Source organism: Lygodium microphyllum, chromosome 17 (genome assembly GCF_053477565.2).
Source record: "Lygodium microphyllum isolate KBCC chromosome 17, Lygodium_microphyllum_v1.1.10, whole genome shotgun sequence".
In the NCBI taxonomy this organism is placed as follows: Eukaryota; Viridiplantae; Streptophyta; class Polypodiopsida; order Schizaeales; family Lygodiaceae; genus Lygodium; species Lygodium microphyllum.
The window spans coordinates 120,372,812-120,661,169 of record NC_141151.1 but is presented as its reverse complement, the minus strand read 5'-3'; the positions used below and the strand labels follow the sequence as shown (position 1 = coordinate 120,661,169).

Sequence of the window (288,358 nt, the reverse complement as noted above, 5' to 3'; positions counted from 1 at the left end):
AACTCCACCATATGCTATAGTTGGGCATCATATTCAAAGACCTTAACCCCAAGGCCATAAATCCACATCAAACATTTAGATGCCAATGTTTCTACGCGAGTAAGATAGCCTTGAAGAAGGCAACATTAGCCTTTAATTTGATATTATCCTCGACTTGATCCTTGTTCCCTAGTTGCATGTCTTTGGTTTTGGAGAGTTTAAGCTTGTTGTCAAACTTATTTACACACGTGCCAACTACACCCTTGCACAAGGCCTTACAAACATGAGCTTGGGATCTTGATAAGAAGGAAATGGAGCCAGGCTAGAAGAATCTTGAAGCACAAGGGAAAATCCCCTGTTTTGCCTCATGCTCTCCAGGTTTGCTTGAGTGGCAAGTGTAATGTGCTTCCAAAGATACTACACATCAACCTCCCACTCTTTTATGACTTAGCAAATATAATTTTGCAACACCTCTACACGTTCCAAGGCGTTTAATTAAGCATAAGGGCCTTGGGAGAGGGCTCATCATCGCTAAGAGGGATAAGATCCTCTTCGACTATCTCATTGCCCTTCCCCTTTGACTTAGGTATTGGAATTTTGCCTACCTCTACCTTGCCATTTGCCTTGAAGGAAGGCACAATTTGGAGGACATTGAAACAAATATTGAACATATCCATAAGTCGGACTTGAGCTACAAAACTAGTGGTTGAAGGAAAAGTGGGTGGAGCCAAACTAAAAGGGGCAGTCTACACTAGAGTAGAGGCGGGCTAGTAAGCATGGGTTTACTCTAGAAGGGGTTAGGGTTGTGATTGCACATCCGCCTCTAGATCATCATCATTAGAGGAAAGGGGAGATAGTTGGAAGCAAGGGTACACTAGAGAGGCTTGAAATCAATGGGTTGCTTCCTCCCATGCCTTCCATGACTCTGCTTGAAAGGACTCCTATAGCCCTTGAAACATATCCAAAGAAAGGAAAACAAAACCCTTCGCATCCCTAGCTCTAGTAGCTTGACTATGCAAGAAGATAGCCTTCATTTTTGCCTACTACATTCAATCCCCAATAGCATCTACAAAATCCAACTGGGCCAACTTATAGGACATAAGGAATTGCCAGTGTTCTAGGATTGCAGCTTCTTGCTGCTACACATGCGCTCAAAGAGTCAACATTCTCATGCCAAAACTACGCCATTTGGCTCCACAACATTAAGCTCTTGTCACATCTGCTACTACCAATTGAGTCTAACTATCACATAGGCCAAATAGTGTTGTGCCAATACTAGATTGAACTTCTCAAAAAACTGCGGGTGGAAAGCTAATGCAATTGAAGCCATCTGGGCCAAAGATTGGGCAGCTACAATCATAGCCCCAAAATCAGTCCTTTGTAGCCTCGACAAACTCTCCTCTAAATTGTGTTTCTAATCAACAAGATGGCTCTAGAAGCATGGCCAGCCTAGATTTGAAATCTAACTAGGTCCTCCCTAATCCAAACCTCAAGAGGGGCCATTAGCCATCGAAGGGTGGTTTGGAAGAGGTTTGCTGGAGTAGAATCTAGCTTCATAACCTAAACTTTGCCCTAGGATTCTCTAGTGGGGGTAGGTGGAAGCTCCTTTATTGCTTCCATTATTGAATCCTCTGCATGCAAAGAAGGCTCCATCAAACCAACTACTGCCAAAGAAAGGGGAGGTTGCTGAGAAACCACACAATGAAACAAAATGGTGAAGTGGTACCCACACATCACTCAAATAGATTGGACCGTAGGCAAGTAGGTAGCCACATGCTTGCACTCGATGTGAAGGCACTCCAAAATGAATCCAGCCTAATTAATTTGAGGGTGGCTAGGGAGAAAGAACATGGAGGCCACCTTTAGTGACACACTAAAAGCCTTGGACTACATGTATAGGGCGTTGAGTAAGAACTTCAAGGTGGCATATCTCTATGGCTTGTAGCTCTCTATTATGGAGCTGAGACCATACCCCTTTTAAACTACTCCAAAAATGGCCTCCATATCTGGGATAAGAAGCAACAAGGGTTCCTCTTTAGAGCTAGTACTAGAGAGAAGGAGTTTCTCTTGGATATGTTAAGGAGTCATGTCATAAGTGTGGCCACCTAGCTCTACCTGTAAACCTACATGCAACTACAATGAAATAGACTCGGCCTCTCATGCATATGGGTGCTCTCCCAAGGGAGAGCAATGAACCCATCTAGGCATAGAGTTTGTGTCTACTTGCGCATTTCCTCCTTACACTCAAGAAGCAAAGGCATCACCCTACTCTATGTGAGGTGACACAAAACCATGGCTACTTGCAAATTGATGATGTCAAGTACATAGAGAAGAAGACAAAGAGAGTGCAATGAAAGCTAGAGGTGATGATCACAAGTAAGAAGAGAAGACACAATTGATAGTAAGAAGGAAGGAGGGAAACTTGCTTTTAATGGGCATAAATCCCATGAACCATAAACTTTAATGCCACCAATGCATGGATGCCACATCAAAGCAAAAAAGTATCCTATAAGAAACCATGAGTACCACCCACATGCCAATGAACTATACAACCATTGATTGTAGCCCTTGCCCCAAAAAATGAGTAAGAACCTTTAATAAGGGACATATTAGAAACATGAAGCAAAGAAGGACCAAAGTTGACGAGTTGTACTTTGGCAACCATTGGAGCAAAAGAATTAGACTTGAAATCAGCTGGATCGAAAGTTGGAAGACTTGCCCCCAAGCTAGAAGAAGACTCTAGTTGCATTAGAAAAGGACACAGTAAGCAATCCACATGGTAGTGTTGCAATGTGAACCCATTGAACATGTGAGGGTGGAGATTGCCTCAAAGGTCAATTAAGTAAAAAGCATTTGAACCATTGCCTTAAAATACCTAGAATGGACTACTCTAGCAATACTTGAGTTTGCCGAGTAATTTTCCCATTTGAGTCATGAAGACTAGCATCGCTTGACCCCATTCAAAGAGCTGTTTCTTAGACATGTGATCAGTCTAATGCTTTTCTAGAGCTAGAGCTCATCTAGTGCAGCTAGGGCCCCCAACCAAAAGGGAAGGGAATCCTCTGGAAGGAGTCGATCTTCCAGCACTATCCCCACAAACTAGAAACTAGGAATTCTAGGGGCATCACAGCCTCCATGCCAAATGCTAATTTGTACAGAGTCATGAACCAATCGCCACCTTAAAAGATGTGTGATAACATGGAGCTTAGTATCCAATCTTTCTGGTGCTACTCCACTAGCTTGGTCAAATTTTTTGACAATATTTTATTGGTAGACTCTGCCAATCTGTTTGCTTGTGAATAGTATGGAGAGGACTTCTTGTGAATGATAAAAAAGAATGTAGTTAATTTCTTAAGTACCTTGTCAATGAAGTGACTACCCCAATTACTAACCAACTCCATCCAACTCCCATATTTGGTAGAAATATCCTTAAACAAGCACTTGGACCCATTGATTGAGCTAAATTATCTAGAAGGGCCCAAGCTTTGATCCATTTGGTGCAATAATCCATTGTAGTGAGGATGTACTGATTTTGAGTGTAGGATATTATTGGCTTGATAGGACCAACAAAGTCAAGGCCCCACTTGTGAAAGTGCTCCTAAGGTAAAATAGGGTGGACAGGGTGCCAATCTCAGGCGAGAGGTTGCCCCAAGGATCACACTAGTGAATCCATTTCTATACATTTCCCTGCATGGTAGGCCACTATATCCCTATATTGGATTTTTTAAATAGTAACTTCCGTTGAAAAATGACCACTAGCTAGGCCCTCATGAGCTTCATCCATGACCACATCCTACTCCATTGGCAAGTCCACTCAATGTAGCACTTGGGATAGAATCTAATGATTTAGCTGCCTAAGAATGGATTTGCATCTGCAGCTTTGAAGAGTAAGATACTTTCAGTGGTCCATCAAAAGATGCTATGAAACTTCTCTTGATTGTAGAAAAGCCAATATTTCATCATACCACATCCAGGGTGGATTGGTAGGAGCAGATTCTGAGCTATTCGAGCACAAACATGTTGGACATGCAAATGTGCAAAGGTTAAAATTAATGTAGTCCAAAGGGTTGATTAAAGGGTTGCCTACTTTTAGAGTTGCAAATTTCATAAAGTGTCTGAATTATATCAATTTGGTAAGCATGTAAGACAACCTTTTTTGCATGATAGAGATGTGAGCAAGGATATACTTCATGTTATGCATATAGATGTTTGGGGGTCTATACAAAACATATCTCTTGGTGCTAGCAAATATTTTATTGCATTTATTGATTGTTATTCAAGAATCTTATGGGTGTATTTCATGAAGGAAATGAGTGATGTATTTGAGTACTTCAAAACTTTCAAGGCTATTATTGAAATAGAAATAAGCTTGAAAGTTTAGTGCTTGAGGTTAGATGGAGGGGGAGAGTACCTCTCTAATGAGTGCACTAACTTTTTGAGGTCTCATGGGATAAAGAGATAGTTTACATGCAAGTATACCCCACAACAAAATGGGGATGTAGAAAGGAAAAATAGGCATATTGTAGAAGTTGCACAAGCATTGATTGTTGAAAAGAATTTGCCAAAACATTTTCAATATAAAGTTGTTCGTACTGCTATCTATACTATGAACAAAACTTCCATAGTTGTAGTTCATGGAATGATCCCTGAATAATGCTTTTTACAAGCAAGAAGCCCGATGTGTCACACTTGAAAGTGTTTGGTTTTATTGCATATTTTCTTGTGCCAGATGAGCTACAAAAGAGGCTTGATCCAAAGTATGAAAATATATTCTCATTGGATACTTTTTAGAGCAAAAAGGGTATCAGTATTATAATCCTATCACAAAGTGAGTTCAGAGTGAGCATGGATGTTATTTTTTATGAGATGAATAGTTCGTATGCATCTAGTGGTAATACATTGGATGATGATGATGATCATGATAGTTGTGTGTAGACAAAAAGGCAAGAATCACAAAGTCTTAGTGGACCAAAAACATCATCTGGTATAGTTAGTCCTTAGTCTAGGAGACTTAAGAGTAGCCCCACATCTTTTAGGTGCATCTACAAGTATTGTAAGTAAAATAAAGGGAAAAAGAAAGTGTTAGACAGTTATGATGTAGATTCTAGTGGTTCAAAGAGTTTGGATGATAAGTTTGGTATTCCTTCCGTTAGGACACCAGGGGTATAGAGAGCACATGGTAATTTAAAGGTTCCATTAAGTGATCCAGTGGTATGCAAGTCTAGCAAGGTCTGATATCTTGTTAAAAGATTTGGTTTTGAAGATTATGTAGCTTATCATTATGTTTATGATGTTGCGGCCACTTTTTTTAAGGATGTTGTTGGTCACGCTCATTAGGATGCAACAATGGATGAGAAGATGGCTGCACTAGAGACCAACAAGACTCGGGATCTAGTCCCATTGCTACCCAAGGGAAAGAAAGCTATTGGCTATAAGTGGGTCTACAAAGCTAAGCATAATGCAAACGGTTCTATTAGCATGTATAAGGCTACATTAGTCATAAAAGGCTCTGCTCAAACATATGGCATAGACTATGAAGAGACATTCAATCCAACTGCTAGGCTGGCAATTGTTAGATGTGTGATTGCTTTGGCAGTAGCCAAAGGTTGGAGTTTGTAGAAAATGGAGGTAAAGAATGCCTTCTTACATGGCGAATTTCAAGAAGAGGTGTATATGGAGTAGCCAATAAGCTATGGGGATTTAGAGCATCCCATATATATATGCAAGTTAAAGAATACACTTTATATGCTAAAGCAAGCACCTACAGCATAGTATGATAAGATCATAGAGTATCTTATCAAATTGGATTTTATGTTTCTAATGTTGATCACTTACTTTATGTGAGAAAGGGAGATGCAAGTTTGGTCATCATAGTCATCTATGTGGATGACTTTATGGAAGTTTGAGATGAAGGATTTGGGTGAGCTAAGGTACTTTCTTAGTATTGAGGTGATCATATGTGATGATGCTATATGGATATCCCAAAGATAGTATAGCTTGGATATGTTGTCCAAGTATGGTATGACAGCATGTAAGTCTCTTTCAATCCTATTGGAGCAAAATGTAAAGTTGAGTGCTGATGTTGGGGATGAGATAGATGACCCTACTATGTTCAAGAGGATAATAGGGATTCTGATTTACATGACTATCGCAAGGCCAAACTTGAGCTATACTATTGGGCTCAGTTAGTTTATGTAGATGTTTAGAAAGCCTCATTTGGATGCAGTTAGACTCACATTGAGGTATGTGAAGTTCACTTTATATTATTGACTATTTAATGAGGCAAGTAAGAAAGAATATATAGGTGTTTGGATATACAAATGTAGATTGGACTAGTAGCATATTTGATAGAAGATCTACTAATAGATTCATGTTTTTCTTTGTTAGTACAACAATTACATGGAGTAGCAAAAAACAACCTATACTTAATTTATTGAGTACAAAGGCTAAGTATAGAGGTGTTGCTATGGTAGCATGTGAGGTGATATGGCTGCAAAAGTTATTGGGTGACTTGGATGTGCAGGGAGATGGTCAAGTTGTCATTCACTATGATAACATGAGTAGTATGTAGTTAGCTAGGAACCTAGTATTCCATGCTAGGACAAAACACATTGTGGTGCATTGCCATTTTGTGAGAGAGAACATGCTTGTAGGAGAGATTGACTTCGTATATGTCAGCATTGCACATGATAATATAGCTGGCATTTTTGCAAAGGCATTGGATGTAGAGAAGCTTCAAAAATTTTGAAGCTTACTTGGAGTTGTAAAGATACAATGGAGCTTGAGAGGGAGTGTTGAGATGGCAAGCACAACATGTGCGAACATTGATGATAGGCCACCTAGTTAGATAGGTCTACACATCTACACTTAGTGCATCAGTGGTCATTTTGAATCTTGCATGGCCAATGACTTATCACTTATTATATATAACTTATTGTACTTACCTACAATTGGCACAGTTATAGCGCCAGTTGATTAGTATAGTCACTTATGCACTATTTAACTTAGTAGGCCGCCTTTCTTTATGTTGTGTCTTATCTATACTTTGTGTACATTGTATTGTGAGTGAAATAAGAAGAAGAAATTAACAAGAAATTGTTTTAGGCCTCCTTCTCTCTTCTTGTGTTTTTGAGTGATTTTTCTCTTATGTGTATGGTATTTGTTTGGCACAACAACTCAAGCAAGTCCCCTCACCATGTGATTCATGACAGAATACATCAAAATACTCATCATGAATACAATGAGACACATATGTATCAAAAGAATACATCAATGTGATACAAACAAACAAATCCAAACAGTGAACTGTTTGATATGAACAATTAAACTACATGACCCTTGGCACCTTGGCACTCTAACACTCTATTATCGGATCCACTCCAATCATGCATTTGGTAATATCTATTCATCTCATCTTGAGGAATGGCAAACAAGTAAGGATGGATTGTAAAATGAAGATATTGAATTGCCAAGCTCATTTGTGTTTGAGCTTAATAAAAAAAGAGTACATCACATTAGAAATACTTATGTGGATGTTTGATTTAACTTTTTTAACAATATACATTTGTGTTGAAAATTTTGAAAATGTCAAAGTGGGGGGAGAAGAGTATATAATGCAAAGACATTGAAGTAAATATTTTTTTACTTTTAGCATAGTTACAAGCATTGGTATTAAAGAAAAGTTCTATTTGCTTTCATCATAATTACATATAAGAACTTTTACAAGGCAGTACAAAAAGGCTATTTCTTTCTACAAGGACTTTTCCTAAGAAAGACATTGTTTCTAGGAGTCCGTTGGGTCGTTTGGGCATTCTTCAATACTTTAGTCAATCACCACAGGTGGTGAGGGCATGCCTTCATTTGGTATAGTTTTGGATACATCTTCTTCCTTGTCTTCTTCCACACTCTCCAAGGCCCCCTTGCCTCTTTGATCAACACATCCTTTTTGGTTTTCTATCAGTATTTTACAACAACAAGTCTTGGTAAGAAGAGCTTTAAATTATTTAACTTATATCTTGGAATTTTCACGGGCTTCCTACAAAGAATTAAGGAAATAACATTACTTATCAATACAATCTATGGAAATCAAGATCCAATAAGCATGAAAAACAAAGTCACATGAAAAATTAAGCAAAAAAGAAATATTTTGAGAAGGGCTAAAGCATTTACCATTCATGACATGGAATTAGAAGAAGTTTCATAATTTCAAAGTCAACTGGATTGAACTAGTGTGCAAGTCCACTTATGGCAAGCTTGTTTCTCCTCATGAAATGGGAGATGGAGGAATCAAGTACTTAAATATCTTATTGTATATATAGATGAAACTCATGTATCATGCACCTGAAAAAGAACATAAGATGTCAAATATTTAAATAAGAAAACATGCATATACCATTCTTTAGAATACACATGCTATATTTTAATCTAGCAAGAAGAATGGAACAATTTATTTCTCTTATTTGATTCATGATAAGGATGGCAATGCATTATGAGTCAAAGGCTATAAAATCCTCCCTCTTACATATATATAGATGAAACTAGTGTCCAAGTCCACTTATGTCAAGCTCGTTTCTCCTCATGAAATGGGAGATGGAGGGATCAAGTACTTCAATATTTTATTGTATATATAGGTGAAACTCATGTATCATGCACTTGAAAAAGGACATAAGATGTCAAATATTTAAATAAGAAAGCATGCATATACCATTCTTAAGAATGCACATGCTATATTTTAATCTATCAAGAAAGATGTAACAATTTATTTCTCTTCTTTGATTCATGATGAGGATCTCAATGCATTGTGAGCTAAAGGCTACAAAATCGTCCCTCTTACATATATCAACAAGTAGAAAGTAATTCATTTGAAAACTTTTTGGATTTAATATTTGCAAGTGCACACAAGGAAAGAGCTTTACCTCTCAAGTCCCTCACTCTCACACTCTCATCTCCCTCACTCTCAAGATGGAGCACAAGTAGATAGAATAAAAGCAAGAAGAAGAAGTATGCTCTCAAGGTTCCACCCACAAGAATGAGCTTATCTATTCAATTTTTAATTTTTATACATGAGGTTTGGAGTTTAGGCTTCCACTTAAGTTGGGCACTTGTCTCTCCTTTTTGGCTCATAGCCGTCCTTTCTCAATTTATGCATACATGTTAGATTATACTGACCATCATGAAAGTGAATGAAGGCTAGTGCTTGCATCCTTACCGAGCTATGGGCCTTTCTACTTGGCAAAAAATATTACACCTTACATAGATGTTATGCTGACCTTCAAAAAATATTATCATTAATTGTATGATTGTTGCGAGCTTTGACTAAATATTATATCCCTTGCACCCTTCGCTTGATTTGCACTTCTCTTTACTTTTTTTTCTTTGTGCATCTTTTCCTTGATTTGATTTGCTCTCTTGCTACTTTTCATCCTATCACCAACATTATCCCCTCCTAGATAAGTGCCAGTCCCATGGCACTCTTTGTCAAAGGTAGTATGCTTTAGCTTACACCAAAGACAAAGAATGTCGTGGACAATTGGTAGATTATTACAAGGAGAGCAATGGTTGCCACTGGAGCTTAATTTGGATATTGAAGTCATGAAGGTCTTTATGGAAATTGGAGTTGTTTTGTGCTTTGGATACCAAGCATAAAGTGGTAATGCGGATTAAATACAACTCATGGAATTAGGATCTTTTAGTGGGAGGTCATTTGGAATCAATTGGACTTGGGCACCACAAAGGATATTGGTGTGAGGTAGAGTTACAATCCACTACATTTGCTTGTACCTGCAAAGGGAAAACCTCTCATGCTCTCTCCCCAAGGGAGGGCTAGTTTGATTACGTGCATAGAACGTATGTATAGATTGGGAGATGGGTCAAAAAGCTAGATTTTTGTCCCACACTTGAGAATCCAATCCTTGTATAGATTATGGTGCAATTTTTATGTGAGTGCACGTGCTTACATAGGCTATTACATAATTAGAAGACACCATGATGGCTTCAGTTTGTCGATCATCAATGAAGTAGGATACCTGTTGTTGATGGGTAGGTGATTGAAAGTATTATCATTGGCCAATGAGGCTTACATTCATGGATGTTAACCATCAGACGAATAAGGTGAAAAATCTGAAAAATCTAAAGCGGAGGACAAAGGCCAAGGCAAAAGTGAAACGGAAGACGAAGGCACGCCAAGAAAAATATGGAAGCACAAGAAGTGCAGAAAAGTCCTAAATAAAGGATAAATGCGTACAAGAAAAAGTGCAAGTCAATACTTTTGTAAAAGAGCACAAGCGCATCATGGGTTAATTTAAAGAGCACCTTGCTCTCACCCGTGCAATTTGTAAAGGTAGATGGGCAGTAGGAAGGAAGCTAGGAAGATAGAATGACAATGGGAAAAAGGGCCTAGGCCATGGCCGGCCATGTAAAAAAGGGGATGAGGGAATGACCGCCCAAAAGGGATTTAGAGTTTTGTATATAAAGTTGAAAAGTGAATGAGAAGCTCATTCTTGTGTGTGGCCAAAAGTAGCTCTCTTCTTCTTCTTCTTCTTCTTGTTCTTGCTTGCTTGAGCTTGTGCTTGAGAGAGGGAGTGTGAGAGTGTGAGAGAGTGAGTGTGTGAGGGTGAGGGACTAGGGAGGAGAAGCTCTTCATCTTCTCCTCTCTTCTTCTCTTCTCTTCTCTTCTCTTATATTGCTCGCGGCAATGAAGCTTGGAGCGTGGAGCTTGAGGATGGAGCTTGCTTGAAGCTTGCACTTAGATCGTGGAGCTACCAAAGTGCGCGGGAGAGGAGGTAACTCAATTGGCATGGAGGTAAGCTCACTACACCCGTAGATATGGATAATAGTGCATTAGCTATGTGAGAGGTAGCCATTAGTGCTCGGCTTGGAATGCTTGAAGCAATAAGTGGTTTGTGGGTCTTGGTGATTGAGTGAAAGCTCCCACATTTTGGTTCCATTGCCGAGACTAACAGATTCAAGCCTTGAGTGCTCGCATGCTTCGAATTGAGTATTGAAGTAGGGTTTTCCTCGAACCGGTGCTTTTGGTAGATAGGTAGGAAGCGAGGGAGTTTGAAGAGGTATTCGATCTCCTTAGCAAGTAGGTTTTTGTTGTTTTAGACTTGGAAAAGCATGATGGAGTAGTCTAGGTAATTCCCTTATGGTTTTTTCTTGCATTTAGGAAGGATAGGAGCAAAACATTGGAGCACATAGTAGGGTTTTCTGTTTTGTATAACAGCCTGAAACAGGAAAAAGGGGCAAAACATGAATTTTTGGTTAAATGTTGGTGAAGGGAGTAAGACTAAGGTGAATGCAGGCCTGGGCAAGGTGATAAGGGGCCAGGAGTGGCAAGAAAGGCCACATTTTGCATTGCAGGGTTCAAGAGAGCAGGAGAGAGGGAGAGAGCTTGTAGACCTACTTCGATCTGGTCATCTAGGAGTTATTTGCCCAGCCCAAGTAATTCCACACCTTCCCCTACATGAGTAGCTTGGATCTGGAGATGCTCCGCAGGTAGGAAGGACTCAATCGCTCGGCGCGAAGAATTCTTTGAAGTCCAACAAAAATTGTGTCACATTTAGCCCGTTCGAGTGACGGCGATTTTGGGCTGAGTCCCAGAATCAGCCCTCGGACCATTCGGCCAATCGGACCACTTAATTCGGACGCCTTTCAATCGGCCCGTCCGAGTGAAGCATTCGGGCCGGCTTTGAAATTCGGCCCTTGGCCCGACCAACTTGATCCAACCCCACTCGGACAAGTTGACATTCAGCCTGGTCGAATTCACCACTCGGCCCTCAGCCCACTCGGCCCTCGAACAACCACACTCAGACTGGCCGAATTTGACATTCGGACCACTTACATTCGGCCCTTTCTCATTTGTCTCTCGGCCCTTGGATGAGGCCGAATCGGGCATTTGGCCCCTGTGATTCAAACCCATTGGGCCGAATTTGGATTTTTTCAAATTTTAACCTATAGACCCTGAAACTGACCGAGAGACTATATAAAGCCGAAACCATATCATAGATCGATCACTGGGCTGAAATTTAGAGCAAATAGTTCAAAATTTGGCTACGAATGGTCCTTCAAATTACGCATGGTGTTTACCGAACGGCCTTGCAGCCATGGGAGACTGCCCCCCGAACCCCCGCAGAAGGGGCTGCCCCCTCCGCACCTCCCCCAAGTAGGTTGAAGAGAAAATGCACACCATGACAGGTCCTCCAAATTAGACCCTAGTGTAGTAATGGCTCTACACGAGCATGGACTCACACCTCCAAAAGAGCAACCAAAAGCCTGTACCCGAATAAAGACAAACAGAGACCTTAGAACCTCGATGGGCTAATCTAGCCAACAAGGGCAAAAAGGCCACATTGCAAAAACACATACATGTTGCATTCGGACTGCATCTAGTCAAAGCGAAAAGCAACAATATCAAGCTATAACTACGAGGATGACTAGATATGACAATCCTGACGATAGATGCTCCTTGAATAGCATCGCACAGATGATCCAAGACATCAGTGGAGAATCCACATCTGGTCGTGCAATTGGGGACTTAAGGGCATTTTTCAAAAAGCTTAAATTTACAAGCCAAGACCTAGAAGATGAAGACATAGTACCACATGCTTATCTTAGGGTCAAACTCACCACGAAAAAAGAGCACACTATCGATTCTCTGATTGATGAAGGAGTAGATTTTAATACCTTGGTTTATGAAGCATGGACCCTACTAGGCCAACTAGAGCTCACACTGACTAATGCAACTCTTAGTCCTTACGGCGGACACCCACAATCACTTATAGGAAAGTGCAAAATCCTCGCGACAATTGAAACTGAGAGCTTGCATATCCTATTTCATGTTCCTCCAAATAATGCTAATTGCAGAAAGGAAACCCTCCTAGGAAGACCCTTCAAAAGGGCGACCAAGTGTGAGGCTGAGGATACACTTGACACTACCAGGTATGAGGATAGTCACAACCTTTAGCAAGGGTGACCTCATCGAACCTCGAGGGAAAGGCAAGGAAGGTGCTGACATAACATGCAAGCCTAGTAATGAGAGCAAGGACCTGTTGAAAGAGTTGATATAGGCACAGGTTGAACAACAAGAACCAGTGATTGAGGCCATGCTTGAAACAAGGAGATCGGGAACCAATGCCAAGGACAGGCTTTGGACTTACAAATATCGTAGAAGACCACAAAAGAAGCCTATAGACAAAGGCATCGATGGAGAGTCAGCACAACGCCGAGATTGATATCCAAAGCGTTACTACGTGCTCAAGGATATTACGCAGGTAACCGATAGATTTGGGTACCAAAACCCCCTCCTAAATCACCTCTATCAGCTGAAGGCCCGATTGCATCAAAAGAAAAGAAGCACATGAGGAAATCTAAGAGAAAATCCACGTCTCGGGGCAAGAAACCAAACATGAGTATTAGAAAGGAAGAGCCTTAGCCTAGCATGCTTAATAAGCAAATGTAAGATGTAACCATTAAGCGTTCACAAAGACCACTAGTGCTCAAGGAGCCTTTGATTTCCCAAGAGGATAATAGGCATCATAGGCACAACATGGCTCATGGAAATGTTAAATGCTCAACAAAGCAAATGGTAAAATCATCTAACAGCCATGAGCAAATCTTCCAACTAGTGTCGGAGCCACTTAGGAGTCCCAAGTCTCCTACACCCTCTTTCCCTAAACAGACAAAGGAAGCACAACAACAGTCGTCAAGTGCAGCTGCTCAATCCCAATCTCTATCTCTAGCTAAGCTTCCAAATGTCCGAGAGGTGGAACATGACACCACCCATAGCCCTTGACCCAAAGACATGCCTGTGCAACCCACCGTAGCTAGATCAACTGAGGCTCAATCTGCATAAGTGAATGCTCAAAGGGCAACAAAAGACACAATCACTTCCAATCTGCTTGAGGACCTGGCACTGCAATCTACTAACAGTAGCCGGGTCCACTAAACTAGCTGCTACTACTTCCAATCAGGGATCACAGCAGTCACACCCTTTGGCCGTGTGACGACACCCCTTGCTGAATACGTCCTTAGCAATTCACCCATGGAAGAGGTGTTGCAACCAACATCCTTGACACCTCCATCACTTCCAAAGCGCCTAAAGCCTGGCTTGAGAAGAAATCTCTCAAAGAGGTGGCCAAGGAGAGGACGCTTCTGACCAATCAACCTAGCAAGGCTGTTCAGCAGGTTGTAGATAAGTCCCATGAGAGCACCCCAGAGAAAGAGAGTGCTAAGGCCCAACCAAGCACATCAACGGCTGACCTAGTTTAGGGTCCTGAATCGTTAAGAGATATACCTTCACTGACCAAGAAAAAGAGGAGAAAATAATGAAAACAATAGTAGCTACAAGTGGTTGTGGACCCCAAGAACATTGAGACCAAGAGCACTGAAGAGCTCAGGAATAAAGCATCAAGTCCATTCACCAGTGAACCCATTGATGTCTCTCCCAATAGTGGTGAAAACTCAGACACATCCGTGTGCTTTGAAAAATCAAAGCAACCATTACCATCAATGGTTGCTTGCAACACTCAATCCACCGACAATAGAACTTGCATTGACAAATCAAGAGTGGATACGACGTTGTCACAACAAAGTGGCGAATCTATACTGGTCACATCCAAGGAGAACCAAGACACAATAGCAACAAGGCCTCAAAAGAAACATGGAAACCCCAAGAGCATAAGCAATCCTAGCATTGACCAATCTTGCTCATCCAAGCCTGAGCCCCCAGCTATGCTAAAGCCTAAGGAAACTCCTAGAACCTTGCATGAGATAGCAACAGAGCAAGCCCTCATTGAACATAGAAGTGTCACAGAATGCTTAACTGAGTTGGATGCTAAGCTCAAAGTGTTCACACGTGTCTACATCCTTGCAGACATGGGCACATTCCCTAGGGAGCAGCTTGAAGAATACTTGCCATTTCCCCTATCCTAGGAAGAGCAAGAACATCTTAACGAGCACTATAACAGGCTCCTACATGAACGCATGCGACTCACCTCTGACGAGGAAGCCGATGAACTATGCTTAACTGTAACATTCAATGATGTGCTCTGCCAACCAAATCTCTTAGAGATAGAGCAACTAAAGGGACAATCATAGGGTTGAAGTCAATTGTAACGTGTCCGCTCGTCCACTTGTGGGACGTGTCTTAGCAGCCCATCGGGAAGAGAGTCTAGAAAGCACCACCTGGCACTTGTAAGGCATGTCACAGGGTTTGCGATCTAGGTCTTCCTGAGTCTTCCCCGAGCGGAAGTGTCCGGTTGTTCCCACTTAGGACCAACCTGAAGTCAGGGTTTCTTTCCTATCGACAAAGTCTCTAGGAAGTAGGTAGCATTGAGCTCCAGATGAACCACTTTGCATAGGAACAACAAAGTCAAAGCGGATTTATGTTGCACTTGGTTCATGGAGAATGGGAAACGAGAGGGATGTGAAGCTCAATCTCTCTGCCCATAGGGCATAGTCCCATTCCATTCCCCTAAAATAGCATAAATCGGGGTTCTAACTCTACTGACTCTAGGGTCTTCACAATATCATTTTCATATCTTTTGAGAAAAGTTCCCAACTAACCGAGACCACCCTTCCGTAGGACGGACCTAAGTCACGTCCACCGCACTTTCCTCGATTTGCTTGGTTATCTAATTACCTACCACATTATGTTTGACATGCAAAAGTAGATTCCTTAATTAATCAAATTAAACACAAGTTCCTTCACATAAATTAGGCACTGACACAAAAACAATGTCAAGCAAGTTCCTTTTTCAAATATATGATCTTTATTTATCATTGCCCCGAAATACATCAAGTATCATGTCCGAAGGCTATCCCAGCAATCAACAGGATTGCTGCTCCAAGTTTTCGTGTGTAGACTAGTACACATGCCTTGAGATCCCATCTCGAGTCACGTTGGCCTCTTGTGCGGGATCCAGAGGCAAGGAATTTACAGCCAGAGTCTCCCCTGGCACCCAAGCGTCCTCCCGCTCCAAGCAGCACCCACGGAGAGACCTCTCGTGGCGGGTTTGGTCCATATACCCGGTGCGGCTAACAACCCCCTTGGATAGGGTCAGGTAGACAGTCGGAGGTAACTGAACCTGCCTCTCCCTCCAGGCTTTTAACCTGAAGCATTAAGTGTTTTGCCTTGAGTTAGTTCCTTGAGCAAAGAAGTTCAAACAATGTACCTAAGTGTACAATCGTGATCACCTCAGAAGTCGTTTGTACGACTAACTGCTAAGGTGTGACTCATTCTTCCCAAATGCTCCTAGCATTCGATCCTGGATCGTTCGTGACTTGGTGAGATTCCAAGGGCTTGGCAAGCTAGGTTGCTTGTTTACCCTTTTTCGGGTTAGGGTTTGTACCCTACCGACCCTAATTATCCTTACCTTAGGTCTCCTGGTAAAAATAGGTCATGGATAACCCTGTCGTCCTCGGTTGATCGACTTGCTGGTTATCTCCTAGATCCCTTGAAGTACCTATGTATCTTTGATCTTAATTGATCAAGATTGTCTATCCCCTTGACCATGGTTGGTCAAGATGGTTCTGTTTAGAACAGTCCTACTCCACCTTAAGTAAAATCTTTTTAAGCCCTCTTAATAATACTCACAGGCGCTTAAGCTCTTACCTATTCCTCTTGAAGTCACCAAGAAATTTGTCATGGGATTCATGAATCTCAGTCCCATTTGGTAAATTACAAAAAACATTGGATTTTCCCAACAACTTTAAGGCATGCAACGTAATGCTATGCCTTCATTTCAATACTTACAATTTTGATATAATCCATGTGTTATTTTATGCCACACATGCAAAGGTACTTTCTATGCATGCAATCTTAACATTATCCTCTATGTAATTATTTACACAATCTATAACCTTCTTGAATGATCTAACTTTATGTGATCATTGTATGAGTCTAGCTGCACTTTAATCTTTTCTGTAGATTATTACATGTACCTTAGAATCCTTCTTGCGATACGGACATGCACTATGTTTCTTTCAATGTCCTCTGAAATGCATTTTAAGCAAGAACTTGTGCAAGGAATAATGCACTTTATGCATGAATTCTTGCAAGACGTTTTTGGTAATTTATGATGCAATTATCCAATCAATTTCACCTATTATGAAGCCTTCTTATAACGGAAATTATCTTGTTCGTTACATACATCACAACTAAGTTCATACCTAGGAAATTATCAAACATGAAATTAATGTGATGCATGTGAATATGATTTTTTGCCGTGATAATTATAACCTATGATTTAATAATAAAACAACTTGGGTTTGGAGTGATGCCGTGATTCCAGTGGTATTGATGCCTGATAATCCGTTCGCAGTTATGGTGCCACCTTGTTTTGAACCTCCATCCACGCTTGCAGGTTTTTTGGCCATTTTTGTGGAACTACGTTTCAGGGCCATACTCGAAGACGCGTGCACGAGTGATAGAATTCTCACACTCTCCTATGCAAGATTCTCGCCGCCTCTCCTTGAGTGGAGAAAAGATAATGAAGGGGAGTGTATTTTTTAGAAATGCTTCTTCTTCTTCTTCTCTCCTCCTCTCTCTCTCCCTCTTCTTCTTCTTCTTCTTCTTCTTCTTCTTCTTCTTCTTCTTCTTCTTCTTCTTCTTCTTCTCTCTCTCCCTTCTTCATCATCTTCTTCTTCTTCTCCTTCTCTCTCTCTTTTCTTCCTCTTCTTCTTCTTCTTCTTCTTCTTCTCTCTCCCTTCTTCTTCTTCTTCTTCTTCTTCTTCTCTTCTTCTTCTTTTTCTTCACGGCCAGGGGGGCGGCTCCTGCTGTTGGAGACTACGCCGGGGGGGGGGGGGGGGGGGGGGGCTGCCAACAAGGGAGGGGGACTATCATCGATGACCACAAGGGGGGCGTTGTGTTCCATCATCACGAGGGGGGCTCCCTTTTATAGAGGGGGGAGGGAGGTGTCATGGGAGGGAGACGGCTGTTCACAGCCACCACCCTCCACCTGGGGGGGCTGCATGTCCCCCCTCTCTACCTCTTACTCTCTCTCTCTCTCTCTCTCTCTCTCTCCCCGCCATACAGTTGGCAGGGGGAGAGAGAGGGAGAGTAAAAAAAAATTAAATTTTTTTGAAAAAAAAGGGGGGTTTCACATGGGGGAAGGCACGGGGGCATGGGGGATATTACATCAATTTGAAAAACGTTGGTTTGAAAACCGCGTTGCAATGGCTGAATTAGGAGCCCAGATTATGACAGTCTCAGAGGAGCGATTGGCCATTCAGTGTACAAACTTAGCTGGAACTAGCCAAGAGAACTTTTTGGCTGATAAGGTTCTGACTGAGGAGGAGTTACATGTTGCCAGTAGACTCGGACAAGGTGCCATGCTACTCAATGTTGCAAAATATCTATCATTATTATGCTGCCACGAGTATTGGATGCATGTGCCACACTCCAGTATAAGCCGAAGTTCTACAATTGGTTTTTATCCTCGTGAAGTGACATGGATTCGTAAATATGTACATAAATAAACAATGAATTTTATGACGCTGTATAGATCATATCAACACACACAAGCAACAATAGTCAAGCACAGGGAGAAGAGTTGGGTTTGACAGGCTAAGCTCGTCAGGTCCTCCTCTCGCCATACAATTAGAAGTCAGGTGACTATTCTTGCCTCCAGGAGGAGGGCATGCAACCCTCATTACCACCATTGGAAGCCCTAACCAACATCTCTGATGCTGTAGACAGGACACCATCCCTTTCTATACGCCTTTCCCCTTTCCAGTCTATCCTTCGGGGGATGAGCCCTGCTCCACTCCATGACAACCAGTCCGTGCAACTTAGCATAAGCCAAGATCTGCTAATGGCTGAAGGCAAAACAAACATCATCACGGGGGCTGTCCCTCTACAACAAACACTGCATGCCTCACCTCTCCCCTCCTCATCATATGCACTTAATAACCCACTGTATGATCCCTCCCATGCAAATAGTTTTATCGTGCCTCAAGGCCTAACACTTGGTTCGCATTTTGCAAGTTCCTCTACGGTAGCAGTCATGGACCACATAGTGCAACTGGCCTACAAGGAAGCTATTCACTTTCGGAGGGAGTATGCGGCACAAGCTCCTCCGCTAGAACACTATGTACCTACCCTTAAGAGGTATGCAAAGAAACGTGGGACATCGTCCGGGACATAAGCCAAAAACTCCACAAGCTATGAGAACAGAAGCTCAAGGGAATGCCCGGGGAGTGCCAACCATGGCCGTGCAGGCCCCCCCAGAAGCTTGGGCAACACCAGGTGCTCAAAGGAAGATAAGAAAGCTAGAAACAAGAAGGAATTCAATGAATTGCTCAAAAATATTCTCCAAACAGCTGCAGTTAGGGACTACACCATATGGATCCTAGCCGACATCTTCCCCACCCAGCCTCACAGGAGCCCCTCACCATCACAGCCTCAATTGCCCGACCACCCAGACTCGCCCCACCTCATACAAATAGAGTAGCCCCTATGATATATAAGCTGCTTAACAAAGGCAATCCTGCCATAACCTTTTTTCTTTAAATGGTTAAAGGGGTAGGCTCCCCACCTATATACACTTTCCTTACCTACTACTAATATATTCCACGTCTTTAACAAGCACCGAAATATGCATCGTAGTCAGCATCATAGGATTTTTATAAAGTAATTTCTTGACATGATTACATCTGTTCGTTGTACTTGATGTATGCAACTTGCATATACTCTCATGAAGTGACAAGTGGATGCAGGACGACGCAGGTCTTTGTGCGAACATGTTCAATGCCCAAGTCACCACAAGACCACCAACCTCACAAAGAGTCGCGACAAAGCCAAGCTGTCAAAAGCAAAAATCACCCTTGCCGATCGCCCACGTTGCATGGCCCAAACATAATCTTAACCACTTTATCTTTCTGGGTTACACTCTACACCGGGCACTCATGGCAGCTGTTACCTCGATTGTACCAACATCGCATGTTCCAAAGAGGGTTACAAAATCTCAAGTGTATCTCCCCATCTCAACAATTGCTTCTCTAACAATGAGGCTCGGGCACAATCATCACTATGATATCCATTTCCTGAGTCTTCGAAGCTCGACATCTCCCAACCCATTGAAAGATTGATAGCCTCAACATAATGCAATGGTTGTACTCAAGCAAGTCCCAAAAAAAAAAAAAAAAAAAAGACAAGAAAGGAAAAGCTATAGCAACACCCATGATCACAGCATAGCACCTAGGGGTCCTCAAATTAGGTAGTCCAGTGACCTTGGTCAACTAGCTCCGTCCCTAGTCCCCTAGCTCTCTAGCATCACCCACAATTGTTCAGGGCACATAAAGGGTAGGACATACCCAGGAATCTTGTCTTGCCTATGGTTAGACATGTCATCCTGACCCATTTGCACAATTCCCTCTTGCACTCTGCCTTAATACCATTGCAATCAATCATGGTAAGCACCGCACGAATGGCCAGGAAAAGTACACCATCCTCATCATGCAAGTCCAATAGCTACCAGCTACCAAAAGTGTGGTGTCCCTGTGTTCAATTATGCTATGTCGTGCAATCACAATGCAAAGGATGTCTTATACTCACGTGTACTTCTTCTCAACATGGACAACTTTGCTTCATCCACATGTGGTTATGAGAAACCAGCCTGTGGTCTTCTAACTATGTAATATCTAAGTATGCACGAGCACTCACATAATATCTGCACTGAAACATATACACAGTTTGGGTCCTCAAGTGCAAGACAATACTATCAGCTTGCTTAGAGTTTGACCTGTCTCCCAAACTAATTGAACTATGTCTTGTGCACAATAAAGAAGACTAGCACTACCCCTAGGGAGAGACCACATATGAGAGGTTTTCAATTGCAGGTATTGAAGACAAAAGTGTCATTCGCTCTTCCTTGACACTCAACTCTGAATTCTTGTCCTTTATCATCCTGCAAGCCCGTCAAGAATCGTCATGTGTAGAATCCCCAACAAACCAACACTTGTGCTGGCCATCAGTGCAATCCCCAACAAAGAACAGCCCTACCACCAACCACCTAGGCCACCAACGTGCCCCCAATGACCTTCCTCCACACCACCACCAACACTTCTCCATGGCAACCATAGACATCCTTTCCACCCACATCTTCGGTGCATGCTCAAGCCTACTACCTACGACTATGAGTGCCATGGGACTGGCACTCGTTTAGGAGGGGGGTAATGTTAACCGTCAGACGAACAAGATGGAAAATCTGGAAAATCTAAAGCGAAGGACAGAGGCCAAGGCAAAAGTGAAACAGAAAACGAAGGTGCACCAAGAAAAATATGGAAGCACAAGAAGTGCAAAAAAGTCCTAAATAAAGGAAAAAGGCACACAAGAAAAAGTGCAAGTCAATACTTTTGTAAACGAGCGCAAGTGCATCATGGTTTAATTTAAAGAGCGTCGGGCTCTCACCCATGCAATTTGTAAAGGTAGATGGGCGGTAGGAAGGAAGCTAGGAAGATAGAAGGACAATGGGAAAAATGTCCTAGGCCGGCCATGTAAAAAAGGGGATAAGGGGATGACCGCCCAAAAGGGATTTAGGGTTTTGTATATAAAGTTGAAAAGTGAATGAGAAGCTCATTCTTGTGTGTGGCCAAAAGTAGCTCTCTTCTTCTTCTTCTTCTTCTTCTTCTTCTTCTTGCTTACTTGAGCTTGTGCTTGAGAGAGGGAATGTGAGAGTGTGAGGGAGTGAGTGTGTGAGTGTGTGAGGGTGAGGGACCAGGGAGGAGAAGTTCTCCATCTTCTCCTCTCTTCTTCTCTTCTCTTCTCTTCTCTTGTCTTACTTGCGGCAATGGATCTTGGAGCGTGGAGCTTTCTTGAAGCTTGTACTTGGATCGTGGAGCTACCCGAGTGTGCAGGAGAGGAGGTAACTCAATCGGCATGGAGGTAAGCTCACCACACCCGTAAATATGGATGGCACGTCAACTATAGGTAGCCATTAGTGCTCAGCTTGGAACGCTTGAAGCAATAAGCGGTCTATGGGTCTTGGCAATTGAACGAAAGCTCCCACAATGGACATGATGATAGAGGTTCCTTTCATAGAGATTATAATGCTTAGTAGAAGTGTAGCATTGAGCGATACCTAGATGATTGTTGGTTGTCGTAGTTTGTATATTCTTACTGTAGTTGTGAGAGATTGCGAAACATTGGAAGAATTTATGCGATTGACTTAGGGAGATAGGTCTAAGTGGAGGTTCCCTAGGTGTGTCCCACCCTAATTGTACCCTAAGCTTACATGGGGGAATAGGAAGGGGGACTAGGGGGTTAGGGGTGCAGTGGAAAACCAAGGCCACCAGCCATACCTAACTTAAGGACCCCTAGGTGCAGTGATGTATTTATGTGTGTATATTTTTCTCTTCCTTTTTTTGGGAAATATAATACAGTAAAAAATGATTTTTTTAGCCTCCTTGAGAAGAATACAATAAGATTAAGAGATTAAGGAAGCTCTTAAAGAGGAATGACATGGTCAAGATCGAAGAAGTAATGATGGAATGGTTCATGGGACTCGAGGTAGGGTGTCACTCAAATTATGACTTGGTTGATGAAGGAGATTTCAAAATGTCTGAGCTTTTCCCATAGGTAGTAGCTTGTCTTCTCATTAGTATTATGCTTTGTTTGTTGGTAGAGAGAGTAGCTAAGAGAATGCAAATGGAGGCAAACTTACATATGGAGCATGATCTTGTAGACATGGTCTTTAAAGTCCTTATAGTTATTTGTTCCGAGTAGGTCTTCATTGCTTGGCGGTGCTTTTGGTAATTCTTCCAAGGGACGATGGTCCTTGGTTGGTTTGAATATTTGATCCACCCATGTAATCACCTGACTATACCACATTCACTTGATAAAAATATGAGAGTACATGCAATTGATATGCTTCAAAATCCATTGATAGGACTCTATTAGAAAAAGTACCACCTCCTTGAGTCTAATTGTGTTAACCTTGATTGTGGTTTTCTTTGCATTGACAATCATTACTTGTAGGGTGTGCGCTTTTTCTTCTTTCTCTCTCTTTTTTTACATAGATAAATAAAACCTTATTTGATTTGTACTCAATCATTCTAAGCATATTTAATTTATATACATGTTTTCAATTATGAATCCATGTTAGTTCAAACTTTTACAAGCCAATCGTAGAACTCCAGATTATACTCTAGTGCAGTGCAAGCATCGAGGAGTCGCGAACACTTTACTAGCAACATGTAGTTCCTCTTCTGTTAGAGTTTTCTCAAGTAGGGGATAGTCTAGGATGGGGTCACACTAAGGCATACCATAGAAAGTAGCCAATACATGAAAGGACATAAGGGCCACATAGGTTAGGTCTCTTCGAGACCTCCATATGGCTTGTTGTTCATTTGAGATAGTCATTAGCTGGCCTCCAAGTTCCATCAAAGCTCGATTACTAAACCATCGTTCTCAAAGTGGCTTCATCCCTTAGCTTGTTGTTTGAACTCCTTGATCTCGAACACATCATGTTGACAAAGCACTTCATTGAATGTGATTGTTAAGCAATGCTCCTTAGCTTCCTCATCTGGGATGTGTTATAGAAGATTGTCTAGTAGCTCATCTAGTGCTCACCAAGATGTTCTTGTTTCAATGGATATGCTAGGTATTTCTCATGTTCTTTAGGTAATGTACCCATGTTAGCGTGGAGGTAGATGTGTGCAAGAAACTTCAACCTAGCATCCAATTCTATGAGACACTTAGTTTCGCTCCTATTTTCTAAGTGTGCTTGATATGTTGCCATTTCTTCTAGGGTTCTTACTATGGATTTGGACTTTAGCATGGTGGGAGGTTCAATATGAGTTGGGCAAGATTGAAGGAGTGTAGGATTTTTTTGTGCTTTCAAGATTCTTTTCTTTATCTTGAATCTATGTGGCCACCATGTCTTGTTTTTAATCGGATGCGACATATGTAGTCATAACTAATGCTTATGACTATTCTATTTTCACAATTGATTAGACATCATGTGCCTTGTTATTCGTGGATTGAGTTCTATCTACAACAGTTAAAAGAGCATGTTGCTTGGAATGCTTGGAACTTTTAGAACCTTTCACAAGTTTAACACTTTTGGGAGAAGTGAGAATGGGAATATCTATGGATTGGTTATGTGTTAGGGCTATTGGCTTCTTGCAGAGTTTTATGGGATCCTTTTTTGTAGCTTCTATAGTTGCTTGCTATTTTTGTTGTCTCTTTAGCTTCCTTTTCTTCTTCTTGAACAATGGAGGTGCAAATTATGGGATTCTATGCCTTTATGGTTTGGCAATTGAGTTATAAATTGGTTTATTAGTGATCTCTTCTCCTTTTGTCTCCTCATGGAGTTTTCCTAGGTCAAGTTAAACAATGTTGCTATTCTATAGTGATTTGATTGCCTCTTGTTTTGAAGAGTCAAGCCTTTCTATTGTTTCTTCTTCATTAAGCATATTAGTTATCAATGCTAGCAATTATTCCTATTTAGTTGCTAGCTTTGGGGCTTTATCCTATTTAATTATGGAAGGCTTGTCCTCAGGGATCATAGTCAGCATTGTCTCCTTTGCATGTTCCTTTTTAGGCTTTATTTTATGTTTAGGTTTATTTTTCTTCTATTGAGGAGGCACCCATGTGTGGTGTGATGGAGGTGATCTTGCAGGTGGTTTGGTTAGCCACAACTGATGATTTCTTGCATAGCACCCTTGAGTGAGTAGAAGGAATTGTGGAACCCATTGCTATGTACTAGCTCTCTGCCAATGTCTTTGCCAATGAGGTTTGGGTCTTTTTCAAGTTTTTCTATGATTTCTACAGGTCCATCTTGTATTCTTGACATTTCTCCTTAGATTTTTTGTTTGAAGAATGATCGTGCTAACATATCCTCTTTCTTTGTGGTGTGCTCAAAGTAAATGCTCAAGCATTTCCTTGCTTCTCTCACTAGTTGATATCTCTTTTGAGTTAGAGGTTCTCATCTTGCCCTTCCTTGGAGGGCCAACACGATCACCTTTACTGAAAGATGTAATTTTCCTCACATTTGGGAATGTCAAATATATATGTTGCAATGCATAATCAACCTCACATTTTGTTGCTTACTTGAAAGCTCTACCGAGAAGTATTTCCTTCCCTATATCCTTGAGGTTTGGGAGTACATGGAATAAGGCAGGCATGCTTTTAGTTTCAATAACTAAGGATTTTGCACTTCCCCAGGAGAAAATATGGCTTCCCCTCATAGGGAGCGAGGATTTTCTGGTTCCCTTGTCCCTTGTCAGTCTTTGTGTATGTTTGTTGTTATGTGGTTCCCTTGTCACTATTTTGCAAGTGCGGTTTGTATACATTTTTGCCAGTCTTGTTTGAAGCAAACACAATTTGTTTTCTCATGTGCTAGTTGTAATGGTTTCTCTTACAAGATATGTGGTATTCACAATTCTTTTCCCTTAATTCTTGGGATAAGTGAGTACATGTGCACAATGAGGCTTCCACTCATCTAAATCAATCTATTGAGTTAGAGTTCAAGGGTTTGCTAGTTGCAACTTATGCGCAATTAGGTTTTCCACTTTTCCAATCAATGTTGTGTTAAGCCTAAATAAATTTCCAATACTCTGTAATGTGGTTGTTGTCCTCAATTCTAACTTGCCATTTCTCTTGCTTGAGTGTAATCTCCTTGGCCATCTTTAGGTAATCTTCAATGCAGTATAATCCCCTAGGCTTCTTCATCATGATAAGTCCTTGGATCAATGTTACATGTACTTTGGAGATGGGCTCCTAGCCTAGAGTTTTGAATTTCGTATTGAGCAAGTAGCTGCTAGGTCTTTAGTAGAGTTTCCCAGAGAATCTAGCTGCAAGCATGGTTTCCCATGGGTGAGCAAGGTTTTCTTCCTATGCATCAAGTCTTCTAGTCAATTCCAAAAATTCATGTGACTGTAGAGATTCCCTCTTAGTCGATAATGCGAGTCCAATGAGTTTCCTTGTGTAAGGGCTCTTGCTAAGCACTAGATTGTCCAATCAACCCAGCATGATGATGCTTCTAGTGATGTATACTAGCTCAAGTGTGGTTTGGTTTGAAATATCACTCACAAAGGTTGTATCCTCAGATAAAAGGCTATGATGGTATCACCAAAGTCTTGACTTTGATGATTCTCATTGGATGTTAGATAGATATGGCTTCTTAGGACCGAGATAGTGCAACAAGGACTCAATCAACTAGGTAGTTGTAGAGCTCAGTTTGTAGATTGGTCAATGTGAAGGAAATTGAAGCTAATGTGAGTGTCATTTTAACTCAAGAAATTGCTTGAAGCTTGGAGGAGTTCAACACAACACATCCCTATAATTAGGGTTCTTGGTGTTGCAATATCTCAAGTGCACAAATCTAACAAGACTCAATCTCTTTTACTACAATGTGTCTAATCCTGTAGAGTACTACTTGCACAAGTGTTTTTACATGAGGCTGCATAGTTGTGGAACCAACTGACAAAAAACAGTAAATACACTCTCAAGTATCCTTAGCAATGTCGAGAGTGACCTTATTTTGAGTGTTGGTGGTCTTGATATTGGTAGAACTTAGCTCATTGATGTGCTTGGCCCAGTGAAATCTATTCCATAGTATTTTCTACTAGTAGATGATTCTAAAGAATTGCACCTTTGAGCTATGGGTCATTAGTGTGGTTTAACCTTCTCCAGATAGAATCATGATCGAGTGATACATTGCCCATGAAGTGGTGGCACAAGGTGTAGACATCCTCAAGACATTCTTTTGGTTAACCCTCCCTAGGGATCTTGTAGCCAATTTTGATAGCCTTTTTGTTGAGCCTGGACAAATAAATCAAACTCTTGTGGTTTTCCAACCAAGTAGCTATGATGTCAAATCGTGGGGTTCCAAGCACTAGGCTCAAGAAATTGTTGTAACTAGAAATGTAACCAAGTGCACCAATGTTTGCTCTAATTTCCTTGTCCTTTTGAGCTTTGTAAGTTATGAGTTTCCATACCTACTAGATTGATAGCTTGTTTTCTTTCTTGATCCAATGTGCACCAATCTTGGTGAGAGCAACTTGTTCTACAAGGCAACAAGAGCAGTACATGCCAAGTTAGGGTACCTAAAGGTTGAGTGAGGGGTTGAGGTATGCCACCTATGCAAGAAAGCTTAGTCCAGTCTAGGTTACTATGCATATCAAGGTGAGAGTGAGAGAGACCCTCGACTGGTCATTGTTGGGGAAAGAATTTGATTTGGCCAATTGAGTGTGGTAACTTTTGATAACTTTGCAAAAGCAATCGCTTGGCATGGCTCTTCTACTAGGAACTACTATCTCTTCTTCACGTTGCTCTAATTTTTCCTTCCAATGTTCTTGAGGATTTCTGCTGCTAGTGCTCAATCTTAAAGTCTTCAAACTTGGTACCTCGACATGGTTTCCAAGTTGTTGGGAAGTTGAAGTCATGTTATCTCTTAGATGGTGGTTCTTGTTGGAATTTCCTTATCCTCAATGTTCTTGCCCATGTTCTTTTGTACCCTAACCTAGAGACAATCTAGGTAAGTCCTCTTGGTGCAACTCAAGACATGTGGTGGTTAGGGTAAAATCATATGACTCTTCATAGGTATCTAGGATAGGAAGTGCATGTCCATGCGAGTAGAACATTTAATTTAGCAATTGTCAGGTCGTGAGGTTAGAAATAGATACCTTTAGACATCAACGCATGTCTCTGTGGTGGTAAAGGTCATTGCGGTTCCCACTTCTAGCAACTCCAATTTGTCAACTTGTTGTAGGATTTTCAATTCTAGATGGGCGTGAAGTTTGATTCTTGAGAAGGGAATGGCTCTACGTGTCACTTGGTGGTGTGACGTTACTGGCCCAATTAGATTTGCAAATAAGTGTTTGACAACCCCTTGGAGAGGGTGTGTAGCCATAGATCCTAAGGTGACTCATCGAAGTAAGCAAGGTCCAAGTGAATGCTTGTAGTGGCTAGGCTGAACACAACGCGTGTCCACTTTTAGAGATGACCCCCCAAAGGGAGCTTTAAAGATGCAACGTTGGGCATTGTGGTGCATATGGGAATTATCAACTCATTGTACCAACTCGAGGTGATGTACTCTAGTAGTCCAAGTTGCTTACTATGCAACAAGGACCATCTAGGAGTGGTGGTAGATTATTTCGACTTGAATCTGCTAGGCTAAGCCACCTTGGTCATGATGTTTGTTGTGCTTTTGAACATCCCTTAAGTATGAGTTGTGAGGGTTTCTAGTCGAGGTAGGGTGCACTTTGGTCATCTTGGAATGTTCACTCATCATGCATAGTATGATTCAATGAGCATACTCATTATTGAGAGGCATGTGATTACACGAACTTGGGACTTGAACCATAGAAATGAGCACTCTATGCATGGGCTAGTGTCAAGACTGATAACAATGGTGGTGGCCGAGGGGAATTAGAGGGAGACGAGTAGGGCCAACTGAAGAAAGGTCGTCCTTTTTTTTTTTGGGAAATAAAATAAATAAGAAAAAGAAAGCCTTATGTGGCCACAAAATGGCCGATTAAGGTCTCATGGCATGATGCGGCCACAAGTGGCCGATAAAAACAAGGAAGCGGGCCGTTTTATGAGTCGGCCGAGTGGTGGGACAAATAGCTCAGGAGGAAGAAAGGCTAAAGCTAGGCCGAGAGAAGAAAGAGGGACCGGGAGGATGAGTCACATGGCCCACATATATAGATAGGCCGACGAGACTCGCCTTTGGCCTTTTGCTATGGCACTCAACCTTTAGGTCAACAACACAAGGGCTTAAGTCCTTTGGTACAAGTGGCCTTTTGCTATGGCACTCAACCTTTAGGTCAACAACACAAGGCCTTAAGTCCTTTGGTAAGCGCTCTGCGCCCTTTCGCCCATATCGTTAAGATCAATTGACCTTTAGGCCTCTTGTCCAAGGCCCCATCTATTAGGAGTGTGAGAAGTGAAGCCCTCATAGACTAGATTGTATAGACATGCCTACTCATGTTGTTTGGAATAAAGACACATGTGCCTACACCACCCATGTATTCACTACACTGACAGTACTCGCACACTTATATAGTTTAGGTGGCAAGAGCCTATCACTATAACTTCATTCTTTATTATTTCAATGATTAATGAATGAGGGAAGGCCAATCACAATATGACTAATGAAATTCCCACATTTTGAGTCTCTCTCTCTCTTGCTCTCTTACTCCACCCACTATAGCTCAAGCCTCACACCTCTATTGCTTCCACTTGCTTCTGCTCACTTAAGCCTTTCTCTTCAACTTGTATCAAAGCTAAGATCGAGAAGCTTCATCCGACATTGCTTTAACTTGTGCTCTCACTTGAGCCTTTCTATGCAACTAGTATCAGAGCTAATTGTTCTTGGCAACCATGGCTTTCTCTTCAACATTGCTTTAGCTCGAATTTTAAAACCTATAGCTAATTGTTCTTGGCAACCATGGCTTCTTCCCCCAAAGTATGCATTTGATACTCCACTTCTTCCCGATTGATCAAGCCTTCTTCCAAGCATTGTAAGGGCTCTATTGAACCCCCCTTGAGCTTCAAGTGTCACCATTCAACCCATTTGCAGTTGCAGTACGACAACCGCCAATAGCATGAATTGTCCTATTGTTGTTGTTGACCCCATTATTTGATCTTCTTGATCGCTCCTCCATGCCCAATGACCTCTTAACAACCTTAGCAAGGCTTCGCTTCACTCTAGTAATGGTCTTGTGGCATTGACTATTGATTGTAAGCCTCTAAGCTTCAGCCATTCATTGTATGAATAGGGTATCATGTTGTCATAAAATAGGGGTATCCATTGAATCAAGTTGAGAGCTCCATTTATGCTCATCCGCTCATGATATGATGTTGGGATCATTGGTAGATGTTTGACCAATGACTTAATATTGAGCTCTATTTCGATTATACAATGTTAGCTATTACTAGTTTTTTTGCAACTTTTTTTAGATTTCATTTTAGAAACATGATTTTAAGCATCCTAGATAGTGTTGATAGCTTTTTTTTTCTTGTTTTATAAAGTATAGGTCATCATCTTAAAAAATACAAGTTTTTTTAAAGAAGGTCTTAGTTTTTTGCAGCTCCTTATAACTACAAGTGTTTGTAAGCTATAGCAAGCTCTTCCATAGCATATATAAGCATCTTCATCAGCCAAATATCAAAGATCAGCTAGAACATGAAGAATCTTATACATAAAGATTATGGCATTGTGAAAGTTTGATGCGATGTTACTTTTGGTTTATATTCAGGTGACATAGCTATGTTTAGAAGGCTTGGACGAAAGCCGTACGTGCAGTTTGGAGGGCGCCTATAATGATCATTTTGTTGGTCATGTTGGCTAATACTACTGAGCCTTGGGCAATGATCAATAAGATCCATAGAGTCCCTAGAACAAGCCTCAATAAGTGGAAGAAAGCTAGGAGCAAGCAAAAGCACACAATGCATACCTTGGCTGCCATAAAGCAATGAATGAAACTTTATCATGGGCTAAAGCAATTCTTTGTGAAGTTCCTCAAGTCCAAGCTTTGATAGTAGTTGAAAGGGTAGAGCCCAATGAAAGCACACAAGTGGAAATAAGAGCAAAACAAGGACTATGGCGAACGGAGCAAGAGAGAAAGAGAGAGAGACACCGTATATGGGAACTCCAATAGTCACAATGTGTCAACGGCCTTTCCTTATCAATAGTCACTAAAGAATAAAAAATAAAGTGACAATGATGGGCACCCACCACCTACAGTGTGTAGGTATGTGTGGTATAGTATACAATGAGTAAATATGGATGGTAGGCACAAATACCTTTATCTCCAACAAGAGAGAGAGAGAGAGAGAGAGTTTTTAGACTCACCTTTTCCCTTTCCATGATTATATCATATGTTCAATTTAAAAAGAGAAAGAGAGAGTATGTATTCTCAATTAAGAAAGAGAGAGAGAGAGAGAGAGAGAGAGCACGCGTGCGCACGTGTGTGTGTGTGTGTGTGTGTGTGTGTGTGTGTGTGTGTGTGTGTGTGTGTGTGTACTTGTGTTCAATTGTGTGTGTGAGAATATTACCCCTAGTCACCCTTCAAGAAAAAAGCCTTATTATTTCTTGAACACCAAACTTTTCCTGCTTGTAACTTCTCTCTTTTTGTTTTTTCTTTATTGTGTATATGTATATGCATATATTGTATACATGTTGTGTATGCATGTGTTCATCTCATACATGTGTATGTTGTGTATGCATATGTGTATATATGTATGTGTATGTATGCATGCGGATGTATTTATGCATTGCATATATTTGTGTATGGATATGTATGTTTATATATGTGTGCATGTGCATGTGCATGTTTGTAAGTATGTGTTTTATAAGTGTGTAACCATTCTCTCTCCTCTACTCCCTCTCTTTCTATTTTTTTCTCTCATATATGTTTGTGTGCATATGAGCATGTATGCATATGTTGTGTATATATGCACATATATGTGTATGTGTTTGCATATATGTGTGCATGTGTATGTGTGGATATATTGTTCATATATTTTTATAATCTATTCCATTTCTATGGTTTAGAGTATGTAAAGTGCATTGCATGACCATGTGTAACCATTTAAATTATTATCTCATCCTATATGTTGAATTTTTTAAAAATAGTCTCTTTTTCTATGGCATATGTGTATTTATGGATGTTTTTAAAGTATGTACACATTGCATGCACATGTTCAAACATTAAAATATCATATAATTTCATAAGTCTAATTAAAAAAGAAATTGAGAGAGAGAGAGAGAGAGAGAGAGAGAACCACATGTAATTTTTCAAACACTCACCTTTGCCCTTTCCATGATCATACCCTATATTTACTTGAAAAAGAAAAAGAGTGTATGTGTGTATATGCAATTAAAAGAGAGAGAGAGAGAGAGAGAGAGAGAGAGAGAGAGAGAGAGAGAGAGAGAGAGAGAGAGAGAGATTAAATATAACCCCTACCCACCCTTCAAAAACAAGCCTTCTTTATTTTTGGAATACCAAACTTTTTCTTCTTGTGCCACATAGGCTTGGGAGCCTTTTGGTTGGTTTAGGATCCCCAAGGCAAAGCTCTAAATAATATATAGAATAGATTTATGCTATATATACCCCCCTCCCCCACACACACATACACACAAATTCTTACTTCTCTCTTTCTTGTTATCCCTATTTCTCTTTCTCTCTCTCTCTCACTAATGTCGTACTACATGTACACATACTTTCTCTATCTCTCTTGCTCTCTCTGTCTTCTTTTGGACATCTCTCTCTCATTACCCTCCTTGTCCCTTGTCAACATACATTTTACTTACAACCTTTGATACATAATGACATCATGATTGGTTGACCTTATCTTTGTTACATATACACACAAACACACATATCACACAACTACATAAATATGTACTTGACGAGCACATTATTGCATGCACATGTAGACACATAAAACTACTAATACTTATACATATCTTTGGTGAAGTTTTTTAAGCTTTCTATTACACAGATATACACACAATCCTTCTTGTTTTAAGTATCTTATTATTAGTAAAGCTTCTTTTTATGAACACATAACATTGGTATTTTCTATTTAGAAATGTTTCCTCCCTTTAAGACACTTACATGGACATATATAAGGTCTCATTCACACACACCCACGTACACTTTAGCACCAATGTTAGATGTATCCTAAAGAGACTTACAAGCATCCACATGCTTCTCCACACGCAAGTGCATTCCTTCTTAAGGAGTTAAAGACTCATAATGTGTGCTCCTTAAACTACATGTTTGCTTGTATACCAAATGTAATAATAAGGACTAATATGATGCTCACTAGGAATTTATGCTAGTCTAGACAATGTTTAACATGCAAATTAATTAGGCATAATAACTTCAATGCTTTGCTTGATGTTACATCAATTTGTAGCATCTTTAATTCATCTCATGTATATAGACGTTGGCTCACTACCTTCTACCCTCATGCCATTAAGTACCATAGGTGGGTGGTATCCATGAGACCATAATGAAGGCATTCACCATCCACTATAGTAGAGGGAATCTACCATCAAGTTTGTTGCAAAATCCCTCCTATATTTTTGAGCAAGTTTTTATCAAGCTATCCAACATTGATGACTTGGTTCTCAATATGTAATACACTCAAAGGCATGGTTTTTTGACACATGCAACAACTCATCTTTACTATTTATTATTTAAAGGTTTGCTTGGGTGACTCTTGAACCAAGGAGAAAACCCTTGAGCCTATGTGGCACAAGGAAAGAGGTTTAATATTCAAGAAATAAAGAGAGGTTCTTTTTGAAGCGTATCTAATAAGAAAGAAAGGAAATATGAGTCTTTGAAATACATGGCTCTCTCTCTCTCTCTCTCTCTCTCTCTCTCTCTCTCTCTCTCTCTCTCTCTCTCTCTCTCTCTCTCTCTCTCTCTCTCTCTCTCTCTCTCTCTCTCTCTCTCTCTCTCTCTCTCTCTCTCTCTCTCTCTCTCTCTCTCTCTCTCTACGAAGGTGCAACGAAGGAATGTGCAAAAGAAGACATAAGAAAAATTGAAAAATTACATGTGTAAGAAAAACAGAACAGGAAAACAACTTGTGATTTTTGAAATTAGAAAATTACTTGGAATTATTTTTCCACAAGAGTGTCGGACTTGCTCCCATGCAAGCTATAATAATTAATATTAGGTAAGCTAGTTAGTAAACAACTAAAAGACTATAAAGGGTGTATGCTAGTGAAGAGAAAGCCAATCTAGACATATGCAAAAGGAGGGTGTCCAAAAATTGAGGCCATGTATAAAAACTAGAAAGCGAATGGATAAGGTCATTCTTATGGTGTGGAATCTTATGAGCTCTCTTCTTGCTTCTTGCTTGTGTGTGTGTGTGTGAGAGAGAGAGAGAGAGGAGGGAGGGAGGGAGGGAGAGTGTGAGATTGAGTGAGGGACCAATTGGAGAAGTTCTTGCTTCCTCATCTTCTATTTCTTCTACTTCACAGAGCTTCTGATATAATTAAGGGTAAGGAGGTGGAGCCTTCTTGAGAAACATTGCAAGAATTGTGGAGCTATCAATGAGTCTTTCATAGATAGACTACAACGAGAAGGTAAAATAATGAGTTCTCTAAATTGGTTTAGAAAGTTGCAATGGTTGGGTAAGAGGTAGCTTAGCCACATTGCTTAAAACACTTGAAAAAATAAGTGGTTAGTAAGCTCGACGTTCTAGCTCATGAGAGCAATGACACTTTGGTTCCATTGTTATTGGGACGCATAGAATTGAGCAATTAGATGTATAATCTCTATGCCATGCCATGGAATAGGAGCTTGTACTTTAAAACACATCGTGCACATTAGCATAGGACGAATGGATCAAGAGACAATTGGTTTGTTCGTGTGTCTTGGTATTTTAGTTGTCATCGGATTTTTTGTGAGAATTATAGGGAGGTAGAGGCAATCGAATAAGGTTCCAAACTTGAGAAAATTCCTTTAAAAATATAAAACTGGCAGTTGGTAGAGAATAGGAAGTAGGGGGTTTGAAAGAGTGTGTGAGTTGCTCAAAAGTAGGGTTCCTACTTTTCCCTGGAACCAGCATTGGATTTTCAAGTTTGTTTTTTGCTATTTGGGTTGGTTGTTTGCATTTATGCCTTTCACGTTTTTTTTTCAAAAAAGCTTGTGGAGTGTAGGAGCTTATAAAAGAACAAGGGAGAAGAAGAAGAAGAGATGACAATTGGAAACTTCCAGCATTGAGGAGAATGGAGCGTCCGGATCAACACAAATTGACTCTACCTTGCTATCGACGAACATCCGAATAGGACTCTCAAACCATGATTCTAGCTCTTTATTTCATTGTTTGAGTGCAAATATTCAGAAGAGATTCATGATTTGGTCCCGCTTGGTGACATTCTCTCTCTCTCTCTCTCTCTCTCTCTCTCTCTCTCTAAATAGATTCTCTCTCCATCTCACAAGCCAAGCTAAGAGACCCCCTCTCACTCACAAGATTCAAATATTTGAAAGTCCTTGCCTTTCGAAAGTAAGCCCTCCAAGTCGCAAGGCCTTAGGGCCTATCCACACTTGTGAACATGTAGGCTCAAGTGAGTTTGGATGAGGCATGAAGTGCCTAATGCATTGATCATTCGTCCGAATGGGACGTCAGTGGATTATGCATTCATCCTCAAATTCGTCCAAATAGGACGTTATGGCATGATATGTGCGTTGGCTTATTACAAGCCTATTTAAAAAATAAAAAATTCCGATTAGTAGGCTCCGCTCCGTATAAGCAGCCATTTTTTCCCTTGGTTGAAAAGGGCGACTATTCTTCCTCTTGGGCCAATTAGCCACAATGCTAGTCGGTCGACAGACAAATTGGCCATTGAGGCCTTGGATATAACCAAGTAGTTGCTAAATCACATGCGCCTCCGCCATTGCCTTCTATTGGACATACTTCTAAACTCTTCAAGGGCCAATTTAGTGGTCTTAAACCCAAGTATAGGTACTACTTGCACTTGCAAAGGTATGTGCACTAATTCTCACCACAATTTGGAGTGATGCCACCTCATACTTGCCCTCTAATTACTTGTAAAAGTAGAACAGAGTCACTTGTCAAATGCTTGTACACATACTTAATCCAACCACACATCATACTCACACAGTGTTAGCATGATCACGCCCTCTAAAGCCCTGTCCATGTGCACATGTTGTTTTCCATGAGGCTACAACCAAAAAGCAAACAACAACTCATTAACTGTACAAGGTCACACATCTCACCTTCTCATGGGGAAACCCACATTGCCTAAGGTCACCATGACTACAAGGTTAGCTTAGTCATGCCCCCAAGCCCATGGTACCACACTAGGTAATTGGAGCTATAAGGCAAGAAAATTTTGCATTCGAGCACTTAGCCGAATAGAGTTGGAGTTGTGTTGTTGGGGCTCGACAATGGCTAGTACACATAGCGCAACTAATATCCTTCAAGATGATCAAGGTATGAAGGCATGGGAAACAAGAGGTCTTTTAGTTACCTTGCACCCTTTACCTCAATTGTTGCACTGATGGGAAATCACACCATTGGCAAAGGTGGCAAGTTGGGATCACACTACTAGTGGGGCAAGAACTTGCACCCTCAATCTTGACTAGCTAACCTTGCAATGTTTCTAAGACCTAGTAGCAAAAGGAAGAGCCAACTGCCTTTAGAAGGGTTGTGACAACCCATTTGTAATTGCAACCCATTAAGAGGAAATCATCTTGTCACGAGAGCCAAACTATATTAATACCCTCACCAAGCAATGGATAGGGAAGGATATGCACTTGGAAATTGGACCAAATCCCCACTCATGATGTAAGGGCATTGAGGACACAATAATGAGAAACCCATGGACAAGTGGTGAGCAAATTTAGCTAGGGATTGCAAAGAAAGACAAAAGTGCTTGCCCCCCAACAAGACAATGAGCATCCACAACTACATAGCCTATACACTTGAATCTTACTAGGAAAAGTGAAAAAACACAATTGAACACCTCGAAGGAGGTCATGAGGCTAAAAGCAGTGTTGTGAGAGTGTTGGCCATGCCTATATTGACTAGGGATACCAATAAAGGGGAGTGTCTCACACCTTGAGGGTAGCGACTTGAGGGACCACATGCACAACCACTACATGCCGTAAGACTTCTTGGAATTCTCAAAACTTATGCCCTAGAAGCACTTGAGAGGTGTGGGGAGGTCTAACCCACCACGAACCACCTAATTCAACCAATCGAGTCAACCTAAGTCTAGGACAATACATAAGCACCATTGTGCAAAGGTACTATTCAATGTGATCAACCATACACTCATTAAGTGTTGCATGTGGTACTAGGCCTCCTGGGAGACACACAGCAGTCAAACACCTTATCCTAACTCACTTTCCTCCTGATTAGACACAAGCTAGGGGACAACATTTGAAGGACCATATCCACACTAATTCAGCACTAAAACTCTGAGCCAAATACAAATCTTTTAGTCATAAGTATCACCACTCTCCACCTCAAGTCAAGATAATAGTGTCCTTGCAAGCATAGGGGGAACATTCTAAGAGTTAAAACCCGTGCCTCTTGACCAAGTACTATTGATAAATGGTCACCATGTGAGGACATTCTAAGCTTTAGGAAACCACAATCATCTCTCAACTAAGCATTTGACTCAACATGCCATTAAGCACATTAAATCCTCAATCTCCTCAAGGCTAGTTGAGCAATTGTAAGAGGGGCCACAACCTTAGGAACTCTAGGAAAAGGAGGGGTCAACCACATTAGGGTTGAGTATGACCTACAACAATTTCCAAGCCACTAAGAAATAACAATGTTGATACAACAACTTGCCCTCATTGAGTAACAAAATTGGAGTGTGAACAAACTAAGGTCTAGCACAATTATAAGGAAGGACCAGAACATTACCTAGGAAGCCTCACAAGTAGAGAATGAAATACTCATGACTAATCCATGTAAGCACTACTTGATCTCTCAGGACCTGAGAGAGTTAGGACAAACTAACAACTTGAGCCCTACTTGATCTCTTAGGGCTTGAGAGAGAGACATGTGTAACTAACACCTTGAGCAAAGGGGGGTTAAATTGTCAAATAAGAAAGCTGGCATAAAGATCGTGAGGTTTGCATTACATGTTTATTAATCCTTGATGTTTTTGTTGAAATGTTAACATTTTAGGTGATCTATATGGAATTAGTTAAAAAATTGTTTTAATTTTTCTACATTGGTTGGAGAAGGATTGAAAGCTTGTTTGTGCATTATTCACTATTAATTGCATTTGGAAAAAAGGGATTGTGTGTGGTTGAAAGAAGCAAGTGTATGTGTCAAATCATTCAAAGGCCCGAGGGAGGGGGGAGGGGGGAGGAAGAAGCAACCAATCACAAGAAACCAAATAAGAAAACATAACTTAGAAACAAAATAAAATCGAACCAAAACACTACTAAGACAAGGGGGAAGAGGCGACAAAACAAACCTGTGGATACACAAGTCAAGTGAACCCAGGTATGATAAGCACCTAGACAAAGTGTCTTCCATAGGGGAATCTACTACTCTACTAAACCTCATTAGCATCATCAAAACCTTAGTCACATAAAAACAAAAAGTGAAAATGTCAACATTAGGATCAAACTTTGATGACCTAGGGATTGATCCTAAAGATTTTCTAGCCAATATTCAACAACTCTTAGTGCAATAGGAGTAAAGAGCATGAATAGTGCATGTGGATAGAAAAACACATGAAATCATCACCGAGATAGAGGATGAAATAAGGATAGGGAAGGACCTACTACAATAGGTCACGAGATTCACACAAGTGCAATGGGTGGATAGGCAAAGTAGAGAGGTCGAGCTTAACCAAATGTAATGCATCTTGGCATTTGCAGGGCGCACTAGATCAGAAGTTAATGCTAACTTAGGAAGAACACTTTAAGTTGACCTCATGAAGTTAATGCTAACTTAGGAAGAACACTTGAAGTTGACCTCATTCTAGGTTAAGCTCTTAAGCAATACTGGACAATTTAGCTAACGAGCAGAAAAATGATGCATTAGCTGCCCCTATCCTAGCCAAATAGGAATTGCACCCAACATTAGAAACCAAACTAAGATCTCAATAGTCACAAAACAAATCAAGAAATACAAGGTGAGAGATGACCCATATAGTTTTGTGAAACAATTCGAATAGGTCTATGAGGCCAACAATCTCCAAGATGCCACCCAACATGCACAAGCCTTTGGGCTATGCCTAAGAGAAAAAGGATGTACCGAGTAGTTCACTAGTATTGATAACGTCAAATGCAATAATTTTCATACCTTAAAGGACCTATTTATTAAAAAATTCTCCAAAGTAGGATATGCGAAGTTCCAATAGCAAAATGACCCACTCAAAGGGTGATCGCCATTTATTCATTAACGAGATAAAAGACAAAGAACTCTAGAAGGCACTAGCAAACTCAAGTTTGCAAAGAGATATTCTAGCTCACATTTTCAAAGAGGCAATTTATGTGGATGACCTACTAAAGGAGAGAAATGCCAAAACTATATAGCTAGCTATCAGCCTTACCATCCATAGTGAGAGAGCCACAATTTGTAGGGAGCAACCCCTCATAGGCATTCAAGATAAAGGGAAGAGTTTAGAAATCTCAAATGAAGTGGCAAGACTTAAGTTGGAGATGGCAAAGATTCAAGATGCCTTATTATAACCCATAAGACCGTATGTCCAATGTGTCCACTATGGCAGTAATTATCTTCCTTCAGAATGTTTGGATCCTCGACCTTGCACCTACACAAATTGTAGGAGAATGGGCCATGAGACCATGCATTGTCACCTACCAAGAAGGCTTTTGTATTCGTAACATTATGTGCAACCACATTATCTGATAAATACATAGTTTAACTACAGAAGAGGAGCTCCGTTTACACTCCCTACATCCAATGACCAATGACCCATAGCTCCTAGGGCGGATGTTAATCCTACAAGGATACCAGGATCACCTAGACCTATAGTCATGCATCCACCGAGTGATGCACTAGTACACTTTATGGAGGAACTCTATGTAAATCCATATGTCACTTATGACAAAGAAGGATATCTTGTCTTGATGGATTTTCAACTAGTTTTAGTCATGGCTTTAGGTAGGGGATAGGGACAAGGCATGGGAGAAAACCACCGCAATAACTATTGACTTACTAAACATGTGGCCACCCTATACATATATCATCTAAATTCCTAGAAAGGAAACAATCAAATAAACACATGTATGCTAATTGTCTGAGGCAAAAACCCTCCTCTAGCTTAGCAATTGTGGATGCCTAGAAAGGGAACAAGCAAATAAAGATAAGGTGGATTTAAATTGTCTAAAGCGTGGTGTCACACACATATATGCTGATCATTCGAGGCAGAAACCCTCCTCTAGCTTAGCAATTATACCCTCAATGCTACTCGGGCTCTTCAATGTTGAAATACCCAATGATGAAACCACATTAATCCCATTAAATGTTACGATTGGAGCTCTAAAAAAAACATGCTAGCATTGCAATGCTTAGACCCAACAACTTGGATGCATCATCCATAGGCAAAAAGAATCAAAAGAAAAGGAAAAAGAGAACCCAAGTGAAATTAACACTGAAGATTAACAATGCAATAACCTTGATGAAAGGAAAACAAGTTGATGCTAAAGCCAAGACTTCGACTTCCAAAACGAATGCAAGAGGGAGCACTAATGTGGGGGAATACCCAAATCCCAAGTGACAATAGGATGCTATCGATAAAGTGAGAAGTTGTGTAAAAGAGACTCAAGCACACCTCCAAGACATTGAGCCCATCATGGATGAAGGGCTACATGGATTGTTGACATTGAGCCCACTCGCTTCCCCTACCTACATGGGACTAGAGGAAAACTGCATGCTCGATACAACTCTTATATGGGCAAGCAAAGCCATAGCTCAACATCATCTACAACATGACCATTGGAAACAAGACATTGAGTGAGGAATACACACATGAGAAATCGAATGCTAGCTTGCTAGCTATACTGACCTCAATGCCAATGTCCTTTCCATTAGGACTAATACTGAAGCAAAGCCCTTCACTTTGGAATGCATTGAAAAGGTGGATCAAAGGAACAATGCAACTGAAAATACCAATCTCCCAAGATAACCCCATTGACACACATATACCTAGTTTGACTCTAAATCCTACAATAGGGAACTTATAAGTAAATGCCTTCTAGGAAGGAATGGAGATGTAAATAGTACTTCATGTTGTTGCATTGGGAGACTCTACCAAAGAGGGAATAAGAAATAGGAACCAAGGTAGTATGCTTAGCCATATAGTATTGCAAGCTTGGGGCAACCCACCTATTAAAATTGTGCAATTTAACGTTACATTGGCCAATGGAACAAAGGTCAAACCATTTGGTGTATTGAAGGAATGGCCCATAAAAATTGTAGGTGTCAGATCTTCACTAAACTTCACTACCATGAAGGGAGTCAACTACAACATTTTGTTGGGTCGGCCCTAGATGAGAAGATCTTGAGTAATCAAGGATTGGGGTAACAACTTGATGTTCTTTGAAAATCACATGAAAGCTAATAGGATTGAGTTTAATGCTTGGAAGACCTCACTAGTCAACTTCGACAACATCTCCATCTTCTTGAAGGGCAACACCAAATCCACACCAAACTATGGTCTGATCATGAAATACATCCCACATCCTGATAGCATCTCTGTCTTGTTGAAGGGTGACACCAAACTACGGTCTACTCATGAAATACATCCCATGTCTTGATGATGAGTGAGATTGGACGCATATCCTTGCTATCATCGATTTTCCCTTCTCAAACAATAATTACAATTATAAGCAAGCAATCGATGTAGCTAGTAATGTGGAGAAATACGGAGAAATGAGGAATTACTTAGACCAAACACCACATTTAGTTCCAATTTGCATGATGGCATTGCACACCAAGACAGCCCTTGGCATATCCTACCATGTGCCTATAAGCAAGTTGGAATTGATGATGAAGATCCTAGACTTCTTGAAAGAGAAGCTACATGATAACCCTGGCACAAACTTAAAACCGCTCGAAAAGCTTTCAGAAGCTCGACATTGAAAGTGGACCAAGGTCCACAACTTGAATGTGCTGTATAATTGGGCTCTCCTTGAAAGAGATGAGGGATGGTGAGAACTCGGTGAGAAGAAGTAGTTATGGATTATGAGCACTCTATGTAGAATACACAAAAATCACATACACGGATTGTGAATTTGAAGAAGAGGCCCTCAACCATTGAACTCAAACCAGAGACTATGATATTGATGGGCATGCAATTGAGCAAATCATTGCCAATTTGAAACCCAAGAAAGCATATGCATTGCTTGTTGATGGAGTCTTCAAGATGGATTGTGACCGCGGATTATGTATAAGCTACCAATTCAATAGCATTGTATAAAGTTGGAATCGCTTCTGAGTTATGACCACTAGGAAAAACATTCTTATCCAATGAAGGCCATGGCTTTGACTCCAAATCAGAGGTTAGCTCAAATAACAACCCAAAAATTCCTCCTCCGCCTAACACCCAATGCACCAAGGGGGATCTTCCAATTTGAAACCCAAGAAAGCACATGCATTGCTTGTTGATGGAGTCTTCAAGATGGATTGTGACTGTGGATTATGTATAAGCTACCAATTCAGTAGCATTGTATAAAGTTGGAATCGCTTCTGAGTTATGACCACTAGGAAAAACACACTTATCTAATGAAGGCCATGGTTTTAACTCCAAATCAGAGGTTAGCTCAAATAATAAACCAAAAATTCCTCCTCCGCCTAACACCCAATGGTGCAAAAGATTAGACAAGGAGAGGAGGAAGAAGGCAATAGACACTAATATTGAAAAACAAAAAAGCTACAAGATCTCCCTATGTGATTCACTAAATTCAAAAAAGGAGATCAAATAATAGTATTGTTGGGAGCCAAACATCAAGAATAAGCCAGCAAACCTATTGAGGGTTTATCAACCAAAGTCAAGGAGATCAACTTAGCTACTGAGGGCAACAAACCTAGACTTATCTTCATTGCCAAAGACCTCAGTAAAGATGAGGAAACTAATCTTGTACATCTCTTAGAGAGTTCAAAGATGTGTTTACCTAGTCACTCGAGGAGCTAGGGGATAAACCCCAGTATTATAACACATAACATTCCTATGGTGCTTGATTCGATGCTAGTTCAGCAACTCCCATATGCAATGGACCCAAAGCATGCCAATGTAGTTAAGGAGGAAATCTATAAGCTCCTTAATGCTACATTTATCTACAAAATTGAGCACACAAACTGGGTTTCACCCATTGGCATTGTGTTGAAGAAGAACAGAAAAATTAGAGTATGCATAAATTACAAGAAAGTCAATGCAACCATGAAAAGAGATAACTGTCCATTGCCTTATACCAAGCATATATTGAAAAGAGTCACAAGAAAGGAAGCCTACAACTTTCTCAATGGATTCTTAGGATATAACTTAGTGCAAGATCATCCGAATGACAAGCACAAAAAAACTTTTACCATCATGAAATGGGGTGTGTTTGTGTATATTGTAATGTCCTTCAACCTCACCAACATGCCTCCACTTTCTAACAACTAATATGCATAATTTTCAAAGACATTCTTCATAAATGGTTGAAAGAATTTGTAGATGACCTTTGCATATATAACCAATTGGACATATCATCTTGAAAAACTAGGAGCATTCAAACAATGTAGGCAATATGGTCTTCCATTCAACCCCTTGAAGTGCCAATCAAGTGTGAAACATGGATGCATTCTAGGATACATGGTATCAAAGAATGGCATTGCAATAGACTTCTTGAAAGTCGAAGGCATTGTCAAATTACTACCACCAATGAATTACAAGGGATGATTTGTGCTAAATTATGCACTGGTTGCTCAACCTCTATATAAGCTATTGATTGTTTTTGAATGGACTAAAGGGTGTAAATGTGCCTGTGAAAAATTGTAAAAAAAACTCTAACCATAACACCAATTTTACAAGCCTTGGAATGGAACATAACCTTCCATGTGCATATTAACTTCTCAAAGTTTGTTGTGGGCAGTGTTGTGCCAACCTGGAGAATATAAACTAGATCATCCATTGAGCTTTGCCATTCGCCAGCTCATGGACATCGAGATGAACTATTCCACCACTGAAAGAGAAGGATTGGTGATGGTCTTTACCATAAAGAATTTTTGGCATTATTTGCTACTAGGGACACCCTTCATCTTCTTCATTGATGACCAGAATCTATTGTATCTTGTTAATAAGCCATGCATGCTCGATGGTTGCTACTTCTACTTGAATTCAACTTCTCAATTGTCATGCAAAAGGGGAAGCATAATTACATGGCTGACCATTTGTAGCGCTAGTAAAAAATGGCATCACAAATGACTTATTGGATGCATAGTTGTTCTAAATTTCTAAAGCAGAAGACATCTTTAAAGCCAACCTCATGCCCCACTACATTGATGATCTTGTCAAGGTGTTGGAAAATGGAATATTTGACCAAAAAATAGAAAAGGCTCGCTTCGTGGACTCATAATCCAAACATAACCCTATCAATTGACCATTGGATAATTGTATCAATTAGGCCAAGATGGCCTCTTGAGGTCAACTATACCTTATGCTAGTCAAATTCTTTGTCCCTAGCTTGAGAGTGGCAATGGAAGAGCTGTGGGAAGGTGGGAAAGCTTGGACCAACTTCTTAACAAACTTAGAATGATTGTCAAAAACCCAATTACTATAGTGTGTGCTCTTATTTGCGAAGATGCACAAAGAAAGGCCTCATTTGACAAACACATTAAAGAATGGGATTTTGAGGAAGGTGACCTTGTGTTGCTCTAATCCATCAGAGGACATAAGTAGAAAATGAAATTCCAAGGTTTAGGCCCTTTTCGAGTGCATGCAATTAGTAGAACTGATAATGTCAAGCTTGAAACATTAGATAGAGAATACTTAGGATTCTTCTACAAAAGTCAAATAAAAAAAGATTTATCTACCTGCTTCTTCTACAAAAGTTGAATTAAAAAATATTATCCACTTGCATATTCATTGCACAAAGCCTCAATGGCACTACCACCTATTGCTATATAAAGGTAGTTACAATCACTGAACTCGACCCCAAAGATGAAAGCTCTATACCCACATTATTTAAGTATCACCCTAGCTACAAGGAAATCTCACAATGTCACTATCTTGATTGATGAAGGTGGTGATTGTAACATTTTGACATATGATGATTGGATAGGAATTAGGCAACTTCCACTCACACCTATGACTACAAAAGTAAATCCATATGGGGGATCTCCTTAGGCATTATTAGGGAAATGCCAAATCATATTGACTATTAAGATTGAAAATCTACTTGCCATCTTCTACATGTTGCAAAAACATGTACCCCAGTTACAACTCGATGGGCTCATAAAGCTTTGCTCAAGAGCATACGGCTACTCTGCTGGCAACAAGCACATCTGGTTGCCAAAGCTCACATACAAGGCTACCCTAATATCCCCACACATAAATCTTGAGATGCCAAACCTCCACAAACAAGGAGACAAGCACCATGCCCACCTGCACCTAATGATGTACCTCAAAAGGCCTACAAAATGAAAGAACCACAAGCATCACTCATCAATCCTATAAAGAGCCCAAGCTTTGGATACTGACAAACAACTTGCAAAGAATCATAGTCTAGTGAGTTGACATATCCGCATAGTTAATGATCCCTACCTACTATAAGCAAATACCAAAGACCACTAAAATTGTACCCCATTCTCATCCCCAAAACCAAGTCCAACTAGAGGATGCCAAACCCCCATCTAAACTAAGAAACAATTCAATGCTTGTAAAGAAGTCAAGGTCAAGTAGTCACATTGCTTAATCAAATCAGCCACACCACCAAAAGCCAAATGTCCCTCTCAGTCCTATACCTTCTTATGAGAGGCAATCTCTCTTAGAACTAGCTGCAACCATGGCTGTGGATGCTAATGATGATATAGTCACTTGCATTTGATGCTTGGATAACACCTTCACTCTATTTGCATGCAGCTACAAATGACTTGACCTAGGCCTCCTCAATGAAAATACCTCAAATGATGTGAGGTCTCTACCAAGCTCATGGAAGGAATATCAACTCACTTTCACTAAGGTTATCTTATTTGCTAAGGAGGTTATTGCAATTTAGCTTTCACAATAGCAAGCCGCCCTAAAAGGAAGATTACTCACCTCCTTCAAATGAAGTTGTGTTGAGACCATGCATGATGAACTTGCCAATCTCAATCGTCTTGCATATATTGACTCCTCATTTTTGTAGCATTGGTTTACTTTACGAGTGCAATTGGAAAAAGTGGGATATTTTATTTCTTAAAAAAGTCAATACTTTCTCAAAAACTCACCACAAGATGTTGTTAGACTTGGAATATGGCAGGACAAGGAGACAAAGTTGCATGCAAAAGGAAGAGCAAGTCCTAAACACCGTCTTTTGAAAGAGAATAGGTGAACTACAAATTGAGTACAGGAGTTAAAGGATATTGCCACTTGTGGTACAAATAGATCCATAACCTAAAAGAGGTGGTAATCAAAAATCTAAATGCCACAGAAGTAGCAGACTAGTGTGAATTGCACGAGTATATGGAAAATTTTGAGGAGAAAACAAATTACAAGTAGTGCATAAAATTCCTCATAACCTACAATCCTAACAAGCATAGCGGGTTGGTCACAATATAAGCGACAATCATGAAAAGAAATAGGTGGAGATTCCTCTTAATCCAAAAGTGGTGCCTTAGGCCTACCAGATAAGCTGGAGAAGCAACCGAAGAGAGATGTCTACATAATGCTAGGGATAGATAAGCATAAGGTTTTTGCCAACGATGGCATTGGCCTAGAAGACATCCCAAGTCCCTCAATCAAAAATCAAGATAAACTCATGCATGCCCTATTCTCTAGAAACAGATACAACCCCATAATTAGTAGGATCCAAGTCACAATGCTCAAGAGTTTGGCTACTGATGGGGTAATGGACACCAAAAATCTCAATGCCTACATCATAAAAACCATCCATGATGCAACAATAGCATTGATCTTTGGTGCATAAGAGTTTGAGAAATTAGAACCTGTCTCAGTAGCAACAAGCAAAGAGGAAAAAAGAAGAAAGGTAGCAACAAGCAAAGAGGAAAAAAGAAGAAAGGTAGCAACAACCAAAGCCAATGTACTAGGGTTCGGGGGGAGAATACTAATAGCCATTATATAAGAAGTCACCAAGGAATCATGTCCAAGGACAAAACTATTAGCACAAAAAACTCTAGGCATAATAATGCAAGAGGTGTCATTGACCTACATTGAAACTCTAGAGTATGGAAACGCAAGGGAGCAAGAAGAACATGGAATTAGGAGATTTCTAGAAAGCTTATTGCCATAAGGTAGAAGATCCAAACCAAGAAAGCACCTAGTAAAAGAGTTGCAACCAAAGTCCATGTGACAAGTTTAGTTCGAGAACAAGAAGAATCTCAATGAAGTCCCATAATAGCTAATATTCAAGCTCAAGCCATGGTGCTAGAGCAACCACCTAAGTTGATGAGCAAGAGGTCCTAAGATCCACATTATAAGAGGCTAGAAACCCAACAATAGTAATAGAAGTCACAACCCATATTTGTCGAAAGGAAAGGAGGGGAAAATTTTATCATCAAGGTGTCAACTAAACAAGGGAAGGGCATGATTGAAGAGGAGAAAGAGCTTGAAAAAGAGAAATAAGTCTCCAAAAGGGAAGAAGAGAAACAAAGGCAAAAAAACAAGAGACATAGGAGCACCTTAGAAAGTAAGAGCAGAAAGGCATAGCCCTAGTTATTAGAAGATCAGTAGAGCAACCCTAAAGAGCAAAAGAGCTAGCTCTAATGGGCCTCAACTTGGGAGTCTCTTTAAAAACAGGCACTAGTGTAACAAGACCTTTGGCTTGGCCACTAATCATCATGGGCAAGGGTAAGGCTCCACTAGAAACACCTCTCCCTTCACTTGTAGCCACCACATCACCCATGCTAGCACCCACTATAGAAGACTGGGCTAGAAAGTATGGTTTATTAGCTTGCTACACAAGTTGTTGCGCTCTCACAAGTGAGATCAAAATAGGCCACTACCACTGGTACTAAACGATTGGCAATTACAACAGATGTGGAGTCTAGCCAAAAAACGCCTAAAACACCAAGGATGGAAGGGTCATTAGCTTCTTTACCTATGGCTACCCTAAGGCCAACACCAAGTTTTGAAGAGCTATTAAAAGAGCTAGAAGAGGAAAGGGACTAGCTAGATGAGAAGAGAAAGTCAGCCTTAGTAGCTTTAGAGAAGGAAAAGAGATGCCATGCCATATTACCAACAACAAAAAACAAGGAACATTTTCAGCCTAAAGAGAGAACTAGCTACTGTAAGGAAAAGTAATGACAAGGACAAAGGACGTAAGCCCAACAGTCTAGCTCTCAAGAGCACACACACACACACACACACACACTCTCTCTCTCTCTCTCTCTCTCTCTCTCTCTCTCTCTCTCTCTCTCTCTCTCTCTCTCTCTCTCTCTCTCTCTCTCTCTCTCTCTCTCTCTCTCTCTCTCTCTCTCTCTCTCTCTCTCTCTCTCTTTTTCTCTCTCTCTAAGTAATTTCTTTTTTCTAATTGAAGACTAGGAGCTCCACCCCTAGATTCCCCTAGCACTTCGCATTGGTGTTCTCTTGGTCCTTTGCACTGCTTCTATAGTAACCATTAGGGAATTTTGCAACTGAAGGCATGTTGCATGTTAATAACTATTAGCACACTTTGTGGGCCAAAAGCATGCTTCATGTGGCAAAAGGGTTTGCACAAAGGTATCATATTTTGGATCTATGACTCACATACAAAATCATGCCATATTCCCTCTTGGTCATTACAAACTTAAAGACAAATTATTGGTGTCCTTGCTACACATGTATCAAAATGTGTTTCTCAATCATGAAAGTGTATGCTATGAGCTCATTAAGTATTAAAAATGATGTGTAAAACATGTAATTATATATTATTATTAATGTGACAAAAATATATATCCTTTATATCAAATGTAAATTTGGAAATTTATAGGTCAAACCACATTAAATTTGCACACACACACACACACACACACACACACACACACACACACACACACACACACACACACACACACACACACACACACACACACACACACACACACACACACACACACACACACACACACACACACAATGTATATGTACGTATAGAAACATGGGCACATATATATGTGCATATATACACGTGTTACATTTACATGCATAATTACATAGGTTGTACCTACTAATCCATGAACTAAAAACTTGCCTATATTCAATATATTAATTAGATATTTAAAACTTTCAAAATCTCATAGCCACACACACACACACACACAATGTATATGTATCTATAGAAACATGGGCACATATATATGTGCATATATACACATGTTACATTTACATGCATAATTACATAGGCTATACCTACTAATCCATGAACTAAAAACTTGCCTATATTCAATATATTAATTAGATATTTAAAACTTTCAAAATCTCATAGCCACACACACACACACACACACACACACACACAAAAGAGAGAACTTCAAGGTCCTTTTAGTATTGCAAACCACTTTGTATCCACCATGTTGCACCCACTTTCACACAATGTTGGTAGAGCACACATATACCATTAACCACATTGTTAAGTCATAAAGACTAACAGGATTCTCAAAAGTACCACTTTACATTTGCCATGCTAAATACACTTTCACACAATGTTTGAGTGCACACAAACTATCACCCATTTTGTGTTGTCATGAAGGCTCATAAAATAACCCTATTGCAAGTAGTTCTCCTCCATGCACTATTATCATGTCTTAACATAACATATCCTTTAAGCAAAAGTTATTGGGTGAAAGTGACAACACAGTGGGTGATGAAATTGGATGTATATCTGCACAAAGAGACTCCCATTTGCTACTCCTTATGCGACATTGATTAATAAGCACTCCTTGATTATGGCTTCAATTAGGTCTGATAATGTGCTATAATCAAATTATTATTCATTAACATAGGCACCCTAAAATGTTGTCATGCTAATAAGAAAAAGTAACTCCATGCACATGTTATAGAGATTGCCAATACATAATGAGAGATGACAATTGAAGTTTTGTAAGAAGCAATCATATAAAGAAGAAAAGAAGGCGATGATGAAAGCCAAGCTATAGAGGTGTCACTCCTAATCAAGGGTTTATTCTTATAGATGTTGAGAAATAAGGCATAGCCTAAGCCTTATCCTATGGTTGAAAAAAAAGAGAATGAGAAGAATGAAGAAGATGAGAATGAAAAAAGCCTTAGTCTCCATATCCATGTCTCAACCACTTTCTGTTGTGCATTCCCATTGAATCTATCATCTACTTTCTGTTGGTATCAAAGTATAGATAAATGTGGTAAGAGAGCGGTTGCTGGCAAGGACCTACACAAAAGAAGAGCCGTGTTGATTTTGAAGGAGAAGAAAGTAATTGATAGATCATCTGAAGGGAAAAACAAGTTCAGTAAGAAGCCTGTCATAGATGGCAAGCAAGCTTCTGCTACTAAGCAAGAGCTTGCACAGATTATATTTATGTGCAATGACATCATGAGGAATGATTATTTTCAAGTATCACGTTTAATTGGCTTCCCGAAGCAGAAGAAAAGCCTAATTGAATAGGTGACGAAAGGGATGAGGCTTTTTTTCTTTATGACATAGACAAGAAGCTTATGTTTGAAATCTACAAAGCTAGCTATGCGGGAGGGATGAACTAGTCCCTGAGGCATATCAAGATTCAGACTGAAATTTTCCAACACAGGTTGATAGGCTAGTCAAGTTATACCGGCCCCTCGATAAGCGAGGACAGCTTGCCAAAGTGAGTATGAGCAACAATAGCTCCAAGCCAAAGATGAGCGCCTGCAAAGAAGTAACAGCACATCATGTCTAATATAGAAGAGGATGAGGGCCTGATTGTCATGGTTTACATCAAGCAATGAGCTGACCTCCTCAAGCCTTAAAAGCATGAATGGCGCAGCCCCAATCTCCTCCACATAGAGATAGTGCATGTAATTATTGTGGGCAATATGGACATTTTGAAAGGGAATGTTATCACAATCAAAATAGTATGCCTAGGGGTCAAGGAAGGACTCAATATAATCATTATGTAGGTGGTTATGGAGGTGCAAGTTATGGATCTAGATGTGGCTCTACTAGAGGCCATTTATTTGCCATGGAACATGTACTAGGGAGCATGACACACCCTCCCGATGAGGATGATTGGTTTTTGGACTAAGGTGCTACAAATCACATGACTCATCATGTTGAGTGGTTTGATAGAAAGCAGCAAATGGAGAATCAAGAACATGTGGCTGCTAGGGATAACACTTTACATAAAATTACTCACATTGGTAGTGTGCCACTTGTCACTAGAGATGGAGTGGAAAATAAGCTTGCGGATGTACTTTATGTACTTACAATCACTAAGAACTTAGCATTAGTTCGTCAAATGAAAGAGCAAGGATTGCAGGTAAGATTAAATGGATATGGATGTTTCATTGAGGAATTTCAAAAAGGAAGGCCTCACAAATTGATTGGCAAAGGGAAGAAGAAATGCACGTTATTTGCCTTGGATGCAAGTACTCTCGTCATTTAGAATTCTATGTATATTGAAAGTGGACATGGTCAAGATAAGGATGTTGAATTATGGCACAAGAGAATTGGACATGTAAACCTGCAAAGATTGAAACAAATGCAAACTAGACAGGTGGTTCGTGGTTTGCCCCATTTTGGTTATGTTAATTATGATCATATATGTGAGGCTTGTCAGTTTGGCAAGCAAACTAGACTACCATTTCCAAAGAGGGGGAGAATCAATAGCTATGCTTTGGAAATGGTGCATTTTGATATTTGGGGTCCATATCCAAATGTCTCATTGAGTGGGAGATGCATGTTTAATATCACTTTTGTTGATGATTTTAGCAAAATGACTTGGGTGTATTTCATGTAGCATAAAAGTGAAGCCTTTGAAAGATTTTTGGAGTTTAAAGCTATGGCTAAAAAATAGTTTAGTTGTTACATAAAATGCTTGAGGTCTAATAATGGAGGAGAGTACATGTCACATGAATTTTTGCATTTTTTGAGAGATCATGGAATCAAAAGATAGGTGACATGTAGGTACACACCTCAACAGAATGGTGTGGCAGAAAGGAAAAACCATATCATTGCAGAGATTGCTAGGGCAATGATGAACCAAATGAATATACAATTGACATATTGGGCAGAGGTAGTGCACACCTACAACATTGACTCATCTTGTATCACCATATGAAAATATGTATGGCAAGATACCCACTTTTTCCTACTTCAAGGTTTTTGGATGTGTTTGCTATGTTCAAGTTCTTGATGATTTGAAGAAGAAGATGGAGCCAAAAGGCTATAAAATACATCTTTCTTGGATATCCTGATGAGAAGAAGGGTTACAAATGATATGATCCAGTTACTAAGGAAGTTTACATTGGTAGGGATGTCAGATTCAGTGAGTATGAATCATGGTACAAGCCCAAGATTGCAATGGACTTGGATTCCTATGAGAGTAGCGATGATGATGATGCTCATGGGAAGAAAATTTCAGCAAATGGTAAGCTTGGAAATTAGCACTTAGAAGATATGTCCCTCAAGAGCATGCAGAAAGCAATGGCAGCCATAGTCCATGGAGTGGCAAGTTGAGGAGTTCACAAAAGAGTGTAGAAATTGCAAAAGGCAAGAGACCTATGGCTGAAAGTTTAGAGGATGAATCTATCAATGATGAGTATGGCATTCCTCATGTAAAAACACAGAGTACTAGAAGTGCATGAAAATATGTACCACCACATGCAAGAGCACTTGGAGACACCAAATATAGTGCACCTCAGTTTGATGAGATCAAAAAGGGTTAGATATCATGTTGATAGATTGACATATAATGGTTTTATGAAGATGCATTATGCTTATATGGTTTCTTATGTATAGCATGTGGAACCTACTTGTTTTGAGGAAGCAGTGGAAAGCAAAGAATGGAGACAAGCTATGGATGAGGAGATAGATGCATTATTGAAGAAAAACAAGACTTGGGATTTAGTGCAATTACCTCATGGAAATAAATCGATTGGTTGCAAATGGGTGTACAAAGTCAAGTGCAAATCGGATGGTTCGTTAGAAAGGCATAAAGCAAGGCTAGTTGTAAAGGGTTATGCACAAACATATGCATTGGATTATGAGGAGACATTCAGTCCAGTGGCAAAGATGACAACACTGAGATCAATGATTGCTTTAGCTTCTATATATGGCTAGAAATTGTATCAAATGGATGTGAAAAATGCATACTTAAATGGGAATTTAGAATATGAAGTGTACATGGATCAACCTAAAGGTCATGTGAATCCTAAATACCCACATTATGTATGCAAGTTGAACAAGGCATTGTATGGACTGAAGCAAGCACCAAGAGTTTGGTGTGAGAGGATTAGCAGACTCTTGTGCAGCATGGGATTTCAGCAAAGTATGGCTGATTACTCACTCTATGTGAGACATATAGAGGATGGCATGGTTGTGGTTGTGATCTATGTTGATGACCTCATTATTACAGGTACACAAGAATGAGATTGCTGAAGTTATGGTATTCATAAAGAGTTTGACTTAAATGATCTTGGTTTGTTGAGATATTTTTTGGGCATTAAGGTCATTGATACCCCTCATGGTATTTGGTTGGTACAAAGACAATATTCTTTAGAGATGTTGGAGAAGTATGGCATGACAAGATGTAAGCTAGTGGATACTCCCTTGGATTAGAACGTCAAAATGATTGATGATGGTCAATATGTGGAAGGTGTGACTATGTTTAGGAAGGTGGTTGGTAGTCTTATCTACTTAACTATTACAAGGCCAGATTTGAGTTATGTTATTGGATTGATTAGCCAATTTATGTAAAGACCATGTAAAACACATATTTGTATATAATGAAGAAAGTTTTAAGGTATGTGAAGAAAACAGTTGGATATGGCTTATTTTATGAGAATGGAATAAAGCCTACCTTGTTTGGGTATATTGATGTAGACTAGCCAAGTAATCTTATGGATAGGAGATCTACCAGTGGTTATGTATTTTCATTTGGATTGGCCATGGTAAGTTGGACTAGCAAAAAGCAACCTACGATTGCTTTTCAAGTATAGAAGAGCTGAGTATCCAGGTATTGCATTGGCAACAAGTGAGAAAACATGGCTAAGATTGGTTTTATGTGACATGGGGATTCAAATTCATGGTGGAGTCATTATATATTGTGACAACATTAGTAGCATTATGCTGGCAAAGAACCTAGTCTACCATGCCAGGACAAAACACATAAAAGTGCACTATCATTTCATTAGAGAAAAGGTCATTGATGGAGAGGTTGATTTTTGGTCCATGTCAAAACAAATGACCAAGTTGTTGGTATATTTACCAAAGCATTAGGTAAAGATACGTTTGAGTATTTTAGGAGTGCGCTTGGAGTATTACCTTTGCAAGCTCATTCTGAGCTTGAGGGGGGGTGTTGAGAAATAAGGCATAGCTTAAGCCTTATCCTATGGTTGAAAAAAGAGAGAATGAGAAGAATGAAGAAGATGAATGAAAAAAGCTTTAGTCTCCATATCCATGTCTCAAGCACCTTCTATTGTGTACTCCCATTGAATCTATCATCTACTTTCAGTAGAGTCATAGATGGACATGAGGTGATCATGTTGAGATGTCGAGCTCTACATGAGCTAGTATCCACTACTTGCCTTGGTGATGTGGTAGGATAATATTCACTGGTGTGTTAGATGACCAACATAAGGATACGCTAATGATTCTACAATTGGACCACACCCACATAGTCCATCCTCAATTATGGCACATTTATTGTGCCACCTCTTCTTTCCTATTGAGTTCACACTTAGTGACCACATGTACATATGTTGTGGTACTTTCATATTAGTTTTTAATCATATTTTATACTTAAATCTTTTTTTGTGAAGAAAGAAGAAAGAAGAAAAAGAAGATTTTGAACCTATCTCTCTGTATTCTCAAGTCTCCATTGTGTGTGTGTGCGCGCGCGCGCATGCACTCATGCTCTTGGATGCTTCATCTCTCTTCCCCCCTTATGTATTTTCATGGTATCAAAGCCATCCCACAACTGTGCGAAGCTCCATTGAAGGATGAGGTGAAGGCATTGAAACAGGAGAGTAAGCAAGCAAGCAAAGAGTAAGAAGCTTTTCTACCTTGCTTGATTTGCCTTAAGTTATAGCTATTGGAGGCTCCTGAGGCTGGTAGAGCTACAATCTTCAATTACAATAAAACTTAGTGAGCAAGAAGAACATTGTATATACTATAAATATGACATTTAGGGCATTTGCCGTGGTGATTTTTGGTATCGAAGGTCATTTTGACCTCCGTTTTGGACTGCCAAAGTGGTATCGACAGTAGTTTTTGGATACACTGTAGTTTTAGCTATGCCCATTGTTTACATGTGTATAGATTATAGATTATGAATCTATAAGATCTTAGGTGCTTGCTAGGATGTAGACACAACAGGCATTTGTATAAAAATAGAAAATTACAATTATTGTCGTATAGTTAGTGAAAAAGCCTGTGTTCAGTTGTGGTGCACCTTGTAGTAGCTTGCTTGTAGACTACAGATCTTTGCAAGATGTTCTATTTTGTCAAAATGTTTGACAACTTCAACTAAATTATTAGTGAGAAGCTCGATAAGACCAATTATCCTACATGGAAGTTCAAGATGACAAATTTCTTAAAGGGGAAAGGTGTTTGGAATTACATTGAAGGAGACATGGCAATAGCACCTGAAGTTCTTGCACAAAATGCTACTTCAAAATAGTTATGTTGGGGGTAAAGGCGCCTCTGCCTAGCCGCCCGTGTATTACTACACTGATAGTCACCGCCATTGCAGGTGGCGAGCGCCCATCATCGTCACTTTATTCTTTATTCTTTTAGTGGCAATTTGAATAAAGGAAGGCCCGATCACACATTGTGACTATTGGAGTTCCCATTTCTTGTCTCTCTCTTTCTTGCTCTTGCTCTGCCGCCATAGCTCTCAAGTCCAAGCTTCGATCCTTCTTTCCCTTTCAACTGGTATCAGAGCTTGGCTTCTCGACTCTTGAGCTTGGTTTGTGGCATTCTCAACATTCCATCGACTCCCTACTTGCATTGGGTCTCCTTCCTGACAGCCATATCCAACTCCTTCGAGCTCCCATCACTCCCTGACTTCCCGAGCACCTCCCTGGCATTGTTGGGCACCTTCAGGGCATTACATCAGAGGTATTTGATCATTTTCTTCAGGGTTTACTTCAGTTCTCTAGTCACACAGGCTGTAAATAAGATTGGGGCAGCCACCATTGAAGCTCCCTTGCTTCATATCTCACTTGCCTTTAAACAAGACTTGTTGGAGCTTGTTTGAGGCCTTCCTTGGCTTTAATCAGACCCCTCCGAAGCTTGGCCACCATTTTTTGCAGCCCCAAGACCAGCATTTACAGTTGGCAAAATCATGCATCCCTCCCATATGTGTCTTTAGCATTGACAGTCACAACAACAGCTCTCTCCCTCCATTGGCACTTGGAAAGGCTCCATTTCGGGCATATGAACATGCTTTGATGCTTGGTTTTGATAGTTGATGTGTTGGCATAGCATTTGGACTGATTTAACACTATTTTGGGACTGATTTAACACTGTTTTGGGACTATCATAACAGTCCACAGGCAGTTTATGACAATGTTACACTGACATTTGATGCTACAGCTTGTTTGGCATTATCATTTGATGCCCGGTTGGTCCTGTTTGATGCCCAGATGTTAGGGGAATGTATGCCTATTTTTTGGCAACCATTTGGATCTAATTTTGGTGCTGAAATTCTCAGTTTTGAATAGTAAATCACTGCTATACATAGTTGGGCTGAAGTCATTTTACTCATGTATGCTTATGCCTATGCTTTTCGGGCTATGTTTCGGGCATATATGGTGATGTATTGACACTTGGGGCTCAACATAGAGCTTGGTTTTGATTTGGGATCGTTGGCTAAGCTTGAGCTTGCTTTGCAAAGCATTTGGATGCTCCATCTTGGTTGTACTTATGGCATGTATGTTGCTTGTGTCTGACCGATCTTGACATGCTTAGCCTATGCCATTACTACATGCTAGTTACATTGTTTGGAGCCTATTGCTACTGGAGCTCAGTATTGGCTTGACCTTGGATTCCCGGAGCTTACTTGAGCTATTTATTGGCTTGCCAGAGTTGTATCTTGGGATGTACTTGATGTCTTACATGCTTATGGATGCTACATACGGATGCTCTACCGCCTACATGTTCGGGATGTACTATTGATGTATTGTCTTGGACTTATGTCGTTGGCACTATGTCTTGCCTTGGTTTGAGCTCTTGAGCTCATACATATGGCTTTTGTGCCAGTGGGAGCATTCTTGAATGCTTATCAGACATTGAGCAGGCGGTGCCTTTATGTATTGAGCAATTACATGCTATTGAGAAGTTACAGACACTTGAGACTTTGGGATTTCTTACCATTTGGGATGATACATTATATGTCTTGGCTCATTGTATGCTTATGAGCTGAGTCTCAGATTTGGATCCGTATCTTTGTGAGCTGACACCTACTTGTGTCAAGTCTTGGTAGTGGCACGAACACTTTGCCCCGACTGGGGGGTGTGCCTACTCACTGGTAGATGTTTGTATGACATGTTTGGGTGTTGGATTCATGCTTATTGACTGTCACATGCCTATGTTATGCCCACATGATGCCGGCTTTGGTCTTGGCAGTATCTGATTGACTTGGGATCCAATTTTGACACTGTTAGCTCTCATTTACTAAAATCTATAATTTATTACAGCAAGCATATATTATGGGAATGACATGGATTTTTCATGTTGAAATATTCTAAAATGATGTACTTTCACTAGTACTTGGTGGGTAGCAGCTTTGGTTACACTTTTCTTGCCATTTTCTCTCGATTTTTGGTGATTTTTTGGTCATTTTCTGCAATAAACAGCAAGCAGTTTTGAACTGTCTATAGTCTTCCAGCCTGCATTATGGCGAGTTCGTCCATTGATCATGCTATTTTCAACATCACTAAGCTTGATGGTACGAATTACTCTTATTGGAAGAGCCGGATTTGGTAGGTGTTGATGCAGAAATCACAAATCAAACCTTTGAGGTTGAGAGGGCATCCGCCTGCAACTATGCCAGATGAGGAATGGCTTGAGCTTGATGAGTTATGCAAGTCCACTATTGTATTATCTCTCATAGCACAAGTTCATTACAATGTATTTGAGGAAGAATAGAGTGCATGGCAATTATGGGATAAAATCAAGAATCTCTATGACAAGAAAAGTCCAGCGAGTCAGATGTATTGGCTGAAGCAGCTTATGGATCTGCGCATGAAGGAGAATGTGACCATGTATGCTCACTTGAGCCAGTTCCATGCTATACTCAAGAACTTGACTTCGCAGGATATCACTTTTGCAAAGGATATCACTCCTCTTTTCTTGCTTGGTACTCTTAATGAGTCATGGGATGTATTCCGCACTGCATTATGTGCCTCTACTGCTACCTTAAAATTATCTGATATTGAGAGTGCTCTTCTGCAGGAAGAGGTTAACCGTAAGAATTTGGATGCCTCTCGTGTGTCGCACGCTATGACAGTTAGAGGTAGGAATGATGGATATGGAAAGCATAGCAGTGGCAGTGGCCGTGGACGGGATTCTCAGAAATCTCGGTCCAAGTCTCGTGGGAAGTCACGTAGCAAATCCCGTGGCAGGAATGCACATGTTACTTGTCACCATTGTGGGAAAAAGGGCCACATTAGGCCACAATGCCATGAACTACGCAATGAAAGGCACAAAGATAAGGGGAAAGACAAAGTGCAGGATAAGTCTTCTGATCGCAGCATAGTGCCTGCAAAGTCCAGTGTTAAAACTGAAGAGATCAATGTTATGCAGCCTAAGAATGTTGATGATGATGATTATATCCTAGCAGCTTCTTCTAATGCTTTGCAGATGATAGAGATACACTCTATGTATGCACAGTGTTGGCTCTTGGACTTAGGTGCGTCCTTTCATGTGACACCTTGCCGAGAGTGGTTTCATTCATACCGTACTGTTTTGGGTTCTGTGCACTTGGGTGATGACAGCTCTCTTGATATTGTGGGCCTTGATGATGCTAGGCTACAGTTTCCTTTTGGAAGTAGTTTTGTTATGTAGGATGTACGTCATGTACCTGCTTTGACACACAGTATCATGTCAGCTGGACAGCTTGATGACGCAAGATATCATGTATGTTTTGGAGACTTTGCATGGAAGATCACTCGTGGGAGACTTGTGATTGCGAGAGGTGCCAAGGCTGGCAGTCTCTACCCCTTGATTGTATCAGCTTCTTCCCTTGATCATGTTTTGTCTGTGGGTTCTATTCCACATGTATCTCTTTGGCATGCCCGTTTGGGCCATTTATCTTTGAAGGGAATGAAAATGCTTTCTGGTTTGTAGTACTTACAGCCCCTTGATTATGCATGTTTTGATTCATATGAGCATTGTCTTTATGGCAGGTAGACTAGGTCTACGCATAAGAAGTCTGGAAGGACACGCATGAGTGAGCCCTTGGCATTGGTACATTTGGATGTCTGTGGACCCATGCCTTGTCAGTCTATGGGTGATGCAAAATATTTTGTTACGTTCATAGATGATTTTTCACGGAAAGTTTGGGCTTATCCCATTAAGCTGAAATCCGATGTCTTGGTTGTATTTCAGAGATGGCTTGCATTGGTTGAGAACCAATCTAGGTATAGGCTAAAATGCCTAAGGACAAATAATGGGGGTGAGTTTGTCTCACGTGCTTTTGAGCAGTTATGTGATGAGAGGGGTATTAAGCATCAGTTGACCGCCCCCTACACCCCCCCCAGAATGGTTTGGCTGAGCGGATGAATAGAACCATCCAGGAGCGTGTACGTAGTATGCTTAGCCATGCAGGCCTACCACAGAGCTTTTGGGCTGAGGCAATTTGTATAGCTATGCATGTCATAAATAGATCACCTTCTAGTGGTTTGGATTTCCAGGTTGCAGAGGAGGTATGGACTGGAAAATCTCCCTCTTATGCGCATCTCCGTGTCTTTGGATGTGAGGCATTTTGCCATGTGCCCAGGGAAGGGATAAGAGAAGTAAGCTGGATCCTAAGAGTGTCAAATGCATTTTCCTTGGTTATGGGGATGCAGGCGAGATGGGTTACTATCTTTGGGATCCGCAGGCGCGGAAAGTCATCCGCAGTCATGATGTAGTCTTCCATGAAGACAAGATGCATCGGCAGCCTGAGAGAGTTTTTGAGATCCGTAGGGTCATATTTCAGGAGGAGCCGAGAGTTCTCGCATAGCCAGTTGGACAGCCTACAACTGCAGTAGATGCTCATGGTCAGGGTGTTGGATAGCCAGCTGGGTAGGCAGCAGAGCCTGCCGTGAGACAGTCTACTAGAGACAGACGTCCACCTGATAGATTTCAGCCCTCGATGCATTGTGTCTTGGTTACAGATGCAGGAGAGCCTTTCACTTATGATGAAGCTATATGCAGGGGTGAGAGTAACTCTTGGGAGAGGGCTATGTAGTTTGAGATAGACTCCTTGCATAAGAATGACACTTGGGATTTGGTTTTCTTGCCTACGGGCAAGAAGGCTTTGCCATGCAAGTGGGTGTACAAGCTAAAAAGTATCCCTGGACACCCTAAGCCGGTATACAAGGCTAGATTGGTAGTACAGGGTTTTAAGAAGGAGCATGGTGTGGACTTTGACGAGGTCTTTTCTCCTGTGGTTAAGATGACCACCCTGTGCTTAATCTTGGCTTTGGTTGCTCAACTTGACTTGGATTTATACCAGATGGATGTCAAGATGGCTTTCTTACATGGGGACTTGCATGATGAGATTTATATGGAGCAGCCTAAGGGCTTTGCAGAACCTAGCAGGCAGCACCTAGTGTGCAAATTGAAGAAAAGCCTTTATGGCTTGAAACAGGCACCTAAGGAGTGGTATCATAAGTTTGATGCCTTTATGTAGTCACAGGGCTACAGCCGGAGTGCTATGGATCCATGTATTTACACGAAGAAAGCCCATGATGGTTCTTTATTGATTTTGGTACTCTATGTGGATGATATGCTGATAGCAGGGAAAGCTCATGATGAGCTAGATGCTCTTAAGGCTCAGCTCAAGAAGAGCTTTGAGATGAAAGATCTGGGACAGGCCGCTCACATACTTGGTATGCGCATTAGATGCAACAGGCATCAGGGACTCCTCTACTTGTCACAGAGGAAGTACATTCATAAAGTCCTTGAGCGCTTCCGCATGCAAGACATAAAGCATATTGGCTATCCATTGCCTTCTTATGTGAAGGTATCACAGGCTGATTGTCCGCAGACAGATGAGCAAAGGGCCGAGATGGCCAAGATTCCCTATGCATCGGTAGTGGGCAGTCTTATGTATGCCATGATAGCCACTCGTCCAGATATTGCCTTTGCAGTTGGTGTTGTGGCACGCTATATGGCTACACCTGGCAAGAAGCATTGGGATGCCGTGAAGGGTATCATGAGGTACCTGAAGGGCACTACAGATATTTGCATATGCTATGGCAGCCAGGATATAGAAGTCATGGGGTACACTGACTCTGATTATGCAGGAAATGCAGATAGTAGGAAGTCCACTTCCGGCTATGTATTCACCTATGCTGGAGGTGCTGTTTCTTAGATGTCCAGGGTGCAGAAATGCATGACCCTTTCTACTACAAAGGCCGAGTATGTTGCAGCCACTGAGGCTTGCAAGGAGGCCATTTGGTTGGGTCGTTTAGTTGCTGACCTTGATATTGATTCTATCCCTACACTGCATTCGGATTCTATAAGTGCTATTCAGTTAGCCAAGAATCCGGTCTTCCTTGAGAAGACGAAACACATTGAAGTGAGGTATCACTTCATACGTGGGGTCGTTGAGAACAAGTCTGTTGATCTTGTCAAGATCTCGACTGACCAGAATCCTGCAGATCTGCTCACAAAAAGCCTCTCTATAGAGCGCTTTGCCTTCCTCAGGAGATTGATGGGCGTGGGATGAGATGACGTCTTTCCTCATCCTGTTGTACATGTGTACATGTTGTACTGTCTTTTTTCTTTTTCTTTTCACTCCTCATTGGGGCATATTCGCCTTTAAGTGGGAGGTTGTTGGGGGTGAAGGCGCCTCTGCCTAGCCCCCCGTGTATTACTACACTGATAGTCACCGCCACTACACACTGCAAGTGGCGAGCGCCCATCACCGTCACTTTATTATTTATTCTTTTAGTGATAGTTTGAATAAAGGAAGGCCCGGTTACACATTGTGACTGTTGGAGTTCCCATTTCTTGTCTCTCTCTTTCTTGCTCTTGCTCTCCCGCCATAGCTCTCGAGTCCAAGCTTCAATCCTTCTCTCCCTTTCAAGTTAAAGGCTAAGAAAGATTAGGAGTAGACACAATGTAAAGTCATGTATTGGCTATTTGCTAGTGTCATAAATAGCATGATGGGCTATTTGCAGGAACATGAAACCCCCACTATTGCATGGAAGAATTTCGCAAGACTGTACGAAGTAAATACAAAGGCTAGAAAAGTACAGCTCAAGTTAGAGCTAAACCAAGTGAAAAGAGGAAACTTGTCCATTAATGATTATACCTTGAAAATCAAGAGTATTGTGGAAGCTCTTGGATCTATTATGTGATAGCCGATGATGATGATGTTGTGCGTGCATACTTAGATGGACTTGGAGACGAATACAAGAACTTTAGGTTATTAATGAATATGAGGGTAGATGTCTTTGATTTTGCAAACTTGATTTCTATACTAATACTTGAGGAGAAGAACCGTGGCTTGGATTCCTCTTCTTCTCAAAGCAAGATCAAATCTAAACATGTGTTTTACTCTACTAGCAGCAGAAGTAGAGGTCATGGACAGCAGAAGCCAAGATGGTGTCATGGTCAAGATTATAATGCATAGCAAAATAGAGAAGGATAGTCCCAAGAAAGGGGAAGCCAAAGAGGAAAAATTGCAGATTCTCATAGGGAACAAATATCTCATGATAGCAGAGAGCATTGGCATTGTGGTAAAAAAGGCCACGTTTCTGAAAATTGTTTCAAAATGAAGGTTGAAATTAGAAATTGGAAAAAGCAATAAGGTAACTATGCATCTAGTAGCAAAAATAATGATGATAGAAGTAAAAAATTATTTGTCATGCAATACTTTATGAACACCATGACTGCTAATGGTTCATCAAAGAATGACTTATGGTATGTAGATTCAAGTGCCAAGTCTAGAGTCTCTAGGCTATGTGGAGACGGGGGATGATACAACTCACCCCATTACTCATGTTGGAAATGTTCCTTTGAGTATACAAGATAGCAAAACTAAGCACTTAGCTTATGTACTACATATACAAAATATTATATAAAACATGGTTTTTGTTGGTCAGATAGCAGAATAAGGTTTGTAGATTCGATTCACATTTAATGGTTGTTATATAGAAGATCTAAAAAATGATTACAAAAGGAAAACATGCTGGAAAATTCTTTATTGTTGATATAAGTCTGCCTAAAATGGATACTTCCATGTTTGTACAAGGTTCGGGTATTGTGGTCAATATTGAAATTTGGCATAAAAGAATTGGTCATGTGAATGTGCATTGCCTGGAAGACATGTAGTCAAAATAGATTGTGGATGCCTTGCCCAAGTTTAGGATTGATGGAATGCATAAAGTATGTGAAGCATGTCAATTTGGAAAGCAAGTAAGGCACATATTTTCATACGAAAAGCATGTATGCAAGAAGCCACTTGAATTGATACACTCTAATGTGTGGCGTCCTACAAAGAGTGCAACTTTGAATGGTTGCAAGTATTATGTTTCCTTCATTGATGATCATACTCACAAAGTATTGATTTACTTTATGCATGAGAAAAGTGAGGTGTTCACTCACTTTAAAAGCTTTAAGCTTTGGTTGAGAAGGAGATAGGGCTGCATATTAAATACCTAAGGTCAGATGGAGGGGAATAATATATCTCCAATGAGTTTTTTTATTTTTTACTCTCTCTTTCTCCTTGTATTCTCCCCTCTCTCTCCTCTCTTTTCCTTCTCTCTCTCTCCTCTTTTTTTCTTTTTCTTCTTCTTCTTCTCTCTCTCTCTTCATTCTCTTTTCAAATTTTTTCTTCTCTTCCTCTCTCTCTCTCTCCTTTTCTTCTCTCTCTCTTTTATTTTTTCTTCTCTCTCTCTTTTTAAATATTATCTTTTCTCTCTCTATAATTCTCTCTTAAAAATGCTTCCTCCCTCCCCCCTTCCCTCCCTCCCTCCCTCCTTCTCTTCCTCTCTCCCTCCCTCTCATTCTTCTTCTTTCATTTTCTTTCCCCCCTTTAGTCTCTCTTAAAGTATGTAAATTTTATCTTTTCCCTATATATAATTTTCTCTCTTCTTCTCCTCTTTCTTTCCTTTTATATATATATATATATATATATATATATATATATATATATATATCTCTCTCTCTCTCTCTCCGTCCCCTTTTCTTCTTCTCCGATTTCTCCTAATTTACATTTTTTTCTTCTCTCCCTCTTTCTCTTTTAAATTTTATATTCTTTCTCTCTCTCCTTCTCTCTCCCTTCCCCCCTCTCAAAAAATATTTAAATTTAAAAAGACTTTTCTCTTTCCTCTTTTCCCCCATCTTTCTTCCTTTTTTCCTCTTTCTTCTTCTTCTTCTTCTTCTCTCTCTCTCTCTCTCCCCTCTCTCCTCTCTTTTCCTTCTCTCCCTCACCTCTTTTTTCCTTTTTCTTCTTCTTGTCTCTCTTCATTCTCTTTAAAAAATTTTATTTTCTCTTTCTTTTAAATTTTATCTTTTCTTTCTATGTGTTCAATTTCTCTCTTCTTCTTCTTCTTTCCTCTCTCCTTCCTTTTCTTCTCCCCCCTCTTTCCTTTTTCTTTTCCTCTCTCTCTCTCTTAAATTTTATATTTTCTCTCTCTATAAGTCTCTTTTTCTTTGTTCCCTCTCCTGTCCTCTTTTTTTGCTTTCTTTGTATCTTTCTCTTGGTTTCTCTCTCTCTCTCCCCTTATTTTTCTTTTCCTCTCTCTTTCTCTTTCAAGATTTTTTTTCTCTCACTCTCTTTTCTCTATCTATTTTTCTCTTTCCTCTCTTTCCCTTTCTCTCCCCCTATTTTCTCTCTTTCAAATTATATATTCCTTCTTTGTCTCTCTCTCTCTAAGTCAAAAACTATATAGAAAACTATATATTCCCTCTTTGTCTCTCTCTCTAAGTCAAAAACTATATAGAAAAAGGTTTAATTAAAAAAAGACAATTCTCTTTTCTCTTTCCCCCCTCTCTTTGTCTTTCTCTCTTTCTTCTTCTTCTTTTTTTAAATCCTTCTTCTTCTTCTATCTCCCTCTCAAAGTGTGTGAAAAGCTATCCAAAAAACTTTAAATTAAAAAAGCTTTAAAAATATTTAATTAAAATAATAATTAGATTAAAAAGTTTAATCTAACACATACACACACACACACACAGAATTTTGATTTAAAAAGAAGTTTGATATAATTAAAGGAGAGAGAGAGAGAGAGAGAGAGAGAGAGAGAGAGAGAGAGAGAGAGAGAGAGAGAGAGAGAGAGAGAGAGAGAGCTTAGGCCCTACAATGAGAGAGATAAGGAGAGGGGCAGAGGCGGGGGGTGGGGGGAGGGGGGGTGAGGAGGGGCTTTTAATTAAAATGGGGAGGGAGGAGCGAAAATGAGAGATTACATGTGAGAGGGAGGGGTGGGGAGGGGGTTTTAATTGAAAAAGGGAGGTTTGGAAAATGTAGTAGGTTCGAGAAGCCCTATGGAGGTTCGGGGCTTTCTGAACCTATAAGCAAAATAATTTAGTAGTAAGATTATTGATACACTTGAAATGTAAAAGTTCTCATTGTTACAAGTATCAAGGATCATGGACAATTCACTTTCCTTTACATTAGTACACAAAGAAAAAGTGGCGGTGTCTTTATGGCTAATGCTCTGGTGAGTGCTCCAAGAGGTTTTTTGGTGTTCCTCTAAGGCTCAAGAGTTTGTAGAATCATGTTGTTGTTAAAACAATTATAAGCTTATTTGTGTAGGAATACAAACCTTGGCTAGTAGAAAAAAATTTACTTATATAAAGATAAAAGCTCCAATGCCTTGTTTAGGTTACTAATCCAACATTCAATTTGCAAGCATATCTTAATGTGGAAACAACTACACATCATCATACTCTTCTATTCTTTGTGATATTGGTTTGAAATACACTCATGGGAAACTAACCTATCTTTTTGCTAATGAACACAATATTTTTCTTGTTGATGGCTTTTAAAAAAGTAACAACAATACTTTATTTAAGGTTGCAAAGAATAAAATTCAAATAAGTATGTTTAATAATCTAGATTATTTGACAACACAAAATCTAAGGTATAAAATACAGGGTTAATGTTGACTAAGGACAACAAATGGAAAATGAATGAGCATATACGTTTATAAAGTTGGCTAAGCTTTTTAAAAATTTCTATGTTTTGCTATTGAAAGTACTTCAAAGGTAAAATGCTTGACTTCATACCGTAGAACATTGGATTCTTATTTGTCGATAATGTTCTATAATAATGCCATGAGAAAGCGCCAATAGTTTGGCTTGCATTTTACAAAGCCCATGGTCTTCATCCTCTACTTTTTGATGGTTAAATGATATTTGATAACTTAGTCATTACTCATCATATTGTCATTTATTTCTAATTCATGGTGTCAAATGTCAAAGAACAAACTTAAAGGAAAAGCTGGATCTCAAAGAGTGTGTCATCTTGAACATTACATCTCTTATGATTGGGAGAAAAGTCACGATTGTGCACCATTTTGCTTACATCTATAAGTGATGTCCCAATCAATGTATATAAAGCTTGATACCATTTGAAAGGAGCTCACATCCCCGAGCTTGAAAAGTGCATACATATGCCATTTAAAGGATGCGAAATTGAAAAAGAAAATATGGTATGTGTACGGGTCAAATACAGAAAAGTATGCTTTCCTTTCTATTGAGTGAGACCATAACCTTGTTATAATGGCAACAAGTGTCTCCAATGGCTTACAATGTCACGAAACAATGAGTGGGAACTTGATTAGTCCTCTAGGACTGCTTTGCAATTTGAAAGAACTAAGCTATGATTTATTTGCAGTGGCATGGAAAGGCCACTCTTTCAAAAACAACAAAAATAACCTGATTGAATCTAATGTGAGATATCCTCCGAGTGTCCTTGTTTCAGTTAGTGCATCTGAAGGAGTTTCCCTTTTACTACAAATCCGTAATCCGTATGTATGGAGAGGGATGTCTACCGTCCTTGATGTTTATTGTTGCCTAAACATGGGCAAGGGCCTAGTGTGTGCCAAATTGATGTGAGTTCTTTCTGCAATTTTGTCTTCCGAGGACTACTTGTGAGCATATTTAAAACATGGTATTGCTCAACTTGGGAACCTTACAACAAAGGCAATTCAAAAAACGCAATTTCTCCTTAGACAAGAAAATTATTATAAACCCCTAATTTGTGGCATTTTGCTTGCCGTAATGCGATTGCAGGAAGAGGAAGCTGGACAAGCAATCCTCATTGATCATAACACATAAAAATAATCAATGGCTCTGTTGGCAAAAACCTCGCGCTCTCTCTCTCTCTCTCTCTCTCTCTCTCACACACACACACACACACACACACACACACACACAGAGTCAGAAGATTTTGTGAAATTGGAAGGACCTCTCTAGCATATTTGAAGGCTATGGCCAAGGCCGAAGAGCTCAAGGCAGCCATGCTGCGGGGCCAAAAGAATGAAGAGCTCGGAGTGCCTCTCCTGAAAACAAGACACAAGAAATTCCCTCTAGTGAGTAGGAAGTAAGCCCAAACTTGCCCCGTTCATTCACTTTGGCATGTAAATCTTGACATGGTCTGTCTTGAAAAGCAAGCCCAATTTCTTATCATTGCTCTGTTTTGCCATGTCTGATCTGATAGTCATGAAGCAATGGCTGCCCTGTATGCTCTGCAAAAATTCGTTTTGCGATCCTTGATTGAAGACAGAAAATGAAAGAAGAGTATTTAGGTTCCCCACAGCTGAATAGGGTGTGAATGAATCTGCAAGGCCAAATAAAGCTGCAATTGTATCCTTAATAGCTTTTTGGGTTTCTAATTTATTTAGGCAATATGATTCCCAAGGATTTCATAATACAGTATCCTTTATATCTTGGTGGGTTTCTAATTTATGCAATATGATTCCCCACTAATTTCATGTACTCTGCAAGAAGAGGTTCAATTGTCAATGTCTTGCCTGAGTCGCTGCTACAGGCTAATGCCTGTACACTCTGATAAACTATCTTGACATTTGGGCTTTTTCAGAAAAAAATTACGTTTTAAGAACCGTTGTTTTCACTGAGCTGTTGTTAAGTTATCAGCAATTTTTGCTTTCCGAGAAAAAAGAAATATGAGCAATTTTCATTAGCATTACTTGCATTTCTTTCTTGCCCGTTTGTTCTGATGCTTCTTAAAGCCGTCTTTCAAGGCATGGTTACTATGTGTGCCGCACAATTAGAAGCACACTTTTTCCCAAATAAACATCTCCACGAGAAGACCTGAAGCTTGTTTTCCTGTACTCATTTTATCTTCATTCTTCAGTGTTGCCTTTTGCATCTTTCATTGTGTTTTAGTCGCAATCAGATGTTCTATGTTTTCTTTTGCAGAACTTTAGCGTAACTTTAAACCCCCTAGGATCGAACTTGTGCATAGGTCACAACACAATTTATATCTATGACGTATAACCAGAAAGGGGATGGATATCAGACTTACCTCCTAGCCATAGAGCCAAATGGGCCCACCCTCAAGTGTAGGGCTGGCAATACAGTGTGCCACGATCACATTTCAAGAGCTGGCATCCCATACCACCAGCCCACAGTAGCCTAGTGTATAGATGCAACTACCATTGGGACTAAAGTCCAAGAGTGGTGATCACACAATAACATGCACAAATGGGACTTGAGTTGTGTAAATAGGACTTAGTTGCCCTAACCCTAAAGTGCTCTTAGTGCATTTGCACTAAACCATTTTATGACCCAAGGTTGTGATCAATGCTATGGGCGTCCATTTGGATGTCCAAGGGTGTAACAGTAAACCCATGTGCTATGATTCTCTCCACTCAATCAATCTCATGGGGTGCCAATGGCTTGTTGCATATGATGCAAGCAATCATCAAACACTCATGGCCTCTCAGCACTCTTCTAGGTCTTTTTGTAAAGACTTGGATATCGTATCCATGTAATAGGGCTGGGGTAATTAATGTATCAAGCAACCACAATTTTGTGCAGGATTCTTGGAAGTGAACATATATGCACGTCCTCTCAAGTGCTCCAAGGGCTGCATAACCTCCGTCCAACTTGGCAGTTGGTACATCTTGCAATTAAATGTAGTTCCAACGATGAGCACAACCCCCAAATATATGTAGGATCTAGCATACTCAACCATTTCCTCTCCAAGAATAAAATGATGCTTTGTTAGGATCTCCTAAGCTTATTTGGTATTGAACACCATGGTCTTCCCACAGTTCATAATCAATCCTCTATTTGTGCAAAAGGCTTGCAAGGCATCTAGTCTCTCTGCAATTCCTCAAGAGAGTCTTTGATTAATACCACATCATTTGCATAGAACAAGATGGGTATCAATATGACAGTTGAGCTCGAACTTGGCCCCCTAATCGATCCACATAGTTCAAGAGCTTATTGGCACATGCCAAGTAGAGTAGGTGAAAGTGGGACCCTTGCTTCACCTTGATAGTACTATCCACCATATTAGAAAGCTCTTCTATAGCATGGATGCTTTGTGCCATAAACTTATATAAAGCATAAATTCTCCATTGTAGATCTTTTGGAGTGCCAATATTCTGTAGTCATTGCATGAGCTTGGCTTCGGACATTGTGTCAAATGCTTTGCGGAAATCCACTAAGCAACAATAAATCCTTCTCCCATGTGCCCTACCCTCCTCTATGAGAGCTCTAAGAGTCTATGTATGGTCAAGCATAGTGAATTTTCACCTAAAGCTTGCTTGTCTCCATAACATATTGCCCATGTCTCTCTACGATGTGTTGAGCTCATGCTCTAGAATGTAGTCATATAGCTTGTGTCACTAGAATGAGAAGTGAACCTAAAGAATCAATTAAAGTCAACCAAGATTTTTCATTAAAATGAACTTACCCTTGGCGCTTAGCACGGGGGCCATCGCATTTCTAGTGAGGGATTTGACAAAGCAGTTTACAAGTGTACTGGCTATGTGCTAAAAGGGCAAGGCAAAAAGAACAAGGTGTGATCCACTTAAATAACCAAGTTGAAGAGGGAAAAGGCTATTTACAAAGGAATTCTAAAGAAAATAGCAATGTCAAACTTTCATTATATCAAATGTTTACACCTTAGAATTGAGTCACATTGAATGTTTTGCCTAGTGAGTAGCTTTCAAATGCAAGTAGCCCACTTGTGATTTAAACAAGCAGTCCCATTGTCATAAATGCAGCTTGTGGCATTTTTTGGGAGATTCATGTATATAGCAAGGCATATGTTGCTGTTTTCAGCTTCTCTTCTCCCTTCTTGGCAACCCACACTGTGATTCTTGGCTGTTGGATTAGTTTGATGCAATTCTATCTCTTTTTTTCCGTAATAGGTAATTATATTAATTACACAAAAAGTACAAGGTTACATGATTACAAGATGTAGGATGGCTCTTGGCCATCGTGCATAAACTTGCTTTACAGAAGATTAGATAACCAAAAAAGTATAAAAGTCATGGCAAAGAAGTAGTGGAGATCGCCATATGCCAAGGGATGCAACTCTCTCTCTTTGTGGCTATGGAGAACACAATTATAGGAAGTGCAACATGTGTGGAGGTTCAGAGGAGCAGCACTTTTTCTATTTGCTTGGGGAATGAATTGGGCACCTCCATGACTGTATTTATAGCAAGTGCAGCTGCTGTTTTTGACTTAAATATCATCAAGATAGGTTATTACAGCACAACTAGTTGAGGTTTTCTCTTCTCCTTTGAGTTCTCAAGCCTTTTGCACTTTGTAGATAACTTTGTCATGAAGAAAGTGAACTTCTCATAGTTTCATCGCTAGAAATCTCTCTGTTTGTGAGAGAAATAGTGGGATTGCATGGGGACTATGCAAGACAATTCGAGGCAAGTGCTCCATAAAATTGGGCTTAAATTTGGCTGCCATTTTTAGGGTTTGGCAAGTTAAAGTGTTAATATGCATTTATGAAAACTTTAAAGTTGGTTGGAGGCTCACATTGAAGGTGACAAGGTCATTGTGCACCTGTGGATTAGTTATGCAGTGAGAAATTGATGACAATATAGTGTGGAGCACATAAAAGTAAGATTGTAGCTTTTTTGTCACACAAAATGTGTGGAATTGACTCAATTTGATAGTGTATTGGGTGTATAAAGGTTAGAACAAAGCACTAGGATTGATCTATGAATATGCATTGCTTGCAATGCATAACAATGTGAGACCAAGTTTGCATCTCCAATGTTCCTTTTGCAAGTCAATTGGACTAAAGACAATATTTATTCATATGCATTATATGTAAGGTTAGGATTCAATAGCACACACACTCGCATACACTCATAGTGACCAAGTGAACAATAAGAGAGAAGAGACTTGTTGGAAGGTCATATCCACCAATGTGAGAATGATCATGAAATTACAATCCCTTGTTAGAGATTTGGTTATCCCCTTGATGGGCACAGGCAGTGTATGGGTAATTTAGGGCAGGTTTATGCATGCCCTGATCAGATCAGACAGTTTGCAGCAGTTGCCAGTATGATTAGAGTAGTTTTGGGCAGGTTGGACAATGTTGGGTAGGTGGGCAGTCCGGGCAGGTGCCACATGGCAGGCAGCCTGCATGCGCAACATTATCATTGTTATTATTAATGCAGTCGGTTTGATTTGCTGCAGTCAGCCTGGTTTTTATTGACCGGTTTGCCATTTATCATTATTTTTATTGGCCTATTTATAGGCTTCCCAGCTTGAGGATACACACATTCAGTTTTGTGTTGTGCATGTTGAGAGATCTTCGGTAGATACATTTGACAGTCCATTGTGTGACGAGATGCTCTAAACACAAAAACACAATACCAATCATACGACAAAGCAGTCAGCCTGGTTTTTATTGACCGGTTTGCCATTTATCATTATTTTTATTGGCCTATCTATAGGCTTCCTTGAGGATACACACATTCAGTTTTGTGTTGTGCATGTTGAGAGATCTTCGGTAGATACATTTGACAGTCCATTGTGTGACGAGATGCTCTAAACACAAAAACACAATACCAATCATATGACAAAGCAGAAACTGATAACACAGAACACAGTCAGGGCTAGGGTAACTCAGAGGCAATGAACACAGATAATAATGAAGTGAATGATTGCTGAATATACAATGCTCATGTAGCAAACACACTACGCAGAGAGTGAATACTGTATCACAAACTCCTGTATCTCGAGGATTAGGGTAGGGTTAATGAGCTGGAGAGTGTGTCATACTCCGAACGGATCTCGAAATGCAGCAAGGCAGCCTCCGGATGTTGAATTCCAATAAATGCAGCAGTGTGAGTGCTGGATCTGATGTTGACGGCAGAGAAAACGGCTTTGCCTAAAATAATTATTTTTGGGTGGACGTGCGAGTTGTAGTTATTGTGATCACACCCTTGTATAGGGTTCTTCGCATGACAGATACAGAGGGTGCTACTATAGGCCTTGTCACTCGTTTTATGAGAGGGCATGTGGAGGAGATTAAGGCATTTATTGTTCTTGATGCCGGAATGTTATGGTAATAATTTGTAATTAGATTTTTAAAAAATGCAAATTCAATCTTTCTTAAATGCAAATTCAATCTCACTAATTTTATGCGTATTGGTTTTTTTCATTAATAGTGACACTGTTGATGTTTTGGATGATGCTCCACGACGGGATAACATCTTCTACATTGTTGAAAAAAAGTAAAAATGGATGAAGAGGTCTATCCATGGCCTAGTAGTCTTCTTATATCTCCCTTACAAGAGCCCCTCTTTCTTCATGGAACAAGGGCTAGCCTTGGATAGAGATGCTTATCTCTCAATGGTTTTGCATGAGAATTTGCACGGTCCATTCCTCTAAGAGCTAATAAACTATGGAGACCAAAGGGGAATGGCTTCTGCTAGTACCGTGTGCTGGAAAAGGGCCTCTTTGGTCAAGACGCTATTTTGGTGGGAGTCTTTTGGGTATCAGTTATCCAATGTGCAAAATGTGGCTTTAAGAGTGTTGGCTCAGGTAATTAAAATTTCAATCTTATTGTTATTTATGTTTCTAGTAAAGATTTCTACTTTTCTTATTAATTTTCACTTTTAACAAGTTGAAGTGATTTTGTTAACTTGTATAGGATTGTTCATGTGCCGTGTCTGAAAAAAAATTGGTAAGCCTATTCTCTTATATAAACCAAGTTCCAAAACAAACTTGGTACCCGAGCAGTTAGAACGACTTATCTATTGTCGTTCTAACTTACACATGCTTAGAGACATATATAGATGTCGATGGCATGATAGGTAATTTTCAACTTGAGTTAATACTTATTCTAAATTCAAGAATATACATTTTTGAGTCGTCTCATGTATCTCAACTTTGATTTTCAGGTAAATGTAGATGAGTTTAAGTTTAATAGATGCTACACTTAAAAGTGTGAATAAAGAGAGACGAGGAGTAGGATGCTATCTTTAGAGAGCTCTATATGGACTTGGAGGAGACTGACCGTCAAGTATCATATACTCGTAGGGGATGGCGGGCCACTCCTCGAGGCATTGCAGTCGGTAGCAGTACACAAGTGGCAATTAGAACCTATATGAGGCGTGGTTCTAGGAGCTCTTTTTTGCTCCGATTGCTCGTATTTTAGAGGATACGCTTGTGGGAGGGTTGGTTTTGATAGTCTTAAATAAGGAGAAACAACTCAAAGGACAAAATGCTTCAAAGATGGAGGTGTTGATAAGAAAATTTTTCTACAAGAAGGGGAAGAAGAACAAGAAGATAAAAGAGAAGGTCAAGTAAGACAAAGCAAAGGGGTCTACTTGTCACAGTTATGGCAAGATAGGTCATTGGAAGAATAATTGCCCCAAAAAGGACAAGAAGAAGAATAAATCTATGGACTCATGAGTAGTGGCTACTCCTTCATTAGTAGCCTTTCTACATTTGGGGGGATTGAGGATTTGACAAACACTGACAGCTTTTGATGTAGTGATGATGGCTCCACAACCTCATGAGTGGATTGTGGACAGTGATGCTTCCTGTCACGACTCCTACGGACGGTAGTGTTTGTATGAGTTTGATGCATGGGAAAATTCTCATTGGTGACAGCTGTTTGGTTCCTATCAAAGGCAAAGGTGATATGCAACTAATTCTGGATGGGCGTGGTGGGGTTTACACATTGGAGGTTCTCTATGTGTCTAGTTTGAGATATCATCTAATTTTAGTGAGCAAGATTTATGCGCTTAGCCTTATGGTCGAGTTCGATAAAAACTCCTTTTGAGTTCTTGATGGCAATTTGAGACAGGTTCTTTGTGTAGGTCGCAAGGTGAATGGAGTCTACAAGGTATAGACTTCATTGGCTTTTTTCTCTCTTCTTCTTTCTTCACAGACATAGATTGAGATATGGCATGCTGGGTTCGGCCATCTCAACTATGAGTACCTTAGGAAGGTAGCTTGTCAGCTACTTGTTTTTGGATTGCTAGAACTTGGGGTCAGTCACCTTCCATTTGCATCTTGCATTCATGGTAAACAACATAGAGATACGATTCCCAGCAAGGCTTTGCGACGGGCCAAGGATCTCTTGAGTTCATTTCGACGAACTTATGTGGACGTGGATCCAATGAGAACGGAATCCCTTAAGGGGAGTTTGTAATTTATGCTAATTGTCGATGATTTTATTGAAAACACTTAAAGTTAAATCTCTTTAAAACAATCAAAATACCTTTAAGAAAAAGAGCATAGTGCACCGTGGTTCCATTTGTCTTTGTAGGTTGTGGTGGGCTAATGGGTAGCCGATGAGCACCCTTTGTCCCATGCCTTGGGCTCTCTGGGATGATCACTTGGGGTTCCTTGGTGGTAAGATAATCATCACCTCTATAGTCTTAGTAGGTGACTAGGTAGTTGATGTGCACTCTTTGCTTGATGCCTTGGTTGTTTTGGGGTGGGATGCCTTGGGGTAAAAGAAAAGGAAATTTGGGCTTGGGCTGGTACAATTTCTTTTTGGTTCCAATTTTAGGCCTAAGAGAGGGTATTGAGCTAAAAATACATTAGCTCTATGAAAATAGCCCCAAAACTCAATTATATAATGAATTAAACCTCTTATTAAAAAGAATGCGTTCTTAAGAGTGTCTATGTCCCATAAGCACAAACCCTAATTGGGAGGAACCAAACTTTCTATAAATAGGCATGCTACCCTTCACACAGCCACAATGTCTTTTTTGTAGCTTGTAGGTGCTAGAGCTTTTGTTGTCCACACCCCGTACACAGGGGGGATATCTTAGCTAAAGCTGTCCAACATTGCCTTCTACCATCGGGCACCTACTTCTCAGCTATCCATCGCAGATTCAGACTATTTTTAGACATCTCCATGCTATCGGTCATCGGCTGTTGTCTACAATTGGTGACCTTCTACAGCTTGCATTCTTGTCGCCTGGCCTGATCGCTACCATGCAGTGCTGTGTTTTACGGTTTTGGGCCTTCCTTAGTTGTCATGTCATCATCTTGTGTTGTGTTTGCAGTCTTTTGTCCTCATCTGTCTCAATAATCCAACATCCTAGTATTGCGTTTGTTGTTACTAGACACATACAAAGGCTGCCATGTTTCATTTTAGGATCCATCAGAGTACGACACACTCTCTAGCTCATACTCCTTGTCTTGATCCTTCAGACATGGGAGTTCAAGAGTCTGTATTCTTTGTGTGTTTGCTGCATTGAACATTGTGTTCTATTCAATATTCATTCATTATTATTCATTGTGTACATTGTCTCTGCATTACCCTAACCCTAATTGTGTTATTCAGTTTTTGCGTTTATCGTACAATTCTGTTGTGTTTTCAGTGGTATGACATTTCTTTACATCCTACACCAAGAACAATAGGTATATCTTTGCATCACAATTTGGCCAAATAGGCATATGTTACAAAAGGGTGAAAGCTAAAACAAATTGACCACCTCTTGTGGTGTAGTAGTATGTGAGAAAGGATTTGTTGTGGTTCTGCAGCAAAGAGGGTTTGCAAGATCATCATTTTAAATTATTCATTTTGGAAAGTTTGTTGTGTAGATTTGTGTTATGGTTTACCTTTTTTTGTTTACAAATCTAATTTTGGCCTATTTGTTTCAAAAGTGGAGAACTTAATGTGGAGACTCGAGGGCTACCAAAGACATTCTTATATTGGGGTGACATGTTTCACACTCTTGTGAATGTAAGTAATTGCCATACTTGCATATTAAGCTGCCACAAATTGTACATAAATGTTACATCTTTGATCTTTCTAAGAGAATCACACTTCATGTGTCATATGATCCATTAGATTATCATATTGCTTAGATGGAAGTTACATTTGTAGCATCAAGATTGCTATAGTTCTTTACCATGATTATTGATGGTTATGAAAAATCATTGCAGTTTATTGTTTGGGTTCAACTATTGTTTTGCAGATGCCAAACTTGCGTTTTGCTGTGGTGCTACTATGCACATACTTTCTACTTTTTTCCTCATTTGCTGTCCCATTTTACTATGATGTGAGTGATATTCTCTTGAAATGAAGCTTGGTACATGATTTTTCTTGTGTTACTAAAAATTACTATTTAAAATTGAGTCACTTGGGCTCTATTAGAAAGTACTTAATGACTAAATTGTTCTTCACTAACCTTATCAAGAGGGATTCATCATGAACAAAAGGATTTGGCATTAAAATGCATATGGTCACCATTTATAAGAGCAGGATTAGTCTCAAGGAATATAGGAGGTATAAGACGGGCAAAGAGTTAGGTTCAAAAAGCTAAAGGGAAAATGAGTTACAAATTTCTTTTGGCAAATACTCTTAAATTCAGTACCAAATTGTAAACCTTAAGGGGTGGTAGATAGATGGGTTTGTAGACTGATACCTTAGAAAGATGGAAGCTTGTCTTAGCTTGAGAGATGGAAACCGTGAAATGAATAGAGATTTATGAATGGGTAATTTGTTTAGGTCTGGTGCTTTAGTGACTGCATCTTGACATGTTTCCTCAATCCCTTACTGCTCGGTTTTTAGCAATTATACCTGTTATTTGTTTTGTTACAAGCTTGATGGAAAGTAGCCCAGCCTAATAAGGAGTAATACTTGTTATACTTATCGTGTTCCTTCGTTGTTCTAGTGTGAATGCTCACTCGTCCATGCACTTTTTACCTTCTAGCTCCAGAAGGATTTTTTCCCTCTATGAACATTCATTAGTGGATGTGGTACTTTAGTGTCTTAGGGATTGTACTTTTATTATTATTGTAATATTCTGATTTGCTAAAAGAAACACACGCGTGAACTGCCTCAAATAAAAATGAAAATTTTTTTATTCCTCCTTATCCCCCCAGCCGACTGACGAGCTGGAGGGGGAGGGGAATAGAAGGAGTGATTAAGCTCCTTGGTGGAGCTTAATGTGAGGGAGAGGCATGCGTGATGCCACGCAGGGGAGGGAGGATCCCCCTCCCCTCCCCTATTTAAATCGAGGGGGACGAAGCTGAGGGGAAAACCGTCGACACGCTGTGAAGGGGCCGCCAGAGATCAAGACGCTGTCAGCCGTGAAGGAGAGAGGAAGGAGATACGTGAGGACGAGGGAAGAGGGCGCTGCCGCTTGAAGACTGACGACTCGCTGTTGCTGGCCGCCTGAGCAGTGGATAGGTGACGCCGTCGAGGGAGGGAGGAGCCGCCTCCAATTCGCTGTCAAGACTGACAGTCATAACCACCCCCCAAGCTTCTGGAAGCTTGGAAGCTTCCAAAGGGGGGGCCTCCTTAACCCCCCTTCCTATACCCTACTCCCCCTTTTTCCCCCCCCCCCCGTTTTAATTCCTTTAAGCCCCCTTTCCCCACAAAGGGATGCTTACCCAGGAAACAAAGCCTTTCCCTTGCCTTTCCCCCCTTCCCCCCCCCCCCCCCCCCCGGTTTTAAAAATCCCCTTAGCCCCTTCCCATGGTTTTTTTTGGAACCACCCCCCCCATGTTTTAAATTCCCTTTCCCCCCCAAAACAACTCAGACCTAAAAAGGTCTTATCCCCCCCCCCCGTGTTGGATTGGAGATTTTTCCCCCATAAAAGGGTTTTTGACCTTAAAGGTCTTATCTTCCCAGTTTTTATTTCCCCCTTAGGGCCCTTGCTCATTATAACCCTCGGACTACCCCCCTTATATCTTCTCCTAAGGCCTCGTTAGGCCCCCTTTTTCAATAACCTTTAAAGCTACTTTCTCCCCTTGGAGTTCCTCCCTTAGAATTCTATAAGGTTTTTTTTCCCCAAGAGAATTTGTCCTTAGCCTTTCCTTCAAACTCGCAAAATACCTTGGAGTTTTGTTCTTTTTCCCCCACTTGTAAAAGGGAAGAGAGTGCTAAGTGTTTTTCCGAAAGAAGTGTAAAGCTGCTTCCACGTTCAACGGACTATAATTGCAATGCCTCCTAAGAAAGTCCAAGGGGTAGCTGCGGGAGGGTCATCTCCCGGTATCCATGTGGATATCTCACCCCAAAACCAGGTTTTTCTTCTTGGCTTTAATTCCGTTTTAAGTCGATCATGCAAAGAGAAATTGTTAGGGATAGGATATATTGTCCGAGTTATTTGTAATGAAGGAGTTTAGCTTATTTGAATGAATGATAATGTATAGAACTTAATTTCCTTCGAATTGCATCAAGCATTATAACTTACGAGCAAGATTATCCATTTACTATAGTAGTATATTTTAGTTAAATCCTAAAGGTATAGAAATTATATCTTGCACCATTAGTCTTATTCCTTTCGCAACGAATCATTATAAATGATTAAATTCATGAAAGGGTTCTTTCGTTGCTCAAATTACTAGGAAGTTATCAATTGCTAATTGCACATCGTAGCAAGGGAAATGTTTGCTAATTGGCATGAGTTCATCTGCAAGGAAAAAGGAAGTTTAAATTAAACTGTATTGACTGAAAAGTAATTTGTCACAAGGTTAGCAAAACTGTGACAAGACGATTAATATTACCTTCCAAAAGTTATCCAAACCAATCTAAACATAGAAATATTCATACCCTAAGCACTTGACTACTTTCCTTATTGTAGGGTCAAAGAAATTCGTAAAGATAAAGAACTAGGGCTGTCCTTGAGATCCTTAAAAAGAAACCCTAGGCCGACATAAGTCAGCTTAAAGGATTTAAAACGGATTATTCCATCATAGGACTTGCGCAGCAAGTACGAAATCATTTAGTCTTGTGATTGATTTACAAGGAGAAAGGGTACAAACCCTCAACAAGGATGGCAGACCCCTACGCAAGTTATCTTGCAAAAGGACGTATTTTTGCATATCCTTCTAAATAAGGAAAGTTGTAAACCGGAAACTAGCATATCTAAGGAAATTTAGGGTTGACCAAGTTGGGTTAATAAGGTACGCCCTACATCGGAATGTAAAGGATCTTGCCAAATTACAAGACACCTTGGGAACGAGTGCTGATACACTCAAAAGGAAAGAACACTTCCTTAGCAGTTTGCCAAACAACACGGTTGATTAATAGAAATGTTTTTGCTTGCTAGAGATTTTAGGTCTCTGTTTGAATTATGAATTATAAATTAAATGAGTACCTATACTTCAGGTTAAAGACCTGAAGGAAGAGGCAGTTTCAGTTAACCCCGACTACCTGCCTAACCCTAACCAAGGGGGTTGTTCACCGCGCCAGGAACGTGGACCGAACCCGCCGCGAGAGGTCTCTCCGTTGAGCTCTACTTGGAGTAGGAGGATGCTTGGGTGCCAGGGGGGGCTCTGGCCGTAAATCCCTTGCCTTCCGGGTCCTGCACAAGAGGCTAACATGACTCGGGATTGGATCTCGAGGCCCGCATACTAGTTTACGGGCGGAAGCTTGGAATGGTGATCACTATGGATTACTGGATAGTCTTCGGGCAGATTATGGACAAGCCTACGGGCGGAACTCCTTGTATTTCAAAGATAAAATAATGAAATGCAAAAAAAGAACTTGCTTGATATTGTTTTTTCTATGTCACGTGATAAGATTACGTGAAGGAACCGGTGCTTAACGGGATTAGTTAAAGAAGCTGATTGTTATGTGTCAAATTAATGTGTTAGATAATTACATAACCAAAACAAACCGAGGAAAGTACGGAGGATGGGCCATGGGTCCGTCCTACGGTTGGGTGGTCCCGGTTAGCCAGGAACTTTTCTAAAAAATCTCGAAGAACAGCGGGATGATCATCATCATAAAAACAAATAACGAGAGCGATGACCTAGAGTTACGTCTTACCCGATTTACGCTGTTTTAGGAGAACGGAATGGGACTATGCCTTATGGCAGAGAGGTTGAGCCTTGCATCCCTCTCGTTTCCCATTCTCCTTGAACCAAGTGCAGCGTGAATCCGCTTCGGACCTGACGTTTCTGCGTAAAGTAGTTCGCTCGGGTCTGACGCTAGTTGCTGTTAGCTAATGACCAATCAAGAAAACCCTAATTCCGGTTGATCCTACGTGGGAATGGCCAGGATACTTCCGCTACGTGGCAGACGCGGGAAGACCTAGATCGCAAAACCCGTAACATTCCATGGGAGTGCCGGGTGGAGTTTTCTAGACATCCTTTTCGATGGACTACTAAGACGTGTTCGGGATGATACTAGTGGACACGTTACAGTTGGTATCAGAGCCGACCAACAACGGAATTGTTTTTATGAGATCTCAATAAAATGAAGTAAAGAAATTGTTACTGTCCAAACATTTTCTCACCTTCAATGCTGTCTTGCAGAGTTATGAAGCGTGTAACAAATTTTTGGTATTTCGGGTCATGTTTATGACTGCAATGCATTCTCCGCTTTATAGACAAAGAGTTGGGATGATGAACATCCTAGAACAGATTTATAATCCATCATCTCTTTACATAGAACGAAGATGGATGGGGTCTTCAGGAATCTACTATATAGCCGCCCACCGGTTTGCTTATCTACAGACCAACCTAAAGAGGATCAAGTGGTTGGAAGACTTGAAAGTCGTGAAGCTGTTCATTTTTGTGGAAGCTCACGTAAATTCGACTTTACATATTCAAGGTCGGAGGGTTGAAATGAACTCATATGTATATGAGGAAGTAACCCCTATAATCCCAGCCGACAAGATTAAAGTGTTGGGCCGCTATGAGAAGTATGGACTCCAACGGAAAGGGTATCCTGAAGTTCCAATGAATTATCGATTCCTAAAGATCCATGACCTAAAATCCTACTATTACACAGTTCCTGTAGACAAATGCAATACAACGTTGTTCTCCCCAAACTGAATGTAATGATTGGATTATCATCACACGAAACGTTGTATAAGGCTATGCCCATGTAAATACAAATAAAGACTTCTTTTTATCAATATCTGGCTGTGCATAAGAGTTGTTAAAAAGTTAAGTAGCTACATTGTTTACGAGATAGCTGAACTACAAATGAAAGATAAGCTAACGTCGATTATCATATAATAACGTTAAGAAAACTTTTATCCAGGCACAACCCTAGGTACAGGTTCCAAATTTGCCTCCTACATCAAGTACTGCTGTGACCCAGGAGAAAAAGTTCCTCCTCAAGCAGATAAAGCCACCCGAGTTTGACGGTAAAGGCAGATCCGTCCAGGCTGATGCTGAAATTTGGATTGAATCCATGGAGGATTACTTTGAAGCAGCTGGTACTGCACCTACCAATTAGGCCATGCTCGCCAAGTTAAAGCTCACCGGCGAAGCCAGACTTTGGTGAAAGCAATGATGCAGGGATCAAGGGATTTCAGAGGGGTCCGTTACCTGGGAGAAGTTGAAGAAAGCCGTGCAGGGAAGATATTTACCACCTGCATATCGTACGCAGAAAATGAATGAGTTCTACAAGCTAAAACAGCTAGGACTCACTCTTGACGCATACTACTCTAAATTCGTCTCACTTTTAAAGTATGCGCCACAGATGGACATGACGCAGCATGTGTCCAAATTTTGTGCGGGCTTAAATTCACCCGTAAATACCCGTCTCGAATCTATGCGTCCATCAGATCTTCAGGATGCACTCATTCGAGCGGCGCCTATAATTCAGGAGGTGTAAACTAGACCAAGGGGTAACAAAACTTGGTTCTATAGTGACCCGAACAGGGAGCATTCAGACCTCAAATGAAGAGAGTTCAAGGTCATAATCAGGGACAAAGGAAGAAAGCAAGGACAAATAGCGTCAACAACTTTGTTCCTACTCAAAGTAATGGCCGAAACCTCCGTTGTTTCCACTGCAACGAACCTGGTCACTTCAAGAGGCAATGTCCCAAGCTCAGCGGAGGACATCGTCAAACGCCTTTCCAAGGTGCAGGCCGCGGTCAAGGAGCCATTACCCGTGGAAGAGGAAGAACCGCTTGCATTGCCAATAGGCAAAGATGCGAAGAAGAAGAAGAGGAAGATCTGACTATGGAAGCTGAATTCGAAAAAGCGACAGTCCATGCCGCTTTACACAAGAAAGGGCCGAATCGCCAGTTCTCGGTGATTTAGACACCGTCGGACTACCAAGGTAAAGGTTTCAAAACCTTGATTGATTGTGGTAGTATACATTCCTTTATCTCACCAGCATGTGCAAAAAGTTTAGGAATAACCACAGTAGAAGCACCTACCCTGCTTGTGGAGTTGGCAAATGGTCGTGAGGTAACTTGTACTAGGCAAACTACTAAGGTGGAATTCTTTCTAGGAGGAAAGAAGACTTCAGTCAAATTCAGAGTCATGAATTTAGGTATCCATGAGTGTCTACTCGGGATGGATTGGCTTAAGCCCAACGATGCCCACATCCACTGTGGAAAGGATCAAGTTTCCTTTCAAAACTCTGAAAGGGAATTTGTCACAACTCAAGGTGAGGCAGGAGTGCCAAGAATCCAATTAGCCAAAGTATCTCGGATCATAAAAGGAGTCAGAAAAGGATTACCCGTTTACCTGATCAAACTCAACAAGTTAGATCGAAAGTAAGAGTCTCATGAAGGACCTTCTTGGCTAAAGGAATACGCTGACGTATTCCCTGAGGAATTAACTGAACTTCCGCCTCAAAGAGAAGTAGATCATGAGATTAGGCTAGTACCTGGAGCTGTACCAATTGCAAAGAGACCTTATAGAATGTCCATACCGGAAGCAATTGAGTTGAAGGAACAACTCAAGCAACTGTTAGAACAAGGTTACATCTGGCCTAGCAACTCACCGTGGGGAGCTCCAGTACTATTCCAGAAAAAGAAAGATGGGACACTTCGACTATGTATTGACTACCGAGGGTTGAATCAATCAACAGTCAAGAATAAGTATCCTATTCCTAGAATAGATGAGCTTCTTGATCGTCTTCAAGGTGCAAAGATCTTCTCCAAGATTGATCTCAGGTCAGGTTACTATCAGATAAGGATCAAGGAAGAAGATATTCCAAAGACGGCATTCAATACAAGATATGGGCACTTTGAGTTCCTGGTTATGTCATTCGGGCTTACAAATGCACCTGCCACCTTCAATAGATTAATGCAAGATATCTTTAGACCATATCTTGATGATTTCGTGCTTGTCTTCTTCGATGACACTTTAGTCTATTCTAAACAGGAAGAAGATCATGAACCTCAACTTCGGATTGTCCTTGAGACAATGAGGTCTCATAAGCTATATGCAAAAATGAAGAAATGTGCATTCTTCAAGCGTCAGATTGAATATCTGGGATTCATAGTATCATAAGAAGAAATATCAGTAGACCCAGCCAAGGTCAGAGATGTGCTTGAATGGCCAATACCAGTATCCGTCAAAGAGATACGTAGCTTTCTTGGATTGACAGGATGGTATAGGGTCTTCATAAAAAACTATGCTTTGATTACAGCACCTCTTACAGACTTACTAAAGAAGCAGACTTCCATTACATGGTCAACTTCCGAACAAAATAGCTTCGACAAATTGAAGCAAAGTTTGGTATTGGCACCTATTCTAAAACTTCCTGACCTCAATAAGGAGTTCGAGGTAGTAACTGATGCTAGCATTCTTGCCTTGGGGTGTGTACTTATGCAGGAAGGTCATCCAGTAGCATACTCTTCAAGGAAATTGAAGAATCATGAAAAGAATTATGCCACGCATGATTTGGAATTACTAGCTGTCATCCATGCTCTAAAGCTTTGGAGACACTAGCTGTTGGGTAACAAGTTTACTCTAGTAACCGATCATAAGAGTCTTAAATGGATTTTTACCCAGAACGAGCTCAACATGAGGCAACGTCGGTGGATTGAAGTATTGGAGGAATATGATTTTGAAATCAAGTACCGACCAGGGAAAGAGAATGTAGTTGCCGATGCACTCAGTCGCAAGGCATTCCTAAATTCCCTAATCTTGCAGAATCCATCAACGGCCAGATCTTTGGCTACAAAAGTATCTATGCCAAACAACCCTATACTTGAACTAGCTAGAGAGGAAGCATGCCATGATTTGGCCTACCAAACAATGATAAAGGAAATATCTACCAAGGAGCAGAATCAGAAGTTGCAAGCTAAGTATCAGGAATTTTCCATTGATAATGGACTTGTCTACTACAGAACAAGACTGTGTATACTAGCGAGCCAGTCACTTAAGCAGAAGATATTATGGGAAGCTCATGATTCTCCTTTCGCAGGACATCCTGGCTATGCTAAGACTCTTAATGCAGTTAGGAAGAGCTACCATTGGGAGAGGCTTAAAGGTGACGTTCTCAAATATGTCACTGAGTGTTTGTCTTGCCAACGTATCAAAGCTGAACATGTCATGATGCCAGGGAAACTGCAACCGCTTGACATTCCCCAAATGAAATGGGAATTCATCAGTATGGATTTTGTTGTGGGCTTACCCCAAGTCCAAGGAGGATACAATTCCATTATGGTTGTGGTTGACATGCTTACCAAGGTTGCACACCTGATTCCAGTAAAGACAAACTATAAAGCCTCCGACATTGCAAGATTGTTTATCAAGGAGATATTCAAGCTACATGGGTTACCTAGAAGAATCATTAGTGATCGAGATTCTCTCTTTACATCACACTTCTGGAGAGCTATCTTTGAAGCTATTGGGACTCAACTCTGTTTTAGCACCGCCTACCATCCCCAAACGGATGGCCAAACAGAGCGAGTAAATCAAGTCATCGAGGATATGCTTAGGGCATACTGCTGTCGAGAGCCGAAGAGGTGGATTCAATGCTTGCCTTTGGTTGAATTTGCCTACAATGCCTCTTACCAGCAGAGCATTCAAATGACCCCTTTTCAAGCATTATATGGTCATGATTGCAGAAGTCCCCTAAACTTTTCTGATCCAACCCTAAGAGTTGAAGCGTCAAGACAGATGTTGGAAGACATGGATGATCAAATAAAGTCAATAAGACAAGACATACAAGCGGCCAAGGATAGACAAAAGGCATACGTAGATTTGAAACGTCAAGAAAGAGTCTTCGAAGAAGGAGACATGGTCTTCATTTGTGTACGCCCTAAAAAGAGTTCTCTATCCCTAGGAGAATGTAAGAAGCTAAGTCCAAGGTATTGTGGGCCGTACAAAATCCTCAAATGCCTAGGACCCAATGCTTATAGATTGCAACTCCCTGAGAACCTAAAGGTTCACAATGTATTCCATATTAGCCTCTTGAAAAAATATGTACCCAACCCTAATCATGTGCTTGATGACCAACAAATTGTAATGCCTAGTCAAGGAGTCCGTGAACTAAGGCCGGATAGAATCTTAGATGTTAGGGAGAGACAGTTAAGATCTAAAACCCTGAGAGAATGCCTCGTCCAGTGGAAAGATTATCCCGAAGAGGATGCCACTTGGATAGATGAAAGCTCTCTCAACCATCAATATCCCCAGTTTATCTCGAGATGGGGACATCTCGATTCCTCCAAGGGGGAGAGAATGTAATATTCCGATTTGCTAAAAGAAACACACGCGTGAACTGCCTCAAATAAAAATGAAATTTTTTTAATTCCTCCTTATCCCCCCAGCCGACTGACGAGCTGGAGGGGGAGGGGAATAGAAGGAGTGATTAAGCTCCTTGGTGGAGCTTAATGTGAGGGAGAGGCATGCGTGATGCCACGCAGGGGAGGGAGGATCCCCCTCCCCTCCCCTATTTAAATCGAGGGGGACGAAGCTGAGGGGAAAACCGTCGACACGCTGTGAAGGGGCCGTCGGAGATCAAGACGCTGTCAGCCGTGAAGGAGAGAGGAAGGAGATACGTGAGGACGAGGGAAGAGGGCACTGCCGCTTGAAGACTGAGAAGGGACCTCGCTATTGCTGGCCGCCTGGGCAGTGGATAGGTGACGCCGTCGAGGGAGGGAGGAGCCGCCTTCAATTCGCTGTCAAGACTGACTGTCATAACCACCCCCCAAGCTTCTGGAAGCTTGGAAGCTTCCAAAGGGGGGGCCTCCTTAACCCCCCTTCCTATACCCTACTCCCCCTTTTTTCGCCCCCGCCCGCCCCCCCCCCCCCCCCGGTTTAATTCCTTTAAGCCCCCTTTCCCCCCCTTGCAAAGGGATTCTTACCCGGGAAACAAAGCCTTTCCCTTGCCTTTCCCCCCTTTCCCCCCCCCCGGTTTTAAAAATCCCCTTAGCCCCTTCCCATGGTTTTTTCTGGAACCACCCCCCCCTCCCCCATCCCCATCCCCCCCCCCCCCCCCCCGTGTTGGATTGGAGATTTTCCCCCCATAAAAGGGTTTTTGACCTTAAAGGTCTTATCTTCCCAGTTTTTATTTCCCCCTTAGGGCCCTTGCTCATTATAACCCTCGGACTACCCCCCTTATATATTCTCCTAAGGCCTCGTTAGGTCCCCTTTTCCAATAACCTTTAAAGCTACTTTCTCCCCTTGGAGTTCCTTCCTTAGAATTCTATAAGTTTTTTTTTCCCCAAGAGAATTTGTCCTTAGCCTTTCCTTCAAACTCGCAAAATACCTTGGAGTTTTGTTCTTTTTTCCCCACTTGTAAAAGGGAAGAGAGTGCTAAGTGTTTTTCCGAAAGAAGTGTAAAGCTGCTTCCACGTTCAACGGACTACAATTGCAATGCCTCCTAAGAAAGTCCAAGGCGTAGCTGCGGGAGGGTCATCTCCCGGTATCCATGTGGATATCTCACCCCAAAACCAGGTTTTTCTTCTTGGCTTTAATTCCGTTTTAAGTCGATTATGCAAAGAGAAATTGTTAGGGATAGGATATATTGTCCGAGTTATTTGTAATGAAGGAGTTTAGCTTATTTGAATGAATGATAATGTATAGAACTTAATTTCCTTCGAATTGCATCAAGCATTATAAATTACGAGCAAGATTATCCATTTACTATAGTAGTATATTTTAGTTATATCCTAAAGGTATAGGAATTATATCTTGCACCATTAGTCTTATTCCTTTCGCAACGAATCATTGTAAATGATTAAATTCATGAAAGGGTTCTTTCGTTGCTCAAATTACTAGGAAGTTATCAATTGCTAATTGCACATCGTAGCAAGGGAAATGTTTGCTAATTGGTATGAGTTCATCTGCAAGGAAAAAGGAAGTTTAAATTGAATTGTATTGACTGAAAAGTAAATTGTCACAAGGTTAGCAAAATTGTGACAAGACGATTAATATTACCTTCCAAAAGTTATCCAAACCAATCTAAACATAGAAATATTCATGCCCTAAGCACTTGACTACTTTCCTTATTGTAGGGTCAAAGAAATTCGTAAAGATAAAGAACTAGGGCTGTCCCCGAGATCCTTAAAAAGAAACCCTAGGCCGACATAAGTCAGCTTAAAGGATCTAAAACGGATTATTCCATCACAGGACTTGTGCAGCAAGTACGAAATCATTTAGTCTTGTGATTGATTCACAAGGAGAAAGGGTATAAACCCTCAACAAGGATGGCAGACCCCTACGCAAGTTATCTTGCAAAAGGACGTATTTTTGCATATCCTTCTAAATAAGGAAAGTTATAAACCGGAAACTAACATATCTAACGAAATTTAGGGTTGACCAAGTTGGGTTAATAAGGTACGCCCTACATTGGAATGTAAAGGATCTTGCCAAATTACAAGACACCTTGGGAACGAGTGCTGATACACTCAAAAGGAAAGAACACTTCCTTAGCAGTTTGCCAAACAACACGGTTGATTAATAGAAATGTTTTTGCTTGCTAGAGATTTTAGGTCTCTGTTTGAATTATGAATTACAAATTAAATGAGTACCTATACTTCAGGTTAAAGACCTGAAGGAAGAGGCAGTTTCAGTTAACCCCGACTACCTGCCTAACCCTAACCAAGGGGGTTGTTCACCGCGCCGGGAACGTGGACCGAACCCGCCGCGAGAGATCTCTCCGTTGAGCTCTACTTGGAGTAGGAGGACGCTTGGGTGCCAGGGGGGGCTCTGGCCATAAATCCCTCGCCTTCCGGGTCCTGCACAAGAGGCTAACGTGACTTGGGATTGGATCTCAAGGCCCGCATACTAGTTTACGGGCGGAAGCTTGGAATGGTGATCACTATGGATTACTGGATAGCCTTCGGGCGGATTATGGACAAGCCTACGGGCGGAACTCCTTGTTCCTTGTATTTCAAAGATAAAATAATGAAATGTAAAAAAAGAACTTGCTTGATATTGTTTTTTCTATGTCACGTGATAAGATTACGCGAAGGAACCAGTGCTTAACGGGATTAGTTAAAGAAGCTGATTGTTATATGTCAAATTAATGTGTTAGATAATTACATAACTAAAACAAACCGAGGAAAGTGCGGAGGATGGGCCATGGGTCCGTCCTACGGTTGGGTGGTCCCGGTTAGCCGGGAACTTTTCTGAAAAATCTCGAAGAACAACGGGATGATCATCATCATAAAAACGAATAACGAGAGCGATGACCTAGAGTTACGTCTTACCCGATTTACGCTGTTTTAGGGGAACGGAATGGGACTATGCCTTATGGCAGAGAGGTTGAGCCTTGCATCCCTCTCGTTTCCCATTCTCCTTGAACCAAGTGCAGCTTGAATCCGCTTCGGACCTGGCGTTTCCGCGTAAAGTAGTTCGCTCGGGTCTGACGCTAGTTGCTGTTAGCTAATGACCAATCAGGAAAACCCTAATTCCGGTCGATCCTAAGTGGGAACGGCCAGGATACTTCCGCTACGTGGCAGACGCGGGAAGACCTAGATCGCAAAATCCGTAACATTCCATGGGAGTGCCGGGCGGAGTTTTCTAGACATCATTTCCGATGGACTGCTAAGACGTGTCCGGGATGATACTAGTGGACACGTTACAATTATTCTCACATAATAGATGTGACCTTCTAGCAACTCTCTTCTCTCTTGCTGTTCACTTGTTCATTGTGAGTGCGTGTGTGAGCGTGTGCCCACTGCTAAATCCTAACCTAACAGTGGTATCAGAGCCATACCTCTTTTCAGCCATGCCACCACTCAGTTCGTGAGCCATTGCTGCCAGTATTCGCATTGAGCATCGTGCTCGACTACTCTCATTTAGACAGATTCCTGCTCTAGGCTCATTGGGCTGCACATTTGCTTCAGTTCTACCCCTCAGTCTACATGCTACCTTCAGACACTTGTTTGGTTGCATTGAATCTCTTTCTAGCTCTAGTCATGTCACTTGCGCAAGATTCCTTGGTTTGCCATGCAGTCTGTCCAGTCCAAGGTAGGCAGCCTACTCGTGCCTGCAGTTGACAAAATCAGCTTCATGCTTGCTTGCCACCTATGTGCTAACGAATCTACTTCATGCCTCATGCTTGATAGTCCTGACATTTGCCGGCTGCCACAATTTGCCAAGTCTAATTCAGTTGACCGTCAACTTGATAGTCCCATTTTGTCAAATCATCAGATTGCCATGTTTAGGGAAAAAAAAAACCAGACACTTTCTAGGCTGAAAATATCATTAATGATTAATCTTAATCAACCTTTGAGTTCCACGAATCCTTGTTTGCGTATAGCCTCCCACATGCATAAAATTTGGGAATTTTTGCAGCAAACATCAATTTCCACTCAATTTCTTAAAAAAATTGGGGCTTTTGCTAAATCGTCCAAATTCCACCAAATTTTAAGGTTTTTGTATTCAGTGCACAATATTCCCCGCTTTTCATGTTTGATCCCAAATTTCACCAATTCCATCAAAGAAATTTGAAACTTTGGTGAAATTTGTCCAAATTCATCAACATTGAGGCCAAATTCATCATTTGCATTGACATTTAGGGACATTAGAGCCTTCTTAGTTGCAAATTTTTCTTTGATATCATCAATTGTACAAAAAATTGTAAGTATTTTGAGCTTTTCCTTGCTTTTCATATTGCTACACCTATAGATATACATTTGGCAGCCATTGTGAAAATTCAATTGTATATAGTAAGTAATAGTAAATCAAAATGACTTGCTAAATATGTTTTGGGATACTGACAAATCAGATGGCATAAATTATCTGATGTGGGCATACATAATGAAGCATGTTTTGATTGCCAAACAATTGAGATCATGTATTTGGTTTTGATGTTAGGTTTGCAGACCCTATTGTATATAATGTTGCAAGTTCATCTGGTTCATTTATTGTCATAAGTGGATCTTCTACTCTGTCTCCTGCTACATCTCCCATTGTTGGTCAATTGAAATGGGATGGGAGAGATGCCTAGGCACATGCTTTGATTGCACGGCCATACACGAGACATGTTATTCCGCACATTTGATCATGCAAAATGGCCAAGGATGCCTAGGATAAACTTGCTTCTTTGTGTCAAGTGCGCAATGAGGCTTGTGTGTCCTACTTGCATGAACAACTTGAGATGGAACACATGATAGAGGGTGATTTTGTGGATGCCCACATTATGTGTAAAGGATATAATGGAGCAACTTGCAAATATTGATGAGATGATTCTTGATGCTTCTCTTGTTTCTTTAGTCTTGGTTGGTCTACTTGAGTCTTATTAGAGTTTTTCCACGCTACACTTCGCCTAGTTGCAGAAGGAGATGCTAATGCATACACATTTGATGCGTTTATGTCATTGTTGTTGCAAGAAGAGCAACCGAGGGTGAATCGCTTCAATATAAGTATGAAAAATGAAGCGTTTGCATCCAATCATAGGATCAAAGGAAAGCCATGACAGCCAACAAGCTCAAAGGACAAAGGCAATCAGCCTCTTCTTTGGACTCTTTAAGCACCAAGGATGAGAGTGCTAAGAAAAAAAGATGTAATTGTTGTAGGTAAAGGGACATGTCATTGACGAATGCAAAAAGAGGATTGTTAGTGAAAAAAAGAAGCAATCGAGGCATGACTATTGCTGAAAATTTAGCAAGTGCAAAGGATATAATAGCACATTTAGCAAGTTTGGATATCTGTTAATCATATACTTTTGTTGTACGTTATTCGTATTATCCTTCTTTTCATGTACATGGCTTACAATGTAGCTGAAAACAACAATGTATCGTATTTTGACACTAGTGTCTCCTAGTATATAACATCCTTTTGTAACTTGTTCGTATCATACATAAATGTAAAAAAGGTGGGGATGAGTTGTAAATGCAAATAATGCTTTGTATGCAATCCAAGGCAGTGGACAGATTCCCTTTGTTGCAATAGATGAAAAATTTTCATGCTTAAAAAGGTTTTGTATATGCTGAGCATAAAAAAGAACTTACTTTTAGTTTCAGCCATTGCATGTGTTGGTTTTGTGGTTAAATTCCACATGGATTGATGCACTGTCTATGATTGTTGTGATGAGGATGCCCTTGTTGATTTATATGAGAGGAGAGCATTGGAGAATGCATTATAGGTTGATGCCACTGTTATGGATGACACAGTTGTGATATGCATGATTTTCGTTATCCCAATTACGGTAGTTTGCTTTGCTTGAGAAGCAAAAATATGGTGCTTGATTTTTCTTCAATGAAAGCGCCTACTCATAATGCATGTGAGAGTTTTATACTTGGCAAAATGCATTGTGCTTTATTCCTTGAAAGTGGATCCATGCACGTTGACTAGAAATTACAACTTGTGTATAGTGATGTTTGTGCACCCATTTATGTCAAATCCATCAAAGGATACTTGTATTTTGTCACCTCCATTAATGATATGACCCGTCATTGCTAAGCATATGCTTTAATGCACAAATTAGAATTGTTTGCATGCTCTAAAACCTCTTGGCCTTGGTTGAAAATGGCAGTGGGAATGCAAGCTGATTACTCTTGGAGGGGGAAGGGGAGGGGATATGTGCCATGAGAGTTCAACTCTTTTTTGGCAGAAAGGGGCCTACACCTTACACACCTCAATAAAATGTTGTGGTTGAAAAAAAGAATTGGACTTTGATGGAGATGGCATGTTGTATGCTTTCACATAATAAGTTGCCCCCAAAGTTCTGGCTTGATGCTATTATGTGTGCAGTATATGTGCCAAATTGTAGCCCCATTGAAGCATTGGCTGAATGTATGTATTACGAGACTTGGAATGGTTGGAAGCTAGTGGTGTCATACATTTGTGTCTTTGGTTGTTTGGCATATGCTTTGGTACCACAACCACAAAAACATAAGTTGCAAGACAAGGCTGTTGAATGTATCTTTGTCGGTTATAGTGTAGAAAGTGAAGGGTATTGCTTGTATCGACCCTCTACAAAAAAGATTTTCGTTAGTAGAGATGTGGTTTTTGCTGAACATGCTGGTCAGTCCTCCATGGTCTGCAAAAATCAGTCCAATGTGGGACCTATGGATATGTGAGTGACAAGAGCAAACATGGCAAGTGACTGATCTATCATTCTTCAACCAAGTGGCTGGCAAGATTGAAGGTTGTGTCTTTCGTCAAAGGTAAGCTGGCAGTCTTCAGTAACAATGCTACCTCCCTGGGTGTTGCTACATGGCCCCTACGGTGATTTAAGCGTGCTATGGCAAGATGTGGAACCTCTTGCAGATGAATCCAAGACCTAGCGCAACAACGCTTGTGCACAACTAACTATTGAATGGGCCAAGTGATTCTAATCCTACTCTTTGCGATTTTGTAATTGTGTGTCATGTTATAAATGTGGGGATACAACGGTTGTGTCGTTTGCAGTGTCTAGGCTGCTATTGGTTAGCATAATCGGTGCTTTAAGGTCTTAATGTGGGGATGCATCCCCATGCCACCATTGTTTCAAGAAAGTACGCTCAATTTTGGCCAATTTCAAGAACCTATCAAGGTTTTATAGGAATAAACTTACTAGTAAACACATGTTGGTAGCTGATCAATAGCTTCTTGAGTGCTTTTAGATGTAAGACTACAAGCCTATGTCTACTCTAGTTGAGACAAGCAACAAGTTTACACATGAGGATGCAATAGTTCCACTTGATTCTTCTCTCTATCAATAGACTGTTGGTTGTCTATTGTATTTGTGTAATACACAACTAGATATTTAGTTTGAGGTCTCTTAGTTGGCATGCTTTATACCCAGCCTTGGTACTATGCATTGGCAAGCAATCAAACGCGTCTTTCACTAGATTAAAGGCACTCATACATTGGGCATTTTCTATCATGAAGGTACTTCTCTTTGATTGCATGCATTCATAGACGATGATTGGGTTGGATGTTTTAACATGCGGGTGTCCACTAGTGGTAATTTCATCATGCTTGGTGATTCATGTATCTCTTGCTTGAGTAAGAAGTAATCTACATGGCCACATCTAGTTGTGAAGCTGAATATTGTGAAGATATACTAGGGTTTGCATTGAGGAAATACAGCATGTACAACCAAGATTGAAACACAAAGACTCAGACAAAGACAAGAAAAACTCTAACCCTGAACACAAAACACAAATGCAAAATGCGAAAACTCAAAACTCAAACACAAAGACAAACACAGAGAGAAGAAAATCTGAAGTGAATGAATGCTGTAAATGAATGTAAGAGTGTACAGAATGCTCAAGGACAGAGCAATGCAGTGTCGGATAGTGATGTCCACCGAAGACGGATCCCAAGTGCTGTGACCACCAGTCGGAGCGTCGGAGTGTAGGAAGCACCAAACGTTGTTTATCAAAGTGTTAGGGAACTGAGGCGACAATAGAAGAGGTGTTTGCTGATGTATGGACAGTAAAAACGTGGGTACTGCAATAGTTTCCCGGTGGGAGAGATGACAACAGCCTATCGCCTGGCATGCTGAAAACGCAGGCTGATCAGGTACTATGATGATGGAGCAAATGGAGACCTTAAAACAGAAGAGCGATGGCTGAAAACAGGCCGCCAAGCACCGGATAGTGATGGGCTGTAGTTGGTGATGGCTAGATGTGGTGGCCTATGTGTAGTGAAGGCTCGATGTTCAGCAATGGCAATGGCGGAGAGAGAGAGAGAGGGAGAGTGAGCAGCAGTAGAGAGTGAGCAAGAGTGTTAGGGAACTGAGGTGACAATAGGAGAGGCGTTTGTTGATGTAGATGGCTTATTGGACAGCAAAAACGTGGATACTGCAATACTTGCCCAAAGGGAGAGATGACAATGGCCTGTCACTAGGCACCAGATGCTGAAAACACAGGCGGACGAGGTCCTATGATGATCGAGAAAACGGAGAGCTCCAAACAGTAGGGTGATGGCTGAAAACAGGCCGTCTAGGGCTGGGTAGCGATGGGCTGTAGTTGGTGATGGTTGGATATGGTGGCCTATGTGTAGTGAAGTTTTGATGTTTAGCAATGGCAATGGCGGAGAGAGAGAGAGGGAGCAATAGTAGAGAGTGAGCAAGAGTGAGATGCACGATGTGTGGGTACAAAGAATTGTACCACTCTTAGGTTATTGTGATAGTTATATGTAAAGAAGTAAAGTATAAGTACTAAGGGTATGTTCACACCCGAGCACGTATAAAAGGCACGGTGGCCCTTTATTTTCAACAACCTCCCATCTAAAGATAGTGTGCCTTAAGGTTGAGAAAAAAAAATTAGCGAAGTCTAAGTATGTACAAGCTGAAATACATATACTATCCAAGTTTCATCATCTGTTGGCAATGAGCAAACCCCTCTGTTGGAAGACCCTTTGTGAGAAGATTTGTAAGATTATCATGTGTATGTACCTTGACAAGCTCAATGCTTTTGCTATGAAGTACATTCCTAATAAAGTGATACTTCACTTGAATGTGCTTCATCTTTGTATAAAAGACCGGATTTTGTGCTAGCTTGATAGCACTTTGACTATCACAGTGGAGGACAGGAGTCTCAACAATGCCAAGCTCTCCCACGAGATGTGAAAGCCATAAAGCCTCCTTGCATGCCTTAGTGGCAGCCACATACTCTGTCTGTGTAGTAGACAATGCAACACACTTCTATAGCCTGGAGATCTAGGAAATTGCTACCCTTGTGAAGGTGAATACATACCCTAAGGTAGACATCGTGCAGTGAGCATGACTAGCATAGTATGCATCCATAAAACCATTGACAGATGCCTTGTGCTTTCCAAAGCAAATGCACAAATCCTTTGTGCCCTTAACATATCTCATGATACCTTTCACTGCTTCCTAATGCTTTCTACCATGATGTGCCATAAATGCTATGTCAGGACGTGTAGAAACCATAGGATACATGAAGCTACCCACAGCTGAAGCATATAGGATCTTGGTCATTTTAGCCTTTTCATCATTAGATGTAGGGCTATCCTCTGCACTGAGTTTCACATATGGAGGCAATGGTACACCAATTGCTTTCTTCCCCTCCATATTGAAACACTGCAAAATCTTGGATACATACTCCTACTATGATAGATAAAGAAGACCTTTTGATCTGTCCTTGAGTATACGCATGCCAATAATATGATTTCCTTCACCAAGATCCTTTATATCAAAGCTGCTATGTAGGTTCTGCTTCAATGTGTCTAATGCATGAACATCCCTACCACCAATCAACATGTCATCCACATACAAAATCAGTATAATAAGGCTACCATCTACCGCCTTCTTGGTACACAAGCAATGATCCACTTGACTTCTCTTAAATCCTTGAGATTGCATGAATGTATCAAAATTATGATACTACTCACGTGGTGCTTGTTTCAGACCATACAAGATTTTGTTGAGTTTACATGTCATCTTTTCTTGCCCCTTAGCCACAAAACCTTCTGGCTGTTGCATATATATGTCCTCATGTAAATCACTATGTAAGCAAGGAGTCTTTACATCCATCTGTATGAGTTTCATATCCTCACATGCATCCAAGCCCAGTATGATTCGCAGAGTAGTCATTTTGACTATAGGAGAAAAGATCTCATCGAAGTCAATCCCATGTTCTTGCTTGTACCCTTTGGCAACAAGCCGTGCTTTGTACTTTGGCAAGGAACCAAAGGTGACCTTCATCATAAACCCATTTGCATGGTAGGATTTTCTACCCCTTAGGCAAATACACCAAATCCTAAGTACCACTTTCTTTTTAGAAATTCCATCTCTGACAGCATAGCTTTATGCTATTTTTTGCTATCCTCTCTGTCCATTGCTTCCTTGAAGCATGGCGGTTCGCCACAATTTGTCAACATGACATAATTAGCAACATAATTCGCACTAAGAATAAACCTATCTGGTAGTTTGGTATTTCTACTTGAACTATGGACCCAATGATCAGTGTTTGCTGGCTGTTTAGCTTGTAAATCTGCATTCAAAGCTTGCTATTCAAAAGGTTCAGCATGCTATCCTGCCTATTCTGGCTATTCCAATGGCACATTTTCTTGCTGAAATTGTGGTTGAGCATACAACTTCTCAAGTTGTTGCCACATATCATAAGCAGATTTCAATTTCTCTATGTTGAAGAGAAAATTGTCTGACACTAAAATCTCTATGGTTGAGCGTGCAAACTTATCTAACTCATCCCACTCATCTGGATCCACGGTTGCTGGTTTTATCCCTTTTGTCTTTATAGGCTTCACCTATTTCTTTTGCACCGACACATTATAGCACTGCTTTTGCCATATAGCAAAGTTGTGTGTACCCCCAAGCTTCTTGATGTGCAAAGGATTGTTACTATCACTACTACCAGCCATGATTTACAGCTCAATAGTGACTCAAAAGTCAACAAATGTGAGCCCAGCTGTCACACAATGACCAAGGTACGAGGCAAGTACCAACTAACAATGAAAATTAAAGTAATTGTAGAAATTTCAGATCTGCAAATCAACTTGTGGAGGTATGAAATGTGTGCTACAGCACACCATAAGCAATTACAACTGTATCATGGGCTAATACATCAATTGCATGAGGAAGCCCCAAAATTTAGCTGCAATTTTTGCTTCAAAATCATCCATGGGCATGATTTGACTCCCATGGTCAAAAGCCCCAAAATTTCTTTGCTCAAATTGCTCAAATGACATCAAACAAAACTTTGAATGTGTTACACAAGCCAAATTTGCCAAAATTTCACAAATTTTGCAAAAGCCCCAAATTTGTCAGAGGTCCTATATGCTCAGTTTGCAAAGAAATTGCATTGCAAGTACATACAAAAACCAAATTTGACCCAAAATTTGCAAATTTTGCAAAAGCCCCAAATTGTATGGGGTCCAGTGTGTCAAAATTTCAAGAATTGTACTTGTTCCATTGCAATTTCTGCATGTACATGAAAAGCTCCAATTTTTTAGACCCCAGAGTCATAGTTCGGGGGAGTTTCAGAAACGGGGGAAATGGAAATGGGAAAAACTAGAGTTTTGGAGTTTCAGCCAAATTTTGGAAACAGGGAAACGGTGTTTCGGATTGTACACTAAAATAAATACAATATTATGTGGGTATGTTAGTTTGTTGGGGCCTTTTCATGGTGATGTGTCAAAGGATATGTATGCTGAAATTCAGCTTGAGATTGAGGAGCTGGATGAGACTTTGTTACCTAAGCAGATTTTGGCACATAAGGAATAGAAAGGTCAAAGGTAAAGTTTCTAGGAGATACTTGGTGAAATTTTAGAATTATTCACCAAATGATGTCAAATGGATGGAAGAGGATGACTTGGTAGACCATCCTTAGTTATTGTAGCTTTACCTAGATGTTGGGATGTAAAGGTCCTTTATTCACCTCCGTGTATTTTACACGTGTATTATGTTGTACATGTGAATGCACCCTTACGGGCCCAAAGTATAAATACATTTTATTCTTTGTGTACCAACACATTGTTGGTACACCTAAATCAGCTCGTCACTCTCACTCTCTCTCACCTGCACACCTGCACATTTTTCCCTGTTGCAAATCTTCACGCTTCCGCTACCCGCGCTCTCCAACAACTGGTATCAGAGCTTCGGCTAAGGTGCTCGTGCTCCTCGGAGTCCGGGTGAGACATCTCCAGTGTTTCGCTCGTGCGAAATCAACAGGTCGTTTTTGACTTGGCAGGCGAGGATAGGTCGTTTTTTACATGCAACAGCAGATTCAATCAGGCGACAGGTCGTTTTTGACCTGGTAGGTGAGGACAGGTCGTTTTTTGACCTGGTGGCAGCAGGACAGGTTGTTTTTGACAGGCGACAGCAGATTTAGTCAGGCGACAGGTTTTTTTTTGACCTGGCAGGCAGGGATAGGTCGTTTTTGATCAGGCGGTAGTAGGACATGTCGTTTTTCATTAGGCGGCAGCAGGACAGGTCGTGTTTGATGAGGCGACAGCAGGCGATAGGCTGGCGGCGACAACTCAGCAGATTCGTCACTTTTTTCAGGCATTTTTCCTTCATTTTTTTTAAATTTCCTGCAAGCAGCCCCTTACTGACGGGGGTTTGCGCGTGGAAGCACAGTTTTCAGATTTGTGCAAATTTGAGCCTGGAAATTTGGGGCTTTTTCCAGATTTGATGCTATTTATGCTCGACAGACATTGTGCGCATTAACCTCAATTAATTAGGGGATTTTGCCAAATTTGTTGGAATTTTGCTCATCAGAGTAAAATTTCTTGGCATTGGACCAATAAAAATTGGGGTTTTTCATGTATTGATGTAATTTTGCTCAGCTGAGTCAGTTTGGTTGACATTTGCGCACATTTGGACCTGGAAATTTGGGATTTTATGCAGAATTTGATAAATTTCTGCATTATTTGTCTGTGTGGTGGCTGGTTTATGTAAAAACAGCAAAGGATTATTGCTGATTGGGCAAGAACAGCAGTGTATTTGCTGGTTCAGCTGCACTTACACTTGTGTTTGTGATAAAAATGGCTGCAACTTCTTCCAGTTCTGACATTAAGAGTTTGATGGAAATCAAACGGTTTGATGGTCAGGGTTTTGATCTTTGGAAAGATCGTATGAAGGGCATATTGTTCTTAAAGGATTGTGAGGATGCTTTGCAAAAGGATAAACCCACACAAATGTTTGAGGCAGATTGGGCCAAAGTCAATAAAAAGGCTGTGGCTTATATAAAGATGGGTGTCTCTGATGACATTTTGACAGACATTAAGGGTTTAGACACTAGTCATGCAATATGGGAGAAGTTGAAAACTACCTATGAGATCACCACACCCGTTAATCAGGTGCATTTAATGCGCAAGTTGGTGAATATGCGGGTGGATGAGTCCAAGTCTGCAGCTGAGCACTTGAGTGCTTTTACTGGTATTTTAAATCAGCTCAAGGATGCTAATTTAGATTTTGATGATAAGTTGAGGGCGATCTTTTTGATCATGACATTGCCTGACTCTTGGGAGACTTTGGTTGTTTCTCTCAGTAATAATCCCAATCTCACATATGATGGTGTGAGGGGTTCAATCTTCAATGAATAAATTAGACGTAAGTCTAGTGGAGAAGGCAGCAACTCAGCTTATAATGTTAGAGGCAAGGCTGAAAAGAAAAATGCAAATGCTGGACAGAGAAGCATGAGCAAGAGCAAAGGAAAAGAAAAGAGTGATGTTACATGCTTTCAGTGTGGTCGGAAGGGCCACAAGAAGCCTGATTGCAGGTATTACAAGAAGGAACAAGAGAGAAAGAAGAATGCAGGAGACAAAAAGAAGAAAGAGGAAAAGACAGATGCATTTGAGGCAGGCAAAGGCAAGGAAAAGGCCAATGTGGCCTCCAGTGTTGTCATAGAGGAGCTCGAGGATGCAGAGGCTGATGTATTATGTGCAGTGGATTATGATGCCCTTGTATGTCACATGCAGGATATGCAGATCACCAAGGCTGATGTGATTGATGCACTTTTGTTAGTTGATGATGGTGTCACTCAGACTTGGATTGTAGACTTTGGTGCCTCTTTCCATGTGACTCCATGCTTGGAGTGCTTTGCTACTTTTGATGCAGGTTGTTATGGCAAGGTTTACCTTGGAAATAATCATGCTTGCAGCATTGATGTGATTGGCACCATACACTTGGCTTTGGATAATGGGCAAGAACTTGTGTTGAAAGATGTCAGATATGTGCCTGGCATCAAGAAGAGTTTACTATTTGTTGGACAGCTTGACTTGCATGGTTACACCACACTGTTTGGTGGTGGTTTGTGGAAATTAAAAAGGGGTTCCATGCTGATTGCTAAAGGAACCAATAAGGGCACTTTGTATTGTCTGCACTGTAAAGCTTTGAATGGCAAGTTTCTTGCAGTTGCTGAAATTGGCTGTGATTTGGAGTTATGGCATAAGAGATTAGGCCATATGAGCCAGAAAGGACTTCATGTCCTTACCTCTTTGAAGAGGGTTGATGGAAAAGGCTCTAAACTTGATTTTTGTAATGACTGTCAGTTTGGAAAGCAAATGAAAAATTCCTTTTACTCTGGTGTCTCCCGTAAGTCAAATGTCTTGGACTTAGTGCATTCGGATGTATGTAGCATGCTTGTGAAATCGTTGGGTGGTGCTGCATACTTTGCCTCTTTTATTGATGATTGTTCTAGGAAGATTTGGGTTTATTTGTTGAAAAAGAAAAGTGAACTGTTTACTGTTTTCAAAACTTTTCATGCATTTGTGACCACTCAGACAGGTAGAAAGCTGAAATTCTTGAGAACTGATAATGGGGGTGAGTTCACATCAAATGAATTTAAGTCCTTTTGTGACTTGCATGGAATCAAGAGGGAGTTTATAGCCCCTTATAGCCCTTCTTTAAATGGTGTGGCTGAAAGATACAATAGGACCCTATGTGAGAGAGTGCGGTGCATGCTGTCCACTACTAATCTCCCTCATGAATTTTGGGGAGAGGCACTTAAAACCGCGGTTCACATTTGCAACCGCTCTCCAAACAGGTCCTTAAATAATGGCATCCCTGAGGAGGTTTGGTCTGGCAAACCGGCCTCATATGACCTTTTACGAATATTTGGCTGTGATGCTTTTGTGCATGTTAGAAATGAGCTGAGGAATAAACTTGACCTGAAATCCACCAAAGGCATTTTCATGGGCTATGGTGATGAGGGTGAATTTGGCTATAGAGTGTGGCTACCTCAATCTAAGAAAATTGTTTGCAGCCGTAATGTTGTGTTTAATGAGGCAAAGTTGCTGAAAAGTACTTTAGCCTCTGATGAAGACATGAAAAATGTCAAATTTCAGAATTTGCAGCCACCTATTACTTCATATGATGAGCCTCAATGGTGCTGTACCACAGGCTGAAACTGATGATCAGCCGGTTATCTTTGAGCCAGATGATGATGGACAGCAAATAGAAGCACAGGGAGGTCATGGACAGCAAGATAGACTTGCTGATTATGAAAATGTAGGTGCTGGAAATGAAAATGAAGGTGCTGTACAGCATGAACAGCATGTTGAAAATGGCTTACAGCAGCCAATAAATACTGAAAATAACATGTCTCCAGATGTAGATCCGATTCTTGAGAATGTAGATCATTGGGTACGCAGGTCTACACGCCTAAGAAGGCAGCCACATAGGTATGACCCCTCTTTGCATTATGTGATGCTTACTGATGAGGGTGAGCCTCTGACATATAAAGAGGCCAAATGCAAATTCAGCAATAAGTGGGAGCTAGCTATGGAGGAAGAGATTAAATCTTTGTATGCTAATGATACTTGGGATCTTGTGTCGTTGCCCAAAGGAAGAAAGCCTCTTCCAAACAAATGGGTTTACAAAGTAAAGACAGTTGATGGGAAACCCAAGTACAAGGCAAGATTGGTTGCCAAAGGATATGCACAGAAGGAAGGGATTGACTTCCAAGAGGTCTTCTCACCTGTCGTGAAGATGACCACACTACATGTGCTTTTTGCTCTCACTGCTGTATTGGATTTAGAGCTGTACCAAATGGATGTGAAAACAACTTTTCTGCATGGTGACATTGATGAGGAGATCTACATGAAACAGCCCGAGGGTTTTGTAGTTCCTAGAAAAGAGCAGTTGGTGTGTAAACTAAAACGCAGCTTATATGGGCTGAAACAAGCACCACGGCAGTGGTACAAAAAGTTTGACACTTTTATGCTCTCTCATGGGTTTACACACAGCCATGCAGATCATTGTTTGTATATGAAAAAGGATACAGATGGCAGCCCTATCATACTTGTTTTGTATGTGGATGATATGTTACTAACTGGGAAGAGAAAGACTAGCTTGGATGCCCTCAAAGATCAGCTGAAATCAGCTTTTTCCATGAAAGATTTGGGGAATGCAGAGCATATATTGGGCATGAGGATTCGTAGGGATAGAACGCAGAAATTGCTTTTCTTATCTCAAGAAAAGTATATTGAAAAGGTACTGGACAGATTTAACATGGCTGAAGCTAAGCCTCTCAGAGTACCCTTACCTCCATACCTTAAGCTTAGTAAAGCCAACAGCCCAAAAGATGACATGGAAGCCAATGCTATGAAGGGAGTCCCTTATGCATCAGCTTGTGGCTCTCTTATGTATGCTATGGTGGCTACTCGTCCAGACATTGCTCATGCAGTGGGAGTTGTCAGCAGGTTTATGTCAAATCCTGGGAAACCACATTGGGAGGCTGTCAAGTGTATTCTTAGATATCTAAAGGGTACACAAAGAAAATATATTTGCTATGGGTAGGGTGCACTTAATCTACAGGGTTATTGTGATGCAGACATGGCAGGTGACTTAGACACTCGCAGGTCCACTAGCGGGTATGTCTTTAGAGTTGCTGGAGGGGCCGTCTCTTGGTGCTCCAAGTTGCAGAACATCGTAGCACTGAGTACTACTGAAGCTGAATACATATCAGCTACTGAAGCTTCTAAGGAAGCTATATGGTTGAGTAGACTTGCAGAGGATCTCGGCATGTCTATAAGTACTCTAGTGTTGGGATGTGATAGAGCCAGAGTGCTGTGTATCTGGCTAAAAATGCCATGTATCATTCACGCACAAAGCATATTGATGTGCGATATCACTTTATTAGACAGATTCTGGAGGATGGTCTAATCACATTGACCAAGATCAAAACACAGGACAACCCTGCAGATGTTCTCACTAAAAGTCTAGGCAAGGCTCAGCATGAGCATTGCATACGACTAGTGGGAGTTGGTTAAAGGTTCACTCCGGACCTTTAAGTGGGAGGTTGTTGGGATGTAAAGGTCCTTTATTCACCTCCGTGTATTTTACACGTGTATTATGTTGTACATGTGAATGCACCCTTACGGGCCCCAAGTATAAATACATTTTATTCTTTGTGTACCAACACATTGTTGGTACACCTAAATCAGCTCGTCACTCTCACTCTCTCTCACCTGCACACCTGCACATTTTCCCCTGCTGTAAATCTTCACGCTTTCGCTACCCGCGCTCTCCAACACTAGATGCCTTTCATTTAGAGCCAACTTTAGTTCGGGCTCCATCAGGTTTAGCAGAGCAAGGGTTCGGAGTATTGCCTAATGCTCAAGGGGGAGGTAGCACTCCCACTTCTCCAGTTATGGGCAACTCTTGTATGTAGTGGATCTTGGATGTATTCAGCATGTATCCAAGGTACTACGCTGATAGTATGTTTGCCATGAGGTCATTACTTAGTGTACTAGTCACGGTAAGATGTATGCAGACGAGTATGAGTTTCACCCGGGCATTAGAACTATACTTTTGCATCAACTTATGATCAATTTGGCATGAATTTTGCCTCAATCTTGAGACAAAAATTTTGATAAGTTTCAGCTCAGTTTTTGATTAGCTTGAGAACCGTTTATGGTCACTTTTGGAATCAGTTTTTCATCAGCTTTTGCGTTGATTGCTGGTCAGTTTTTTTGCAATGAGTTTGTGATCAGTTTGGAATCACGTTTGAAGCAGTTTGTGATTAGTTCTCAGATCAGCAAGTGATCAGTTTATGATCAGATTATGCTTAGTTTTCAATGGTTTACATCTGGTTCTATGGACAACAGCATATGTTATGATACCATTGATGTTTTTGCCATGGTTTATGCTTGGTTCTGCTATGCTATGGTTTGGTTTTGCCAAATGAGTTGAGCTCATGAGAAATAGACATGTCATATGATAACTTGAGAATGTTTTTAAGATTCTTTGTGAGTCTTATGTTATGTTATGATTGACTGGTAATTTTCAGCATGTGTTGGGCATATGGAATGGTTGAGCAACAATGTGCAGTGTTGTGTTAACTATGATGTATTGTGAAAATTTCAATCCATGATTTTACTTTTGATGCATTTGGTAGTGCAATCAAGGACAATTGCAAGGATTTTAAGGGGGAGGACTGTCATGAGGACATGCATTTTTAAAGCCTCACTTAACATGTGGATTATTTTTTAACCACATGGTTAAGTAAATGTTGCACATGTGAGGTGTAATTGGGGTTAGAGTAAATTTACGAGCCCGGGACCTAGGGAAATTATGAGATGTCAAAGGCAAAAGTTATTGTAAATTATGCCGCATACGTACTTGCCGGTATTTGACACTAGTTGTTAGCCTAGGTCATTCATTTGGCTATAAATGTTAGTTGGTGACACCAAAGATGTGGCATTTAATGGTATCTAGCGCCAATCTGATGGTCAAAGATGGCTCAGAGATACTCAGGAATGGAAGTTTCCTAGCCAATTTAATTATTAGCCAGTCAGACTATTTTTCAAGGCATTAATTATTAGATTAATTTTTCAGTATTTAAAGAATGAAAATTAATCTTGGATAATGTTGGAAAAACGATTTGGGAAGGCTGTCACTTGTCAAAAAGGTCCATGCAAGACTGAAAAACGTCTTTAGAGACTGGAGAGAGGCATTTGAGTAGATTTAGCCTGCAAGAGAGAGGGAGGAGATTCTATTGTTCTGATTTGCAGCCATTGGAGGACCTTTTGCGGCAGCCAAGGGCAAGAGAAGACCAATCAAGAGCAGGTGAAAGCATCTACAGGCTGTTGAGAGACAGAGCAGTAATAGTAAATGACTGATTTTCTTCAATTCTTCGCGAAGAAAGTCTAAATTTTCTGTGTCCTTAGCACTCTCTCTCATCTGCCAGCCTTTCTATAGCCTTGCTTTAAAGATTACAGCATTGAGATCACCAAAGGCAGAGCAGCATTGAGATCACCAAAGGTTGAGAAATTTCAGATTTCTTTGCTTTAAACCCTAATTTGCAGTAGAAATTAGGGTTTAGTAGCAACCTCAAGAAGTGTGCCAAAAATTGGAAGCTCCAAGCCTTGGATTTTACAGGATTAAAGTTGTTTTTAGCCTATTGAAGTGGAGGGACCAACAATTCATTGAATTTGGGGCATTTTCCATCTCCATCAAAGTAGGTGAAGGCCAATTGATTGCTCGAATCAAGGGGCAAATCAGATTGAAGACTTGCTGGTCATTTTGGATAGCAAAGGGAGTTGAAATACCGAAAGGGATTGGAAGAATCCCATTGCACATCAACTTCTTCTTCAATTAAGTTAAATAAATACCGAAAGGGCCACCAATTTTGGGGCCAACGGGGTGTCCAATGTCCAAGATTATATGGTAAAGTGTGCATTTTAGTTTTGTGAATTTGTTAATTGCTGTAAGTAGTACTTAATGAGGTTATTTACCACCCTATGCGAGGAGGAAGACTAGTTTTGGGTACCGACAATGAGGTCGCAAAGAGATTCAACCACTTGTTGCATGAAGTTCGACCAAGTGGTGAAATTCGACCTATTAAAACGAGTCTTATTCGTGAAGGCAATTTTGGCCGTTGCAACAGGAGTGGTAGTATTAGGAGATGGAGAAGGTGTGTAATGGGAGTAGGGTGAATAAGAGGGATAGGGTGAGAGAGTGGAGTATACTTGGGAAGGAATCTCAGAGTGTCCACCATGCATATGAGAAGTGTGCATAGTAGATCTAGATGTGGGCATGGGGAAACTGGGGATAGGCATGGCAACTGTATCCGGAGCCCATGGTGAAGGGATAGGGACATGGGGAGCAGAGGATGGAAATCCTTGCGTAGGAGTGACCCAAGAGATGTGTGACGACAATCCATAAGCAGAGAATGGCCCTACGTCTGAAAGGTCATGTGGGGGTTTTGTGGTGAGTGTGTGGAGGTAGTGAGGGGGATTCCCATCACAACCGTCCCATAGTGGAAGAATGCGATAAAGTGGGGATATATAGAAGGTATAGTGTTAAAGGGTGGCATTTGTCAAAAGACGATGTACCAGGGAGACAATAGGGTTTGCGGGGAGGAACATAGAGTGAACTTGGCAAATACTGAGAAGAGAAGAGAAGAGAGAAGAAACTCTGATGAATGGAATGATGAAGATTTGAATCATGGAGTGAATGTGATACAAGGGAACAAGGGTGCCGTAGTACAAGGAGATGATGAAGACAACCACGAACCATGAATGGCAATGTCCTCCCGAAGGGGTGTGAGGGTAATGGAGAGGTTGCAGAGAAGAGGTGATGGATTGAATGAATCAGCTGTGAAGAATGAGTGATAGAGGCAGCCTATAAATGGACAAGAGATTGTCTAGGGTGGCACTCGGAGAGAGGGCGTTTGTTGTCTAGGGTGGTGCCTCATTGTGGGTACCCAATGCCTTTTTGGGGCTGTCCACTATGAAACCCTAAACGCAAAACGCAAAACACAAACTGCAGGTGAAGGGTTTCTCAACACCTCCTCTTAGGCCCAAAAAGGGGAATGAGAAAAGTGAGGTGGATATGCAATGCTACAGGATGAAGAATGCTCATGTAGCAGGTGCCACTTGGACAATGTCCCTCGTGGGGAAATTGTTTACTTGCCTAAGTGTCAACGTACAAAGAGAATGAAATCATGCAATGCATAGGAGGAATGTCGGACTTTGTGTGGTGTTGAGAACCATAAGGATATACCCGTACTCGATCTTGGGAACTGGTTCCATGTTGACCAAGTGACCAAGGCAAGAAGAAGAGGAGGAAGAAGATATAGAAGATTCCTAAGATCCAAGATTTCCACCTGAAAGATAACGTGCAGTAAAAAACAGTAGACAAGGTGAACTAGATAACCAAAAACTCAACCTCGAGAGAGAAGCCACTAGCTCCGTGCATCCATGTGGGAATGAATATGAAGGCCTCATCACCAAGTCACGGCTGAACCTCCAAGCCCCGATCTAGGTAGATTCTCGAGATCCTAGGTATCAATAGGTGAGATGACCGTTGGATGGAAGCCACCCCATCCAAGGATAGAAGAAGGTAAAAGGCCTTCGCCAGGGTATACGAAGGATTGAATGGTGGGTGGGGACCCCCTTTGAAACTAGAGGAATAGGAGTCCCCCTCTTGAAGTTGCAATAGATGTAGATGCCCCCTTGAAGGGCAAAGAAAGATTATCCCCTTCTGAATCCCTCTCTGAGGTAGATAGGGAATCCAAACACTCATGGATCACGGACTCCGAAATGTCTGAGGACGAAGGAAGTGCCGTCAGTCGTGGTGAAGAAGGTATGTGGGGTGGTGAAGAACTCCTAGGGGTGGCCTCTCGAACCTGAGTAGCGAGGGTGGAGAAGGGTGGGGCTCAGGTTGAGCAATGAGGGGGCAATAGTCGTTGCTTCACAATGGAGCGGATAAGGAATTTGAAGAAGAGGAAGGAGTTGAGTAGCCACTCTCTCTCAAAGGGACCGGGGACTGATGAGGAGACAATATCAAACAATCAGTGTCTCTCAATGGATTGGACCGCAGAGCCGTGGGCCGTGGTAGCCATTGTACCCAAAAATAGGTGGGAGAAGACTGCCGTTGGCATTGTGACGATCTCCAAGAGGTTGTAGTGCCAATTGATCCTCCATGTGCTCGAAGGGACTTAGTGCGCATCGGATGCGTCTTATTGCCTTGAGAATAGTACTTTGATAGCTGATGCAGAATGATCTCTATGACCCAGAAAGTAGAGGTGGCACATGTAGTGATGGGTAGGAGATGCGTATGCTCCCAGGGGATGGGGAGCAAAGATCAAAGTAGGTAAGCATCAGTGGTGTGTCTGGTGATGCCACAATAGGAGCACCTAGTAGACTAGTCATATGTTGGTGAAGAAGCCATGGGTACCAATGTGCCTTGCTAAAGAAGGAAGAGGTCAACCATGAACCATGAACTGCAATGTTCGTCGCAAGGGGTGTGAGGGCAGTGTGAAGCACGAATTGCAATGTCCGCCTCAAGGGGTGGGAGGGTAGTGGAAGGGCTGGAAGTGAACTGCTAGTGGGAGGAGGATGCTATCAGTAGTAAGAGGTTGCAGCCAACAGTCAGGAGTAGCCACCGGCTAACTTGGAAGAGCCACCAATTGCAAACACAACTTTTAGCAACAGAAGTAGGTGTTGTAATGCCGCCAGTAGTTAGAAGTGCCGCCAACAAACCAGGTTGAGCCGCCAATGGACTAGGCAGAGCTGTCAACAGAAAAACGCAGCATACAACAGTATAGTGGAGCTGCCAGCTGAAGGGAGGAGCCGTCGGCTGAGGAGTTGCGAGCCGGAAATGCGAGTTCCAGTAGATCAAAAAGAGCTGCTGGGTTGTAGAGAACAACCGCCAGTAGACTGGCTTGAGCCGCCAATAGCAGGGAGGAGCCATCGGCTGACTGGGAGGAGCTGCTAGTTGTCAACAGGCTGAAATGCAGGCAGAAAATAGCAAGTGCAAGGGGGGAGCAGCCACCAGGTAAGGTGTTGATGCAGGGGAAGAAGAAGAGAAGTGGATGTTGAACGTGCCACTGGTCTTTGCCTTCATTAGAGTGGAGGATCTTTGCCACTGTTTGAGTAGATCCAACTCTGATACCATGTCAAAAGATGACGTACCAGCGAGATAGTAGGGTTTGCGGGGAAGAACACAGAGTGAACTCAGCAAACACTGAGAAGAGAAGAGAAGAGAGAAGAAACTATGATAAATGGAATGATGAAGATCTGAATCATGAGGTGAATGTGATACAAGGAAACAAGGGTGCCGTAGCACAAGGAAGATGATGAAGATAGCCACAAACCACGAACCACAATTGTGAGATGGAAGGATCGAGGTGCAGTCGGGATTCAGTAGACAGTGTGAGAGTGAGAGACAGAGTGAAGCATGACACCCAAGAGAATAGACTGAAAGAGTGTAATCAGAAAGTACAAAGTACAACCCTTAAACCTTAGGGTTGTAAGGGGTTGTTCACACCCAACACACACTAAGTGCCCATAAGTGTGTAACATAAGCACATAAGCACATACGACAATAAGACTATAAGTCTGAGGGAAAAAACCTCTCCTACCGAGAGTAAAAAGTGCCCCAGTGTCCTACTGATCATCGACACTCCCATATGAGCGTAGGCGTGAGGCGTGAGTCAAATACCCAACAAACCCCCCTGGAGTGAAGAGTGATCAAGAGTACAAGGATCATCCGCCACCAAAGGATATCAAATTTAAAGCATCACGAAATGCTTCAAATTTGTCACGAGGAAGAGCTTTGGTGAAGATGTCTGCCACATTATTGGTGGTAGGACAATAGACAAGGCTGATATCACCTGCATGTAGCCTCTCTTTGACAAAGTGATAATGGATCTCAATGTGTTTCGTGCGGGCATGAAACACTGGGTTCCGTGCCACTGCAATGGCACTCTGACTGTCAGTGAACAAAGGAGTAGGCTCCGTAACAGATACATCCAAATCAGCTAGCAAGCGTCTAAGCCATACGCATTCAATTGTGGTAGTGAAAGCTGCCTTGTATTCAGCTTCACATGACGATGTGGCAACAGTGGATTGTTTCTTGCTAAGCCAAGAAATGCAAGAAGAGCCAAGAAAGAAACAATTGCCACTAGTGGAGTGACGCGTATCATAATCACCAGCCCAATCAGAATCACTGTAAGTATGTAACTGCAGTGGTCCCCCCTTGGCATAAAGCAACCCAAGAGAACGAGTACCCTGCAAGTAGCGAAAAACACGTTTGACAGCTTGCCAATGTGACATATGTGGCTGATGCATAGACCTGCTCAAAGCTGAAACTGCAAACTGTATGTCCGGCCTAGTATTGCATAGATAGATAAGACATCCAACTGCAGGAGCATATGTATGTATATCAAACAAATCACTGTCATCATGTAATGACAGTTTCAGTCCAGGTTCCATGGGAGTACAAACTGGCTTGCAATCCTGAAAGCCAAACTTCTCAAGAAGCTGCCCAATATACCTTGATTGTGATAGCCCAATACCTCGAGCATTATGTATGAACTGGATGCCCAAGTAGTAATGCAAAACTCCCAAGTCAGACATGTCAAAAGTTTGCTGCAAATTTTGTTTGAATGCTGAAAGCTGATCAACATGTGTTCCAGTGAGCAAAAGGTCATCAACATAAAGACATATAATCAGCATAGATCCCCCTTCTTTACATACGTAAAGGGTAGACTCAGATGAGCTGTTTAGAAAACCCTGACCAAGCAAGAAAGCATCTATTTTTGCATATCAAGCTCTAGGAGCTTGTTTCAAACCACATAGTGCCTTGTTGAGCTTGCATACCAAATGTTCTGAGCCTTCAATTGCAAAACCAATGGGCTGCTATACATAAACTTCCTCTTGAAGTTCCCCATGTAAAAATGCAGTCTTGATATCTAGCTGATGCACTGTCTAACCATAATGTGCAGCCAAAGCAATCATAGACCTGGTGGTCGTCATACGAGAAGTAGGAGCAAATGTCTCCTCATAATCAATGCCCTTTTTTTGTGCGTAGCCTTTAGCTACAAGCCGTGCCTTGTTTTTATCAATGGATCCATCTGCTTTCCTTTTCAGTTTGTAGACCCATTTCGTTCCAATGGCTTTCTTCCCAAATGGCAAGGACACCAAATCCCAAGTTTGATTCTTAGTAATAGAATCTAATTCAGCTTGCATAGCTGCCATCCAATGCACACTGTGTTGTGCATCCTCATAACATTCAGGCTCTTCATTATCAAGAGTACTTGCTGCCATAATAAACTCCATGGTATGTGCTGAATCATGCAAACGAGTTTGCCTTCTAGTACGACCAGCCATGGGTGCATCCAAAGGACTATCTTGCATAGTCTGCAAATACCATCTAGGTAGCTGTCTAGCATCCTGACTGTGTGCAAGCTCTTGCTGAATTTCAGTTTCAGCATGATGCTGAATATTCTGATCAGCCAATGGCTGAATTTCTGCACTTTCCATAGGAGAAGCTGGCTGAACATTAGGTTCATTTTCTGAAGCTCCAGCTGAATCACCAAAAGTAATGGGCAGCAGCCCTTCAAAAACATCACGGGCAGCCTGATATGTGTCCAAACCAGCCAAGGATAATTCTGATTTTTCATCAAAAACAGCATCCCTGCTGACAAAAACCTTCTTTGTAATAGGATCATAGAGTCTGTAGCCTTTGCTCTCATTGCTATATCCCATAAAAATGCACTTAACAGCCTTGTTGTCCAACTTTTTTCTAAGTACCTGTGGAATATGGGCATAGTCAAGACACCCAAAGGTATGAAAGTGACCAACAGAAGGTTTACGGCTGTTCCAAGCCTCAAAAGGGTGTGATGGTCTTCAAGGCTTTGGTAGGGCATCTGTTCAAAATATGGCAAGCACACATGACTGCTTCCATCCAAAAACTATGAGGCAAGCTTTTTGCCTTCAGTATACATCTGGCCATCTCCATGAGTGACCGATTCTTCCTCTCTGCTACCCCATTCTGCTGTGGAGTATAGGCAGTAGTATACTGATGGACTATGCCCTTCTGCTGCAAAAAAGAATTCAGCATAGAGGACATGTATTCCCCCTCCTCGGTCCGAACGGAGAGTCTTAATCTTGCATCCAGATTGATTTTCAACAAGTGCACTGAAAGCCAAAAATGCATCATACACTTCTGACTTCTTTTCAAACAGTAGACCGAGCAAAAACGTGTAAAGTCATCAATGAATGTCACAAAATAATAACAATCACCCAATGACATGGTCTGCATAGGTCCACAAACATCTGAATGCACCAACTGCAATCTGGTTGTTACTCTGAAGGCAACATCACGAGGAAATGAGAAACGATGCATTTTCCCTAAAATGCATCCCTCGCATAAGTGCTCAAGAGGTCTCTCCAAGAGAGATAAGCCATCTAGCATCTGAGTACGCTGCAAAAGCATCAAGCTGCCAAAGTTTACATGCCCCAAACGAGCATGCCATAACTCCGCCTGTATCATAGTAGGAGTAAGAGTGGATGTCAAGTATGCTGACTGATCTACTGAAAGAGCATCAAACTCATATAAACCATGACACAAAGATCCTGTCAAGACCAAAGTCATGCGTTCTTTATCTCTAACCATGCAACGGTCATTATCAAATGTGACCTGCAAACCACAACGTGCCAAAGAAGAAATAGAAAGCAAATTCTTCTTGATTCCAGGCACAAATAAAACATCCTGCAGGCGGAGAATAGAGCCATCAATGGCTGTGAGCTGAATCTCCCCAATACCACGAACAGGGTATGATGCATTATTGGCACACTGTACTGATTTCCCAACGGGAGGTGCACTAACTGAAGTAAACAAATCTCTGCGAGATGTAATATGTCTAGAAGCACCACTGTCAAAGAACCAAGTGTCAGCATCCTCTGTAGAGCTAAGTGCTCTATCGGCCCAAGAGATGTCATAACTGCAAGTGTAAAAACAATAGTCCCTGTCCACAACAAAGGACGCGGACTCACTAGCAGTGGAAGGAGTAGTAGAAACAGACATTCCTGACTCCTTCTTCTCTTTGGCAATGCGCTTCCTGCACTCAGTGATATAGTGGCCAAGCTTCTTACAATAATGACATTTTCCTTTTTTAGCTTGCGTCCCTCCTTGTGTCTGATTCTGGGATATGCCCGAAGTGCCAGAACTCTGTGGAGGCTTTTTCACCTTGCTGTTTTTGCCTTTCTGTCTTGCCACAAAAGCCTGCTCAGAGACTATAGCATCCACACCACTATTTTTCCATGTTTGCTCCTCCTCTAGAAGCAAACTAACCAGCTGAATAAAAGTGAGTGGGTGCTCAGCAATCCTCATGGTGAGGTTCAATGGAGTATGAAAAGACAAGTACGAAGGAGGTAAGGAATTCAAGGTGGTGGATATCAACTGTGCATTCGAAAAATACTCATCTACATTCATGAGCTGCTCCCTCAAGTCCTGAATCTTATTTAAGTGATCCTGCATAGAATCACCCTCATGCATCTTCAAAGTCTCTAACTCTTTCTTCAAGAAAGAGATCCGAGTCTCATTCTTTCCTGCAAACATATGCTCCAAAGTCAACCATGCATCTCGTCAAGAAGATGCTGAACGAATGTGAGGGATGATGGACCGTTGAACTGCCAGAGCAATCAACGACAAGGCCTGTGCATCACGTGTATCCCAAGCTTTTTGAGCTGCAGTTCTTGGAGGAAGTGGCTGAGGTGGAGCGGGCTGAGGTCCCCGTTGTCCATGTGCGCCATGGGGAGGAGGAGTAACGAGAGCTACAATTCCCGGTCGAGTTTCCTCTCCACTGATATAATCCCATAAATTCTTGGCCACTAATACATTCTTCATCATGAATGACCAAAGAGAATAGTTGTTTCCGTCCAATCTGTCTTCCTTGGATATATACGTAAGGACATCACCTCCCTGATTTGCCATGATGACAAATTCCCAAAGACAAAATGAGCAATGTCAAAGCAGTATGGATTGGAAATCTGCAAATTTCCAGAAATTGCAGCAAACACGCTTCTGCAATTAATGTGCAAGGGCGTACTCTATCAAAAAACTATCTTTTAATGCACACTTCCCAAGGTGCAAACAGTGCACAGCAACACTGTTATATCAAAATCCCCAAAATTTTTGCCAAAATGTCTGTCAAAACAGTCTTTTTGTGACTGTACCAGCAGTTCATATGCAACTATCCTCAAAATACACAAAAGCCCCAAAATTTCTGATGATCCAGTCCAGAAATTTGCATCAAATTTATCCCACACTTGTGCTGTGCCTGCCACGTATGAACCTCCTCTTCCAGAGCTTTGTTCTGGGCTAAAATTCAAAATTTTTGTTTAAAATGTACCTGACATGGACAGGGCAGACGAACAGGATGACAAGCGGCTTAGGCGGTGCCCTGGCTGACGTGGACTGTGCTGACGAACAGGACGACAGGCGGCTTAGGCGGCGTTGTGGCTGACGTGGACACTGGGGCAGACGGGCGGCCGTTTGGGCGCTGACGAACAGGACGACAGGCGGCGAACTGACGAGCGGACGTGTGTCATCTGAATCTGCGCGCTGGCAGACGTCTGCGCCTGCATCTGACGTGACGCCTGACGACTGACGTGGCTAGGCAGACGTTGCGCTGGAGACAGGTTGCGTGCCCCAAGTTAGCTGGAGACGTTTGCGTTGTAAGCTGGAGGCAGGAAGCGACGTCTGACGAACAGGACGGTGCTTCAGACAGATGAGTGGGCAGCGCTAAGCAGGCGAGCGGCTCTCTGACGCTGGTGACTGTTGACGAACAGCACTGGCGTGTTGAAGATTGATGACTTGGAGCAGACGTAGAGCAGAGGTGGCTCGGGTGCGGTCAGGACTGCACATTGCATGCAGGAGCTGAGCTCAGAGTTGTGCTCTGATACCAAATGTGAGATGGAAGGATCGAGGTGCAGTCGGGATTCATTAGACAGTGTGAGAGTGAGAGACAGAGTGAAGCACGACACCCAAGAGAATAGACTGAAAGAGTGTAATCAGAAAGTACAAAGTACAACCCTTAAACCTTAGGGTTGTAAGGGGGTGTTCACACTCGACACACACTAAGTGCCCATAAGTGTGTAACATAAGCACATAAGCACATACGACAATAAGACTATAAGTCTGGGGGAAAAAGCCTCTCCTACCAAGAGTAAAAGTGCCCCAGTGTCCTGCTGATCACCGACACTCCCATATGAGCGTAGGTGTAAGTGAGGCGTGAGTCAAATACCCAACAACAATGTCCTTCTGAAGGGGTGTGAGTGCAATGGAGAGGCTAGAAGGAAGAGGTGACGGACTGAATGAATCAGCTGTGAAGCATGAGTGACAAAGGCAGCCTATAAATAGGCAAGAGAGTGTCTAGGGTGGCGCCCGGAGGGAGGGCACCGGTTGTTTAGGGTGGTGTCTAGTCCCTTTTTGAGGCTGTCTATTGTGAAACCCTAAATACAAATTGCAGGTAAAGGATTTCTCGATAGTGTTTCCCCTAATGATACACCAAGAGGTGGAGTGAATGGAGGGTAGATAGATGGTGGGATGGAGAAAGAGAAAGTGCTAGGAGTGGAGATGGAAGATTCAACCCCTAGTGTGGTTTGAGCGGAAGTGGAATATAATCTAAGATTTTGGAATGAGGATGTGAGTAGATCAGAATGTGGAGAAAATAGTGGTGGAATGGGAGGGAGTTGAGAAGTGTGGTTTACTTGCCCAAATAAAACAGATAGTAGAGATATACTGGATGAAGGGTAACTGCCTCGAGAGCCTCCAAGTTAACATATTGAAAATCATCCAAATCCTACACAACAAAAGAAGAAACATGAGAGAATTTTTGCTCATACAACTCGAAAGGGTTATACGAACTTGACACAAGGCCTGGTGGAGATAAAGGAGATGGCTCACCATACATACCAAATGTCATAATTTCTCCAAGATCAGAGAGATGGCCAGTCTCACCGATTGATCCAGACGGAGTAGTAGTAGTTGTTGGAGTGTAAACCGAACTGTATGTGATGCGCAAGTACTCCTCAAACTCTTCAGCTGTAAGATGACCAAAACGAGAAGAAGAAGATGGTAAAGGTGAAGATGTGTCTACCTCCTCCTCGAGACCATAATGTCTTCTCAGAGCCACCAATGATGGAGAATCCTGATAGGGCATCATAGGATCCGAAGAAAAAGGTGCCTAAGACATTATAAGTCAGAATCGAGTTGCATGTGAGTCTCGCACAAAAACTAGCCTCCACAATTACCACAAGGTACTCTTTAGAAGAGCACCGACTCTGATACCATGCGAAGATATGCTAGGGTTTGCATTGAGGAAACATAGCATGTATGACCAGCACCGAAATACAAAGACTCAGATAGAGACAAGTAAAACTCAAATCCTAAACGCAAAATGCCAAACACAAAAACTCAAAACTTAAACACAAAGACAAATACAGAGAGAAGAAACTCTAAAGTGAATGAATGTTATAAATAAATGTAAGAGTGCATAGAATGCCCAAGGGTAGAGCAATGCAGTGTTGGAGAGTGATGTCCATCGGAGATGGATTCCAAGTGCTGTGACCACTAGTCGGAGTGCGAGAAATATCAAACATTGATCACTGAAGTGTCAGGGAATTGACGGGACAACAGGAGAGCTGTTTGTTGATGTAGATGGCCTGCCTAGACAACAAAAATGCAGGTATTGCAGCAGTTGTCCGGTGGGAGAGATGGCAGCAACTTGTTACTTGGCACCAGATGCTCAAAAACGCAGGCTGATTAGGTGCTATGATGAGGGAGTAGATTGAGACTTTCAAACGGCAAGGCGATGGTTGAAAACATGCCAACCTAGGACTAAATAGTGATGGGTTGCAGTCGGTGATGGCTGGACAACAGTTGGTAGGTGGCTGATGGCTGAAATCTGCACAGTAGAGTAAGAAACTTGCTCAAAAGAATAAGGCTGAATGATGGGCAACCTATCTTTTTATAGATGTTAAAGGGTGTTCCAAAAAATTACGGTTTTGGGGAATCATTGAAACTCTCTCGAAACCACGTATCAAATTTGCGTTTTTCATTAATTAAGTGTGTTTTGGAGCTATTTAAAAATGCTAATCAGCTGTAAAGCGTATTTTAGCTCAACAAATACAAGGCAACATTTACTGCTACATTGGAATATGTATGGCTTAGATGCTTTTTGATCCATCTTAGTGGAAAAGTAGTCACCCACTCCCATCTATATTGATAGTTAGAGTGCCATGGTAGTTGCGAGGAATCTAGTATTTCATGCTCATACTAAGCACATTCAGGCTGATTATCATGATGTCAAAGAGAGGATCTATGTAGGGAAGATTGACTTGGTTTATGTCTCTACACAAGACAACTTGATAGATGTGTTTACAAAAGCTCTCTCTACAGAATAGTTTGAAGCCTTTTATGGGGCTTAGGCTTATGAATATTTGGAGATTAATCTGTTGTCAAGTCAAAAGGCATAGATTAGGATGATTGGGATGAGTTGTGTAAATCCACCCTTATATTATCATTGTCTAAATAGGTTTATTTTAATGTTGTTATCCCTAAATATAGTACTTGGCAGTTATGGGAAAAGATATGCAATCTTTATGACAAGCAAAGTCTTGTGCCACAGATGTATTGGTTGAAATATCTTATGGACCTTGGCATGAAGGAAATTAATTCTATGTTCCTCACTTGAATGAGTTTCATTCAATTTTCAGCCAGTTGACTTCGGAAGGCATTAGGTTCAAAGATCACCTACCTCTCTTGTTCTTTCTCATTACACTTCTTGAGTCATGGGATACTTTCCATACAGCCATGTGTGCCAATACTCCAAATAATGTAATTGCAAAGTTGAAGAAATTTGATGGAAGGAATATATCCAGATTTTTGCGTATCTATGCAGAGAAACTAGAGATGATTAGTGTTCTGCTTGATGAGATACCATGGTATTTTAGCAGGGTTGTGGCTCATGAGCTATGAACCCCAACGAATGCAATTTACATAAAGCATGGATAGACTTGAGATGATTTCAAGAAAGGCCTAAAAGATGAATAATACATAGAGGAGGCTGACAGGGTTACAAAAAGGTGCTCTCTTGAGTGGGTTGCAAAACCTACCAAAGGGCTTTCTCCTTCAGAATTGCAGAGGGAATTTGAACAACACTATAACCAGTTGATTGTTGTAGAGCAATTTACTCTGGAGACGGAGAGTATTTTATCCTTGCAAGGTGCATATTGTCATTACCAAGGATTGTTCACACCAGAACTATGAAGCAACACAGTAAGTATAACAAACCCCCCTCAAGTGAATGGTGTGTGAATGTATATAGAGAATCAACATTGAGTTGGAAAAACTCTTGGAAGATAATATAGCAAAGCAGGATGGAGCTGTCAACTATGCCTAGGGCTGTTGCCAGTCTAGCACAGATAGAGCCATGGGCAGTTTTTACCTTCTAGTTGGAGAAGGGTTTTTTTCCTTATGTGAACACTCGTTAGTGGGTGTGGTACTTCTCTCATTATCATTCTCACGTAGTGGATGTGACCTTCCAACAACTCTCTCTTTTGTTGCTATTCACTTGTTCATTGTGAGTGTGTGTATTGCTGAATCCTAACCTAACAACACCCATTCAAAACATAAGTGGAACACATAACTGCATCCGACCAAAATGTATTGGGCAAGTTCTTACTCTTGAGCATGCACCTGGCTATCTTCATTATAGACCAATTCTAATGTTCTACTACTTCATATTGTTGTGGGGATTAAGGAATAGTATGCTAGCAAGTAATGCCACGAGATGCAAGATAGTCAACAAATGGCTTGGAAAGATACTCATCCCTTTTGTTGGTGCGGCTGGTTCAAATGACTAAGCTGCTTTGGTTCTCCACCATAGTAATAAAATTTCTTGAAGCATGTAAAGAATTTTGACTTGGATTTGAGACCAAAAATCCAAGTATACCTAGAGTAGTCATCAATGAAGGTACTTACGTAATAGAAGCCTCCAATAGACTTTGTTTGCATAGGACCACAAATATCATTGTGGATAAGATGCAATTTTGATGAGCCACCAACTTGAGCATCTTTAGGAAAAGAGAAGTGATGCGTTTGACCGAGGAGACAACCTCACAAACATAATCACTTGGCATGTGAATTTTGGGAAGATCCCAAACCATATCTTTAGCATAACTTCACCGGTGCACAATAATTAATTGCCCAAAATTCACTTGGCATGTGAGTTTTGGGAAGATCCCAAACCATATCTTTAGTGTGTAACTTCACCAGTGCACAATAATTGATGTGCCCAAGCCTCTGATGCCATACATGAGTGGTTGCAATAGAAGCACTGGCTGAAAGAGCACGATCAACATAATTTTGGGTAAGCTGCTGGTCATAAGAATCAAGCCTGTAGAGGCCTTTAGTCAATGTACCAGTCAATACAATAGAGGAAAAATATCTGTTATCATAGACTGCACAACCATAATCCTTTGGTGAGAGTAACTTGTGTATTGTCCAGCCAGCATCCTCTCTTATTAGTCTGCTGTGCTGTCCAATTGCAAAAAAAGATACTTGACTGCTAGTGGCTACCATCAATAAAAGGTTATCTCCTCTAGAGAAAAAGACCATGTAAGTTTATCATTTGCATGTTGCAAGTTATTGCTCCCTCGCTTTGTGCAATCTTTCTTCAACTCTCTGATTTATGCCCATTCTTTGGAACATAAGTCAACTGTCTGATCTAGGCCTGCTATTTGCAACATAAGTCAGATACATTGCAAAGTGTAGCTGAGTAGCTGGGACTTGTTTCTATTTCTCCTACTTTTGTATTGGGTTTGTTATTAATTCTCCTTTACTTCACACATGCTGGTGTATTATGTGCACCCTGCAAGTTCTTGCTCTCTCACTCCTCAAATTTTCTTCAAGTCTCTTAAATGGACGCTTGTTTCTGCCAATGTAAGCCATCTTCATTGCAAAGAGTAGGAGTAGCTGGAACTAGTTTCTTTCTTTCCTACTTTTAATATTCTGCTTGCTATTCTATGTGTTGTTATTTTGATCACACATTCTGGTTTATACTTGAAATTGTAGGCTAATGATTTCAGTGGCTTTCATGAACTTTGACAGGGCTGCCATAATTCATGCATCCCTGGTGTGCAGTCTTTCAGCCATGCCTTTTGGTTCAGGTTCTTTGCATTGGCCTTTGAAGTGATATAGACATATTTTTTTACTACCAGGCTGGTACATAGAGTGCTTTTTTAATATATAAGTTGTTTCTCTTTGCATGAACAGTGTTCAGACATCCATGACTATAGGTATGGTGGAATTAGTGTATCCTCTTGGAGTATGTTTTAGATCTTTCCATCATCAATAAATTTATAAATTCGAGCTTGTGTCTGTCATGTTGCAGGCTATGGTGGAGACTTGACACCAGACCCAAACTGCACTTTGACAAATGTTCTTGTCATAACTCAATCATTCGCGAGCTTGATAATTGCATATTCCTTATTAGGTGTCTTTTATGCAAGGTAACATTGACACTTGGTGGCTGTTTGTTCAAGTTTGCTTTAGTTGCTTTTGATTTGTGCACATTCTTCATGATTGTTTGGTGTTAAGAGTAGTTGGAAAGTTGAATCTCTAGTAACATGTGAATATAGCTTTCCTTTTATTTAAAGGTTAAAAAAGGTAAAGTTTGGTTAAGCAAGTAAGGTTCCCGATACAAGCTTGCAGCCAATGGCTTTGAGAAAATCAAGCAGTAAATAACCTGGTTGTGAAGATTTTTAGAGATGTACTAATCTTTATGTATGGCAGTGAACATCCTCCTGTCTGATGTGAGCTTGGGTTGTGGTCCACTTGGTGTTTTCAAGAAACATGTGACTTGTATGTGAATGATCTGTTACAGTTTGGGCATGTGGGAGCATGCATGGACAGTGCTAGATAAAGGCCAAGCCGATGGGCAAAATGCTTATTTTCCTTTTAAGTTATCAAAAGGTGAAATGAGAACCCTTTAAATTCATGTTAGGACATTTAACGTTTCAAAGGGCTTATAGGTTTTAATGTTACAGAATGTGCATTTAAACATTGAAATGTTTGAAAGGGCTTAGACATTTTAATGCCACATTAAAAGTTGGGCAGTTTTCAATGTTATTTTAATGTGGACAGGGCCAACTGGCCATTTCAGGTCAAACTTGTGCGTGGAGGCTCTAGTGAGAATGTAACTTTGTGTTAAGTTTGGTCATTTTTGGGTTGCATGCAAGTGTATCTTCCATGTAGGGCTCTCTCTCTCCCATTCCAGTGTGGTATGAGAGCTGTAGCAGCAAGAGGAGATGCATGCTTGCTGGTTTTATGCTGTGAACAGCAAGAAGAAAGTGTTTGCAGCCATTGTCAGGTCTCTAGCCAGCAGGGCAGCAGCTCTAATAGTAGGGCAGCAAGTAATGCAGGCTGATACAGCAATGAGGAGGCTGTAAAGTTTGTCCACAGGCTCAAGGAAAATTAAAATCAGAGATTAGGGTCTATGGATGGCAGGAGGCTGTAAAGTTTGTCCCTAGCCTGCCATAGTCATGGTAAACCTGTTGATCAATGGTTATCAATCTCTATCTCTTCTTTCTCTCTCTTGGGTATGTAGACTCTGAAAAACAACTTATTGGAATTAGGGTTTGTCTATCTAGAGTAGATCAATGGCTAGGGTTTGTAGAGATTAGCCTTTCAGGGTATGTAATTGCTTACTAAAGAGATTCCAACCAAAATCCCCAAATTTCCCCTTGTTTTGGGTTGCCAAATCATTGAAGATCCAAGGCAGATATATTAGGGGAAATGTTTATAGACATGCAGGTTTGATTTCTAGCCATTGAAAGCATTGAATTGACCACCCAATCTAATTGCATCTTTGTATGCCTAAAGACAAGTAGTTTGAGTGTGTGATTGAGAAAGGTTCAAAGCTTATTAGTCAAGGTTGGTGAGAGCAACCGAGGACATGGCGATTGGAGTGAATGAGGTCCATCGAAAAGCAAAGCATTCAAGGAATCAATAGCGAAGAGAGTGTTGATATGTGATAGCCATGTTCATTGCATAGGTGGACCATAAGTGGCGCATGTAAATGCTTTTCTTCAATATTAAAGAAATACTATAAGGGGGGACTCACCTTGAGGGCTAATATGGTTTTGTCTTTTGTGCAAGAGTGCTTTAGCTCTCATGTTCTTTGTGTCTTGTATTCCTTTTAATGAATTATCTTGAGATGCACAGAGGTTTTGGCTTGCTGTATTTAGTGTACAGCACGGTAATTGTGAAACACGTTTCACTAGTGCTGAAATGCGAAGTGCCTAAAATGTTTCACTGAAACAAGAAAACGGCTAACTGAAACATGATTTTTAAATTAAAAAAATTTGAAATGGTTTTTTTTAAGGATTTTGGAAACACTATATATAGGATACCACCCTCAATGACCTTGTGTACCTGAAAAGAAGACATCATTGGTTGACATGAAAGGATTTGCATGGGATAAATATATAAAGTGTAGCTGATTGTTTATAAAAAAAACCATCTCATATGTATTTTCTATTAACATGTTTTATTTCATGTTGTCATCTCTTGGTTGCGAGAACTTAGTTGAGTTTGATGGAGATGGAGGGGCTTTGATTGCTTCCGGTCTTTCTATTTGAGTATATTTCAGTTTTAGATTGTTTAGGAGTGTGTTCACACTACATGCTGTCATATAGACCACACTCTACTTGCTGTTTGTGCAAGTTTGTCACAAAGAGCAGCCATTTAAGATGGGGTACCAATTGCCCATTGTTGATGACAGCCTTTTACAGCTCCGACTCTATCAAACACAGCCTTTTTGCCTTGTTCTGGCTTTCTTCAACATGTATGGAGCTTCTTCAGCTTGCAGTGCAGCATGTAGCCAATTCCTCTGTTCGGGCAGCCTTGTGGATAGCAGGCTGGATACTCTTTGTCTCACTGTCTCCATCACCGTCAATGTCACTATCACCATCAGTACTACTGTCATCATTTCAGCCTGATCTGGTGCCCTCACTGATGCCTTGGGCTGCGTGCAGGGACTGATCAGTCCTTTCCTTTGTATTCCATATTCTTTTCAGTCAGTGCAGGTTTCTTTCTTCATGTGTTGCTCTCTCTCTCTCTCTCTCTCTCTCTCTCTTCCCCCGGTGTCCATGGTTCTCTTCCATTGCACGGAAGTGAGTACACAAAGTTACCCCTTCAAGAGGAGATCCCCTAGGATGAAAACATAGATTTTCAGCTATCTGCCCCTTGCTAGAGACATAGATTTTCTGTGTTCTATTGATCCATATGACATAGATGGACCATTTATAGTCCTATCGTGAAGGTGTAGCTGATTTTCACCGTTCGGGACCATCTACAGAAAAACACAGGTTTTTGTGGGTGTTTGCAAGTGTTGAAGATGTCTTGTCACCGATTTAATGGCTTTGATGACTTTGACAAGGAGATCTCTCATCACTCCTCTGAGAGGTGATGTGATCATCATGAAGATCGGAGGTCCCACACATCTTCAATATCATTATAATGGCTTTGATGACTCTAACAAGGAGATCTCTCATCACTCCTCTGAGAGGTGACGTGACCATCGGGAAGATCGGAGCTCCTAGCCCCATTTTGAATGGAAACACTCTCATGACAGGTCACATAGATCGGAGCAGCCATCTCCTCCTCCCTCTCTCCATGTCTCCTGCAAGGCCTGTCCTTCAAGCCCTAGGATGCCTATAACGGCATAGTCAGTGTAGGTGCTTGTTCTTTACTCTCTTCCTAAAGAAGACCATTTGGATGGATCAAAATATTTGCTTTGGTCATGTAAGGTGGTATATTTTTTGACACCTTTGACCTTTGGGAGTTTTTTACCCACCCTATTCCTCGTCTTGTGGAGGATTGTAGAGTGGGATCGATGATGGATCTTGGGGCCCTATGGGGTCAACTCAATTCTAGAGCTTGGTCTTTCCTCTTTACGAGCTTATAGGATTATTCTAGTGCTTGTGCGTAGGTTGCGGTAGGTAGCGGAAGTGTGGACAAAGCTTGCTTCTTTATCCTATTAAAAGACATTTTCTCACTTGATTACTCTTGAGAAGAAATTACAGATGCTCACTATTGATGACTCTCCTTCCATGAAGGATCACATTGATAGATTGGTGGACATGAGGGATGAGCTTCCTTCCCTTGACAGATCATCTCTTCAAAGGATATTAATATGATTATTCCATGAGACGAGGTTATTTGAGATTCAAACAATTTCTCTCAACCTTCTCTCTCTCAAGCCCACACTTCTCTTATTTGTATGATCATGCATGTATGATGTATCCACTCCCATCTATGTAGTTATAAGTTGTAGGTAGTAGTAGCGCATGTTGCGCATGCATCATTAGGTTTTGGCATGTTACCCTCAAGTACTCATCTTAGATACTCTAATAGTATTGCTGTTTAGACTTGAAATATCTATTCTATTATCTTTAGTCCAAAATAGTCAAATTATTTTTTTTTCATACTAATATCGTAGCGTACCTTATGAAATCTTAAGGTACCATTTAGTACCGTATTGTATTGTATCTTTCGTACTTGACAACTATGGACTTGGAGCTTGATGAGCGTTTGAAGGAGGTAGCTAGTGGTTCTAGCTCCATGAACACTTTTATTGTAGGCACAAGAGGGGGGAAAAAGAAGAAGGAGAAAACAAAGGCCAAGAAGGAGACACTAGAGCATTTTCAGGCTTTGACATGGATTTAGAGAAACCTCGATGCCCACACTCTGGGAAGGGGACATATCCTAAGGAGAAGTGTTGGAAGAATTATCCTTACCCATAGTTGTCTTCGTACAATGTACGGTACGATACCATACCATATGATCTATATGGATTCGTACGTTAAAACGGGCCCTTTTTGGCCACCTCGTCTGCCCGTCCCAAGTCTTGCATTCCGCTTGCCTTTAATTCCACGCATTCCACTTGCCTGTGTGGCACTTTTTGGGGGGGGTGGGAAGCCTTGGATACCTCATCCGCCCCCTTTTACAACTATGTATTTCCCCTCCCCAAGTCCTCTTTGGATTCCATCCAGCCGACAGCCCTCTTTGACCATTGACCCCTCTTTGACTATTTGAACTTTGACCTTTCTCTCATCTACAAAAGGTGCTCCTCTCCTCCATGCTTCCACACCAATTTAGCAAGCATTTACCATTCTCATCTTCATCTCTTGGATCTTGAATGGACTTGTGATTTGTCATTCTCATCTCCCATCCCCTCTTTCCCGCACCCTATCAAAGCATTTGCCATTCTCAAATCTCATCTTCCATCCCCTCTATCCCACACCCTATCAAAGCATTTTCCATTCTCATCTCCCATCCTCTCTCTCTTACTCTTGCTCTTTCAACTTTACCCCAACCCTAGGGCCTCTCGAGTCTCCCTCCCTTTCAACTTTCAAGACTCAAGTTTCACGAGTCGAGACTCAAGCATCCTACTCTTCCTCTCTCTCTCTCTCTCACTCTCCCTCGGGCCTCTTTATTTGTTATCGGCACCATGACTCATGAGAAGCACAAGGCCTTGAATTTGCATGCGATCCATGTGGAGAGAGACACAAAGAAGTTTAACTCCCACCATTGGATATGTAAGTATTGCGGGAAGTGTTATACAAGTGGTGCAACTCGGCTTCTCCAACATCTTTCCAAGACGGGGGGGCAAGTTGTTCCATGCAAGGAGATCCCTCAAAACATTGCGGACGAGATTCTTGCCAAGATGAGAGGGGGATCCACAAGAGGAGGAGGAAGTGGCTTATCGGCACCAACTCCTATGCATACTAATGAGGAAGCATTGAATATGGGTGTATCTTCAATTGATGTGGGAGAGGCCTTTACCATTGGTGGTGGGGCCTCCACATCCGCATCCGGCTCCAATAAAAGACAAAGAGTGGAGGCTCATGCGGTGACGGAGAGACAATCCTCTCTCTCTCACGCTCTTGGTCATGTGCGTGGATCAGGCAACGACTTGTGGATATTGAAATTGCATGCATGGTGATTGAGTGCAATCTTGCATTTAATGTCCTAAAGCAAGAGCAATGGAAGAAGATGGCACTCTTCTTATCACCCTCGGATCTGCCTCTTCATTGGCCTTCCACCACATCTAGGATCTAAGAGGGTGTGTTAGATCCGAGAGGGGGTGTTAGCAGTCATGTTTATCATGCATTGTCATCTCTTGCCTGTGAGCCTTAGTCTGAGTTAGATGGGGACATTAGAAGCTCTGACATGTCTGTCATGCGCTTTGACGGAGGAGGCAGCTCATTCTAGAGTTTGCATTTCTTCTTTCAGTTGGTGTTTGGCACTTGCGCACCCTTAGATGGCTATGGACTGCCATATCAGCATTTATTATGCAGTCCCAGCATTTATTACTGCCACATCAGCAGCTGCCAGCATTTTTATGCCACGTCAGCATTTTTATGTAGGTTAGACAGCATTTATGACCCTATTTATTGCTGGTTGGCCAGTTTCCAGCATTTTAGCCTATTTATAACCAACCCCACTAGTTGACATATCATTCACTCCCTTGCGTCACAGGTGCTCCGTTAGGTATGTGCTGTCTTCTTTGTCTCCGATGTGGATAGTAGGTTGGATATTCTCCATCTTTGTCACCATCTCTGTCACCGTCACCGTCACCATCACTGTTGGTGTTGTTGTCATCATTTCAGCCTGATCTGGTGCCCTCACTAATGACACGGGTTGCATGCAGGAACTGATCAGTCCGTTCCTTTGTATAGCATTCTTTTTAGTCAGTGTAGATTTCTTTCTTTTCTTTCTTTCTGTGTGTGTGTGTGTGTGTGTTTTCATGGTTTTCTTCCATTGCACACTCTCATAGCAATAACATCGGCAATGTCATCCTAAGGCGGCCACAAGGAGGACTTTTACATTGCTTGAGTTGGCACTGACTTGTGTGGTGTTAGGAGGATGTGAAATTTTGATGCTTTGCTTAGCGTTTGATTAAAAGTTAATCAAATGTGCAAATGTGACTTGCACATGTGTAAGTGTTAATCAAATTTGCAAATGTGACTTGCACATGTGTAAGTGCAGGTTGATTATTTCACAATGTGGGACCTAGGACCTCAAGATATTAGTTAGTGCCAAAGCCAAGAGTGGTAACAAGTTATACTGGACAGGTACTAGGTGGTACTTGATGCCAAAATTTGGCCTAAACTATTTAATTAGCCCTAAGTGTCAATGGTGACACTAGAGAATTTGCACTAATTAATTGATTAATGCTAGTTGTGGGCTAATGAGTGCTTAGGGTCACTTGGGTAACAAATTGGCCCAGGCAATTTGATTATTGGCCAATCATATTACTTTTTTGGGCCATAAATAATAATTAACTAGTTCAAGGCTTAGTTGAAGCATTAACCGACATCTTTGTTTGATTGTTCAAAGTTTCACAATTTGTTGGGTCTTTTAAGCCTCCATGAAATTAAAAATCCAAAATCTTTAATCTTGGTATAGGAGATATTTCAAAAGTTTTTATAGTTCATGCACTTTTTGTATGCAATTCACTCATAGCTTTCATTGTTTTGATACCTCAACTCCTCCAAACTCCTTTTTGCACATTATCTCTACTCTATTCTAACCTAATTTAGAGATATTTTGAATTCTCTCAAAATGGACGGCAAGGGCAAGAAGAAGATGCCATCTTCAAAGGCATTTGGACAACAAGAAGCTCCCAAAGGACAACCACCCTAGCTTAAAGATGCACCAAAGTTTGGTGATGAGCAAAAGCAAATGTTACCTGTGGATTTGACACATCAACACAAGGCCGTCTTGGTAGTGCTAATCCAATGGTATGTGGATAGCCAGGTATGCATATAAGTATGGGGAAGCGATGATATGTTGGTGGAGGCACTATTTTCCATACTATGGTGGGTCAAGGATTGCATATAGGAATATATGGTACAACTCCTTATGGTATGCAGCGACCAATGCATGGTGTGCAAGGCCCAATGTATCTAGGTATGCTTGGTAATATGTATAAACCCATGTATGGCAGTATTGGCATGATACCTAGGTCACAAATTGTCATGTATGGGAATGCATTTGCACCCCCTGGTGCTTTGGGTCTCAAGAAATGCGTGCTGGTCATGCAAAGGCTTCATATACAGCAAATGCACCCTTTTTGTAGCAACTAGTGTATGATAACTTCCAAAGGGGTAGCAAAGGACTATGATGAGGGTAGAAAAACGGTAAAGTTTGAGGCCTTTAGTGGGACACAAGATAGACTAAAAACTTTTTTTTATTGAGTAGTTTGATGTAGCTTGTTCAAGAGGTAATTTTACCGAATCCTCAAAGATTCGAAAGGAAACTACTTTCTTGAAGGGGGAATTTGTATCCCAATGTACTTGATCAGAAGTAGGAGTAGCAGCAATCGTAACTCCTAAAGAGTTGGAAGTGATAGTAGAACCACATGTTGGTTGAACCTCTGTGGGTGCATTACAGCCTCTTGGCCATACCTTTGAATCCATGATAACTCCCTAAAATTCTTTTGTGGCCAATACATGCGTCATCATGTATGACCAAGTGGAGTTGGTACCATCGAGCTTGCCATCGACACAAAACATCCCAAATAGCTTATTTTGATTATGTGGTGTCTTTGCACACGTTGAATATGTAAATGCAGCAAGGTAATTGCTCAAATTTGTTTGAAAATGGACAGGGGAGTTATTGTCTTCAATGAAAAAAATGGTTGACAAATAAAATCAAGTGTGAAAGAGCTTACAACCAATGCAAATGTCTAGATGCTGTTTGGGTATCTGCACATAGAAATGTTGGGGCAGCAAGCTGAAATTGGAATCAAATTGGGTGATTGGATGAAAATCCTCGACTTTTTTGTGTAAATGTCAGAGAAAATGATGAAATTACACAAATTTAATGAAGATTCATAACTTTTTTGAGAAATTGCAAAAATTAGACAGGTTAGTTAAAAACTCCCAAATTTTTGTGTACTAAGTGCGTGAAATTGAAAATTTCTTTGAAATTCAAGATAAGATGGGCAAGATGGACTGGAAATTGCATAAATTTTTGAAAAACCCCAATTCAAAAATTAGGGTTTTTGCACTTTTAGGATTTTTGAGATTTTCTGCACAGCTGAAAATCGTAGAGATGGGCAAGATGGATTGGAAATTGCACAGTATTATTGAGCTTTTTTTTTCAAATTTGTACAAAATGGTGGGTAAGGCTGAGGACATGGTGGGTAGGCTAAGAGAGATGGTGGGATTGCGTGCATGATTGCATAGGAGATTGAGGGTAGGGTTGTGTGTTGGCTAAAGGAGATGGTGGGTAGGCTAAGAGAGGCAGTGGGGATTTGTGCAGGATTGCATGTGGTGTCGAGAGTTTGCAGAAGGAAAGCAAGAGAATCCACAGAAAAAGAAGACAAACAATTGAAGTAATTGGAACACAAGGAATAGTCAAGATCCCAATTGCAATCTGTATTTATTGTATTCGAGCTTTGGTTCAGATTTAATACAGCATATACAATCCCTTTCAAACAATAAATCTGAGATAATAGCTCAGCGAATACCAAATTTAATTTAGTCCAAAAGATTTGTAATGTGCTATATATCAATCCAAGCTCAAAACAATGTAATTCTGACCCAAAATAAGGCTTCAGACATGCATAAATCAGACTGGAACCAATGCAACCCGTATTTGTTAAAATACCCTGTCCCTTCCAAAGATCCCTGTTTTTAGCCTAAAATCCTTGTCTTCGATTACCTATGCCACCTGCGCTTCTGGATTCAGAGCCGCCACCAGCCTGGTCCACCCGCCAGCCAGCTGAGCCGCCTGTTCTGCCGCCTGTGCCCTGGTCCTGCAGCAGCTATGCTGCCACCAGCCAACGTCACCTGCAGCAGCGTCACCTGTCCATGGTCCAGCTCCACAAGGTAAAAGGAGATATTTATTCATTTTTTATTCAGATTTGAATTTCATATAGGGGCTTTTGCTCGGGCAGACTATTTGTGCTCGTGCACGTGTTTGGGATACATTTATCACAAAAATTTCTTGAATTTCGGGCCAGGAATTTGGGGCTTTTGGACTTAGTGCAGACATTAGCAAATGTACATCAGTGTCAGTCTGAAATAGACTGAAATTGTGCATTTTGGACAACAAAATTTTGGGGCTTTTGCATTTTTTGTGCTACGGAGAATTGATTTTGCATTGAATAGCGCGTATTGGACAATTTTGACAGAGTGTGATAAGATTTGTCAATTACGGTGTGGTGCTCGCTGTAATTTCTGGAAATTCTCAGATTTCCAGGTTGGTGGTTGAGCTTTAAGTCTTGCTCTTGTGCTCTTTGAACAGTGACATGTACCATGGCTAATCAGGGACAAGGTGATGTATTCACATATGTATCCAAGGAGGATAGATTGGATGGCAACAACTATTCTCTATGGTCTTTCATGATGAACAATGTGTTGATTGTGAAGAATCCGTGGGATTATGTTAGTGGTGGTGAAGTTCTTGGTGGAGTTGTGGCTTGTGTAACATCTCCTCCAGGAGGACGTGGTGAAAGGCCTGCTTATCCCGCTCCAGCTCAACCACTTCCCCAGAGATCTGCAGCACAAAAGGCTTGGGACACACGGGATGCTTAAGCGTTGTCACTGATTGCATTGGTAGTTCAACGGTCTATCATTCCACAGATATGGTTTGGAGCTTCTTCACAAGAAGCATGGTTGACACTTGAGTAGATATTTGCTGGAAAAAATGAGACGCGCATCTCTTTCTTGAACAAGGAGCTTGAGAATGTAAAGATAGATGAAGATGATTCCATGCAGGATCATCTTAACAAAATTTAGGACTTGCATGAGCAGCTAATGAATGTGCATGAGTATTATTCGGATGCACAGTTGATCTCTACTACTCTGAATTCTTTGCCATCCTCTTACTTGGCCTTTCATATGGCCCCAAATCTCACCATGAGAATTTCTCCACAGCCACTTACTTTCCTTCAGTTGGTTAGTTTGCTCCTAGAAGATGAGCAAACAAGAAAGAAGAGTGGTGTGGATGTAATAGCCTTTGAACAAGCTTTTATGGCGAGATAGAAGGAAAAGGAAAGCTAGTCTAAAAATGCTCCACAAAGTTCTGGGAGCTCAAGTATTTCACAAAGCAACAAGAAATAGGGGGGTATGCAAGCCAAGAAAGGCAATTGCCACTATTGCAAGAAGCCAGGTCATTATATTATGGAATGTAAGAAGCGCATTGCCAAGGAGAAGCAAGAGCCAAGGATGTCAGTTTTTGATGCACCTTTTATTGCTATTGAGTCCACATCTTTTATTGTAAACCGTGACTACTGTTTCTACACTAGCAGTTATGACTTTTCTTGGGTTGATAGAGCATCTAGCTCTATTGAGGATGCTAGCACTTGTTTTTTTGACAGTGGTGCTTCTAGGCACATTACATCCCGTAGGGATTTGTTTTCCTTTGTCATTGTAGCTCCCGTTTGGCAAGTCTGCGCAATGTGCCAACAATGCATCTTACCCTGTTAGAGGTATTGGGGAGATTGTGTTGACAACCATTGATGTCTCTACTCTCCATTTATAGGATACATTATTTGTGCTAGGCATGAAGAAGGATTTGTTATCCATTTTTAATTGTGGTATGCAAGTCACATTCGATGATGACAAATTTATGGTCAGGGATAAAGAATTCATGACTTTGGTTTTGACTGGCACATTATGTCATGGACTCTATGAGTTAGATGCTTATTTGATTGATTAGTCGGTCTATTTAGCATATGCTCTTACTCATACTATGTCACAGGCAGAGTTATGGTATGCTCGCATGGGGGCATGCCAACTATGGTAGTTTGATGCTTATGTAGCGTACATAGATGCTAGATGACTTACCTCTCTTGGAGAGACCTCCTAAGCATATTTATAAGGGATGTATTTTGGGAAAAATGCATCAATTCTCGTTTCCTTGTGATGTTACTTTTAAGGCAACTGCTAGATTACAGATTGTGCATTTGGATGTATGTGGACCTATGCAGACAAAGTCATTGGGTGGCTGTTATTATTTTGTCACCTTCATTGATGACTTTACTCATTTTTGTTGGGTCTACTCATTGATTAAAAAGTTAGAGGTATATGATGCATTTTTGGCTTTTGTTGCACTTGCTGAAAATCAATTTGGTTGCATGATTAAGACTCTCTATTCGGACAGAGGGGGGAAGTACATGTCTTCCATACTGAATAATTTTTTGATGCAGAAAGGCATTGTCCATCAGTATACTACTGCATATCCTCCACAGTAGAATGGGTTTGCAAAGAGGAAGAATCGGTCACTCATGGAGATGGCCAGATGTATGTTGAAAGCAAAGAGTTTGCCACATGGTTTTTGGATGGAAGCAACTGTGTGTGCTTGCCATGTTTTGAACAGGTGCCCTACCAAGGCATTGAAGAATGTTACACCTTTTGAGGCTTGGAACAGCTAGAAACCTTTTGTTGGCCATTTTTGTTCTTTTGGGTGTCTTGCATATGCTCATATTCCCAATGTACTAAGAAAGAAGTTGGGGACAACAAGGCTGTTAAATGCATTTTTGTAGGGTGCAGTAGTGAGAGCAAAGGATATTGATTGTATGATCCTGTTTCCAAGGAAATATTTGTTAGCAGGGATGTGGTTTTTGATGAAAAATTAGAATTATCCCTTGCTGGTAATGATACATATTAGGCTGTCAATGATATCTTTGAAGAGCTGCTGTCCATTTCTTTTGGTGATACAGCTAGAGCTTTAACAAATGAACATAATGTTCAGCCAGCTGCTCCATTGAGCAATGCAGGAATTCAGCCTATGGCTGATCTGAATATTTAGCAAGATGCTAAATTTGAGATTCAGGAGGAGCTTGTACACAATCAGGAAGGTAGACAAATGCCTAGATGGTACTTGCAGACTATGAAAGATAATCATTTGGATGTCTTTTGGCCTAGTAAGAAACAATCCACTGTTGCTACATCATCTTGTGAAGCTGAATACAAGGCAGCTTTCACAACCACAATTGAATGTGTATAGCTGAGACGTTTATTGGTTGATCTTGATGTATCTGTCACACGGAGCCTACTTCTTTGTTTATTGACAGTCAAAGTGCCATTGCAGTGGCATGGAACCCAGTGTTTCATGCACTCACAAAACACATAGAGATCCACTATCACTTTGGTAGAGAGAGGCTACATGTAGGAGATATTAGCCTTGTCTACTGTCCTACCACCAGTAATGTGGCAGACATCTTCACCAAAGCTCTTCCTCCTGACAAATTTGAAGCATTCCACAATGCTTTAAATTTAATTTCATTTGGTCGATGATCCTTGTATGTTGATCACTCTTCACTCCAAGAGAGTTTGTTGAGTTTAACTCACACCTATTCTCATAGAGGAGTGTTGGTGATCCTCGGTAGGACACTGGGGAAATTTTTACTCTCCTTATGAGAGGTTTTTCCCCCCAGTTTTATTCTTCTTTATTTTATGTGCTTATGTTACACAGTTTGGGCACTTACATCGTGTTTTACACCTTTTGGGTGTGAACACACATTAACAACCCTAAGATTTAAGGGTTGTACTTTGTATTTGCACATTATACTCTTTTGATTATTGCATTGGGAGTCATGTCTTCACTCTCACACTCTCTTCACTGTCAATTGTGTACTCTTAGTTGAGCTTTGATTTGTCATTTCTCTCTCTCTCTCTCACACACACACACAAATACATCTTCTCACACATCATTGCCTTGACCAATAGCCCAACCGATGCCAATTGGACTTGTATCTACACTGATGACAATGGGTCTTCCACTTGTGTAATTTACTTTTGTCAAAGTGGGTGGAGTCTTTAGCGGTTTCTTCAATTTTCTCATAGCCTTTGTGTGCATCTTATCCCATGGAACTTTTGCCCTTTTCTTAGTAGCTGACACAATGCATCTGCAATATGCGCAAAATGTGGTGTCTATATAAGATAAAATACATAGGTGCGGAGAATCCTCTTGACCTTAGACATTGAAGAGTATGTCTCATCCATCTTGTCAATTGCATCCACTTTTGTTGATGATGGCCTTCTGCCATATGGTCCACACATATGTCCAACAATCAATACTTCACTCACACCAAAGACTAATTTTTGACCTGAAAGAGCCAGATTTACCTTTTCAAGTCTAGCCAAGTTGTGCTTATAGTCAACAATATGATCAACAATGAATCTTTTGCATCCCTATTCATTCAATTCCTCATTCTTATCCTCTTTTTGCACCCTTTTATCAGTACATCATCTAGAAAAGGCATAGTCAAATGAGATATATAATTGTGTAATACCTTGTTTATAGCATTCATCATATGGGGAACAGAATTGGTCACCCCTTGTGGTAAAGTGCACATGTGCACTAATCCCAAGGCTATTTTCATGGTGGTAATATCTCTGTTTTCGATTGCTAATTAAAACTGATCGTAGCCGAAGTACAAGTCACCTAGGGAATATACTGCTCTTCTATCAAAAGCTTTTGCAAACTCATCACCCATGGGACCTGCTCTCATATTTCTAATAGTCACCTTATTGATTGGCGGCATATCCTATATAAACCTCAAAGCCCCATTCTTCTTAGGCACAATAAACCATTTGTTTAAGGATCTGAGAAAGGCATAACAATTCCCATCTTTATCTTTTCATTTAAAAGATCAATCAACTTTTGCAAATGGGCTTTCAGCACAAGAATTGGCTGCAAATTCCACAATACATGTGAAATAGTAAATATCACCACAGGAACAACTATACTAGGATCTACACCGCTGATCTTATGTGGCTGAAATGCAAAAGCCTTGCCATGCCTAGACAACATATGCTCAAAGCATTGTTTTTCTATAGGCAAAAGAAACTCATCACAACCATTTTTCAGCTCTTTGAGTGTTTCTATTGGAAATCTATGATCAATCTTCTTTAGATACCTCAATTTTGGTTGTCAAGAAGCCAACTCATTTCTCATTGTTTAGAGACAATGGCACTGCAATCGTTTTTACTTTCTTTTCTACTGTCTTATACTTTGTTTCAACTTTAGCTTCAGCTTTGTTTCTAATCTTCACAATCTTGTACTTTAAAATGAGATATCATATGTTTTCTAATGCACGAGGTTTAAGTTGTCCTATCTAGTCTATATTGGAAAAAGATGGCTTTCATTCTGAACTTATTCAAATGTTTTTTTCAATCTAATTGATGTGATTTCATGCTTAGAAAGATGAGTTTTTTGTTCATGATGAGTATAAATATAAGTTTTCTGTGATAGTTATTCAATGGAATCCAATGAAAATTTGTTTTATCTCAGAGCCTAAACATATCATTCTGCATATGCATAAATAAATAAAGCAGTGGTTAAATCTATGGCTTCTTTGAATTGTGATTTCATGTACCTTTCTTTCACTAAAACTGGTATTTATCTTTCTTTCTAAGCTCCTTGGATTTGAAATTTTGAGCTCAAAGATCTTTTAAAATATGGATAATATGCCATAGAGCTTCTTGCATCATAATATTTGCAATCTCATAGTACATGTTCAAAGAACATACATGTATCAATCCATTTTCAGATTTTTACTCAGATTTCAGTATAGCTAAAATTTCAGCCAAGGTATGTTATTTTCTCATTGTTTGGAGACAATGGCACTGCAATCGGATTTACTTTCTTTTCTACAGTCTTATACTTTGTTTCAAAATTAGCTTCAGCTTTGTCATGGGAGCATAGAGCTTCTTGCATCATAATATTTGCAATCTCATAGTACATGTCCAAAGAACATACATGTATCTATCCATTTTCAGATTTTTACTCAGATTTCAGTATAGCTAAAATTTCAGCCAAGATATTTGCATAAGACAGTCCATTGAATATGCTAGAAATAAATTCATTTGCAACCAATAATCCATGCCTTCTCATCTCTTTTTTCAGCCTTCAAAACATATTGCTTTTCAACCTTGTTTATGGTTTTAAGTTTTTGAAAGTATACGGAGCTCCTTGTTGAAAATCTAATGAAGCCCGAAGAAAAAGCACCTGAGCCTACTATTTGAGATGAGAGCTTTTCCCACTTAGTACCACCATAGTCTTGCTTTACAATGGCACTCATTGAAATCCTGGCTCTTTCAATTCTTTTACATTTGGTGGCAATAGATAATCTCTCAACGTATCTCGATTTCTGGCATGGTTAACACATACAATAAAAATTTGAAGAAGGTCCTACTGCAGAAGGGCTTTCAAGATTGTAGACCGAGGTTTGGCGGTGAGTGGAGGTTGTCCCTGAGATGGATCTTCACGTCAGCCCAGATCAACCCTCCCAGATCGAGTTTCCTGCGCAGCTTGCTCCACATGTGGCAAGGCCTCCGCAAGGCCCTAATCCAGAACCCCCCATGCTGCCAGGAGGAGATAGACTGTCAACTGGTGATTTGGAACCCCCAGGTCAGAGATTGGGAAGGGGCATAGATTGGCGAGCGCCCCCACATCCAATGGGCTGGTTGGGAGGTTGGCCCGGCTCGTATCATTAGGACATGGCGGGAGGTGTACAGGATGGTGGATGAGGAGGTGCTGCAGGGAGCATCAGGATGCCGGAGAGGAGTGGAGTTGAGGAGAAGGGAGATTGACGTAGCAGTACCTCAGGAGTGGCTTGCTCCCCTGATACGAGAGCCGATAGAGCTCGAAGAAGTATGGGCCGCTAGGTTTTCACCAGCAGGCATCCCCCTATAGGTGGCAGGTAGAGTGGGTGGCGCTCCACCTGGGACTTTCTTCACCGTACAAGAGGGGGGGTGTCTGGCTCTTGACAGAGGGTAGCAGGATGAGGGGATAGCTGTCCTTTCATGGAAGAGGATCCGGGTGATTGGTCTTCAGGGGAAGACATGGCGGCTGGATCCTTTTGTCTTTTGGTAGGAGCTCAGGGAGTGGCGCCTCTGGATTTGGGAGGGCAGGCCACTTGATGAGTTGGAGTAGGATCCGGGAGTGGCTATGGCCGGCCAATGCGGTCGCCAAGAAGCCACCAAGGTTCCTGGTGTACACCGCCAGGATTGACAGACACGTACTGATGTTGGAGGATATGGAGTGGGCGCTGTTACGCAATAGGCATTGGGCAGAGCACAGCATCATGGCGCCTTTCTGACGGACCTTCTGGCACCGCCTATAGAATAGTTGGAGGCCGAGGAGGGTATCGTACCTTTTATGGCTGGCGGCACATGGAGGCTTGGCGGTGGGAAGTTGGCTTGCCCAGATGCGAAAGGAGGGAGGTTGTATGCGCTGCACACAGCAGCCTCTGGAGACCCCAAAGCACTGCCTTTGGTTGTGTGAGGCGGCATAGCTCGTGTGGAGAGGAGCATGCCGCATCCTTCACCGTATAGCACCCAGCCTTGGATGTATCTCATGGGGAGCCTTCTGTTGGCAGGTGGTTAGCAGGGCCGTCACCTTCTGTATAAGGCTGGGATGTAGGATACAATATTCATGATCGAGGCAAGGTCGTGTGCAATGGTCGGTTTGGAGGCTTTACCCATCCTCTAGGTACTGGAGCCCACAACAGACCGCTCTGAGGTATGGGAAATCATAGGGAGTCTTACGGGGTGGAATATCTGGAAGGCGCGGTGTCAGGAGGCCTTCGGCAGAGAGAGACTCTCAGTACAGGTGACCTTAGAATAGCTCTGGACCTCCATCATCCACTCCCTCCGTGGCCGATGGGATTAGGTACAGGGCGAGTCCAGGGTCGTCAGGAGCTCTGATGTCATTTCATGCGCACTTGGGGTGGCCAAGACCTGTTTTTTGTGATGCAGGCTAGCAGCCCCAGATGGCGATACACCCCCCCTCCATGGCTTCTTGCCCCCATCCCCCCCAGACCGCCTTGAGAGGCTTGTACACATGATGTATTTGTGACCTCATCAGCTCCAGTTTGTCTGTAGAGCATGAATACTCTGTTGTAACCAGTTTTTTTGAGTAATATAATCAGCCACATTTTATTTGCAAGAAAAAAAGAACAATAAAAAATTGAACAGCCCCCTTACCATCTCGGCTCTTGATTTGAGCTGTGCATAGGCTGAACCATCATCTAAGACTTCTTTCTCCATATGTATAATAGTGATATACAACTGTTCAAGAAGAATGGGATAAGAAGAGGAGTCTTGCACAAAAAAGTGATGCTATTCCTGGACATCATCGATAGTAACCTTGACATTCGGGCATATTGCATACAATACCGATTGGCTTTTCATAATCAACAAGGACATTTTCAGTTTCAACTAATTTAATTACAGCACTTGCATCAACTGGGCTTTTCATCATCCTATATCATAGCATTGTAGGCTCTCCAATAAACTACCTTTGTCTCTTGATAATATCTATAATTTCTTCACGAAACTCCCTCTTGGCAAATACCAATAATCTCATGGAGGGTGAATTTAACTTTGCTATTTAGGATGCGCTCCTCAAGTACCTTCAAATCTGTTGCAGTTTGAATATCTGATTGCAATTTGTATCTCGACTGTTTTCTCTTAGGCTTTGCATTTTCTTACTTTTTCTCTTTTACAACATCTTCCATGGTATGTTCCGACATAGGCCTTGTAGGAGGTGGCTGACCTACTACTCCTTTTGGTAACCCTTTTAGAAGTACCAATATTACCAACATCCCTCTTTCTTCTTTATTCTACAATCACATCGGTATTCTGCAATCAAGCAAGATACGCATAGACAAAGGAGTATACTGGTGCATCCCAACTAGTCATCTCATGGATACTCTTCTCTACATCATTTAATTCAACCCTTGGTGTTTTATCCTTTTCTTTTGCATGCATTGCATAAGATTTCTTACTAGAAATTGCAACACAACTAGTAGTTTCCTCAATTTGAAGACCAAAAGTAGTAGCTTCCATTGCTGCATATGCATTCCATACAACCATCTCGTCCACTAACTTTTGCACTCCAATCTTCCCAAAATTTGGGATAAGTGGTAGAGCAGTTGCCCGTAAGTGGATCTTACCATCTTTAAAGAAAATCAAGTTCTTTTCTAGTGCAAATCAAAGTTTAGCATTCTTACCAAAAACTGCAACACAACTAGGAGTTTTCTCAATTTTAAGACCAAAAGTAGCAACTTCCATTGTTGTATATGCATTCCGTATAACCATCTCATTCACTAACTTTTGCATTCTAGCCTTTCCAAAATTTGAGATGAGTGGCAGATCAATCTTGTGTAAGTGGATTTTACTATCTTTTTAAAAAATTAAGTTATTTTTGAGTGCAGCCTTGTAATTTTCGCAATGTGTGCATTCATGTTATGTATTGTCACACCAAATACATTGGTGTATAAATCCCTCTTGCATTAGGGCTCTTGGTACAACAAACAAACCCTTTTTTTTCATCATTGTAAATTTCAACTACAGATCGCACATGCCCTTAACTAGTTCATCCATGACATCCTTGTTAACCGTAGGACGGAAGGTAGTAGGAGAGCAAAGCGAATCGGCAAAGACACGGAAATGTGGAAAATGTAAAAAGAAGTGTGAATTAAGCAAAGGACACAATGCATATAAATTTCGATCAAGGCCCGCAATCATATAATTAGTTGTAATATTATTTTGAAAGCTAGGCATAGTGGTCGTGCAAGTTGTAGTATTTTCTGTTGGGTAAAAAGACCTGTAGCTCGGCAAGGGCACGGATACTAGCTTTCATTCACTTTCATGACGGTCGGTGTAATCTAATATGTATGTATAAATTGGGAAAGACTGACCAGGAGCCAAATAGGAGAGACAAGCGCCTAACTTAAGTAGAAGCCCAAACTTAAAAACCCATGTATAAAAATTGGAAAGTGAATGGATAAGCTCATTCTTGTGATGTGTAAACTTGAGAGCATGCTTCTTCTTCTTGCTTTTACTCTTATCTACTTGTGCTCCATCTTGAGAGTGAGGGAGAGAGTGAGGGACTTGAGAGGTGAAGCTCCTTCCTTGCACATGCTCTTCTCTTCTTTTGCTTCTTGGATGAGAGGCGAATTGGATGAGGGATTGGGTAGTTTTTCTTCTTCTTCTTATTTTCTCTTGTAGATTGAGTGCTTGCGGATTGGATTGGGAGCTATGGAGTAGACGTTGTGGATTGGGTACCATCCCACAGATCATGGACCCACCATGGAGCTTTCACTTTTTCCACCATGAAGTGAAGACTCAATGGTGGCCTTTGCACATCTTTGCCGATTCGCTTTGCTCTCTTGTTGCCTTTCGTTCTATGGTTAACAATCCTCCTTGATTGGAACAGCTATAGAAATTGGTTGCTTTCCTGCAGGCCCTATAACTTTATTGGTTGCCATAGGCATAGATCCAACATGCATGCGAGCTCGTCTCCTTTGTCTCTTAACCAACATAGAGACATCATCCTTAATGTCTTGTCAACTAGTCTTTAAGCCCTATTTAGTAGTGTCATTTTCTAAAAGTTCGTCTAAGGTTTATTGCAAAAGAGAATCTGTAGCCTATAAGAACCGACTCTATCTTCTCAGCTTCAAGAGCCTATTGCTCTGCATTGTCCAATTGTCCAAACCTGTGCTCAAACTCATATAAAAGCTCTGTAGTTGCAAGATCTTTAGTGGGCTTCATAACCCCCTCCATTAAAGTTCTATGAGTAATCAAACTTGTGTCTTCAATAAAAAACTTATCTTTTAAAGCTTTCTTGAGCTCACTCCAATCAGTATCTTTCTCATAAATTTCATTTTATGCACGATTGCACCTCATGCATTGCAAGTGGCACAAAGTATTGGCTCATCTTGTGCGGAGGAACCCCATAAAAATCCATCTTTTCAACATGGATCTTTAGATAATTGGAAATATTTTTGCAATCAAATAATTTCAGTTGGCTTCCACAACATGCAAAGCTTTAGTGAGGAAAAGTCATGCTTGGAAACAGAATCCAATTGCTGCTCTTGTTGTTGCAAATAGGCAGTGAAAGTTTGCAACAATTGCCTTATATCATTTGCAAAACTTGAAGCATCTTTTATCCTACTAAACCCTTTTGCAGGCTTTCACATTAGGTTTACCAAAGATGTTGAGAGATTAGACGTGCTTAGCTGAAGCTGTCAAGGCTCTGGCAAGAAGAGCTCACAAAAGGAAAGCAATAGAATTCACAGAAAAAGAAGACAAGAACAATTGAACTAATTGGAACACAGGGAATAGTCAAGATCCCAATTGCAACCTATATTCATTGTATTTGAGCTTTGGCTTGGATTCAATACCACGTACATAATCCCTTTCAGATAATAAATTTGAGACGATAGCTCAAAGAAAACCCAAATTGACGGAGTCCAAAAGATTTATAGTCTGCTATATATCAATCCAAACTCAAAACAATGTAATTTTAACCCAAAATAAGACTTTAGACATGCATAAATCAGACTAGAAAGAAAGCAGCACGTACTTGTCAAAATACCCTGTTTCTCCTTTCAAAAGATCCCTGTTTTCAGCCTAAAATCCATGTCTTCAATTATCTACAGCAGTGAGAAAAAATATTCAGATCTGTCCACATGAACCCCTCAATTGGGAGCATAACATGCAATAGAATCCCTCGGAACTACGGTAGAACTCATTGAATAAAAAGTGAATAGTAGTGAACAGCCTGAAATCTCTGAACAGTGCAGTCCACAACAGTCCACAACAGTCCAAAGACTCTTAGATCAGTCCTCGCACAGGCATCCAACAACCACAATCAATCTTCTCCTAGTTTACTTCAATGCTTTCCCTGAGTTCGTTTTTCTTTGTGCAGGCCTTGTATTTGGTTGCTTTGTTTTTGCTATAAATTGCTCATACAAACTTAGAAAAGGGTCATCTAGGTACTCTAATCAAAGTGAACAAACCTGATCAACAAGTCAGTAGGGGCAAAATTACAAAATTCCTCCCAGAATTATTGTAAACGTTGCTTTTCTATAAACACGTCACTTTTTTAAATTTTTGGACTTGGACGACTTGCATAACACGAGATGAGTCCTTGCATGTATTTGAATCCACCCAAAGGATCTCACATTAAGTGATTAAAACTGAATATTGGATTTTTGGACTATCTCAAAGACCGGTTCTGTTCTTAGAAGTGTCTGAGAGTGTCAGGGCCTGCAATGCTGAAAACGCAGGCTGGCTGACCTTGGAGATGTTGGACAGCAGGCTGAACAGCAGTCTGGGACAGTTTGGAGCAGTCACCAACAGCTGAGAGCTTTCGCCTGCAGCAATGGACAGGCTAAAGATAATGTGGTTGCAATCGATGATGGCTGGACAGCAGATGGAGGCGGGCTGTAGGCTGGAAACTGGGCGCCAACAGTAGCAGAGGGTGTGTGGGCTGGTGTAACCTGCAAGCAAGGATAATGGTTGAATGAGGGCAGCCTGTCTATTTATAGATGTGGAAGGGCACCCCAAAAATTAGGGTTTCCACTAAACTCTCTCGAATCGCTCCCCGTTTTAGGGTTTCCATTGAACTCTCTCGAACTGCTCCCCGTTTTAGGGTTTTACTCTAAAAGAGCATTTTTAGTGTGCTTTGGGGCTGTTGAAGAGGCTAATCAGCAAGTAATGCATATTTTAGCTCAACACCCCCTCTTAGGCCCAAAACTGAGCTGAAAGGTTAGGCTAGCCATTGTGATGTTTATGTATCCCGAGGTGTCCCACCCAAAGCAGCCAAGGCATTGGACAAAGGGTGCACGTCGGCTGCCCAGTGGCCTACCAAGACTATAGAGGTGATGGTTATCTTACCAAGGGAATCCAAGTAGTCACCCCAGAGAGGACAGGGCATTGGACAAAGAATGCACGTCGGCCGCCTAGTGGTATACCAAGCCCTACAAAGGCGGATGGAACTACATGGATTTTTTTAAAATTCTAAATTTTTTACATAAGTGAAGTAAATTTGATGGGATGCGACTGATTGAGTAAAAGTGACCCAGAAGACAGGAGTAGGGAGGGTACACCCAACACATCACAAAACAATACAAGGTAACCCTTCCACTCAGGGTGTCGATGACGAGGAAAAATAGGTGATCAGGTATCCATGTGATGAAGAAGGATGGTGGTGTGGTAACAATAGCCACTGGTGGAAACAACTTTGGATGCGTGCAAGTGGTGCTCTGCACAATGAGATGCAAAGTATGCTACATGCTGAAGAATGCTCATGCAGTAGGTGCCACTTGGATAGTGTCCCTCGTGTGGAAATTGTTCACTTTCCTAGGCGCCCTAGTACAAGGATGATGTAATCATGCAATGCAAAGGGTAAGGTACAACAGGAGAAAGAAGGTGACGTCGAAGACAAAGTGCTGAAGCCTGTAGAATACCAAGAAGGGTAGGAATCCCCTCTCAACCTGGATGTAGATGCCGAAGAAGGAAGAGGAGCCTGATGTCGGTCTTCATATGGTGCGGAGAACCATAAGGAATAAAAGAAGAAGTGGATGAAGTGGATGAAGCACCTTGCTAGAAGAGCAAGGTAGAAGTCACCGCCATGATAGCATCAAGAGAGATGCTACACGATCCGCCTCGGGAGGGAAAATCGCCATGCTAGAAAAAGAGCAAGCACTCCTAGGATGATGAAACCATGAAAGAAACGGTGCGTATCCCCACGTCTCTAGCCTAGGGAGGACCAAAGCAATCTGCAAGTTAGCCCTACACTGAAAGACAAGACCTTGCAAAAGAGATGAGAGTTTGCAAACACAGAGGTTAGTGGTGAGATGCTCCAAAGCAAAACAGAATAGAAAGAAAATCTAACTCAAAATAAATTCAATGAATGTGTATGTGTGTGAGGAAATGCAATGGAAGGCAAAAAAATGGAAAAACTAAGGATAATGAATCCTATGGGCCCAACTCTAAGAGTGTGAAAAATGAATGCTAAACTGACCTAGGGTATCCGAAAGGTCCTAAAGGCATGCGAGTTGAAGAAGATGGCTACCATCGCATATGTCCATTAGCAGGGCTCTGCCATGGGATCGCCTGACGAGGTGGAGAGGAAGGTGAGATAGATGCATGAAGTGCAATGGGATGAGAACCTGCAGACCAATCAGCCAATCCCTCAAGGGTAGTGAAAGAGATGGGCCGCTGAGGCTGTACTCGAGCCACATGTCCAACAGCAACAACAACGGGTGCTGAAGGAGCAGATGAACCAGGAGCGGAGTGCGTAGCCCCACTGGACTATGCAATCGTAGTGGTTTGCTGAGGCTTTTTAGGTGGAAGACCTTGGGCCTTGGAGCGACACTTCTCATCCACATGGCTTGCTCTCTGGCAATGTGTGCAAAACCGGTTTTTCTTAGGGCGTTGTTGCGAGATAGGTCTAGATTCTTTGGTTCCATCTGAGGAAGAGGAGTCACCCTTTGATTGGCTTGCCTTCGCATCTAGCGAGTTCTTGCCACTAGTTGTTGTCCCTTCCAAAGAAGAGGCAACCAACCCCCTCTTCTCTGAATAAGACTATGATGAGGATTTTTTGTGGACTTGATCATACAGCCTCGCATAATGCAAGAACTGGCACTCAAACTCGTAGAAGGTTGGCAATCTAGGTTGGGAGATGATGTGTTGAATGAAATTGAAGTACTTGTCGGGCAACTTATTCAAGAAGAATGCAACCTGATCGTCATCTGACTTTGGAGAGTCAGTAGTGGAGAACTCGGCAAGTAATCGCCTATATTCAGCTAGCTTGACTTTTAGATCATTCCCTTCCTTAATAGAGAACTCTTGAAGCTCAAAGTCGAGATTGATGCGCCGAGTACGATCACGAGCCGCATGGCGGTCAAGAAGGTGACTCCAACGCTCTGACACGAGCAGGAAGTGCTGCAACTGAGAGTGAAACTCAGGAAGCAATCTCTGCATTAGCTCAACATTGGCTGTGGCATTGCGGACTCTCTATTGACGGATGTAAGCAGGGTGAGCTAGTTGAGGGCTCGGCATAGACTCTAGACCAATGACGAGGTCCCAAAGACCCTGAGACTCAAGCACTTGTTGCATGAAATTAGACCAAGTGGTGAAATTTGACCCATTAAAACGTGTCTTATCCGTGAAGGCATTCTTGGCCATGGCAACAGGAGTGGTAGTGCTCAGAGATGGATAGTGTGAAAAAGTGTAGTGTGGGTAGGATGGGGGAGTAGAGTACGCTTGGGAATGGACCCCAAAGTGCCCACCAGGCATGCGTGTAGTGTGCAAGGTGGATCCATAGGTAGGGATGGATTGACTAGGCATGGGCATGGTAGCCACACGAGGAATCCATGGAGGTGGGATGGAAACACGGTGAGCAGAAGATGGGAATCCCTGCCTAGGTGTAACCCAAGGAGAGTGTGAAGACGCACCATAAGTTGAGGATGGAAATCCTTGCGTATGAGTGGTCATGGGAGATGTGAAGCTAGGAATAGTGAGGGGGATGCCCATCACAGTCGTCCCAGGAGTTATGGGTGTGCTCATGTGCTAAAAGGTGAGAGGCACTGTGTTAAAGGGTGGCATTTCCCCTAACGAAGTACCATGGTGCAAAGAGGTAGAGAATGGGGTGGAGAAGGAAAAGGTGCTAGGAGTGGAGATGGAAGATCCAAACCCTGGGGTGTGTGATGCAGATGTGGAGTGTAATCCAAGGTTTTGGAAAGATAATGAGAGCTATGATATAGAAGAAGGTGGGATGGGAGCGAAGTGAGAAGTGTGTGTGATATGCTCAAATGAAACAGAAGGTGTAGATGTACTTGAATTTCGTCTGCTTCGTGAGTCCCCCTCTATTGAAGTTCACATACGCAAAGCCATCCGGATCCTGTACCTCAAAAGAAGAAACATGGGAGGGTTTTGATTCATGCAACACAAAAGAATTGTACAAACATGACTTTGGACCTGGCTGAGATGATGGAGATGGATCGCCAGACGTTCCAAATGCTGTATGTCCTCCATGATTGAAGAGGTGGCCAGCCTCACCAACCGGTCCGGATGTGGTAGCAAAATTGGTAGGAGGGGTGTAAACATCACCATATTTGTTGCGATAGTACTCCTCAAAGTCCTCCTCTGTCATGTTAGTGAAATCTAGTAAAGGTGGAGTGTCGTCCTCCTCATCGAGTCCATAATGCCGTCTCAAGGCCTCCAATGATGGAGAAGCCTGATAAGACATTATAGAAACTGGAGAAGGTGTTCGGGACATTGTGATTTGGTTACGAGTCGTATTGTGTGCCTCGCACAAAGACTAGCTCTCCACAATATCTGCAAGATACTCTTTACAAGAGCACAGGCTTTGATAGCATGTGAAGGAAATTGCTAGGGTTTGCACTGAGGACACACAGAGTGTACGACCACGACAGAAACACAAAGAGACAGACATAGACACAGAGGGCAAAACTCAAACCCTAAACTCAAAACTCAAAAACTCAAACCCTAAACGCAAAACTCAAAACTCAAACACAAACAGAAGAAGGGAGAGAGAGAACACAACTCTGAAGTGAATGAATGTTGTAAATGAATGTAAGAGTGTACAGTGTGCTCAAGGGTAGAGCAATGTCGGAGTGTGACGTCTACCGAAGACGGATCCCAAGTCTGTGAGACCACCAGTCGGAGTGTAGGAGTGCTGAATAGTGAATGGCAGCAGGCTGGTCACCAAAACGCAGCAGTCTGGAGGCTAGAAACTAGTAAACGCAGTAGTGTACCACCAATCAAAGGCTGAAAATTGTGCACAGTCTGTTGTAAATAGCAGGTTGACACAGTGTCTGAGAGTGTCAAGGCCTGCAATGTTGAAAACGCAGGCTAGCTGACCTTGGAGATGATGGACAGTAGGCTGAACAACAGTTTGGTGGGACAGTCTGGAGCAGTCGCCAATAGCTGAGAGTTGTCGCCTACAACAATGGACAGGCTGAAGATAATGTGGCTGCACTCGATGATGGCTGGACAGTAGATGGAGGTGGGCTGTAGGCTCGAAATTGGGCGCCAACAGTAGCAGAGGGTGTGTGGGCTGGTGTAATATGCAAACAAGGATAATGGCTGAATGGGGGCAGTGTGTCTATTTATAGATGTGGCAGGGTACCCCAAAAATTAGGGTTTCCACTAAACTCTCTCGAACCGCTTCCCGTTTTAGGGTTTCCACTGAACTCTCTCGAACCGCTCCCCGCTTTAGGGTTTTACTCTAAAAGAGCATTTTTAGCGTGTTTTGGGGCTGTTTAAGAAGCTAATCAGCCAAGTAATGCATATTTTAGCTCAACAACCCTCAATTGCAAAACCAATGGGCTGCTATACATATACTTCCTCATGAAGTTCCCCATGTAAAAATGCAGTTTTAATATCCAACTGATGCACAGTCCATTCATAATGAGCAACCAAAGCAACCATAGACCTAATGGTCGTCATACGGGAAGTAGGAGCAAATGTCTCCTCATAGTCAGTGCCTTTTTTCTGTGCATAGCCTTTAGCTACAAGTCTTGCCTTGTATTTTTCAATGGATCCATCTGCATTCTGTTTCAGCTTGTAGACCCATTTTGTTTCAATGGCTTTCTTCCCAAATGGCAAAGACACAAAATCCCATGTTTGATTCTTAGTGATAGAATCCAATTCAGCTTTCATTGGTGCCATCAAATGCACACTCTGTCGTGCATCCTCAAAACATTCAGGCTCCACTTCATGAAGGGTGCTTGCTGCCATAACAAACTCCATGGTATGTGCAGTATCATGCATATGAGCTTGCCTTCTAGTACGACCAGCCATGGGTGCATCCAGATGACTATCTTTCATAGTTTGTAAATACCATCTAGGCATTTGTCTTGCCTCCTAACTGTGCGTAAGCTCTTGCTGAATTTCAGTTTCAGCACTTAGCTGAATATTCAGATCAGCCAATGGCTGATTTTCTGCATTTTCCAAAGGAATAGCTGGCTGTACATTCAGTTCGCTTGCTGAAACTCCAGCTAAATCACCAAATGTAATGGGCAGCAACCCTTCAAATACATCACGGGCAGCCTGATATGTGTCTAAACCAGCTAGGGACAATTCTGATTTTTCATCAAATAGTACATCCCTACTGACAAACGCCTTTTTAGAAAAAGGATCATAGAGTATGTAGCCTTTTCTCTCACTACTATATCCCACAAAAATGCATTTAACAGCCTTGTTATCCAACTTTTTCCTAAGTACCTTTGGAATATGTGCATATGCAAGGCACCCAAAGGTACGAAAGTGTCCAACAAAAGGTTTCCGGCTGTTCCAAGCCTCGAAAGATGTAATTTTCTTCAAAGCTTTGGTGGAGCATCTGTTCAAAACATGGCAAACACACATGATGGCTTCCATCCAAAAATTGAGGCAAGCTCTTTGCCTTTAGCATACATCTGGCCATCTCCATGAGTGACCGATTCTTTCTCTCTGCAACCCCATTCTGCTATGGAGTATAAGTAATAGTGTACTGATGGACAATGCCCTTCTGCTTCAAAAAAGAATTCAGCATAGAGGACATGTATTCCCCCCCTCGGTCCGAACAGAGAGTCTTAATTTTACAACGAGACTGGTTTTCAACAATTGCAATGAAAGCCAAGAATGCATCATACACTTCTGACTTTTTGACCAAAGAGTAGACCTAGAAAATTCGAGTAAAGTCATCAATAAAAGTCACAAAATAGTAACATGCTCCCAATGACTTTGTCTGCATAGGCCCACATACATCTGAATGCACTAACTGCAACCTGGATGTTGCTCTAAAAGCAACATCACGGGGAAACGAAAAACGAAGCATTTTTCCCAAAATACATCCTTCGCACAAGTGCTCAGGAGGTCTCCCTAGTAGAGGTAAACCATGTAGCATCTACGTACGTTGTAAGAGCATCAAGCTGCCAAAGTTCACATGCCCCATCCTAGCATTCCATAACTCTGTCTGTATATTGCCTGAGTAAGAGTGGATGTCAAATACGCTGATTGATAAATTGAAAGAGCATTCAACTCGTATAACCCATGACATAAAGTGCCTGTCAAGATCAAAGTCATGTGTTCTTTGTCTCTCACCATGCATCTGTCATCATCAAATGTGACCTGCAATCCACAATGTGCCAAAGAAGAGATAGAGAGCAAATTCTTCTTTATGCCTGGCACGAACAAAGCATCCTATAGGCGGAGAATAGAGCCATCAATGGCTGTGAGCACAATCTTCCGAATACCTATAACAGGGTACGATGCTTTGTTGGCACACTGTGCAGACTTGCCAACTGGAGCTACATGAACAGATGCAAATGAATCTCTGTGAGGTGTAATATGCCTAGAAGAACCACTGTCAAAAAACCAAGTGCCTGCATCCTCAGTAGACCTAAATGCTCGATCTGACCAAGAGGTGTCATAACTGCATGTGTAAAAACAATAGTCCATGTTTGCAACAAAGGACGCGGACTTAGTAGCAATGGAAGAAGCATAAAAAACAGACATTCCTGACTTCTTTTTCTTCTCTTTGGCAATGCGCTTTCTTCACTTAGTGATGTAGTGGCTTGACTTCTTGCAATAATGGCATTTTCCCTTTTTGGCTTGCGTGCCCTCTTGTTTTTTGTTTGCCTGTGATGTGCCAGAAGTCCCAGAACTGTGCGGAGCATTCTTCATTTGTCTGCCTTTGCCCTTCTGTCTAGCCATGAAAGCCTGCTCAGAGGCTATAGCATCCACACCACTATTCCTTCGTGTTTGCTCCTCCTCTAGAAGCAAACTGACTAACTGAAGAAAAGTGATTGGCTGCGCGGCAATCCTCATGGTGAGGTTTAAGGCCGTATGAAATGCCAAGTACGAAGGAGATAATGAGTTCAAAGTGGTAGATATCATCTGTGCATCCGAATAGTACTCATCAACATTCATGAGTTGCTCTCGCAAGTCCTGAATTTTGTTCAAGTGATCCTGAATAGAATCACCTTCATCCATTTTCAATGCCTCTAGCTCTTTCTTTAAGAAAGAGATGCTAGTTTCATTCTTGCCTACAAACATCTGCTCCAAAGTTAGCCAAGCTTCTCGTAAAGAAGCTGTTGAACGAATGTGGGGGATGATTGACTGCTAAACTGCCAATGCAATCAGGGACAAAGCCTATGCATCCCGTGTATCCCATGCTTTTTGAGCTGCTGTTCTTTGGGGAAGTGGCTGAAGTGGAGCAGGTTGAGGTGTCTATGGTGCAGGTCCTCCTAGAGGAGGAGTAGCTGGAGCTATAACTCCAAGTCGAGCTTCTTCTCCACTGACATAATCCCAAAGATTTTTGGCCACAAGTACATTCTTCATCATGAAGGACCAAAGTGAATAGTTATTTCCATCCAATTTGTCCTCCTTGAATACATAGGTGAAAACATCTTCTCCCTGATTTGCCATGATTTTCAATTACCAAATAAAGATGCAAAAGAGCAATGTCGAAGTAGGACTACATTGGAAATCTGAAAATTTTCAGAAATTGCAGGAAATAACTTTCTGCAATTAGTGTACAAAGGTGCACTCTGTCAAAACTGTCTGTTATGCACGCAGTCCAACGTGCAATCAGTATTCAGCAACACCGTACCAACAAAATCCCCGAAATTTCTTGCCTCGGATTTGTCAAAATAGTCTTTCAATGAGTGTAATTGCAGTGCGTATGCCAATGTTCCTAGAAAACATAAAAGCCCCAAAAAATTTTGATGAATGTGTCTAGAAATTGTATTCAATGTGTCCCAGACACGTTTCTTGAATTCTATGTTTGTGGCGTGGGAACCCTTGCTTCGAGAAATTGTAGCTCGAATTAATTATTTAAAAAAAAAACACGTATACCACAGAAATCACGTGTTGTCGGGTGGCTGATTTCAAGCGGGCTGACTTGTGCTTCAAATGGCCGTGTCAAGTAGGTGACGTGGGGACTGTTGGGCGAGCGAACGTTGGAGGCTAGAGCTGGCGGTGCTTTAGACAGGCTGTCGCGTTTGTCACGGCGCAGTTGGCGGGTCAAACGAATGGCGAGCTGCGGGTTAGAGACTGCAGGAGGGTATAGACGGCTGCAGGGGAGTGTGATGACTGGTGACAAATGTTTGGCAGGTTTGTGCAGCAGCAAGCGGGTGACGTGGTTACTACAGATTGACGTGGCGAAGGGAGTGTCGCAGCAGGACTGGTGGCGGGGCACTACAGGTGATAGGTACGATGGCCAGAGCGTAGGCGGGGCACGCTGGGAGAGGAGCCGGGCAGCACTGGTGCTGGCGAGCAGGGTAAGGACACGAGCTGCTGCAGAGACTGAACAGAGCCAAGGCAGAGTTGGACTGAGCAAGAAGCTCCCAGAGGCTGAGCGGAGCTGGGTAGAACCTGAGCTGAGCTGAGCAGAGCAGAGCCAATGTTGTGATACCAAATGTGAGAGAGGACAGGATCGAAGCTCAGCACAGAAAAACCAGTAGACAGTAGAGAGTGAAGCACGACACCCAATTCAATTGACTGAAAGAGTGTAAGCTGAAAGTACAAGGTGCAACCCTTAAACCTTAGGGTTGTAGGGGGGTGTTCACACCCGAACACGGTAAGTGCCCGTAAGTGTGTGTCATAAGCACATACGAAATAATACCATAAGTCTGGGGGAAAAAACCTCTCCTACCGAGAGTAAAAAGTGCCCCAGTGTCCTACTGATCATCGACACTCCTATGTGAGTGTAGGCGTAAGTGAGGCGTGAGTGAAATACCCAACAGAGTTGAGGTGACGGTAGCTACGAGCAACAATGCCTTGAGAAACTCCACATGTCGGAGTTGGCAATAAAATTGATGCACCAATGGCAGTGAGGTTGGTGGCACAATGGCTCTGATACCACTATTGGATCGAATGGATAGCTCAACAGACAAGAAGTGGAGTAGAGAGTGAGATTGAGAGGAGATACACAAAGAAGTGTGCAAGAGTATCTTCACTAAAATGAATCACAAGAACGACAGTACAAGGTACAACCCTAAGGTTATATAGACCGACACACTATTGAAGTGTATTCACATGGGGGGAAAAACCCCTTCCATGCAAGAGGGTAAATGCTAGAATGACTCAAATGAAAATACAAGTTGTATTTAATAGTGACAGCTAGGTAATTGCAACAAAACAGTAAACGCAAGCTACAATGATGATGTGGCTGGTTGGCGTTAGCTCATGGTTAGCAAACACAGGCTGGAAGTGCCTGAATCAGCAAAACGCAGTAGTTTGGATGTTGCTAGGTAGGAGGGGAAGGCTGAAAATTAGTTGCCCACTGATGAAGAGTGATGCTGATCAGTAAACAGAGCAATAAGGGGCTGCAAACTGTTGCTAGCTGATGAAGAATGGCTGGTACAGATGCCAATCAATGGACAACCTTCTTGATTTAAGATATCCATAGGAGTGTGGACACCAGAGAACACATGCCAACAATTTGCAAAACAGGAATAGAGCTGAGTGGTGGGCAGCTTGTCTATTTATAGATGAGTGGATCCTCCCAAGTTAGGGTTTAGCTAATTGGACACACACACACGGAAATGTTGCTAATAAAGTAATGCATTTTTAGCTCAACAAAGGGGTTTTCCCCAAGGAGATAGCACAGTTTCTCCACCTTGTGGTCTCGATGTTCATCAATGGTTGGCCTTGGTCATTATCTTCCACTAGACTAGTCTCTTCAAAGTCTTAGATCATCCTTAGGAAGCTTGGGCTAGTTAGTGTCCTGTTGTACACATAGTTGTCTACCTTTCATTCAGTTCTGTTTCATCTAACTTTCACTTTATGGTATTTTTCAGTATAACATTTGGTATGCAAGTTTCTTTGATTCTTTCAAGCTAACTTTTGTAATTCAGTTCAAGACTAATATTGTGAGTATTTTACTAGTCTTAGTTGTGTTGAAGGTTTGCTTTTGAGATCGGGACTCGTGCATCTTTTCCCTTATCTTGGCATTTATCTTTCTTTCCTTTCAATTGAGGTGTTTTAATCATTTAACATTATTTCCTACTATAGTACTAGTTTGTTACATGCTTCTCTGAAACTGCCCCGCTTCGGCTTCTCATCGCGGCTGATTGCCTGGCCCAACTGCCCGCGCCCGCCTAGCCCGTCCCTGCCTAACACGTCTCTACCTGGCCGTGCCCGCCTGGCTCGTCTCCACCTGGTCATGCCCGCCTGGCCCATCTCCACCTGCTGGCCCGCGTCCAGCTGTCTGCCACCGCCTGGTCTGACTGGCCACCCACCTGGCCCCTCTCGGCCTGCGGCCTGGCCTGACTGGCCTCCTGTTCCCAGCCTGTTTCCGCGCCAGCGATGCTCGCGCCCTGCCAACAGCGCCACCGGACTGCCTGATCGCCAGCTACTGCCTGCCCGCCAGCACCTGCTTGCCCGTGCTTGTCCTATTTGAGACCACCCGACTCTACCTGTGCTTGTCCCATCAAGCCCCACCCTTTGTGTCAACGAGCATTGACCTGTTGTGGCGATTCTGCACTCTGCCTCATGCACAAAAGATCTCCCCAGTCGACCTGCTCCGATGCCTCCATCCTATGCTGCACATTCATACTGCTAGCATTCGTTGCTCCCTCCGTCTACAACAACATTCCCCCCGATATCACAAGAGCTAGATTGGTAGCTTTCAGCAGTGACACGCAATGGAAATCTCTGGTCAGACGCCGGAGCATTCTGCAAGTGCCTCCCAATCAAATACCTTGCGCTTTGTCTTCTCTGAGGAACAACTGCTTTCCGTTTTTGCCACAAAGCTGGAACTAAAAGAAACAACAATCTATGGACAGGTTGTAGGACACTCTCCATCCAGGGCCCAGCTTCGGGATTGGCTTCACTCCACGCCACGCATTGGCACAGCGTAGATTGCGGAGGCAGTTCTTTGCCTTGTCACAATAACGTGCTGCCCGAAAGAGTGTATGCCTGCCTCAATCTCAAGAAACTTGGGTATGTTCTTTGTATCTTTTACAGCCACCCATATCTTCGGGACTTCTGCGGTTGTCACTGCATCCACGAAGGAAGGAGAAAGAACTGTGCCGAAAAGCCGTCCTAAGTCCTCCACTAACTGACGATACTCTACCGCCAGTCCGAGGAAAAGAAGCGTGACCAGGTGTCTAGGAAACCTATTCTGGAGTGCGAACTCCTCCACTGTGAAGCCACTATACCAAGGAACCATGTAAATGACCCCCTTGGTGGGGGCATAAGGGGAGCTATCCACTATCTTGCAGGCTACATCCATGGAGGTGAGTCAAACCATGAAGATCCCCTAGCCAGTGCCTACGATGCCATGACTTTGGGCATCAGGCAGTAGATTGCATGCGTTTCGGAGCCAAGGCGGCTTAGTCGGTAGAACCATAGGTTGATGCTAACCAGTGTACCTCGAAACGGCGTTTTAGTAGCACCAAAACGGACTAGCCGTTTCGAACTAGGACAGAAATGGGAGACCGCCATTTCGCGATCTTGTGGCCCGTTTCGAGTGGTTATCCAGTGCCGAAACTCTTTCTCCTTCCCGCCTTCAGACTTGCACGCGGCACACCAACAGCTCTCGCCTACTCCTCCTCAGACCTACAGCTCCCGCCTTCTCTTCCTCTTCCTCTAAGCTCTTCTTCTTCTTCTTCTCCTTCAGACTTCTTCTTCTTCTTCTTCTTCTTCTTCTTCTTCTCGTTCTCGTTCTCCTTCTTCTTCCTTCTTCCTCCTTCCTCCTTTCCTCCCCCTCCCCCTCCCCCTCCGTCTCCCCCTCCCCGTCCCCCCCCTCCTCCCCCTCCTCCTCCTCCTCGGTAGAACAAGATGAATCAACACCACATTGGGCTAATGAAGCACAAGTGGGGCAAAGAGAGGCTAGTGGGCCTAGCCAAATTGGAGGTGCCAGTGGCCCATAAGAAAGAAATGCATCCATATCTGTATCAGGTCCAAGTGCAAAAAGGACCCTGCTGCCATCTTTTAGTGGTGGTGGGCAAAAGGGCTCCTTGCATGGTGCAAGTGTCCTTGCAGGACTTCACAGGCATGCAATTGTGGAGGCAACTAGGGAACTCACACGCTTATTTATTCGGTGTGCTATCCCTTTCAATGTGGCCACTACACATCAATGGAAGAAGACAATCAGGGCAGTAAGCCGTATAGGGTGTGAGTGGGAAGGTCCATCCGCCGCGGATGCATTACGCACACAGGAGCTTCGAAAGAAAAAAGCATCTATAGAGGCTCAATTGGAGACCTTGAAGGAGACATGGGTGAAATATGGATGCACATTATTATGCGATGGATGGTCAGATATGCGCTGAAGAAATGTTTACAATGTTTTGGTGTCTTCATGTAAAGGCAACATGTTCATTAAGGCCATCGATGCCTCTGCTGCCTCAGGTCTTACCATCATAGAAGCCTTCATTTGGAAGCACATGCGATAGGTCATCATGGACATAGGAGACCAAAATGTGGTGCAGGTAGTGACAGATAATGGAAGCAATTGTGTGTCTATGGGACGTCTGCTTCAGGAGGAGTTTCCTAGTATAGTTTGGACTCCATGTGCATCCCATTGCCTTGACTTACTTATTGAATATGGTGGGCAAATATCTTGGGTGGATGATATTTTCAAGACGGCAACAAACATGGTAAGATTTGTGAAGAAGAGGCCATCCGTCACAAGCATGTTTCGAGCCAATAGCACACTTGAGCTATTGAAGCCCTCCACCACTAGATTTGCTTTTATGTTTATTGTATTGGAGAGGTTGATACGGATTCGTTCAAATTTGAAACGGATCCTTGCATGCCAGGTGGATGGGAGAAGGAGGACTAGCACTTTTTTCCCAGCAGTGGCCAGGTTGCATGATAGACATTAACTGGTGGTTGGAGCCGAGATCCCACATCTGAGCATTATTTTTCGAGCCCCTTCACAGTGGAGTTTACCGATGGATGTGATCGAGTGGCCCCTCGCACAGGCTGCCCGCTTCTACTAGTGTACATATCAACGTGGCTGATAGATGCCCTGGTGGTACCACCTAGAGCATCCATCACCCCCATAGTCTGCCCGAGAGCTAGCCCAAGAGCCACCATGGGGGAATGGAGTTTACCCTCCAAGCCTGCGGCTAAGTGCATTCGCATGCCCCATAGGTCTTTCTCTTCATCAGTGGCTTCCACATCGAATAGATGCTTGTTCAGCCAGTCACAGGTTTCCCCATGAGTCTACACCTAGCATCTTGGAACGTGAACAGCCTTCACTACAGTGGGACACGTGGTTCTAGGAAATTGATTGTTCGGTAGGAGTTGCAACTTGCTCTTGTCGGACGGATCGGCATCTTACTTCTTCAGGAGCACAAGCTCACCCCCCTCCCAAGCCCATCGGGTAGGAAAGGTACTTCCAAGCAACTCACACACCTATTGGGAGTACTCCATCGGTGCCCACGGTAGGAGTGGAGGCGTATGCACCTCTATTGGCCTGAGCCTCACTGCTTGTGTACTAGACCATGGGACGATTGTGGCAAGGAGGGTCCTATGGATTGGGTTGGATATAGGGGACTCGTGCCTTGGAGTCCTCAATGTTTATTCTTCTGCTAAGGTTAGGGACACACAAGCTCTAGGTGGAGATCGCAACAGGACTTCGAAAGGTGGACTCTTGGATTGTTTGAGGAGACTTCAACAACTTGAAGGCCTTAGAGGACCAGCAGGGCGACAAAGGCAGAGATTACCAGGGTATGGCGAGGGAGGAGCAAGAGGTATGGGAGGTCTTTCTCCTCGCAGTAGGAGCACATGATGCTTGGCGGGACCCAACTTTCCACAGGAGGGAGAGCTCGTTGGACTTCTCTTGGGGATACAGGCGGCTGGATGGAGCTCTTCTGGAGTGGTTGGACAGGTTCTACATGGGAGAGTGGGGGTGCTCTCGCGGAGGCCAGGTAGGGCAGTTGGTTGGTACCACTTTGTCTAATCACTGCTCGATTGTCCTCACTCTTGATGCTCCCGCTTCAGCCCATGGCACGCGAACCTGTCAGATCCTAGACTTTTTCTACAGGAGGGAGGAGGTGAGGAGGCAGATTGAGCAGTTCTAGACTAGGGAGTGGGCCAGGAGGGACCGGATCGCAGAGGAGGTTGCAAAGGCCTTAGCCGAGTCGAGCAGGATCTGCCAGGAGGTAGTCCTATAGGCCAGGTAGCAGAGTTGTGAGGAGGAGAGAGCACTCTAGCGAGACCTAGCAGCCACACAAAGACTACTCTAGGAGACACTAAGGGATCCCACTCTCCACACGTAGGAGGTGTGCGCACAGGCAGCCCTTGCCAGCCTTGAGGATAGGCGCTTTGAGTTCTCCTTCCGTACCTCAGCAACTTTTTGGGCACGGAAGGGGGACATGATGTGCAGGGAATTTTTTCAGGTGCATTAGCCTAGCACCTCAGGAGATCAGATTCGCAGCCTCTGTGATCAGTACGGGAGGATTTGCTCTAGCCTAGATGAGGTGTTGGAGATTGCCATTGACTTCTATAGACAGCTTTTTCAGCAGGAGGCAGTCTGAGGCAAAGTACAACGATGTAGACAGGAGGTCTGGGATTGCATTCGCCCTTGGTCATAGAGGAGATGGGGTGCTCCCTCCTAGACCCCTTTGCAGAGAAGGAGCTAGCTGAGGCCTTCAATGCACAAGATGGGCAGAAATGCCCAGGAGAGGATGGTCTTTCTAAGGCCTTCTTCACTACCTACTGGGAGGTGGTGAAGGACCCCTTACTACTGTCCTTTCAAGATATTTTCGGCTTAGGATGGATGCCAAGGAGTTTATTAGTAGGTCTTGTTAGTCTCCTCCCCAAAGGGGGAGATCGGTTGGAGCTATCCCACTGGAGACCGATCACCTTGTTGTGTGTCCTATAAGGCCCTGGCCAAGATGATCAGAAGTCGACTCCACCCCGTGCTTTCAAACATCATTCATGACACCCAGACAGGTTTTGTCCAGGATAGGAGCATCCTAGACAATGTCTTCACTTTTTTCAAGGCGATCGAGTGGACTCAGCACAGTGGTCAGGGATTAACAGTACTGCTCATGGACTTTGAGAAGGCCTATGATAGGGTTGACTGGGACTTCTTAGGGGGCACCATGGCAAGGCTAGGTTTCCCCCAGGCATGGATCTGTGGGGTTTCGGCACTTTACAGATCGGCCACTAGCAGGGTTCTCATTGGTGGCAGGAGGGGGGAGGAGTTTTGGCTAGAGAGATCTGTCCGGCAAGGCTGCCCCCTCTTTCCCCATATCTGTTCCTACTCTTTGCGGAGGCGGTCCTATTTGCTTTGCTCATGAGTGAGCAAGCTATGTGGCTTGCGACTTCCAATGAGGGAGGAGACTAAGCTGCTGGACTCAGAGTATGCAAATGATACCGCTCTTTATGTATTTTGCACTGCAGCTAGGGCGAAAATCAATTGGCGAAAGTCGGTTGGTTTTCTTACAAATCCGGACTTTAGCACGGAGTGGGGTGTCCACCTGGGGTTCAGATGGGTGAGTAGAGGATAGACTGTTTGATATCTAGGGTTCCAAGTGGGGCTCGACATCACTCCTGCCCAGTAGGTTCTTTCAGTTCTTGACTCTATTAGGCGTAAGCTGATCTACTGGAGCATTGTCCACCTTTCTTTAGCGGGACGGGCCCTGGTGGTCAACCAAGTCCTCCTAGCGATGGCTTGGTACATCCCTCTTGTTGATGTTTCCCCTCGTCTTGTGTGGTTAGCTTTGTTGCCTAGTGCGGAATTTTCTTTGGATTGGCTCAGATGGTTCTAGGGACTCCTGGGCAAAGGTGGCATGGGCGACCATCATCCGGCATCGGTCTGAGGGAGGGCTTGGGATCATTGACCCAGAGTTCCAGAGCTTGGCCCTTTTGGGCAAGCTAGTGGTCCGTGGTCTCACACCAAGTGGGTAGAACTAGAAGGTCCTTTTGCAGGAGGGTCTCCAAGAGTGCAGACTGAGGTTTGGTGGGGGTTGGAGACCATCCTTGAGATGGATCTTTAGGACTGCCCACATCACGCCACCAAGATCTTTCTTCCTCCGCAATTTACTTCGAGTGTGACAGGGCCTTCACAAGGCCCTAGTTCAGAGGCCCTCGGGATGCCAGGAGGAGATGGACTACTAGCCGGAAACCCCTAGGTCAGAGATTGGGACAGGATACTGTTGAGATTTACAATCACACCCACTGTGGCCTCTTTGTATGAGGCAGTTCTGGGCTTAGGACATGCATGAAGACTGAATCCCATAGGCACAGAAAGGGAAATTGCTACCCATCCAACAACTACAAAACGTTATACTTGACTACCACTTTTGAATATATGATGAATGCAATATCATAATGCTTTCCCAATTCAGTTAGTATCTTGGTCATTGTCAATCTTATACATAAGATTGTGTTTATGAGTCTAAGTCTCAATTTTGGAACCTAATTCACTTGTGTAACAAGTCAAGTCTTGTCTATGTTATCGTGAGCTTAATCTTCATCTTCGATCCACCATAGCCACAGCCGAGCTCTAGATCCCGTGTCTTTTCACAGATACAAATAGGTGAGTGATTCCACATCCAATGGGCTGGCTGGGAGGTTGGCCTTGCTTGTACTATCAGGACGTGGAGGGAGGTGTACAGGATGGCGGATCAGGAGATGTTGCAGTGAGCATCAGGATGTCAGCGAGGAGGTGAGCTGAGAAGGAGGGAGATTGACTCAGCCATCCCTCACGAGTGGCTAGATTCCCGGATCTGAGAGCCGGTGGAGCTTGGGGAGGTGTGGGCTGCTAGATTCTCACCAACAGGTATCCCCTTACAGTGGCAGGTAGAGTGGGTGGTGCCCCCTGCACGACTTTCTTTACTATGCAGGATGGGGGGCATCTGGCTCTTGACACAAGACAGCAGGATGAGGAGATTGTTGTCCTTTCCTGGAGAAGGATTCTTATGGTCAGCGACTCCAGGGAAAGACTTGGCGACTAGAGCCTTATGTGCCCTGGGAGAAGTTTCGGGCATAGTAGCCAGAAACGTCAGAAACGTTTAGAAACGAAACATCAGAAACGTGTTTCGTAATTTTTTTTGAAAAGGGGGTAAAATAAGAAATGCGGGTTTTTTAATATAGGGATTTTTAATAGTTTTGACTAGGGAAAGAGGTTCTAAACCTCTATGGAACTCTCTCTTAAACAAAGAATGGCTAATTGAGCTCGAGTGATAATAGAGTCAATTGAGAATAATATGTTACATATCCACGATTCATTATTGACTTGTGACTTATGCCAAAGTTAGTCTTTGGACAAGCTATACTATGGTTTAGAACTCAAACATTATGATTCATACATATATACAAAGAAAATTGAAATTCACATGTAAATAGCCTATCTACAATATGGACTAAGTCAAGTTTTCATGATTCTCATTTCAAAACAAACTAAACAAAATCACAAAAAAATCAGTCTCATCCAAAATCTTGAGTCCTCACGAGTCATTACACATCATCATCATCATGTTTAACATTGCCCAATGGTTTTTGTCAAAAAAACCATGTTTTAGGTTCCAACTCACAAAAAAAAAAAACGCCCACGTTTTTTACTGTCAGAAACGTTTCGTACTTTAAGAAATGTTTCGTAAGTTTCGAATTCAAAGAAACGCGTTTCTTAGCCGCTATGGTTTCGGGAGTGGCGCCTTTGGATATGGGAGAGCAGGCCACTTGACGAGTTGAAGTGGGATCCTGGAGAGTGCCTATGGCCGGCCACTGCGGTTGCTACGAAGCCTTTGAGGCTCTTGAAGTACACAGCTAGGATTGGTAGACATGTACTGATGCAGAAAGACTTGGATTGGGCGCCTTCGCGCAGTAGATATTGGGTGGAGCATAGCATCACGGATGCCTTCCGTCGGACCTTCTAGCATTGCCTATGGGACAGCTGGAGATCGAGGAGGGTACCGTATTTCCTTTGGCTTTTGGCACATGGGGATCTGGTTGTTGGGAGTTGGTTGGCCCAGATACAGTAGGATGGAGGTTGTAAGCGCTGCCCACAGCAGCATTTGGAAACTCCAAAGCACTGCCTTTGGTCTTGCGAGGCGGCACAGTTTGTGAGGAGAGGAGCCTACCGTATTCTCCACCGGGTGGGACCCAAACTTGGATGTATCTCGTAAGGGGATTTTTGCTGGTAGGCAATCAGCCAGGGCCATCACCTCTTCTATGAGGCCGAGATGCAGGACATGATTTTTCTCATTGAGGCTGGGTCTTGTGCAGTGGTCGCCTTGGAGGCTTTACCCATCTGCCAAGTATTGGAGCCCACAGCAGAGCGCTCAGAGATATGGGAGATCATAGGAAGTCTTACAAGATGGCATATTTGGAAGGCACGCTGTCAGGTGGTTTTTGGCGGGGAGTGCCTTTCAATATATGCGACTTTGGCAGAGCTTTGGACCTCCATCATCCACTCCCTCCGTGGCCGGTGGGACCAGGCAGGGCAAGTCTCGAGCTCGTCAGGAACTCAGTCTTCACTTTCTGTGCACTTGGGGCGGCCATGACCTGTTCTTCATGATGCAGGCGGGCAGCCCCAGATTGCAATACACCCCCCCTCCATGGATTCTTGCTCCCATCCCCCCTAGACCACCTTGAGAGGCTTGTATACATGATGGATTTGTTATTTGCATCAGCTCCAACTAGTCTGTTGAGCATGTGCACTTTGTTGTATTCAGCCTTCTGAGCAATATAATTAGCCACATTTTACTTACAAAAAAATAGTACTAGTTTGTTTATTTTTCATGTCAGGTGGGTTGCTATCGAGGTGGTTATGCCTTCACATTCTTATGGTCCAAGAGCCATCTCCTGAGCTCGAGTTGCAGGTATGCCTATGGCACTTAGTTGACATTGGAGCCATCTCTTGAGATAGAATAGAGTACAAGCACATATCCCGATTGCCTTGGTGATTGACTCTTCCTCCACTCTTTCAGTTGGGGAGTGCTAGGTCTTCCTTCTTCGTCCACTTGGTCCGTTTGCATGGTGAACTACTATCTTGGTAATACTTGACTTGCATTGGAGCAATCTCTCAAGGTTGAGATTCGGGCTTGCCTACGCCACTTGGTTAGTATAGGAGCTCTCTCCCAAGTTCATGTACACGCATGTTTTGCATGCTAGATGGCTGATTCTTGTTTGGCTATTCTGGCTAAGGGGTGTCAAGTCTACCTTCATTATTAGAGTATATAATTTCGTCTTGGTTCTCAACACCACACAAAGATCGACATCAAGTTCCTCTTTCTTCTTCATCAATATCCATGGTTGAGAGGGGGTTCCTATCCTTCACTTAGTACCTACAGGTTTTGGCATTTGTCTTTGACATCAGCCTCCCTTCCCTCTTGTACTTACCCTTTGCATTGCATGATTATCATCATCCTCATAAAAGAGCGCTTGGGCAAGTGAACACTTTGCCCACCAAGGACATTGTCCAAACGGCACTGTGTTGCATGTGCATTCTTATCATGTATCATTCCTCTATACATCTCATTGTGTAGTGCACCCCTAAGTGAGCTTTCTCCATTGGTGACTCTCTTACACCACACTTTCCTACTTCTTCACCCCTTTACTTCGTCATTGACAGCTTGGATGGGTGATTGGGATAGTCTTCTGTTTTGTGATGTTGGATCTGACCATCCCTTTATTTCCCCCATGGAAGCAACTACTCAAAAAAAGAGTGAAAAAAGAAGAGAGAGTTAAAAGTGGTTCCAGTTCCTTTACAGGTCTTGGTAGGCCAATGGGCAACTAATGAGCATCCTTTGTTCGATGCCCCAACCTTTCTAAGGTGACCCTTTTGGGCTCTCATGGTAAGATAATGATTGCCTTTGCCTTGGTAGGTCCTTGGGCAACTGATGTTCACCCTTGGCTTGATGTCTTGGCTACTTTGGGGTGGGACGCCTTAGGGTATTTTGGGGTGAGTTATCCTTGTAGTTCCTTTTTGGTTCCAGTTTTAGGCCTAAGAGGGGGTGTTAAGCTAAAAAAGATGCATTACACATTAAATCTTTATTAGCTCATTAAAAACAGCCTTAAAACTCAAATTTTACCAAAGTTCCTGTGTCCCATAAGCAAACACTCAAACTTTGGGAGGATCCACATCTATAAATAGGAGATTGCCTAGCCACTTTGTTTTATGTTTGTGTTTGAGTTTTTTGTGTTTCAATCATGGTCGTACGCTTGTTGCCCTAGCATATTTGTACACAATGTGCACACACACGCGCGCGCATGTGTGCACCCACCACCCACATACTGAACCCATTCTCATATGCACATACACTCACATAAGGGATAAAAGGAAGATGTTAATGTTCTCAGTACATGAGATACCTTTATTTTAAATTGTTAGCAGATTAGTCTCTAGCTGGCTAATGATGCTGAGTGACTTTGCTGTGAGTTTCTGTAGTCTAAATGCTGTTCCTATCACCTGGCTGATGTTGTTAACATGTGGCCTTTGCATTTCAAATTCAGATTCTCATTGCCGACTCGAAGAGCACAAACCTTTATGTTTAGCAAAAGAATGGTCTTCTATCAGGTGATGTATCATGTCACGTCCAAAACTAATGTGGTATATGTATTAATCATTTATTCCATATCTTATTTATCCAAAATTTGGCTGTTCTGATACGCAGGAGGATGGTGTTTTTATCTTGGCATTCCGAATGGCAAACATGCGCAAGCATCAAATTATTGAGGTAGGATTGTTGCAAACTGGTAGGACTATGATGGATATTTATTTATGCACTATATCATCTGCGACCCTTGGATATCTCATGTAGGTGTCATGATGAGATTCTATAGTGGTCTGGAATGTTGAATGTCTAGTGACCTTTTTGTTTGCTGAATAAATGAACAGTTTTGACTGCTGCATGCTATCATTTTATTAGTGGAATTAGAAAAATTGAGGTCATTATCCTATGGGTTACTTGATCTGTAAGTATTTGCATAGACTGCAGTATATGATATTCCCCATCGTATAAAGTGCTGATAGCATCAGGAAACATTTTTTCACCTGAGCTCATTCAAGTTTTCTGCATCCACAGATGTACTGGAGTAACATAATTGCTTCAAAAGATGAACAGTCTTTGACTCAATGTTTGTTCTGGAAACTTTGCAGGCCAATGTGAGATTGCTGGTTAGGTTCAACAATCTGGTCGTAGATGATGATAATAACTGTTCCGATTTTATCTTACTTCCGGTTTGTTCAAACTTCTTAATGTAGGTTTCTTTATGCATGCTGCTGTACGATGCTATTATTTGCATCACATTAGTCACTATCATACTTTCAATAATCAACCTTTTCAGGTAACACCTCAGGTGATTCCATGCACCATGTACAAGGGCATGCCAATCAGTTATTGCTACAAGAATAGATTATGAATACCATTTAACTAACTTGAAAAGGCACTGTGAGACACTCGTTCCCAAGTTTCCACATTCGCTTTTGCTGTTGTTCTTGGCATGCCTTTGTTGGCCTACTTTGGTAATCCTTGTAGATCTAAATCGTAATAGAGCTTTCCTTTTTGCAAGTATTGCTTTCTTTTTTGCTTGTCGTCTTGCTTGGATAACTTGTGTACATCCAAATCGTAATAGCACTGCTTTCTTTTTTGCCTTGAACTATTGCAAATATTTATTGATTTGTTAATAAAAGTACTGAGCATGCTCTTGTGATGTTGCTACAACTCACACGTACTGTTAGACACTCTGCAAGTTTACTCATAAACCCTGTTGTGAGCTGATGGAGCCCAAACCGGAAGGAAAAAACCAATGTACCAATCAAGAGCATGGACCTCTAGGATATGAAGAAGCTGTTGGCACTTTAGGGTAAGAGGATTCTTGTATATAGCCACAATAGAAGATTGCACTTGAATCAGCCTAATGTTTTTTGTCTCATATCTTGAATCACAGAGCCAATTAGCATGGGCTGAGTATGGCAAGTTACTCAGAACTCAAGCTAAAAGTTACTCATTGATGCTATTTTATAAATAGGATGTTAAAATGAAAAACACATTTAATGCTCACATTGACTAGCTTAACAGCATCAAACCAAAGCTTGGAGCTATCTAAGGGAACTGGAGATATAGATGAAACCTGCAGTTTTGCCTTGCAGCTTTACTAAACTCGGCTAGCAGAAAGATTAAAGTGCTTATATTTTTGGGAATATAATTTTTCTATGGGCTACAGACTCTCTCCTTTGTGGGTACAAAATCTAAAGGTAAACAGGAGTTCTAGGCTGGCTGCTCTAGAAAGTAAAATCCCCATACAAAATATAAAAGGGAGGAAACAAACAGAGCCTGCACAGGTGGCGCGGGTGCAATATCCTCTTCCATTTCCTCCTCTTCCTCCTCTCATATTTTCTTGATTAGTCTACCCATCAATCCCATCAATCCCCCATTAGCTCTTCCTAAAAGCCTGCCTCTCAAAGCTCCTAACCTCATACTTTGCCTTTTTCTAGACAATTGATCCTCAATCTCCGGAGCTAATTGAGCATTCTGTCTCGTTAATATTTAATAATTTTGCCAACCCCTTGCCAGTTTTGGTCTCTATTCTCGATGTTTGGTGTTCTAAATGGTTCTCTCTTTTTTATTTTCTCAAATTTTCTCTCTTTTTCAATTGTAATCATCACTACTTCCTCAAAGGTGGTTGGCTCCTTAATTTCTAATTTAGTCCCCACCTCTCTCTGTAACTTTTTCACAAAGTGTTTTACTTCAAACATTTTGGGTGCTCTCTCTCCTTTGCTTAGAGATGTGTTCCAACGATCCCAGAGCCGGGTGTATTCTAAGGTGAAAATTTCTATTGTCTGGTCTTCTTTTTCTTGGGAAAGTTCTATCTTTCACCAAAGGTCTTGGGAAGTCTAAGTGGCTTCTTGCCATTTCTTTTCATAGCTCTTGGTAGTTTCCCAAAGAAGCCTCTCGAGGAGTGATAATGTCAAAGCCATGGCTGAAATGCTCTCCGCCAAAGAGAATCCTTTGTTTCTCAAATACTTGTGCATCTTGCTTTCCAGACTTGCAAGCTACTATATAGCCGATGATTTCTCATCTTTGGCTAGTCTGCCATTTCATTTGTTAGAAGTCATCATGTCCACAGAAACTTGAAAGTTGTGTAGCTAGAATGATCTTCACAATGCTGACCATGGAGTAGATGACAATGCAACGTATCCATCCAAAGTTGAAAAAAAGCAACATCATCCAAGCTAGCTCCTGCCCGTCGCGCTATTGCCGCCATCGCGCCCAAGCTGAAAGAAACAGTGATTTTTGGTCAGGTTGTTGGACACTCCCCATCTAGGGCCTAGCTTCGGGATTGGCTTCACTCCACACTGCGCATTGGCACATCGGAGATAATAGAGGCAATTCTTATGGGTTAAGGGATCTTCATGGTCTCACTCACCTCGGCAAACACAGCTCGTGAGCTAGTGGATAGCTCACCTTATGCCTCCACGAAGGGGGTCATCTACATGCTTCCCTAGTACAGTGGCTTCACAGTGGAGGAATTCGCGCTCCACAAGAGGTTACTTAGACATCCGGTCACTTTATTATTCCCCGGAGTGGCAGTAGAGTATCGTCAGTTAGTGGAGGACTTTGGAGGGCTCTTCGACACAGTTCTTCCTGCCTCCTTCGCAGATGTAGTGATAGTCGCAAGAGTCCCAAAGGTACGGGTGTGGCTATGAAAGATACAAAGAACATACCAAAGTTTCTGAAGATTGAGACAAGCGGACACTCCTTCAGGCAACAAGTTATAGTGACTGGGCAGCTAGGACAATGCCTGCGATGCCATGACTTTGGGCACCAGGCAGTAGATTGCACGCGCTAGTGGACGTTAACAACTTTATACAGATCCAAGCGAGACGATAGAAAGGGAGACGGCAGGGGGGGCCTCAATAAGCCCCTCAGACACAGCCACGGCAGCAGAGAGTAGAAGGGCAAGCGATGGACCCTCGATAGAGCACCCCACAGCCCCCCTCCCCAAGTTCGTCCCACTCGGTAGGATCACAAACCCCCACATCCACTACCCACGGAAGTGTCACATGCTACCTCACCCAAGATCCCACACCCCCCACACCCATCCCCCCCCTCCTCCTCCCCATGGATCCCCCCCGACCCTAGCCCACAGCCTCTCCCTTCCAGGGCCACCGCGCTCCCCCCCCGCCCCCCCCACCCGCCTCATACCTCCGATCACCCCACCATCCCTTGATCTTCCTCCTTCCCACCATCTCCCCTGCCGATCAGTCCCCTTGATCCTCACCCAATACAGGTGATCCCCCCCCCCCCCCCCCCCGCCCATCCCTCCCCTTCCCGCAGGTGGTGACGAGCCTCATACACCTATATCCTCCCCTCACCAACAACGTAGTCCCCCCATCCCCCACAACCACCAACTCATCTGTCCCTGCCACCCGTCACACTTTCCCGAGACAGCTGCAACTGCTACCACAAGAGTTCCGCAATGGTCCGTGGTTCTACTAGAGAGTTGTGAAGCGCGGAGAGTTTCCACTATCTCTGGAGGTGGGGATCTTCGTGGTCCGCAAGTCACGGAGCGGCAAGGTCCATTTTCTAGCATCACCGGATGGACCAAACTATGCTTTCTTTCTTCATAGCTCTCATTCAGGAGACTAGATGATGACACAGATAGAGGAGGAGGTGAAGGGCCAGGTGGGAAATCACATCTCCCAATGGATGGGAGGAGGACTAACACTCTTTTCCCAGTAGTGGTCAGGTTTCATGATGGACATTAACTAGTGGGCTGGAGCCGAGTTTTCACATCTGAGCATTATTTTTCGAGCCCCTTCATAGTGGAGAGCACTGATGGATGTGATTGAGTGGCCCCTAGCACAGGCTACCCGTTTTTACCAATGCACAAAATCACACCTCTCAACATGGCTGATGATACCACGATGGTACCGCCTAGAGTATCTATTACCCCCATGGTCTGCCCAGGGGAATGGAGTTCACCTTTTAGACCTGCAGCAAAGCGTATTCGCATGTCCCATAGCTCTTCTTCTTCATGAGCAACTTCCACACGGTTAGTCACAGGTTTCCCTATGAATCTACATCTAGCATCTTGGAATGTGAATATCCTCCACTATAGTGGGGGCACGTGGTTTTAGGAAGTTGATTGTTCGGCAGGAGTTGCAGCCTGCCCTTGCCAGACAGATTGACATCTTACTTCTATAGGAGCACAAGCTCATGCCTAGGCCCATCAGATAGGAAAGATGCTCCCAAGGAGTTTGCATACCTATTGGGAGTATTCCATCGGTGCCCATGGCAGGAGTGGAGGCATATGTACCTCTATTGGCGCGAGCTTCACTGCATGTGTATGTGACCATGGGATGATTGTGGCAAGGAGGGTCCTATGGATTAGATTGGATATTGGGGACTCGTGCCTTGGAGTCCTCAATGTTTATGCCCCTACTGAGGTTAGAGCATGCAACAGATTCTGGGTGGAGATCGCAGCAGGAATCCCAGAGGTGGACTCTTGGATTATTGGAGGAGACTTTAACAACCTGGAGGCTTTAGAGGACCAGCAAGGCAAAGGCAAAGATTACCCGGGTATGGCAAGGGAGGAGCACGAGGCATGGGAGGTCTTCCTCCTCCTCGTAGTAGGGACACATGATGCTTAGCGGGACCCAGCTTTCCCTTGGAGAGAGAGAGGTCGTTGAACTTCTCTTGGGGATATCCCTTCACAGAGGATAGGTCGCTGGTCTTCTCTTGGGGAGAGGTTCCTTGTCACAGAGAAGATGGGACACTCCCTCCTATACCCCTTCACAGAGAAGGAGTTACAGGAGGTTTTCCATGCACAAGACGGGCAGAAATGCCTGAGAGAGAATGGCCTTTCTAAGGCCTTCTTCACTACCTGCTAGGAGGTGGTGAAGGACCCCCTATTGCTGGCCTTTCAAGAGATTTTCAGCTTAGGACAAATGCCAGGGAGTCTATCGGCAGGTTTGATCAATCTCCTCCCCAAAGGGAGAGACCTGCTGGAGCTATCCCAATGGAGACCGATCACCCTGTTGTTAGTGGTCTATAAGGCATTAGCCAAGATGATCGGTAGGCGACTCCGCCCCGTACTTCTAGACATCATTCATGACACATAGATAAGTTTTGTCCAAGATAGGAGCATCCTAGACAATGTCTTCACCTTCTTCGAGGTGACTAAGTGGGCCCAACATAGTGGTCAGGGATTGGGTGTACTTCTCTTGGACTTCAAGAAAGCCTATGATGACAGGGTTGACTTGGACTTCTTAGAGGGCACCATGGTGAGGTTGGGCTTCCCCCAAGCATGGATCCGCGGGGTCTCTACACTTTACAGATTGGCTACCAACAAGGTTCTCATAGGAGGCAGGAGGTGAGGGGAGTTTCAATTGGAGAGATTGGTATGGCAAGGCTGTCCTCTTGCCCCATATCTGTTCCTACTCTTTGCAAAGGCGATGTCCTACTTTCTCCGGGCATGTGTGAGCGGGCTACGTGGCCTTCAACTTTCGGTGAGGAAAGAGACGGAGCTGTTAGATTCAGAGTATGCAGATGATACTGCCCTTTATATACAAGATGATGAGTTGATACTGGAGAGAGTGAGACTAGCCCTGGAGATGTTTTGCACTGTAGCTGGAGCAAAAATCAACTAGCGAAAGTCGGTTGGTTTGCTTACGGACCCGAACTCTAGCACGGAGTGGGGCATCCACTTGGGATTCAGATGGGTGTACAAAGGGCAAACCGTCCAATACCTAGGGTTCCAGGTGGGACTCGATATTACTCTTGCCCAGTAGTTTCTTCCTGTTCTCGACTCTATCAAGCAGAAGTTGGCCTACTAGGGTATTGCCCTTCTCTCCTTAATAGGCCGAGCCATGGTGGTCAACGAGGTCCTCCTAGCGATGGCTTGGTACATTGCCTCGTATTGGTGCTTCTCCTCGTCTTATGTAGTTCAGCTTCATTACCTAGTGCAGAATTTTCTTTGGGCCGGCTCAGACGGTTCCAGGGAGTCTCGGGCCAAGGTGGCATGGGCGACCATCATTCGGCATCAGTGTGAGGGAGGGCTTGGAATCATAGACCTAGATTTCGAGAGCCTTGGCCTTTTGGGAAAGCTAGTAGTCCACGGACTCACACTAGGAGGGAAGACCTAGAAGGTCCTTCTGCAGGAAGGTCCCCAAGAATGCAGACCGAGGCTTTGTGGTGCTTGGAGGCCATCTTTGAGATGGATCTTCACGACGGCCTAGATCACGCCACCCAGATCTTCCTTTCTCTGCAGCCTACTTCGTGTGTGGTAGGGCCTCCGCAAGGCCCTAATTCAAAGCCCCCCAGGATACCAGGAGGAGGTAGATTGCTAGCCGATGGTCTGGAACCCTCTGGTCAAAGATCACGACGGGATACAGATTGGTGAGTGCCTCCACATCGAGTGGGTTGGATGGGAGGTTGGCCCTGCTCGCACTATCAGGACATGGCGGGAGGTGTACAAGATGGTGGATCAGGAGGTACTGCAGCAGGCACCAGGTTGTCAGCGAGGAGTTGAGTTGAGGAGAAGGGAGATTGACATAGTGATCCCTCAAGAGTGGCTTAATCCTCCAATTCGAGAGCCGGCGCAGTCTGGCAAGGTGTGGGCCGCTAGAGTCTCACTGGCATGTATCCCTCTACAGGTGTCACAAGTAGAGTGGGCGGCGCACCCTACGGGATTTTCTTCATTGTGTAGGATGGGGGGCATTTGGTCCTTCATAGAGGGCAACAGGATGAGGAGATCGTTGGCCTTCCTTGGAGGAGGATTCGTGCGGTTGGTCTCCAAGGAAGACTTGGCGTCTGGACCCCTGTGTTCTGGGAGGAGTTTCGGGAGTGGTGCCTCTAGATATGGGAGAGCAAGCCACTTGATGAGCTGAAGTGAGACCTTGGAGAGTGGCTATGGCTTGTCACTGCGGTCGCCAAGAAGCCACTAAGGTTCTTGGAGTACACAGCCAGGATTGGCAGACATGTACTAATATAGGAGAACTTGGACTGGGCGTCTTCATGTAGTAGATACTGGGCAGAGCATAGCATCGTGAATGCCTTTCGTTGGACTTTCTGGCACCACCTATGGAACAGCTGGAGGCCGAGGAGGATATTGTATTTCCTATGGCTCTTGGCACATGGAGGTCTCGCGATTGGGAGTTGGCTAGCCCAGATACAGCAGGATGGAGGATGTAAATGCTACCCATAACAGCATTTGGAAACTCCAAAGCACTGCCTTTGGTCTTGCAAGGCGGCACAGCTCGTGTGGAGAGAAGCCTGCCGCATTCTCCGACGTCTGGCACCCAACCTTGGATGTATCTCGTGGGAAGCTTTCTGCTTGCAGGCAGTCAACCAGGGCCGCCACCTTTTGTATGAGGTCGGGATGCAGGATGCAATTTTCATCATTGAGGCTGGGTCTTACGCAATGGTCGGCATGGAGGCCTTACCCAACTGCCAAGTACTGGAGCCTAGAGGAGACCGCTCTGAGGTATGGGAGATTGTAGGGAGTCTTACAAGATGGCACATTTGGAAAGCAGGTTGTCAGGAGGTTTTTGGCAGAGAATGCCTTTCAGCATAGGAGGCGACCTTGGCTAAGCTTTGGACTTCCATCATCCACTCTCTCCGCGGCTGGTGGAACCAGGTGCAGGGTGAGTCTCGAGCTCGTGAAGAGCTCCATTTTCATTTTGTACATATCTAGGGCGGCTAGGACCTGTTCTTCATGATCCACGCAAACAGCCCCAGATGGCGATACATCCCCCCTCCATGGCTTCTTTGCCTCCATCCCCCCTAGACCGCCGCCTTGAGAGGCTTGTATACATGATATATTTGTGACTTTGTATCAGCTCCAGCTAGTCTATTGAGCATGAGCACTCCATTGTAATCAACCTTTTGAGTAATATAATTAGCCACAATTTATTTGCAAAAAAATTTGAAAAAAAACAGCCCTAACCACCCCCCTTCCCCCGCCAAAATGTCTTAACTCATGGTGCTATCTATGGAACAATTAGCTGGATTCCTTATGGATTGTTAGCAAGATCATCAAATTTAATTTGGAATCATTGAGCCAATATGTCTTGGTAATAATTGATATACAAAAGGTTTGTTCTATCCCTCCCTCTTGAAATCCATCTTGTCCTCGAGACATTGCTTGAAGTATTTCTGATCCTATAGTGTCTTCATAAGCTACAAGTATTTTTGGATAGTCTTTTGAAATACTTTTTTTGCATCCATTTAGAATCTAAATGAGAGTATTTTTTAAATTCTTAAAGGAATTTTCTAGAAATATTTATTCCTTGTTTTCCGATCATATGAAAGACTATTTGCTCTAGTTGAAGCATCTCCTTCTATTCATCTACTTTAGGTGGATCCTCCATTATAGGTTCCAATGGTGGAGGCCCTTCATAAGGCTTCAGAAGATGGATATGAAAAGCATTGTGAATTTTCCAATGCTCTAGAAGTTGTAACTTTGTAACAAACATCATTAATCTTTTCAGTGACTTGAAATGACCCATAGTTTCTTGCTACGAGCTTAGTGACTTGGGATAAAGCTTGTTAGAGCTTTTTAGATGAGCTTTGTCAAATTTCAGCCACACCCAATCTCCTTTTGTAAAATCAATTGCCTTCGCTTTCTTTTGTTTTTCGTGAGATCTTTGGATAGCTTGTCTAACTTGGTCGAATGTTTTATCTATAACAATCACGAACTCATCGGCATGAAATATCTTCTTTTTGGTTTTTGAGAATAGGTAATAAGAGTAGTTTTCCATATATGATTTCAAATGTTGCTTTACCTGTACTGTAGAAATATAAACTGTGTTGTTATGGACATATTCTGCGAAAGACAAATACTTTTTCCATTGTTGATTGGCTTTATGGCAATAGCACTTTAGTATATCCAATATTGTGAGATTGACTATCTGTTTGAGGATGATAAGAAGAAGAAAATGTAAGCTTTGTATCCAAATTTTCAAAAAGAGCTTGCTAAAAGAGACTAGTCGTGGATCTCTATCACCCATAATTGATTATGGCAACCCATGATACTTAAAGATTTGTTGAATAAATATTCTAGCCATATGTTGAGACTTGATAGTCTTCTTGATTGGAATAAAATGAGCGCGTTTGCTAAACTTGCCAATAATAGTCCATATACCATCATTTCCATTTGTTGATTTTGGCAAGCCAAAAATCAAATCCATAACAATGCTTTCCCAAGGTTAGCTCGGAATTGGTAATGGTTGCAAAAGCCTTGCAGGCTTTTGGCAATCAAACTTAATCTTTTTGCACACAAGACATTCTTAAATAAATTGCTCAATGTCTTATCAAAGACTTGGTCAAAAGAAATATATTTCAAGTGCCTTGATTGTGGCCAAAATATCATGATGAGCCATGTAAGGTGCTGCATGATATTCTTCCATTACTTTAGGCCTGAAATCTTGAGTAACACATAACTTATTCCCCATCATAAAAAACCCATCGTTAATAACATAAGACTTTACCCTTTTACCAAGTTGTGAATTCACCCAAATGATTTTAAAATCTTCATCAAAATCATACATGTCTCTCATACTAGTGAAATCTATATGATTAATCATGGACATTACATGAATTTGAGGTCTTCTTGACAAGGCATTAGCTACCTTGTTTTGCTTTCCAAGATTATGCAATATTTGAAACTTAGGTTGAGCTAAATAATTGACCCATCGAATATGCTTTTTAGAAATCTTTGGTTAGTTGAGAAAATTTCTCAAACTGTCATGGGCTGTCTTGATGAGAAATTCTCTACCTAAAAGATAGTGTCTCCTATCTTTTAAAGCTTGAATGATGGCCATTAACTCCTTTTCATAGGTAGTAGCATTTCTTTTTGCATTTTACAATCTTCTGCTTGCATAAGCAATTGCATGTCCTTCCTGGTTTAAGATTATACCAATGCAGTCTCCTAAAGCATCACATTCCATAAAGAAAGGTCTCGGCAAATTCTGTGTAATCAAAACATGTGTTTTGTTGATATAGAACTTTAGAGCCTCACAAGCTTCCTTTTCTAGTTTGGTCCATCGGAATACCACTGTTTTCTTAGTTAAATCATGCAATGGTCCACCAACCACTGTAAACCATGTAATGAATCCCCCATAGTAGGAGCATAATCCCAAGAAACTTTGAATTTCATGAACACTCAATTCTGACTATTCTACAATAGTCTTGACTTTTTCTAGAACCGATCCGAATTCCATCTTCGGATACAATATGGCCCAAGTAGTGAATCTCTTCTGGAAAAAACTCACTCTTTTTGCCATTGACATAAAGTTTGTGTTTGGGAGTTCTTGAAACACTATTTTCAAGTGTTGCTTATGCTCTTCTTCATCTTTTAAATGAAACAATGCATCATTAACGAAAGTACTTGTAAACTTCTAATGTGCACTAATGATTCTTTCCATCATTCTATTAAAGGTTGCAGGAGCATTGGTGAGACCAAATGGTAGTAGAAGAAACGCGTACAAACCAAAAGTTGTTCTGAATGTTATTTCATGAATATCTTGAGGAGCAATCATTATCTAATGGTAGCGACTTTTCAAGTCAATCCAGGTGAATACTTTGGATCTATCCAATCTATCCAAGATATTATCAATTCTTGGAATAGGAAACCTATTCCGAATTGTACTTTTCTTGAGGGCCCTATAGTCCACACACATGCACCAAGATCCATCTTTCTTTTGCACTTAGAGGACTGGAGAGTAAAAAGATGAGAAATTGGATCTTATTAGATCCTTCTCCAAGAGCTCATTCACTTGCTTCATAATCTCTTGTTGTGTTGGACTCACACGATAGGGTGGCCTATTTGGAGGTAAGCTCCTAGGAATGAGATCAATGTGATGATCTTCTGGCCTCTTTGTTGGTAACTCATTAGGTAAAGTGTTTGCAAAACAATCTTCATACTCCTTTAAGAAACTCATTCAGTCCTCATTCATATCTGAGATGGATTCTTCAATTCTAAACTCTTTGTTAGAATCTTTAATAAAAATCAAATACGAGAAAATAGATTTTTTCATTGCTTTACAAATTTGTACATGGGATAAGATGAAAATAGAGTTTCCTTCCACTCCCACATCAAAAGATACATTTTTACCATTGAAAGGGAATCTAAACTTATTTTGATTTCAATCAATGGTTGGATCTATTTTTCTATACCAAGGTATTCCTAATATAACATCACAATGACCAAGATCTCCCATGACAAAACTCTCATGATCTATATAATCTCCCATCTCAATTCGTAGTTTCCCAAGAATGGTGTTGAGATGTTTGCAATCACACCTACTTCAGTCTCTTTGGAAGGAGTAGTGAGAGCTCAGGACAAGAATCCCATAAGCACAGTAGAAGGATGTGTTGCCTAGACTTTCCTTTGAAGTATTCTACTTGCTTCCCTTTTTTCAATGATAATGATAGTACTCTTTTCTTTCTAGTAAAGTATCTGTATCATTATCCACAGACAAAATTGTGTTTATGAGTCTAAGTCTCAATCTTGGAACCTAATTCACTTGTGTGACAGGTGGTCTTATCTTCTGTCTATGTCTTCATGAGTTTGTTCTTCATCTTTCAACCTCCATAGCTTCCACATTGCCATGTCCTAGATGTTGTGCTAAGAAATGCACTTAGCTACTTAAATAGCCCAAAAACATACTTATTGTAGGCTTATTTTAGCCAAAACCCTAAAACGGGGAGCGAATCGAGAAAGTTAAGTGGGAGAGGATCTAGAACTCTAATTTTCTATAAATTGGTAGCCAGCCCTCCACTCTTTCACAATATCGTTTTTGCAGGTTTCAAGTGTTACCAATTTGCTGCCCACACCTCGGTCACGGAGGACACCTCAGCCCTTGCTGTCCATCACTGTTCCCTACAGTCTGGTGCCTGTTTCCAGCCCTCCACACGCTGATTGCTGCTGTTTGCAGGCTCCAGCTGCCACCTTGACAATTTTCTCTCTCCTATTTGCAGTCACTGCAGTCTTTCTCTCTCCTGCAGGCTGTCATGTCTGCGTTTTCAGTCTTTCTCTCTCTTGCAGGCTCCGTTTTTAGTCTTTCTCTCTCCTGCAGGCTCCGTTTTTAGTCTTTCTCTCTCCTCATTGCTGTTTGCATCAGATTCAGCTTCTCACTGCTGCGTTTGCTAGTGTTCGACATCCGAAGGCTGCCTTGCTGTGATTCGGGATCCGTTCGGAGTAAGATACACTCTCCAGCTCATTATCCCTGCCCCGATCCTAGAGATACAGGAGTTCGAGGTTCAGTATTTATTCACTGCATAGTGTGTTTGCTGCATGAGCATCGTATTATTAGTAGTCATATCATTTCATTTATTCACTATGTTCATTGTCTCTGAGTTACTCTAACCCTAACCCTAACTGTGTTCTTTTTATCACTCTATGCTTTGTCGTACGGTTTTTGTTTATGTTTCTATGCTAGGGTATTTTTCTTTACACTAGATCCATGCATTTTCACATGGTATTAGAGCTCAGGTGAGCATGGCACTGCCTCTCCAGTCTCTTCTCACCTCTAATCATCTTTGCCTAGCTCACATCCAGCTCAGGACTTCATTTTCAACTTCATCTTTAACTTGACCTTGAGTCTAGGCAAACAGCACATACCTCTGTTGGAGCTTCTTGATCTCCTCATCTAGGCCATAACTCTTGAAGCCTTTTTCTAGGGATATCCCCCCTAGGTCAGGGCACAACCATTCATCACGTCAATCTTTGACATTATCATCTCTTTGCTTCAGCATAGTTGTCTAAGCAGTATGTTGCTTGTTTTGCGCTACCTCTGTGTCGTATATACAGTCCACAATGTTGACGTTTATCATGGGGCATTCAAAGCCTAGGATATGAGCTATCCTCTCACCAAATATTAGCTCAAATGGCTATCAGATCGAACTGCTGTAGTCAGAAAAACAGTCGATGCAAAAACCCTAACAGAAGGCAGCCATAGCTATTTTAGTTCAAGCTAATTTTTTCCTTCATCCTCTCTCTCTTGCCACTTAAACCAGGCCAAGGCCACTCTGATTTGAAGTTCCTAGCATCAAATCAAGGAGGGGAAGATTTGGATTTGGAAGATCTTGAAGTTTTTTGGAAGACCCAAGAATATGTAAGTATAGTGTCTATTGACACTCATTCAGTGGCTTTTCCCACTTGTGTCCTTTGACACAATTAGCTCATTTGGTGATCTGATCTAAGAATTTTGGTGCTGATTTACTGCTGCTCCAGCCATCCAACATGGGAAAAGATTCTCCAACAGCTCGCTTCAATGGAGTCAGGTTTCACACCTAGCAAATTTGCATCAAGCTCATCCTAACAAAGAAGGGCTTTTGGGCCATCACCAATGGACAAGAGAAGAAGCCTCCGGATGCTACCCTAGTAGCTACCTGGCAGAAGGCTGATGACAAAGCACAATCCATCAAATTGGAGTTGGATGACAGCTACATCCATCATGTAGATGCTTGTGACACGTCCCATGACACTTGGGATAGATTACATTGTTTGGTGCACAATCCAAGTTCTCAAAGTATGGTTTACTGATTGAATTCTTTCGACTTGATATGAAGCCTAATACATCCCTGGCATCTCATCTGAATTACATGAAAAGTCTCCTAACTCAGCTTGTAGGAATAAATCTGAAAATAGATGAAGATATTTGTATTGGTGTGTTGTTAAAAAACCTGTCTCTTGACTATAATAATTTGTCAACTACATTGATCAACATGTCTAGTCCTAAACTGATTGGCATTAAGGCCTCCCTACCAGAAGAAGAAAAGAAGGTAAAAGCCAAAGAAAAACCAAGCATCTCTAAAGATGAACAAATGTTATATGTAGGTATCAGGTATAAGGGCAAGAAAGATCAATTGGTATGTGCCTTCTGCAAAAGGATCGGGCACACGAAGAAATTTTGTTGTGCCAGGAAGAGGTTCCAAAAGTCCTATGTAGTTGTTAAAGAAGAAGAACACCAGGAAGCAAAAGAAGAATAAGACCACCAAGAGAAGGACAAACCTCATGAGTCCTATTCTGATAGAATTTTTAGCCTTGTATTGCCTAGGCCTAATGCTTCTAACATAAGCTTGTAAACTCCTCATATAACCTTGTACTATAGCCTCTATACACTTTGTGAGACCCGTGTTACAGCCTCTGGATATCCACCATGTCTTTGGTATCCACACTTAGCCTTTTCTATGACAGCCTCTGGTGTTTACCATGTCTGTGGTATGCCCACACTTCAGGTGGTGCTCACTAAAGCCTCTACACTTTATACTATTAGTTGTGATTGAGGAGGGGTGTTGAGATGTTTGCAATCACACCTACTTCAGTCTCTTTGGAAGGAGTAGTGAGGGCTTAGGACAAGAATCCCATAAGCACAGTAGGAGGATGTGTTGCCTAGACTTTTCTATAAAGCATTGTACTTGCTTCCCTTTTTTCAATGATAATGATAGTACTCTTTTCTTTTCAGTAAAGTGTTTGTGTCATTATCGACACACAAGATTGTGTTTATGAGTCCAAGTCTCAATCTTGGAACCTAATTCACTTGTGTGATAGTTGGTCTTGTCTTTGTCTATGTCTTCATCTTTCAACCTCCATAGCTTCCGCATTGCCATGTTCTAGATCTATGTATTTTCACAAATGGGAGTAACTTTAGACTCCATTCCTTGAAAAGCAGCACCTGACATTTCTAGTGTTCCAAACCTCTCCTTTGGTAGATGTAGAGCTTCAACAATCCGAGGATGGATATAATGATATGTAGCCCCTGTATCAAAATGAATGAGAGCAGGTTGATTAGCAATCTTACCCCAAGCCATCAAGCTTCCTTTTCTCTGATAGAGTTTCATCCTGTTGTAAGGATTCCTTAGGTACAACATTTGCTTGAGGTGTTTTTTGGGGCTGGTTTTCCTTCTTTACCTTATTAGGGCATTGACCAGTCATGTGTCCTTTTTCTCCACAAGAGAAACATCGTCCTTCTCTTGTATATTCTACTAATTGCTGATATATTCGCTTCTTTTTGCATGGCAAAGGTGATCTATCTTTATCCTTATGCTTTGATTCTTGTTTATTTGCCTTCTTTTGGTCAAACATCTTGATCTTTTTCCTTTGTGGTCCTTCTTTTCAGGCTTTACCAAGTATCCATGGCATATGTAGTCCTTCAACTTCTAAGGCTGCATCTTGGGCTGCTTCCAAAGTATCAAGGTTTGTCATCTTGACGGCTCACCATACCGTCAGATATAATCCATGGATAAACTTTCTCATCTCCATACTGGAAGGAACTTCATAAAGAGATATAAACTTAAGAGAAACGCTACAAATTTGTTGATATATGTTTCAACATTGTCTCCATGGCTTTGCTTTAGCTCATTCCATTCTTGTTGCACATCAGCTTCAAATAATGAAGTCAAAAACTTCTTATTGAACATCTTAAACTCTTTCCAAGACTTGGGTTCCTTTTCCTCTTGAACAACTTTAAGCCACCAATTCAAAGCAGCATCCTTTAGATGCATTTTAACCATTCTAAATTTTTTTTTTTCATATAATCTTCACCACCAAAAGTAGCATTAAACTGTCTATTAAAAGATAGGTTTCTGAGAATCTCTCTTAGCATAGAAAACGTCAAACTTGACGCTTTTCTCTCCAAGCTTGAAGTCTCTTTTAGCATTGTTTTCCTTTGCTAAGAGCATCTTTGGAGATTCAACTACCATGGAAATAGCCTGTTCTTTGATTTTCTCCATGCTCTTCTCCATGGAGAGATTCTTGGAACAAGAGGACAGCTTGTGTATAATGAGACTTTGAAGTCACCGCTTGGGTGGAACCTAAAACGATAGGTGATATGTTACCTTTTGTAGACTTAGTTGCATCAATAACATTGATATCTTTCATGCTGAGGTAGGCCTTCGCAGTCGTAATACCATCTATCTCAAGAGCCATCTCGGTAAGGAAATCTTCAAAGACATTCACTTCAGCCCATGCTTTCCTTCTCTCCATCAAAGCTTGAAATTCTGGATCAATTTCCAGCTCCTTGTATCTTTGTATCTTTTCATAATGAGAGAAGCATGCAGATACAGAGTGTTGAGAGCCTTCCTGTTGTTCACGAAAATTCTCCTCTTTGCCTATTAACATGGTAAGAAAATTGGGTCCAAAGATCTTGTCACCCAGAAAAGTTCTTGCAAAGAAGAAGTCCTTGCTCTGATACCACTATAAGTGCAGAAAAGAACGTGAGAATGATAATACTTTGAACTTAACCAACTTGATCAATTATCATCATGAAAAATTAGAAGATAAGACTGAGAGAGAGAAAAGAGTCGCCAGCACGTTGAGAGAAAAACCGGCCCCTCCCCCTTTTCAAGAATTTATTGAAACAAAACCATACGCACCAAGTGCTTGAACCATATACAAAAGGGCTGATTTGTTGCAATTCTGAAAACTAGGGTTTTGAAACCCTAATTTCTGCAAACTCCGAGGAGCAAGTTGACTATCTTCTTTTGTGCTTGAATTAGATCAAACTAAGTAGAACGTGTTTCTTGGATGAGAGATAGGTAGAAGAGTATAAAGCATGTAGCTGAAATTTCAGCACAAGAGCTTGTTTTAAATGATGAGAGAGTCCTTCAATATATAGGTGTAGGGCTTGGGTACTCAAAAGTGGAAAATAGAGGCTGCAAATGACAAGTATTTGCTGAAAATGACAAGTGTAGGGACACTTGTCTCTTCAAAATGACACATGTTCTCTTCTAGATATCACATGCCACTTTTCTCAAGAAAGAAGCTTCCGAACCTTTTACTCTAAAAAACTCTCGAATGGTTAAGAATTTGAGATAGATATTAAAGACAAAATTGTTTCTTGTGAAATTCTGGAGCCTTTGACGTAAATAGAATTTCCGTTTAAGCAACTTTCAAAAATAGTAACCTCCTAAATTTTAGGAGTTACCAAATTTAGCTTTTGGAGAGCTTTGTTATATAGATTCACCGGTTCATGGTTTGTTTCTTTGATCATGAGCATCTGGATTTACTTTCTAAAACCACTCATTATATAGGCTTCTAGTCAATGTGACTATCTGAGTGTAAAGTCTTAGTCATCTGAGCTTTTTGGTCAATTTGACCGCCCAACCAAAACTTTTAATTTCTCTTGGGCATCTCGTCAATGACAACCCAAGTACAATTATAGGGCGTTCTAACCATTGGCCATCCTTAAATAGAAAGATGAACATTTAATCATATTTTGAAATACTTAAATAATACAAATTACCTTTTAAAGTACATGAGCATTAAATTGATTTGGAATCATTGAGCCAATATGTCGTGGTAATAATTGATAGACAAAAGTTTTGTTACATTAGCCTTCAAATTTCTGTAAGGAAATCAAGGAATAGGCTTTACTCTTCTAATGCTCCCAAACTTCAAGGCAGAGGACAGGTGGTACAAGCTACTCAATTTTACACCATCCATGTGGAATCACACACCTTTAAGAATATGGTCATTTTGATTTTCTTGTGGTGGTTGTGCCTAGATAGATTGACATTGCTGTGTTATTGGGTTTAGTGCCTAGTTGAAGCATTCTTAGAACTTTATCTTCACCAAACTACGTACTCCAAAATAAAATTAGTAGTCCAAGAAGAGCATTAAAAAAATCAAAATGACTGCCACAGAGAACATCGCCAAAGCCTCTATGAAATGACAACCCTACTGTAGTCAAAGTTGTGTTTCCTATTTTGACTTATGAATTGAGGAAGTGGGCCTCAGATACTTTGATAGATCTTCTTGATAGTGAGTGAGACATCAGGTGCATGTTTTAGTTGGTGCACATGCTATAAGTAGAGGTCTTTTTAAGGAAGCATGATTACTATCTTACTCTAGTTTTGGCCTAGATCAACTGTTCAGAAATTTCAAGCTTGATATGGAGGTTTTCTTACTATATGAAGTACTGAAAATATGCTGCTATGCAGTGAAAATATGTTCATGGTCATTTCAATATGGATACCATTTCTCCTTGAATATTTTGCAGAAGAAGTCCTTATCATGAAGAGACATATTTACTTGATTTAGGGATTCAATTCATAATCAGGTGTGGTACAAAATGTATTTCAGGTGCTAGGAGGAAGTGAAGTTTTCCTTGGGCTGCCCTGCCTTGTGAAACACCCAATAACATCATCAAGCTTGCTACATGGCTTAACACTCAAGGTTGTGATTCCATCCATGTTTATTTGGCCATCTGCTGCTAACATTATCCGTTTCTAAAATGTAATTATGATGGTTATAAATGTAGTATATTGCAGAAACAAATAACAAGTTTTGATCCTGTAAACCATTTGCAGTTGTCGATTTGAAATTTAAACCTTAGCTGTTAAGTGCTATTTTTGTCAAGGAAAGTTCCCCATTGATTGCTTATACTAGTTAGCGAATTTAAAATTGCTACTATGGAGCAACTAATATGCCAGCCTGTGAATGTCGTTGGGAATATTGTAGGTTGTCTGTGAAACGAGTGTTAGTATGCTAGAAAAGCAGTGTGTGTTTAAAACCTGTATGTCTGTGTGCGCATGCACACATTTTTTGGTGCTATCCTTGATCACAGGAGCTTATTCAGCAACTGTTGCTCCTGTCTGATTCCACTTTCCTTCTTTTTGGTTTGGCAAGCTTTTTTAGCTCCTTGGTTCTTTCCTAGTCAACTTGAGACCCTACGATTCTTTCTTACACTTACTGTAGAAGATCTCTGCAGCGATCTCTTTTTGACAGCCTTGTCACTATAGGATTGGATAGACCTCAATATCATCTTTTTAATGAGTGTTTCTGAACATTTTAGGCTGCACTTTTTGGTAATGTTCGTCCTATTTGTATTTTATTAGTTAACATAATATCTTTCCGCAAAAAAGAAGTGTGTGCTCACATACACCTGTGTGAGTACATGTGCATAAATACACCATGACTGGTATTCGAGCAGGAATCTGAGTGACCCTTATCTTCTTGTTCTAACTACTGCATCCCTGCCTGCTGTGAGTAATCATCCCTCTTGTGGCACATCACCTTCTTGGTTTCTTGACAGTTCATGTCTTTAAACTTCAGACATCAGCTTGTCTTCAATTTCCTCAATCATCTGTCACATCTATCTTCCATGTGGTTTGAGTTACATCCCTTTTGTGGCACTTCACCTTCTTGGCTTCTTGACAGTCCATGTCCTCAAGTTCCATCATCTTGTCTTCAGTTAGCACCTGTCACACCCGTCTTCAATGTGGTTTGCAGAGCCTTAAACCATAGTGATTAGATCTAGTTTGCATTAGCCACACCCTCAGAGGATGAGAGGACCAGCTTTGTACAGGGATGCAAGGCATTTTTAAGGGTTTTTATCTGCACCTAGGGAAGCATAGTTTGTACTTCACTCTTTGGGATGATAGCCCTCTTGGATCTACATGTGACATATTTTCCCCATTTGTGAGAGGGGCTTTGACCATCGACTGAGCTCCAGTTTTGCTATTGAGTCTACTCATTTCAGCTCCAGGCATGTTTTTGTGTCATTGTGTTTCTTTTAGTGATATAATGAACCACTCTTCTAATCAGATAAAAAATAGCATCACAGAACACAAAACAAACATAAAAACCAAAAACAAAGAGCCAATGACTCGTACAATTCATCTATTGGGGTGTTAGGTATGCAAGATACTTTTGGAAACAGGCACATGATACATGAGTACAAGTGAGAACAAAATCAATGTTTTTGATCACTTCTTTTGTCAAACTCAACATTACACTTCTGTTCTTTTTTAATTTCTTCCTCGGTAATATTTCGAAAAATGATAAGAGTATTTTTTATCAAAAAAGCAGAACTGATTCATGTGGTTTGTTTCATTATTATTTGTATTGTGCAATTCTATGTCAAGAATCAATTATGCAAACAATGGAACTTTTGACAGGAAATGAATCATGCAGACCTGGAATTTCTAGTTCTGCTTGAAGGAGTAGATGCTTCTACCTCTTCCAAACTTCAAGGTATGCCTCAAAATTGAAGCCTTCAAATCTTGTGAAAAGAAATGAAATTCTAAGAAAATTTGGTCCAGTTAATTTAGGGCTATCCCTTATTCCTCAATACTCAATTACCATTCTAGTTTTTTTAACTAGGATCCTTAGGAAAACTTTTTCTGTTGCAGCTTGCTATTCATATCTTCCAGCTGATATAAGTGAAAATTTTCGTTTTAAATATGTGTTCAATCCTTATTTTCTGTTGCAGCTCGCTATTCATATCTGCCAGCTGATATAAGTGAAAATTTTCATTTTGAGTATGTGTTCAATCCTTATTTTGAGAATTTAAGTCAAAATTTTTGCCAACTTCCCCATGTAATATTGCTATGCTATATGCTATGTGGCAGGCCAATGGTGTTTCGCTTGCCCAGTGGACGACATTGTGTAGTAAGTCAGATGTCATAAAGTTGCCTCTTATATTTCCATGTAATGTGCTCCCAGCGCAGTCACTATTAAGAAGTTATTTGTATCATGTGCACTAAAGCCTCAACTATGAATTCCCCGTATGTGTTTTCATGTAATTTTAGACCAGTGAATAGAAGAAATGCTCTTTTATTTTGAAGGGACTCTGTATGTGTGTGTTCCTAAAAAGTAAACATGTAGAGTCCCATCCATTAAAACGAGCATTTATTAGATTCAAGGGTCTTAAATTCCTGACACTTGACAGGATACATGATAAAAGGTGACCGCCCCTGGACTGTTTACTATGATGTGCTCTTGGCATATAATTTATGTCAGGATTTATAGTGAGATTTGGCTTACACTGTCTTGTTATTTGATGCAGGATTTCACGAAGTTTGATTCCATAAGTCCGCAATCAGGATGTGTGGATAGTAAAAATAAAAATAGCTTCTCTCCAGTTCCATGCAATCTTAGTGATGGTAAGTCTACATTGTACCAAAAAAATAAGTGATCCATTTAAGCACCTTCCACAGCCATCTGTTTCAGAAAACATAAAGTCAAGATTCTCATTCCTTTCAACAGATGTTTTACAGCGTGACTGGTCACACATGCCAAACCTAGAAAGTAGAGATGGTCCAAGAGTTCATGAACCGTTGACACATCAGTGTTCATCAGATGCATTGCAAGGATTGGGAAAATTGGTGAAAGATAACCAAATTGTCAGTGAAAACTCCATTGGGATGCAAAAGACGAGGAGCTCACCAGATCTCATGATGTTTTCCTCCTCTTCTCATTCTCAGCCTATCCTAGAGAGTAATCTTCAGGAACGGGTATGGCCTTTTTGAACTAAAGTCTCTAATACAGGAAAAATGAAGGAGTGTTAAATCTAGACCACACGTGCTGATTGATATCTGCATTGCATTCCTTTGTGGTTTGCTGTTGGATAAAGGCATTCCGTTCATAGCCATGATGACAAAGTCTAATCGTTTCTTTCCCTAATTCTACATGTCATCAACTTTTCAGATTACTCTGTTGCACTATTTATGTTGTTCAGGCTTGTGCAAGTTAAACTTGCATTACTGGAAGGGAGAGCTAATGCTGTGAGGGAAAGGTTTTGCAAGGAGTTAATCGCTCTTCAAGTAATTCCTGCTGTGTTGCAGCCAATGAGATAGAAATGTGAAGCAAACTTCTTAAATGGTAAAATCATGTGTTAGACCTAGCAAAAAAATACCACAAGTTTGCAAGTGGCATTCTGCTTTAGATAGACAGATTCCGACCTTGAGGGTCCCAGATTTTGCAGGCCCAATGATTAATTATTTGCGACTTTTGCATTGATTGGTATCTTTGTTTCACCAAATGAAGTACCTCATGAGGCACTCCTCTTTTCTATCCTACAATTTTGCAAGTTCCTTGTGAGTGTTGGGGGTAAAGGTGCCTCTGCCTAGCCGCCCATGTATTATTACACTGATAATACCTGTGCTTGCACATTGCAGGCGGCGAGCACCCATCACTGTCACTTCATTCTTTATTCTTTTAGTGACATTTGAATAAAGGGAAGGCCGAGCGCACATTGTGATTGTTGGAGTTCTCACATTTGGACTCTCTCTCTCTCTCTCTCTCTCTCTCTCTCTCTCTCTCTCTCCTACTCCTTCCACCATAGCTCTTGCTTCCGCTCGTGCTTCCACTTCAGGGCTCACCTCCCTTCAATTGGTATGAGAGCCTTCTTCTTCGCGAGCTTGTCTGGCACACTCTTAGCTTCCATTTGAATATCTACAGCAATCATCTCTTTATTGGCAACCATAGCCACTCTGTTCGAGCTTCCTATCGGTTGCATCCTTCTTGGGCACTCTTTGAGCCTTCTCAAGCAAGTTGGAGCAGCCCCCCCATAGGCCTCACCTTGCTGGTGTAGCATCACGTTGCGTGGAATAGGTCCTTTTTTAGTAGCAGCTCACATTTTTCATCTCCTACAACATATCTTCTTCATTAGGCGGCTATACAAGCACTTATACACTTGGGTTTAATGCTTGGCATTGATCCTTCCACTCTTGGCATTTGTTTTGAGTGTTAAGCTTCAGTTTTGGACTATTATAACAGTCCACAAACTAACATAAAACAGGGCAGCACTTATCTTTGATATCTACACTCATTGTCATTGGTTGGATGATACCTGGTTATACCCAGTTGATGCTTATATATTCAAGGATGCTATGTCATTGCTCGGAGTTGATTTTGGACTGATTTAACCACTTCATTTACTCTGTTTTGATTGAGGTTTGCTGGCTAGAAATTTAGAGCAGCACCCTGTTTGATGCTTCTATGGTCAACTTTGTTGGTCTTATGATGCCCAATTATGCTCGGGTGATGTCTACATGTGCGGAATGCTATGCCTCTGTTATGGGGTTGGATTTGGAGCTGATTTTGGTACTGAAATAACTTAGTTTGACTATGTATTCAGTGTTGTATACAGTAGGCTGAACCTCTTTTAACAAGAATTTTATATGCCTATTACTCCTAGCTATGATTTGGATATTCTATATGCACTACTAATGTGTACCATTGATGCTAGTACATTGGTATATCATATGCCCTTGATTTGAGGTGGCTTTGAACTTGATTTGAGGACTGATTTACTCAGTTTTGACAGTGAATTTACTACTGTAATAACAAGGGCTAAAGCCTATTTGGTCAGTGTATGCTCTACCTATTGCTTACGGGTGCTTCCCGGGTGATTCATTTGACCATACGGATGTATATGGAGGTTGAAAAATGCTTTGTTTTGGTTCCAGAATGCTTTTGAGCAATGGTTAAGCTCTATTTTGGTTTACACTAATTGGGATTGGACTATAGTTGGCATTCTTTATGACAATTTATGCCTATTGTCTATGCTTGACATCTAGGCTTCATGCTTTGATGCTCATATAAAAAATGCATACTACTTGGAATGTCTATGTCTGCTGACCGACATTTGCAGCTTCATGTGTGATTGCATTTGAGCATTTTGGAGATCTTGGACACTCTATTTGGTTGCAAGCTACTCGACTTTGAAAGCTTCAGTGCTTTATGCTTTATGGGCTTGAGCTACTTTGGGATTTATGCTCCGGATGTATCCTACTTGGATGCGAAATGTCTAATGATATGTGCTCGATACATTTGAGCAGTGCTATCTACATTTGACTTTCCTTCCCGTCAGAGATTTTGGCCTATTTGGATGTACATAGAGCTTTGACTTTGCAGTTGAGCTTGAGATCGTGGGACATTGACATGTATCTGCTCTCTCTGTGCTTCATGTATGCAGTTCATGCTTAATGGGCTGATCTGACCCTACTCTTGGGCAGGCACCTATCTCTGTCATGGTGTTGTTAGTTATGTATGCATCTTGAATGGCTCTGTATTGAGCTTTCCTTACGCTGCTCTATCAGTTGTGCCTGTGCTTGATCTCTTTTGTTACCCCAAGACTTGTTACATGCATGACTTTTATGTCTATGAGATGTATCGTGTCTGGCACCCTGCTTGGTTGACAGTTCTTGGTGCCCATTGCTCTTTTTCACTCACTACTAGATGTATTTGTTTCCTGGTAGTTGCAGTTGGTCATGTATTAGTGATAGCTCCGTTGTTGGCCTCTTTTACTTATTGCTGTGATTTATTACAGCAAGCTGTAAATTGCAGACTGTGAGCATTTACTGAGGGCAATCATTACTGTTTGACATTCTTTTGGTCATATTTGGTGGACAGCTAGTCATTTTAGCAATTTCTTTAATTTTCAGCTTGTTTTGACAGTGGTTTTAGCCTGTTTATTGCTAATTACAGCAGCCTGTTTTCTGCATAGTCTGCCTTTGTTTGACTCATTATAGCTAGTCATCTCAAAGATATGGCTTTGTTTAACATTGCCAAGTTGGATGGCACCAACTATGGCTACTCGAAGTCTCAAATATGGCTTCTTTTTTTTGCAAATAAAGTGTGGCTAATTATATTACTTCAGAAAAAAACATGAATACAAGGAAGTGCTCATGCTCAACACACTAGTTGGAGCTGATGCAGAGTTAGAGATATATCAAATGTATAAGCCTCTCAGGGCGGTCTAGGGGGGATGGGGGCAAGAAGCCATGGAGGGGAGGTGTATCGCCATGTGGGGCTGCTTGCCTGCATCACGAAAAACAGGTCTTGGCCGCCCTAAGTGCGCATGAAATGAAAACGGAGCTCCTACCGAGCTCTAGACTCACCCTGCACCTGGTCCCATCAGTTGCGGAGGGAGTGGATGATGGAGGTCCAGAGCTCTGCTAAGGTCACCTGTACTGAAAGTCTCTCTCCGCCAAAAGCCTCCTGGCACTGCGCCTTCATGATATGCCATCCAATAAGACTCCCTATGATCTTCTATACCTCAGAGCGGTCTGCTATGGGCTCCAGTACATGGCGGATGGGTAGAGTCTCTAAACCAACCATTGTGCACAACCCTGCCTCAATAATGAATATTGTGTCTTACATCCCGACCTCATACAGAAGGTAACGGCCTGCCAGCAAAAAGCTTTCCATGAGATACATCCAAGGTTGGGTGCTATATAGTGGAGGATGCGGCATACTCCTCTCCACACAAGCTGCGTCGCCTTACACGACCAAAGGCAGTGCTTTGGAGTTTCCAGAGAGATTACTGTGTGCAACGCTCACAACCTCCCTCGTTCTGCATCTGGCCTACCCAACTTCCCACCACCAATCCTTCATGTGCCACCAGTCATAAAAAATATGATAACCTCCTCAACCTCCAGCTATCCCATAGGCGGTGCCAAAAGTTTCGTCAGAAAGCCTCCGTGATGTTGTGCTCCGCCCAGTGCTTGCTACGTGACGGTGCCCAATCTATGTCCTCCTGCATCAGTATGTGTCTGCCAATCTTGGTTGTGTACTCCAAGAACCTCGATGGCTTCTTGGCAACTGTAGTGGTCGGCCACAACCACTCTCCTGGATCCCACTCCAGCTCATCAAGTGGCCTGCCCTCCCAGATCCAAAGGCACCACTCCTTGAGCTCCTCCCAGAAGACATAAGGGTCCAGCCGCCATGTCTTCCCCTGAAGGCAAACCATCCGAATCCTCCTCCATGAAAGGATAGCTATCCCCTCATCCTACTGCTCTGTGTCAAGGGCTAGACGCCCCCCCTCCTGCACAATGAAGGTCCCATGTGGAGCGCCGCCCACTCTACCTACCACCTGTGGAGGGATACCTACTGGTGAAAACCTAGCGGCCCATACCTCCCCGAGCTCTACCAGCTCTCGTATCCGGGGGGGGGGGGCAAGCCACTCTTGAGGTATTGTTGTGTCTATCTTCCTTCTTCTCAACTTAACTCCTCTCTGGCAGCATGATGCTCGCTGCAGCACCTCCTCGTTCACCATCTTGTACACCACCCGCTATGTCCCGATGGTATGAGGCGGGCCAGCCTTCCAATCACTCCACTGGATGTGGGGGTGCTCGCAAATCTGTACCCCATCTTGATCTCTGACGTGGGGATTCCAAATCACCAGCTAACGGTCTATCTTCTCCTGGCAGCCTGGGAAGCTCTGAATTAGGGCCTTACGAAAGCCTTGCCACATATGAAACCCTCCCTCTGATTCCAAGCCTTGGGTTTGATCCCAAGCCCTCCCTCTAACCGATGCCGAATGATGGTCGCCCATGCAACCTTGGCCCGCTCGGGAATCCCTAGAACCGTCTGACCCGGACCAAAAGATATTCTATACTAGGCGGCGAAGCTGAGCTACGTAGGATGAGAAGAGGCACCAACACAAGGCAATGTACCAAGCCGTCACTAAAAGGACCTGGTTAACCACCTGGGCTCGGCCTACTAGGGATAGCCAAGTAGTACTTCAGTAGGTCAGCTTCCTCCGAATAGAGTCAAGGACTGGAAAAAACTGCTGGGCAGGAGTAATGTCGAGTCCCACTTGAAACCCTAAGTAACGGACGGTCTACCCTTTGCACACCCATCTAAATCCCAAGTGGACGTCCCACTTCATACTAGAGTCTGGGTTTGTAAGGAATCCAACCGATTTTCGCTAGTTGATTTTCTCTCCCACTGCAGTAGTACAAAACACCTCAAGAGCCAATCTCACTCTCTCCAGCATCAACTCATTGCCCTCTATGTAGAGTGTTGTATCATCTACATACTGTGAGTCTAACAGATCCGTCTCCTCTCTCATTGAAAGTCAGAGGCCGTGTAACCTGCTCACACGTGACTTGAGGAAGCGAGACATCTCCTCTGCAAAGAGTAAGAACAGGTACGGGGCTAGGTGGCAGCCCTGTTGGCAAAACGATCTCTCCAACCGGAACTCCACCCCTCGCCTACCACCTATGAGAACCCTGTTGGTAGCCAATCTGTAAAGTGTGGAGACCGCGCAGATCCATGCCTAGGCGAAGCCCAACCTCAACATTGTGCCCTCTAAGAAGTCCCAGTCCACCCTGTCATAGGCTTTCTCAAAGTCTAGGAGTAGTACGGCTAGTCCTTGCCCACTATCCTGAGTGTTGGGGGGTAAAGGCGCCTCTGCCTAGCCACCCGTGTATTACTACACTGACAGTCACCACCACTGCACACTGCAGGTGGCGGGCGCCCATCACCGTCACTTTATTATTTATTCTTTAGTGACAGTTTGAATAAAGAAATGCCCGGTCACACATTGTGATTGTTGGAGTTCCCATTTCTAGTCTCTCCCTTTCTTGCTCTTGCTCTCCTGCCATAGCTCTAGAGTCCAACCTTCGATCCGTCGCTCCCTTTCAACTGGTATCAGAGCTTTGCTTTCCGACTCTTGAGCTTGGTTTGTGGTATTCTCAGTATCCCATCGACTCCCTACTTGCATTGGGTCTCCTTCCCGGCAGCCATATCCGACTCCTTCGAGCTCTCGATACTCCTCGGCTTCCCGAGCACCTTCCCGACATTGTTGGGCACCTTCAAGGCATTACATCAGAGGTATTTGATAATTTTCTTTGGGGTTTACTTCAGTTCTCAGATCTCACAGGCTGTAAACAAGTTGTGGGTAGCCATAGCTCACACCTCTTGGAGCTTCCTTCACCTGGATCTTGTTTCCAGCCTATCAAGGCTTGCTGAGGCTTGGTATAGGCCTTCTTTGGCCCTCATTTGTGCCCCCTTTGGGCTCCATTGTTGACACGTGGGACAGCAGACCTCCCCCGCCAACTCATGTTTTTTTTGCGCCTGTTTCAAAATCTGGCCAAAAAATCACTCTTTTTGTCATATCTTGGGCATTCGAACCCGATTCAGGCAAGGTAAGAGTCTAAGTTGGGGTTTTGGCACGCTCCGGACGCGATGGTGATGTCAGATTTGCCAGATTTTGATGACAAAATCTTTTGCAATAGATTTTAGGTCTGAGGTAGCATGTATTTGTATGCCTATGCTTGTTTGGGCATGACTACATAACCGGTTTGATGCCTATTGCTCCCGATTGATTGGGGGATTGAAGCTACATGTAATGCTATGATTTTGGCCTGATTTTGGGGCTGGGAATACACAGTTTATAACAGTAAATGCATGTTGAATACTCTTGGGCTGAAGCTATCTTTCATGCTTTGACATATGCCTATTGGTTCCGGATGTATATCTTGGGTTATGCTATGATGTATTGATCATCGAGGGACGACTTTGAGCTTGTCGTTGAATCCGGATGCTTTTGGAAGCTTGAGCTTATTTCAGCCCGCACTTATTGACATTGATATATGCTTTGACAGTGATGCTTCTTGGATGTATGCATACCCGTTGCCTACGGCTTGATGCTCATGTCACGGTTGTTATCCTATGCATACGTTGAGCTTGACTGCTCATTGAAGCTCCACCTTGGATGCATTTTGGATTATCTAGAGTAGTCTTGGATGTTACTTGGCTTGTCAGAGTTTGGATTGGGATGTATTTGATGTCTTACATGCTTACGGATGCTACATACAGATGCTCTACCGCCTACATGTTCGGGATGTACTATTGATGTATTGTCTTGGACTTGTGTCATTGGCACTATATCTTGCCTTGGCTTGAGCTCTTGAGCTCGTACATACAGCCTTTGTGCCAGTGGGAGCATTCTTAAATGCTTATCAGACATTGAGCAGGTGGTACTTTTATACATTGAGCCGTTACATGCTATTAAGCAGTTACAGACACTTGAGACTTTGGGATTTCTTACCATTTGGGATGATACATTATATGTATTGATTCACTGTATGCTTACGAGCTGAGTCTCAGATTTGGATCCGTATCTTTGTGAGCTGACACCTACTTGTGTCAAGTTTTGGTAGTGGCAGGAACACTTTGCCTCGTTGACTGGGAGGTGTGCCTACTCACTGGCAGATGTTTGTATGACATACTTGGGTGTTGGATTCATGCTTATCGACCGTCATATGCTTATGCTATGCCCGCATGATGCCGACTTTGGTCTTGGCAATATCTGATTGCCTTGGGATCCGATTTTGGCATTGTTAGCTCTCTTTTACTGAAATCTGGAATTTATTACAGCAAGCATATATGTATGGACTGACATGGATTTTTCATGCTGAAACACTCTGAAATGATGTACTTTCACTAGTACTTGGTGGGCAGCAGCTTTGGTTTCACTTTCCTCGCCATTTTTCCTCGATTTTGGTGATTTTTTGGTCATTTTCTGCGGTAAACAGCAAGCAATTTTGAACTGTCTACAGTCTTCCAGCTTGCATTATGGCGAGTTCGTCCACTGATCATGCTATTTTCAACATCACTAAGCTTGATGGTACGAATTACTCTTATTGGAAGAGCGAGATTTGGCAGGTGTTGGTGCAGAAATCGCAGATCAAACCTTTGAGGTTAAGCGGGCATCCGTCTGCAACTATGCCAGATGAGGAATGGCTTGAGCTTAATGAGTTATACAAGTCCACTATTGTATTGTCTCTCACAGAACAGGTTCACTATAATGTCTTTGAGGAAGAACAGAGTGCATGGCAGTTGTGGGAAAAGATAAAAAATCTCTATGACAAGAAAAGTCCAGCGAGTCAGATGTATTGGCTAAAGCAACTTATGGATTTGCGCATGAAGGAGAATGTGACTATGTCTGCTCACTTGAGCCAGTTCCATGCTATACTCAAGAACTTGACTTCGCAGGACATCACTTTTGCAGAGGATGTCACTCCTCTTTTCTTATTTGGTACTCTTAATGAGTCATAGGATGTATTCTGCACTGCATTATGCGCCTCTACTGCTACCTTGAAATTATCTAATGTTGAGAGTGCTCTTCTGCAGGAAGAGGTTAACCATAAGAATTTGGATGCCTCTCATGTGTCGCATGCTATGACAGTTAGAGGCAGGAATGATGGATATGGAAAGCATGGCAGTGGCAGTGGCCGTGGATGGGATTCTCAAAAATCTCGGTTCAAGTCTCGTGGGAAGTCACGTAGCAAATCCTGTGGCAAGAATGCAGATGTTACTTGTCACCATTGTGGGAAAAATAGCCATATTAGGCCACAATGCTATGAATTGCGCAATGAAAGGCGCAAAGATAAGGGGAAAGACAAAGTGCAGGATAAGTCTTCTGATCACAGCATAGTGCCTGCAAAGTCCAGTGTTAAAATTGAAGAGATCAATGTTATGCAACCTGAGGATGTTGATGATGATGATTATATCCTTGTAGCTTCTTCTAGTGCTTCACAGATGACAAAGATACACTCTATGTATACACAGTGTTGGCTCTTGGACTCAGGTGCATCCTTTTATGTGACACCTTACCGAGATTGGTTTCATTCATACCGTACTGTTTCGGGTATTGTGCGCTTGGGTGATGACAGCTCTCTTGATATTGTGGCCATTGGTGATGTTAGGCTGCAGTTTCCTTCTGACAACAGTTTTGTTATGCAAGATGTACGTCATGTACCTGCTTTGACACACAGTCTCATGTCAGCTGGACAGCTTGATGACGCAGGTTATCACGTATCTTTTGGAGACTCTGCATGGAAGATCACTCGTGGCAGACTTGTGATTGCGAGAGGTGCCAAGGCTGGCAGTCTCTATCCCTTGATTGTATCAGCTTCTTTCCTTGATTATGTTTTGTCTGTGGGCTCTATCCCACATGTATCTCTTTGGCATGTCCATTTGGGCCATATATCTTTGAAGGAAATAAAAATGCTTTCTGGTTTGCAGTACTTACCGCCCCTTGATTATGCATGTTTTGATTCATGTGAGCATTGTCTTTATGGCAGGCAGACTAGGTCTACGCATAAGAAGTCTGATAGGCCACGCATGAGTGAGCCCTTGGCATTGGTACATTCGGATGTCTGTGGGCCCATGTCTTGTCACTCTATGGGTGGTGCAAAGGATTTTGTTACGTTCATAGATGACTTTTCACGGAAAGTTTGGGCTTATCCCATTAAGCTGAAATCTGATGTCTTGGCTGTGTTTCAGAGATGGCTTGCATTGGTTGAGAACCAGTCTGGGTATAGGCTAAAATGCCTAAGGACAGATAATGGGGGTGAGTATGTCTCACGTGCTTTTGAGCAGTTATGTGATGAGAGAGGTATTAAGCGTCAGTTGACCGCCCCCTACACCCCCCCCAGAATGGTTTGGCTGAGCGGATGAATAGAACCATCCAGGAGCATGTACGCAGTATGCTTAGTCATGCAGGCTTACCACAGAGCTTTTAGGCTGAGGCAGTTAGTACAACTGTGCATGTCAGAAGCAGATCACCTTCTAGTGGTTTGGATTTCCAGGTTGCAGAGGAGGTATGGACTGGAAACCCCCCCTGTTATGCGCATCTCCGTGTCTTTGGATGTGAGGCATTTTGCCATGTGCCCAGGGACAAGAGAAATAAGTTGGATCCCAAGAGTGTCAAATGCATTTTCCTTGGTTATGGGGATACAGGCGCGAGATGGGCTACCGTCTCTAGGATCTGCAGGCGCAGAAAGTCATCTGCAGTCATGATGTAGTCTTCCATGAAGACAAGATGGATAGGTAGCCTGAGAGAGTTGTTGAGATCCGCAGGGTCATATTTCAAGAAGAGCGGAGAGCTTCCGCACAGCCAGTTGGACAGTCTACAGCTGCAGTAGATGCTCATGGTCAGGTCGTTGGACAGGCAACTGGGCAAGCAACAGAGCCTGCCGTGAGACGGTCTACTAGAGACAGACGTCCACTAGATAGAGTTTAGCCCTCGATGCATTATGTCTTGGTTACAGATGCAGGAGAGTCTTTCACTTATGATGAGGCTATGCGCAGGGGTGACAGTCACTCCTGGGAGAGGACTATGCAGTCTGAGATAGACTCCCTGTATAAGAATGACACTTGGGATTTGGTTTCCTTGCCTACGGGCAAGAAGGCTTTGCCATGCAAGTGGGTGTACAAGCTAAAAAGTATCCCTGGACACCCCAAGCCGGCATACAAGGCTAGATTGGTAGCAAAGGGTTTTAAGCAGGAGCATGGTGTGGACTTTGATGAGATCTTTTCTCCTATGGTTAAGATGACCACGCTGCGCTTAGTCTTGGCTTTGGTTGCTCAGCTTGACTTGGATTTATACCAGATGGATGTCAAGACAGCTTTCTTACATGGGGACTTGCATGATGAGATTTATATGGAGCAGCCTAAGGGCTTTGCAAAACCTGGCAAGGAGCACCTAGTGTGCAAATTGAAAAAAAGTCTTTATGGCTTGAAACAGGCACCTAGGGAGTGGTATCATAAGTTTGATGCCTTTATGCAATCAGAGGGCTACAGCGGGAGTGCTATGGATCCGTGTCTTTACACGAAGAAAGCTCGTGATGGTTCTTTATTGATTTTGGTACTCTATGTGGATGATATGTTGATAGCAAGGAAAGCTCATGATAAGCTAGATGCTCTTAAGGTTTAGCTCAAGAAGAGCTTTGAGATGAAAGATCTGGGACAGACTGCTCACATACTTGGTATGCGCAAAACACGCGACATGTATCAGGGACTCCTCTACTTGTCATAGAGGGAGTACATTCATAAAGTCCTTGAGCGCTTCCGCATGCAGGACGTAAAGCTTATTGGCTGTCCATTGCCTTCTTATGTGAAGGTATCACAGGCTGATTGTCCCGCAAACAGAAGAGCAGAAAGCCGAGATGGCCAAGATTCCCTATGGATCCGCAGTGGGCAGTCTTATGTATGCCATGATAGCCACTCGTCCAGATATTTCCTTTACAGTTGGTGTTGTGACATGCTATATGGCTACACCTGGCAAGAAGCATTGGGATGCCGTGAAGGGTATCATGAGGTAGCTGAAGGGCACTGTAGATATGTGCATATGCTATGGCAGCCAGGATACAGGAGTCATGGGGTACACTGACTCTGATTATGCAGGACATGTAGATAGTAGGAAGTCCACTTCCGGCTATGTATTCACCTATGCTGGAGATGCTGTTTCTTGGATGTCCAGGGTGCAGAAATGTACGGCCCTTTCTACTACAGAGGCCAAGTATGTTGCAACCACTGAGGCTTGCAAGGAGGCCATTTGGTTGGGTCGTTTAGTTGCTGACCTTGGTATTGATGCTATCCTTACACTATATTGGGATTCTATGAGTGCTATTCAGTTAGCCAAGAATCTGGTCTTCCATGCGAAGACGAAACACATTGAGGTGAGATATCACTTCATACGTGGGGTCGTTGAGGACAAGTCTGTTGATCTTGTCAAGATCTCGACTAACCAGAATCCTGCAGATTCGCTCACGAAAAGCCTCTCTATAGAGCACTTTGTCTTTCTCAGGAGGTTGATGGGCGTGGGATGAGATGAGATCTTTCCTCATCCTGTTATACATGTGTACATGTTGTACTGTCTTTTTTCTTTTTCTTTTCACTCCTCACTGGGGCAAATTCGCCTTTAAGTGGGAGGTTATTGGGGGTAAAGGCGCCTCTGCCTAGCCGCCCGTGTATTACTACGTTGACAGTCACCGCCACTGCACACTGCAGGTGGCGGGCGCCGATCACTGTCACTTTATTCTTTATTCTTTTAGTGACAGTTTGAATAAAGGAAGGCCCGGTCACACATTGTGATTGTTGGAGTTTCCATTTCTAGTCTCTCCCTTTCTTGCTCTTGCTCTCCCACCATAGCTCTCGAGTCCAACCTTCGATCTATCTGATACCAGTTGTTGGGGGTAAAGGCGCCTCTGTCTAGCCGCCCGTGTATTACTATACTGACAGTCACCGCCACTGCATACTACAGGTGGCGAGCGCCCGTCACCGTCACTTTATTCTTTATTCTTTTAGTGACAGTTTGAATAAATGAAAGCCCGGTCACACATTGTGACTGTTGGAGTTCCCATTTCTAGTCTCTCTCTTTCTTGCTCTTGCTCTCCCGCCATAGCTCTGGAGTCCAACCTTCGATCCGTCGCTCCCTTTCAGTGAGCCCACTCTGTTGCCTCAAAGAAGGTGAATACATTATCTAGGATACTCCTATCCTGAAGCCTCTCTGTGTGTCATGAATGATGCCTAGAAGCACAGGGTGGAGTCGCCTACCAATCATCTTTGCCAGAGCCTTATAGGCCACTGACAATAAGGTGATCGGTCCCCATTGGGATAGCTCCAACCAGTCTTCCCCTTTGGGGAGGAGATTCATGAGGCCTTCTGAATGACTCCCTGGCATCTATCCTGAAGTGAAAATCTCCTAGAAGACCAGCAGTAAGGGGTCCTTTATTACCTCCCAATAGGTAGTGAAGAAGGCCTTGGAGAGGCCATCCTCTCCCGGGCATTTCTGCCTGTCCTATGTATGGAAAGCCTCCTCTACTTCCTTCTTTGTGAAGGGGGCTAGAAGGGAGCATCCCATCTCCTCTGTGATGAGGGACGGGATGTGATCCCAGATCTACTGTCTACATCACTGTCCTCTAGCTGAGGCTGTCTCCTGCTGCTGGAAAAGACGTCTGTAGTAGTCGGTAGCAATCTCCATCACCTCGTCTGGGCTAGAACGAGTCCCCCCATAGTGATTCCAAAGGCAGCGTATCTACTCTCCTGAGGTGCAGGGCTGGTGCACCTAGAAAAACTCCCTGCACATCGTATCCCCCTTCCGCGCCCAGAAGCTGCTGAGGTGCGGAATGAGAACTCTGAGTACCTGTCCTCTAGACCGGCGATGGCTGCTCGTGCATGTGGGATCCCTTGGTGCCTCTTGTAGTAACCTCTATATGGCTGCAAGGTCCTACCGGAGTACTCTCTCCTCCTCCCAGCTCTGTTGCCTGGCCTGTAGGGCTGCCTCCTAGCATATACTGCTCGACTCGCGAGAACTCCTACCACCTCCTCTAAGATCCGGTCCCTCCTGCCCCACTCCCTGGTCGAGATCTGCTCAATCTGTCTCTTCACCTCCTCCCTCCTATAGATTGAGTCAGGGATCCGATAGGGTCGTGTATCTAGGGCAGATACTAGGGGATCAAGTGTCAGGAGAACCGGGCAGTGATCGGACAACGTGGTGTCCGCGAACTGCCCTACTTGGCCTCCACGAGAGCATTCTCACTCTCCCACATAGAACATGTCCAACCACTCCAACAAGACTCCACCTAGCCGCCTGTATCCCCAAGGGAAGTCCAGCGATCTCTCCCTCTTGTGAAAGGCAGGATCTCTCCAAGCATCACGTGCTCCTACTACTAGTAGAAAGACCTCCCATACCTCCTGCTCCTCCCCAACCATGCCGTGGTAGTTTCTTCCCCTGTCCTGTTGATCCTCTAGAGTCTCCAAGTTGTTGAAGTCTCCTCCAATAATCCAAGAGTCCACCTTTGGGAGTCTTGCTGCAATCTCTACCTAGAACTTGATGCGCGCCCTAACCTCAGTAGGGGCATAGACATTGAGGACTCCAAGGCACGAGTCCCCAATATCCAATCTGATCCATAGAACCCTCCCTGTCACTATTGTCACGTGCTCTCATACACAGGTGGTGAGACTCGAGCCAATAGAGGTGCATACACCTCCACTCCTACCATGGGTACTGATGGTGTGCTCCGAGTAAGTGTGTGAACTGCCTGGGAAAACCTTCCCTACCTATTGGGCCTGGGCGGGAGTGAGCTTGTGCTCCTGTAGAAGTAAGATGTCGATCAGCCCGGCAAGGGCAGGCTATAGCTCCTGCCGAACAATCAACTTCCTAAAACCACGTGCTCCACTATAGTGGAGGCTATTCACATTCCAGGATGCAAGATGTAAACTCACGGGGAAACCTGACTGACCAAACAAGCATCTGTTCGATGTGGAAGCTGTTGACGAAGAAGAGGAGCTATGAGGCATGCAGATACGCTTCGTTGCCGGCTTGGACGGTGAACTCCATTCCCCCATGGTAGCCCTTGGATGGACCATGGGGATGATGGATGCACCTGGTGGTACCACCAGGGCATCTATCAACCAGGCTGAGAGACCAGACTCTGTACACTAGTAGAAACAAGCCGCCTGTGCCAAGGGCCACTCGATCATATCCATCGGCGCTCTCCACTGCGGAGGGGCTCGAAAGATAATGCTCAGATGTGGGCCCTCGGCCCTAGCCCACTAGTTAATGTCCATCATGCAACGTGGCCACTGCTAGGAGAAAAATGGTAGTCCACCTTCTCCCATCCACTGGGAGATATGGCCTGCCACCTGGCTCTTCACCTCCTCTATCTAAGTCATCGTCCAGTCTTGTGTGTAAGAGGTCTGAAGGAAGGCGTAGTTTGGTTCATCCGGTGGTGCTAATAGATGGACCTTGCCGCTCCTTGACTTACGTACCACGAAGATTTCCACCTCCAGGGGTAGTGGGAACTCTGTGCGCTCCATAACTCTCAGGTAAGACCACGGCCCACTGCGAAAAAACTCCTGTGATAGCAGTTGCACCTATCTCGGGAAAGTGTGATGGGCGGCATGGATAGATGAGTTGGTGGTTGTGTGGGGAGGGGAGAGGGGGCTAGACTGTGGGTGAGTGGAGAATGTCAGCGTATGGAGCTCCTCAGCTACTGTGGGAGAGGAGGGGGGTCACCTATGCTAGGTGGGGATCGGGGGTGGGGGATGTTTCGGCGAGGATGATGATGGGGAGGGGGAGGATCGAGGGATGGTGGGATGATCGGAGGCACACGGCGGGTGTGGGGGGGGGGGGGGGGTAGCTCTAGAGGAGGGGGGCTATGGATTAGGATTGGGGGGGGGGAACCATGGGGAGGGGATGGGGGATGTGGGCCCTCGGGTGAGGTGGCCTATGGCGCCTCCATGGGGGGTGGATGTGTAGACCTATGGTCATGTTGGGTAGGGCGAGGAGAGGGGGACCATGTGGTGCTCTGTCGGGGGGCGATGCTCACCCTCCTGCTCCCTGCTATCGTGGCTGTGTCTAAGGGGCTGCCTGTGACCCCCCCCTGCCATCTCCCTCTCTGTCATCTTTGGACCCATGTAAAGCCATCCGCGTCCACCGGTGGACCTATGGGTGAAGCCGCCTTAGCTCCGAAGCGCGTGCACCTTGCTGCCAGGTGCCCAAAGTCATGGCAATGCAGGCACTGCCATGGCTGCTCAATCACAATGACCTACTGCTTGAAGGAGTATCGGCCTGCCTCAATCTCTAGAAATTATGGTATATTCTTTGTCTCTTTCACTACCACCCGTACCTTTGGGACTCCTACGGTTGTCACTGCGTCCGCAAAAGAGGCAGGAAGGACAGTGCCGAAGAGCCTTCCAAAGTCTTTTACAAGCTGGCAATACTCTATCACCAGTCCGGGGAAGAGTAAGGTAACCAGGTATCCAAGGAAACTGTTGTGGAGCGCGAATGCCTCCACTGTGAAGCCACTGTACCAGGGAACCATATGGATGACCCCCTTCATGGAGGCATAAGGTGAGCTAGCCAGTAGCCCCCGTGTTGCATCTGCTAAGGTAAGTTGTACCATGAAGATCCCTTGACCTATTAGAACCCCCTCCACTATCTGCGCAGTGTGGAGTGAAGCTAATCCCGAAGCTGGACCCTAGATGGGGAGTGTCCTACTACCTGACCAAAGATCGTTGTTTCTTTAAGCTCCAGCTATGTGGCATGGACGGCTAAGAGGTGTTCCTCAGAGAGGACGATGCGCAAGGTGTCTGACTGGGGGGCACTCGTAGAATGCACCGGCATTGGACCAAAGGTTTCCATTGCGCGTTCTAGCTGAGAACCTACCACTCACGTTGTTGCGCTGCCAGAGGGGGGGGGGGAGGGGATGTTGTTGCAGAGGGAGGGAGCAATTGAAGGGAAGGAGGGCCGATGGCGCGGGCGGGGGGGGGGGGGGGGGGGGGGGAGGGGGGGTGGGGATACTTTTTACACAGTGGGGAAGATGTTGGACACCATTGTAGGCCGGCTTGCAACGGGACAACGCTTATATTAGGCTTGTCGAACAGGGCTGGGCGCTGCAGTACGGAAAAAGGCAAAGGAACAGGTGGTGAAGGTGGAGGGTCAAGACGGAGGGGTGGGGAGTCGGATCCTCAGACAAGAGGACAGGGTGGGTTCAAGCGGGAGGGAGGTTCAAGCAGGGGAGAGCAAGTAGCATGGGTGAGGTAGAGAAGGCAAGGCACACTAGGGGGCAGGCGGAGTGGCGGCGAGCACAAGCGGAAGCAGCGCTGGGGAGAGGGGTCGCGCTAGGGGGAAGGCGGGGGATTGGCGGGACAGAAGGCGGGGGGACTGGTGCGATAGTGAAGGTGGAGCAATAGCGCGCGCAACGACAGGAGCTCTTCGCGATTCAGGAGTCAAATATGGCAAGTTTTGATGCACAAATTGCAGATTAAGCCACTAAGAAATAAGGGGTATTATACCCAAGAACATGGATGATGATGACTGAGCTGATTTAGATGCACTATGTAAGTCTACTATCATTTTATCACTCTCTGAAGAGGTCCACAATAATGTTGTTGAAGATGAAGATCAAAGTGCATAGAATCTATAGAAAAAGATTCAAGAACTTTATGCAAAGCAGAGCCCTACTTCCCAGATGTATTGGCTTAAACAATCGATGGATCTCTGCATAAAGGGGGGGACCCCGTTGTCTACTCACTTTAGCTAGTTTCATTCTATCATGAAGAATCTCTTCAATAGGGTATTGAGTTTCAGGATAATCTGCATCCTTTTTTTCTGCTTGGCACTTTACTTGAGTCTTGGGATGTACTTCGCACTGTGATCTATACCAACAAACTTGATAGGCTGAAATTGAAATATGTAGAGAGTGCTCTTTTAACTGAAGAAATTAATAGAAAAAACAATTAATTCACATGCTTTATCCGTTAGAGGTGGCAGAAATGGCAAGAAAGATAATGATCGTCATGGGAATGACTATTAGAAGTCACGTGGACGCAACAAGTCCCGTGGATGTAAGTCTAATCTTACACGCCATTATTGTGGGAAAGTAGAATGCATATGGCCATAGTGCCATAAGATGTGCAATGATAAGCGCAAAGAAAAGGGGAAAGAGAAAATATAGGAGAAATCCAATGATCGTAATATTATATCTACAAAATCCAATGTAAAGATTGAGGAGATAAATGCCATGTAGCTTGAGGAGTACGATGGTGACTACATATTAGAAGCCTCTTCATGTGATGCCTCTCAGATGACCAATGCCCAGTCTATGCATGCATAGTGTTGGCTCTTGGATTCGGGTGCGTCTTTTCATGTGATCCCCTATCGTGAGTGGTTTCATACCTATCGCAATGTATCTAGTTCTATGCGCTTAGATGATAATTGATCTCTTGCTATTGTTGGCATTGGTGATGTCACTCTATAGTTTTTCTTTGGTAGTACTTTTGTCATGCATAATATACGTCATGTACCTGCACTGACTAAAAGCCTTATGTCTGCTAGGCAACTTGATGATGCAGATTATCATATATGCTTTGGTGATTCTACGCAGAAGATAACTCGTGGCAGGCTTGTTCTTGCAAAAGGTGCCAAGTTTGGCAACCTCTACCTCTTGGTTGTATCTGGTACTATTGACCATGTTTTGTCAGTGGGTTCTATCCCACATGTATCTCTCTAACATGCTCGTCTTGGGCATATGTTGCTTAAGGGAATGAAAATGCTTAGTACTTTGCAATATCTTCCGCCTTTTTACTACTCGCATTTTGAGTTGTGTGATCACTGTTTATATGGCTGGCAGACTAGGAATTTGCAAGAGTCTGGTATTCTACGCATAGGTGAGCCTTTTGCCCTTGTGCATTGAGATGTATGTGAACCCATGTCTTGTCAGTCATTAGGGGATGCGAAGTACTTTGTTACATTTATTGATGATTATTCACATAAGGTTTGGGCTTATCCCATAAAGCAGAAATTTAATGTCTTGGCCATCTTTTAGCGTTGGCTTGCTCTCGTAGAGAATCAATTTGGGCATAGACTGAAATGCCATTTAATAAATCTCGTGCCATAAAAGCATAATCCCAAGAAACGTTGAGAACTTCTTAAACATACGTAAATGGATCTATCTGAATTCCTTATTTGGATACAATATGGCCCAAGTAGAGAATCTGTTCTAGGAAAAACTCACTCTTTTTGCCATTGATATAAAGTTTATGTTTGCAAAGTTCTTGAAACACTATTTTCAAGTGTTATTTATGCTCTTCTTCATCTTTTGAATGAACCAATATATTATCAAAGAAAGTACCTGTAAACTTTCGATGTGCAGTGAAGATTCTTTCCATCATTCTATTAAAAGCTGCAAGAGCATTGGTGAGACCAAATGGTAGCACAAGAAACTCTACAAACCAAAAGTTGTCCTAAATGCTATTTTATGAATATCTTGAGGAGCAATCCTTATTTGATGGTAGCCACTCTTCAAGTCAATCTAGCTGAATACGTTGGATCCATCTAATCTATCAAAGATATCATCAATTCTTGAAATGGAAAACCTATTCCGAATTGTAATTTTGTTGAGGGTCCTATAGTCCACACACATACGTTAAGATCCATCTTTCTTCTGCAGTAAGAGGAATGTAGAGCAAAAAGGCGAGGGACTGGGTCTATTAGACCCTTCTCCAAGAGCTCATTTACTTGCTTCATAATCTCCTCTTGTATTGGACTCACACAATAGGGTCACCTATTTGGAGGTGAGCTCCCAGAAATGAGATCGATATAATGATCTTGTGGCCTCTCTTGATGTAACTCATCAAGTAAAGTGTTTGCAAAACAATCTTTATACTTCTTTAAGAATCTCATTTGCTCATCATTTATATCTGAGATGGACTCTTTAATTTTAGACTCTTTGTTAGAATTTTTGATAAAAATCAAGTACGAGGAAATAGACTTTTTCATTGCTTTACAAATTTGTACATGGGTAAGATGGGAATAGAGTTTTCTTACACTCCCGCATCAAAATATATAGTTTTATACTTCAAAGGGAATCTAAATTTTTTTTATTTCAATCAATGGCTAGATCTATTATTCTATGCCAAGGTAGTCCTAATTCAGCATCACAATGACTGAGATCTTCCATTATATAACTTTCATGATCTATATAATCTTCTATCTCAATTCGTAGTTTCCCAAGAATGGGAGTAACTTTAAACTCCTTTCCTTGAAAAGCAGCACTTGGCATTTCTGGTATTCCAAACCTCTCCTTTGGTAGACATAGATCTTCAATAATTTGAGGGTGGATGTAATGATATGTAGCCTGTGTATCAAAATGAATGAGAACGGGTTGATTAGCAATCTTACCCCAAGCCATAAAAAGCTTTCTTTTTTTACAGAGTTTCATCCTATTGCAAGGATTCTTTAGATACAACATTCGCTTGAGGTGTCTTTTGAGGCTAGTTTTTCTTCTTTACCTTAATAGGACAGTATCAGCCATGTGTCCTTTTCACCACAAGAGAAACATCGTCCTTCTCTTGTATATTCTTATGATTGTTTATACATTAGCTTCTTTTTGGATGGCAAAGGTGGTATACCTCCATCCTTATACTTTGGTTCTTGTTTATCTGACTTCTTATGGTCAAACATCTTGGTCTTCTTTCTTTGCGGTTCTCCTTTTGAGGCTTTACCAAGCATCCATGGCATACGTAGTCCTTCAACTTCTAGGGCTGCATCTTAGGCTACTTCCAAAGTATTAGGCTTTGTTATCTTGGCAACTGGCCATATTGTTGAATGTAATCCATGGATAAACTTCCTCATCTCCATATTGGATGAAACTTCATTCAGTCATGTAAATTTAAGAGAAACAGCTACAAACTTGTTGATATATATTTCAACATTGTCTTTGCTTTAGCTCATCCCATTCTTGTTGCACATGGCTTCAAAGAATGAAGGCAAAAACTTTTTGTTGAACATCTCCTTAAACTCTTTCCAAAACTTCGGTTCTTTTTGCTATTGGACAACTTTAAGCCACCAATTCAAAGCGGCATTCTTTATCAAACATGTCTTTCACTATCTTAAAGGCACTCAAACATTGGCCCTTTTCTACCTTAAAGGCACTTTTCTTTGCTTGCATACATTCACAGATACTGATTGGGCTGGTTGTTTTTACATGCGGGTGCTTGTTAGTAGTAATCGTTTTATGCTTGGAGATTCATGTATTTCTTGGCTGAGCAAGAAGCAATCTAGAGTGGCCACATCTAGCTATGAAAGTAAATATAGAGCAACATTTATGGCTACATTCGAATATGTATGGCTGAGACGCCTTTTGGTCGATTTTAATATGGAACAACATTCACCCACTACTATCTATATTGACAGTCAGAGTACCATGGCAATTGAGAGAAATCTAATATTTCATACTTGCACTAAACACTTTAGGTGCATTATCATTATGTTAGAGAGAGGCTGCATGCAAGGGAGATTGACTTGGTTTATGTCTCTACACAGGACAACTTGATAGATTTGTCTACAAAAGCTCTCTCTGGAGAGAATCTGGAAGCCTTTCACAAGGCTTTAGGCTTACTAACATTTGTGGATTGATCAGCCAATTCCCTATATTTATTCACATCATTCACTCGAGAGGGGTTTATTATATTTATCACATTCCTCTATAGTTCTTGTAAGATCGAAGTACAACAATGAAGCAGAAAGAAGTGAATACAATTGATAGATAGAGGGAGTAGTCATAGCATGACAGTTTGCATAATAGAATATAAAGTAAAAAGTACAAAGTACAACCCTTAGACTTTAGGGTTGTGAAAGTGACATAAAGTGCGTTCACACATAAATATGCGTTTTGTGTGGTAAGTGACCAAAATGTGTAACGTAAATACACAGATGAAAATAAAAGTAACTGGGGGAAAAAACCTCTCTTACGGAGAGTAAAAAAGCCCCCCGATGTTCTACGTGCAGATCACTATCACTCTTATGTGAGCATAGGCATGAGTAAAACCCAACAACCCCCCTAGAGTGATAGGTGATCAACATACAAGGGTCGTCCACCAAAGCAGATCAAATTTAAAGCATTGCAGAATGCTTCAAATTTGTTGCGAGAAAAAGCTTTGGTGAAGATGTCTACCACATTTTTTGTTGGTAGAACAATAGACAAGGCTGATATCCCCTGGATGTAGCCTCTCTTTGACAAAGTGATATTGTATCTCAATGTGTTTTGTGTGTGCATGAAACACTCGGTTCTGTGCCATTGCAATGGCACTCTAACTATCAGTAAACAAAGGACTAGGATCCATGACAAATACATCAAGATCAGCCAACAAACGTCTTAGCCATACACATTCAACTATAGTAGTAAAAGTTGCCTTGTACTCAGCTTCACAAGACAATGTGGCAATGGTGGAGTGTTTCTTGCTAAGCCACAAAATGCAAGAAGAGCCAGGAAAGAAACAATTGCTATTGGTAGAGTGACGAGAATCAAAATCACTAGCCCAATATGAATCACTGTAAGCATGTAATTGCAGTAATCCCTCCTTGGCATAAAGCAATCCAAGAGTCCTGGTGCCCTACAAATAACGAAAAATACGCTTCACAACTTGCCAATGTGACATGTGTGGACTGTGCATATATCTGCTCGAGGCTAAAAATGCAAATTGAATATCTGGTCTTGTGTTGCATAAATAAATGAGACAGGCAACTATTGGAGTATATGTATAGATGTCAAACATATCGCTATCATCATGCAAAGACAGCTTAATTCTAGTCTCCATCGGTGTGCTTACTGGCTTGCAATCTTGGAAGCCAAATCTCTCAAGGAGTTTACTAATCTATATGGACTGTGACAATCCAATGCCTCTAGCAAGATGAATCAATGGAATGCCCAAATAGTAATGCAAAGGCCCTAAATCTAGCATATCAAAAGTTTGCTGCAAATTTTTCTTAAAAGCTGAAATTTGATCACTATTTAGCTTCCTGATGATGCACATACTCTTGTTGAACTTGTTGTTCAACATCTTGCTAAATATTATGATCAGCCATAGGCTGAATTTCTGCATTATTTAATGGAGCAGCTGGCTGAACATTTGTTCATTCAATGGAGCTCCAGCTGTATCATCAAAAAAAATGGGCAGCAGCCCTTCAAACACATCTTTTGCTGCCTGGTATGTGTCATAACCAGCAAGAGATAATTTTGCTTTTTTATCAAAAATCACATCTCTACTAACAAAAACTTTCTTGGAAACAAGATAGTACAATCTATAACCTTTGCTTTCACTACTGTATCACCCACAAATATAAATTTGATAGCCTTATTGTCTAACTTTTTTCTCAACACTTGGGGAATATGAGCATATGCAAGACACCCAAAGATATGAAAGTGACCAACTAAAGTTTTACAGTAGTTCCAAGTCTCAAAAGGGATAATATTTTTCAATGCTTTAGTAGGGCACCTATTCAAAACGTGACAAGCATACATAACTACTTTCATCCAAAAAACATGTGGCAATTTCTTAGTTTTCAACATACTTCTGGCCATCTCCATGAGTGACCGATTCTTCCTTTCTACAAACCCATTCTATTGTGGAGTATATGCAATAGTAAATTGATGTGCAATACCTTTTTGCTTTAGAAGAAATTCAGCAATGAAGACATATATTCCCCCCACCTCAATCCAAACGGAGATCCTTAATCTTACAGCCAGATTGATTTTCCACCAATGCAATAAAAACCAAAAATGCATCATACACTTTTGAGTTTTTAATCAATGAAAAAACCCAACAAAAACGTGCAAAGTCATCAATGAAGGTAACGAAGTAAAAACATCCACCCAATGACTTTGTCTGCATGGATCCACATATATCTGGATTCTAAATGCACAATTTGCAACTTGGTCTTAGCTCTGTAAGCAACATCACGAGGGAAAGAAAACCGATGCATTTTTCCCAAAATGCATCCCTCACAAATGTGCTCAAGAGATCTCTCCAAGAGAGGTAAGCCTTCCAACATCCGAGTATGTTGCATAAGCATCAAACTATCATAATTCACATGCCCTATATGAGCATGCCATAACTCTGCTTGTGATATAGCAAGAATAGGAGTAGATGCCAAATAAACTGACTGATCAATTGAGTGAGCATATAACTCATAAAGTCCATGACATAATGTGCCAGTGAGTACCAAAGTCAAGAATTCCTTATCCTTGACCATGCATTTGTCATCATCAAAAGTGACCTGCATTCCATATTTTGCTAAAGGAAAAATGAATAATTAATTCTTATTTATCCTTGGCACATATAAAGCATCATGCAAATAGAGAGTAGAGCCATCAATGGCTTTCAAGACAATCTCTCTAATGCCTCTAACAGGATAAGATGCATTGTTGGCACATTATACTGATTTGCCAACATAAGTTGGAACAACAGAAGTTAGAACAACAGAAGTAAACAAATCCCTGTAGGATGTAATTTACTTGGAAGCACCACTATTAAAAAACTAAGTATGAGCATCCTCAGTGGAGCTGAGTGCTCTATCTGCCTAAGAAAAATCATAATTGCAAGTATAAAAACAATATTCATGGTCAATGACAAAAGACACAAACTCCTTTTTCTCCTTAGCAATGTATTTCGTGCATTTTGTGATATAATGACTTGGATTTTTACAATAAGGGCACTTGCCCTTCTTAGCTTGTATGTCCCCCTACTTCTTGTTGTTCTATGAAGTTCCAAAACTTTCAGAACTCTTCATAGCATTCTTGAGCTGATTGCTCTTACCTTTCCGCTTTGCCACAAAAGCTAGTTTAGAAGCTGCTACATCCACACCACTATTTTTCTTTGTTGGCTCTTCTTCGAGCAATAAGCTAACCAAGTGAAGAAAAGTAAGTGGTTGTGGAGAAACCCGCATTGTAATATTCAATGCAATGTGGAAGGCCAATTAAGGCGGTGGCAAAGAGTTCAAAGTAGTAGAAATCATCTGAGCATCAGAATAATACTCATCTACATTGATCAACTACTGGTGCAAGTCCCGAATCTTATTCAGGTGATCTTGCATAGCATCACCTTCTTCCATCTTCACATTTTCAAGCTCCTTCAAAAAAAAATTGTATAGCAAACATGTGCTCAAGTGTAAGCCATGCTACTTGTGAAGTAGTATTTAGAACGAATATGCAGGATTATCAACCGTTGAACTGCCAATGAAATAAATGACAATGCTCGGGCATCCCTAGTGTCTCAAGCCCTCTAAGCATCTGTTCTTTGGGGTGGTGACTATGCGGCAAGTTCTTGCCTTTGTCCACGTTTTGTTGCTTGTTGAGAGGTTGCTATTGTACCCTCTTACCTTTGTCCATAACCTCCTACTTGTGGAGGGGTTGCAGGAGCCAAATCACCAGGACATACTTCTTCCCCACTAACATAATCCCAAAGACCTTTTGCAACAAGCACATTTTTCATCATAAAGGACCACAGAGAATAGTTGTTGCCATCCAATCTATCCTCTTTCGAAACATAAGCGAAGACATTATTCTATCCATGAGCTCCCATGATAAACGTCACTTAATCAAATGCAAAAAGAGCAATTACAAAAGCTTGCTAACCTAGAAATCTTCAAATTCCTAGAAATTATTGCAAATGTCAAGATGTAATGAACCAAATTTATGTTGGGTATTTCACTTACGCCTCACTTACGCCTACGCTCACATAGGAGTATCAGTGATCAGTAGGACACGGGGGCACTTTTTACTCTCAGTAGTAGGAGAGGTTTTTTCCCCAGACTTATGGTCATATTTCGTATGTGCTTATGTCACACACCTACAGGCACTTATCGTGTTTGGGTTTGAACACCCCCTACAACCCTAAGGTTTAAGGATTGTACCTTGTACTTTCAGTCTACACTCTTTCAAACTATTGCGTTGGGTGTCGTGCTTCACTCTCACACTGTTTATTAATTTTTGTGCTGAGCTTCGATCCTGTCTCCATCTCACATTTGGTATCAGAGCTGAGGCTATGCTCAGCTCAGCTCCGCTCAGTCCAAGCTCCAGTTTCTCAGCTCAACAGCAGGGTCCAGCCTCAACCTTCAAAAGGGGATGCCCTATCCTTCTGCTTTGCACAGCAGAGCCTTGTCCTGCAGCAACTCAAACTTCCCCTCCCCACGCCATCTACCCTGCCAGACTGTAGAACGTCCCACCATACCTATCCCAACATCGCCTACTTGTCTCGCTTGTTATTTGGTTGCACCGCCCGTCATCAGAGCGCCACCTGTCGTCTAGGAATGTTGCCCCTACACCGCCCATCATCAAGGAACGCCGCCCGCACGTCCGCCTGCCAGTACAGCAGTGCAACTCTGCTAACTACGTTGCCCTGTGGCCTAATCTTCAGTGCCACCTATTGCTGCATACTCGCCCCCACCTCCACCTGAACCTCCATCCGCCTATGGCCAGCAACACCTCTGCATCTTGCCACCAGCTCGATATTTCTGAGGTTTTTTTTAAATTACTTTTTTATTCCATAATTAATTTCTGGAAGAGAGGGTTTCTACCCAAGTAGACACAAAACTGTGGATATGTGTCCAGGACACGATGGATGCAAATTTCTAGGCAAATTTATCAGACATTTTGGCACTTTTGTATTTTTTGAGGACATTGGCACATGTATTGCAGTTTCAATCACTGATAAACTGTTTTGAACAAATCTGGGGCAAGAAATTTTGGGGATTTTGTTGATACAGTGTTGCTAAACACTGAATGCATCTTGAACTGCGTGCATTACAAACAGTTTTGACAGAGTGCAGGTCCAGCTTGGACACTGCTCTTTTACTTCTTTTGGTAATTGATTATCATAGCAAATCAAGGAGGAGATGTCTTTACCTATGTATCCAAGGAGGGCAGATTGTATGGAAACAACTACTCACTTTGGTCCTTCATGATGAAGAATGTGCTTGTGATGAAAAATATTTGGGATTATGTCAATGGAGAATAAGTTAGCCCTGGAGTTGTGGCTCCAACTACTACTCCTCCAGGAGGACGTGCACGACGAGCACCTCAGCCTACTCCACTTCAGCCACTTCCCTAAAGATCAGCAACTCAAAAAGCATGGCATACACGGGATGCACAGGCTTTGTCGCTGATTGCATTGGCAGTTCAGCGGTCCATCATCCCCTATATCCGTTCAACAGCTTCTTCATGAAAAGCTTGGCTAACTTTGGAGCAGATGTTTGCAGGAAAGAATGAGACTCGTATCTCTTTCTTAAAGAAAGAGCTAGAGACATTGAAAATGGATGAAGGTGATTCTATTCAGGATCACTTGAACAAAATTTAGGACTTGTGTGAGTAACTCATGAATGTTGTTGAGTACTATTCAGATACATATATGATATCTACTACATTGAATTCATTACCTCCTTCATACTTGGCTTTTCATACGGCCTTAAACCTCACCATGAGGATTGCCGCATAGCCAATCACTTTTCTTCAGTTAGTCAATTCGCTTCTAGAGGAGGAGCAAACAAGAAGAAATAGTGGTGTGGATGCCATAACCTCTGAGCAAGCTTTTATGGCTAGACAAAAGGGCAAAGATAGCCAAGTAAAGAATGCTCCGCAGAGCTCTGGAACTTCTGGCACATCACAGGCAAGTAAAAAAACAAGGGGGTAGGCAAGCCAAAAAGAAAAAATGCCATTATTGCAAGAAGCCAAGCCACTATATCATTGAGTGCAGAAAGCACATTGCCAAGAAGGAGTCAAAAATGTCTGTTTTTAATGCTCCTTCCACTGCTACTGAGTCCATGTCCTTTGTTGCAGACAAGGACTATTGCTTTTACACATGCAGTTATGACACTTCTTGGGCTAATCGAGCATTTAGCTCTAGTGAGGATCAAACACTTGGTTTTTTGACAGTCGTACTTCTAGGCATATTACATCTCGCAGAGATTTATTTGCTTCTGTTGGTGCAGCTCCAATTGGCAAATCTATAAATGTGCCAACAATGCATCATACCCTGTTAGATGTATTGGGGAGATTGTGCTCACAGCCATTGATGGCTCTATTCTCCGCCTACAGGATGCTTTATTTGTGCCAGGCATAAATAAGAATATGCTCTCTATTTCTTCTTTGGCACGTTGTGGATTGCAAGTCACATTTGATGATGACAGATGCATGGTAAGAGACAAAGAACACACGACTTTGATCTTGACAAGCACTTTATGTCATGGGTTATACGATTTGGATGCTCTTTCAATTAATCAGTCAGCGTACTTGGCATCCATTCTTACTCTTGCTATGATACAGGCAAAGTTAGGGCATGCTAGGATGGGACATGTGAACTTTGGCAGCTTGATGCTCTTACAGCACAGATGCTAGATAGATTATCTCTACTGGAGAGACCTCCTGAGCACTTGTGCGAAGGATGTATTTTGGAAAAAATGCATCGTTTTTCATTTTCCCCCGATGTTGCTTTTAGAGCAACAGCCAGGTTGCAGTTATACATTCAGATGTATGTGGGCCTATGCAGACAAAGTCATTGGGAGGATGTTATTATTTTGTGACTTTTATTGATGACTTTACTCGATTTTGCTGGGTCTACTCTTTGGTCAAAAAGTCAGAAGTGTATGATGCATTCTTGGCTTTTGTTGCACTTGTTGAGAACCAATCTATTTGTAAAATAAAGACTTTACGTTCGGACCGAGGAGGGGAATATATGTCCTCTATGCTGAATTCTTTTTTAAAGTAGAAGAGCATTGTCCATCAATACACTATTGCTTATACTCCACAACAGAATGGGATTGCAGAGAGGAAGAATCGGTCACTCATGGAGATGGCCAGATGTATACTAAAAGCAAAGAGCTTGCCGCACACTTTTTGGATGGAAGCCGCCGTCATGTGTACTTGCCATGTTTTGAACAGATGCCCCACCAAAGCATTGAAAAAAATTACACCTTTTGAGGCTTGGAACAGTCGAAAACCTTCTGTTGGACACTTTCATACCTTTGGGTGCCTTGCATATGCACACATTCCACATGTACTCAGAAAAAAGTTGGATAACAAGGCTGTCAAATGCATTTTTGTGGGATATAGTAGTGAGAGCAAAGGCTACAGACTCTATGATCCTCTCTCTAAAAATGTATTTATTTGATGAAAAATCAGAATTGTCCCTTGCTGGTTTAGATACATATCAGGCTACCTGTTATGTATTTGAAGGGGTGCTGCCCATTACATTTGGTGATTCAACTAGAGTTTCAGCGAGTGAACTCAACGTTCAGCCAGCTACTCGATTGGAAAATGCAGAAATTCAGCCTTTGGCTGATCTGAATATTCAGCAAGAGCTTATGCACAGTCAAGAGGCAAGACAAATGCCTAGATGGTATTTACAGACTATGAAAGATAGTCATCTGGATGCACCCATGGCTGGTCATACTAGAAGGTAAGCTCATATGCATGATATTGCACATACCATGGAGTACCCTTGATGATGAGGAGCCTAAATGTTTTGAGGATGCACAACAGAGTGTGCATTGGATGGCAGCAATGCAAGTTGAATTGGATTCTATAACTAAGAATTAAACATGGGATTAAGTGTCTTTGCCCTTTGGGAAGAAAGCCATTGGAACAAAATGGGTCTACAAGCTCAAACAAAATGCAAATGGATCCATTGACAAATATAAGGCAAGGCTTGTAGCCATAGTTACACAAAACGCCGTTTCTGGCGTTTTAGAAACGCTACAACATTTCTAGAAACGGAAATGCCCAAGAAACGGCGTTTCTATAGACTGCGATTCGGGACAAAACTTTGGCCCGAACGTGAGCACGCCCCGACTCCCACATTCCAGTCGACTTTTCACCCGCGGCCTGCCTACGTTTCTTCTCTCCACTCTGTCGGGACTCGGGCGTGCTCCTTTGTCAATTGAGGACTCCAAAGCCACGCACTCATACACGCACGCACACACTCTCTCTCTTTTTTTTTTCCCTTTTTTTTCGTAAAAGGTAATTGTATTAATTACGAAGAAGGTACACACACACTCTCTCTCTCTCTCTCTTTTTTTCCTTTTTTTTTTCGTAAAAGGTAATTGTATTAATTACGAAAAAAATACAAGATTACTTGATTACAAGATACATGATGACACTAAGCCATCAGGTGAAGAGGTTCTCTCTCTCTCTCTCTCTCTCTCTCTCTCTCTCTCTCTCTCTCTCTCTCTTTCTGATTACAAGAGACACGAGGGCCCTAGGCCAACGTGTGGGAAATCCCCGTAGTAATGCACTAAAAAGGTTACACCAATCATGGCAACGACCCAGAGGCAATTGCCATATGCCAAGGATGCAAATCCTCCCGAGGGAGCAAGTCGGAGTGTCGGATGAGATCTAGCTGCCAATGCAAGAGCCCTTTAAGCCTGGCAATATGGCGCGGTACATTAGAGGCCGAATCAAAGAGAAAAGCATTGCGCGTGGTCCAAATGTGCCAGCATCCCCAGTATCTGAAAAAGTGAAATAAGATCTTCATATGCAACTGTGGCGGTGTGGGATACTTCGGGCGCACAAAAACCCAATCGAAAGGAGTTAGTGAGGACCCCACCACAGCGCGCCAAATGTGCGACAAGAGTGACCAAATATTCTTGGCGAGCGGGCAAGAAAGAAAACGATGTCAGGCCGATTCCGCCGTTGTGGTACAGAAGAAACAATTGCCATTTGAGATGCGACGCTTGGCAAGGGCCGAGGCAAGAGGAAGACCACCAATCATTACCCGCCAAAGAAAGACCTTGCATTTGAAAGGTGCCTTATTCAGCCAGCCCTCCATCAGCGTTGTCTGCCACCAGGACAGCGATTTCCGCAGTCCCCAAACAGTATTAGCCTTCTCACCCAGCCATTGGTGATCTTGAATGAGAAGATGATACATCTGATTAGTAGAGGCCTTTTCCAGACTCAACTGGCCTGCAAGGTCCCAGTCCTGCCAAGGGCGATCCACAGCCAGGGAAGGAAAGGGTTGCCTACCCTGAAGCTCCGACAAAAGCTTTCCCCATAAATCACGGTATCCGCGCACGATCTTGAAAAGTCGCCTAGCAGTCCGAAACGATACGAGGACATTGCGAGTGGCAAGGGTAGCATCTGCAACCGACGTCACACCTAAGCGGGCCATGCGGTTAAATCTCAGTCTGAGCTGATGTTTATCGTCCCATGAAAGTAGTCTCGATACTGCCAACAATTCCAGCTAAAAGGAGTTAGTCTGCAAGCGGTCCCCTACAGGGTGCCAACGGGCCTTTTGGAGCACCACTTTCCAAGAGCCTACCAAGTGCAGTAACAAAGAGGAAGAGGGACTGGAAAAACGAGAGTCAGCATTAAGGACATGCCACCAGGAGGCCCGAAGGCGGGTGTTACCATGGCGGAGCCCGCTGTCCTCAAGAAAATAACGGGCTATGATGGTCCACGGGTGATGATCCACACACATGGCACGAAAAAGGGACCAACGGAGAGCTAGCATATGAGTTTCTGCATCCAAAATAGCTCCACCACCCATGCGCTTAGGGGTACATGTATGTGACCATGAAATCCACGAAATGCCTGCCTGCAGTGAATCCTTCTTCCATAGCATGAAACGGATGGGATGAGTGAGAGCCTTCAAAGTAGTAGGCGTCCATGGCAACAATGGCAGGAAATACGTTAGCATTGGTAGCATAATTGTCTGAGCCACTTTGAGGCGGACATGGAATGGCCACGCTTGCGACTTCCAATATATAAACTTCGCCGCCAGTTTTTGTGAAATCCACTCCAGCAGGTCCTTTGGCCGTACATCCACCCCCAATGGGTATCCAAGATGCTTGACAATGGAGCCACGGGAAACCACCTGGCCTTACCAGCCTAATGACTGTAAATCAGGCTCCGTGCAACTGAGAATGGCTGACTTAAAGGCATTGATGCAAAGCCCAGAGGCCTAACCAAAAAGCGTCCAAACATCTAATGCCTTTCGAATGTTGTCCCTGTCCGCCTGCAAAATCATAAAGGTATCATCAGCCAAAGATTGGCTAATGAAGTGCTAGCCCAAAGAAAGAGACAACCCTGCCAGCTGAGCAGAAGCTGCCATGGAGGATAACATTGAAAGGACCGGGTGAGTCGCCAGGGCAAAGAAGAGAGGACTCAAAGGACAACCCTGTCTGACCGAGTGTGCAAGGACAAATGGCTCTATAACCCCACCATTGAGCATAACTCTGGAGGAAGCCGCAGCACTAATGGTATAGATCAATCGGGACATCCGGGTACCAAAGCCCATAGCAGACATGAGATCTGCAATGAAAGACCAGTCCACATAATCAAACGCCTTTTCCAAGTCCAATTGAATCAATACCACTTCCTGACCGGAGTGCCGCGCATAGTCAATAGCCATTTGCACATTTAAGATATTATGCAGAATGTTGCGGCCCTTAATGAAACCATATTGGAGAGGATGCACAATAGCGGGAAGGTGCTTGTGAAGCCGATTCGCCAGCACTTTGGAGTAGATTTTATACATGGAGCCCATCAAAGAGATTGGTCTCCAGTGTTGCAGCTTTGACGGCGAAGGGACCTTTGGAATCAGTTTGATAAGGCCTTCTTTCCATGAGGAGGGCATGACCCCTGTTTCCCAAACCTGTTGAAACATGACCACCAATGGCTTCACCAATTGCGTAGCCGAGTTCTGAAAGAATTCATTAGTGAGACCATCCCAGCCAGGACTTTTATCCTTAGGCAGGTGCAACAAAACATCCATAACCTCCTCCTCGCAAATATCCGCCTCCAAAGTGTCTTGCATATCAAATGGAACCTGCTGGCGGACCAGATGATAGAAGACCGAGCGGGCATGCGTAACCTGGCTAGAAGGCAAGGGAGAAGAACCAAGAAGTTCCATAAAATAATTTCTGCACATATTGACAATGGTCTGCAGATCAGTGACCATGCGACCTTCCGAATCCTGGAGTCTGGTCATATTGTCACGAGCCGGAGACGCATGCAAGGCGCGAAAGAACTTATGAGACTGGCAGGCACTATCTCGCAATGTGTCAGTCAAGTTATGCAGCTTGGCCTGCTGATAAGATTTCAACTGAAACACTTGAAGAAGATGGGCCAAACGCCTCTCCAGTGACAGCAGAAAATCATCATCTGGGGAATCCCGAAGCAAGGAACGCACCAAAGCCAGTAAGTCCTCTGCTGCAAATCGACGTCGGCGACAAAGCGAGGCATGATGGATCCCATACTGCCGAGCAACCCGCTGCACATTAGAGAGCAACCGTGCAAATGAAGGCAAGCCCTCAGAGGCGAAGTCCAATAAGAACCTCTCAATCAATTGCTGCATATAGCCCTGAAAAATTGAATGCTTCAAATAAGAGGAGTTGAAACGTAAAGGGAGCCTATCCAACAACTGCATAAAAGGTGCAATAGATTGTGCCCGCATCTCAAGCTGGAGGGGGAAATGGTCCGACAACGCATACTGCTGCAAGACCTTCATTTCCAGCATCTCCAGAAGAAAATCATCCCCCTGCATGATATACATTCTGTCCAGCCGCGACCAAGTAGTTGCATATTGTGCGGAATGAAAAGTAAACCCTGAAAAAGAAGGGTGAAGCCACGACCAAAGATCTTGCTTAAGTACGTGCAAAGCAAAGGAATTCCACACCCGGCTTTCCGGCGCATCCATTACCGAATGCCCTGAAGTGGACTGAGAAGAGTGAACACACATATTGAAATCTCCCATCAAAAACCCCCTTCGGCCAAGTGACATGGAGGCCTGCAAAGTGGACCAAAGATCCCACCGAGATGCGGGATCATTCGGAGCATAAAGGCCCAATAACCATAAAATCTCTCCTTTAAATAAGACTTCGATTACCAGAAAGCGGCCCTGCACATCATTTTTAATAAGGACAAGCTGGTATTTCTCATGGACAATCATCAACACGCCCGAATAGTGCGTAGCATGGGTCCCTGCATAAAACAGACGGAATCCATGACAATCCACAACTTTTCCTGCTTCACCGTGACTTTTGTGCTCAACTGCACACAATACATCCCACTGGTTCTCATGCAAGACGGTCCACATGGCATGTTGCTTATGGCGAGAGCAAATGCCTTGCACATTCCACGTGACTATCTTCATATATCTTCAAAAAAGGAAGTCAGGAACGAGGCGCCTGTTGCCTCGATTTCACTTTTCCGCGAGAGCATCCAGGACGCCCTCATCCAGAAAATCAGCCAATACTGCAAACGAATTCTGGCGATCTACTTTAGAAGTAGAAGGGAAATCCACTGCCTTGGGAGTGGGGCGGGGATAACGCCGATCCCAGGGTGTAATCACATTACCTTTGGTATCAAACACCAGCTTAGCAGGGGGGCCTTTGGGGCCGTCGGTATAGACTTTCCTTGGAGACTGATTACAGGGGGCAGACGGGGCCGTAGTACGCGCAGCCTGCTGTGAAGTGACCATTTCTTTCCTGCGCGTATACGTGCGCACGGAATCCTGGGAAGCAGTAGGCCCAATATCTGCCAGGCTTGCATCCAACTTTTTACCTTTTTTGGGACGGGCCTCAATCCAGTCAGTGCGACGGGAATCCAAACCCAGGACCTGTTGTTTGCCTTTATCCATGACATGAGGTGACTGAAGGGCTTCCTGGGGCGGGGCATCAAGCACCATGTCATCCTTGGGCAGCACAACCTGCGCATCCTCCGAAGACGGTTGCCTTTCAGGGCATTCAGCCATGAAATGCCCCAATTTACCACATGAAAAGCAGTGTCCCGCAAAGTTGCCCCATTTCAAGCAAAAATGCAAAGGATGCATGCCTGAACAATTGAGGCGAAGCCACGTGGGCCTTTTCCTGGCCGTGTCCCATAACATGCATAAACGGTTGCGGTTCATTGCCCTGAGGCTTGGGGGAACCAACACTGTTCCCACAACCGCCATCGCATCCTTCAACATTGGCCAATAGACCGCCGGACAATTTTCCACTTCCACCCACACCGGGCATTCTCATTGAAGCAGACGCTGGAAGTCGGCCATGGGGCGCCATGGTACAACGTGGACCAGGCGGCGATCAAAGAATAGTGGCAACTTGGACAGGAGCTCAGCTCGATGCGTTTCCGATTTCAACAGCACCTCATAAAAGCCGCGAGGTCCAAGGAAGATCTCCTCAACACACTCCCCTTGCAATAAATGGTGCATCCACTGGCGAATATGCGACAGCACTGGGATCCTGCCAATGAAGAAAAGTATAACGGCACGGTCATAAAACACCGAGAAGGATCGCAAGACTGATTTGGGGTCCACCGTGGCTTCTAGCATATCATCCGTTCCTGCATCAGAAAAAGATTCATTATTATGCTGGACATAATCGCCAAGCAGAGTATTGGCAAAGTCCAGCAAATGCTCCCAGTCAATTTCCTGCGAATCCACAGGATCAGAGGCCACTTGCGCATAGGAACGTTCTTGAGGACCCATTGGCTCATCAGAAGTATGCTTGGAGCGTTTGCCGGCAGGCGGCAGTTCAGAACCCGGAGGCAGCTCCTCCGTGCATGGCACCATATCCTCCGGCTCCTCTGCATCGGAATCAGGGCCAAGGGCTGCCACCATCCGGTCGAGAAAATCCATATCCAGGCCAGCCATGCTGCTGTCTTCTCTCTCTCTCTCTCTCTCTCTCTCTCTCTCTCTCTCTCTCTCTCTCTCTCTCTCTCTCTCTCTCTCTCTCTCTCTCTCTCTCTCTCTCTCTCTCTCTCTCTGTGTGTGCAAGTCCCGCAGACCTGCAAAATCAGGGAACCACCTGGGGTAACGGGCCAAACACCGGTAAGGCGTCAACGCAGCTGCAGCAGCCCTGCTCGTTGACGCAGAGCAGTCAACCATGGACGGAATGCTCTGCACCGGTCAAACGTGGACGGGGCAGGCGTCACGGGGTCAAGCACAAGGCAGACGGCGAGGGGCAAATGCGAAGGGCGCTGCTCGTTGGCGCAGAACCAGCGACCAGCGGCGGAAGTGGCAGGCAGATGGCGGGCGTCCACGGGGCCTGGCGATAGAGGGCGCAGGTTAGGGCGACGGCAGGGGGCGCGAGACACAGGCGAAACGGGGTGATGGGGCGCAGGTTAGGGCAACGGAAGGGGGCGCGAGTCACAGGTCACGCGGGCAACGGCAGCAGGTCGCACAGAACGGGGGGACGTCAGGGGCCCTGGTCAATAGGTCAAACAGGCGGCAGCAGGGCACGACGCACAGGCGATGACCCCATCTCCCTCACGTTCATTCGCTCTCTCTCTCTCTCTCTCTCTCTCTCTCTCTCTCTCTCTCTCTCTCTCTCTCTCTCTCTCTCTCTCTCTCTCTCTCACACACACACATCTATCTCAAATTTATGTGTGGTTGTAGGTTGTAGCCTGTGAATCGTGATTTTGATTCGTGAAGTTGTGACCATCTCAAGCTGCAGCCTGGGCCCTGCAATCATCATGGTGAAGGATGTTGCATGGGATCATGTAACGATTCTCACTGAGTATAGAGGTGGTGGTGGCTCCAAGCGATGGAGATGTAATTATTGTGGCATTGAAAGAGGAGGGGCAGCCACAAGGATCAAAGATCATCTTGCACATGTGGCAAATAAAGACCTAGGCCCGTGTCCAAATGTACCCGCAGACGTGAAGGCTTCTCTTCAAGCGTGGAAGCTTAGTCGGTTAGGCAATCAAAGTGCATCAGTTATAGGGGAGAGGGGAATAGATGATGTAGCTTCTACAGCAACAGCGCCATCAAAGAGGAGTAGAGCTACATTGGAGTCAGATGCAGCTTCAGTGGGAGGGTTTGGGGGGCCGGGGCCTAGGGCGCACAGGACTCCATTGGCAGGGTCCACTAGTAGTGGAAGTGGAGTTGGTACAAGTATAGTGGCAGGGCCGGCAAAAGGGTCACTTCAGAAGGCAAGCATTCCGGCAAGCTTGCAAAAGCAAGCTATTCAAGAGGCTACTAGGGAGCTCACTCGCTGCTTTATACAGTGTGCTATACCTTTTTATGTATTGCGAACGCCACGATGGAGATCAGCCATGAGGGCCGTTAGCCGTATTGGATGCGAGTGGGAAGGTCCATTCTATGATGGTATGCGCACACGAGAACTGAAAAATGAGAAGATGCGTATACAGGCTCAGTTAGAACCATTGAAGGCCACTTGGGTAAAGTATGGATGTTCTATGTTATGTGAATGGTGGACAGATGTATGTAAACGCAGTGTCTATAACATTCTAGTGTCCTCATGCAAGGGGACAATGTTCTTGAGAGCCATTGATGCTTCAGCTTGGTACAGTGATCATAGGCTTGTACATCTATGGGCATATACGCACAGCCATTGAGGAGATAGGGCCAGAAAATGTGGTGCAGATGATTACGGATAATGGTTCCAATTGTGTTTCCATGGGGTAAATGCTTGAGGCTGCCTATCCCAAGATTAGATGGACTCCGTGTGCATCACACTCTCTTAATTTATTGATGGAGGACTTGCAAAAATTGAATTGGGTAGACACTATTCTTACTACTGCAAAGTTCCATGGTGAACTTTGTCACCAAGAGGCCTAAAATGTTGAGCATCTATCATGCACACAGTGACCTTGAGTTGCTAAAGCCATCTAGCGCACGCTTTGCGAATATGTTTATAGTTGTTGAGTGGATTGTGCGAGTGTGCCAGGGCTTGATGCGCACAGTTGTGTCCAGAGAGTGGTCAGCCATGCCTGAGCATCAAGATACACACTATAGGGCTTTTGCACGACAGGCTATGGATGAGACATGGTTCTTGGAGGCTGAAGCTTTTGTGAAGTCCATCAAGCCTATCTACTCCTTTTTACGCATCACTGACATGGAGGGGAGTACCATGGGATTGTTGTATGAGTACATGGATAAGATCGGAGAGGTTTTTGAGAGCAATGCCTATCTTTCTCGCTCAAAGTAAGTTCCTTTTAAAGTTTGAACTTTTTCCATTGTGATATAAACTTATTTTTAGAGTCTAGAAGACACTAACTGTGTGTGTATTTATGATTGTAATTTGTTATAAACTCATACATGTGTCAATGTAGGATTGAGGAGCTTCAATGTGTGTGGAACCCGCGATGGGATTGGTTTCATAGACCAATCCATGCTATTGCACACGTATTGCATCCTCTATGGCGTAATGAGATACAATACCAAAATGAAGAGCTAGAGCATGGCATCGAGGAGTACTTCTCAAAGTGGGCAGGAGGAGATGTGCAGATGCTGAGAAGGCTAGAGGATAATCTTCTCCTCTTTCGAAATAGGAGTCTCTCTTTTGGTCGCCCTACAATAGAGCTTCGAGAGACACAGTTGTAGCGTGTGTCTTGGTGGGAGAAATATGAGACATCCGCATCTACCTTGGTAAGTAGGCTAACCCATAAACCATAGCCTAGACTCAACTTTCAGGCTTCAGGACAAACATGAATCATGATACAAGAATCAATTATAATATTTTTTTCTTGTTTTTGTCATGTGATTGGCAGAAACATCTTGCCATTCGAGTTCTTTCACAAGATTGTAGCTCAAGTCCTTGTGAAAGAAACTAGAGCACTTGGGCCCTCTTCCACACAAAGAAGAGGAACCGTTTGACGACAGCACAGCTTGAGAGACTTGTGTATTGTCATTGTAATCTTCGCCTCCTTGAGTACACATCTTCATCTCCTGAGCCTTGCCAGGTGAATGTTGAAAAGATTAACATTGAGAAAATGAAGGACATTCCAGACATTCCCAGAGAGGAGCTAGACATTTATACCATGCTATATGAGGAGATGTCAGCTCCAGCACACCACACACGAGCTTCATCACGAAGGTCAAGGTCGACAAGCAAGGGTACCAGCACTTCAGCAAATGTACCCTCGCCCTCATTTAGTAGTGCCGATGACCACTCTGAGTCAGATATTACTTCTATCAATGCATCTGGCAGTGCTAGTGGTAGTGATGCAGATGCTGAGGAGAGTGATCACAGATGAGACTTGAGTCTTGACTCTTCAGAGTTCAGACAGATGCTCTCTTGTGTGACTGTGTCTTATCATTTATGTATATGGTCATTGACTGAGGACTCAGTGGACCGTGGTGTTTTATGGATCATTGGTTATCAACTTATCTTTTATGCTCTTGTATCTTTTTTTCATGATTCATGAATAAGATCCAACCTCCAGGTGTTTTTGTGATTCATGTATATCTATTATCATGTTACATGTAAATTGTAATGATCTAATCTTTAAAGTGTGATCTATGAATATCTTTAGAGTGTGCTTGGCACTTGCCAATTCAAAGTTTAAGTATACTGTATGAATCCTGATGTATCTTTCGATTTTGAAAATTGGTGCAGGCTATAGGTAACAGGTTATAGAAGTTAGGATTTAGGACCTCCGACCTTGTATGATAGTATAAAATCTCAATGTTAATAATCAATTGTATGTTAATCATGTATGTCAAGTGTTTCTCGATCAAGTGACAAGTATGGCTTATTGTCATCTATTATCTATATTATATATTAAATCGGGTTTACATATTTCCTTGTATCCCTGTTTCCCCGTTTCCCCGTTTCTTTCTAGAGACGAAACTCTGTTTCTACCGTTTCTCCACCGTTTCCGTTTCGCCGTTTCCGAAACTCCAAGTAACTATGCTTGTAGCTAAAGGCTATGCATAGAAGAAAGGCATTGACTATGAGGAGACATTTGCTCCTACTTCCCGTATGACAACCATCAGGTCTATGGTTGCTTTGGCTGCCCATTATGGATGGATTGTGCATCGGTTGGATATTAAAATTGCATTTTTACATGGGGAACTTCATAAGGAAGTATATGTATAGCAGCCCATTGGTTTTGCAGTTGAGGGATCGGAACACTTGGTTTGCAAGCTGAAAAAAGCTTTATATGGTTTGAAACAAGCTCCTAGAGATTGCTATGCAAAGATAGATGTTTTCTTGCTTAGCCAAGGGTTCATAAACAGCTCATCTAAGTCTACCCTTTACGTATGTAAAAAGGGGGGATCCATGCTGATCATTTGTCTATATGTTGATGATCTCTTGCTTACAGGGACACATGCTGATCAGATTTCAGCATTTAAACAAAATTTGAAGCAAATTTTTGACATATCAGACTTGGGGTCTTTGCATTATTACTTGGGCATTCAGTTTATACATGATGCTAGAGGTATTGATTTATCACAGTCAAGATGCATTGGTAAACTTCTTGAGAAGTTTGGTTTATAGGATTGCAAGCCAGTCTGTACACCAATGGAACCTGGACTAAAGCTGTCATTACATGATGATAGTGATTTGTTTGATATACACACATATGCTCCAGCAGTTGGATGTCTTATTTACCTATGCAACACTAGGCTGGACATACAGTTTGCAGTTTCAACCCTGAGCAGATATATGCATCAGCCATACATGTCACATTGGCAAGCTGTTAAACGTGTCTTCTGTTACTTGCAGGGTACTAGATCTCTTGGATTGCTTTATGCCAAGGGGGGACCACTGCAGATACATCCTTACAATGATTCTGATTGGGCTGGTGATCATGATTCATGTCACTCCACTAGTGGCAATTGTTTCTTTCTTGGCTCGTCTTGCATATCTTGGCTTAGCAAGAAACAATCCACTGTTACCACATCGTCATGTGAAGTTGAATACAAGGCATCTTTCACTACCACAGTTGAATGCGTATGGATTAGACGCTTGCTAGCTGATCTGGATGTATCTATTACGGGGCCTACTCCTTTGTTCACTAACAGTCAGAGTGCCATTGTAGTGGCACAGAACCTAGTGTTTCATGCACGCACGAAACACATTGAGATACATTATCACTTTGTTAGAGAGAGCCTATATGCAGGTGATATCAGCCTTGTCTATTGTCCTACCACTAGTAATGTGGCGGACATCTTCACCAAAGCTCTTCCTCGTGACAAGTTTGAAGCATTTCGCAATGCTTTAAATTTGATCTCCTTTGGTGGCGGATGACCCTTGTACTCTTGATCACTCTTCACTCCAGGGGGATTTGTTGGGTATTTCACTTACGCCTCACTTACGCCTACGCTCACATAGGAGTGTCGGTGATCAGTAGGACACTGGGGCACTTTTTACTCTCAGTAGGAGAGGTTTTTTTCCCCAGACTTATGGTCTTATTTCGTATGTGCTTGTCACACACTTACGGGCACTTATCGTGTTCGGGTGTGAACACCCCCTATAACCCTAAGGTATAAGGGTTGTACCTTGTACTTTCAATCTACACTCTTTCAGTCTATTGCATTGGGTGTTGTGCTTCACTCTCACACTGTCTACTAATTTTTGTGCTGAGCTTCGATCCTGTCTCCATCTCACAATTTAGTCAAAATAGACAAATACTCCATGAGAGGATAGCGCTTACCAACTTTGTGGCTAAGAGCCTAAGACAAAGGGGCACTACATATGTAGATGTATAGTATACTATGATATACGAGGATGGTACCATTGCTTCTTTCGTGTTTTTGTTTTGGACCCCTTCATCATGTGATAGAGTACAGGGACCGAAGATGCCTAGGTCTTTTTCTCCAGGAGCTTGAAAGGCATCTCACAACACTATTGTGAGATAGGAGGCTAGCTCACCCAAAGGGACCTACACAAAGAGCAATGACAAACTTTTTCAACGACCAAACCCTACTGAGACTGCTAGCCTAGTAGAGACAAAGCCACCCCACCAAAAGCCTTCCATTCCATGCCATGAAGTCACACTAGATAGAGCCATTTCACTTCTTCAAGCACAACGACCACATCTACTGGGACCACATCCGAGGAGGCCGCTGGATTAGAGTCATTATCACGAGATACCAAAGACTCACCACCAAGCATATCATGGAGTAGTTAGGGACCACATCATAGCTGAGATCATGTGCAGATCTCGAGATCAGCTACAGCCTATAGTCTCCACCACAGTTTTAGTAAATAGATCTGTCAGGTCAAGTTTTCATTTTCTTTCTACTGATGGGACAAGACTGGACATTGTTGTTCTCTGGCATAGTCCCATCATACAGTTATTCTCAGCATTGTTTCATAGGCCTTACTTATTTTAATGTTATCTTCACCTTACTAATGAGATGACATCAGACACAGTTTTACTTTGGATTTTGTCTCGTAGGCCACATTGGCCTTATGTAGATGTTAGTATTTCTTGCTTGCTTGCTTTCTCATGCATTTGCTATGCTGTCAATAACACGTCTTTTACTTTTTTAATGTCAATCTTGTCCATGATTGCCTTCTTTGTCTCTAAAGCAGAGGTTTCCATGTGGGACACTAGCATGATCAATGCTTGCTTCTTAAGTCTACTAGCTTGTTTACTTGAATTTATGAGGGAAACATCAACTATGCAGCCAATCTGAATGGATGCAATCTAATCAACATTAGAATGTGCTCTGTCATACATTCTAAAGCCTGAGGTACTCCAAATGAGAGGAAGCCTTATCCTTTTCTCCTAAAGGGGCTTTTTGTGGAGAGGACAACTTGCTCTTAAGGGTTCTATATCTTGGTGTGAACCCTATGATCAGGGCTTTCATGGTCTCACCAAGGTTGTCTACATTTTTAAATTTTTGCAAATAAAGCTTGTTCCAAGTGTTATCTCATAAGGCAAAGCTCTCGAACTATGAGTTAGCATCCTCTCCTTTGAAGCCAGATCTATGCTGGCAGGTTGTCCCCTTGGAAAGTTACTTCGCTTAAAATTTCTCTCTTCACTAACCAAATCCACACTGCTAAGCCATCCGCTCTCCCTATGCTGAAAGGTCTATCTAACTGTTCTAGTTTCACCTCATTGGCCTCCTCCCAACCAAATGAAAACTCTTCACCTGTTTTAGAGGAAGTGGATAGATAGATGTAGGAATTTGTGATTAGGAGGAGGTAGAAGGTCACTATAGCATCAGAGAGTTTTTTCTTTTGTTGCCCATGGGCAGCTACATGACGGGAGTTCCCTTAATGGTGCAAAAATGTGTTGAGTTTCAGGCTAATACCAGATTTAAAGCATGAGCTCAGGGTAGTTGGTTGTGCTTAGCAAGGCAAGAGGTGATGTTTGTTACAGGGGCTGTGTATGGAATTTACAGGCAAAATTGTGTGCTTGCCACTAAATAAAGGCAAAGCATTTGAATCTTTAAAGATGTATTGTTTTTCCAGTTGTAATATCATGCAGAGGCATAATGGATCACTAACTCTAAGACCATTTGATATGGACTTTTCAGGTATCAAAAGCAGAAGCTACTGCCAGAGCGTGGAAAACAATGTTGATAGAACTTTCATGCAATGTTTTACACACCTTGGACCAGCACCCACAAAATGCAGGAACTGAACAGTTGATTTCAGTGGCCAAGTGCACTCTCTCGCATGCTCTCCTTTCCAGTTGACCTTCCTATCATTTGATGGATCAAAGTCCTGAATTTTCAACTCAAAAGTTGCAACCAGATGGAATGCCAAAGTTCATTCAGCAGAAACTAACGCATTCATTTTAATCTGTATATAATTCCTTCATTCATGTGCCCTTTGAAAGGATGTAGCAGCTTGAGACATTCCAATGGTTGATCTGATGCTATCAGAAAGCATCTTGGCTTGTTGGCTTATTCGTATCTCCTGATTATTGTTGTACATAACCTCTTATTACTTGTCCATTAAATAGTATTATTCATTCCTTTCCATGATACATTGTGCAAACATGCAAGCCCATTCATATAACATTCAGTAATAGTGTCTTCTGTAAATCCAGAACTTAAGCTGTCTTCTTCCAAAACTGCTTCATATAACATTCAGTGATAGTGTATCCTTCTGTAAAGTAATAGATAAAGGATGATGTTAAGTGAGATGCCAATAGTAGACAATCTCATAAAGACAATCTCATAATTGTAACTCAGATGTGTAATAACAAGAAGTGTATGAAGTATCAGTACAAACAAATATCCATATCGTGTTATACAGACTACAAAAAGGTGGAACAGTATCTAAAGCCATAAGCAGAGAGAGATTTACGGCTTGCATACAAGGATTCGTCAGACACCACTTAATCATGCAACAGAGAGGAGCTTTTCACATGCATATGCATATACCAGCTCACAGTCTAATTGTTTTTTGGAATTTGGGTGAAGAAGGTAGGGGATTAAGGCCATTTGCTATGTAAAGTGTCTTCTAATAGGTTGAGTATGGGAAGTTGATATTGTAACTGGATACGCAGTTGTTAACTATTCAATCAAAATTTGTAAAAGAAATAAATGGCTAGTATATTATGGATTTCATAACTGGGCTTGCTTGGTTGCCTTTATCTTTTATTTTTGAAGGTGATTTTTGTTTTTATTTTATTTATTTATTTTTTGTTGGGGGTGAGGGGTTGGGTTCAGGTTGGCAATTTTGCACTTTACTTTTTTGTGAACTCAGTGAACCAAATGCTGCCTTTGGCTTCACAACAATAGAGTGTCAAAGTGAGCCCTGGACCCCCTTTTTTGCGTTTGTAAGCAATTTTGCACTCCATATTTTTTCTAAGAACACTGGAGAAAAATAGTGCCTTTGGCTTTGAGGTTGCTCATTTGGAATAGCATAGATGATTTATAATGCATACCCTAATGAACTTGCAAGAAGGGCACGGAGGTAATGAGCTTGGAAGAGAGAGAGAATGAAAAATGATCATTGCTATAGAAGTTGCGGCATTGGCTTACTCTTTATCGCATACTTTAGTTGAGATAGATGAGTTGGTGACTCGTTGGATATATGTGCCCACCCCACAGCAACAGAAGTATTGAGTGGTATGGGAGGATGTTGTGATGCTTGTAGCCTTGCCAATAGTACAACTATTTTAGGGACTTGTGGTCGAGAATGGGCTCTACTTGAAGCCGAAGCTCGTACATAAGCTCGTATTTGCGTTGCAGACTGCTTGGAGGATTGGGCAAAGCATCATAGTAGACATGCATCTAGTACAGAGCATGAGTTCTTTCAGTGCATCACTGTGCTTGTTGCTGATGTTTGTGATTAGTATGGAAATGGCAATCTGATTTGTTTTCTACTTGATGTCATTCTTGTTCACCTGAGCTATGACGTGGGCATGCAGGGAGACTCTCTTTTGGATATCATGGCGGACGAGCTGGTGCTGCACTTGGCCAAGGACTTGCCTTGGAATACATACATGTTCGTGAACTGGCGGAAATGGGTTTGGAACATAATGATGTACTTGACTGTGTAGTCCTTCCACCTCTAGTGAGGGTTGAACACTAGAGGTGGTTGAATTCATAGGCAATTGTCTCAATCATTCGTTCTTTGTTCCACTTGGTTTTTGTGACCTCCTCCACTGGGGATGCCATAAAGATGTCTCGTATGAGCCATCATGTTGATCAATTTACGAACCTTAGAAGGCCATCATCATGTGCTTGGCAGCAACACTGGCAGATGGTATAAAACTAAATTCCTCATCTTGTCCTGGTCACTTGCATCCTATACAGTCGCTAGTGCTTTTCGACTTCACGTTGGACCAGTGCAGTATTTGTGTTGTTTGCAATCATAAAAGCTTGCTCAATTGATACATCAGCAGAATGGAAATGGGTTCATAAGGATGGGTGTCTAGAGCGTGATGTCCTTTTAGTTTTAAGACTGGCTTGCAAAGTGTCATTTTGCGAGTCTATTTTGGTCATGAGATTGAGTGGCGACTGCTTGTCGTATCGTTGAACCATCTTTGCAAGAGCCTTCTTGTGCTTCTACTCCAACCATTGCTCATTCAGGAGATAAGCAGATTGCCAAGCAGAGACCTTCATTCAAGCATTGACAGTAGTGATATAGCATTTGTCGTCTTGCTCAGCAGCAGGTTTTTCTTTAGTGTCATATCATGTTAACCTGCAAAGGCATGGATATTCGTTCCTTCAGAAAAACATATGTATATGGCTGCCAATGTGGGTTTAGCTACTCTATATTGTGTAGATCTGCAAGCTTATTCAATGCTAATGTACAAATTTCTGAACGTTACAAAGTCGTCATCAGAATGACAACTTGAATGTATCCATGAAATTGTAAAATGTAAATGATAAGTTCTTGGTGGGATACACCAACCTTTGACATAGTTATTCGGCAACAAGCAAAAACAATATGCTAGACCATGGGCACATCCCTTCAACCTACAGAACCATGACGGGTGGTTGTAAAAACTTGAGATGTGATGTGCTCGTTTATAGTAGTGCCATACATGCCATTCTAAAGAACATGCTTCAACAAACAATAGTGCATGATAAACCCAGTCACTCTCTCTCTCTCTCTCTCTCTCTCTCTCTCTCTCTCTCTCATCTATTTTTAATGAGAAAACTACTACAATATTCAAGTGGACAAGGATTTATTCTTCTAGTTCACGTAGGAGATAAAGAAAATTTCAAACCAGATGATGATATTGAGTCTCAAAAGTCATGCATGTTAGTAGTATAGAGACTTCTCTACATGCATAACTTGGTTCAGGTATGTAATAGAACTATGAATGGCAGGTTCATGTATGGGAAATTGGAGAAGGGGATATTGCAAACTTTGCCACAAGAATGCAAGAATTAGGTGGATTTCAAGGAGTAGCTCATGCACATAAGGATCACCAAATTGAGTAGCAATGGAATGAGGAGGTGTGCTAGAGATATCCTATCTTCCTCAACTACCTAAAAGTGAATTCCCCTCCAATGATAAGATATTATATCAAAAATACTTGAAGAGAAAAAGGTGCAAGAGACATAAGGATTGAGATTCCTCGCAAGTAATTCCACATGTATTCTTTAGAATATGTCACACTTTTATGTCTTCTTCTAAAGAGACTATGGCTCATCATAGGAAAGTGATACCACCAGTGCATTTGTTCTTATAACTCATTCTTTAGGAAGGAGTTAAGACAAAAGCCATAGTTTCTAAAATGTTTTGATGATATTGATTGGCCACACTTTAGCTCTATGATGATACTATTTGTGGGTGATAGCATGAAGAAGATGCAATATAACCCACCTAACTCCTTCATATATCCATCTACACTTGAAAAAATCCCATGGATATCATCCTCTTCAAACATATGCTTCTCTATTTGATTGAGAAAAATCCCATAGATAGTGTCCTCTTGAAATACATTTCTCCCTATTTGACTAAGCTAGCATGTTTTTATGGGAAATTTAGGAGTTTGTTAGAGACACCCATTTCATCCTCCAGCAATGGAGCTGGATTGATTATATTTAATGTTTGCAATAAATATGTTCATTTACTTTGAGCATAGTAGTTCAAGTCTAACTTGCAAATGCATTTGTGGATTTAGTATATTTTTTATAGTAAGTTCATGTCTAGATGGTAGCCTCCACATGTATCAATTGAAAGAGTGTTTTTTTGCATGATAAAGGAGCACGCCTGTAAGGTCTACAACCTCAACAATACTAGTTGAGATCCCATGACACTTATTAAGGATGATTCCAGTGACGATGATTGGATATCCATCTTTATTGAGGTACCTTGGAGAGGCCAAAGAGTGAAATGCAAGTTAGTAAAGAAGGAATTTTATCTCAAGTTCTACACATTGGTCACATCAATCTACCCAGACTCCTAAGAGTTATGGCATGGATACAACAAAGGCATTGCTAGAGGATTCCTCTATGAGCATTGTATGGGTGAGTGGCATTTGCAAAGAGAATTGTGGCCAACATGGACTTATGAAAGCTCCAAGCAAAAGAACAGATGTGGGCAACATTCCACTCAATCGCTACACCTCAAGAGTTCTCGACATGACTGACAACGTTCATAGAAGTTGATGACTTTGCTGCAAGTAGGGGTTTAGTCATGAACCCATAAGCATGAATGCATTTTGATCCACTACCACTTCCTCATTTACACAATCTCTTGGAGATGGTGAAAAGAAAACCACCACATAGCTCTATTGGAACTTACTAAGGTCACAAAGCGGCTAGATGGTCAAAAGGCCAAGCTTCATCAATGAGAGTGCCATGGGCATGATTGGAAGTCTAACAAGATAGCTCAAAGCTGCCAAAACTTATTTGCAAGACCTTGAATTGGTGGGTCCTTTAATACTACCAAGTTCAAAGAACTAAGGAGTACAGTGACTATACTTTCAATGAGCATATTGGGGGTAAAGGTATATGTGCCTACGCCACCCTATATTTACTACACACATCATGACCACACACCTATACACTGCAAGTAGCGGGTGCCCATCATTATCACGATTCTTTATTCTTTCAGAGACTATTGAATAGGGGAATACTAGTCACACCTTGTGATTGTTGGAGTTCCCACATCTTATGTGTCTCTCTCTCTCTTACTCTCTTGCTCCATCTGCCATAGCTTGCATCTGTCTTGCTTTCACTTGCTAGTGCTTTCACTTGGGCTTCACCATTCAATTGATATCAGAGCCTACCATTCGAGGAGCTTCTTCTTCATTTAGTTCAACCCGTTATAAAAGCTTCAACTTGAAGGTTTCATGGTAGTTCAACCCTCTTCTTCCCAAGGTATGCATTGTGCTCCCACTTCTTCCTGGCTTGTTCCCACATATTGAGGCTTGCTCCAGGGGTGCAAAGGACCTTCCTCATCATTTCTTGAAGCTCATTAGTGAGTAGCAGGATCAGCAAAGGGGGCAACAACAGCAACATGTTTTGTGCTAGATTTTAGCCTCTTGTCCTTACTCTACTCCAACACTCCTCTAGATCTTGGGCTCTTGGCTACTTGGTCAATCACTTGTGGCACCTCGTGGCATTTCTTGGTTGCATTAAGGGCCTTCATTGAAGTGAAATATCTCAATCATTGACTATGGAATAGTGTAGCCCTAATGAATACACTCCAAAAAGCATGTATTGAGTTTCTCATTGCCTATGCAATGCCTCAAGAGCTTGGCATTGATGCCCAAATGGTACGGCAATGTACTGAAGTATTCACTGACTTCATTTGAGCTCAAATAGCTTTATTTATGTAGGGTTTTACTATTTTACACTATTTGGGTAGCAAACTTTTTAACTTGGAAGATTATGCCTATTAAGGTTTGATGCCATTTGGGTATATCACTTGAATGTATTGATGTTTAGCATTGATGCTTAGACCAAGATATGATTATGGAATGCTTTGGGACTTGGTTTTGATCTACACTAGATGTCTTGGAGCTTTTGTTATATGGTTCAATTACTCTAATTATTGACATCATGGATTTGAAGACTTACTTGGGTTTTATGCTCTCAGATGATATATTGGTTGATGTCTATGGGCACCCAATTGTTATGACTGAATCTTACAGCAGGTGAAGCACTTGCAAATATAATAAATAATAATCTAGGTAGTTTTTCTATGAATGCATTTTTAAATATGGATTTCAAAGTCCATAATCATGACATGATTGTCTTACATAATGATGATTGTATACATGGCTTTATTTTTTAAAAGGTGGCTAGAGAATTGAACTTTAAATCGGTTCCCTCTAACTATAAAGTTACAATAAGATTTCTAGGGACAAAATATAACACCACCAAAGAAGTTAAGGGTTTAGAAATTTGTATGGGGACATATGTTGAAAAACAAGATTTCTTGTTGCACCACTAGATTCAAGCAATTTGACATTGGGAATGCTTCTAGTCACCAACTTAATCTACAATTAGGCATCATGGATGATAAGCAATCTATTTGTTTGGAAGGAATTAAAGAAACTATCTTATATTTACTAATTATCGACACACAAGCTATTGTGCATCTAAAAAATCTCTAAATAATCATTAGTTCTAAGAATTTAAGAATATTCATGATCAAACAAACAACACACTGTGAATATACTTTGATTGTTTTGTTTGTGCACATGTACCACCTAGCTCACCACCATCTCATTGGAAATATCATTGGATAGATTTATTTCAAGGTATCCAACCACCTTGTAACATCCTATATAGACATAATCAAATAAACAATAAAGAAAACCAATTAAAAAATTAAAGAGTCAATTAAATGGGGATTTATTAAGCTTAGTAGTTCATTGTTTAGAACTTGTGTTTCTTTAGTTAAGAGAAATAACCAAACCTATAGAATTTAAGTTTTGACTATTGATCTCTCACTAAACTATTGAAAACTACTATCCTATCCCTCGTATTGATAACACCTTAGGTAAGCTTCAAGGGGATAGTGGCTTTAGTAAGATACATCTGAATGTAGCTAATCATCAAGTTCATATGGTTATGTCCGATATCAATAAGAATAGAACTTATTTTGATAATTACAAAGTTTTCATAATGCCCTTTGGTCTAACTAATACTACTATCACTTATAGTAAATGATGACCTATATCTTTTTGCGATTTCAATGTTGTGTAATTGTTGCTCTCTTTAGTTTGAGAAAGAAAAAGAGAGAGAATATATAATTTTATATTGAGAAAAGTTCATCTTCTAATGAATATCATTATGCCTTTGTATTAATCAAGTTATATGAGTTTTAATTAAGTATATACAAGGTTGTACCTGTTAAATGTCATTGCATAGTTCTATTTTTAGAACTATGAACTTTGCATAATTATGACCATTCATTATGGTTAGATATATATAGAATGGGAAAAGACAAGAAATACTTGTTAGGGTAGAAGAAGAAAATACCAACCCCACTGATCCATTATTCTTATTGAAATAAAAAGCAGATATTAGGTATAAAAGGATTGTAAGAGGCTTTTATTTTAATCATTCATTATCTTCATCTCACCTCCTTCTCCAAGTTGTCATGGCTTCTCTCACCTCTTTTCTATATTTCTAGTCTTTCTCTCTCCTCATCAATCTTTCACTCTCCTCTTTTGTCTCTACCATGCACTCTTCTCTCTCCTCCATGGTCCTCTTCTTTACAAGGAAAATACGTAATAAAATTCTAAAATCAATTTAGAAAGTGCAAGTTAGCTTGAATTTTATACACAAACTTGGAAGAATGCACCTAAAAATTGTGGTCCTTCTCTAGAGAGTAGGAACAATAATTACCATTCAAGAGTAGCTTTCTTTTCACTTTATTAATATATATGATTGGACATAGATTTAAAGATGAATGTATAAGTCATTATAGCATAAAATATAAAGCTACTTGATAATGTGATAAATACATAAGAAAGTTGAGTAAGGTCTCACAATATAGAAGCAAGTAATTGCATGGTCATACACACATTTTTTTTTAAAGAATTGTATGGTCATGTATGTGCACATGCATATAATCGGGATATTGTATGACTATATGTGCATGTCTCTATTTGAAATCTGAGGAGTTTGTGGGCAATAAAGTGGGCAATGGAGAAGCGTCAAGGGCAAGAATAAAAAGAAAATCAAATCATAAATAAACTAGAGAGAGAGAGAGCATAATTTTATATTGAGAAAAAAGGCAATCAAATCTAGCTTTAGTTCACAAATTATGAACATTCAACCTAAAAACTATGGTCCTTCTCTCTACGAATAGGACCAACAACTTGGGAAACAATCTTCTTGTCATTTTTTGAGACCTACAAATGTCCTCCCAAAGCCTTACAAAGGTAAAGTAATGAGAATATGAGCAAACTCATTAAGAAGAAAGTCTTCCCTCCATCTCTTCATAGGCTGCTTCCCTTTATAGTTGTTGGCTCCACCTTTGGGATCATCACAGATTGAGTAAACTCAAGCTCTTCTCTCAATTTTGTACTTGAGTAAAGAGAGAGCTTTTTAGTTATGGATAATTTGTATTAGTTATCCTTTTGGATTATTTTGAAATAGAACACACATCTTTGCTTTTTTCCTCGCCTTGAATTGAATTGCCATGAGTTCTTATGCTTGTAGAGTAGCCTTATGTATGCCCCAAAACATAGGAATTTTTTGTTGGACCAAGCAGTACGAAAACACTTTTGCTTTGGTAGCAACAAATAAAAGAGTTTCTTTCAAGACACCCAACAAAATCAATAAGTTGCCACAATTAGTAGTAGACATTTGGAAGGCTTATAACGACAATGGACCTATCCCTCTTTTAGTCAAACAAACAATATCCACAGCCTCTATATCATACAAGTCATAACATGCCTAGAGAATTTATCCATGATGAGCACTTTGCAATTGGAGAGTGTATGGTGCCATATGATACAAGTGTTGAGATAGAGAATCGAGGTGCAATAAGTTTAGACAGCAAAAAAGCGGAAGTCTAAGACATTGTTTATGTAAGTAAAGATACATTTGGCATAAAGTTTATGAGGCAAGTCCAAATTTCTCACTTGTATGATTCCCCATTGGGCAAGGGGGTGTGATGCATTGTTCAAGTAGTAAAAATCTATGATGAAGGATTTTTAGATGAGGCCTACATTGTAGAATACTTCTAGCTCCAAGGTATAATGTTCCATGTAGAGGTGTAGGCTACATTAGAAAGCCTTCATATAACCTTTGTAATGAAGGAGACCTAACTGTCCTAACTAAGGGGAAAGAGAGAGAGAAGCACTGCAGAAGAAGAGGGAGAGGAGAGAGAAAGGCAAGAAGAAGAGAGAGAAAGAGGGAAAGAGGAAGAAGAAGAGGAAGCCATGGGAGCTTGAGAAGGTGAAAAGAGAGTTTCTTGATAATTTCTGTGATGCCTCAAAATACCCTCTTACACCTTATATACCGTCAGTGTGACTGGTATGTTCCCAAGCCATATTCCTGTGATCCCCGTTCATTACAAACCATCCCGTCTCATAAAGTTTTTGTCCTCAAAAACAAGGGATGTAGTCATGGACTGTAAGAGTGTGTTGTAGGAAATCAGCCATAACTTTGTGTGGGCAACTCCGAATGGGACAATTGAGGTGTCGTTACGGAGCCCATGAGATGTACTTTCAGCCCATATGGTTGGGGCGAGGCTACAATCAGGTCAGAACCAAAACTGGTACAAAATAAAGGGCTGTCCAGGAATTTCTAGTGTGCAGTCCCAGATGGTATGGCTGGAGAAAAACAGCCATAACTTCCACTAGGGAACTCCGATCGGGGCAAATAAGGTGTCGGAACGGAACCCTCAAGGTATACTTTCTGGCCATGTATGGAGGATGGGGCTGAGAGTGGACCAGGACCAAATCTAGTACAAAACAGGTGGCTGTCCAGATGCAGACTGCAGCCCAAAACAAGGGTCATGGTGAGGTACCAGCCACACACAGCCTCCTTGAGGTGTGGAAATTCATCCAATATAGATGCTGAGCGCCAAGAGGCTTCCTCTATTGGTAGGCCTTGCCATTTGATCAAGTATTCATGTATGGAACGGGTGCGGAGTTGCTTTTCACGTTGCCCAATGACTGCTTCCGGAATGTACTGAATAAGGCCCTCCTCATCTATGGGTGGGAGCTCCTCTATATGATCTTTGGGAGTACCAATGAAAGGTTTTAATTGGCTCACGTGGAAGACATCATGGATCTTAGTGGTGGAAGGGAGTTGGAGGCGGTAAGCCAAATCCCCGACCTTCTTAATGATCTTGTAGGGCCCATAGTAACGGTGTGCCAACTTGTTGCAAGAGCCGTCCTTTAGTGTGGCATAATGAGATTTGGGGACCTTGAGGAGTACCATTTCACCCTCTTGAAAGTCAAGGGGCCTTCTTTTTGCATCAGCATGGAGCTTCATGTGCTCTTGAGCCCTTTTGAGATTTACCTTGCATTGTTGAAGTAGAGCTTACATGCGGTCCAGCTCTTCTTTTCCCAAGGGGTTGAGCTTTTCGTTGAAGATCACGATAGGAAAGGGCACCCGATAACCATACAATGCTTTCGAAGGGAGAGACTCCAATGCTTGAATGAGTGGAGTTGTTGTAAGAAAATTCAGCCAAGTGTAGCCATACATCCCAAGAATTCTGCACATCATGACAAAAATGTCACAAATAAGTTTCAAGCCACTTATTGACTCTTTCGGTCTGCCCATCCGTTTGGGGATGATAGGCTATAGACGAAGCCAATTTGGTCCCCATGGAGCTGAAAATGGTCTGCCAAAACTGACTCATAAATTTGGTGTCCTAGTCATGTACTATGACTTGGTGCAAGCCATGCAACTTAAAAACATGCTCCATAAACTGAGTGGCAACTTGGGATGCTGTAAACTGGGATTTTGTAGGGATGAAATGGGCTGCTTTAGTAAGTCGGTCAATACCACGTAAATGCTATCCCAACCCTTCTTGATTGTAGGTAAACCAGTGATGAAATCCATGGTAATGTGGGTCCGTTTTCCTTCGGGAATAGGTAAAGGCTGCAACAAACCACCCGGTTTAAGAGAGCTATCTTTATTTTGTTGGCAAGGCACACATCTAGACACAAAGTCTTTTACATCCCGCCATAGGCCTTTCTAGTGGAAGCTTTTTGAAACTCGATCATATGTTTTGAAGACCCCTAAGTGGCCAACAATCGGGGAAGAATACATCTCTTCAAGGATCCTTTGGGTGAAGGGAGAGGCATGGGGAATCACAATACGGCCATGGATCCAAATGAGGCCATTATGGAGCTAATATTGGGAATTCTCATCCAAGACACCTTGCTGTAATTTCTGGAAAAGAGGGCTGAATTCAGCATCAAGCAAGTATGCCTCTTGGAGCTCTTCAATCCAATAATGGGGGAGTTCAGTGATGAATGAGACCTTGCATGCCCACATGTGAGAGAGTGCATCGGCCACTACATTGTCCTTTCCACGGGTGTGGGTAATCTCAAAGTCATAGTTTTGTAGTGTCGCCACCCATCTACGTTGTTTGGGAGTGAGGTTGGGCTGAGTCAAGAAATATTTGAGCACACGGTGGTCACTTTTTACCTTAAATCTGCTGCCATACAAGTAGTGATGCCACTTTTTGATAGCATGAATGACTGCCAACATCTCCTGATCATAGACATGCAACTCTCTCTCTTTATCATCCAATTTTCGGCTCTCAAATGCTATTATCCCATGTTCTTGTGGCAAAATGCACCAATACCCCGTCCACTAGCATCACACTGAATGGTAAAATCCTTTGAATAATCGGGACATACGAGGATGGGGGCTGAGGTGAGCAAGTCTTTCAACTGCTGAAAACTGCGGGTAGCCAATTCATCCCATAGGAAAGCCTCTTTTTTTAGCTGGTATGTTAATGGTGCTGCAATTGTGGCATAATGGCGAATAAATCTCCTATAAAAGGAGGAGAGACAAAGAAAACCACGCAAGGAGGTAGTGGTAGTGGGGGTGGGCCACTCCCGGACACATTGCACTTTTCTAGGATCAGCTTGGATGCCTTTTTCACTAACGATGTGTCCTAAGTATTCAACCTCCGTTTGCATAAAGACACACTTGCTTTCTTTGGCAAAGAGACGGTGCTCCCTCAGTACATCAAAATCTGTCTAACATGCTTCAAGTGCTCATGCATTGACTTGTTGTAAATGAGTATATCATCAAAGAATACCAACACAAACTTGAAAAGCCATGGCTGCAATATCTTGTTCATTAAGCACTGAAATGTGGCGGGGGCATTTGTGAGCCCAAATGGCATGACAAGGAAATGATACAAGCCACCGTCAGTCCAAAAGGCTATTTTAACTTCATCACCCGCCCGCATTCTGATTTGGTGGTAACTGGATCGCAAATCAATCTTAGTGAAGTAGCGTGCACCCTTGAGTTCATCAAGCAAGTCATCAATTCAAGGGATGGGGTATCTATTTTTTACGGTGATCTTATTGAGATCACGGTAGTCAATGCACAACCGAAAAGATCCGTCCTTTTTCTTAACCAATAGGACCGGGGAGGCATAAGGGAAAGAGCTAGGCTCTATGAATCCCATCTTAGTGAGCTCCTTGACTTGCTTTGCTACTTCCTCTCTCTCACATTTAGAGAGTCTGTATGGGGGTTTATTGATGGGCTTGGCATGGGACTCCAAGTCGATCAGGTGATCCACCAATCTTTTAGGGGGAAGGGTAGTGGGAGGCTGAAATAGGTCCTCATACTCAGCCAGAAGTGCTTTTAGTGCTACATTTTGCTTCCCCAAGGTGTATTGGTCATCATTACCCTTATGCAAATGCAAGACAAAGATTTGGGAGCGCTTCTTGAATTCCTTTTTGAGTTGTCTTGCTGTTATAAGCTGAAAATCTGTATTTTCTTTGATTCCCTCCAAGTGTACAAGCTGCCCATACATTACAAACTCCATGTACAGCTGAGAGAAGTCCATAGAGATTTTTCCCAACTGTTGAAGCCAATCACATCCCAATACAATATCCACAGGGCCCATATCAAGGGTAATCAAGTCCACCTTTGCTGTGTAATTTTCAGCCAGCATGAGAGACACTTGTGTGTATACATGGGAGCTCACTTCCTCATTTCCATTGGCCACTTGAACCCGAAGGGATTGCTGTAATTCAATGGGAACACATGCCAAACGGCTAAGAATTGATTTATTTACAAAGCTGTGTGTGCTGTCACTATCTATGAGGATGTATACACTCTTGCCGTCAATGTTACCATGCACATGTAAGGTGTTCGGACTCCTAGAGCCGGTCCATGCATCCATGGAGATTGAGCAGGCTGATATAGCTGTGAATGAGGGGTGCCAAGGGTCATTCCCAAGCATATTATCAACAGGGCAGCCACCGGAGTCAAAAGGGAACCTGTCCGGTGAGTCATAAAACTGATAGGGATCAATATCCTCCCCATATTCAGCATTTTCAGCAAGTGTCATTATTTGAGAGCTGTCATACATGTCCTCTTCCAGCTTGTCACTATCTTCCAGCACATACATGCTATTAAACTTAACGATGGCGTTCTTAAAGGGGCATTTGGATGCATGATCAGTCATGTACTTATCCCCGCATTTGAAATACAAACCTTTGGCTTTTCGATCCTTGACAACTTTAGGAGGAATGAATTTTTGACCATTGGGACCGAAGCCATTCCTGGCCTTATTTTCAGCATACTTTGAGTCACTTTTGAAGGGTAGTGCTGTCCCAAAACTGCCATATTTCCTTTTAGCATTAAAAGTGGGGTAAGTAGGAATTTTGGGGCTGCCATTCCTTGTATTATTGCTGCGATAATTAGTAGCATATGGGGATTGCCTACTAGGGTATCTTTACTGTTCGGCAATGGGCTGCGTGCTCTCATTGCAGCGGTACTTTCGACCATAGCGTTCGGCCAATTCTATGACTGCAAACAGGGTGGCTGGCTTTTGAGCCATTACATCAGCTGAGAGATGCGCATCCAGCCCATAAATGTATTTATGCAATTTGGCCTCATCACTGACTGCCTCAACATACATGGATAAGTTCATAAACTGGTTGGTGTACTCCCTCACGGTGAGATTTCGCTGATCAAACTGATACCATTGCCTAGCCAAGCGTTCTTTTTCCACCGGGGAGACAAAAACTTGGATCGTATGCATCTTGAACTCTTCCCAATCATGAAACTGCTGGTTTTCTCGTTGAACAAATCTCCACCATGGGTGGGCAAAACCTTCTAAGTGAAGGGAGGAAAAAATGATCTTTGCTTCATCGGTACGGGGATAGATGAGAAAATAGGCTTCCAATTTAGAGGTCCATTCCTCTAGTTTAGCTGGGGATGAGGATTGCCCATTGAATTTTGTAAACAAAATCTTGTCACACAGCTCATTTGGGCCTGGTTGCCCATGAATGCCATGTGCTACATGCTGCCCATACATGCCTTGCTGTCCAAAATTCCCATGGGGGCCATGCTGCCCGTGCATTACATGAGGACCAAATTGCCCATTAGGACCTTGCTGTCCAAAATGTCCATGCTGCCCATTGCCATATGCATGCTGCCCATGCACTCCTGCAATCCATGCTGCCCAAGGTTTGCATTGGGACCATTCCCTTGAGTGTGCAAGTAGCTTCCGTTACGGGGGAGTTGGGGTGCCAATGATGGGCTGGAAGGATTCGTAACGGGGGAGGGAAGGAGGGGCTCATCATGCCAAGCGGAGGGCTCACCCGTCTCATAAGTGCTATGGGGGATGCCATGGGTACCACCAAGACCTTGTGGGCTGCGCCCGGTCTCCAAGGGGGGAGGGCGGTTAGCCTCACGGGGAGGGACATACTCCTTGGGTCGATCCGAGGGGGGGGCAATGGTGGGAATGAGGGCGCCCATGTGCTCTATGAGCAAGTCCATCTTGGCCATCATCTCGGAATGACGCTGATCTTGGCGGGTTTCCATCTTCCTGTGGCGTTGCTCCATCTCTCGATGTTGATCAGCATGATGGGTCTCATGTTGGCATAGGGTTTGGTTGAGCAGAGATAAGCGATCTATTTCGGGGGCACCTTCTTCAAACAAGTCTTCACGATCCTCTTGGGCTGAGCTAGGATCGTTCATTGAGGCACGGGAGTCCCTTATTTCACGCTGAAATTCCTCCTGGGCTTTTGCTTTACCCTTGTGGCGTGCCATCCCAAGTGCAGTCTACCAGACCCCCTGTTACAGAAATGATGATAACTTGAGCTAAGGAACTCCGATTGCCAAACTTTCTAATTCAAATGAAAGCCCTCGATCCCCTCTATGAGGCTATGTAAAAATATCTCCGACAGTAAATGATCAAAACTTTGCTGTAATCACTTTTTGTGGGCTGACTATGTAGGACTGCTGCCTGTCCCACAGTACCTCTGGGCACAAAACTGAGTGTATCTCCCAAACCGTAGGGCGGAATGGGGAGGTTTTTAGTTCAGTTTGAAGGGGAAATTGCCCTCTTCGAATGAAGCTATAGAGCTCACGCTCAATTATACAAGAAGGCTTTGCTGTAATCAGTTTTTGCGGGCTGACTGTGTAGGACTGCTGCCTGTCCCACAGTACCTCTGGGCACAAAATTGAGTGTATCTTCCAAACCGTAGGGCGGAATGGGGAGGTTTTTAGCTGATATCGAAGGGGAAAATGCCCTCTTCGAGTCAAGCTATAGAGCTTGCGCTCAGTCACACAAAGAGGCTTCACTGTAATCAATTCTTGTGGGCTGACTGTGTAGGACTGGCTGTCTGCAATATCCTGCAAAGGCTCCCTCAAGAAGCATTCTTTATCCCAATGGTGAGGGTCTTATCCCAGACATCTAGGGCCTCAATGGTGGCTCTCAATGCCCCATAAAGCCATACATTCTTTGCATCCATAGCTTATTGCTGAGACCACTTCCACTCCACACTGCATTCCCTGCCCTTCTTGCATTGCATCCACCATACATTACCAAGCGGTTTATGACATTACCAATGCATGTAGGGGTTTCTAGGCTCAAGTGATCAGGGTTCGGGCTATTCCATCAAATGTACCTGCACTACAATAATTCTTTGGGCTCCGGATCACCGGAAGGTGGGCAAAGTTCCCCCCGGACCGGGTTGTGCACCCCTTCAGGGTCTTTGATAGCAAGGGGGGGTCACCCCTCTTTTGTCTTGCCACCTCGCCTGGCATCGGGCTTTTCCTCACCCGGAATATACATGGCAGACATTTATTAATTAAACAACCAGTATGAGATGCATTTCTGAAATCAAAATTTTGGGCTTTTTATGAAGTGCATGGAATTGGAATGGGAAATAGGGATAGGGAGCTTACCAGCAATGACTCACTGCCTACTCACCCTTATACAATGGATTTTTTTATCACTTCTTAGCTCAGCCAATTCACAAGAAGCCAAACGGGTTATGGGTAAGAAAAATATAATCACAATGAAGCTTCAGCATTAGTAAAATCCATTTCAGCACTATAAGATCAAAGAGAAATGACTGGGACAATTAATCAGCATGCATTCAAGGTCTGGGTCTCCTATTATCTACTTGGACTCATACATTCTCTCAAACAAATGGATGGGATTCAACAAGAGGCTTAAACGGAGAGAATGAGAGCCAAGAATCAGTTAGCTTGAGTTTTTTGGAGAAGAAGGCAGCCACTGATGCCACTTCAGTCCTCCATGAGAGCTCCATTTGATCCCGAATGCTCCATGGCTCCAAAATGGATATGCTTCCTCAAGAAAGGGTGAAATCAAGCTTGGGGCAGGATGGTTCAGGACCTCCCCATGAGAGTTCTTGCTAAAATTGAGGTCCTACTCCATAGCCATGGCTGCCCATAAGTGCATGCCTTCAAATCTTGCTTGTAATCTTCTTCCCGTTCTTCTTGATGGCTGAAATCTTGAGCAATGTTGAAGAGGGACTCCCGGGAACCAAGGAGAGACCAAATCTTCAGGATTTCTGAGCTTGATGCCAAGGTTCCATGGCTGCCATGGACTGCACCAGACCAGGGTTTCTTGAGTGCAAAAGGGGAGTCCAAGGGCTGAGGATGATGTCACTGATGCTGCCCAACAAGGTTGCCAAGGGCCAAGACTGAAGCCAAGAAGGAGGGGAGGGCTGGGGGCTGCCCTGCAGGCCAGGAAGCAGTCCGTTTTTTGCGCCGCAAATTTCGGGCTGCTCCTGGGAGGGCTACAAGCAGGGAAACTCAGGTATGCTACTGCTCAAAGTGATGTTCCAAGTGAGGGGAAGACCATGGGACAAGCCAATCTTGCTGGGAAGAGGAGGGGGGGCAAGATTTCTAAGTTTCTTGGGCTGGAGCTTCCATGGCAGCTTGGGAAAAGAGGAGAGAGAAGGTCTTCTTGAAAAGTAACTAAGTTTTTTGCCTTCTCTAACTGTGCTGCCCTCCTTTTTGCCAAAAACCCTAAAAAACTTGCATGAAAATTAGTGACAACCTGTCAAATTTGTATGCCCGCCTCTAGATTTGTCCATGGTTCTTGGGAAAGCTCCAAGAAAAGCTGCCACAGTCTTCAAGAGGGTTGACAACCTGCCTGAGTACTCCTGTGTACCTATGAAAGAGATGTAACTGGAGCTTTCTAACTGTGGGAAACTGTGAGAGCCCTAAATCTATGGGGAAAGAGAAGGATCAAGGACAAAGCTCTGATACCACTTGTAATGAAAGAGACCTAACTGTCCTAACTAAGGGGAAAGAGAGAGAGAAGGACTGCAGAAGAAGAGGGAGAGGAGAGAGAAAGGCAAGAAGAAGCGAGAGAAAGAGGGAAAGAGGAAGAAGAAGAGGAAGCCATGGGAGCTTGAGAAGGTGAAAAGAGAGTTTCTTGATAATTTCTGTGATGCCTCAAAATACCCTCTTACACCTTATATACCGTCAGTGTGACTGGTATATTCCCATGCCATATTCCCGTGATCCCCGTTCATTATATCTTTAATCAACTTAGCATTATGCATTGTTTAAGATTAGCCATGCTTTTGTGTGAGGAATATCATGTACTTATATTTCACATTTGTAATGGCTCTAATTGCAAAATTAGATAAATGTAGCCAATTCAAAGATCAATCAAAGTGACGTGCCTTCCAAAAACTTTTTTTTAAATTGCCTCTATACAATGGTTGATTTGAAAATGTTCAAATAACGTAACATACCCAAATTTCCTCAATGAAATATACTCAATTCGACCTTATTCACTCGTTCGTTTCTACTCTGAATAGCTTAAACTAAGTCAATTAATAATTTATCAAATAAATTTAATTTAATTTAGATTATTTTATATTTATTTTGGAAATTTCATGGGCCCAACCTTTTTTTTTAAACAAAAGTCCCCCTCGGACCCTTAATCAAGCACATGCCCCTTTTTTCCCAAAAAAAAGAGAAATCCGCCCCCTTTTTAGCAAAAGACAAAATCTCCCCCATCCCCCTTCTCTCTCCCATTCTCATAAAAAGTGAAAAACAAAGTAAAAATTTTTGCGCTAAATTAATATAAATTTTCTTTCCTTTTAAAAAGTTTATAAAAATTTAAAAAAAGTCTTCTTAAATAATCAAACAAAAATAGTTTCACCATTACTAAACCCACACTAAAAGATGAAATCCCAAAAAAAAAAAAAAAGCTATTTAAAGAATGGCCCCACTTCTCATTTTCAACACACAATGATAACAAGTCTACTCTTGAGAGAAAGAGATGGAGTGAAAATTAATGAGTTAGATGTGAGAAAACTTTGTAAAAAAGAAGGAGTTAGCAATAGTTCACGCATAAACATCCTATCCAAATCCTTTCTTTCTTGGTTCTTCCCATCCACAATGGCCCCTTATAAGCATATCAACATGGTGAGACCCTAAAGTAGTCGTGATGTTAAAATTACAATCGTTAACATGATTGATGTATATTATTTTGATTTATTTTTATCGAGTTATTTTTTAAAAACTTTTTCTAAGTAAGAAAATAATCCTCATTTTATTTTCTTTAGATTCTTCATCTTTTAAATTTAGAAATACAATTGAAATAGTATCACAATTTATTTTTTAAATGATAAATTAAAAATAAAACTAAACTAGCTTTAAAATTAGAATAAATTAAGTATGGTTAGAAATATTATTAGATTAATAATTAAGAAAAAATTAAATAAAAATTCTTATAAAAATTAAAAATACAAATAAATTTTTATAAAGAAAATTTATTCAAAATCCTTAAATAGATCTTATTAAGTATCTAAGATAATTGATTATTTAAATACTTAAATTGTAATTCTTGAAAAAAGTATTCATTCTTTTTAAATTACAATTATATTTATAAAAATATATCTTTATAGAAAATTAACTTTTAATTAATTAATTAATATAATAAGACAAATATAAAAATTCTAATAATTTGTAATTCTTTCTACAAGAAATTAGCTTAATATCTTGATATTTTATTTATAGTGCATTTGCACACATGAAATACTAAAGAATGCTTTGGCAAACAAAGAAAGGAAAATAGAGTGCGTTCACATACATAGGATATGAAAATATGTTTATACACATAGGATAGGATATTAAAATATATTCAAACGTACAAAGATGAACTTCATTCTGAATTTGATAATTTAAAAATCACAAAATCATTTATATTGGATAAATTTGATTATTGACATTTTTAGTTATATCTTGTTTTGAAAATAATGATTGTTAGAAAAAATAGGACCTTAGTGTGGTTACTTTAAGTATGAAAAGAATTATACTAATTACATCCATGGCTCAAGCACAACCAAACAGGAATGAGGTGTGATGCCATCCCCATGGCCACCTTGATTAATCTTTACTCGAAGTACATATACACTACTTAAGGTAGTCAACCATCACTTATGTATGTTTGGTCTTTCGTATAGGAAGGTTCACCCTTACAGCAATGAGCAAGAACCGGTGAGGCTTTGGTTTGAGTTATAATATTGATCCCAGTCCTAAAATAGGGTCGGAAACCTCTATGAGCCCAACATGGTTGAGTATTAGAAGGCCCGAGGGATGAACAAGGCAACTTGAAGGGTGATAACTAGGCTTTAGGTTGGTTTTCTCTTGAAGAAATTATATATGAGAGAATGAATAAAAAATAGTTATGTTTTTCAATTGGATTGTTAATTGTCAATATCATAAAGGCATGCCAATGAACCTTATGAAAACACTAATTAATGAAGCTATTTTTATGTGTCATCAGTGCGCATGATAGCATGCATGTTTAAGACACTAAAGTATGTGACAACACTTGTGGGAAGTGTGTGGACAATTTCTTGACAAAATCATCCTATAGTCAGGTGGACCTAGTTAGCCGGGTAGCTTTCCCCAATGCTTTAAATAAAACTCAATTGTGGCCTTCATAAGAGTCAATCCTAGAATCAATTAAGCATTGTCTTAGGGGACTAGTGTGAGACTATGCCTTACAGGATAAGGGGTTGATGCTCATTTGTCCCTCGTTTCTCACTCTCATTAAACAAAGTGTGATGCTCGCTACATTGATCTTTGACAATTCTCAAAAAGCTTTTGTTTTAAGCTTAATGTTAGATTACTACTAGAGACCATAGTTGTGTCTTAGGAATCCACATGTCAATGTTCGTGGGATGAGGTTGGACTCTTCATTGCAAGGTAGATGTAGGGAATGTCTAGTCTCCTAAATCCTCATGCTCAAAGAGAGCTTGGATGGTGGTGACTAGGATTGCTTCCTAGATGACTACTAAACTATCCACTCTAGGAGATTTAGGGTTGGGTATGTCTCACATGGTATCAGACCATAATTTTTTGCTACAATCCACCACTACGATGACATTTATATGGCTTGCGGATCTAGTAATTTCTAGTTTAAGCATAATGTTGCCTTGATTACTTTTAAGATTTTTCTCAAATCAGATTGGTTAGCAATCCAAGAGGAAAGATGAAATTTACATAATGAAAATTACTTAATGGGTGCTGATAAGATCAAGCACATTGAGGATGATATTGTAAGAGCTCAAATTCTTGAATAACTTAACTTGGTCAAAGTATTTTGGTTCTTTTAAACCAAAGACTCAAAAGCCCTTATCCTTATAAATAAGCAACCAATCAACTAGAATCAATATGTGTATTCATGACTCACAAGAGTCATAAATCCTAATTGCATTAGAATGAGACCCCATAATTCCATCAACCCCAACCTAAAGATATCAAGTCACCTTGATTATCCTCTCTTGGCCATGGATGTGAATAAAAATCCTCCTCAGAGATATATAGTCAAGCCTAGCAAAACCACTATCCATTTGCCATCAAAGTATAAATTTAGGATGACTAAAACCTTGTAAACAAAAGGAGAAGAAATTCCAAGACTCAAATAAGGTGCCATCAAAGTATAAATTTAGGCTAACTGATACATTATAAATAAAAGGAGAAGAATTTCCAAGAATCAAATAAGATATGAAATCTCAACATTTTATGACTTGTACTTTAATAAGGGAATAATTTTAAAAGTAATACATGAGCATCATACAGTAAGAAAAAGGGATTAGGGCATTCTCTTATACTTGATATCCTATGCACGAGGACTTTCACTTGATATTTCCCTTGGTATACTAGGTAGACTTGCAGTACATCCTACCCTTAGGCGAGAGCACATGTTTCAATTGATGGAACGGATTTGCATTCCACCTTGCTACTAGTTCATTCACACTCACTAGTAGACATAGTATATGGGTTGGTACTAAACTTCTACCAACTATTGCATGTATGGTGACTGCACCAAAAACCTCGAGTACTAGTTATGAAGGATTTGTTGGGCTAAGAGACTCAACATAGTTCAATTTTTTTCTTTCTACCTAAGTCCTCTAGGTCTTGTAGAGTATCATGAGAGGGGGAGGATATGACTCTCGAGCCCAATAGGTGTACAGTAGGATTATTAGGGTCGTATGACCTAACTAAGTTATATTTGCCCATAGATCATGCTCTTCTGGTTACGAAGTGGAGGGATTTTCCAATCTCCCCACCAAGTATCTAGCCTTAGAAATTCTAAATGAGCCACCCAAATATGAGACTATCTCCCTTCAACAGTTTCATGGTTGATTTTGTATATTATAAGGCTTTTGAGTAAAACAAAGCCCTTGCATATAAACAATGAAATAATATAGTTAGTTTTCTTCATTTCATTGAGTTGTTCTATCTCTAATATATAAATAATTGTGTCGAATTAACCTATTTTTGCATATGTAGAGTCAAGGCAAACCTTGGCATTATTTCTTGGTCTTTCACACTATGTATCAATATACCATGTATTTTTTGGATTCTACTTAGCAAGAAGACTTCATGAAGATCCTAAGGAGTCTTTATTACACTTCTATATATTATAGAGAGAAGCGATGGATCGACATGGTATCTATTGCTTTATTGATACAGAAAGGCTAGCCTATCTTGAAAAAAAACTTAAAAAGATTCGGTGGATGGAGGAACTCAAACTATCAATATATTTTTTTTCAAAGAGCCACAATTCAAAACCATTACAATTGTAAATGATCAAAGTATGTATCAAGATCAATATATCTATGATCGAGTAACTGACATCTTTCCTCCTAATAGAATAGCGCACCTAGGTAGGTAAAAATAAAATGACTATATTATCATGGGATTCTTCAAACAACCAAATCACTATCGACTTCTTAGAGTCCATAAGAAACCTCTAGTATATAAAGAAACAAGTGTGACCAAGTTCCACAGCTAAAAGCCTTATCCAATCAAAAAGATCTTTTCAAAAAGTTACATATTGATGCAAACAAACTTGAGCTTTTACTGGTGTGAATAATCTTGTCTAAAGTTACTATACATCTTTTAGATACCCCCTCCACCAATTTCTTTGGCTAATTGATAGAAAAAGAAGTTTCTACTAAAGTAAGTTAAACAACTTGAGTTTAACAGGGTAAGGCATTAAAGATAAAAACTAACACTAAAACATGGATCGAGATAATGGAAGACTAAATATGAAAACTAACGCTAAAACATGGGATTGAGAAAATGGAAGACTACTTTTCTATGGTCTGGATAAGCATAGTCAATTAGGCTATGATCACCTGACCACATCTCATCAGAGAAGCTCATTTATGGTGAAAACAATGGTGTTGCAATAAAGCTATGGCTGAGATATTCCAAACTTGGGAACAAATTAAAGCAACTATCCAAGGAAGCTACACATCCCTAGCATACCAAATCCATAAAATGAACAAAATTCTTCAGCTTAAGGCAACAAGGCCTACTAACCATGGAGAGGTACTACTCCTATTTTGTTTCTCCCCTAAAGTGTGCCCCACAAACGACAATGACATAGCAAGTAGCTCACTTCTATCAAGGCCTAAATCTACCCCATAATGGGCAACTAAAGATTATGAAACCCTTTGACCTCGAAGATATGCTACTCTAAGCATCTTTGATGGATTCCCCACCCAAAAGGAAATTTCAAGCAACCCCTCACTTCTACAACCGTGGATTTCCCTATTCAAAGAGAGCCATGGTCAATCTTCAAATGGAAAATTGAAACTGGGGTCACCTCAACCTTGTTAACAATGTGCTTAACTATCAACCCAGCAGCAACAATAATCCTCACCCTACAAATGCCAATTAAGGGGCCCAACCCCGTTGCTTTAGATGTAACCAGCCATGCCACTTTAGGGTCCAATATCCCATTTGAGCAAACAACACTAACCCTCATCGTAACCCTCCAATCAAAATGGAAACTTTAATAATCGAGAGCAAGGATAGGGAGCGAGATGAGGGATGATTAGCCAATCTTGTTTTCCTTGTAGGACAAGAAGAAGAGGATCATGCCAACTATGAGGAATTAAAGAGAGAGACTATCCACATGGCTATCAATAATTAAGAGGCTAAATGCAAATTTATCATTCTTCGAGTGCTTGCAAAGCACCAAGGTGAACCTTTTTAAATTCTTGTTGATTGTGGTGCTACTCATTTCTTTATGTCTCCTAAGTGCATTAGGAAATTATAGTTGGATCCTAAACTTGCTAGAAAACTTGTAGTTGAACTAACAAACATGAAAGAACACTACTCAAATCAAACTGTCAAGCACATTGAACTTCACTTAGGAAATCAATACATAAAGGTAAACTTTAGGGTCCTATCCTTGGAAACATATGACTGTCTCTTAGGTATGGACTGGATGGATCTGAATCAGGCAAGTATCCCACTGTGGGCAAGAAACAATTACCTTCAACAACATTGAGAGAACTTTAGTCCAAGCTCAAGGAAAACTGGGGAAACCTAGATTACAACAAGAAAAAGTAAGTCGACTAATTAAGGGGATAAGAAAAGGACTACCCATTTCTTTGATCAAATTTAATAAGAAAAATCCACCTATGGATCCTCAATAACTATCATGACTTAACAAATATACCGACATGTTTTTCAAATACCTAATTGAACTACCTCTTAGTTGAGATATAGATTATGAAATTAAATGAACCCTAGGAGTTGAACTAGTGGCAAAGAGGCCCTACAAAATGTTTATTGAAGAAGCCATCAAATCCAAAGAATAGCTCAAATGACTATTAGAGCAAGGGTTTATACGACCTAGCAACTCACCATGGGGTGCTCTTGTGCTTTTTCAAATGAAAAAATATGGGACCTTAAGGCTTTGCATCAACTATCATATATTGACTCAAGTAACCATTAAAAATAAGTACCCCATCCGACGGATTAATAAATTACTAAGCTCAAAATACAAACAAATTTAGATTAAGGATAAAGTTATCCCAAAGAATGCTTTTAACATGAGGTATGGCCATTTTGAATTTATTGTAATGTTCTTTGGGTTGACTAATGCATTGGCTACTTTCAACAAATTAGGTGAAGACATTTTCGGACCATACCTCAATGCATTGACTTATTTCAATAGATTAGGCCATGACATTTTCAAACCATACCTCGATGAATCTATTCTTTGGTGACATTTTGGCCTATTCTAGAGAAGTGGAAGATCATCTGAATCACCTTCAAATCATCCTTAAAACTTTGAGGGAAAATAAGCTTTATGAAAATTGGAGCAAATGTTATTTCTTTAAAAAGTGAATCAAGTACTTAGGATTCATTGTTTCAGACAAGGGAATCTCAATTGGCCCAACTGAAGTGAGGGATGTCTAGGAGGGGAGATTTATACGAAGTGGAGCAAATGTGCTTTCTTAAAAAAGAGGATTGAGTACTTAGGATTTACTCTTTTATCCAAGGAAATCTTGATTCACCCAGCTAAAGTGAGGGATGTCCAAGATGGCTACCTTCTAAAATTTAAAGGGGATGCAATGGCAATGGAGAAGGAGAAGAGGGAGATGCGGGAGAGAAGAGCACACACAATGTAGGTGTTGTCCAACTGAATTGACAGCCTTATTACACTATCATATTATATATGAATAAAAAATGGGCAGTCACAGTGTACACGGGCAGGCCTAGAGGCCTTTTACCCCAACAACCTCCCACTAAAATGCCAATGTGGCTGGGGAGTGAAAACAAAGAAAAGAAAAGAAAAAGACAAGGTGAGGAATCATGACATCTTACCCAACACCCAATCGGAAAATGAGCTGTGCAAGAAGTGTCGGGAACCTCTACAGAAGAAGAGTCAAGCATCCCCGAGTCCGTGACATCCAGGAGATAAGTGATCTCGCAACTCCATACAATGGAGCAATCCAAGAATGATTCTCATGAAGCAAGCACAACTCATCAGTGCACGGCTGTAAAGCATCAGAGTCGCACATAGCATCATGATAACGCATACAAGATAGCGGAGAGTAGTCAAACTCTCTAGAGTCAATCACTGAAAAAGAGCCAACATCCTGAACACTCGTCCAACGGGGTCTCAAGACTACATGTGCCCTCAATGAAGCGGAAAACTGACATATGGCTAGTTTTCCAGCCTGCAAAACTACAAGAAAATGGCTCTCATGAGCCTGCAAGAGATCTAGCAGCTGACCACCAACATCCTAACCCTGACTGCTATGCATAGCTATGTCATCTAGGCCAATAAGTGCCTCATTTTCAGCATAAATAGCTTGTTGTAATGGCACTATAGCTGCTGTAAAATCATCCATAAAGCATATTGAATGCTCATCAAGAGTCCTGAGAGGTGTCGGTGTCTCATAGAAGACAGCATGACGGCTGCGTAGTATGACCTACTGGGCATCCAAATCCCATAATCTGTAGGCCTTAAAGTCACCATCTCCATAACTAAGGAGGATACATCTACGTGACATAGGCTCATGTGGCATACATACAAATGCCTGGCAACCAAACATCCTCAAGTAACCATAGGAGGGTTGCATGTCACTCCATGCCTCATGGGGTGTAATACCATCCAAGGTCAAGCACAGCGTCCTGTTAACCAAATAGGCTGCTGTCATAAGGCCCTTGGCCCAAAAGCCATAAGACAACCCAGCTGTGGTAAGCATAGAAGCAACCTTTGCCTGTAAGGTCAGGCACATGCCATGAGCAATCCCATAATATCGTGGGCACAAGAAATCAATGCCATACTGCTAGCAAGAGGTCTGAAAGCTGGGAGAGAGAGCATGACTCTCATAATCCATCTACAAGCACCTAGGCCTACTACCAACAGAATCCATAAACCTGTCAAGCATAACTGCAGGATCCTTAATCTGTACCAAGGGAAAAGCCCAAACACGGTGGGTAGCATGATCAACAAAGGTCACAAAGTACAATGCTCCACCAAGTGACTAGAAAGGCATAGATCCATATACTACACAATGTGCAAGATCTAAAGAAGCATGCCTCGTACGATTGCCATGAGCCAAGGGGGCTCTACAAGGACCACGAGTACAATCAGGGCAAGCATCAAGATCTGTAAGTGACATAGGAGGCAACAATGAGTCTAAACGAGACAAGATCTCCATCTCTCTGTGGTGCATATGGCCCAGGCGATAATGCCATAACAATGCATGTGGTATCCAGATAACTGCAACCATAGAATCTCCCACATGAGAGACATGCACTGGGTAATGAGAACCAACTCTAGAACCTCTGGCCAAAACCAAGCAACCATGACAGATCTTCCATGGCCTATCCTGAAGAGAAATAGTATATCCTGCATTATGCAATTGACTGGCAAAAATCAAGCTCTTATACTGAGCATGGGAACATGTAAAACATCCCTGAATATAAGAGAAGTCCCATTAGGTAAGGCTAGTTGTATATCCCATGTACCAACAATAGCATAAGACTACTCAAGGCCCAAATCAATACATCCGTCAACCTCCATGTAAGAAGAGAACCATGCTCTATGAGGGATAACATGACAAGATGCCATAGAGTCCAAAAGCCAATCAAACGCATAGGCCTAATCACTGAGCAAGTAAGCTATAGGAAAACAAGATGGCAGGAGTACATGCTCAACTGCATCATCATGGGTAACTACATGTATCTCACCACTAGTAAGAGTGGTAACACCTGCTGCATCTGTTGTATCTCTGACTCTCTGCTCATGTCGAGTTCGTCTCTGTCTCTGTTGCTCTCTAATCCGTCTAAATCATTTTCTTTGAACATGCCAAAGCTTCCCACAATGGAAGCAAACAACATCTAAAGTAGAAGAACCTGTAGAAGACAACAAGGAATCCAAGTCATCATGAATAGGGCTATCCATAGCATCCACGGAGCTTAAGCAGTCGAGGGCTATCCCAACAAAGGGAACCTGCTCATAAAGACAATCATCTGCAAGTATATCAGGGGTAGAAGCATGCTACAAAGGCTCATGTAACCTCAACAAACGGGAGGACATAAAGGCATCAATCAAGGATGCAAAAGCTCCCACATGAAGAAGAGTCGTAGCCAACTGCATGACATAACCAACCACAGTACAATAAAGCATAAGACATGTGTCATAAGAGCATATGGTATTCAACCATGAAATCAGCCCATAACCATAATGGCAAACATGACTCTGTAGTACATCAGACCACATAGTAGCATCCAAGTCAATGCAAGACCGGTAAGTTGCATAAGATCTTGCAATGGTCAAGCTCCAAGAGAAGCCCAAGTATCTATACAACAACATCCAAATAAGTGGCTCTATAAAGTACATGATAGTAGACAAAGTGCATAGCAAGGTAAGCATCAAGAGAAACTGCACTTTGACCTGTATGGGCAAAAGCAACCCAACTAGCATAGAAGCTAGGCAACACAGAAGCAACAAAGCCATAACTACTAAACCCAAGCACTGTCAAGAAGTCTAGTGATCAAGGAGTAACCCACAAAGAACCAAGCATCAATGAGCAATGAAATCTCAATAACCAACTGCCAAGACAATGGAGCAAGCACTGCTCAAAATATGTATCTGCATCCAAGTAAATCCAAGATCCATAATCGGGGCATTAAGGGCCAAATAGCATCCAAGCTGCATAAGTGATAAGCCAACCAAATGCAAACTGCTCCACAAAATTCTCAAATGCAAGTCAATTCAAGCCCAAACATCTGCCATACTACAGCCAAACCCAAAAGCATCCACATCAAACATCAGTCTCATAATGGGTAGCACGGGGCATAAAACTTATCAAGTGAAATCTCAGTTGCAAAGAAAATGACAGTGAACCAAGAATTGAGCTCTACTCTTTGCTCAAGAAGCTTCTGGGAGCATAAACATCAAAGTGACATCATCCAAATACATCAGCATATCATCCCGAGTAGTCGGGAGCACCCGTAGACCATAAGCATAACCAAACTGGAGGTAAAATAACCTGTTAACCAAGGTAGCATAAATCCCAACCATAACGAAGTGTCCGCATCCAATCAAGGCTCAATAGCTCTCAAATAGCATATCCAAGCATAAACCATGATGACTAAGCATCAATACATCCAATAGGACACCCGAATGTCAACAAAGAGCATTATGCATAAGCCTTTCTAAATATAACCTTGCTGCCTAAACAATGTATAGTAGTAAATCCCTTTATAAATCGAGCTATGGAAGCTCAAACCAAGTCCCAAAGCATCTCAAAACATTAGGCAAACATCCCCAAAGCATTTGGGCATCAAATACCAAGCCTTGGGAGCATCACATAAACTAAGAGCATGACATTTTCTTGCTGTAAATCATCTCAAATCTATTACAAAAAATTCTTGATCAAAATTTGGCAGATATGACATCACCATTGCGTCTGGAGCATGCCAAAAACCCCAATTTAGACTCTTACCTTGCCTAAATTGCGTTCCGGATGCCCAAGATATAAGAAAAAATGGGATTTTTGAGCCAGATTCTGAAACATGCGCAAAAAAAAGTGAGTTGCTACTGTGGGGCCTACTGGTTATGCTGAGGATAAGGGGGCAAGTGGGGGCATAGAAGGTGCCCAATGAAGCCAAGAAACACCTACAAAGAGCCTATGAGGGCCAGGGAGAGGTGAGAGATGAAATCTTACCTCAAGGGGAAGAAGCCATGGCTGGCATTGAAGCTCCAAACTCTAGGTCTTCAATCCGAGCTGCAGTAATGTCAGGCCAAGCTCCACGATCAAGCTCTGATCCAAAGCTCTGATACCAGTTGAAGGGGATGCCATGGCAGTGGAGAAGGAGAAGAGGAAGATGCGAGAGAGAAGAGCACACACAATGTAGGTGTTGTCCAATTGAACTGACAGCCTTATTGCACTATCATATTATATATGAATAAAGAATGGACGGTCACAATGTACACGGGCAGGCCCAAAGGCCTTTTACCCCAAAAAAATTATCCAAGAAATTTGGGGATTCCTAGGGCTCATAGGATAGTACTGTATTTTCATCAAGGACTATGCCCATATCGCCACTCCCCTAGTCAAACATCTCAAGAAGTAGACCAAGATAATATGGACTCCTACACAACAAAAAAGCTTTGATAAACTAAAGGAATGCCTCACTACTACACCAATATTAAAGCTCCCCAACTTCTCTCAAGAATTTGAAGTTGTGACCGATGCTAACATTATTGTAATGGGTTGTGTGGTTTCTTAAGAGCGCCATAGCCTATTCTTCTTGAAAGCTCAAGCCTTATGGGAAGAACCATGATATGCATGATCTAGATCTTTTAGCAGTCATCCATGCTCTTAAACTATGGCGCCATTATCTACTTAGTCATAGATTCACCCTCATCACCTATCACAAAAGCCTTAAATGGATTTTTACCCAACTAGATCTCAATATGAGACAAAGAAAGTAGATAGAAGTGTTACTAGAATTCGACTTTAAGATCTGATGCCACCTTGGCAAAGAAAATGTGGTGGTTAATGCTCTCAATTGGAAGGCCTTCCTGAATGCTCTAATAATCAAGGCCTACAAGGTAAGAAAATCTTGCAAGCCTCATCTCAATGCCTAGTAACCTCATTTTGGAGGCAATGGCTATAACTAAAGGCAGTAAAGTTCTAGATTACCTAGAAGTGAAAAGGATTATCTGTCTAGAAATGAAAACCATGAAAGAAAAGGCCAAATTCAAATATTACGTCCTACAAAATGAGTTGTTGCTATATTATTAGCAAAGGCTTTATGTACCAAAAAGTTGGGAGCTAAATAAGAAGATTTTGTGGAAAGCTCATCACAACCCCATAACTGGATATCAAGAATATGCCAAAACTCTAAATGTAATCAAGAAAAGTTGCTCTTGGCTAGGAATGAAAGTAGATATCCTTAGATGTGTAACCCAATGTGTGTTGTCAAAGGATCAGGGTCAAAAGGATCAAACTTCTTAGCAAACTACACCCCCTTGATATTCCTCAAATGAAATGGGAATTTATTAGCATGGATTTCATAGTAGGCTTACCCACTCCTGAAGGAGGATATGATTCTATCCTAGTGATGGTGGATATGCTTATTAAGCTAGCTCATGCTATTTTGGTGAGTGATGGCTGACATTTAGGATGATTGTATCGACCTAACGGAGTCAAAGGGATAATAGAAGATAGTTTTGTGATATTGGGACATGCTAACCTATTTAATCTTATCGCTACACCTAACTATATCACATGTGAGGATCTATCACCATGCTCTTTGAAGAAGGCCACTGAGTTAGAGAACGATTATTTCAAAAGTTAGAAAATTGTAAGGATACAACGTGTCTAAAGGCTTTGGATGCTTGAGTTTTTCTAAAACATTTTGTTGAGATTTAGATGGCAATTTCAAACAACAACCAATTGCTTGTATGGGTATATGCATGAAAAGGTTGACTTAATACTTGCATTCTAGACATTAGTGGGGCAAGTTGATGACCCAAAAAAGGCAGTTTTGTTTTCTTCTTTTGAGTTTGGACCCATCAGAACACGTTCTTTAAAATGGTGGCTTTCCCTTCTACTTGGTTTCTCTCTATGAGCTCACATGTTTTCTCTCTAAGTTTCAGACTCCCCCACTCTCTCTCAGACTTCCTCCCCCCTTTCTCTCTCTTTGGTTAAACCAATCATTCTTGCATTGCTTCTCTCTCTCTCTCTCTCTCTCTCTCTCTCTCTCTCTCTCTCTCTCTCTCTCTCTCTCTCTCTCTCTCTCTCTCTCTCTCTCTCTCTCTCTCTCTCTCTCTCTCTCTCTCTCTCTCTCTCTCTCTCTCTCTCTCTCTCTCTCTCTCTCTCTCTCTCTCTCTCTCTCTCTCTCTCTCTCTCTCTCTCTCTCTATGTGGCTTTCTACCGTATGCATTTCCTTCATACTACAAATGATGGATTTATTGTTCGCCCAAGATATATGGACACCCACCTTTCCCATGGGATCAGATGTACTATTGGCCAGTTGCACACCTCCTCACATCAACTAGAGATTGAGACTGGCAGATATAGATCCATCCCACCAGAGGAGCATATATGCTAGATATGCCAATTAGAGCTAGAGACAGAGGAGCATTATATTTGCCGCTGCCTAGCATATTATGAGGTTCGTGGCCATTTCCAGTGTCTCTCTAGAGATGGATTTGGATCACTATCTAGAGTCATGGATTTTACTGATCAACGATGCCTTGGCCTCTTTCTTCTTGAGATACGATGGCTTCATGACATGCGCCTCAAGAGTACAACTGCCCCAACACATCGAGGCCCTTCACAGAGGCAACTCACATACTTCTTTGCAAAGGAGACTCAGAAGACTTCAATACAGTTACATCCATAGTCCAAACAAGAGCCTCTCCCACCGCCACAGTCCACACATAAACAAGGAGTACTAATCGATCGAGCCGCTCAACTTATCCGATCCATACGTCCTAGGCCTCAGCACAGACACCGACAACACCTTCATAGGCAGATACAGGGGATTATTGCTTGGGCTAGAGCTAGGTCTTCCATACCCACATGAGACTGTACCATTTGGAGCTCATTGTTAGTAGATAGAGCTCTATGTTTTACACGTAGCTATAGTTAGTTTCCTTTCTTATTTTGCTTTGTGCTACATATATATTTTTCCCACACAGTTGTACCATCATACACACGATTGTAACTCATGGTCTCATAGGTCATTTTGGCCTTTTGTAGACGTTAATATTTCATTTCATTTCATCTCTCTCTCTCTCTCTCTCTCTCTCTCTCTCTCTCTCTCTCTCTCTCTCTCTCTCTCTCTCTCTCTCTCTCTCTCTCTCTCTCTCTCTCTCTCTCTCTCTCTCTCTCTCTCTCTCTCTCTCTCTCTCTCTCTCTCTCTCTCTCTCTCTCTCTCTCTCTCTCTCTCTCTCTCTCTCTCTCTCTCTCTCTCTCTCTCTCTCTCAAGCAATCAAAATGGAGCAATAATCTAATTGGATGTTCCAACAACATTGTTTTTAGCAATTAGGAGCAATGCACATGACAAAAATGCCGTACGTGACTATGGGTCGAACAAGAAAACTCTTATCAAAGGAGGGAGGAGTAATATCACTTGAAGAAGAAGCGAGGGGAAGCAATGGCTAGCTTACAATTCTCACCGAAGATAAGTGATTCAGAGTATCAAAGATTTCAATTGGTATCATGAACTATAGCAAGCACTATAAACAAGGACTTGATCATGAAACAAAGATGTAAATTCTCAAAAACATTGTTCAAAATCCATTTGTGTGAGGTTTGCATGTCATATGTTCTTGCAAGGAGTGTAGATAACTGCTAGAAACATTAATTGCTAGCAACTCTAAGAGACAATCTTAATGTCATCAAGAAACTTAGAAAAATCAGATAATTATTTTTGAAGAGGGAAACTATAATGATTCTTATGAATGCTACAATACCAAATATTTCAATTGCATCAAAACTTCTAGGGACACATTGAAGGAACTTTCATGAAACGAAAGATGGATTGAAGAGAGATGCATTGCCATTGAATTTGCATGAATGACAACCACACATAAAGGATGCAATCAGCCAATAAGGTCAAGGAATTGGTGGTGTCTTTTTGGACAAACAATACCGTGTCTCCCCCAATAAAAAGGATGTGTGTCAAAAGTGCATTGGAAGAAAATGTTTTCCAATACACCCTATGCATCCTTGAGTAACCCTAGGTTAATGTTATTTTTTGCATAATGTTTTTGACTGGCTTTGTGGTGGTGGTTGACAATAGCAGTAGGATTGTTTCCTTGTGTCCAACTTCTTGGATGCAATCAAGACTCTATGGTTGGTGACCTATAGTGGAGTCTATCTACATGGTAGCATATAGGAGGCTACCTAAATGTGGTAACATATGTGTGACTACCTATATGGTTACATTTGGCGAACTCTCGTTATAATTATCACTAGGATGGCTACTACTTGCATAGCTTGGATGCTACTAGCTTAGTATCCACTACATTAGATTGTAGTACCATGGTAACTACCGACTTAGTTACTACAAGCTTAGATGTTATAGCTTATTTTCTACTAGCTTGGATGCCACCACTATGTTAATTACCATCTTAGTTGCTACTAGCTTCATAGTTATGGGGTTGGTAGATAGCAACTTGACAAATGCTTGTGGGTGCCATTACGCTACTATGTGGGTAGGTGGCACAATGCTATCACATGTTGTGGTAGCTTGTATCTTGATAGATACCTATGGATGCTACCATACAAGTAGGTAATACTATGCTATCATATGGCTTTGCATTTAGCATCTTGAAATATACATGTGGGTATCAGTATGCTATCATATATTGTAGGTAAAACTATTCTACTATACAAATTGGTAGCTAGCATCATGATAGATTTCCTAGGGTATCATTATGGTATCATTCTAGTAGATAACACTATGCTACCATGCAACTAGCTGGCTGCCAACTTCATAGTTGTTTAAGAGTATCACCTAGGTAGTTTCCAGCAAGGTACCAAGGGGTGGAATTCAAATTGCTAGCTATCTATACTCTCATGTATGTGTACATCCTACTTGCTAGAGTACTTGTGTGGTAGCACATTGGTTAGCTACATGTGTAGAAGCATTATGGAAGCTACCTGATTGGAAACATATTGGAAGGTAGTTCTATGGTAGCATACAAACACTACTTGTATAGCAGCAATAGGTACATGTGTGGTGGCTTCTAGTTTGATACCTACTTGTATGGCTCCACGTGGTTGTAGCTAACTTTCTAGTGTATTTGTGGGATCTACCACTTGTAAGTTGTGAATCAAAATTGCTAGAATATAGGGGAAAAACCCTATGTAACTTGTTTAATATTTTGTTGAATACAAGTGGAACTCTTTCTTTGTTTCAAAGAGTGTCACTCATATATGAAGATTCACCAATGAGCCTTTGAGAAATTGAAGCCTTGCTTCTTTCAAAAGCTCCCGGATAGATACACATGTTGCTCCATAACACATGTGCAAATGTGATACTTGAGGGATGTTATAAATCAAATAAGGCAAGGCTATGTTGGTCTATATGGGGAAGGTGTAGTTGCAAGTGTGATATTTGTGGGCCAAATGAGTGTTTCCATGCATGTGCACAATATTTCTCAAGCATAGCTTTGATATGGGAATTGATTGTATGTTTGAAGCCTATTCGTGCCTCTTGCTATTCATTATCTGATAGGAGGATGCTCTTTTTGTGGGCCTACGAAAATGCTTCATTGCCCAAGGGAGGAATCATTTATTGACACAAGCACGCTCTTCTTGTGGGCCTCTAAAGATGCCTCAATGCCCAAGGGAGGAATCATTTTTTGAGAAATTAACTATAGTAAAGATATTTGAGGATGTCAAAATTCAAAACATCAGCGCGGTGAAAAAAGTAAGAAGAGGAAAGTGTTTTCATTCAAGAAGGTGAAGTGCAAGGAATTGTTAATTATGTTTAAGGATCACTTAAGGAAGTTTGTACAACATAATTTCATTTACAAATGGCAAGTAGAGTAGTTTAAAGAGTCTATACTTCATTTTACCAAGGATATAGTGCTATCTATAGTGGATGTCACTGAGAACTGCACATTCAAAGCATAGAATGAGTTCCAAACCATGCATTGGTACTATGATCAAGTTATAATTTGTGTTCACATTACTTGTGTATGAATTGATGGGGTGGTCAAAAAATACCATCACTTTATATATCTGATGACAGAACCTACAATACCATTTTTGCTCAACATTTGTTTTATGCTAAAAGATATTGGTATACCATTCAAGGAACATTGGGTCTGGCTAGACAAGGTAGCTTCACAATTCAAAGTAATGAGACTTTTACCTTTGTTGCTCGATATGGCTCACTTATAGGCATTAAAATGTGCCATTATTTTTTGGGTTCAAGCATGGAAAAGGCAAGCATGATGGGGTAGGGGCTATCAGTAAAAGGCATCTCACTCATGAGCAATTAAAGCCCAATAGGATAAATGTGTAATGTGCAATTGATGCTTTTTTTTCAAGGATACCACGTCTAGGGGGGCTAAAGCTACATATCTGTCGAAGGCTTGAACAATGTCATGAGTGTTGTGGGAAATCAGGCAAAATGAAGTGGATAGAAGTAAGAGACCGGGACTATAAAGCTGTGCCTAATGCATGTAGTACCTATTAATGTATTAAGTAATGGGAAGGATCTAAGGTCTAGGCCATTAATGTGGTGCTTGTATGCAAGGTTGATGGAGAAGGTGCTCCAACTTTAAGTATGTGCCTATTTGGAAGTATGTAACCCTCAAACCCATAGACGATATTGAAGAGGGTGAAGCACTTGGTGATCCAACTTATGAAGATGCCATGATGCTTTAAGTGATGCACTCCATGTTGGGGATAACTTTGTTGTCCTAGTAGAGCATGAGAATGATGAGCTAGTAGATTTCTATGTTCTTAAATGTGTGCAAGAAAAAACTTGCATTGATTCTTTGGTTGAGGACACATGGGGGAATGTCATTACTCAAGGTTCATTTGTGGTGAAGGGAGCTTGGTACAAGCAAATGGTTGGAAATCCTAAATTGTACAAGTTTATGAGTTCTAGCTCTATGGTATACCTTGAATCCCACATTGTGCATGCGATCAAGTTCAAAATGGAGAAAGAAAAGTGTAGTGCATTTTTTATAGCTCATGATGTGTATGAAGCCATTTACAATAGCATCTCCTTCAACATGGAAAACTTATTTCCCCATGTTGATGCAAAGGTCTCATAGTTCTTGCTCATTGCTTGATCATTTGTGCTGCTAGACTACTTAGAATAGGGGACACCTATCACCCAAACTTGTGCCACAATATGGTTGCTACCACAAGTAAGTTGGCAGATACAGCAAGTCAACTGGCTGCCACAAGTAAGGTGGCAACTACCGAAAACTAAATTCTTTTAGACACTTCTCAAAACATAGAACACAAAGTGTAGGTTGGTAGCTACCATAAGTAAGGTGGCAGCTACCAATTGAATGCTACCATTACACACTAAGAATAGACAACACATTATTTTTGAAGAGTAGAAACAATAAGCTAGTAGTCATTACTCAGTAAAACGATAGTTACCAACGAATGTTGCTACTACACACTACTCATCAGGACATACATTGTATTATTTGTGAACTATAAAAAACATAAGTTGGTAGCTATCACATGAACTAAAATGTTGCTACTACAAACTACATAGAACAAACTACACATTATTTGTGAGTACAAACTTTAACTTTGTAGCCACCAAAAGTAAGGTGGTAGCTTCCAAATTGAATTTGGCTACTACACACTACTCAGAATAAATAGCACATTGTTTGTAAAAATATAGATTGTAAGTTGGTAGCTATCACAAAGTAAGGTGGCAGCTACCAACCAAATGCTACTACTATACACTTCACACTACCATATACTACTTCGTATGGTGGTAGCTATCAACTAAATGCTAATACACACTACTCAAAACTAGTTTCAGAATCAACCTTAATATTTGGAGAAGTATCATTAGTAAGTTTGTAACTACCATATCTGTGCTATTTTGAACACACTATCCTTCTCAAACAATATATATTTGTGATATTAAACATAAATCTTGTTTCACAATTGAAAGGGAGAGAAGGATCGACATGAAATGGGAACTCCAACAGTCACAATGTGTGACCGGGCCTTCCTTTATTCAAACTGTCACTAAAAGAATAAAGAATAAAGTGACGGTGATGGGCGCCTGCCACCTGCAGTGTGCAGTGGCGGTGACTGTCAGTGTAGGAATACACGGGTAGCTAGGTAGAGGCGCCTTTACCCCCAATAACCTCCCACTTAAAGGTGAATCTGCCCTAGTGAGGAGTGAAAAGAAAAAGAAAAAGACAGTACAACATGTACACATGTACAACAAGATGAGGAAAGATGTCATCTCATCCCACCCCCATCAACCTCCTAAGGAAGGCAAAGCGCTTTGAAGAGAGGCTTTTCGTGAGAAGATCTGCAGGATTCTGGTTAGTCGAGATCTTGACAAGATCAACAGACTTGTCCTCAACGACCCCACATATGAAGTGATACCTCACCTCAATGTGTTTCGTCTTCGCATGGAAGACCGGATTCTTGGCTAGTTGAATAGCACTCATAGAATCCAAATGCACTGTAGGGATAGTATCAATATCAAGGTCCGCAACCAAACGACCCAACCAAATGGCCTCCTTGCAAGCCTCAATGGCTCCAACATACTCGGCCTCTGTAGTAGAAAGGATCATACATTTCTACACCTTGGACATCCAAGAAACAGCACCTCCAGCATAGATGAATACATACCCGGAAGTGGACTTCCTACTATCTGCATGTCCTGCATAATCAGAGTCAGTGTACCCCATGACTCCTATATCCTGGCTGCCATGGCATATGCACATATCTGTAGTGCCCTTCAAGTTTCTCATGATACCCTTCACGGCATCCCAATGCTTCTTGCCAGGTGTAGCCATATAGCATGCCACAACACCAACTGCAAAGGCAATATCTAGACAAGTGGCTATCATGGCATACATAAGACTGCCCACTGTGGATGCATAGGGAATATTGGCCATCTTGGCCCTCTACTCATCTGTATGTGGACAATCAGCCTATGATACCTTCACATAAGAAGGCAATGGACAACCAATAGGCTTTACGTCCTACGTGCGGAAGCGCTCAAGGACTTTATGAATGTACTCCCTCTGTGATAAGTAGAGGAGTCCCTGATACCAGTCGCGTCTAATGCACATACCAAGTATATGAGTAGCATGTCCCAGATCTTTCATCTCAAAGCTCTTCTTGAGCTGATCCTTAAGAGCATCTAGCTCATCATGAGCTTTCCCTGCTATCAGCATATCATCCACATAAAGTACCAAAAGCAATAAAGAACCATCATAGGCTTTCTTCGTGTAAAGACATGGATCCATAGCACTCCTGTTGTAGCCATGTGACTGTATAAAGGCATCAAACTTATGATACCACTCCCTAGGTGCCTGTTTCAAGCCATAAAGACTTTTCTTCAATTTGCACACTAGGTGCTCCCTGCCAGGTTCTGCAAAACCCTTAGCCTGCTCCATATAAATCTCATCATGCAAGTCCCCATGTAAGAAAGCTGTCTTGACATCCATCTGGTATAAATCAAAGTCAAGCTAAGCAACTAAAGCCAAGACTAAGCATAGGGTGGTCATCTTAACCACAGGAGAAAAGACCTCATCAAAGTCCACACCATGCTCCTGCTTAAAACCCTTTGATACCAAACTAGCCTTGTATGTCGGCTTGGGGTGTCCAGGGGTACTTTTCAGCTTGTACACCCACTTGCATGGCAAAGCCTTCTTGCCTATAGGCAAGGAAACCAAATCCCAAGTGTCATTCTTATGTAAGGAGTCTATCTCAGACTGCATAGCCCTCTCCCAGGAGTAACTGTCACCCCTGCGCATAGCCTCATCATAAGTGAAAGGCTCTTCTGCCTCTGTAACCAAGACATAATGCATCGAGGGCTGAAATCTATCAGGTGGACGTCTGTCTCTAGTAGACCGTCTCAGGCTCTGCTACCTGTCGAGCTGCCTGTCCAATGCCCTGACCATGAGCATCTGCTGCAGCTATAGGCTGTCCAACTGGCTGTGCAAGAGCTCTCGGCTCCTCTTGAAATATGACCCTGTGGATCTCAACAACTCTCTCAGGCTGCTTATGCATCTTGTCTTCATGGAAGACTACATCATGACTGTGGATGACTTTCCGCACCTGCGGATCCCAATGACGGTAACCCATCTCGCCTACATCCCCATAACCAAGGAAAATGCATTTGACACTCTTAGGATCCATCTTACTTCTCTTGTCCCTGGGCACATGGCAAAATGCCTTGCATCCAAAGACATGGAGATGCGCATAAGAGGGAGGTTTTCCAGTCCATACCTCCTCTGCAACCTAGAAATCCAAACCACTAGAAGGTGATCTGTTTATGACATGCACAGTTGTACTAACTGCCTCAGCCCAAAAGCTCTGTGGTAGGCCTGCGTGGCTAAGCATACTATGTACACGCTCCTGGATGGTTCTATTCATTCGCTCAACCAAACCATTCTAGGGGGGTATAGGGGGCGGTCAACTAACGCTTAATACCCCTCTCATCACATAACTGCTCAAAAGCACGTGAGACATACTCACCCCCATTATCTGTCCTTAGGCATTTTAGCCTATACCCAGACTGGTTCTCAACCAATGCAAGCTATCTCTAAAACACAGCCAAGACATCGGATTTCAGCTTAATGGGATAAGCCCAAACTTTTCGTGAAAAATCATCTATGAACGTAACAAAATACTTTGCACCACCCATAGACTAACAAGGCATGGGCCCACAGACATCCGAATGTAACAATGCCAAGGGCTCACTCATGCGTGGCCTACCAGACTTCTTATGCATACACCTAGTCTGCCTACCATAAAGACAATGCTCACATGAATCAAAACATGCATAATCAAGGGGCGGTAAGTACTGCAAACCAGAAAGCATTTTCATTCCCTTCAAAGAAATATGGCCCAAATGGGCATGCCAAAGAGATACATGTGGGATAGAACCCACAGAAAAAACATGATCAAGGGAAGAAGTGGATACAATCAGGGGATAGAGGCTGCCAGCCTTGGCACCTCTCGCAATCACAAGTCTGCCCCACGGGTGATCTTCCATGCAGAGTCTCCAAAAGATACATGATAACCTGCATCATCAAGCTATCCAGCTGACAGGGGACTGCGTGTCAAAGCAGATACATGACGTACATCCTACATAACAAAACTGCTGCCAGAAGGAAACTGCAGCCTAACATCACCAATGCCCACAATATCAAGAGAGCTCTCATCACCCAAGCGCACAGAACCCGAAACAGTACGATATGAATGAAACCACTCTCGGCAAGGTGCCACATGAAAGGACGCACCCAAGTCCAAGAGCCAACACTGTGCATACATAGAGTGTATCTCTGTCATCTGCGAAGCACTAGAACAAGCTGCAAGGATATAATCATCATCATCAACATCCTTGGGCTGCATAACATTGATCTCTTCAATTTTAACACTGGACTTTGTAGGCACTATGCTGCGATCAGAAGACTTATCCTGCACTTTGTCTTTCCCCTTATCTTTGCACCTTTCATTAAGCAGTTCATGGCATTGTGGCCTAATATGGCCTTTTTCCCACAATGGTGACAAGTAACATCTGCATTCCTGCCACAGGATTTACTACATGACTTTCCACGAGACTTGGACCGAGATTTCTGAGAATCCCATGTACGGCCACTGCCACTGCCATACTTTCCATATCCACCATTCCTGCCTCTAAATGTCATAGCATGCGACACACGAGAGGCATCCAAATTCTTACGGTTAACCTCTTCAGAAGAGCACTCTCAACATCTAATAATTTCAAGGTAGTAGTAGAAGCACATAATGCAGTGCAGAATACATCCCATGACTCATTAAGAGTACCAAGCAAGAAAAGAGGAGTGACATCCTCTCCAAAAGTGATGTCTTGCAAAGTCAAGTTCTTGAGTATAGCATGGAACTGGCTCAAGTGAGCAGACACAGTCACATTCTCCTTCATGCGGCGCAGATCCATAAGCTGCTTTAGCCAATACATCTGACTCGCTGGACTTTTCTTGTCATAGAGATTCTTGATTTTATCTCACAACTGCCATGCACTCTGTTCTTCCTCAAAGACATTATAATGAACATGTTCTGTGACAGACAATACAACAGTGAACTTGCATAACTCATCAAGCTCAAGCCATTCCTCATTTGGCATAGTTGCAGGCGGATGCCCGCTCAACCTCAAAGGTTTGATCTACGATTTCTGCACCAATACCTGTCAAATTTGGCTCTTTCAATAAGAGTAATCCGTACCATCAAGCTTAATGATGTTGAAAATAGCATGATCAGTGGTGGACGAACTCGCCATAATGCAGGCTAGAAGACTGTAGACAGTTCAAAATTGCTTGCTGTTTACTGTAGAAAATGACCAAAAAATCACCAAAATCGAGAGAAAATGGCGAGAAAAGTGGAACCAAAGCTGTTGCCCACCAAGTACTAGTGAAAGTGCATCATTTCAGAATGTTTCAGCTTGAAAAATCCATGTCAGTCCATACATATTTGCTTGCTATAATAAATTACAGATTTCAGTAAATAAGAGCTAACAATGCCAAAATCGAATCCCAAGGCAATCAGATACTGCCAAGACCAAAGCCGGGCATAACATAAGCATATGACGGTCGATAAGCATGAATCCAACACCCAAGTATGTCATACAAACATCTACCAGTGAGTAGACACACCCCCCAGTCAACGGGGCAAAGTGTTCTTGCCACTACCAAAACTTGACACAAGTAGGTGTCAGCTCACAAAGATACAGATCCAAATCTGAGACTCAGCTCATAAGCATACAATGAACCAAGACATATAATGTATCATCCCAAAGGGTAAGAAATCCCAAAGTCTCAAGTGTCTATAACTGCTCAATAGCATGTAACTGCTCAATGCATAAAAGCACTGCCTGCTCAATGTCGAATAAGCATTCAAGAATTCTCCCACTAGCACAAAATCCGTATGTACGAGCTCAAGAGCTCAAACCAAGGCAAGACACAGTGCCAATGACATAAGTCCAAGACAATACATCAATAGTACATCCCGAACATGTAGGCGGTAGAGCATCCGTATGTAGCATCCATAAGCATGTAAGACATCAAATACATCCCAATCCAAACTCTGACAAGCCAAGTAGCATCCAAGACAACTCCAGATAATCCAAAATGCATCCAAGGTAGAGCTTCAATGAGCACTCAAGCTCAATGTATGCATAGGATAATCAACCATGACATGAGCATCAAGCCGTAGGCAACGGGTATGCATAAATCCAAGGAGCATCACTATCAAAGCATATACCACTGTCAAGCACGAACCATGTCAATGAGTGTGTAATATCAAAACTCTTCCAAAAGCATCCGGAATGAAATCCAAGCTCGAAGTCGTACCTCGAAGATCAATACTTCATGGCATATATCCAAGACATAGGCCAAAACCAATAGCCATAACCCAAAGCATGTAGAATAGCTTTAGCCTGCTTTTATTATGGTATGAAATGACTATCAAAATTGAGAAATTTCAGTATGCAAATCATCTCCAAATGGTTGCCAAACAATAGGCATACATTCCCTTAACATATAGGCATCATACAGGACCAACCAGGCATCAAATGACAATGCCGGGCAAGCATAAACATCAAATGTGACTGTAGCACTGTTATAAACTGTATGTGGACTGTTATGACAGTCCCAAAATAGTGCTAAATCAAACCAGAAGCAATGTCAATGCTCAACTTTCGATACCCACCATCAAAGCATGTGCAAATGCCTCAAATGAAGACTGTGGAAGTGCCCAATGGCCTGGAGCTTGAGGAGTACCAGTGTGATTGTTAACCCCAACACGAAGAAAGCAAAAGGAAATTAAAAAAATGCAGGGCAAAGGCGAAAAAAAGGTAGCCCGACTGAAGAAAGAAGAGGACAAAATGCCAAAAGTGCAAGGATAACCTTAAAAAGACCAAGGCAAATGCAAAAGGGGGAAGGTGCATTTTAAAATACAAAGGTGCACCTTGAAATTGTGTAAAAGAGTGCCAGGTGGTGGAAAATCCGGAAAGCTAAAACAGAAGACAAAGACAAAGGCCAACGCAAAGAGAAACTGAAGACAAATGCGTACAAGGAAAAGCACAAGTCAAAACTATTGTAAAAGAGCGCAAGCGCATCATGGTTTAATTCAAGGAGCGCAGGGCTCTCACCTGTGCAATTTGTGAATGTAGACGGGTGGTGGAAAGGAAGCTAGGAAGATAGAAGGACAATGGGAAAAAGGGCCTAGGCTACGATCGGCCATGTAAAAAAGGGGAAAAGGGAATGACCTCCCAAAAGGGATTTAGGGTTTTGTATATAAAGTTGAAAAGTGAATGAGAAGCTCATTCTTGTGTGTGGCCAAAAGTAGCTTTCTTCTTCTTGTTCTTCTTCTTGTTCTTGCTTGCTTGAGCTTGTGCTTGAGAGAGGGAGTGTGAGAGTGTGAGGGAGTGAGTCTGTGAGGGTGAGGGACCGAGGAGGAGAAGCTCTCCATCTTCTCCTCTCTTCTTCTCTTCTCTTCTCTTCTCTTATCTCGCTCACGGCAATGGAGCTTGGAGCATGGAGCTTGAGGATCAAGCTTGCTTGAAGCTTGCACTTGGATCGTGGAGTTACCTGAGTGTGCGGGAGAGGAGGTAACTTGAACAGCATGGAGGTAAGCTCACTACACCCGTAGATATGGATGGCGCGTCGGCTATGTGAGAGGTAGCCATTAGTGCTTGGCTTGGAACGCTTGAAACAATAAGCGGTCCGTGGGTCCTGGCGATTGAGTGAAAGCTCTCACATTTTGGTTCCGTTGTCAGGACCAACAGATTCAAGCCTTGAGCACTTGCGCGCTTCGAATCGAGCATTGAAGTAGGGTTTTCCCCGAACCGGTGCTTGAGATAGATAGGAAGTGAAGGGATTGAAGATGGTATTCGATCTCCTTAGCAAGTAGGTTTTTTGCTTTTTTGAGATCTATGTTGTGAGATGGAGTAGTGTAGGTATTTACTTTGTGATTTGGATGCATTAGAGTAGGAGAAAACAAAGAAAATCAGCATTAGGGTTTTTGTTGTCAAAACAAGGAAAGAGGGTTTGATTTGCTTGCCGATTTGCATTTTGGAGTTTATTGGCTATTCCAGGTATATACAACTCTTCCCCTCCATCTATAGCTTTGATCTGGAGATATGTATGACAGGCCGTGACCTGAATCGTGTGATTCAGGCGATTTATCATCGTGCCGACAAAAAATGCACCGCGCTCGTCGTGTTCGAGTGACAGCTTTCCCACCTGATTCGGCCCAAAAACTCATTTGGCCCATCTGAGCGACCCACTCGGCCCGGCCGACTCGGCCCAAAGACTCATTGAACCCATCCGAGTGACCCACTCGGCCCAGCCAACTCGGCCCTCGAACATCTGGCCAAATTTGACATTCGGACCAATCACATTCGGCCCTTCCTACTCGGTCCCAATCAGGCATTCAGCCCCTGTAATTCAGACCTATTGGGCCGAATTTAGATTTTCTCAAATTTTAACCTGAAGATAGTGAAATTGATCGAGAAACCATACAGAGCCGAAACCATGTCATAGATCGATCACTGGGCTGAAACTTAGAGCAAGTAGTTCAAAATTTGGCTATAAACGGTCCTCCAAATTGCACATGGTGTTTATCGTAACGGCCCTGCGGGCCAGGGGGGACTGCCCCCGGACCCCCACAGAGGGGACTCTACCCCCTCCGCACCTCCCCCAAGTAGGTTGGAGAGAAAACGCTCGCCGTAACAAGACCTCCAAATTGGACCCTAATGTAGTAATGGCTCTACACGAGCATGGATTCTTCCTTGCAAAAGAGCAACCAAAAGCCCATACCCGAACAGAGAGAAACAGAGACCCTAGAACATCAATGGGCCAATCTAGCCATCAAGGGCAAAAAGGCCACACCACGAGAACACAAAGACATTGTGTTCATACCGTGTCTAGTCAGAGCGAAATGCAACATCAGCAAGCTACAAATGCCAAGATGACTACACATGACACTCTTGACGAGAGATGTACCTTGAGCAACACTGCATAGACAACCCAAGACATTGGTGGAGAATCCACATCTGGTAATGCAAGTGGGGACTCAAGGGCATCTGTCAAAAGGCTTAAATTTACAAGCCAGGACCCAGAAGATGAAGACATAGTACCACCTGCATATCTTAGGGTCAAACTCACCGCGAAAAGAGAGCATACTATCGATGCTCTGATTGATGAAGGAGCAAATTTTAACATCTTGACCTATGAACCATGGACCCTACTAGGCCAACCAGAGATCACACCGACTAGTGCAACTCTTAGCTCTTATGGGGGACACCCACAAGCACTCATAGGGAAGTGCAAAATCCTTGTGACAATTGAAACGAAAAGCTTGCCTATCCTATTTCATGTTCCTCCAAATAGTGCTAGCTGCGGGAAAGAAACCCTCCTAGGAAGACCCTTCAAAAGGGTGACCAAGTGTGAGGCTGACTATGTAGCACAGAGGATACACCTGACACTATCAGGTGTGAGGATAGTCACAACCTTTAGCAAGGGTAACCTCATCAAACCTCGAGGGAAAGGCAAGCAAGGTGCTAACATAACAGTCAAGCTTGCTGACGAGAGTGAGAACTTGTTGGAAGAGTTAATACAAGCATAAGTCGAACAACGAGAACCAGTGAGTGAGGCCATGCCGAAAACAAGAAGGTCAGGAGACAATGCCAAGGACGGCCTTTGGACTTACAAATATCGTAGAAGACCCCAAAAGAAGCCCAAGCCTTATAGACGCAGGCATCGATGGAGGGTCACCACAATGCCGCGATGGATATCCAAAGCATTGCTACGTGCTCAAGGGTACTACGTAGGTAGCCAATGGATTTGGGTACCAAAATCCCCTACTAAACCACCTCTATCAGCTGAAGGCAAGAGTGCATCAAAAGCAATGAAGCACAGGAGGAAATCTAAGAGAAACTCTAGGTCTTGAGGCAAGAAACCAGACATGATTGTTTGAAGGAAAGAGCCTCAGCCTAGCATGCTAAATAGACAGATGTCATAGGTAGCCATTGAGCATGCACAAAAATCATTAGTGCCCAAAGAGCCTTTGATTTCCCAAGGGCAGAACAAGCATCATAGGCACAACATTGCTCAAGGCAAGGCTGATCGCTCAATAAAGCAAATGGTACAATCGTCTAATAGCCTCGAGTAAATCATTCAGCCAGTGCCAAGTCCACCTAAGAGTCCTAGATCTCCTACATCCTCTTTTTCCAAATGGACACAGGAAGCACAACAGCGGTTGTCAAGGGAAACTACTCAATTCTAATCTCTATCTCCATCTAAGCTTCCAAATGTCCAAGAGGTGGGACATGACGCCATCTGTAGCTCTCGACCCAAGGATATGCATGAGCAACCTAATGTGACTAGATCAACTCATGCTCGATCTACACAGATGAGTGCTCAAAGGGCAACAAAAAACACGGCCACTTCTGATCGCCCTAGGGACTTGACACCGCAATCCACCAAGGGTAGCCAGCCCACTAAACTAGCTGCTACTACTTCCAATCGGGGATCACAGCAGTCATTGTCACAGCCCTTGGCTGTGACAATGCCCCTTGTGGAACGTGTCCTTAGTAGTTTACATGTGGAGAAGGTGTCGCAACCAAATCCCTCGACAACTTCAGCACTTTCAAAGTGTCTAAAGCCTAGGCTGGAGGAGTTAAACACAAGGGAGTTGGCTGAAGGGCTAGACTCTCTGAAAAGGGAAGTAGTTGTGCTCTCACAACCTAGCGAGGCTATTCAGCAGGCCACGGCCATGTCCCGTAAGGACACACTAGAGAAAGAGAATGCTGAGGCCCAACCAAGCACATCAACGGTTGACCTAGTCCACAATCCTGAGTCGTTGAGTGATGCACCTTCATTGACCAAGAAAAAAAGGAGAAAACATCAAAAACAACAATAGCTACAGGTGGTTGTGGACCCCAAGAGCATTGAGACCAAGAACGAGGGAGAGCTGGGGAATAAAGCATCAAGTCCATCCACCAATGAGCCCATTATTGTCTCTCCTAATAGCGATGAAACGTCAGTCACATCTGTGTGCTCTGAAAAATCAAAGCAGCCATTGCCATCAATAGTTGCTTTCAACACTCAATCCACGGACAATAGAACTCACATTGACCAATCAAGAGTGGATACAACGTCGTCACAACAGGATGACAAATCTATACCAGTCACATCCGAGAAGAACCATGACAAAATAGCAGCAAAAGCTCAGGAAAAACGCACAATCCCTGAGAGTATAAGCAATCCTAGCGTTGACCAATCTTGCTCATCTAGGCCTGAGCCCCCAGCTATGCTAAAGCCTAAGGAAACTCTTAGAACTTTGCATGAGATAGCAACCGAGCAAGCCTTCGTTGAACATAGAAGTGTCACAGAATGCTTAACTGAGTTGGATGCTAAGCTCAAAGTGTTCGCATGTATCTATGTCCTTGCGGACATGGGCGCATTCCCCAAGGAGCAGCTCGAAGAATACTTACCATTCCCCTTATCTTGGGAAGAGCAAGAACATCTTGATGAGCACTATAATAAGCTCTTACATGAACACATGTGACTCATCTCTAATGAAGAGGCTGACAAACTGCGCTTAACTGTCATGTTCAATGAAGTGCTCTGCCGACCGAATCTCGTAGACATAGAGCAATTAAAGCGATTGTCAGCAGGCCAGAGTCAATTTGAGCAGCGTTGGTGCGAATGCCGCGTTGTAATGGCCGGACTAGGGGCTCAGATTATGACAGTCTCTGAGGAGCGATTGGCCAAATGGCGATCCCAAAGGGACCCAACCTATGTGGCACCAACTTCCCTTCGAGTGTGCTGACTGCCATTCGAGGTACAGACTTGGCTGAACCTAGCCAAGAAAACTCTCTGTTGGATAAGGTTCTCACTAAGGAGGAGCTACATGTTGCCAGTAGACTCAGACAAGGGTCCATCCTGCTTGATGTGGCAAAATATCTATCAGTACTAAGTAAGCTACCACGAGTGCTAGATGCATGTGCCACACTCCAGTACAACCCCGAGTTCTACAATTGGTTCTTATCCTCATGAAGTGACATGGACTCATAAATATATATATAAATAAACACTAATTTTTGTGTCACCGTGTATAAACAATATCAACACACATAAGCAATGATAGTCAAGCGCAGGGAGAAGAGTTGGGTCTGACAGGCTAAGCTTCTCAAGTCCTCCTCTCATCACGCATTTAAAAGACGTGTGACCATCCCCACCTCCAAGTGAAGGGCATGCAACCACATTACCGCCATATGAAGCCTTGATCAACAACTCTCATGGTGTAGACAGGGTGTAGTCCCTTTCTATACACCTTCTTCCCTTTCCAGTCTATCCTTCCGAGGAGGAGCCTTGCCTAGATCCATGAACATCAGCCGACATAACTCGACGTGAACCAAGATCTACTAATGGCAGGAGCCTAAATATACATCACGGGGGCCATCCCTCTACAACAAGCACTGCATGCCCTACCCCTCCCTTTCTCGTCCTATGCGCTTGATAACCTGTACTATAATCCCTTACATATGAATGGTCTTATCATGTGACAAATCTTAATCCTTGATTCACATCTTCCGGGTCCCCCACGAGGAAAACATGGAGAACCAAGGGCAGCTAGCTTGCAAGAACGCTCTCTGTAGTTGACGGGAACATGCAGCACACGCCCCTCCGCCAATGCGCTACGTGCCCACTCTTAAAAGGTACGCCAAGAAACGTGGCCCCAAGCGACACCGCCCCGGATGAAGGCCGAAGAATCCGCGGGCCAGGGGAGTAGACGCTCAGGGAGGCACACAAAATGTGGCAATGCCAATTGCACAAACCCCCAATGCACGCTCGGGCACCAGGTGCTCATGAAGTGACAAGGCGGCCAGGGATAGGGAAGAATTTAATGAATTGTTTAAAGACATTCTGGAAACGGTAGCGGCCCAAGACTACACCATTCATGTCTCGGCTGACATGTTCCCTGCCCAAACCCACGGGAGCCCCGCACCAGCAGAGCCTCAATCGCCCGACCACCCAGACTCGCCCCGCCTCGTACAAATAGAGTAGCCCCATGTTGTATAAAAGGCTTATCAAATGCTACATGGCCTTGAATTTTTGTCTTTCAATGGTTAAGTGTTGACATGTTCCCCAATTGTATAAACTTTTCATATCTGCGTTTACTATATTTCACGTCTTTAGCAAAAGAAAAAGCTAATCAAGTGCAGGTGATAAGTATCTAAGTCAGCACCATGGAATTCAGATAAGTGATGTTTCCTTGCGTTGCACTGGTTTATTATAGTTGTGGCATATACCGTGCATGTACTCTCATGAAGTGACAAGTGGATACAGGATGATACAGGTCTTTGTGCGAAAGTGTTCAATGCCCGATCACCGCAAGACCATCGACCCCACAAAGAGCCGCGACAAAGCCACGCTGCCGAAAGCAAAAATCACCCTTGCCGACCACCCACATCGCATAGCCCAAAGCATATTCATGGGCTATGCTCTCTTTCTGGGTAAAGCTCTATAGTTGGTTCATGGCAGTCATTGCCTCAATTGTACCATCATCGCGTGTGTTGCAAGGAGATTTGCAATGTCTCAAGTATATCTCCCCATCTCAACAACTGCTTCTCTAACAATGAGGCTAGGGCTCAATCATCAATGTAATATCCACTTCTTGAGCCTTCGAAGCTTGACATTTTCCAACCCCCACTGAAAGGCTGATAACCTCAACATATTGCAATGGTTGTACTCAGGCAAGTCAAAAAAAAAAAGAGAGAAAGAAAGAAAGAAAGAAAGAAAAAAGTATAATAAAAAGAAACAAAAAAGAAACCCAAAAAAAAGAGGAAAAAGAAAACAAAGAAAAAACAAAGAAAAGAAATGAACGAAAAGAAACACCCACAATCATAGCACAGCACCTAGGGGTCCTCAAATTAGGTAAGTCGAGTGACCTTGATCGACTGGCTCCGTCCCTAGTCCCCTAGCCCTTTAGCATCACCCACAATTATTCAGGGCACATCAAGGGCAGGACATACCTAGGGAGCTTGTCTCGCCTATGGGTAGACCTGTCACCCTGACCCACTTGCACAATTCCCTCTTGCACTCTGCCTTAATACCATTGCAATCAATTGTGGTAAGCACCGCACGATTGGCCATGAAATGTACACCATCCCCATCAAGCAAGTCCAATAGCTTCCAGCTCTACCGAAAGTGCAGTGTCCCTGTATTCAATTATGCTACGTCATGTAGTCACAATGCAAAGGATGTCTCCTATACCTTCACGTGTACTTCTTCTCAACATGGACAACTTTGCTACATCGACACATTGTTACGAGAAACTAGCCCGCGGTCTTCTAACTATGTAATATCTAAGTATACACGAGCACTCACATAATATCTGCAACAAAGTATATACACAGTTTGGGTCCTCAAGTGCAGGATAATACTCTCAGCTTGATTAGAGTTCGACCTGTCTCCCACATTAATCAAACTATGACTTGTGCACGATAAAAAGACTAGCACTACCCCTTAGGGAGAGACCATATGAGAGGTTTTCAATTGCAGGTATTGAAGACTCCAACAAAGGTGTCATTCGCTTTTCATCAACACTCAACTCTGAATTCCTATCCTTATTACCCTGCAAGCCTGACAAGAATCAGCATGTACAAAACCCCTAACAAACTGTCACTTGTACTTCATTAGTGCAACCCCCCCAAAAGAACAGCCCTACCATCAACTCCAACAACCCTTCCACCAGCCACCTTGGCCACCAACAGGCCCCTAGGACCTTCTTTCACACCACCACCAACACTCCTCCACGGAAACCACAGGCATCCTTATTACCCACGTCTTCGGTGCATGCTACAACCTGCTACCTCCAACGGTGAGTGCCATGGGACTGGCACTCGTCTAGGAGGGGAGTAATGTTAACCCCAACACGAAGAAAGCAAAAGGAAATAAAAAGGACGCACGGCAAAGGCGAAAAAAATGTAGCCCGACTGAAGAAATAATAGGAGAAAATGCCAAAAGTGCAAGGACAACCTTAAAAAGTCCAAGGCAAATGCAAAAGGGGAAAGGTGCATTTTAAAATACAAAGGCCCATCCTGAAATCATGTAAAATAGTGCCAGGCGGTGGAAAATCCGGAAAGCTAAAATAGAAGACAAAGACAAAGGCTAAGGCAAAGAGAAACTGAAGACAAAGGTGCACAAGGAAAAGCACAAGTCAAAACTATTGTAAAAGAGCGCAAGCGCATCATGGTTTAATTCAAGGAGCGCCGGGCTCTCACCCGTGCAATTTGTAAATGTAGACGGGCGGTGGAAAGGAAGCTAGGAAGATAGAAGAACAATGGGAAAAAGGGCCTAGGCTACGGCCGGCCATGTAAAAAAGGGGAAAAGGGGATGACCGCCCAAAAGGGATTTAGGGTTTTGTATATAAAGTTGAAAAGTGAATGAGAAGCTCATTCTTGTGTGTGGCCAAAAGTAGCTTTCTTCTTCTTCTTCTTCTTCTTGTTCTTGCTTGCTTGAGCTTGTGCTTGAGAGAGGAAGTCTGAGAGTGTGAGGGAGTGAGTGTGTGAGGGTAAGGGACCGAGGAGGAGAAGCTCTTCATCTTCTCCTCTCTTCTTCTCTTCTCTTCTCTTCTCTTGTCTCGCTCACGGCAATGGAGCTTGGAGCATGGAGCTTGAGGATCAAGCTTGCTTGAAGCTTGCACTTGGATCGTGGAGTTACCTGAGTGCGCGGGAGAGGAGGTAACTTGAACGGCATGGAGATAAGCTCACTACACACGTAGATATGGATGGTGCGTCGGCTATGTGAGAGGTAGCCATTAGTGCTCGGCTTGGAATGCTTGAAACAATAAGTGGTCCGTGGGTCTTGGCGGTTGAGTGAAAGCTCCCATAGTGATGCAGATGGAGATCAGCCTGGAATCAGGTGTGAATAGCGTGCTGCTGTCTTGGGTGGCCTGCATCCCATGTGGCACAACTGGGGTGGAGGAGGGGCTCAAGTAGGTGCCCAAGGGGGCACACACCAAGCCTCAAGGGGTCTTGATCAAGGGCAATGTAGATATGAAGCAATGGAGCTTCAATGGTGGCTACCCCAAACTGTTCACAACCTGTGTGACCTGAAAACAATAGAAAACCCTGTGGAGAATGAAGCAATACCTTTGATGTAATGCCCTGAAGGTGCCCAACAATGCCGGAAGGTGCTCGGGAAGCCGGGGAGTGACGGGAGCTCGAAGGAGTTGGATATGGCTGCCGGGAAGGAGACCCAATGCAAGTGGGGAGTTGATGGGAAGATGAGAATGCCACAAACCAAGCTCAAGGGTCAAGAAGCCAAGTTCTGATACCAGTTGAAAGGGAGAGAATGATCGAAGCTTGGACTCGAGAGCTATGGCGAGAGAGCAAGAGCAAGAAAGAGAGACACAAGAAATGGGAACTCCAACAGTCACAATGTGTGACCGGGCCTTCCTTTATTCAAACTGTCACTAAAAGAATAAAGAATAAAGTAACAGTGACGAGCACCCGCCACATGCAGTGTGCAGTGGCGGTGGCTGTCAGTGTAGTAATACATGTCTATCTCAATTGGTAGCTAACATGTGCAATATGGTTGCTATCAATAGTTGCATGAGGCTAGCCATAACATGGATTTGACAACACATTATTTGTGAAAAATACAAACTATAAGTTACTAGCTCTACCACAAGTAAAGCAGTAGCTATTGTACATGAGGTGGTAGCTACCAATTGTATGTGGGGTATTAGTACAATTGGTACCAATGGAATTCTGGTAGATACTACTAAGTATGGACAACCTTTCAAAACTCATTCATTCTAGTGTCTATCTCAATTGGTAGCAACATGTACAATATGGTTGCTATCAATAGTTGCATGAGGCTAGCAACACATTATTTGTGAAAAGTACAAACTGTAAGTTATTAGCTCTACCACAAGTAAAGTAGTAGCTATTGTACATAAGGTAGTAGCTACCAACTGTACGTGAGGTAGTAGCTACCAATTGTATGTGGGGTATTAGTAGCTACCAATTGTATAATTGTACCAATTGTACAATTATACAATATTGATAGCAACATGTACAATATGGATCAATAGTTGCATGAGGCTAGCAACACATTATTTGTGAAAAGTACAAACTGTAAGTTACTAGCTCTACCACAAGTACTAACTCATTGGTATCTAGCACACATACAAGATTGTTACTACCAATCGGTGCATGAGGCTAGCTAGTATTCAAATTAGAAAGGACACTATATGTGAAAAGTACAAACTATAAGCTGATAGCTATCACAAGTAAGGCAATAGCTACCCTACGCAATGTGGTAACTGTCAACTAAATGTTGCTACTACATATTACTCATAACAAAATGCACATTCTTTGTGAAAACTACACACAATAAGTTTGTAGTTACCATAAGTGAGGTGGTAGTTAGCAATTGAATGCTACTACTTGACACTCAAAACATTTTTCCACCATCCACCTTAACATTTGTGAGAAGCACCACAAGTAAGTTGGTAGATATTAAACACACTATCCTTCTCAAACACTTTATATCTTTTGATACTAAACATAAATCTTATTTCTCAATAACTTATTTAAACAAGCATGCACATCTTTTGATATTAATGCGCAAATGTTAATCGAAGGTGAGGGGAGAGAGGGAGAGAGGGAGAGAGAGAGAGAGGTTTGATAGAAATATGTTCGTTAAATATACAAGGCTTTAAAATTTCTCATTTGCATGTTTTTACAAAATCAATACAAGGTTTAAAAGTTTCCTTGAAGCGCCTAGGTGTAGCCATGGAAAAAACTCAATTTAAGCACGACCTTATGGCTCTATTCATCACTTTCAGCCTCTAGTTGACAGGTGGTTGTATACCCCATGAAACATTCCAAAATCCTCCAACTTCTCATAAAAGGTGGTTTATCTTTGCCAATAATGAAGAGGTCCTCTCTGTTATAGTTTTTAGCATATTCTTTTCAGCCACATCAATGCCCGTGTAACTTCTGCAATATACCTATTTTTTTCTTCTACAACCCCATTTTGCTACGGGTATACCTACAAGTGAACTATCTCTTTATCCCATGAGACCTCAAAAAGCTACTAAACTCATCAGAGATGTACTTTTCCCCTCCATATGATCTCAAACACTTAGCTTCCAAGCTTGTTTTTATTCCAATAGCTACCTTGAAATATATGAACTGCTCAAACGCATCACTCTTTTCCTTCATAAAGTATACCCATAGCTTCCTTGAGCAATCATCATCATCAATAAACACAACAAAGTATTTGTTATCACCAAAAGATACATTGTGTGTAGGTCCCCAAACATCTGTATTTATAACACCAAGTATATTTTTAGTCACATCTCTGTCATACAAAAAGGGTTGTCTTGCCTGCTTACCAAACTGGCATGCTTCACACACTTTATGAATTCTGCAACTCTAAAAGCAAGTAACATTATAACCAATCCTTTGGATTGCATTAATTTTATCCTTTGCACATTTGCATGTCCAATAAGTTTATGCCATATTTCAATGTCTACAATCACTCCTTTTCCTTTAGCATACATAGCAACATTCATTGCAAGAATTCTAGCATCTAAAGTGAACATACGGCCAACTCTACTTCCTTTTGTGACGAACCTACACTTATCGTTAAAGTCTTCTACAAAACAACCTTTTGCATTAAATCGAAACGCCAACCCTTGCTCTACCATTTAGCCAATAGGCACTTAATTCTTTGTGATTGATGGCACATGTAATACATCTGTCAGACTCTTTGTCTGGCTATCATGCAAGGACAAGGAGCCTTTCCAATCTGTGAAATTTGGTGGCATGAATCATCACCTATATGCACATAACTTGAATTTCATAAGTCCTCTATCTCTCCAAACCATTCAATATGACTAATCATATGATTAGATGCACCTGAATTGACATATCATACATCATCATGTGTCCCCTTTCTTGTAACATATGCTGCATAACAAACAGACACTCATTTTTGTCATCATTCTGTCATGAAGATGATGCATAGTTTCCTTGCTGTAATTTACCATTACGAGAGATATCATCCTTCTTAGCATAGCAATAGACTGCAATATGACTTGTTTTGCCACAATCATGACAAACAATAGTAGAATTTCTAGAACCTCTATTCTGCTATCCACCTCTTCCTTTAGAGCTTCCCCTATCTCTAAAGTTTTCATGGCCTCTTGAAACCTACATTTCACCAAATCGCTGATTTAACCAATTTTGTTGGTTATCACCAGCACATCCAATACTACAACCTCTCAAAGAAGATCTGCCACATCCCCTTCTTGAACTTAAGTAAGATGCTTGGACCTATTCACCATTTCTTTCATATGAGTCACCATGCATATTGATCTCTTCGATAATCATGAGAGAGACCAACTCATCAAAATCTGGAAATGAATTCTATACATATACAGAAATGACAAATGATTTTTAAGCCTTGTCATTATTAAGGCCACCCAAAGTAGATGAGACCAAATCATCATCATCAGGCATTGCATCAATCATTGCTAAAGCATTTGCAATGCTCCTCACCTTCAAAACATACTCATTGATATACCTTATTCCTTTCTTCAAGGCATTCAACTCTTTCTTTTGAGTTGAATCTTTTATGCCTTTGTATTTACTGAAAACATGTTCTCAAAAATTGTCCAAGCTGAATGTGAATTTTCTACATACTTGATATGTCCCAGTATAGTATTGTCAATGATTGCAGATAACCAATACATCACCTTTTTTTCTTTTACATTCTATTCTTTCCATGCCTTTAATTTATCTATAGTTGTAGGGATACTCAACTCTAGCTCCTTTTCTTCACTTGAAACGAACTCATAAAGGCCCTTTCCAATGAGGAAGTTTGTCACATGGAACTTCCCTGAAGGATAGTTGTTCTCATCTAACTTCTCAACTATGGGATTTCCACTATTCTCTACCATTATCATGAAAATGGTACAAAACAGCAAGCAAGTCTTCTGCAACCTTTCACAACAAGTGTACACTAGTATACCAAGCAACCTTTTTTACTAATTGCTCAATAGTACATGTAATCTACAATATGTTTGTATATAAAACTTATGTTTTCTTCTTGGCAAACACCTCAAAAATTACAGATTCAATATATGTAACTTATGCACCCACTTCTGGTCGATAGAGCCAAAATCACAGTATACCCTAAAATTGTTGTCCACAACCTTGCAACTCTAAAATGAGGCCGGAAACAACCTCGGATGCCCAAAAAAACAATGGAAATCCCTAAAGAGCATATCTACAAAATATACATTGCTCAACTTGCACACCAAATCTCACATCAATCTAAGATTTTCACTTTGCCCCCTACTTCCAATGCCTCCACAGGCACTATGCAAGAGAAAGAGTGGAAGAATGGGAGAGCTCCTTACCCATTGCTTGTTTGCTTGAATCCTTGCTTCTTCTCATTCACTTCAGCCCTTCAAAACCAGTCTCTCTCAATGGCACCACTCTGATACCATGTCAAGAATCACATGATGGGGGGGCTTGCTTGAGCTGTGTGCCAAACACACACTATACACACAAAAAAGGAAGCTCACTCAAGAACAGAAGAAGAGAGATGGAGGCCAATTTTCTTGTTTTTTTCTCCTTCTTCCACACAAAATACAATATACACAAACTATAGATAAGATACAACATAAAGAAAAGTGGCTTGCTAAGTCAAATAGTTCATAGCTGACTATAATAATCGACTGGCACTATAACTATGCATGATGTAGGTAGGTGCAACAAACTAAATATAATAAGTTACAAGTCATTGGCCATGTGAGGATCATAATGACCACCGATGTGTTGAGTATAGATGTGTAGACCCATCTAGCCAAGTGGTCTATCATCAATGTCTACACATATTGAGCTTGCCATCTTAACAAAAGTCCCCCTATATGAGGAAGAACTAAGCATACCATTGAGATCCAAAAAATTAGGGCAAGTTTCATTTGTGACTTTCATCTTTCCATGGATGATACCTTTTGGGTAGGTTGGACCTCAATTGTGTTAGTATTATATTTTCTACACATGTGTGGGAGCTTTCACTCAACCGCCAAGACCCTCGGACCGCTTATTGTTTCAAGCGTTCCAAGCCGAGCACTAATGGCTACCTCTCACATAGCCGACATGCCATCCATATCCACGGGTGTAGTGAGCTTACCTTGATGCCGTTCGAGTTACCTCCTCTCCCGTGCACTCCGGTAGCTCCACGATCCAAGTGCAAGCTTCAAGCAAGCTCCATTCTCAAGCCCCACGCTCCAAGCTCCATTGCCACGAGCAAGACAAGAGAAGAGAAGAGAAGAGAAGAAGAGAGGAGACGATGGAGAGCTTCTCCTCCTCGGTCCCTCACCCTCACACACTCACTCCCTCTCTCAAGCACAAGCTCAAGCAAGCAAGAACAAGAAGAAGAAGAAGAAGAGGAGAGCTACTTTTGGCCACACACAAGAATGAGCTTCTCATTCACTTTTCAACTTCATATACAAAACCCTAAATCCCTTTTGGGCGGTCATCCCCTTTTTACATGGCCGGCCATAGTCTAGGCCCTTTTTCCCATTGTCCTTCTATCTTCCTAGCTTCCTGTCCACCGCCCGTCTACATTTACAAATTGCACGGGTGAGAGCCCGGCGCTCTTTTACAAGTTTTCAGGGTGTTCCTTTTTATTTTAAAATGCGCCCTTCCCCTTTTGCCTTTGCCTTGGACTTTTAAGGTTTCCCTTGCGCTGTTGGCCTTTTCTCCTTTTCTTTCTTCAGTCGGGCTACCTTTTTTCCGCCTTTGCCCTGCGTCTTTTCCACTTCCTTTTGCTTTCTTCGTGTTGGGGTTAATATTACCCCCTTCCTAGACGAGTGCCAGTCCCATGGCACTCACCGTCGTAGGTAGCAGGTTGTAGCACGCACCGAAGACGTGGGTGACAAGGACGCTTGAGGTTTTCGTGGAGGAGTATTGGTGGTGGTGTGGCAGAAGGTCCTGGGGGCCTGATGGTGGCCCAGGTGGCTGGTGGAAGGTTGTTGGAGTTGGTGGTAGGGCTATGCTGTGTTGGGGATTGCATTGATGGCCAGCACAAGTGTTGGGTTGTTGGGGATTCTGCTCATGACGAGTCTTTGCAGGCTTGTCGGATGGTAAGGGATAAGCATTCAGAGTTGGGTGTTGATGAGAGCGAATGACACTTTCGTTGGAGTCTTCAACACCTGCAAGTGAAAACCTCTCATGTGGTCTCTCCCTAAGGGTAGTGCTAGTCTTCTCTATTGTGCACAAGACATATTTTGATTAGTTTGGGAGACAGGTCGAATGCTAAGCAAGCCTAGAGTATTGTCCTGCACTTGAGGACCCAAACTGTGGATATACTTTGGTGCAAATATTATGTGAGTGCTCATGCATACTTAGATATTACATAATTAGAAGACCGTGGGCTAGTTTCTCATAACAATTCGTGGATGAAGCAAAGTTGTCCATGTGGAGAAGGAGTACGCGTGAAGGCATATGAGACATCCGTTGCATTATGACTGCACGATGTAGCATAACGGAATGCAAGGACACCGCACTTTCAGTCGTGCGGTGCTTATCACCACTGATTGCAAGGGTACGAAGGCAGAGTGCAAAAGAAAATTGTGCAAGTGGGTTAGGGTGACAGGTCTAGCCCTAGGCGAGACAAGCTCCCCACGTATGTCCTGCCCTTGATGTGCCCTAAACAATTGTGGGTGAGTGTAAGGGGCTAGGGGACTAGGGACGAAGCCGGTCGACCAAGGTCACCCGACGTACCTAATTTGAGGACCCCTAGGTGCTGTGCTGTGATCGTGGGTGCTTCTTATTTTTCCATTCTTTTCTTTTTCTTTTTCTTTTTTCTTTTCTTTTCTTTTCTTCTCTTTCTTTTCTTTTCTTCTTTTTTTTTTTTTTTGCCTGAGTACAACCATTACAATATGTTGAGGCTATCAGCCTTTCAATGGGTTGGAAAATGTCAAGCTTCGAAGGCTCAGAAAATGAATAGTACAATGATGATGGTGCCCTAGCCTCGCTGTTAGAGAAGTAGTTGGCGAAAGGGGGAGATACACTTGAGATATTGCAACCCTCCTTGCGGCGCATGCGATGTTGATACAATTGAGGTAACGACTGCCGTGAGCCAACTATAGAGCCTGACCCAGAAAGGGGGCGTGGCCAAGGAATGTTTTGTGGGCCATGCAATGTGAGCGATTGGCAAGGGTGCTTTCGGCAGCGTGGCTTTGCCGTGGCTCCTTGTGGGGTTGTGGGTGTTGCAGTGATTGGGCATTGAGCATTTTCGCATAAGGACCTATATTATCCTGCATCCACTTATCGCTTCATGGGAGCATATGCATTGTGTATGCCGCAACTATAATAAACCAGTGCAATGCAAGGAGATATCACTTATTTGAATTCTATGGTGTTGACTAGATATTTATCACCTGCGCTTGATTAGCTTTTTCTTTTGCTAAAGGCGTAGCATATATTAAACGCAGATATGATAAGTTCATACAAGTCAGGAACATGTCAACACTTAACAAGTCGGGAACACTTAACCATTTAAAAACAAAAAGTCCTAGCCAGTTATCATTTGATAAGCCCCTTGTGTATTATGGGCTACTCGATTTGTACGAGGCGGGGCGAGTCTAGATGGCCGGGTGATTGGGGCTCTGCTGGTGTGGGACTCCCGTGGGGGTGAGCAGGGAACATGTCGGCCGGGACATGAATGGTGTAATCCCGGCCCACTACCATCTCCAGAATATCTTTAAATAATTCATTAAATTCTTCTCTTTCCCGAGCTGCCCTTTCTACCTTTGAGCATCTGGGGCCCGAGCGGGAGCTGGGAGTGCGCACCACTAGTGCTGCCACCTGTTGCGCGTTTCGAGTCTCGACTTTCTTGACTCTTCGGCCTTCGCCCTGGGCAATGTCGCTTAGGGCCTCACTTCTTGGCATACCTCTTGATGGTGGGCACATAGCATTCCGGTGGAGGGGCGTGTGCCACATGCTCCCGCCTTGTGCGCAGAGCGTCTTTGCATGCTAGATCCCCATGATTCTCCATGCGTTCTGCTGCCAAAGGAAACCTGCAGGACGCAATCCAAGGGTTAGACCTTGATATAGGAGACAACTATTTGCATGGAAGGGATTTTAGTGTGGTTTATGAAGCGCATATGACAAGAAGGGGAGGGGTGAGGCATGCGGTGTTTGTTGTAGGGGAATGGTCCCCATGCTGATGTTCGCGTTGCCTCCAGTCAGTAGCGAATATTAGTTTATGCTAAGTCGCATGGACTGGTTGTCGTGGAGTGGGACAGGGTACTTCCTCGGGAGGATAGACCAAAAGGGAAGAAGGTGTATAGGAAGGGACTACACCCTGTCTACACCATCAGAGTTGTTGGTCAAGGTCTCCTATGGCGGCAATATGGGTTGCATGCCCTTCACTTGGAGGTGGGGCTGGTCACCCGACTTTTAAAAGTGTGATGTGAGGAGGACCTGAGGAGCTTAGCCTGTCAAACTCGACTCTTCTCCCTGCGCTTGACTATCATTGCTTGTGTGTGTTGATATTGTTTATACATGGTGACACAAAAATCGGTGTTTATTTATATACATATCTATGAATCCATGTCACATCACGAGGATAAGAACCAAGTGTAGAACTCGGGGTTGTACCGGAGCATGGCACACGCATCTAGTATTCGTGGCAGTTGACTTAATA

At 42.2% G+C, this 288,358-nt stretch overlaps 1 protein-coding gene and 1 pseudogene across 3 annotated transcripts; both read left to right on the top strand.

Annotated features, from left to right (window-relative positions):
- The first annotated feature begins 67,212 nt into the window (after positions 1 to 67,212).
- Positions 67,213 to 227,822, top strand: LOC148022306 (uncharacterized). 3 transcript variants are annotated; one of them, XM_087697939.1, is made up of 16 exons: positions 67,217 to 67,513; positions 76,048 to 76,126; positions 76,362 to 76,445; positions 119,816 to 119,874; positions 119,981 to 120,003; positions 120,099 to 120,216; positions 162,952 to 163,015; positions 163,113 to 163,175; positions 163,598 to 163,678; positions 181,531 to 181,623; positions 183,348 to 183,423; positions 183,662 to 183,710; positions 183,801 to 183,840; positions 184,238 to 184,334; positions 184,438 to 184,685; positions 227,269 to 227,821. In XM_087697939.1, exons 1-16 carry the CDS (start codon positions 67,401 to 67,403, stop codon positions 227,428 to 227,430), a joined length of 1,449 nt encoding a protein of 482 aa, XP_087554065.1. In that variant the 5' UTR covers positions 67,217 to 67,400; the 3' UTR covers positions 227,431 to 227,821. The 3 variants fall into 3 exon arrangements, with proteins under 3 accessions (XP_087554067.1, XP_087554065.1, XP_087554066.1); XM_087697940.1 differs by having other exon boundaries at positions 67,365 to 67,502; positions 227,269 to 227,822; XM_087697941.1 differs by lacking the exon at positions 227,269 to 227,821 and having other exon boundaries at positions 67,213 to 67,513; positions 184,449 to 184,562.
- On the top strand, positions 221,085 to 223,028 carry LOC148022307 (uncharacterized; annotated as a pseudogene).
- Positions 227,823 to 288,358: the final 60,536 nt, after the last annotated feature.

Coding starts and splice junctions, on each gene's coding strand:
- LOC148022306 (XM_087697939.1), top strand. CDS start 67,401: ATGGCCAAGGCCGAAGAGCTCAAGGCAGCCATGCTGCGGGGCCAAAAG. Junction 183,711..183,800: donor AGTGAAAATTTTCATTTTGA/GTATGTGTTCAA, acceptor GCTATGTGGCAG/GCCAATGGTGTTTCGCTTGC. Junction 184,686..227,268: donor AGAGTAATCTTCAGGAACGG/GTATGGCCTTTT, acceptor TGGACTTTTCAG/GTATCAAAAGCAGAAGCTAC.